This window comes from Aulostomus chinensis, chromosome 5 (assembly GCF_037954235.1).
Source record: "Aulostomus chinensis isolate RoL2024-O1b breed Wild chromosome 5, RoL_Achi_v1.0, whole genome shotgun sequence".
NCBI lineage: Eukaryota > Metazoa > Chordata > Actinopteri > Syngnathiformes > Aulostomidae > Aulostomus > Aulostomus chinensis.
Window position 1 is genome coordinate 6,546,378 of NC_141324.1, and position 288,358 is coordinate 6,834,735.

The 288,358-nt window shown below is 41.3% G+C and overlaps 4 protein-coding genes and 1 pseudogene across 15 annotated transcripts in view; 2 read left to right on the forward strand and 3 right to left on the reverse strand.

Annotated features, from left to right (window-relative positions):
• Positions 1–7,994: 7,994 nt before the first annotated feature.
• On the reverse strand, positions 7,995–9,632 carry LOC147260993 (uncharacterized; annotated as a pseudogene).
• A 12,660-nt stretch (positions 9,633–22,292) lies between these two features.
• Positions 22,293–234,533, reverse strand: ctnnd2b (catenin (cadherin-associated protein), delta 2b). Of its 8 annotated transcripts, none has more exons than XM_086205172.1 (25): positions 234,185–234,533; positions 189,031–189,167; positions 170,743–170,855; positions 134,071–134,105; positions 132,780–132,896; positions 117,260–117,411; positions 116,787–116,960; positions 110,138–110,283; positions 109,098–109,342; positions 105,672–105,803; positions 99,391–99,703; positions 95,776–95,832; positions 76,661–76,793; positions 73,354–73,567; positions 53,443–53,629; positions 48,746–48,863; positions 47,199–47,381; positions 44,691–44,864; positions 43,689–43,839; positions 40,776–41,025; positions 38,746–38,839; positions 38,475–38,601; positions 37,073–37,201; positions 34,955–35,031; positions 22,293–33,215 (listed from the first exon to the last, which is right to left on the reverse strand). In XM_086205172.1, the coding sequence occupies exons 2-25, from the start codon at positions 189,160–189,162 to the stop codon at positions 32,952–32,954; spliced, it is 3,717 nt and encodes a 1,238-aa protein (XP_086061298.1). In that variant the 5' UTR covers positions 189,163–189,167; positions 234,185–234,533; the 3' UTR covers positions 22,293–32,951. The 8 variants fall into 8 exon arrangements, with proteins under 8 accessions (XP_086061298.1, XP_086061299.1, XP_086061297.1 ...); XM_086205173.1 differs by having other exon boundaries at positions 38,746–38,830; positions 109,092–109,342; XM_086205171.1 differs by having other exon boundaries at positions 109,092–109,342.
• An 11,614-nt stretch (positions 234,534–246,147) lies between these two features.
• On the reverse strand, positions 246,148–248,371 carry LOC147260995 (uncharacterized). 4 transcript variants are annotated; one of them, XM_086204809.1, is made up of 4 exons: positions 248,203–248,369; positions 248,061–248,118; positions 247,582–247,746; positions 246,148–246,868 (listed from the first exon to the last, which is right to left on the reverse strand). In XM_086204809.1, exons 3-4 carry the CDS (start codon positions 247,598–247,600, stop codon positions 246,243–246,245), a joined length of 645 nt encoding a protein of 214 aa, XP_086060935.1. In that variant the 5' UTR covers positions 247,601–247,746; positions 248,061–248,118; positions 248,203–248,369; the 3' UTR covers positions 246,148–246,242. The 4 variants fall into 4 exon arrangements, with proteins under 4 accessions (XP_086060935.1, XP_086060936.1, XP_086060937.1 ...); XM_086204810.1 differs by having other exon boundaries at positions 247,582–247,790; XM_086204811.1 differs by lacking the exons at positions 247,582–247,746; positions 248,061–248,118 and having other exon boundaries at positions 246,148–246,612; positions 246,706–246,868; positions 248,203–248,371.
• Positions 248,372–265,987: 17,616 nt separating this feature from the next.
• LOC147260996 (cAMP-dependent protein kinase inhibitor alpha-like) lies at positions 265,988–271,427 on the forward strand. The gene is made up of 3 exons (XM_086205180.1): positions 265,988–266,289; positions 266,794–266,984; positions 268,391–271,427. Exons 2-3 carry the CDS (start codon positions 266,822–266,824, stop codon positions 268,462–268,464), a joined length of 237 nt encoding a protein of 78 aa, XP_086061306.1. The 5' UTR covers positions 265,988–266,289; positions 266,794–266,821; the 3' UTR covers positions 268,465–271,427.
• A 318-nt stretch (positions 271,428–271,745) lies between these two features.
• Positions 271,746–288,358, forward strand: part of lyn (LYN proto-oncogene, Src family tyrosine kinase) — a 17,880-nt gene continuing 1,267 nt past the window's right edge. Inside the window, exons 1-13 of one of the 2 annotated variants that reach the window (XM_086205181.1) lie at positions 271,746–271,958; positions 276,292–276,372; positions 277,936–277,978; positions 278,619–278,724; positions 279,895–279,993; positions 280,111–280,214; positions 280,318–280,467; positions 280,657–280,809; positions 283,950–284,132; positions 284,391–284,467; positions 286,612–286,765; positions 287,110–287,241; positions 288,177–288,358. The exon at positions 288,177–288,358 is cut by the window's right edge and continues 1,266 nt beyond it. In XM_086205181.1, the coding sequence (XP_086061307.1) occupies positions 271,920–271,958; positions 276,292–276,372; positions 277,936–277,978; positions 278,619–278,724; positions 279,895–279,993; positions 280,111–280,214; positions 280,318–280,467; positions 280,657–280,809; positions 283,950–284,132; positions 284,391–284,467; positions 286,612–286,765; positions 287,110–287,241; positions 288,177–288,358 (1,503 nt within the window). In that variant the 5' untranslated portion in view covers positions 271,746–271,919. The remainder of the gene's footprint in view (positions 271,959–276,291; positions 276,373–277,935; positions 277,979–278,618; positions 278,725–279,894; positions 279,994–280,110; positions 280,215–280,317; positions 280,468–280,656; positions 280,810–283,949; positions 284,133–284,390; positions 284,468–286,611; positions 286,766–287,109; positions 287,242–288,176) is intronic. The other variant, XM_086205182.1, reaches the window with a different exon arrangement.

The window sequence follows — 288,358 nt, forward strand, 5'->3', positions numbered from 1 at the left end:
GGTCATTGACTTTGGGAGGGACAGACCCAGACCTAGACCAGTTCTGATAGGAACGGAGGAGGTCGAGGTCGTACAGACCTATAAATATCTTGGGCTGTGGCTGGACAACAGGCTGGACTGGACGAGCAACACGAGGCAGCTGTACAAGAAGGCTTAGAGCAGGATGTACTTCCTGAGGAGGCTGAGAGCCTTCAACATCTGCAGGAAGCTCCTGTGGATGTTCTATCAGTCTGTGGTCTTCAGCGTCCTGTCCTACGCTGTGGTGTGCTGGGGGGGGAGTGTGACAAAGGCAGATCTCTCCAGGCTGGAGAAGCTGATCAGGCGGGCCAGCTCAGTGGTTGGGATGAAGCTGGACCCTCTGGCAACAGTAGCAGAGAGGACAACTTGGACAAACTGCTGGACATCCTGGACAATGTCAGCCACCCTCTGCACACTGTCACCACCAGCCAGAGAAGCCTGTTCAGCCAGAGGCTGCTCCTCCCCAAGTGCAGGACCAACAGACTGAAGAACTCCTTCATCCCCCGAGGCATTAAACTGTTAAACTCCTCACTGGAGGGGGGGAGGGCCAACAGAAGGACTGTAGGAGAGGGCTGAGCACCATTAACTTGCCCCGATAACAACCGGACACTCGTGCAATATAAGAGACTGTATATTATTATTTTTATTATTATCCATCCATCGTCTTCTTCCGCTTATTCCTTATTAGTAAGGGTCGCGGGGGGGCTGGAGCCTATCCCAGCATCTATGGGTGAGAGGCGGGGTACACCTTGGACAGGTCGCCAGTCCATCGCAGGGCCAACATACAGAGATGAACAACCATTCACACTCACATTCATACCTACGGTCAATTTAAAGAATCCAATCAGCCTAGTCCCCAAATTGCATGTCTTTGGACGGTGGGAGGAAGCTGGAGTACCCAGAGAGAACCCACGCAGGCACGGGGAGAACATGCAAACTCCACACAGAAAGATCCCATGCCCGAGCCGGGACTCGAACCCGGAACCTTCTTGCTGTGAGGCCACAGTGCTAACCACTGCACCACCATGCAGCCTTATTGTTATTATTACTATTATTATTATTATTATTATTATATTTTTTATTATATTATATCATCATCATTATTATTGTTATAATTATTATTATTGTTATAAGAACAATTAATATCATGATTATTCCTGTCACTATGCACATATACATAACCATCCAGGTACACACAGGCACACGCACATGTATATATGCATATGTATCATATATGTGTGTGTATATATATAGTCTTTGCTATTTTTCGCTAAGGTTTCATTTATTTGTCTATTCTATGGTAACAGTGCTGTGAATGAATGTTGCGGAGAGTGCAATTTCCCTGGCGGAACGTCCAAAAGGGATTAATAAAGTAGTCTGTCTGTCTGTCTGTCTGTCTGTCTGTCTGTCTGTCATCTACTTGAAGTGGTGTCTGAAAATGGCTGGGAAGATCATCAAAGACGCCAGTCACCCAGCACACACGGACTCTTCACCTTCCTGCCCTCTGGGAGGCGCTACAGGGGCCTCCGGACAAAGACCAGCAGGTACGGGAACAGCTTCTTCCCCACAGCTGTCACAGTCCTGAACTCTGCCTCTTGAACTCCCTGACACCGCACAACGACTGTCGTTTGGTGAGGCCAGGTGAGTCTCGAGAGGGTCGTTTCCACCACATTAGCACTGACCACTCCCACATAGGTTTATAAGCTGGAACTTCCACACTCTTCACTAGAACTGAAGAAGCCTCTCGGATGAGAGGTGAAACGTCTTCAAGATAAACTTACGTCCAGTTGACCAGATTTTACTTCACTTCGATCTACTATGCTCTATACATTTCAAACTGAATTCCCCTTTTTATTCCCAAACTGAATGGGCTAACGGGGCTTCTCTGAGAAGTCAGAAATTAACCAACCATAATTTTCAACCACTAACACTAACTTTTATGTTCAGTAATGCAAGTAAATAGCTATAATTCAACATTTTATTGAAGAAATGATAATCCATCCACTTTCTATCGCTTATCCTTTTAAGGGTCACAGGGTGGCTGGAGTCTATTCCAGCAGCCTTCGGGCATGAGGCGGGGAACACCCTGGATGGGTCGCCAGTCCATCGCAGGGCCAACATATATAGACAGACAACCATTCACACTCACAGCCACACCTATGGTCAATTTCGAGTATCCAATTAGCCTAGTCCCCATTTGCATGTCTTTGGACTGTGGGAGGAAGCTGGAGTACCAGGAGTGAACCCATGCAGGCACAGGGAGAACATGCAAACTCAACACAGAAAGATCCCGTGCCCGAGCTGGGGCTTGAACCTGGAACCTTTCTTTCTGTGAGGCAACAGTGCTAACCACAGCACCACCGTGCCGCCAGAAATGATCATGTGCTTTTCAATTTTTTTTGTAAAACAAAACTTGAAGCATAAATAATATTTTAACATTAAAAATACAATTTTGAATAAAGAGCTTCAGCATACTGGTGTATTAACCATTACAGAAACATAAAAAAAAGATTTTTGCATTTACCAAATGCAAAGGGTCGCTGGTTCGATCCTCACTTCCCCCTGGTGACCATGTCAAAGTATTCTTGAGCAAGATACTGAACCTCTAATTGCTCTTGATGGCCCTGGGATGGACTGGCGACATGTCCAGGGTGTATTCTGCCTCTCATCCAATGTCAGCTGGGATAGGCTCTGGCCCCCTGGCCCCCTGCCCCCCATGACCCTGAATAGATAAGCAGCACAGCAAATGGATGGATGGTTAAAGAAGAATGTATGATTGAGATTGACAGAATGGCTTGTATGGCTCTACACAATACATAATGGTTAGTTCCTGATTAGATAAGTACAAGTGTGCTGAATAAGTATTACTCTAGCAGAATGTTTGACCTGTCCCAGTTTTCCCATCTATCTTTCCTATAACTGGAAAAGTCATGGCCAGGGGTGTCTTTTCAAAGCCCATAGTCCTGTGTAGTGTTGCCAGTCATAATGATTAGCTGGATAATAACCATTAGCACATTAATTCAGGCACTGTGACATGTCGCCTTCACAACAAATATGGCCAGACATCATCAATGGTAGCAGAAATGACACTGTCATCTTAACTGACCTCAGACCATCTGACGCTCAAACCATCAAAGCTGGCACTTCATCGAGGCATAAGCCAAACTTGATTTTGATTGGACTTGATTCTGACTTTCTCTCATCTAATGGGTGGCTTGGTCTGGGTGAACAATGAATTATTGTTTTGCATCTTGGGGAGGATCCTTCTTTCTTCCAGTTTGATACTCTGTAAGTATATCCTCGTTGTCTTGGATGAACACCCTGATCTTGTTCAGTTGTGTCTCAGTGCTGTCAATAGCAACACCATCCCCTTCAAACTCTCCACCTATACAGTCATAGAGATTTAGGACTGCCATTTTTATCTGTACTAGTACAAGTGTTTTCTTTGCTGCATTTTCTTGGATGTGCTTCAGCCTCCTCTCCCAAATACCAGCTGCGGCAATCCATTTCTCTAGTTTGTTGTAGAGCTGGGTCAGATCATTATTCTTTTGCAGCCCCAGCAAGTAGAATGCATTCCTCAGTGTCCACAGTTTGTTTCTCTCCTGGAGGACCTGTTCCTGTGCTTTGCTGTTCTTCTGCCAGAACTCTTCTTTAAGGTTTTTAAGACCTTCTAAATAAACAGTGAGATCCAAAACATTTTTAAACAAAGTCTGTTTAACCAGTCGCTGCATAAAGTTCAGATATAGAATGTCTCTCTCTGCCTGATGCTGCAGCAGCTGTTTCCTCTCCTGTAATAGGGTATATTTTGCCTTCAGTCTCTCAATCTCTGCCTCCTTTTTCAACCCTTCTTTCCTCTCCATTTTTGTGTTTATAGAAGCACGATCAACAATTTGGTCTTGTAGGAACATTTGATCACTCAGGAAGAACTCTTTGGTCCTTTTGATATCTATGAGCAGCTCATCCTGGCGCTGTTGCAAGTTGTCCAACTCTTGTTGGTGCTCCTGTAGCAGTGCATCAAGATCCTCCTCGTGGGGTTCATGTTGTCTTTCATTTGCATTGAATGTGTTTTGTATTTTTGCTGATTTTGAATCAGCAGGAAACTGTTCATTCTGCTCCTTGGGGATGGCCTGATAATCCATGACTATTTGTTGTCTTTGGGGGTCTTTGCAAATTCTGGTTCATTCCACTTCATTCATTTATTTATCACAGACATTATTATCACTGACTGAGAGAATAATCAGGATGACTGAGATGAAAGTCATGACACTTTATTCGAAGAGACATGAAAATGCAAGTTAAAGCTGCAGCTAATCTTGCCATCATGACAACTGTCAAATCAAATCTTTTGCAGGACGTTATACTGTATTTTTTCATCAACATTTCATCTTCCTTGGGCTCTGTGTATTTGTGACAACATGAAAGAATCTTCAAGGTCACTGGAAAGGTCGCTGTCTCCCTAACATGCCTGAACACTCTGAAAGATGGCTAGTCTAAATAACATATTAAAGCTTGTGTATGAGAGTTCCCCTTCATTCAAAAAATGTGTTCGACATAAATCTTTGTGTATCACTGGGATGCTTTAGCCTTGCAGGATGATGCATATGCAGAGTTTGACAGTTCAACTGAGTTTTAAAATTAATCTACTGGAGGGAAAACACTGTTCGATTTAGCTTATAAAATGACACCATAAATAGTTTGCAAATAAATCTTGGTCCAGAGGGAGACACATTCAGTTCAGTCAAAATGATGAAATAATAATCAGAGAGCCCAGACTTCGCATTGAGAGAAAAGTAGATGTAAATTTATTCATCTAATGAGAAAATAAACTTTTAATGGAATAGCTGTTGTGCCTCACCATCAGATTCTAGACAAAGAGGCCTACACTACAATAGACTGTCTTTGGGCCTACATGCACATCAAAAGCCTAAAAGAACCATCTGTTGCCAGCTGGAGAAGACAAAGAAACAGCTGAGAAAAGAGAAAGTGCCAGCTTATCAGTGGTGCTCCCCCAAAATCCACAGGTCCCATTTGTTGAAATCTGCCACAGCTGGCCCAAAGTGTGATGTCACCTAGAGTTATATCAACACAGTACCTCCAGAAACTCACTGCTTCTGGTGGGACCTTCGCCACAAACAGTGAACCCATCACCGATATAAGTATCAACAATAACCTCATCTAAGACTAGGCCTTGTCCCGTGTGGTGAACGCCCTCGTCTTAGAAGTTTCTGTGTATGTGATGTAACTTCTAGGCTTACAGATTTCCCACACTGGACGAGCCTATTTCCACTCTCTCAGCTTGCGGAAGAAAATACAATATAGCCTGGATTGACCCTCCTGCCCGGACGACTGTGGATGCAAAACTTGGTAGTTAACATAGCCCCACCCGTTCCAAGAAGAAGGATAACAGGGACCTTACTTCTTTCAAAGTAGACCCCCAAAATCCCTACTGTGAGCCGGAATTACAGTCCAGTACACTCAAAGAATGGTTTATATTCAGTGTTTTAAATTTGCCTCCCACTGGCCCTATGTCTTCATTCATCAATCTTACCAGGCTGCTCTGTGATGTCACCATGGCAATGATCAGTGATATCCCTATTAGAATGTTCTGTGATGTCACTATTACACATAAGGGGATTTTCTGAGATTGAGACGGAATTCTGACTTTGCAAACAGACATTAGACCAATGTAGATAAGCTGCGTTATCATCATGAGAATGTTCTTTGTCTGACATCTGTCTGTCATCTCACAATTCTGTCATGCAAGGTTTAAACTAGTAATGACATCATATGCACCTCAAGCACTGCACTAAAATATTCCCAAAGAAAGCTACATATCTCAAATACAAGCTAGTATGTATTGGAAACTCAATCCTGTTAGCCATCCTCTTTATCTGCCTTTGTCTTCTCACTTCCTGTATCATTGGGTGCCGGGTGCCATTGACCCTGTCAAGGGTCAATACTCAAATAAATGATTGGAAGCAGGCCAAAAGAAAACAAACATTGGACAAAATTACATTTTGTCTATGTACCTCTGACTCTGGTACTTATACATTTTTCTTATTCAATCTAAGAAAACATCCTGCTTAGAGTGGCTATCTGTCACCTATTCAAATCATGAAAAAAAATGATTTAACCAGAAGTAGCATTTCCTGTTTAAATGCTATGTGAATGCTCAAAAGTTCTTGCTCAACTGCACTGCTGACTTGAAAAGTTGAAAAAACTGAATAATGTATGAAATATTTGGACCAAAGAATTTTGTTTAAAAAGCTGATTCAACTGAAATGCTGATTTTAATGTATAGAATATTTCAATGCCTCTATATCTTAATTAAAGTTAGAATGACACCTGAAGAACAGCTGAAAACAGTACAAATAATAATAATAATAATAATAATAATAATAATAATAATAATAATAATAATAATAATAAGACTTCTCAATTATGTCACTTGTTTGAATAGTGCAAAAAAAGTAACAATGTTACAATTTCCCTTCCTCTACTTGGAGGTAAGTACAAGGGGAACTGGCACAACGCTGTCTAACAGCCGGATAAGTCTCGTGCTACTGGTTATTACTTAAAAAGAAAAGAAAAAACTCAGAGCAATCACACTATCTGTCTCAATGATATATTATAACACAAAACGCATCCATGATGGATGGAAAAAAACGCACTAATGCATATAACACAAACGACAAAACCCGTACTCCCACCGTCCCCGCTGTCCCACTGTCCCTGCAGTTCCAGGTGTGTGTGTGTGGGAGTGAGACTGAGTCCAACTGATCAGCGTGAAGTCGCCGCTGCTACGTTACGGGATTACGCAGTCCTCCTCGACTACGCGTTTGGCAGGTTACGGTCCCGGCCATGTGGAGTTCGAACCGACTGCAGAGTCCTGGGAATAATCCACTGGGTATCATCGATAAGGTATTTTCCACCATGTAATCCAAGCGGTTTGGAAATCTCGCCACGCAAGCCGTGCAGATGCCGTCTCTCTCTCTCTCTCTTAGTCACAGTCACTTCCCCCCTGGTTAAACCCTCCAGTACCCCCTATGATAATAAAAAGAAAAAATGAAAAACTCAAGTAAACACTTGTACTGCTTTACCCGTGCTTAATATAAGCAAAAAAGTCAACGAACAATAATCCTGGCCTGGACATAATTTGGGAAAAATAGAGGAGGACAAAAAAACACAAAGGAAACCCCTCCCTACCCCAGATCTGTGACCATGGCTAATAGCGGCTCACTACAGTTAGTTCAAACTGGAGTAAAAAGTTGAATAAATCTGAATGAAAAAGTTTTTAGATACACCATCTGGTGCCACTGGACACATCATCTGTGATGTAACCTGGGATCATGGGGGTTTCATGTCTTTCAACAATCAGACCCCCTCCCCCAGGTGATGCAGCTGGGGTTGATCAAGCCCCAGCTTGTGTCCAAGTAGTGCTTCCCTACATGCCATGCCCCTCCCTTCCTGATCCACAGCCACCTCAACATCACTTCTGCTGCATCGATGGCCAATTTGATGGCCCTTCACTGGCTGGCCCCAATAATGTCTGGCCTTAACATTGCCTTGGCGACTGCCTCAGGGCGCTTCAGCTGCTTCCCCAGATCAACTCTCAGCTCCCAATCGCACACCATTGCCAACAGACCGGGGAAGTGTTTCGGGCAGCCGCTGCAGGCTTCTCCACAGCTATGATGAAAACAATGGTGTTCCCTTCTGGCTTTCAGGACCTGGTCGTGTCACCAGGGGTAGCACCCTTCACCAGGGCTTTTGGACAGCAGCCTAGGATGTACCCCAAGGTTCCTCTCCTCTGGCAGAGGGGGTAAGCTGGAGTCCCCAGCTCTTCCCTGTGCCACTGTGGCCACCAGCACCACGTTTGCCATAGCCTTGACTCTGTGACATCCACAGCCTCTCCACTTCTGCCCTGTCCCAACTTCGATCCCAGCCTGTGCAACCTTTGGGTCACTGTACTCCTCATATTATAGCAGCTCCCTGGTCTGTGACACCATGAATTCCTTGCTCAAGCTGCACTGGGGGAGCTTCAGCTTGTTGTCTGGAACAGAGTGATGCTGCTCAGGCTTTGCGGCAGTCCCAGCCACCTGTGCAGAAATGCGCTGATCCTCATCTCAAAGCCTACCACTGCTGAAATGGGACTTCATAGACCAAGAGCGGCCAGAGGATCCTGCTTGTAAACCCAGGCCTTGAACTTGCCAGGGAGGCCAGACTTGTCTACTGCAGCTAGCCAGGTCTCCAGGTCTTGGTTGGTAGCTTGTATGGAGGCTGTGTCTCTCAGCCTGAATTTGAACACCTTTCCCAAGCTCTTCAAAGGTTCCATAGTGAGTGATGGTTTCTTGGTGTGCCAAATGAACTTGCCAGTAACCTTCCCTTTCTTCAGCATGAGAAACCTTGACTTAGCTGGCTTGAAACTCATATAAGCCCAAAAAGATCATCTTCTCAAGGCCATTCAGATCCACCTGAATGCGGGGACAGATGTAGTTGTCACCGTCAGGTCATCCATGAAGGCTTGGATGGGTGGCTGTTGGATTCCAGACTTGGTAAGGGGCCCTTTACTCTGAATTTCTGCAGACTTCACCGGCATGTTCATGGCGATGCAAAGAGAATGACCAAGATCGTATATCAGGTAATGATCCCCTTTTCAAGCTTGTGACAGGTAGAGGTTGTTAATCCAGAGGAGACTCTCAGCCAGAAGCTCGCATAGTAGTCCAGGATGAGGTCTCTGAACTTCTTTGGGATGTGATGCTGGTTCAGTGCCTCTTTGACCAGCTTGTGGGGTATGGATCCATTGGCATTTGTAGGTCCAGTCACAGTACAGCCAGGTACCCCTTTGTTCTCCCTGACTCCCCTGATGAACTGTGTGACCATGCCCGTTTGCTCCAGACACATGGATACTTTCGGCAGTTCTAAAGGAGGTAGTATTTCAGTTGCATGGCAACAAGACTGAAGGGAGATCTTTCCTTCAACACTCACCAGTGAGATGGTAACTGATCGATTATCTGTGACTTTTCCTCCTTTCCTCTACACACCCTCCGGCTGTCTCCACTGGTCTGCTACCTTCCCCTGCCTCCAGATCATCTTCAGGATCTTCCAGAGCCTGTGGAGTAGCTTTTGGCAGTTCTTGTAAACCTTATAATGTACTCCACTGGGTCCCGGAGCGGAGCTTGCTGTTGCCCTTATGACCATGTCCTGGATCTCCCTCAGTCCAGGACCTTTCTGTCAAAATACAGAGCTGGTGCGGGTGGATTAATCAGGGACCTGCAGGGACCCTGATCTTGTTCTCTGCATGCATTGCTGTAGGTCCTCTTGAGGAGATGGTCGACCTCAGCTTTGGAGCTGACAAGTTGACCGCTGAGCTTCTGTCCTAGCAGCTGATTTGTGGACCCATATGGATTTGCTATGGATGTAGCTCACTTCCTGGACCCCTCCTTCCTCCTCACCCTGTGCCACTCCGCTCTCCTCAAGGACATCAGCTTCTTGCAGATTATACTGCGTAGCTCTGCAAGAGGTCCTCTCTCCTCTTCGCTTGCCACCTTGAACTGCTGCCTCAAGCTCTTCAGCTTCTGTCTGAGCTGATGGAGCCTGCTAGCTCTCTTGTTCATGGTGTAAGGGAGCTTCACTGATCCCTTCTCTGCACAAACCTCTCTGCAGCTAAGCTGATGATGATCATGGTCGTTGTCTTGAGGTGTCACTCAGCTTTCCCCTTGGCAGTTACTTCCAAGTTGGTATCAGCATCTTCATTAAAGTGGAGCCACTCTCTCCTTACTAGCTTGGGACCACTTCACCTGACGATATTCTGATGCTTGTGCTTGTGTCACCTGGAGGCTCTGGGCACTGTGGGGTGACTCCAGGCCTGGCCCCTCCTACGTCTCACCAGGTGTAGTTCCTGGGCACTGCAACTCAAACACCTTCTGCATACACTTCATCTTAGCTAGGTGGAGCCGAAGCCCATGTCGGTTCTTGCATATCTTCCCACATATGCATTACATAGTCATCATGGGATTTCCATTGCCAGCTAGTTAGCCAGCTAAGATGCAGTAAAATCACCACAGTGGAGGCACTGGTTCGCCTTGGACAGCAGCTGGAGAAGGATGAAGAGAATCAACGCCTCTATGAGCAAAGGAGGAAAGCCACACAAAAATCAGGCAAGCTAGACTCTATGCCCCAACCTCTCCAATCTGAGCGTGCACTGGGTCCACCCCCCGTTCAATGTTGGCGGTGCAAAAATTTCTATCCTCCATCAGCATTTCCCCAGTACCAACCTGGAAGAAACAGATACCAAAAACAACCAACTGAACCTGCCTCTCACACCCGCAGAGAGGGAGACCCTACCCCCACAATAAATTCACTTACAAACCCGAGAAAAGAGCCTACACCCCTAAGCTTACTTGATGATCTCTACCACCAGCAGCTTGTCATTCCGGTTGGAATAGGCTCATGGAACGGAAATGCCATCCTGGACACTGGTTCATCCTACACCCTCATCACTGGCACTGTCTGGAAGCAATTCAATGGCAGAGGAACTCAGTTGAAAACCTGGCATCAGGGCCCTCTCTACTTGGCGAGGCATGCCCTGGGTTGGTGTGAGTTGGGAATCCACATCCATCAACGTAGCCCAACAATACCTGTGGTTGTCCTTCCCTCCAAGTGTCTGGCTTTTCCTGTTGTTCTTGGGCTGGACTTTGCTTTTATCACCAGGTTACAATTTGATGTGTCCAACAACTCCTACTGGTTCAAATCTTGGGCCAAGAAGAAATATCACTTTAGGAGAGAAACTGTGAATGAACCCTTACCATCCCCGGCATCTTCAAACCTTGCTTTCTACTCCGCTGTGCCGCTTGCTATGGTATTCCAAAATCCCTCCATGGAAGACCCCAGAGAAACGGACCTTGTGGAGACAGTTGTTCAGGAGTCTCACCTGGATGAAGCAGGGAAATACTGGTTGCGGGCTCAACTGCACATGAACGACTCAGTCTGCACCACCAAGGTGGGGAAAACAAAGATAGTGTCCCACCACATTCTACTGTCCCATAAAATGCCAATAAGACAGAAACCCTACAGATATTGTCCTGCAAAACTGCAGGAGATGAAACAACACATTGAGGAAATGTTAGAGGCTAGCATCATCACCCCCTCAACATCACCATATGCAGCTCCAGTTGTGCTTGTCCCTAAGAAAGACACCCACAAGTCTCGCTTTTGTGTTGATTACCGGAAAGTGAATGCAGAAACTCAGACCGATGCTTACCCTATCCCAAATATCCAAGAAATCTTGGAATCCCTAGCTGGCTCTGCTGTCTTCACCACGATTGATCTCAATAGTGGCTACTGGCAGGTGCCTATGGAGGAAGGGAGCAAGGAGAAGACAGCCTTCGTCTGCCCCTGTGGGTTGTTTCAGTTTGAGGTCATGCCATTTGGCCGGATAAATGCCCCGGCTACCTTCCAAAGGCTGATTGAGCTGGTTTTGGGGGACCTTCGGGGGAACATCTGCATGGTCTATCTGGATGATATTATCATTTACTCACCCTCTCTTGAAAAGCATCACCACAATGTACAGGCTGTTTTTGACAAGCTGAGGATGGCAGGCCTCACTGTGAACCTGAAAAAGTGCCAGTTTTTCAGCAAATCCCTCAAGTTCCTGGGTCATGTGGTATCGGTGGAGGGAGTCCAGGTGGATCAGGGGAAGGCTGAGGCCGTCCAGGCATTCCCCACCCCCAAAAACATCAAGGAGGTGCAGCGGTTCCTGGGAATGGCGGGCTGGTACCATCGTTTTGTACCCAATTTCTCTGAGATCGCTGAGCCACTGACTGCCTTGAAGAGGAAGAACAGTAAATTCATCTGGACCCAGGCTTGCCAGCTAGCCTTCGACACTTTGAAACAGCATCTTGCTTCTCCACCTATACTTGGACATCCTGACTTTAACTTGCGTTTCATAGTATACACTGAGGCCAGTGATGTTGGTCTGGGAGCGGTACTGACTCAAACCTCGGGGCTGGGTACTGAGAACGTCATTGCATTTGCTAGCCGTACCCTCAATCCAGCCGAGAGGAATTACTCTGAAATGTCAGAACATCTACCGATGTCAGATGAAACCATATGGAGGGCCCAGCAGGCTGACCCTAAGGTTAGGAAGCTGTATGACTTCTAACCACATCCAAGATTTTACAACAGTCTAGGTTTAGGGTTTTTCTAGGAGAAGGCTCTGATTGGCTGCTGTGATACGTCAGATGGTAGCCCTGCCACACCAATCAGGAGCCTCAGGGGGAGTAGTGGGTGGAGCCGTCAGGCATCCAGAGATCACCCACTCAGGACGCAACCTGCTAGCAGCTTAAGAGAAACACATACAGGCACACAGACACAAGCACAGAGCAGAGCAGTAGCCATAACACTCCCCCTCAGTATCACGCAGAATGCGCACAGGGTACTGATCACCAGGCTCACCTGTCAGTGAAACTAACCCATCAAAGATGAAGGGTTTGAAACAAGCATCAGGGGTTTCACTGTCAGGGTCACTGCTTATGGGTGGCTCAGCCTCAATCATGCCAACCCCCTTGGTTGTGCCACACAAGGAGACGACTGCTGTTTGTGTTTTAGGGTTAGTCAGTTGGAGATGAGATGTCCAGGTTTATGACAATAAAAACATTCCCTATCCTCTTTCCAAGAACTGGCTGCAAGGGGAGAGTTTTGCCGGGCTTGGGGCAGCCGAGGCTTTTCATCGGAGCCTGATGAAAAAGTTGTTTTATGCTTTAAAACAAACTTGTCAGCCAACACAGCACACAGCAGAGGAGAGCGTTGACACTTTTTTTTCATTAATGTACACCACTTAACATTCTGGTAGGCACTTCTTAAAGTCGTCCAGTAAGACCAACTCCGTTAAGGACTCAAAATCACTGGCTTTACAAGTTGTACTCCATTTATCAAAAATAATTCCCTTTCGCCTGGCAAATTCCTCATAAGACTGGGTTGGGGCTTTCTTATGATTTGTAAACTTCTGTCTGTAGTCCTCCGGGACCAGCTCGTAGACTCACAGAATGGCAAACTTTACGGAGTCATATTTCAGACTGTCTTCAATAGGTAGCTACAGCTTCTTGAGCTTTCCCATGAATTTTACACTGGAGCGAAAGAGCCCAAGCTTCAGGTGGCCACTGCAAGGCTTTTGCAATGCGCTCAAATGCACAAAAGTAGGCTTACTTACAGGGCCATCAGAGGCACCAGGCACATGTGTCAGCCTCGCAGACTTAAGCTCCAGCTGACGCAGCCGAATAGCCTTCTCAGTTTCAATCTCCATTTTTTAAAAATTTCCAGCCGATACTGCAATTCAGCCTCCTGGGATTCCATTTGGAGGAAAGCAAGGCAGACTTTTAGCCGAGTCTCCATTTTGGACCCAGAGCTGCTGAGGCAAAGAGTGAGAGGGTCATAGCGAGTCAGTGTTACTGGTGTTCGTGGCCACTCCTCTGTTTCACCCTCCTCACCTGATACCTCAACACTGCCACCCCCAGGAGGATCACCCTTAAGTGGTCAACTACCAGCTGCTTCACCCAGGGTGCCTTCCTTTAGCACAGCTGATTCTGCCTGCTCCAGCACTTTAATAACCCTCAGCTCCACCAACTTACCAACAACAAGAGTCAAGGTTAGGTTGTTTTGGATTTCCAATTAATCAGGATGGCCTTCTTTGCAATGCTTCGAGCAGTGAGAAGCATGCAGGATTTGTTTACTTCCATATTAACATTAGTGAGGTCAGCTAGCAGACAAATTGAGGGGGAGATGGGGATGGGGTACCCTAACCACCGTGATAGGTCTTTACAAACCCCCTGCCAAAAATTGTTAACACGTATACAAAGCCATATAGCATGCAGATAGCAGTCTGGTGAGCCAGTTGCACAATATGGACAAATGTTTGTTTGTGTGAGGCCCATCTGGAACATCCTTTGTCCTGTGTAGTGTGTTCTGTGGAGAACCTTGCACTTTATTAATTGTAGGTTACCACTGCGAATCATTCTAAATGTGTTGGAGCAGATTTGTATCCAAAAGTTAGGGTGTGGGTTGATCAACAGATCTTTCTCCCATTTGGAGGACGGAATAGAGATTATAAATTCTGTTGTTGAAACTATTGAGTTAATTTTAGACAGTAGCTTAGGGGGTGAAATTTGTAAAAAAAATCTGTTATTCTAGGTGGAAGCTCTAAGTCTAACTGGGTAAGGTCAAACCGTGCCTGTATTATAGATTTGAGCTGAAGATGTTCCAGAAATTTGTTTTTGTTAATATCATAATTTGCTGTAATTTGGTTAAATTCTATGAATTCTTTGTCTTGGAAGATATGCTCTAGATTTTTAATCCCTTTATCGGCCCATGCAGCAAAATGTATTGTTTTTTATTTTGCAGGATGTCAGGATTGTTCCAGATAGGTGTGAGCCTGCAAGGGGTGTTCGAGAGCCCATTGCTTTTGAGAAATTCCCACCAGGCTATGAGGGTGTTGCTAATGCTAATGTACTTAAAGCAGCTGTGATGCTTGATAACAGGGCTGATAAAAGGGAGATCAGAGATTTGGATTTCTTTGCAGAATTTGTTCAATATCGCGCCATGCTTGGTCTAATGAGTTTGGCTTTAACCATTTTAGTATGTATTGCAATCTATTGGCCAAGTAGTAATTATAAAAATTTGGTAATTCCAAGCCATCATGGTCTTTACGCTTTTGTAAAGTCTTTAAGCTTATACGTAGTGGCTTAGCTTTCCAGAGAAATTTGGGGATGTTAGAGTCGAGTGTTTTGAACCAAGTCCGAGGAGGCTGGGTCGGAACCATCGAGAAAACATAGTTGATTTTTGGCAAGATCATCATTTTCACTGTTGCTATTCTTCCCATAAGTGATATGGGTAGTGTGCGCCACCGGGTGAGGTCGTCTTCTATTTCTTTAATTAGGGCAGTATGATTTAGCTGTGTCAAGTCAGACAGTTTGGCAGAGATGTTGATGCCCAGGTATTTAATGTTTCCTGGCCGTACTCTGGAAACCTGAGTTGATGGGAAGACCAGTTGACTTGCTCCAATTAATTGAGTAGTCAGAAATGGTTGAGAATTTATCAATGAGTGCTATCGTTTCAGGGAGAGATGATTGTGCATTCCGTACGAAAAGTAATTCATCATCAGCATAAAGGCTTATCTTTTGGTTCACATTTGTAGTATCAATTCCCTTGATGTTTTTGTTTTGCCAGACTGCAGCTGCGAGTGGCTCTATGAATATAGCAAAAAGGGAAGGGGAAAGTGGACAACCCTGCCTGGTTCCTCTTTGGAGAGAGAAGCTTGGAGAAGTTTGGTCATTTGTTCTGACACAAGCACTGGGAGTGCGGTAAAATGTTTTGATCCAGTTTACAAAGTTATCTCCAAACCCAAACTTTTGTCATGCCGTGAGGAGAAAATTCCAATTTACCCTGTTGAATGCTTTTTCTGCATCTAGGGAGACAATTATGGCATCCTTGCTCAGACTGTTACAGTAGTCTATCAGGTTGATAAGCTTACGTGTGTTGTTGGTAGAGTGCCGTCCTTTAATAAACCCGGTCTGGTCATGATGTATTATGTGAGGTGTTACTTTTTCGAGCCTTCTAGCTAGCGCCTTGCAGATGACTTTAATATCTGCATTTATAAGTGATATTGGACGACAGCTTGATGGAAGTGCTGGGTCTTTGTCCAGTTTAAGGAGAAGGCTAATAATCGCATGGTTCATGTCGGGTGGCAGGGTCAAGGTTTCCTGTATTTCAGTGAACATTTTGTAGAATATTGGTGCAAGCTCAGGCCAAAACTCTTTGTAGAATTCTGCAGGAAAGCCATCCGGTCCCGGGGCTTTCTTGTTTGGCATATGTTTCAGGGCTTCTTGAAGTTCCTCGGTTGAAATAGGTGACTCCAGAGCCATCAGTTGGTCTTGATTTAATTTTTGGCAAGTCAGTTGTTCTTAGAAAGGTTTCAATATAAGATTTGGATGGGTTAATCTCAGGTGATTAAAGTTTTTTTATAGAATTCCCTTAAAATGTAATTGATTTCTTCTGGGTCACAGGTTGTTTCCCCATTGGCGTCCTTAATGGAGGATATTATTGCTCTTTCTTTGTTCTGTTTTAGTTGGTTTGCTAAAAATCTGCTGGATTTATTGTTACGTTCAAAGTTCTCCAAGCGTAGTCTCTGCAGCTGAAATTGTGTTTTGATGTTGAGTAAATCATTTAGTTTTAATTCCCTTAATTCTGTCAGTAGGTGTTCCTCTTGGGAGGCGGCATAAGTTGTCTCCAAGGCTTTAATTTTTTCATTTAATTCTGTTTTGAGAGCTTTCTCCTGTTTTTTCTATATGAAGTGTAAGATATTATTTTGCCCCGCATGACTGCTTTTGCCGCCTGCCACAGCACACATGCTGAGACATCAGGCTGGTCATTTATCTCACAGAATATTGTCCATTCCTCCTTAAAGAATTTAATAAAATTGGGGTCCTTGAGCAATGATGTATTAAATCTCCATTGTTTAGAAAGCGGTGTTCTAGTTTTTTTTTGAGTGTCAGAGTGACTGGTGCGTGGTCACTAATGGCAATAGGGTGAATCTTGGTGTCAAAGACATCCTTCACAATTGAGTTACTAATTAAAAAGTGTTCCAAACGAGAGTAGGAGTGGTGCACTGGTGAGTAGTAGGTGTATTCCTTCAGCGTGGGGTGGCGTGAGCGCCAAGCATTGCAAAGACCAAAATCACTCATATACTGCTTAATTATATCGGATGATTGGCAATTGCGTTGACTAGCTGCTCTATTGATTCTTTCCACTTGTGGGTTGAATACCAGGTTGAAGTCCCCTCCTCCTATGAGTGCCGTGTCTGAGTGGGCTGAAAGTGCAGTGAAGAAGCTGTGGAAGAAGGAGGGGTCATCAACATTTGGACCATATATACTGGCAATACGTACCTCTGTGTTGTGTGTGGATATGTTGACTATTACAAACCTACCTTCCGGGTCTACGATGGTGTTTTTACAAGTGAACCTGACGTTTTTGTGAATCAGAATGGCTATGCCTCTTTGCTTGGTGTTATAACTCGCTCTGTATGTGTGCGGGAACTGTGGGCTTAACATATGATTACCTGTTTTAGGTAAATGGGTTTCCTGTAATAGGACAATGTCTGCTTGTAAATTTTGTAGGTGTTCTTGACGTCGGGACAACCACCATGCTGATTGGCTGTTGTAACGCAAATTTTTCGACAAAGTTGAATATTTTCTACTTGCACGACTGCCGAATTCCCGTCATTCGCGCTGCCTGACAGTTTCCATAGAAAGTCTATGCAAACTGAATGTGCAAATTCGCGTTTGGTGTGAACACACAGTAATACAACTCTAAATTGTATTGAGGGCACATTTTTTTCCAAATGTGGACTCTTCGTGCCTCTGTTGTAAGGGTCAATCAGCAGATTATATACATGTTTTGGTCCTGCCCCAAGTTAAACACATTCTTGACCAACATCTTTAATGCTTACAGTAAAATGTTTAAAAGAAAATGTCATCCCCAAACCTATAGAGTGTGTGCTTTATTTGGATGCACTCCTAAAATCCGTGGCCTTAAAGGTAAGGCTGGGGCAGTCATAGCATTTACTTCTCTGATTGCAAGACGGCTCATTCTCCTCTCTTGGAAGAAAGACAGTCTTCCCACCTTTCCAAGATGGATAAGAGACATAATGCAATTTCTTACACTTGAGAAGATCAGACATACCCTTAAAGGCTACTTGCAAAAGTTTGAGAGGATTTGGACTCCCTTTCTAGAGTATTATAAGAGCTTACAAATTCTGCTAAATTAGGACTAGGATACCAGTACTAAAGTGAGATCTTTAACCCTCCTTCTCTTTTTGGTTGTGTGTGTGTGTGTGTGTGTGTGTGTGTGTGGGGGGGGGGGGTTGTGTTGTTGTTTGGGTTTGTTTTGTTGTTTGGGTTTGTTTTGTTTTTTTTAACTTTCTCTCTCTTTTCAATTATCATTATTATAAATAATATTACTATTGCCAACATTTTCATCAGTTTTATTTACTTTTACCAACCTCCTCTTTCTGGATTGTTGATAACTTATCCTTGTTGAATCCATGTAGCCCCGGGCTGGACACCTGCAATATCCTGACAAAGTCTTGCACTAAAAGAGACTGAAGAGAGAGTTTAGATGGTCACGGAAGGTGTGGGTGGAGGGTGGGCTGGTTTTCATCAATATTTGTAGAAAGCAGTGAAGCAGCCATCATTTTATTGTGTATAGTGTGAACTTCTTTATTTAGTTCATTTATTTTATTTAGTTATATATGTGTGCATATGCAAGATACTCATTTTCTCATATATTATTTCTGTGTTTGTTTGTTAATTCACTGTTAAAAAAACAATAAAAATTGTTGAAACAGAATTGTTCCAGGTGAGAGGCAGAGGGCCAGGGTGGGCTTTTTGATAGCCCCCAGACTATCTGCCTGTACGTTGGGGTTTACCCCAGTGGATGAAAGGGTTGCTTCCCTGCGCTTTCAGGTGGGGGAATGGGTCCTGACTGTTGTCTGCGCTTATGCACCGAACAGAAGTTCAGAGTACCTCCCCTTTTTGGAGCCCCTGGGAATGGTGTTGGATGGTGCCCAGGCTGGGGACTCCATTGTCCTACAGGGGGATTTTAATGCTCACGTGGACAATGACAACGTGAACAGGAGGGGCGTGATTGGGAGGAACGGCAGGCCTGACCTGAACCCTAGTGATGTTCAGTTATTGAATTTCTGTGCAAGTTGCAGTTTGTCCATAACTAACACCATGTTCGACCATGAGGATGCCCATCGGTGCACGTGGCACCAGGAAATCCTAGGTCGCAGGTCTATGATCGATTTTATAGTCGTATCATCTGACCTGCGACCGCATGTTCTGGACACTTGGGTGAAGAGAGGAGCTGAGCTGTCAACTGATCACCATCTAGTGGTGAGTTGGATCAGGTGGCAGGGGAAGACGCCGCGCAGACCCAGCAGGCCCAAACAAGTAGTGAGGGTTTGTTGGGAACGCCTGACGGAAGAACTAGTCAGAATGATCTTTAACTCCCACATCCTCAATCCCACCAACATGTACTCCATGGAGGAGACAGAGTTTGGGGAGTGCTTGGGGAGGGGTCGTCCAATCTCAGGGGCAGAAGTCACCGAGGCAGTTAAGCAACTCTGCGGTGGCATAGCTCCGGGGGTGGATGAGATCCGCCGGGAGTACTCCGGGAGTATGGGGTGGATGGCCCCTTACTAAGGGCCGTTCAGTCTTTCTACCGGAGGAGCGAGAGTCTGGTCCGCATTGCCATCAGTAAGTAGGACTTGATCCCTGTGAGGGTTGGACTCTGCCAAGGCTGCCCTTTGTCACCGGTTCTGTTCTCCCCACTCGGCGACACACCTGCCGAGAAATCTACTCTGGTAATTGGAAGTTCCATTCTCAGAAATGTGAAATTAGTGAGACCGGCAACCATAGTTAAGTGCATTCCAGGGGCCAGAGTGGGCAACGTTGAGTCAAATTTAAAACTGCTGGCGAGAAGTAAACGCAAATACGATAAAATCATTAACAGAAACGACATCCGACTACGTCAGTCGGAGGTCACAAAAATTAATATTGAGTCGGCGTGTACATGTGCGAAGACGATGTCGGACACCGTAGTGTTCTCTGGACCCCTACCTAATCGGACCAGCGACGACATGTTTAGCCGCATATCGTAGTTCAGCAGCTGGCTGTTGAGGTGGTGTCCAGCAAACCAAATGGTTTGTGCCAGTGCCCTGGGCTTCTCTCTACTCCTCTCTGTCCTCCTATATGTGTCATGCATAAATCATACTCATACATATTACTAACGCATCTTCTTCTCCGGAGCCTTTGGGCTCCCCTCATCCCAGATCCCAGGTGCTGCTGGAGGAGGCTGCAGACCTGAAGAGGCTCAAGCTACCACCCATAGCTAGCTTACGTCCCTGTCTGTCCATCAGTCTCTTCCTTTCTCTCTCTCTTTATCTCTGTCCCACTCTTTCTTTCTGTGTATCTATCTTCCTCCATTATCTGTCTTTGTCTCTGCCCCGCTCTCCTGCTCTCTTCCCCCCAACCAGTCAAAGCAGAAGGCCGTCCCCATTGAGCCTGGATCTGCTCGACGTTCCTGCCTGTTAAAAGGAAGGTTTTCATCGCCGCTGTTGCAGGATGTGCTTGCTCATGGAGAATTGTTGGGTGTAGATTCATTGAAGGAGTGTGGCACTAGACCTGCTCTACCTGTAAAGTGTCATGAGATAACTTTTGTTGTGATTTGGCGCTATACAAATAAAATTGACTTGACTTGACTTGAATCTTCACCTTTGCTAGGAGTTCCTGGAGGGGGCATGGGAGTTTGCCCAACCAGTCCACCCTGTGGGGGGGGGGGTACTCCAGGAGTATGGGGTGGATGGCCCCTAACAAAGGGCCGTTCAGTCTTTCTACCAGAGGAGCGAGAGTCTGGTCCGCATTGCTATCAGTAAGTAGAACTTGATCCCTGTGAGGGTTGGACTCTGCCAAGGCTGCCCTTTGTCACCGGTTCTGTTCATAACCTTTATGGACAGAATTTCTAGGTGCAGCCGGGTGATGGAGGGGGTCGGGTTTGGTGGCAGTAGGGTGTTGTCTCTGCTTTTTGATGATGTGGTCCTCTTAGCTCCAACAGGCCATGACCTCTTGCTGGGACAGTTCGCAGCCGAATGTCAAGCAGCTGGGATGAGAATCAGCATCTCCAAGTCTGAGGCCATGGTCCTCAGCCGTAAAAGGGTGGTTTGTTCACTTCAGGTCGGGGGGGGGGGGGTGCATCACATGGAGGAGTTTAAATATCTCGGGGTCTTGTTCACGAGGGAGGGTAGGATGGAGCTGGAGATGGACAGGCAGATTGGGGCGGCATCCGCAGTGATGTGGGTGCTAAACCAGTCCGTTTTGGTGAAGAGGGACTTTCGCCAAAATGTGAGGATCTCGTTTTCCAGTCAATCTACATTCCAACCCGCACTTATGGTCATGAGCTTTGGGTAATGACCTAAAGAACAAGATCGCGAATACAAGCGGCTGAAATGTTTTTCCTCCACAGGCTGGCTGGGCTCTCTCTTAGAGATAGGGTCAGAAGCTCAGTCATTCGGAAGGTGCTCAATGTAGAGCTGCCACTCCTCTATGTCGAGAGGACTCAGTTGAGGTGGTTTGGGTATCTGGTTAGGATGCCTCATAGACACCCCCCTCGGGATGTGTCCAGGCAGAACGCATCAGGATTCCCCCGGAAGAGCTGGTGGATGTGGCTGGGGAGAGGACAGTCTGGGCTTCCTTGCTGAGGCTGCAGTGATTACGTGTAGAGGCAGAGGTGGAGTGTGAAGAATGTCTTGTTGGTAAAGCTGGCAGCAGATGGGAAAAAATTATTCTTGTATATTTACTGATGTATTGATCACGGATGAAACACACTTAATTGTTATCCGGCATGAGGGCCGAGCAACAAGGCAAAGATAGTCGGAGGGCAACGCGGGGGCCACATAGACCACGGGAAGTCTGGGAGGTGGCCCGGGGGCCGAGCAATGGGAGCAAGAGAGATGTCTGCGGGGACCTGTAGTGCTGGGACAGGAGTGGTGCCAGCCAGGATCCTCGGCGGTGAAGCAGTAGAGGCATCTGCCAGCACAGGAATGATGTCCGCCAGGACCCTTGGCGCCAGGACAGGAATGGCGCCAGCAAGGACCCTTGGGACAGGGATCGTGACACAGCTGTGCTCACAACATAAATGAATGTGACTATGTAACTATTTCAGAGCTATTTACTATTTTAATAATATACTTTATTTAAAAAAAATTTAAAAATACAGTACAAAAAAATTTCTGGTTTTCCTCTTTGTACCTCTTGGGGGGGAGGGCTCACGTACCACTACCGCAGCTTGAGGATCACTGCTCTAAATAATGAACATAATGCAAAAACAAACAAACAAAAATTCAATGAAACTTTTCCCTAAAAAAATTCCTGAATTCATGAGAATGACTTCTTCGGAGATTTTTTCAACTGCTAAAACATTTTTTGAAACCTCCACCCATTTTCATAAAACCTCAAACACAAATCCAAAATTCAAACCAAAGTCCCAAAACCCCAGACTTTCTGTCAAAATATTACCTCAAAAACCAGTTATCCTGTGTTCAAACCAAAACAAGTCTTTCAGATCATACACACAGCAAGCAAAAATATACGACTGTATATATTCCCAACAGAGTACTAGTAAGACACTTCATAAAATAATTTAGGACAACATCCCAGGCATGTAGGCAACAGAATTTTATTTATTGTAAATAAATTTAGCCAAAAATTATCATAGTAAAAGTGATATCCACATTCAGCACTGTCATAACCAAAACAAAATGACAAGCACAATTAAAGTCATTGAGATTCATTCTCCAGTATCATGTCTCTGTGTAGGTCCGGCCAGAGGACTTCATCCATGTCACAGTTAATAATTTCCCTTTAAAAAACCCTCTGGTGTGCCAAACCCAGCCTTGACAAGATGCCAGTGTTACATTATCACAGGCCTTTTCCATGACCTCCAAAAAAGTGTCCCTGGTCTAGGGCTGTCAGTCATAGACTTTTCCTGCAACATAGAGAAAAACTCCTCTATTGGAGTCTGGAAAGTGGTTTAAGGTGGAAAGAAAACCTTTATTAGGTGCTGGTTGTTGGTGAACCACTCACATATCAGGACAGCACAGTGAAAGCTCATATTGTCCCAAACTATGACATATACAGGATGCTGACACACAGCCATGAGATCCTGTAGATCCTCAAGAAATGGAAGGAGATGTTGAGTGTTATATGGCCCCAGGTTAGCATGATGGTAGAGAACCCCCCAGTTACTTATGGCTGTACAAAAATGACATTGCCAACACATTAGCCACGGACTTCCAAAATGACATTTTATCAATCATGTCCCATGTTACTCCACCTCCTTTTTGCCAGATTGAACCCAGCTTTATCTATGAAAATGTATTCATAGGCCCTTTCCATGGAATCCAGTTCAGACACTCTATAAAATAGATTAAAAGTTGTTTAGTACAGAAAGTTATACAGAAAGACAGACTTTTGCAATAGTATATACAGTCCAGATTTATTTACATTATGATATAGTTTAGAGTCTTGTAAAAGTAACAACTCCTAGCCTACAGTAACAGTAGGCCTATGAGCATTGAATTGTCCTGGAACCAACAGTGCTGAAAGTGTGTGGAGGTTACACTTACTGGCACATAACAAATACTGATATCTTAGGTCTTTGACTCTTGCAGACTTGTGCTCAAAAGGTACCCTGTACACTGGTTTCATGCTAAGTCTGTTGTGTTGGAGGACACAGTCAAAAGCTGACAGACACTGTTGATTCTATCAAGGCTGATATCGTCTTCAGTCACTCTGCTGGATTTCACAAAGTTGGATGCCATTTTTTTGATGGGCCATGTCAACAATGAGTACTTCTTGTTGGGAGAAAAAGGAAGTCCTTCCACCCTCATTTGGTTATCTTTCAGTTCTACAAAGGGGAAAATGCACTTACTAATATATTCATTCAATAAAAATGGTATTGTAATGAACATTACAGTACTTAAAGTATAATATATTGTACGTCAAATGTTTTACAGAAAGAAACAATTACCAGTCCTCTTCTTTGATTGTTGTTATGATGCTGGGCACAGAGAATCTTCTCAAACTGGGTTGGACTCTTTGTCCTGCTGCCCTCATTGTCATCCCATGAACAAGGACATGATGTAAAATAGTTGCCTGAATGTCATCAGTAATGATTGTAATTGGTCTTGGTCTCCCTCTTTCCCTTCCTCCTCATCCATCTACTCTCACACAAACTCTTCCTCCTCTACCTCTCTGCATGTTTCTATCCATTGTAAATGGATGTACATGTGCCACCTGTGCATTCTGATTTGACTTTATCAAGCCCAAATGGTCTGATCACATCATTAGAAATGTGTTCAATTTCAAATTGTGTGGAAAAGATGACAGCTGTGTGAAATGTGTGTCAAAACACCAATTGGCAGGGGGATTGGTGTTTTTTTTTAAATTCCACTGAAGTACTGATTTCTCTTCCGGATTGCAGCACGAACAAGACATTTTAAAGAGACAATCTCCACCACAGCTAAGTCAGTGTTTGATGATTTTAATGAGTTTACTCAAGCTAGATCAGATACCTTCTACTATACTGATCAATACTTGGACAGTATTCTACTCCAACAGTCTTCTTTTGATGATATAAGTCAACATCCTACTCCTCAAGGTTCTCTAAAATCTTGGCTGCCTGAGCTAGAGGATTTGAAAAAGCAAGAAATCTGCCTATTGCTGGATGCAACAACTTTATCTGAGTACAGAAGGTAAAAAAGAATGACACGAGGATTGAGAAATAAAAAAAACACCATCATTTGTATTGATGACACTGAATATATTCAAAATGGAAAAAAAAATACACACTTGACTTAGAACTTTTGATTATTGCCAAAACCAAATCAGAAAGGGAAAAGAAATTGGAGTAAACTGAACAGAAAATCCAGAAAATCCCTGAAATTGATGACCATGCCCAGCTGAAAGAAAAGCTGAAAACCTCAATTTCCACTTTATAAAACCAACTCATGGACTACAAGACAAGACTACGAACAGGGCAGAATCTATGAATGGTACAAAAAAGAGAAATCCTTCACTCAAACCAGGCAACGCTATAGAACAAGAAGACGCCCTCAGAATAGGCCTCTTAAATCAGAGTTCTCAATGAGTAATGATCTATCAAGTGTCCCAAGTAATACTGATGTTGATTCCCAGTCTAGTCACCACGAGGGAGTCTCTTTTTTAGACAAAGCTCCAGCAGGCCGTGGATACAACAAAGGCCTTGGAAAACAAGGAGGGGCTAAAGGGCTAAAAGACCCCCCAAGATGGTCACCAAAAAAAAAGAGTTTGAGTATCTCACTTTTCAGTTCTCAAGGACTCCCATCCGATATAGTCGACCTAAGGTCCACAAACATCCAACTGAACCCCCTCTGACACCTACTATCTCTGGAATTGGATCCATCACCGAACCTTTATCAAAAAAAAATTTCTGAAGGATGTCATTACATCAGTTTCCTCTTACTTAAAGGATACTAAAGATGTACTCAACTGTCTTTCTAACTATCATGTGGACAGCTCAACAATCCTTGTCTCATTTGATGTGGAGAGTCTTTACACCCGCATCCCACATAAGTTTGGTCTAACTTCAGTAGCTCATTTTTTGTCTCAGCGCAATTCCCAATCCCAACCCACTAATGTATTTCTCTCAGAAATGCTGAACCTTGTGATATCCAAAAACTTCTTCAGATTTGAGGATCACTACGATCTTCAAGCAATGGGAACAGTAATGGGAACACCAGTGACTCCATTATTTGCCTCACTGCTAGTGGCACACTGGGAAGAAACACCCATCCACAATCCCACTAAATACCCTTTTCATGCAAATATCAGGTTGTGGAAAAGATGTTTGCATGATATCCTGTTTTTTTGGGGGATGGCACAGTTGAAGAGCCAAAACTGTTCTATCATTATGTCAACTCAAGCAGCTCTTTTTTTAAATTCACACTAGAACACTATCCCTCTTCTGTCAACTTTCTAGATTTCACAATTTTCAAAGCTCCTGATGGCAGGTCCAGAGCACCACCTAAAGGAAACCTATGGAGTGCAACACAATTCTTTATGGCTAAAGTAATCACCCTCAACACCAGAAAACAAACATTCCAAAGGGCCAATTTTTATGTTTAAGGGGAAATTGTTCAGATTCATTGGATTTTGAACAAAAACACAAGATATGGATTGCAGTACATAAAGCTTACCAACATGCCCCCAGTGCTACATGTTTTATAGTCAAGCACCACAAAAAGCATTTTGTGGGTTCTGAGAAGTTCATCTAACCATCGCACCGACCTACTGACTCATAAATTAGTTAAGCACTTACAGTTATGGTCCTCTGTAAATATATAACATCATTTAAAGTATCATATATTGAAATTCAATGGATGCGTTGTTGCTAATTTGTGTGGATATATTCTCACAGTTCTATGTCACTGGATCGATAGCTATGTGCTATACTACTGGATAATTATGAAAAAGGGAAAACAGAACATATTTCTTATTTTTTCAGCTACAAGCTTGGGAGGGACACAAAATGAACAATACATAAGTAATACATAGTGCTGAAAACAATGTTACAGTGTGCTCTAATCACATCTCATCATTCCTACATCAAGTTTACTCAACTTTCTCTTTTCCACTTTAATTTTGACATCAACCATCAGATGTGTTGTGTAGAAATGTCTGACATTTTGTGAATTTTCTAAAACAACACATATACATAAACCTACCCAGGACCCGTGCATTATGTAGATTACTCAGTATGTTACATGGCTGTGTATTAGGTTATACAGTGTTTAGGTCCTGTAAAAAAAATATTGTCCATTGGCAGTTTGTCCCTAAAGTCTTGTCCATTATGGACTAAAATATTTGGCTATTTACACAAAACTTTATCCGCAGAAGTGCATTAGACTGCTGCAGATGTGCCTCCTCCCTGCCATAGCCAAAAAATTGTATTTACAATATTGCAATGTCTATTTTTATTTTGAGCCCTCACTCATTCTCCTCTCGTGGCTCCAGAAGCATATTACCAGACATTGCAAGGTAAGCTGAAGTCATACAGTCCATATAACAAAATGTGCCAAGTCTATGATTTGCAGATATCCATCCATCCATCCATCCATCCATCCATCCATCCATTTTCTTACTTTCTTACTATAATCCTGTTAAGGGTCGCTGGGGGGCTGGAGCCTATCCCAGCAGCTTTCGGGCGAGAGGCGGGGAACACCCTGGATGGGTCACCATTCTATTGTATGTATGTGTGTGTAGTAATATGTATGTCCTTGTATTTCCGTTACGGTGACATGGATGTTTTGTATTGTCATATGAAAATTGAGTCGACCCCTTCAAGAATAGCTGCGGCTTCGCTAAGGCTAATGGGGATCGAAAACAAACAAACAAACAAACAAACAAACAAACCAGACCATCGCAGGGCCAGCACATAGAGACAGACAACCATTCACACTCACATTTCCAGAAGCATCTTGTTGTGAGGCGACAGTGCGCTACAGCGCCTTGTCCAGTAGATTACATATACAGTATATATGTAATCTACTGGAGAGAGACATCAGATATTCTTGTTTTTTATGATTCTTTCTCTTAGGATCTCTACATCAAACCCAACTACCTCCTTCTTTCTGTTGTTTGTCAACACTATGTCTGTCTGTTTTGCCATCACCAGTTTGTAAGTCTGAATCTGAAAGTCCAACAGGATCTTAGCTCGGTCATTCCCCACCACCTTAGGAGGGATCCTCCATTCTGATTATGTAGTCATGATGTGGTCATGTAATACATTATGCTTTCTGAGCTGATATAAAGAGACGTAATACAACAAAATGTACTAAAAATAAAATGTATTGCTGTTATCATTTACATTTAGGAATTTTTGCCTATTGTTGTTTCCTTTTCCTTTCACATTTAAGACATCCATCCAGAAAACTATCCTGAATGACTTAAGTTTCACAGTCAGTAGTCAGTCAGCAGTATGAAGAATGTTTGGACTTGGACTTGTGAGACTTCACATCTGAGTTTTGAGAGGCAGTTGCTGAGGACATCTTTGTGATATACTCATGTTGTTGATTTCATTTTAAAACACAGTTTCTGATGTTAAAACAGTGCTTGAATGGGACCTTTTAAAATATTAATTGAAAGAAAGGAACAATAGATAAAATAAAATAACCAAAATAAAATTCAATTGTAGAACATTTTTACTGTGTTGAGTTTGTTGTCTCAAAACAACTTCCAGGCTTTTTATCATGAATTGCGCAGAGAAGAAACCAAATGTGTGGTCCTTATTAATGTTCAAAACCACCCATTATGCCATGTGAGTAAAGACATACCCAAAATTTTTTGCGACAGAACAAACAACTCCCAAATTCATAAATTCTTCGATGAACCATTTATATTTTTTGGAGCAGTTGCAATCTATTTGAGGCGATAGAAAGATTCACAATTCTTTTCTCAAAACATGTTTGGTCAGGAAACAACCAGTGTAATATCTCCATACAGGTCTCATAGTCAGTCTAAGGATCACAATGGCATACAAAATGTCAGTTTGTCAGATACTAATAAACACAGTAAGTCCACTTTTCATCCAGTGTTTTTGTGGAGACAGTTTCCATTAAAAGTACATATCCAAGCATCAGAAGGTAACTTCCAGGACTTCTAAACAGCAGTGGTTAGGAAGAAACAGTGTGTGTTGTCACCTTCTACAATTTGGCCATAAAACAAAGAAGAAAAAAAATAGTCAGATTGACCTAAGACAAAATACTCATGCATTCGTGGGTGCCATTATTGCCATTAGCATAAAGAGACCAATTAATCAGACTTTTTTTTCATGTGAAGGGAACACACTCTTAGACAAAATCAACCTTGTGATCATTTGTCTCATTTGATAATCAATTGTATATTGTCAATGTAGGGGGCTACAAGCATTTTGTGCACATTTAAAAGACATGTAGGAAATACATCTCACCGATGTCTTGTGGATCCTTGGGCCTGGTCTACTCTACTTCACATAGCAACAACATTACTACACAAAGTTGACGATTTAGTGAGTTGACCAGAAAGAAAGAAAGGAGAAATTAAATGTGAACAAAATTCCTACATGTTTTTCTAACAAGTCTTTTCCCTTAATGTTGCTGCTATAAGTGACTTCCACATCTGCACATAAAAAGTATATATTTATATTTATATAATATATATCCATAATCTATTAACAGATTTTTCTACCATGAAGTTAGAATTACCACCCATTTCTCAGAAAAAATTTTTGTACTTCAAACATTGATTATCTTACAACACAGAAATAAACTAATTTTGTACAACTTTGGAGGAAGCGAGGCTCCGCCTGGTCACAGTCCCTCCGTGGTTTTCTCTTTTTTGGTTGTATTTTGTTTTTCCCCAAGTCCTGGTGTACTTAAATTGTTTTTTTTAATCCCTGTTAAACACAGTTTTAAAACAAAAAAACCAAAAACATTTACAAACTGGCAATGTTGGAATCATAAGGATGTTCTGCTGAACTTGGACCCTTTTTCACCCCATAAAATGCATCCCTGCCATCTTCAACTGAGGAGGAGTAACCGTTGTTTGGCACAGTAATATACACATATATCAAATGAAGGGCTCATAGGAACAGAAATGGGTTTTTTGGTGTTTATGTATAAAAATAACTGCCAAAAAAAAAAGATAAACTCAAAGCAGATGGACTTGTTTACAAAAATGTGTTCAGCCATTTTGTCTATTGTTTTGATGACTGGTTTGATGTGCTCTCCTTTTCATTTGGCCTTATTGGCATCTCCTCAAACATCACTTTTAAAAGTAGTTTGGGCTTTTTATGTGTTATAATGCTACAAGGTGTATTTTGCCTTTAAAACAGTCAACGGCAGGTGTAACGAGCTCAAAAAGATACTTATCCCCTACTGCATTATTTCTTAGTGAGTTCAGAATGCAGAATGAGTCAGCAATGTATGTTTCACTTGAAGCTTTTGGAAACTGGGGGCTTAAATCAGCAAACTGTCCAAAAATCACTGTTTACAAGCCCCAAGCTCATTGTCTGATATAATGCATGTCTTCTTCATCCAGCATATGCTCAGTAATCCACATACATTTGAATCTGATCTAAAAACAAGCAACTATCAACTAACATTTCCAGTTCGGCGCTCTGGCATAGTCATGACTCAGAAGATTATGACATGGATTATATGAGACGACGCAAGTGACAGTTTGTAAACAGATGTTTCTGGAGAGTTTTGTGGTTAGTTGTCAGTCATCATTATCTTTAATCTAAATATAGGTGGTTGTTTCTTTCTACATTCTAATGTCAAAAAAGTGGTACAGGAGGGAAAAAAACCCATCTTCATTAGCTCACCACTTGAAAGGCAAAATGCACAATTGGGTGAAGTACTGCTTCAACTGTCTTACATGGATGACATACAGTAATACAATACGGTAAGGCCGTCTTTTATTCTTATGTTTAGAATGTTGCCGTCAACTTAAAGCCACATATCTGCATGTCTGTCACATGCAGCACCCATACATATTTTCCAATGCTGAAGCCATGTAACACCTATCCATCCACCCTATCCCCTCTCTCCATAAAATAATAATGCAGCACATTAGAAACAAGTAATGTGACATAGTGCTAACATCAGCCCCCAAACATACTGACAGATAGACACTGACAACCAAGTGCAATACAGTCTCTAGAATAAATGAGGGATATCCCAGTGCTGAATGACAGAGACCTGTTATTTCTAAACCGCTAAAACATAAATCACTACACTAGCTATCACAGCAAAAGCACCACCTTATTGAAGAAAGAGTGCTTTCATCCTCAAAAGTTTGAATTTCAATTAGAAATTTTATGTGTCATGTGTTGTTTTCAGCCACACATTACCTAAGATCCTTTCTGTTTTTTCAACTGCAGCTAGGAACTATCAATTTCAATAGACCCCTACAGGGTGTGTGTTCCAGTGATGGTGTTACATATTTAGATTGGGATTTAACTATCAGTAATTGCTGGCACTCTCTTTAAGGTGATTCTTAAAGCAGGTGTAATTTGCTTTTTGTGTACTTAAAAATAGGTATCTTTAGCTCAGAAAGAAGTTTTTTTTTCCCCTCTGCATTTCTTCTAACTCCAGAATGAAGAAACTGCCAGCCATTTATATCTTAAAAGTAATGAAAACTGGCAGCTAAAAATAGCAAAACTCTCAAAAATTTCCACTTACAAACTTTTAAGAACATTGTTCAGGACAGACAAAGATCTTTTTTATCAAGCCAAATCTTCAGTAATTCTCACTTTTCCAAAAACTTTGATTTGAGCTAAAACAAACCATAATACTTGTTATATCTATTTTTTGAATCAACACAGGACTGGCTCAAGAAGTGGAGTACAGTAAATAATACACTTGAGAATTTGTCAATTGCCATTTTTGTACAGTTTTGCTGTAGTTACAAGTCATTCACCATAAGCTTCAAGCTAAATATACAATATGTGGCCAGCTCCTTCTGCATTCTTGTGTCACAGCATAGTTATGCAGAAGGAAAAAAAAAAGTCTTTGCTTGCTCAAGATGCCTATTTGTGATGACATACACTTTTTGGCTAAACAAATGCTTTCATATATGCCATCATTTAAATTCCATGAAGTAGTAAGTTCAACAAAAGGCTCTCAAAAAGTGGTGGGAAGGAAATAGGCTCAGATAAAAACCTGTGTTCCCCACCTGTGATGACACCTACACTCTACAGAAAGGACTGTTTAGGGCAGTAAGGCCCTGCAATCCAATGTTTGATATCAGCTGACATCCATCTGCTGCTGAAAAATGACACTCCAACTACCAATACTTTGTGTCTTGTGTGTGTGGGGGGTAGGACAGTTAGGGCACGTTTCCACTGGCTCACTTCGGCTCGGGTCAGGTCTGGTCAGTTTGGCCCTGTTTCCACTGGTACCAATACAGTACTAACAGTTACCATGTTGGACCCTGCTCCGCTGAGGTTCCAAGCGAGCTGAGTGGGGACTAAAATGTGACGTAAACACATTGCGGCTCCCCGGTTGGGTAATTTACCCGCTTACACTGTCTTCTTTGTTTCATCTTAGCCTCGGCGGGATACCGGTCATCGCTTGGTTAAGTCTTTTATAAATTTCTTAGGTGTTCTATTTCGCTGTTTGAAGCCTTACCTGTCTGTCATACCTTACTTTAAGTTTAAACAAAAAACACAGACCGAACAACAGGCATCATGCTGTCTCCATGTCGTCCATTGTTGTTGTGTCACACACAAATTATGCTGGGAACTGACGCTGATGCACTGATGTGATATCCAGTACTAGTGGAAACGCACCCGTACTGAACCATTGCGAGCCATCCCCACCCAAGCCGAAGTCAGCCAGCAGAAACGCGCCCTTAGTGAGGAGGTGAGGTGGACCCATGGTGAAGGCCTGACATGACACAGAAAACAGTGCAATGTACAGTACATAATGCATCTCATTAATGTACAGTGTACATCAAGTATTTTACAACCAAATTTAAGAATTTAAAAAGTTGAAACAGATGAAGGAAAAAACAATATTACAAATGTCTAGAAGTGGTCTGAGTCCAGAGGAGGATACATCACGCCAATGCCATACAGAGAAACAAATGTTTGTGTGACAGACGTCTTACAGCTCTGCTTCGTGTGCTTCACATTACTAAAAGCCATGTTATTATACCGTATATTTACAGGTTTCTCCCAGTGCCCTCCTTCATGGTCCATTCACTATTTAGAATCTTCCATCCTCAAGTCCACTTTTTTATCTTTCGTTGTCCTTCTTGACCTCAATATATTTCCTGTCCTTTCTATCACTCCTTCCTTTATATTTGAATTCTGTCATCATGTCTGTTCCTCCCACGTTCAGTATTGTATGGCCCTCAGCTGCAGGGGGTCTCTAGCTTTCTTTCTGCTGCTCACAAACTAAACACAGAAAGAAAATGTGTCGGTTTTGTCGGTGGTGTGCATGCACATGCATGGCTGCTTTCCTGCTCTTTAGTCCTTCTTTGTCTCCCTTCCTGACTCCCTTAAATGTCTCAAAGAAAAAGAATGGTGATTATTAAGTTTTCTCATTCTGCATTCTTCCTCTAACCCCCTCCCTCCTTATTTTGTCCTGCTACCAATGATGCTACTCCAAAAATACAGTTGAGGATGGGGAGGGAGGGGAATGATGTCTTTATATTTTCTCTGCTCCATCTTTTCAAATACCATATTAATGACTTGTTTTCCATCAACCAACTTCTCCTCCTCCTCCACCAACTAGCCTTCCCTCAGACCCAGGAGTCTGGTGAGGCAGGATAGTGGCTGGTCTCATAGTTGAGCTCGCTGTAGGGCCGTGAGGCTGAGTAGAAGTCTACATAGTTGCCAGTGGATTTTAGGCCCTGCAGATGCATGTTGAGCTCTGCCTGTGGAGGACGCCCTCCCGCATGAACCTGGTTCTCATAAAAAGCCTGGTCCTCATAGTTGCTGCTGTCAGGTGGCGGAGGATTTTGGAAGGGAGGGTAGGGCTCTGAAGGCAGTCCTTGAGAAGATATCTGTACACAGAGCAAAGATAATGACTTGGACAGAGGCAAGAATATATTGTCTACGTTCTTAGCACCAGCTTTACATAACATCCTTTTGATATACTTGTATTCAGAAATACACATTGAGAAATGTCAGGAATATGAGCACACAGACAAGCTATCATCATTTAGTACTGGGCCAGAAAATACACTTCCACAATTTTTATTCAGAATTCAAATGCAAACGGGAAAAAAAAAAAAATGTATATATATATATATATATATATATATAAATATAAATTTTGAGTCTTCAAAACTTAATTGAAAGGTAACAGGAGGTAGCAATCATGCTAATATTGTTCTGGATGACACTAAAACTGGAAACCTGCAAGCAGACAAGCACAATTTTTTCAAAAAAAATGTCCAATTGCAATTATTCTGATGGGTAACACAGTGGTGTAGGGGTTAGCACTGACACCTCACAGCAAGAAGATTCCAGGTTCGAGCCCTGGTTCGAGTGTGGAGTTAGCATGTTCTCCCTGTGCCTGTGTGGGTTCTCTCCAGATACTCCAGCTTCCTCAAACAGTCCAAAGATGTGTCAGTTAGTTCATCGGCGACTCTAAATTGACCATAGATGTGGCTGTGAGTCTGAATAATTGTTTGTCTATATGTTTCGGCCCTGCGATGGACTGCCAATTTGTAAAGGGTGAACCCCACCTCTCACCTGAAGCCAGCTGGGATAGGCTGCAGTCTCCTGCAACACTTAATGGATAAGTGGTATAGAAAGTGGATGGATGAAATTATTCTGACTGATTAGAATTGCTCGATGATTTGCAATCTCAAAGGTAACAACTTTTATATCATTACTCTCATTTTCACTGAAAAAAACATGTCCATTTCCATCCATCCATTTTCTTCCGCTTATCCTGATTAAAGGTTGCGGGGGGGCTGAAGCCTATCCCAGCAGCTTTCAGGCGAAAGGTGGGGTTCACCCTGGATGGGTCGCCAGTCCATCGCAGGGCCAACACATAGAGACAAACAACCCTTCACACTCACATTCATACCTACGGTCAATTTAGAGAATCCAATCAGCCTCATCCCCTCTTGTATGTCTTTGGACTGTGGGAGGAAGCTGGAGTACCAGGAGAGAACCCACACAGGAACAGGGAGAACATGGAGACTCCACACAGAAAGATCCAATACTCAAGCCGGGACTTAAACTTGGAACCTTCTTGCTATGAGGCGACAGTGCTAACCATTGCACCACCGTGCTGCCCGTAAAAAATATGTTTATGATGTAATTGTAGTGGGAGTCTATATAAAATAAAGATGTTTTGTTGAAAGTCTATAGAATGCAATATGGAAGCCAAATATCTTTGCAGCACAATATTTCATTTAAAATGGCATTTTGAGATAAAATTAGCCTTTACAGGACAATGCATCTTTTTGGTATTTAAAAATGGGAGGACAATTGGAGATTCAATTCCAGCTATTACAATTAATTAAATGTCTTGTGATCATTTTATTGAATTTTTGCACTATACTTTCACTTCCATACATCAGATGTGGTAACTTGACCCATTGGGTTATTGGGTTATTTATCAACCCAGGAGATATTGTCCCCATCTGCTGGGGAATGTAGTTCATAACACCTTCAGAGGAGACATTACATGTTTAGAGAAATGTGGAGTTGATTTTTTGAATACACATATATTTCTAGGAGACATCCAACATACAAGAAGAAAATGAGCATGTTTACTTGTTTTTACCTGATTATACTTAAGATCATCTGTAGGTGAAACATATGCTCCTCTGTGTAATGTTGAAGAACCCCCAGAGATCTGACCTGTGAAGAAAGAGATGATGCAGGTCAACCTCTGCTCTGAAACTTGGGTTATTTGTGGTTCCTAGAGTCTACAAAAGTAGAATCGGAGCCATAGTCTTCAGTCAGGCTCCTCTCATGTGGAACTGTTTCCAAGATACAGTCAGGGACAGAAGCAACCTCTCCATGTTTAAGGGTAGACTTCAGACCCTCATTTTTAATAAAGCTTATAGTTAGAGTTGCTTAGGCTAGCCCTTTATTATGCTGCTATAAGTTTGGACTGCTGGGGAATCTCCCATGACACAATGGGCTTCACTCTCCTCCAATGTCTTCCCTGGAGCTGTTGTGCTTTCCCACCTCCCAAATCCCTGACTGCTGCTGCTGGAGGAGGCTACAGAGCTGAAGGGGCTCAACCTGCCACCCTTAGTATCATTAGTATCAATTCTTGTAGTGTTCATATTAGTATTCGTAATATTGAAACAATGACATCAGCATTGTGTGTTGTATTTGAGAGCACATCAATGCTCATATTATGCTGAAATTGATTGCTTAAGTAACTGGAAGATATTATTATTGATAGCTAGTTTAGAATTATTTCTGCTGTTGTTGTTGTTGTTACTGTTTGTTGTGTGCCACCATCCCTTTTTCTTTCTCTTTAATTCTCTCTCCTTTCATCATATTCACATCCTCATCTGTCTTATTCTCCTCCCCTCCTTTCCCTCATGACTGTCCCTTTTTTTTCTTTTCTCTCTCGTTTCCTTGTCTGTTCCTGTCTTTGCCCCTGTTTCCTGCTCTTTCCTGACAACCAATCAAAGCAGATGACCATTCCCATTGAGCCTGGATCTACTTGACGTTCCTGCTTGTTAAAAGGAAGGTTTTCACCTCCACTGTTGCAAGATGGGCTTGCTCAAGGAGCATTGTTGTGTGTAAATTCATTGAAAGAATGTGGTGCTAGACCTGTACTTCTGATCTACTTCTAAAATGTCATGAGGCAACTAACAATAAAACTGCTCAACATGACATGACAGTGAGATTCCGTCACTGACTCTTGCTGCCAATCCAAGTTAGTGGCGGTCATGCTAAACTCGGGTGTTTTCCTGCTAGCATTTGATTTGTTTCAGGTCAAACACTACTTGTATCGTACTTACCAGATTTCGTAATGCTGTGATTTTATAATGTTGCTGAACGAGAATGTTCCAAACAGAGTTTTGTTTTGTTGTCTTCTTCAATACAACTAGTCCATACCAGAGGATATTTGCATCAAAACTAAATGTAGATTCAAGGAAAAGTGCTTGTTGTGACTTGTTTTGCTTGCTGTGAAACTTCAGATCAAGACTGCTGTCCACTTACATCTGAAGGAGAAGGGACATTCCTTAGGTACACAGATTTTGATGAGAGAGGATGGAGCGACCATCCCTGAGCAGAGGAGGAGGCCATCATCGTTACATGTCACCCACCTACAATACAATCCTGAGCATCCTCCCTAAGAAGCTTAACACCCATTCACATTTGGGTCCCCCTGGCCTTAACAATCAACATATACCCTTTTCACACTGAAAAACGCGTGTCAATGCGAGTTTTTGGACCCACGTGCCGAGCTGACCCTTTCAGAGTGCCGAAAACCCTGTGTTGTTTTTGGTGCAGTGTGAAAGGGGCTTTAGATACCGGTTGACTCATCAACCAACATGAATACAAGCTGGGCTGATGTTTCTCATGTGACCTCAGTGACTATGACTTGAGAAAAGTTTTGACTGGTTTAACTTATTTATGTTGTATTGCATCAAAACAAAATTATAGCACAACAAATGTGCAAAGAAACGTCATACTTCACATCACTTCATGTTTTTATGTACAATCATCTTCAGGTCAAGGTATAACTTTATTCCATACCTTACCAAATACTCACAATTTAAGCTAAAAAGCTAAACTACTGTAATTGGCGTTAGAGCATATATGATTTATTCCCTCAAAATTCCCTGTGGCCATCTGAAATACCAACACTAACAGGGAGCTTCAAATTTTGAAATATATTTTTGCATTATAAATGCAAAACGGAATTTCCTACCTGTCATGCCATCCTTCCGGGATATATGCTCCCCCTTGTTGCCACGGTAACTGGCATTGGCAGTCAGCTCGTACTCTGCTTTCCTCTCCTTCAATACCATCATTTCCCTGGGGGATGCCGGGGCACTTGCTACACCAAAGCAAACAGAGAGGGCATATCTTCAACCTTTAGTCTGTCATCAATACACTTTTGGAATGGCCAGGAAAGGACTACGGGAGACATCTATCTACTCTACACTGGAGTCATTTCACAGCCCAGAGGCCAGAATGATTTGAAAACTGTTTCTCTCTGAGTGTCTGAGGGTTTGCGTTGTGTACTTTCACCAAATAAGCCAAAGCACTCCAAGGCTTCACTATGATTTCCTCTGTGCATCATTCTGGATGAGTGCGAAAGACTGACCTATTGTATGATGATTCCGAGGGTGTGCATTTTTCTGAAGTCTAGTTTTTGGAACAGGGTGCGATTTCAAAGAGGTAAAAGAATAGTCGTTCCTCCTTCGCACATCTACTTTACTCTTGCTGCCGCATCTTTCTTTTATCCTTTCTGTACTTGTTTATTTCTTGGCTTTCAACTTTTATGTTTCTCAAAGTTCTACTGAGTCCATTGTCTCATCATTTTACTGATGACTTGAGATTTATTGGACTTATTATCCTGATTGATTTTTACTTTGGAAAGTCATGGAGGACCTACTTTCTGACAACATAGCTGTTTCTACAGTTGCAGCACCTGTTTCTATTGTGCAGGCATTTCCATTTGCCTGAAACACAATAGGGCTTTGAGAGACTCACAGGGAGTCAAAATAGATAAGGCTGTGACATTGACTAGGATACAGAGAAGGCCAAGTCCACTTTATAGTGAGGCATGAGAAGCTGGCTTTCATTCATGCCAACTACATGAATGGAAATGAGAATATAAACAGGGACTCTTAATGCTACATTTATGTGGTTCTGGACTAATTGGAGGAAGAATTTTTTTGACAGGGAGAATTCACATGTATTGCATCTGATTTCCCAAAAAACACAGAAAATAATCTGAGACAATTTTACAACAAAAATTCCTGAATTTGTATAATATATACGGAAATGTGGAGGACAAAAATCATTAAATAGTTGATGTTAAGTCATTTCTTTATTAATTAGGTATTGAATTATATTCTATGGTCACAGATTATCAACAATATGGTATCAATGCAAACTGTAGAATGAGCTATATTGGCCGTAAAAAAAAATTATTAGTATTAACCTCCTAATAATTTTTCTTTGCTCGTCACTGACATTAAAAACAAACATACCCCATAACCCGTAAACACAGCGGAAGATATTGTCCTGATAGTCCATAAATATTTCAAGAGGCCAAAAGGGATACTGGTGGAGTGTATGTCTTGGGATGGGGGGATGCTCACCTGATCGATTGTTGGGTGAGGTCCTTACAGGAGAGATGGATGGAGTGCGAGAGGAAGAATATGGTCGCTGTCTATCTCGCTCTATTGTGGAGGAGGAGCCAACAAAATGGTACTGAGAATAGCCGTCCTGGAGAGGAATATCACCAACATGTATTAACAACATTATCATTTCTAACAACCTGTTTTCCTTTCAGTCACTGTTGTTTTCTGAAAAAACAATGACATTTCCAGTGTTAATGCAGCAAGAGCACATTCAGCCCTGCAGAATTACCTTTTTGTAAAGGCTGCGTAGGTCTCTGTATTGCCACATGCTGTTCAGGACTTGAGATGCTGCTTTCACCACTTTCGGACTATGTCTGGGAATTCAGCAGAGAGGAGAAACATACAAACAGTATAAAGCTTGTCTATCCTTTGCTCTTTGTCTAGTGTGTCAAGTAAAAATACTTATAAACCTTCAAAGAAGAAAACACCTCCGATATACCATGAAAATGTCTCCTTTATCTCATCAAATATGGCACTTGAATTGTTCTGAGGCCAAATCACTTGGATGATTGGCCAGTATTTCATTCCACTATGGTTTTAATTGTCTCATAAGGCCTCCCCCTTGCTTTGGAAATTACTGTATATTTTATTTCATCTAGTAATTTTGATAAATGTTATTGTTTTGAATTCTGTGGTCGCACAATGATCGCAACGCACAGGTAAAATGTTCTTTTCTTCAAACAACGAGAAAAAAAGTTCAAGATGAAACATGTTTATCTGTAGATTCACCGTTTCCATTTCTCAACCCCCAGAAGTGACATAAGATAATTATAGCATTTCTCTCTCGGTGGAACACTGGAGAAAAGGAATGCAAATTTTGGATGAGGAACAACAATGTTTTATTTTTTTCTGCCTTTAGTGGCTGCTGCTACTTGGTCTATTACTGAAAAGATTGCAGCTCTGATGGATCAATTCTTCAAACCTCGGTTAAGTCCCTCCCTTATGCACAAGACACAGTATTTATCATAAAGATTGGTTACTTGGATTGAGAAACCATTTTTGGTAACCATGGATATTGAATCTAATGTTCCATTTTAAGGGGTCTTTGGCTGCCAAACTAATCCTCTTGGATAGAAGAACGGAAGACATTTCCAGGCCTGTATCCAATGCATCCTTGATTTGAGTGTATTCTCACTTCTAATTATTTCCTATATGCCACTGACTTTTATCTCCATATCGCAGGAGTGGCTACAGCTTTTAAAATGTACACCAGCTTTGTCTTGCTCTCCATTGCACTGTTTGAACCAGCAAATGATATATACAGCAGCATTCTACAAAAAACAGTATTTTGATGGTTTTTTTTCCTCTGGGGCAGTCAATTGAAAAAAAATAATCAAATTAATTACATGTTTTGGAATTAATAGCTTACATTGATTTTGACCATGACACGTGTTTAAAATATCCATCCATCCATCCATTTTCCAGCCCCCTTAACAGGATACGCTTCCGCTTATCCTGGGTCGCGGGGGGGCTGGAGCCTATCCCAGCAGCTTTTGGGCAAGAAGTGGGTTTCACCCTGGATGGACACTTCCAATTCACACTTACAGTCATGCCTACGGTCAATTTAGAGTATCCAATTAGCCTAGTCCCCTCTTGCATGAGTGAACCCATGCAGGCACAGGGAAAACATGCAGACTCCACACAGAAGGACCCCGTGCCTGAGCTGGGGTTTGAACCTGGAATCTTCTTGCTGTGAGGTGACAGCGCTAACAGTGCACCACCGTGCAGCCCATCCATCCATCCATCCATTCATTTTCTACCGCTTATCCTGTCAAAGGTTGTGGGAGGCTGGAGCCTATCCAAGCAGCCTTCGGGCATGAGGCGGGGTACACCCTAGACAGGTCGCCAGTCCATCACAGGGCCAACACATATACAGTAGACAGACAACCATTGGCTCTCCCAGAGGAGCAACTCCTCTTCCACATATACAGTATTAGTGACACACTGACTCGCTGCTCCTGAATGCGGACTTAAATATCAGTGTATTGCTTATATGGGGTTTTATTATCATGGCTTTTTTCAGTAATCAATCGATTCCTGTACTATTTATCAATATCATGTGAATATCATATTTATGTAGTCACATCTCTCTCCTCTACAGTTTGAGTCGCATCTCGAATCATACCTATATGTTATCAAACTCATACAGAACCTTGAAAACAGATTTGCTATACTTTTAACATAAAATTTGTAATGTACAACATTCCTGTCTTGTTAAAAACAACATTCAATCTGATAACACCATCCCATTCCGCTTACTTGTCTCCTTTGCTGCGGGCAATGCCAATAAGCTTCTCAATACCGCCAGCGTCTCTCAGGGCCTTAGTGTTCTCCATGTTCTTCGTGATGACCTCATGCAGAGCACAGCAGATAGCTGTGATGGTGTCATCTGACATGGTCTTTCCCATCAGGCCACAGCTGTTGGCACTTCCTCCTCCACCACTACTACTGTTGTTGTTATTGCTGCCGCCAGGCAAACGATGCACAAGGTCCCTCATGGCATACTTACCTGTGGACACAGGTGATAATGGTAAGAGATAAGCATCAGATAATGTACTTTTTAAAAGGATACATGGTGACATTTACAAGCAGAAAGATTTTATTTGAATTCAAAAGTACACAAGGTTTTTTTTTTCATTATTTCTGGTTCAATCTGTACAATTAAATAATAGTGACTCTACTACACTATGTAGACTTCAGACTGACATGACCAATCAGTTGTGAGCATTCACAGAAATAATTTCCCACGATACACTGTCCTCTGCCCCTGACTCTGACTGGGTCATCACCCTGAGGTTCAGTGTCTATGTCCAGTTTATATTGGTGGTTTCTTGCTGAGACAAATGGTAAAATGGTAAATGGACTCAATTTTATATCGCGCTTTTCTACCTTAGCGGCACTCAAAGCGCTTTAGTGTGTCATCTCATTCACCCATTCATGGTGGAGGCTGCCATGCAAGGCACCAACCTACTCATCAGGAGCAATTACGGGTTCAGTATCTTGCTCAAGGACACTTTGACATGGTCACCAGGGTCAGGGATTGAACCAGCAACCCTTCAGTGGCTAGACGGCCACTCTACCCCTGAGCCATGCCGCCCCGACAAGAGAGCACCTGCTCAGTTCAACTGACTGATTAATATAAGTATGATAAAATACTTTTTTAATGTACATGTCATGACTACAACAGTGCAGATCCAGTGTGAAATAAAATTGCAGTGACGTACATTGTCTATGTACTTGACTAACCAAGAACTAAAGTACCATTCACATGGATATATGGAGATATATGGATATATATATATATATATATATATATATATATATATATATATATATATATATATATATATATATATATATATACACATATATATATATGTCCCAAGGGACCAGTAAAATTTTCAGATGTAGATGAAACATTTGAAGTTAGCAGAAAACACAACATGCTGTAGACAACTGAAATGATCAGTGTCTTCACTTGCTTGAAGAGTGGTTGATTTCCAGCTTTAACAAACACAGAACTCTGATAAACATCATCATGTCAAGAGACTATACAGTATTCTATCAAAAATATACATAAATGCCCGTAGTGGCAGTGTTATATCAGCTTAGTATAATCTACACACGACTGTATACTGTATACGCATGAATGGACATTCATTTACATAGATCACACACCCACACACACACCCACACACACACACACACACACACACACACACACACACACACACACACACACACACACACACACACACAGAGTTTACTGTTTCCCACAGCCTCAAGCATCAGACAGAGTTAGTGGAAGGAGAGTCATGATACAGTGGGATATTGTTGCTACGGGAACTAGCAGAAAATCGGAGTTGATGACAGACATCTTTCAGTCTCTACAGGAAAACCAAACCATCAGTCCAGCCAACAGTATCTGTTAAAAGAATAAACTATATGTAAATACACAGACACATAAACCATAAAAGCACACTTGCTGTCAGAGTTCCAGTCACAACAACAATAATCCTCGAAACAATGTGTCTGTTATTTATTATCAGGGATCAAAACAATTCTGAAGATGGTTGGGAGAAGTGGACTTGTTTTTACCCATCCATCCATTTTCTTCCACTTATTCCAGTTAAGGGTCGCGGGGGGGCTAGAGCCTATCCCAGCAGCGGGGTTCACCCTGGACAGGTCGCCAGTCTATCGCAACATATATAGACAGACAACCATTCACACTCACAGTCATACCTGTGGTCAATTTAGAGTATCCAATCAGCCTAGTCCCCAATTGCATGTCTTTGGATGGTGGGAAGAAGCCAGAGTACCTGGAGAGAACCCACGTAGGCACAGGGAGAACATGCAGACTCCACACAGAAAGATCCCGTGCCCGAGCCGGGACTTGAACCCGGAACCTTCTTGCTGTGAGGTGACAGTGCTGACAACTGCACCACAGTGCCGCCTGACTTGTTTACATTAAATGTAATTAAGGCTGAATAAAGAACCCCACAATTATCCATCCGTTTTCTACAGCTTATCCTGCTAAGGGTTGCGTGGGCCTGGAGCCTATCTCAGCAGCCTTCAGGCGAGAGGCAGGGTTCACCCTGGATGGGTCGCCAGTCCATCGCAGGGCCAACACATATAGACAGACAACCATTCACACTCACAGCCACACCTACAGTCAATTTTTAGTCTTCAATTAGCCTAGTCCCCATTTGCATGTCTTTGGACTGTGGGGGGAAGCTTGAGTACCGGAGAGAACCCACACAGGAACAGGGAGAACATGCAAACTCTCCACAGAAAGATCCTGTGCTCAAGCCTGGGCTCAAACTTGGAACCTTCTTCCTGTGAGGCGACAGTGCTAACCACTGCACCACCGTGCTGCCCCCACAAGGCATGAAAAAATTCTTAGATAACCTGGACGTGCTTTCATTTTTTTTCAAAAACAACTTTTTTGTCATGTTCTTTTCTTCCTTTTTCAAAACAGTAAACTTTGTCAAGGTTGTGGAGGTCCCATTTATTTTTATCCCCTTTTATACTGCTTGTTCAAGCAACTGTTACACCTCACTATCTGTAGGTTTAGGGGAGGGAGGAGTTGGTCAGAACCTTCTGCAGCTGAGCTGACAGGCGAGGTAGTCACACAGTTGAATTCTCTGGACTCTGACGCTGTTGGTCACTTACCAATGAGCTCTTTATTCCTGATATCCAGGGCCATATTCCTGAGAGCAGTGGCAACAGCACAGACCACACGGTCATTGTCTATCCTCAGTAACTCCACCAGGATGGGGAGGCCCTTCTCCTTCCGCACTGCAGCCCGGATGTAGACTGACCACTTGGATCAGTGACAGGGAGGAGAGGGGTCAGAGGTAATATATTTGTTTTATTGCACTTTTACTCACACATGTCTTCTTTTACTTTTGTCTTTATTCATGACAAATGGGCAACACTCCCATTACTGTCACCCATCCATCCATCCATTGTCTTCCACTTATTCCTACATTAAGTGTCGCAGGGGGGCTGGAGCCTATCCCAGCGTCTACTGTCATCCACTATGAGCTATTATTCTTTTTTAACTAGGAGTTACATAATAGGTGTTTTCTGCTGCAAGGTTTTCTAGTCATGCACAATAATATCCACACATCATTGATATCCATAGAGATTGGTAACTTTTAAAATATATCTTATACCAGCCAAGCTTTGCTCAACATCAGTGACAAGGAAACAACAATAAATATAGTTTTTTATGAGTTTATCTATTAAAGATAAACATTATTTTTCCAATTCAAAATTTTTACACGTATTTACGAAAAGTAAATGTAATATAAATGTGTTTGAATGCAGATAACATTGACATTGTTAAATATTGGCTATTGGTCAAACAAGTTAAGTATCGGCATATCAGATTTCAGCAAAAAAATAATCCAATATTTTTCATCCTAATACTTACCAGCAACTCCACCATAATATGCATTATGATTTATACTTTATGATTTTAAATATTGTTTCAATATTGTGCAGTACACTAAAAGGCTGAACACATGCATGCATGAGGAAATTCTAGGAGAGTGAGGAAATTATCAAAAGATCGGTGCTGGTATGATGTTATTCACTAGGTGCTAAGATTTCTTACTTTCCAAACATTCTCTGGTACCAACCAAATTTTAATATCCCCTGAGTTTGTACCTTCCAGCTCCCAGCAGCTAGGTTTTGCAGAGCTCCAGCTGCTCCCTCAAGGGTGTCTGGATTGGAGCACTCAGACAGCAATGTAAGGTAGGGCTTGACAATGGTAGGATGCCATAGCATCTGGATGCCTTTTGGGGGCTCCGCTAAGTCTGGAAATGGGCCGACGCCATCCCACTGCGGAAGATGAGACATAATTAGTGAAAGAAAAGCATTCTGAATTCTGTATGGTTTGTCAGTGGTAGGGTGCCAGCATGGTCCCCCAGGCAAGAACAAGAGAAAGGACTATTTACTATTCATAAGCTGTGCAGAAATATTGCGGCATTCATCTATTTGTACATATGTTTTTTCTACCAGGTCTTTTATTGAAAGCTGATATTTTCTCCAATATTGTTGTGCCATTATGAAATACACTGCTATACTATACATCAATGATATGTCAGGAGATATTTATTTTTTGCTGGGTATTTTTTGGTAGCCATGTGCCCCATGCCTGTCTCTTGCTCCACATTGGTTTTCCTGGCATTTTCTGATTGCCTGCTTGACCTAATGTCATGTGACTGTGCACATTTACACTAGCTCCTGTCCTGTGTGACTGTTTGGATTTTATATATATATTAAAAAAAAAAATATATATATATATATATATACATATATATATATATATATGTGTCTTTGGACTTTGGGAGGAAACCGGAGTACCCGGAGAGAATCCACACAGGCACAGGGAGAACATTCTCCAGGTACTCCGGTTTCCTCCCAAAGTCCAAAGACATGCAGGAGGGAACTAGGTTAACGACCGTAGGTGTGGTTCTGAGAGCGGATGGTTGTCTGTCTCTATGTGCTGGCCCTGTGATGGACTGGCGACCCATCCAGGGTAAACCCTGCCCCTTGCCCGAAGGCTGCTGAGATATGCTCCAGGCCCACGCAACCCTTAGCAGGATAAGCTGTAGAAAATGGGTCAAGGGTGAACTTCGCCTCTTGCCAGATGGGATAGACTCCAGCCCCCCCTTAACAGTATATTTCTATATACTATATATATATATATATATATATATATATATATATATATATATATATATATATAACAGAGAGAGGCAGACAGAAGAGGAGAGAAAGTCTTCCCTGAATCTATCTGTTATGATACACTGTAATCGAGGATGACAACTGTTAAGAGTCTGCACTGTTGCCAACATGCTGGAAGAAAAAAAAATCACACTTTTCATTCACTTCTTCATCTTATTACTTCCTCATATTCATCTCTCATTTCTGCATGTTTTCCATTCCCCTTCACCTTGACTTCCTCTCCTCTACCATTGATTTAATTTGAATCAACACATCCTTTCCCTTCTCCTTCTTCCCTATAATTACTCCACAGTCGATAGAGTTTTGCCCTCCCCAACAAGTTCCCCAATTGCTACTTCATGATAATCAGCCACAGCTGCACTGGAGTGGAGACTGACAGACAGATGGGGGCATCATATGTTATGATTTTTATAATTGGTCCCTTAATGACTGGATCCCGGGGTTAATTTTAAGATCACTCATATTCCTGGTTTTTTTAGGAAACACAAAAATTCAGTTGAGGCTTCACTTGACAAATGCATGTCAAATGCTTGGCTCATCACTTCTCAAAATCTTTTTTCTTTGTCACTGCTTGAAATGAAAAAGGGAGAAATATTTAGGGCTAATTAGCAATTCATCCAGACCCATCTACCAGATGCATCATGTTCTCAATACTCTATCTTGACTCGAAAGTGTAAAGATGTATTCCACTCAACCAGAATATGATACTGATTGCTTATTAACATGACAAGACGTTAGAGTCTCCTCCAAAGCAGCAGTTTGGTTTCTGCCAGTTTCTGAGCTAAAAGGGCTCACTTTTTCAGACTACATTGAAAGTGCAAGTTGGCATCAACTGGACAGGCCCAGGACAGATCCAGGATCTAGAAAGAACAACTAAATCAGCTTTTTGATCAGTGCTCAGATAGCCAGAATGTCAGATAATAATATGCAGGGAAAGCTGATCCCTTTAGGCAGCTGTGTAAATATCTCAAATTTAGAAAAAATCTTGGTGCATTAAATCAAAGACCTAGATTCACATATATTTGCTGTTTGGCTCAGGTATGTCATAGAAATGATTGGACCATATAGAATCATGCCAATATGTAACAGAAGAGAAATATTATTGTAAACTAGGATTGTAGCAAACTGGTAGAATGCATGTACTAGTGATGTCACAGAGAACAAGAATGAAACAAATCCATCAAAACCTTTTTAGGTGATTGTTACTGTGAGACAACTGTCTTTGTAAGTGTGACCCAAAATAATACACAGTAGCCAGGTGAACGTCTTTATTTGATGTGGGAAAAATTAACTCAACATTTACTCATATGACAAGCAACAAGTTGCTTTCTGCTTTGTATTCTCATCAGGGCTGTGTTTGTTATTGGACTGAATCACCTTATGAAGGGGGACAGTGAGAAAAAAAGAATGCAAGAAAGTTCTCACCTGGTCATGACCCTTCCTTTTTTTTTTCTTCTTGCCCCAGCATCCTGAAGTCTCAGCATCCTTCCCGCCAGTGTCACATAACAGACCGTCCAGCTCCTCAGACCCCCCTTGTTGGTTGTGAGACGTTTCTGCAGCCAGACGGTATGACAAGTTCCTCAGGATGCATACACAGTTCTCAACGGTCTGGTGGTAGAGGGGAAGAGAAGCAGGGAGAGAGAGAAAGGTGGAAGAAATAAAAGTGCAAAGAGAAGAATTGGAGAAATGGAGATAAGGGGGGACAGATGGCAATCAGATAAACATGCATGAGTAAATGATGTTCTAATTCCTACCACACATACTGTATAAATGTGTCTGCCCACTTGAGTACATGCACTTGTAGTATGTATATACATTCATGTGTTCAAATAGACAAACCTGTTGTTGTGTGCATGCAGTACTGTATACACACATACACACACACACACACACACACACACACACACACACACACACACACACACACACAAAACCTATTCTGGTCAGTGCTATGCAGTCAATGGTGTGAGGGATTTCTGTGGATTAAAGGCTCCACATTAACTGTTTGGGAAGACAATCCACTCCTTTACCAGAGGCACAAACATACTTGCTGTCATATAAAAACCACACACACTATTCAAACAAAATGTCACAGTTTCATTGGCCCTTCAGGAAATATGCGCTGTAAAAATTGAGGGAGGTGTTTTTTGGTGTGAATGTGTATATATATATATATATATATATATATATATATTTTTTTTTTTTTTGGTGTGAATGTGTGTGTGTATATATATATATATATATATATATATATATATATATATATATATATATATGAAAACAAAGAAGAAGAAGTTTACTCATTTTTACTTTCCATTGAAAAATTCAAAATTGGTTAATGGTTATGAAGAGATACCACTGCATTTGTTTCTCTTGAATCACCTGTATATCGAACTGCATTTTGTTCTGTGGACATGATCATATTGCTTGCAGTAATAAGAGAGTAAAACAAACAAACAAACAAACAAACAAAACTCAGAAAAAGAGGTTCTATCTTGTGACCTCAAAAGAAAAAATTTAAGGACAAGTTAAGTTTCATGGAAACAAAATAAATAAATAAAAACTACCTTTATCCAAAAGAAAAATAAATATTTAACTCTCAGTGACCACGACAGGACTTTGTAAGTAACTTGTTTCAGACCTGCATTAAAATAAATGCAAACTGGGTTAATGTCTAATTAGCTGTAACTCACTGACATGTCTTTGTAAGTAAATGTATATCTACCAGCACAGTAAGATGATTTGAAAGCCCTATTGTTGGTCTGAAAAGAAAGAAAAAAAAAAGATATGACATCAAACCCTTTCTAACTGTCTGTGTCCTAAAAACCTCTGGATAGTAACTTACAAACCCCAGGCAAACAACTTATTCAAATTTATATGAATTAGTCAAAATTGTTGTGTGTGTGTGTGTGTGTGTGTGTGTGTGTGTGTGTGTGTGTGTGTGTGTGTGCGTGCGTGCGTGCATGAACTACCTTGCTGTCGATCTCACTACTCCCCAAAGCAGTCTGAATGACATAGAGCAGAGCATCAGTCAGGCCCTCGCACTCCCTCATCCTCCTTCGGGCCTCCTCGCCTGCGGAACTCACATTGCTGTTACACAGAGACACATTCACACCATATCAGTAAACAGGCCAACTAAAAACTAGACTTTCATAATCACATACAAACACACAAATTGATGAGCTGCAAACCAACAATCTTCCATACACTTCGGCACTGTACTGTATACAGCATGTGCTCGTGCACATTTGGTGTATGACAGTGTCACACTTTATATGTCAGACTATTAAAGATGGTGAGAAGATGCTCATGCCCTCAGTGTCAAAGAGATAGCAAGTTAACATTATACTATTAGTCACATTTGTTTCCATTGTCTTCAAACAAGTCTGTGATTTGTGATGTGGTATCATGCTTTTGATTATGTAAACTGCCTAACAACAAAACAGCCTTGATCTTGCTTCTATTTTAAGTAAGACAGTTGTGTGGATGTAGCCAAAAGTGAGCAAGTTTCCAAGGCAACTTTATGGAAGTCTCAGACTGAAAACTACCAGATGAATTCAAATGTCCACAGGTGGGTAGCTTCTTCAACACAGATGCAGAAACAAAACTGCTTTCATTTTAAAAAGCTATATTGTAAGCAAACTGTGGATTAGTCACAAAAAGGAAGAGTACATTGGGTTTTCTTCCATCAACTGAACTAATAAATAGGCTCAGTAATGCTGCCAGAAGATGGTGGTAGAGGCATTGTTACACACAGCTATGTCTGTAACAAACAGAGAAGAAAAAGAAGAGTAAACAAAATGGAGAGAGGTTGTAAATAGTAGCAGCTAGTATAAGTTGCATTCTGTTCAGAGATGAGGGCAAACTTTGGGAATATTTGTGAAGATGGTGTCAAAAACAAATGGTCGGACACCTGAGCTAAAGATTCACAACATTTTAAAGTGATAACAGACTTCCTGTCTCAAGGTGAATGCTTGCTTTGATCATTTGATGTCTAGTTTGACTCTTTTGGGATTGGTGTAGATGATTTTTTTTTCAATAATCGTCCAATCAACTGGAACTGCACTGATCAAAAAAAAATAAAGGATCACTTAATCAGTACAACACCAAGTCAATCAAACAGCTGGAATATCAATCTGCTTGTGGAAGTGTAAGCAATTTCTTCTGCTCTGAAGTTAACAATTCTCTCTTCTTATCTGATAGATTTTTCCATTGGTTTTGCATTTCACTAGCACTTTTGTAACTAGTGGTAGCATGAAACAGTACCTGCAGCCCACTCAGGCATCACAAGTGGTCCAGTTCCTTTGGGATGGTATAACCATATGTGCCATCACAAAAAGGTTTGTTGTGATGTTTCTGACTCTGACCAAGAAATCTATTCTAAAAGTTTTGTTTGTTTGTTTTTTAAAGGGGGAGCAAGTCATAACAATAACAAGTTAAGGTTTAATAAATTCCTGAAAGACATTTAATTCAGTTTGTTTCGAAAAGAGCAGGGCACAGTTAAGCATTAATGAGTCATGGGGGTTGAGATCAATCCTTCTCTGAGTATTTGCAAAGGAAGGGTCAATTCCTTAGGTGTCTTTGGCCCTAGAATTTGATAGGGAAGAGAGAAATATACCAACAGTCCTTTTTCTTACCTGTTAAAAGGACAAAAGAGGCTTCATTAGACAGAGCAACAGGGACTCTGCATGAGTGAGTAGTAGAAGAAGAGCTGCCTTGCACAGAGATGGAGCGAATAAAATAGTCATTGTAAAAGTTTGTCACCTCTAGGCTGTCACTCAGTAAAGGCAAGGCTTCAAACAGCGAAACAGAACACCCAAGAAATATGTAAAAGACTTTACCAAGCGATTGATCAGTATTCTGCTGAGGCTAAGAAGATACGAAGTAGACGGTTTAAGAGGGTAAGTTACCCAATCAGCGTGCCGCTATGTGTTTACATCACATTTAATCCCCGCTCGGCTGGCTTGGAACCCCAGCGGAGCAGGGACCAAAATGGTAACTGTTAGTTCTGTGTTAGGGCCGACCCGACGCTACCCCCCATGACCCAGCCGAAGTGAGCCAGTGGAAACGCGCCCTTAGTGTGATGGTTTAAGCTGTGATTGGAAACAAGCTATTTGGATAGCTACTTTAAGCTCACAGGGGCCACATCTGTCTTGTTCCCTACCCGACATTTGATTGATATATGTGTGCATTGAAAGACCACATGGCATTATATCTGTGGTCACCAAAACTACAACACTAACACTGCTGGTCTGGAACTGGTCTAGAACCTGCTTTAGACTGGGGCTTCTTGTGATGTAATCAGAGAAAATTTGTGATTGATAATTACCTTAACTTGCTCAAACTGACTGTATGGCTACATTATGTCTTGGCAGTTGTTTAATATTTGCTCGTTGAGTCTTATGAGCTATCTGTACGTCAATAACGTAATGCCCACATAGTAAATGCTCGTTCGTTGTATTTGGGGGTTTAACTAATAGGGTTGTTGTTGTTTTTTTATTTATCTCATTTACTTATCTTATTTTATTTTTACAGTGCCAAATCATGACAAAAGTTCATCACAATACATGTAACAGAGCAGGTCTAGAACCTCTTGAGAACCAGAGAACAAAAAGGATAGAGGCCAGGAGAGAGAGAGACAGACAGAAAAACAGACAAAAACTGAGATAGGGGCAGATAGAGAGAGAGAGAGAGAGAGAGAGAGAGAGAGAGAGAGAGAGAAAGTTAGAGACTTAAATACACTACAACAAACATAGCCATTATAATAATTAAAAAAGGCTGCTAATAATAATAAGAATAGCATCTATTAAATGCAATAATAAATCTACTCAAGCATAACACTAATATTGAAATAAGAATAACAATGCTACTACAGTATTAATATTATTGATAGCAACTATTATCATCTCTTGTCATTTGAATAATTCCAATGTAAATACAGTACGTGCCTAATTATGAATAAATAAATAAAGATTTACACGTCTTATACTGTGTGTATTTTGTTTACTCATGCTTATTCCCTTGAATAATTGAATGACTGTTATGCTGTAAAATTATATTTTTTCTTCATTACCATCTTGGATGCAATCTAACTAAAACCACAGCACATCCAAATCACGTCACTGCAACCCTGAGAACAGCGATTTGATTCATCCAGATATGAAGCAGCCACAGTGCTCAGTGTTGTATGGCACATCCTGCTGATTCACTATGGCTGAGCAACAGCCAAAGACACTCCAACACTCCACTAGCAAAACCACTATCATCACTCAGCAGCAATAATATTCACTCAGCTACATTTACATTTATAGTGCCTGTCAAAACCAGAGCTGTATTGTTTATCATCTAAAAAAAGAAAAAAGGTCAGATGAGAGTTTAAAATGCAGATTGTCATTGTCTCTTTAACTAGTTGTAGATAATATTAAAGCTTTTCTCCATTTGAAGAGGAAAGATGCTATAAAAACTCATTCCGTATGATGAAATGCCTCCGACAGTGTCTGTGCTTGTAAATATTTATAACACAGACACGCTGACTGTGTATCGGACATTTTTTGATGTGCTATTGGTCCCCCATCAAAGCTCAGCATCCAAAAAATAAAACAACAGAATGAACACTCAAACATCAACTATATATCTATACTGTATTTGTCTCTTTTCTCGCATTGCGTCACGATTAAGTATAGTTTCGCAAATTACACAGTTCAGTTTTCGGTACCTGTTACATTAAACAAGAGCAACACTTCACCTCTGGTGGTCTCTGTGTGGTTGTGTGTATGTGTGTGTGTGTGTACGTGTGTGGGGGGGTGGTGCATGCATGTATGTGGTCATGTGGGTTGGGAAGGCCGGGTTCTTAACATTTATTGTATTGTTTTATATTTTATTTAATGTTGCCTGTTTTTATTTCTGTGAAGAACTTTGTGTTGCAGTTTCTGTATGAAAAGTGCTATATAAATGTAAATAAACTAAACTAAACTCTGAGTTAAGCTGAGAACATATATATATATATATATATATATATATGCATTGGCTTTTTATGAAATGGGATATTTATTGTGATAACATCCTGAGAAGTTCATTTCATATATTGGTGGAAATGTCAGAATCGCAGCCTGAACTGTGGCCTAAATGAAATGTGGGTGTATCATTGTGAAATATGGGGGTATTCATTTCATTGATAAGTTTACAAAATAATTGAAAATAAGACAGTGCAGTTGTTGTGTAGCCTACACATGCTCTAATAATAAATGTGAAAGATGGCCATTGGTTCTGGACTATTATACCAGCATCATATCTCAAGTGATATAAAAAGCTACTCTTGCAAAATGATGAGTCATCTTTAAAACTTCTGAAAGTCTTCTATGTGGTAAAAATAGCAATATTATCTAAAAATAAACAGTGTTTTAAACTGCAAAAGACCTCTGTCTCAGTTTGCCTTTGATGAGAAAAAAAATCCTCCCAAATTGGATGAATATCTGAAAGATCTAGACTAAACTAGCTAAAATAGTTTAAAAATAAACTCATTACTGAATATCAAAATGATAATATTCTAAATCTATAATAACATTTATCATTCAATGATTTGTTAAACATAACCGCTCGTTGCTGTTCAGTGTCTGTAGAGTGCTCATATTTTGTAACACAGAGTCATAAGAGACAGAGTGAAGCTAACCGGAGACAGCCAGTGGCATTGCGAAGTACTTGGGAGGAGTGGAGGTGCAACTTGCGGTCCTCTTGTGTATGGGGGGAGGTGTCCCAGCCTGAGTGGGGGATGATCACAGCATTGGTCAACACAGCCAGGGCATCTTGGATGATGGGCATCTTCAGGGCATCACATGATGAAAGGTTCCACAAAACACCTGTATGGGAAGGTAGAACATTAGGACACACACACACACAAACAAGTCAATGCTAACAAGGTTCCACTTCACCCCTAAAACAGTGCAGAGGCTTGAAAATGGCTCGTGTGTAATCATTGTTACACTCTACAGTAGGGCCATTGGATTTTAATAGGGCTCTTGCAGATGCCCAAGGACATGGAAGTGTTATTGTTGCTGTTACACAGTGCAGAAACTGTAGAATGACTCCTGTGCTCAAATTTCAAAATTTTCTACTTAGACTTTGATTACTGGGTACTGGCATTTGAGATAGCAGCTGTAAGGAACAGAAGTGACCCATACAAACAGGCAAATGGACAAATAGACACAATTTGTCTGTCATGCTTATTTATTTTCAAAAATTTGAGATAGAGATGGGGATTCTCCTTCCATTTTCTGTACCACTTATCCATTAAGGGTCGTGGGGAGGGAATGGAGCCTATGTCAGCTGACATTGGGAGAGAGGCAGGGTACATGGATAGGTCGCCAGTCCGTTGTAGGGCCATCAGGAGGAGGATTGAACCAGCAGTTGCTAGACAGCCTCTCTACCTCTGAACCATGCGCCCCAAGATGGGGATTAAAAAAGTAAAAATAAATAGAAGAAAACATAGAGCCCCCACTAAGGGGGATGATGTTTCAACTAGAGACACAGAATTTGTCCCCATTTGCACATTTCCTCAATTACCTTGACATAAGTGTGGTTGTGCCCTTGAGAGTAGTTTAACAAATAAACACACACACAGACACACACACAAACACATGGCTCTTACCACTATCACAGTAATAGCTACAAACATATAAAAGGTAAGCACAGACAAGTGCAGATATGACAAGTGGACGTTTTAATGCATAAACATAATTATATGAATTTATTCTGTAGATTAGGAAACCCTACAAAAGGAAGGTCAACAAGATTTATAAGGTGTTATGTAGCTCCAATTTATGAGCGTGTTTGTATGTGCTTGTTTGTGTGTGCGTTTAATGTGTCCTTTTCTTAAGCTCCACCCTGTTCACCTCAGCTACTTGTTGTTTTGTATTGTTTGAATTTCGTAGTTAGTGTGTGTGTGTGTGTGTGTGGTAAGGTGATAAGGCAGCATAGTGTGTTTGTGATCATAAGACCTTTTGAAATTACAGCCGTCTTAATTCTTTAAAGTAATCAGCTGAGACTGTCAGTGTTAGCAGGTTATCTTCCCTGCCTCATCTTATCTCTTGGTCAAAAGGGCTAAGATGGTGTGTTGGATATTTGATAATGCTGGTATTCAGTGTGACATGAAATATTTGTAGCTGCATCACGGCATCCATTTTTACAGATGTTTCTCTTTTCTTGAAGTCTTGAAATATTTTGCGCCTCCTCTGCCTGACTTAAGTGGCAAGAACCTGGCTTGTGACAGTGCGTAATGCCCCTATCCTGGATGTCCTCTAACTTCTTACTGCTAAATTAAGATAAAACTGAGGTCATCGTGTTTAGACCTAAACACCTCAGGGACACACTCTCTAATCGTATCTCTACTCTAGATGGCACCACCCTGACCCCGAGTACAACTGCAAGGAACCTTGGAGTTATTTTTGACCAGGACCTTTCCTTCAGCTCCCACATAAAGCATGTGACTAGGACCGCCTTCTTCCATCTGTGAAGTATCGCTAAGATTAGGCAACCCAGTCTCATGTCAAAATGTGAAAAGGCTACGTTTGTCCACAGGGCAAAACGTATCAGTTCTACGATAAAGGCCTAAAAATTGTAAAATGTCTATGTTTTTTCCCCCTATTCTTTTCTGTTGGAACGCTGGTAGGTCACGTGACTCTTTCATGCAGGCCTCTCAAAACAAAAACATGACGGCCATTCCTTTAATTCTCGGAGGAAAGTGCCTTATTCCAATATAGTTTTGATTTAAAATAAAACATTTTGATGACATTTCTAGCGAGAAATATACATTTTCTTTTCACAATATTAGTTCAGCTCTTGTATATAATCTTTGGTTTGTTCGTTATCACGATGAATCTTTCACCACTTGGAATAGAGTCGTTACAGTGTCACGTTTTCTGCAGTAGTAAACAAAACAACATGGCCATTCCTGTCATTTTCGGAGGAAAGTGCCTTATTCCAAGATAGTTTTGATTTTAAAAAGCATTCTGATGACATTTCTAGTGAGAAATAGACATTTTGTTTTCATAATATTCGCTCAGTTCTTGTATATAATCTTTGGTTTGTTCGTTATTACGATGAATCTTTCTCCTCTCGGAATAAAGTCGTTACAATGTTACGTTTTCTGCAGTATTTATGGTGGTTAAAACCATGGAAACCTAAATGACTTTTATGTTATTGTATTTTGTCCTTACATTGCGTCGTTATCTGAGTTGATAATATATTTGTGATTGTTGACTATATATATTTAATAAAACTAATATAAAACATATTGCCCCAGGAATTACCATCAAAATATAAAATAGCTATGCTTGTTTGTTGTTGTTTGTGTGATTGTTGACTATAGCTGTTCAATAAAAATAATATGAAATGGATTGTAGTGTCCCAGCAATTACATATATCAGCTTCCATGGAATTCGGTACCCCATTCTTCTGTGAGACAATCCGGAAATTATCGCTCGCTTCAAGAAAAAAAACTATTTTTAATGCTTTATCTTTTTAATATCTTGATTAATAAGACAATCAACAATTTAATTGGATTTCTGGTTGTTTATGCAGCCTACACAGTATAAACAACTGGTTGTTTATGCAGCCTACACAGTATAAACAATATTAAAACTAATGGGTGTGGTCTGCTGACGTCACAACTGTCACAGAGGCTAACTCATGCACTCAGAGGTGGCCTTTTAGTTCTATCATTTCACGCTATATTTACAGATTTATTATTGAGTGAAACAAACCACGCTTATGTCTCTGTTAACCAAGGGTATGATTACAGAAATCCAAACTTAAAACGTGGACATTGTTAAGACCCCAGCGTCTGTGGATCCATACACATTCCAGTGCCCTGTGACTGCTTTTTGCTACGGCCCCAGCTTTTTCCTACAGTGGTTCAACAAGTGGATGCATGGTTAAAACACACTGTACAGGACTGTGATACTGATGCCTGTATGGAAAAGCTGATATTTAAATTGTACTTTGATTATCGTGCACTATAAAAAAAAATTCCTTGCAATATAGCCTTAATGTTTTTTTTTCTGCACCATCTTAAATTGCTATATTGAATGTATTTGGTCATCAGATGCTGAAGCTGTCGATGTAAATCATGAGTCATTATTGTGAACTGTGTTGCTGCATGGGTGCTTCCTTAATAGGGGTTTTCACATCACGCAAAACATTTGATAGAACTTTCTCTCACACACACAGAAATATATATATTTATATATAAAAACAACCCCCGAACCCTACAATTTTAAGAAGTGTGTAAGGTAGGTCTGGTATGAGCACAGGAGTTGGAGTATATGAGGTTACTCTTTACTGAATGTAAGAACTACATTTATCCTTTGGAAGAACGCCTTCAGGGAAATTGTTTCCAGCAGCTTTGTTACACATTACACAGATGTAGAAGAACACACAATATATAAAATTGGATAAAATATATACTGTACATATGCAAAGAAATTAATGATGAAAAAATGTTTAAAAATTGTGATAACATGTCACCCAAAAGGAAGCAGCTGGGGCGTCGATTCTATTGTAGCTTCCTCTAATCTGTGAAAAAATGTGTTGTGTATTTGGTCCAGATCAGAGCCTGAGGCCTGGCAGGTGCCTACAAGCATTTCCTGCTGTGAGGCTGAAATTCACAATGATGGTTGTACATGATGACCAGAACACACATTTAGTTTTAACTTATTTCCATAAAATTATATACAAAAAGAAACAAACCCCTGAGCCTATAAACTTGAATGAGAGCCCAGGTAGCACTTGTGGATCGCTACCTTAACACAAGAACTGTTACCGATAGGGTGACCATATTTTGATTCCCAAAAAAGAGGACACTCGGCCCGGCCTCGAGATACTCAAATGATACTCGAAGTTTACGCAAAGATGCCTTATATTATAAGGCATCTTTGTATGTCACAGGTAACAAAGTACCATCATATTCTGTGCAAAGCGTCAGTCAGTTTCAACACAGGCTAATTGGTCCCATGGAAAACAATGAAAACAGGACATTTTCATGAATGTATTAAACACCCCCGGACGTCCCAGACTAAAAACTGGACATGTCTGGGCTAAAAGGGATTTTTGGTCACCCTAGTTTTGGAGGCTTGAAACAGATATTGATGACAAGACTCTGCTCCACCTATACCAAGCACAAGTCCCTTCCATATTTGTTTCCAGAGATATAGTCGTAATGACAGTGCACCTCCATTATATAAAAAAAAAACTGCTGCAGTCTTTGGGGTCTTGTGTTTCAGCTCCAACTTCTAGATGGCTGAAAATGTCAGAATCAGTCCTCTTACTGACATCAATCATTGGTGTGACTTTTGGTGGCTTCAGCTCAAATGAAACCAGGGAAGCAGGGCCAGACTTTGAGGAGCCCCTTAGGGTTAATGGATTCCCCAGGACCGTGCTTGGGCCCCTTAGCACCTAGATGGCTGAAATTCACAGCACATGGTACTCTTGTAATCAAGTAATCACCTTTCTTACATTTTACTGTAAATAATGACTGTTTTTGAGAAATAAAAAATAATAACAGCAGTGAATGATGAATAGGGGAACAAAATCGCAAGAATAAGGAAGACTAATTCTGCTTTAGCTGAACTCAAAGGAAATGAAGGGAACCGCGGAACCTAAAGGGACCTCTTCAACTTCAAGTGCAAGAGAGGCAACAGCTCATGATGCAGTGTAAGCTGTGTTTGCCCATGGCCCTCCATGGCACATGGTTGCCCACCCCTGGTCTAGAGAGACTGAACTCGCTGCTTAAAAACTCTACATCAAACCTGCAATGAATTAGAGGTAAGTTCATTAATTCTTGTGCCATTGCCCTGGTAGTTAGACAGACATTTTTATAGTAAGAGGCTTTGCTCAAATTAGCCCAAAAGTAATTGGTTCCTACTGGTAACCAACAGTATTGATTAACATTATGCTGACAGCTGATCGTGATCAAAGCAGAGATAGCATGGAATACTTAACTGTACATTAAATTACAATCAGTGACTTGTTGCGGACTGAATCAATAACTGCAGCTGAAGTCTGTTTGGGTCAGTTGAAGACTGGCTAAATTCACACATCAATTGTCTATCTGTCTATCAACTGTCTTAACTCATGACAGTGTCAGACATATTTAATGTTCTCTCAGGTTTTTAGTCTTTTATGATACAAATTGTGCTGTTCAGTGAATATTGTCACCAACCAATTGGTGTGAATGTTTTAGACACCAAAATAAAAGGCTGACCTGCTATAATTCCAGGTTTTCTTTTTCTACCCTACCTATTACGCAACATTGCCTACATCACCATCTTCTGACAGACACATGCAATACGGACCATACCAGTAGAAATTTTTACATGAGTAGAATATATAAGAACTGTTTTTTACCTCTGCATTTTTTGTTGTTGTTTTCAATAAGGCCTGGGCTAGCAAAATAAAATATCAGTAATATCAACTCACATTCATCTATTTCACATGGTAAAATGTAATGAATATAAGATGATGTCATACTGCAGCTGAAAAACAGTAACAGTAAATTCAGCTGTTTGACAGCATCACTTCTTTCTGCGCAGAGTAAGACATCATCTCCCTGAGGTGAAAGGCAGTGGGTTTTATTGTTGATCTGAAACTCACACTCACTAAGTAAACAGTAAATGACTCCCATTCATTCACACTAACACACATGAACAGGGTATACACTATCACACCACAAGCATGTGGGTGCACACACACACACACACACACACACACACACACACACACACACACACACACACACACACAGGCGAATGTGTGATGAAGGGGGTTAACTGACTCATCGCTGGCATCATCATGAGTGGCAGTGGGAGGTTAAAAATGCCCCGGAAAAAGATTGTTACTTGCCATTTCTAGCTCTCACTGTGTCTTCATTTCACCACAGTTTTGCTTCATGTCTACATTTGGTCATTGGTCATGATACATTTATTTACATTCAAGTAAGCAGAGGTCTTGGCAGAAGTGGACTCCCTTGTCATTGTTTTATAACTACCAACAGTTATGGCTGAAAAGCCATGGGTAAATTGTTTATAGTATCACACAAATCCTACAAAACGACTTTTTTCACTTCCATAATGTCAACAGTATATTTGATATGAATCTAGTCCTAACAGTGGACCTATGATTTCATTGTTCCACAGGCTAGTGACCATCTTCAGAAGCTACTTTTATTCTGACTGGATTGAGGCTTTCAAGATACAACACTGATGGTTTTCAGCAGGGGTTAATTTGAGCCAGATCCTGCCGGAACAAGATCCGGCACCTCTGAATTTTGGCCTCCCTGTGTTCCGGTACTTATTTGGGCAGATCCGGTACCTCGGTAATTATTTGGGCAGATCCGGTGCCTCTTGTATTAAAAGAAAATATTAAAAATGTTTAAAATACAATAATAATGTGCATAGATAAATTTACAGACCAAATCCTTCGAATTTCATGTTGTTTATTAAGATTCAACGTCATTTGAAAGAGTTGGAGATCTGTTGATGCACTGATGCCAACAAACCACGCCACTGACACAAACAAATAACCTTTCGAAATTTGCCGCCTCTGAGGAGCAAGCAGAGAGGAAATAAACAGTTACTATTTCAACGCCAACATGTCAAAAAGACAGTTAAATTTGCTGTTTTTTCAAAAAGATGGAAGAGTCGCATGACGCTTAAAACGAGTCAGAAAAACCTCCACAAGTGGCGACAAGGGCAGCTGCAGCGGTCATGTTGACGATCAAAATCGGCTGCAACAGGAGGCCAGTGCCGCCACCGCTGGCCAGGTTCACCTCCAACTAGCCAGGTTCACCTCCAGCTAGCCAAGCCGGGTCTAACGTGATGTGAGGTGTCTTTGACAACTAAATGGTGAGCATACCGTCTAATAATAGGCCGCCGTGCCATTCTTTAAATACCGTAATAATAATAATAATGTAAGATTTGTGTGATTTATTGTGAGTTCTTCTTTGTTTGTTTGTTTTACAAGTTGGACCTGTTGAGAAACAAATTGCTGACTGTAGACTCTAAGTCCCACCTGTGGTGACGCGCTCCTGAGGAGGAGGCTAAATAACTGTGAATTGTCATCATAACATTTATACCATGGATATTATTTGAAATAGAGGCTTGTAAGTCCCACATCATGGCAGGTGGGCATTTGTATGTTGTTTTCTGTATACGATCCCGGACCTGTGCCCCTGTCTCACCCCTGAGCCGTCATATGTACTTAGCTTATGATTTACAAATTAAGCACTGGTTTTAAGCACAGTAGGATGTCACAGAGGTAAGAGGGCCTGTGCCCCAGTGAGGACACGGTGTCCACCACCTGCTGTTCAGGTGCCCTGACTTATGGGTCCTGATAACAAATTTGTTTATATGCTGTCAAGAACTGCCAAGAACTAAACATAGAATACAGTTCAGCGAGTTCTCAAAATCATAACTGTTATGCTGAGCAGGCTGCCAGCTCGCATTTTATGTTTTCATATGACATGTATTTGAGATGTTATAATTAACAGCCAAACAGCCAAAAGCTTCACTTATATTGAAATTGTGATGATATGTGTATGTACATCTCCCCCTAAGGACATAGCAAATACAAAGGAGAGACAAGAAATACACTCTGAAATTAAGAAATGCAAAAAATATCCAAATGCAGTCAAGAGTGGAGGAGAGGATTGTGTTTCCCAAGGTTCCTGAGGGGCAAACAAATTTATCCTCAAAAGCTTTCTTTTTACTTCCTCCACAAGCCTTTACATCTCATTTCCACTTCATCCTTTCATTGTTTCCTCTTTTTCTCACATCCCTCCTTTTTCCCCCTTTTTCTCACTTGTCAAATCCAAACTTCCATTTAATCATCTTCTCACCTGTTGTCCACTCTTTTCCTACTGGCCCCCTGTTTTTGTGCTTCTCAACAGGTTTTCCCCTGCACTTGAAAGCTGGATTAGTGCATGGTTCAGAGGAGTTACACTGTACATCAATTAAGGAACTTAAGTTTAGCAGGTAGTCGTAGCACACTGCATTCAGTACCTGTTGTTCAAAAAAGACTGAGGGGAAATGACACAAAGTGGAGGTTATAATAATTTTAAAAGTTCAAGACAACATTCATAAACATCACATCGCACCAAAAACATGAAGTTATGATACCTCAATGCTTTGTATTTTTACATGGAGCAAAACAACATTGGTGAAATGATGACACAGTGCATGAATAATTTAGTGACCCAGTGCTCTGCATCAGACAGGCAATGTGCAAATTCCATATCAACCATGTTTTGATTGAAATGGTCTGCCCTTTTGAGGAGGCCCTTTCACGAGCTGTTGATTTAGCTGTCTTGAAAGCGCTGTGTAAAAGGGACTACTGACATTTCTACATGTTCAACCACAAAAGGAAACAACAAGGGATGTCTAGAGTAAACATATATGACATGCTGCATTGATGCTCCTTGATGGCCCAGCATTGACATTTACATGCACTAATATATCACTATCACGTGCATAACTTTCTTTGCCCTCATTCAGCATATATGAATCTGTCCGAAAAGTGAAGAAAAAAAAAACAGCATGGCTGTAAAAAAAAATTCTGCACAGTCAAACAAAGCTGATTTATGGATTGGACCTTTGGATGAGGTGATACAATTTATCCAGTCAAATGAAAATGTCTTTTTTTTAATAGTCTTTGAAATAAAGTCCACTGTTTGATTGGGATGCTGCTGGCTCACCTGCTTGGTAGCCAGACATAAAAGGAGAAGTGGAGGGATGACAGATTGCAACCGGTTGTAAGGGGTCTACCACCACTTGCTGTTCCAAGTGCAGACATGCTCCTGTCCCTGAATCGATTCCGTCATTGTTGATATATACAGACACAAGAGCAGAGTCCAGTTAAATGCCCTCATGGAGCTGGAACTATTGGCTCACTTGTAACAATGAATGCAAATACACTGAATATTGTTCTGTCTGAATTGGAAAAATATTCCACATTACCTCATTGTGCACATTCTTAACAGTTTTGTAACATTTTGTAACTCTAGTTTCCTGTTGATGTATAAGCTGTACCACTTATGGTTGTCAGTATCTCTCTATGTAGATGGGCGGCACGGTGGTGCAGTGGTTAGCACTGTCGCCTGACAACAAGAAGATTCCTGGTACATGCCCCGGAGCGTGGGGTCTTTCTGTGTGGAGTTCGCATGTTCTCCCTGTGCCTGCGTGGGTTCTCTCTGGGTACTTGGGTTTCTTCCCACAGTCCAAAGACATGCAAGAGGGGATGAGGCTGATTGATACTCTAAATTGAATGTGGGTGTAGCTGTGAGAGCAAATGATTGTCTGTCTATATGTGTTGGCCCTGCATTGGACTGGCGAGCCATCCAGGTTGACTTTCACCCGAAGGCAGCTGGGAAAGGCTCCATCCAGCCCCCCCCCCCCCCCCCCCGTGACCATTAACAAATAGAAAATAGAAAATTGAAGATGGAAGGATATACATACACACACACACACACACACACACACACACACACACACACACACACACACACATACATGTCAAATCAGTTCCAGCATTCAGGTTCCTTTCAGCCTTGTGATTTAAGAGAGACGATCACTTTGACCTAAAAGAGACTTTTGGACTTAAACTGTCTTAAACTATGAAAACTAAAAATGACTGAAATGTGACCAATATGCATTTTTGTTTGCCAACTAAGACTAAATATAAAAAAAAAGAAACTGCCAAAATTTACACAGCTGTGAGACCCTCATATACCTGCGTGTTAACGTGAGTTTTTGGACCTGCATTTGCTCGGCATTAGGGCGCATTCAAGCTTCCAGAAGACCCGGGTCAGAGCTCCCGCTGTTAGGGCTGCGTACCTGTGTTTTTTTCTCTCTTACATCATCGCGCTGGCAACGTCATCATTACACGTAAAAGTGCGCCGTGTCTCAAAATGCCGGTGATGTTCACATAAATCACTGTGTCCCATATGGTTCCAGAAATCTGCCGGTTCTGGTTTTTATTGTTGGACTTAAACACCGAATGGTCATTAAAAACTCCTTGGAACACCTGCAGATACCCTCTCACCTTCAGCAGAATCAAGCGCTCCTTTCCTTACCACTTCACTACAACCTCAAAATGCAGCAGCATCAGGTTTCTTTTATAACTTATATTTTGTGAAGTCCCCTATTTATTTTGTATTTATGATGTATTTCATGCCACTTGTTTGTGGGTGATTTTCTATGAAAAATAAAATAAAATCTCAAAAACAAAGCCATTACATTTTTGTATGAGTGAATAAAAATTGGTTGTGGAATTGGCCATGTTGTAAGAGGGGCATCAGCTAAAATCATGCAGCGTATTCCCGACAAAGATTCTTTACTTTGACTGTTCTGTGGAGAAAAACCTATTACACTGCTACGGACCTTTCCCCTTGTACTGCATTTAACCCCTTTTCATGTTTGTTTCTACATTTCAGTGAAAAACACAAAGACAGAGCTAAAAAGGACTCTGTAATTTTGTAAAATTGGACTCACAAATAGACATAGGGTCCACACAGGGGGCGTTAATATGAGAGGAGGGGGGATCCATAATATCAATAACATATATTGAATTACTATGGATGCTGAGGACAGCCACTAATAGTATCTTCACAATTACAGCTTTGCTTTTGGACTGTCACTATTACATATACATTTAGATGATATTTGTATCAAATTTAGTGTCGTTCCGTAGTGGTCTTCCCACTCAACAGTGGCATTTTGTAGTCACAAAATATCCTGATGTCAGCCTTTGTTGTCACTTACATGTGTATGAACCTGATCTAGCTGACACATCCCACTTGAAATAGAAAGACAGATTCTGCCATGTCAGCAGGGTAAGCATTCTTGAAATGTTCCCTTTTTTCCCAATGTCTTTTAATCAATGCAACATAACAACAATGAACTGCATTTACAATTGACACAATTTTTTTTTGTAGTTGCAGCTGTTATGAAGAGTACATTGTTGAGCTTCTGGATCCACACAACTGTCGTATGACAGGATAGCAAGAACTAATGTTGGACATGAGATGGGTAAAACAGAAAAATGCAACTTAAGCTGCACTCCAACCCATTCAAAGGCATGTATGTGCATTGCGTCTGTGATCTGGAAAGGCAGCACAGCAGATACATTGCAATTCTAGTCAATGTGTGTACTTCGGACAGCTGCAGCTGCGTTGTGTTCCTACTCCGTCTCAGCTCTGGTAATCCAGAGCCCTCCACAGCAGATACATTGGCTTTCTATTTTTGGTGGATGGCAGAGTGCAGAGCAGATTGTGTGGGACAAGTGCTTGGATACTGAGTTTGAGACAAGGGAACATGATGTTCAACAAGGTGAACTTTTTTGGTGAACGTTTTAGGTGTCACTCCTTTGCCACTCTTTAGCAAAGTATTTCTGGCAGGTTTAGTACACTTTATATTCTGATGGAAACTGGAAAATTGGTAACTTCGGAATTAAAAAAAAAACAAAAAACAGCAGCAATTATTTAACAAAGAACAAAGGATAAAACAATGACCCAGATTATTTATGTGTCCCGCTATTTACCGATCCTGATACTGGTAACTGCTCATTAAAAATGCCAAAAATATGAGCCCTCAAATGTGTTCCTTACTTCAACCTTCACATCAGTTTTATTCACTTTAATCTTTACATTACACAAAATAACAAGGGGTTCCCAATGGACAGCTGGAATTCTGTTTTTCGAAACCAACTTTATTCCCTGAAAATAATCATCATAAATTCTGAATTGGGAAGAGAGCCAGAGGGTTACACTGACAGTGAGAAAAAAAGAAGAGAGAAGAAAAGACACAGAAGAGCAGTGGGTAACAGCCTTGTTTGTCATGTTGTGCGGTCATCACGAGAGGTGTGTGCATTTGTGTGTATTTGTGTCTGTGTGTGTGTTTGTGCGTACGCATGTGTCTGGATGTGAATTTTGAATGTGACACAAGACAGGAAGTTGTCTACTCACTGTGATCCTAATTAAACTGCTCACAAGAAGCAGGGATGATACAGAGAAAGAGTGGAAATGGAGAAAGACAAACAGGACAGGAGAGAGATGGAACAAGAAGGGGAGACTAGTCACAAAACCCAAAGTTAGAGGGATAAGAGGGAGTCTGAATGAGAGGGTGTGAGAGGCAGAAAAACAGACAGTTATTTCTTCTGTGTCTTTGAAAGAGAGAGAAGTGCACAGTCTGTCCACGTCCAATCGGTTGTTCAGCTGATTAATTTGTGACAGGGGGGATTTCTGTACTCTGCCTTGAATTGCTGCTCTAATTTATATGGTAATCTTCTTTAAGACTCTGGCAGCATACAAAACTTTTTATTTCGCCCTCTGCCAAATATAAATCCTTTTCTATACTCACTAGACACATGTAAATATATAAATCTCTCTCTCTCTGTCTTGCTCTCACTATCCATCCATTTTCTGCCTATTAGCTTGTTAAAGGTGTGTGTGTGTGTGTGTGGGGGGGGGGCACTGGACCCTATCATGGCTGCCTTCAGGCAAGAGGTGGGTCAAACCCTGGACTAGTCACCAGTCCATCACAGGGCCAACAGATATAGACAGACAACCATTCACTCTCCCAGCCACACCTACAATCAATTTAGACTATCAGATTAACCTAGTGCCCTCTTGATGTCTTTGGACTGTGTGAGGAAGCTGGAGTAGAACATGCAAACTCACCACAGAAAGACCCATGCTCAAGCCAGCGCTCGAACCCAGAACCCTACCTTCTTGCTATGAGGCAACAGCGCCAACCACTGCACCACCATGCCGCCTTTCTCGCTCTCTCTCTCTCTGTCTGTCTGTCTCTCTCTCTCTCTCTCTCTCTCTCTCTCTCTCTCTCTCTCTATATATATATATATATACACACACACAGACACACATATTCATATGTATATGTTTATATGAATACATTTTTGGCAGACAATTAACTGTTCACATCTTGTGAGGTGGATGGTATGGATGGTTTTGTGAGTGTTTACACGATTGTTTGAAGACTTCAGGAAGATGTGCACTGGCAATGTACTGTACTCAATGTGTACCCTAAACAGTGGAAATGGGGCTGATATGATGCATGATACGTCTTTACTGTCTCAAGCAATTGTGTTTGATTTCATGGTATTACAAATTGGATGATTTAAAGAATCCCTTAATTGCAGGAACTATCACTTTCATCAGTGGCCAGAATTTTTTTTTTTTACGTAAATAGTCAGGAAGGAGCCCATATTCAACAAATGGAGACAAAACAAAACTGGATGAGAGCCACAACTGCAATCCTGTCAGAAAAATCCACAAAATCCTGTAAATCCTATAATCCTAAATTGATCCATTGTGTTTCCCAAAGTCTCAGGGCCCTATTTAATCAATGTATGGTGGCACAAGGCAGATGGCACTATGCGTGTGCCATGCGTTCAGGGCGTGGCAAGGCAAGGCAAGGCAAGGCAATTTTATTTGTATAGCCCGTTTTCACAAACAGTTTGTCTCAAAGGGCGTGGTCAGCCTCATTTTGGAGGTTGCATAATTATAGTGCAAACTACAGTGGAAGGCACATAGAGTCAGTCACCTCGTGACATTCCCTTTAAAGCCCAGGACTCGGTGTGTTTCTCTTTCAGTGGCATACGCATGTCAACTCAGAGAAGTAAGAGCTTCTCCTCTTAAGAAACAGACCTCCTCATATGCCAGGTGAAGGCGTACAAGCATGCGTTATGTTTATATAAGGGAGCAGCTGGCATCCACCAAAGCCATCAGAAGCAAAGCAGGCCTGAAAGGAGATAGCAGTCAATGTTTCCACATTTTTGGACATCAATAGAACCAAAATGCAATGCAGCATATCTGTTCATCTGATTGAAATTGAAATATTACTCCACACAGCGTGGGCACACCATGTGCTCTCCTGTAACCCTTTTAGTTCCTCAGCCTGCAGTTATCAATGTACATTTTCAGGGGGCTCTGGTAGTGGTCTTCTCATTATATCACAGCACTTCATAAAACTCTTATTTCCACAGCATGCATCACTTCTGTGGTTGGACAGCTCATCTTCATAACAAACATTTGGAACCCAACCCATCCCTTGTCCTTACTCAACCAACTTGTCCAAGCACTATGCCTGGCCAGCCACACTGCCAGATATGCCCAATCAGCCAAAATGGGAATACACACACCTATGTTGATCAAGCCATTCCAGAGCACCTTCCATGCTTCTTACAAATACCAGAGCACCTTCCATGCTTCTCATAAAACATAAACATAATAGACACAATAAACACAGTGTAGTGACTTGATGAGCTGATGATGACAGCATATCTTTAGAATGTTAAACACAGTTGTTACTCGGGGCACCACTCGTTGTAATTTAGTGTCGGTAACGATCAGTCTGAGGTTATAGCTTATCAATAAGTTCTTTGCTGGTCAGTGGCTTGCAAACAAATATATAAACGAGTATGGAACACTTCTTGTAGATTTAAGAGGATTTAATACAAATAAGAAAATATGTAAGACAGAGTAATGATTCCAGCAAAGCAATTAAGGCACATCTGGAGTATCAGACATGAATTATAAGATTTATCTGAGATTCAAGTGGACGGCAAAGGTAGCAGGTAAAAAGGTGCTCAGGATGAATGATTAGTGACCTACAAACAAAAGAAACTACTGAATGGAGGGTGAGCAGACGCTAAGGAGTCTAGTGGAGTTGGCAGTGAGGGAGGAGTCGAGGCCTGAATAGATGCAGCACTGATCTTTGTTAATGCGACAGCGCGAAAACCAACGGAACTGGCTTACGTTTTCAGCTGGATTGCTCCCATCGATGTATGATACCTCTCTAACAAACTGTTGGGAAGACGGCCTCCAAAGCCTCCACCTCGATGACAATGGCTCCCACTGAGATTCACTGGATGGAGAAGGGAAGCGCGTTGATTCGCTACCGTCTGGTCTCAGGTTGCTGGCTGCCTCGACAAAGCTGCTCTTCTCAGGTGCACGGTGGCTTCTCTCCACTGGTCAGGATGGACATTGAAGGTTCATGGGAGGTCAATAGTATAGCAACCGTGAGCCGCGATTGATGACGAGTTGCAAAAATAGAAAAAATCAATAATGTACTGTAGGTGTTACACAAACGATGCCTTCACGAACTAAGAAACAAGAGGCTCGTTCAACTCCATGAACCAAAAAACTTTGGGAAAGGAAAAGTTGTTGCAAGGAAAGACAAGAAGTTCTGTCCAGAGTTAAAGAACAAAGAAACAAAATTACATAGAATAGAAAAAAAGGGGAGTGATGGACCAGCCACTCTAGGAGCTCGCGCAAAAACAAGAAGCGCGGAAGAGAACCGCCAAACTCCCGAACCTTCGAATGACCAAATGCAACAGGTGGTGTTGCGACTATTATAATAAACTGGTCCGCCTTGGAGGAGTGACCTTTGACCTGTGTGGGGTTACTGGCCAATCAGCACACTTTGCCATCCTCAGTGCTTCTCAGATATCAATGTATTGAACTGCTTGAATGAAGAGCAATTATAAAACATACAGATAGATCACTTAGAGAAATATGATTGATCAGAGTCTTGACAATGACATGAAGAGGCGAGGAAAGTTTGCCAACTACGCATAGTGAAACACTCTAAGCATCATGTTTATATGCAAGAATATACATATATATGTGTGTGTGTGTGTGTGTGTGTGTGTGTGTGTGTGTGTGTGTGTGTGTTGTTAAGTGAGGGATTCTGTACAGAACAGAGCCTTCAGTTACAAGGTGACATTACTCAATACACAGAACTTCATTTAACGGGGACACAGAACCCTTCAGCCACACACACATCCTTACTGACTTGAACAGTTAGAACATTGGAATGTTTAATCACACATACACCCAGAGAGAGATAATAATAGTCTTATTGTAATCAGGCAATGCTTCTTTAATTTAGTGGTCCAGGGTTTTCCCGACGCTAATTGGATACTTTAAATTGATTATTTATAATGACTGTGAGTGCAAATGGTTGTTTGTCTCTATGTTGGCCTGCGATGGACTGGCGACCTGTCCAGGGTGTACCCTGCCTCTTGGCCGTAGCCACTGTGCTAGGCTCCAGCCCCCCCTTAATAGGAACAAGCGGAAGAAAATGGATGGATGGATGGGTTTTCCCGACAAATGTTTATGGCCTTCAGCGGGGTTAGAGGCAGCAGAGGGGTGAGAACCCCCTTTTTCTAACCCTCCTGACTGGAATTATGAGTTCCTAGGTCAGGTTGAACAGGAGAAGATGGCTGATAGACATGCTTCCCCGTTATCAAGATGTATACCAAAGTTCTTGGTTGATGTAAGTGGTGAATTATCGTTAGAAAGGTCAAGAGGGGATTGTTCTGCTCCTCTTTCAGAATTAAGTGTCATGAGGGTGTCACACCTGACATTCTGAGAAATGTGATGAAGGAAAAGGGGGCTAGTACACTTTTGTCTCAATATGGTATGTTGGAAGGACGTCTTACAGAGATGTCCACATCAATCAACCGCTAAGATTACTGTTAAGACCAGTGTGTCGTACTAGATGCATAGAAGCCACATATCAATCAATTCATTCAACTGACATGGCAGGTGATCACGTTTAAATTAGTCAGAAAAAATACTTTATAGCGATTATAGCAACAATTCGCTGCACGGTGGTGCAGTGGTTAGCACTGTGGCCTCACAGCAAGAAAGTTCCGGGTTCGAGTCCCGGCTCGGGCGCAGGATCTTTCTGTGTGGAGTCTCCATGTTCTCCCTGTTCCTGCGTGGATTCTCTCCTGGTACTCCAGCTTCCTCCATCGTCCAAAGACATCAAGAGGGGACTAGGCTGATTGATACTCTAAATTGACCGTAGGTATGAATGTGAGTGTGAATGGTTGTTTGTCTCTGTATGTTGGCCCTGCGATGGACTAGCGACCTGTCCAGGGTGAACCCGCCTCTCACCCGTAGATGCTGGGATAGGCTCCAGCCCCCCCACAACCCTTACTAGTAAGGAATAAGCGGAAGACGACGATGGATGGATGGATAGCAACAATTTCTTTGATTCATAGAGAGCCTTTCAAAGATCGAAGTGTGTAAGATAACAGACAGTGAAGTCTCTTCAGCACTGCATAAGCCACAGTTGAACTAATGCCATGATGTTGCTACTGAGAGAATAACAACAGAGCCCCTCATCAGGCAAACAACCCGTTAAATGAGAGATGATATCCCATCATTGGATACTAATGCTTGTGACATGTCACAAACAAATGAGAGAGCTAGTATGGAACTACCACTGCACATTGGGACACTCATTGTAATTCAAGGTAGAACAAACCCACTCAGACTACTCATGGAACTAACAGACAACTTGTTGGAATGATGCTACACACACACACACACACACACACACACACACACACACACACACAAAACACATACATGTAAAACATTTACCAAACACAAAATTGGTGTGCATTAAAACCAAGCATGTGCATGTGGGATAAGTGAACAGGTCACTGTCCAGAAAAAAAAAATTGAAAGGGTGCATTTTGGATTCACAAGGGTACATTTCTGATCCATGAGATAACAGACTAGTATCCGTGAGAAAGAAACCAATTCATAAGGGCGCATTTCTGAACCATGTGCCCAAGTGCTGTGATGAGTGTGCACTTGACCAACTGAATTTGCACTTGACACTCTATGCCCTTGCCAGTCTTCAGCACTTGCTTGTTGTCAAACTGTGTTCTGATACTTTGCAGGCAGGAACAGGGGCTGCTACACCCCTGCTGTGATTTGTTACTTTCAACAGCATAGTCCTACAGAACCACCAAAAAGACAATGAAAGAGGAAGAAAGAAGCAAAGTAAGAAGAATACTGTGGGAGAAAGGGGTAAAGGAAGGCAAAGCCACCTCTACACCTCTCTATAACACCTGAAAATTGTGCATATTCAAGATGTACCATGATTCATGCAGTTTACAAATCTATGAAGAAATGTATACCCAATGCTAAATTTGTTCAGGTCACTGCTGCAGGCAGCCATTAATATTACTCCTTTTTTGTTAAGTACAACGACCTGACTCAGTCAATATTGCTTTATTTTTTGTTTGACTAGACTGAAAGTCTCAAAACCCAAAACTTACAGTGTACTGCCAGCCAGTCAATTTTATTTGTATAGCGACAAGCAAAAGAGCCACAGGTCTAGCACCACTCTACTTCAAATGATTTGCACCCAATAATTCTCCATGAGCAAGCACATCTTGCAGCAGGGGGATGAAAATGTTCCTTTTAAAGACAAGAATCTTGCAGATCCAGCCTCAATTGGACCAGCCATCTGCTTTGAATGATTTGGGAAAAGAGAGCATGAAAACAGGCAAGAGACAAAGGTGGATAAGGAGAAGGGACACAGAAAAGAAAAGAGAGGAAGAGAGACAAAAAGAGAAAGAATTGGGGGGAGAGAATGACAGATGGACAGGGGATGTGAACAAGATGGAAGGAGTAAGACAAGCAGAGAGAAAGACAGCAGGACAGGATGCACAACAGACAATAAAAACAGCGACAATAACAGTAAAATAGCAACAAATAATAAGGGTTCATAACGAGAGATGAGAGCTATAATGACAGATACTACTGCTGCTGAGGCAGAGGAATGGTGTATGTTCCTAGATTTGTCATTCTTTGCAAAAACTAAGCCAAAAGAATAGTGTGTGTGTGTTTGCATGTGTGTGTGTGTGTGTGTGTGTGTTTGCATGTGTGTGTGTGTGTGTATGTGTGTTTGCATGTGTGTGTGTGTGTGTGTGTGTGTGTGTGAGGGTGTGTGTGTGTGTGTGTGTGTGTGTGTGGAGATGTTTTGATCACTGAATAAACTACATATGTGTGACTGAAAACCAGTGGCTTAAATGGCAAGAATGAGCCTCAGCTTTCACAAGAGCAATGCCAAACTGTAGATCAGTTAAAAGACATAATTGTTATAAACCAGTGTACATCTCTGCAATGACATTCAGTGAGGAAACTTTTAAAATGCAAAATTTTATGAACAGCATCTGGCACGTTTGTCAAATTGACATTACCTCCATCACTTGGACACTGAAGTTGATGATTTTTTTCAGTTGGTTGCAGCTCTGCAATCTGATTTTGTTCAGGAGGCCCTCTACTTAAAAAAATAACCTGTTATTTTATTTCATGTTATGTGCAAACCCTATAGACTCTTTTCACAGCAACCATATGTCTTTGTAGGGCAAACACAGGTGTTCCATTTAGACAACCACAGACCTGGCATGGGGGCAATAAATAGAGGAAGGCTATGATTAATTTGATCATTTCCACCCATATTTATTGTTCTAGGACAAGTCCAAAGGGCTGGTCTTATTGCTTTCACACAGAGTTGTGTTTACCATGTTCACAAAAATAGGCCATATGAATGCCCTCTGTTATGGTATTTACAACTTCCTTCATGGAAATTTGCTGAGAGCAAATTCACAAGTCGTTTACATGACCTGTCATGTCAAACACAAGCTCTCAAGTTCCATTTGAAGGTACAGCTTTCACAATCAAAATGTTTTTGATGGTGTGTTTTACCTGTGAGGAGCTCGCGGATCTCTACATCTGTGGTCTTCCGGAGCAGTCGGACCAGAGCTGGTATACCACCACAGTTCTTTAAGGAAATCTTATTGTCATCATTGGCTTTGCCGTAAACCAGGTTCCGGAGGGCTCCACAGGCACTGCGGTGGACATCGGTCATCCGGTGATCTAGCAAGTCCACCAGAAGCTGGATGCCACCCTGCCGCCGGATCTGAGGACAGAAGATATGCCATGAGTCAAGGACTCAGCAGAGTAAGATAAAGAGTACTAATGGTGTTTCTAGGACATTTAGCAAGCTTCACAGTACAGCTGAAGGCTTTTTTAAGTCAAAAGGATGAATTTCCCACTTTGATGTTGTAATAAGAGAACAGAAAAGTTTTAAACAATTAAATGGTACTTTTTCCAATCCAAATACGAATTGAGTTGTTAATGTGGCATTAAGGAAAGACTTATTAAATGTCAGCCACCACTCAGTTTGTCTGCAGCCTTCTCTCACTGGCTACTCTGTCTAGACAACAAGCTAATGTAGGGCAGACTGCCTGATTTCTCTTACAACACAACACACCAACTATGCAGCTGAATTAGCAGTCAATAAAGGATTTTGCATATTGTGTCCTAAGTGCTAAAGAGGCACTTTATCAGGAAGAAACCAATTAGATGACTTTCCTTTATGATGATATCAAAAAGAAAAACTCCAGTTACTCTCACTACTTACAACACTTACTTACTACTTACTTACTACTTAAAACAAAGAACAGTTTCACCAAACAGCATAGCGTCACCTTCTTAAAATAATTCCATCCATCCATTTCCTACCACTAATTCTGTTAAGGGTCACCTTTTTTCTTTCTTGTTCTATTTTTAATGCCAATTAATAATCTAATCAAACAATCTGCAGTCCTCAATCTTAAAGGTGCATGGGACAACAATTTTAAGAACAAATTTAATTCACAAAATATACATCCAGAAAACTTTTAGAAAGATGCAGATGCAGAATGATAGTCTAAATTTACCTTAACATTTTTTATGGCGGTGAAAAATTATTTTAAAAAAAATTCAGGTCCAAATGTTCATATTTACATTCCAGTAAATTGGCTGACAAATGTTTAAGGATCTCTGCTGCCAACAGCATACACTTTCTGTGTTGAGGTATGTGTTGACACTGAGCCCAGGAGCGCAGGTGTTTAATTAAGTGGAGAAATGGTTGAGAAACTTAAGGTTTAGTTCCATTATCCATCTCAAACACTCTGAGACCAACAAAGTGACCGGATGAGGGTCAATAAGGGTCTTACTAGTGCTTACTAGCACACAGCAATTGCGCAATTTAGCAACTTTGGCCAGACAGGTTCATGTTATCATTGTTAATGGGTGACGACATCACAAAGTGTATCATGACAAGACAGACCTCATGAATGGCCTGTGTCATATTCCTATTACAACCTTGAACATATGTGGTAAGGTGTGTCAACTGGGCAACTAGTAGAATGATTAGTGCAGCAAAAGTGAGTGAGTGGGACAGGTGCAGTGGTTAGCACTGTCACCTCAGATCAAGAAGGGTCCAGGTTGAGCCCTGGCTGGAGTTCGGGATCTTTCTGTGTGGAGTCTGCATGTTCTCCCTGTGCCTGCGTGGGTTCTCTCTGGTACTCCAGCTTCCTCCCACCATCCAAAGACATGCAAGAGGAGACTAGGCTAATTGATACTCTAAATTGACCGTAGGTGTGGCTGTGAGAGTGAATGGTTGGCTGTCTATATGTGATGGACTGGTGACCCATCCAGCGTGTACCCTACCTCTCACCCGAAGGCAGCTGGTATAGCCTCCAGCCCCCCCCCCCATGATCCTTAACAGGATAAGCAGCAGAAAATGGATGGAATGGAGTGAGTGAGACACCTACTGACAGGGAAGTGTATTGCATCTCTTATCTTTCATTTCCTTACTTTATGCACAGAGGTATCAGCATAGTAATATCCACTCATTTGAAATGATAGACTAGACTGTCAGGGATCCAAGACAAGAATAACCAAACTGAGATTTGAGATTTAGTTATGTCAAAATGCTTGTTTATAGAGTAAAAATTAAGAAACCCAATTTTCATTCATTTGGCATGCCATTTTATGCAAATTATGTTTTGTGCCATCATTCCTACAGTTTCTTTTTATAGTGGTATTTGTTTAGTTGATTGCAAATCTGGTAAATTCTTTTACATTCTGCTGGCTAACACTTTTTTGGTGGAGAAAAAATCATTATGATCTGAAGTCATTAGAAGAATATATCATTCTAGGACTAACAGTCAACATTGTAAAAAGCAGGATCCAGTATGTATCATCAGTGTATCTATGATGTCCGTGCATTCCATTTTGATGTTTTGAAATAAAATTTTTAATTTTAATACAAATAATGAAGGCACAAAAGGTAAATGACAATATTTTTGATCATTGCAGAAAATGTGCTTTGAGGCAAGCAAAATTTTGAGACTTTTCTTGCGGAACATTTTGTACAGGTGATCCTCATAAACACTTCTTTAATGATTTTTGAAACCAAAATACTAGAAATATAAAACTGCAGTTGTGGTATGAATGACTTCATCACCATAACTACCTCTGCTCTTCTTGTATTGTTGGTGTGGATGTTTAATGCCCACAGCAACCCCTTTATAGTATCATGTAGCTTTACTGATAACAAAAGAATAACACAAAATCACATAACTTTTCAAACTAGTGTTAACCACAGAACTTATTTCAGGCATTCAACTAAAAAAAACAAAAAAACAAACAAAAAAAACATTAAATATCCCACTGACTGCTAACTGACAAAGGGATAGGACTCAGTCCTGCACTATTTGGGGCTTAACGTGATGCAGCGCAAGACTCATGACATCTATTAATGCACTACCAATATTACATTGATTTTTAGCTAGTTTTTAGAAATTGATTAAACAGTATTGTATTGTATTAAAATTAGTTACTGTTTTAGTGTTTTTATCACTTAATTAACCCACACGGTCCTCTGTTAGACTCCTGTTTGTGGTAGTCAATGCTATTAAAACCTACCTAAAGAATCTCAAGAGCATCGTTCCTCTCTAGCCCCAATGTCCAGCGGAAGTCTTAAAAAATCAATAATGTATAACAGAGGAAAAGAGGGGGCAGTGTGCTGTTTTGATTAAAACCACACACAATGTAAATCATCAGTTGAATGGGTACAAAATGTGTGTGTATGTGTGTGTGCCACTGTGAGGATCTGTGGAAATATCAGGGCAGTCAGTTACAGCCTGCATGTAATAAGTTCTCTGTCTTGCCAGATCAATACCTCCGACTTGATCTTGTTGTCTCCAAAGCAGAGGTGCTGGAGGTAGGCGGCAGCGTTGGACTGAACTGATGGAAATTGATGCTGCAACATCTGGATCACCTCTGGCAGCTCTGGATCCCTCCAACCAAACTCCCTGCAGAGACACAGAGAGAAAATACAGAATGAGTTGATGTGAGCAGAGGCATGTATTTGTGTGTGTGTGTGTGTGTGTCAAAAAGAGGGAGAGAGAGAGAGAAAGAGAGACAGTGAGAAAGAGGAAGAGACACTCAGTCTCCTGTTACTAGGCAGCCTTCCTCCATGTTGTGCCCGATGTACAATTCTCACCAGAGACAACGGGATGAATTCGATGCACATAACACCAATACAGTTTTTTTAAAAGTAATGTTCTATGTTCCGTGCTTTTTTCTATTGAGAACATTCAGCACCAACATCATGATACAATTTCTTGTGATACAAAATCAATACAGTGAGCACTAAATATCAATATTTATTTAAAAAAGCTGCCATTATGCAAGGATTTGCTTAGTAACATTAAGAAGTTGTTGATAGTAAGTATTTGCATAAAGCTAAAATTAAGATAATACACTTTATGGTACATTGTTTTATCTTTGTTGTTGAATTCTGAAAATTTGACATAATGCAATCAATACATATATATTCCCTGGGATTTTTCACATTTGGGGATATTTGTTCTTCCTCAGTTACATATTGTAGAGGTCGTAATGCATCACGGAGGAACTGTCTTGCCATCAATCAATTATTGCAGAATTGTTGCAATGCAATACTATTATTATCACATTATCATAATCTGCTATTCATTTCAGATTGTAAGTAAACAAACTAGTTATGTTGCCATTTAATTGCCAAGAAAATTTGAACTGTGACTGTTAACATGTCACACACAAGGAAATGCATGCAAGGTTTGCTCTCCCAACTGGTTTGGAGCAAATAAAATGGGCTACATAATGCAGCCACAAGATGGCAGTGTAGACAATGTTACACATTGCTTTAGTTTTAACAGCATGGAGGGAACTCTTGAGGGTTAAGTTTTCATTGTTCGGATGTACCAGCTAGTATTGGCCATCCTGCATGCTGTCTGGAGGGTAAGACAAAGCTTGGGAAACAGCACTGAAAGCAGCTGGTCAGTCATGTGAGATACAGATTCACTGCGTAACAGCTTCTTTGAACTTTTTTTCATAAATGAACTGAATGCCTACACTCTACAGCCCGGATGAGTCTTTGGCACCATGCCTAACATCAGGGCCTGGCATTAGTAATGCTTCTTTGGATGAATCTGTGCATCCAGGAGTTCAAATTCTGATGAATCCCCATGGGGAAGTCCCACTGTTGCAACAGAGATTCACATAAATGACGAACACACACACACACACACACACACAAACACACAGCCACACACACACACACACACAGCCATTAAGATAGGTTAAAAAAAAAACAAAGCTCATAATTCCATCTCTAGCAATATCGTATAACACTGGTTTAATACTTTGCCTACTATTAATGTGTAATCAAATATAAGAGTGGATCACATAAGGCTAGTATTATAGTGCAACTCTAACAAGACTGCGTCAGATTTTCTTGTTTTCAGATATGACACATCATGCAGCTATCACAGAATAGACACATTCTTTCCTGTGTGTATTTGTATGGGAAGGTGTATGACAATAGCCTTCATCTTGGCTACTGAGAGAATCATTCTGCTGTGATGAATCCCTTCTTCCATCAGCCTCAGCTGCTTCTCCTGAGTATAAAAGTATTGTCTATCACCATTTTTGCCTCAAGGCATGGCAGAGGTGTACACACTCACAGAGCTCACTAACCTTGTAAATGTGTTTATGGGTTCAAGTGTGTGAACAAAGAAACACAAATATTAACATTAGAAAGATGTGATGTTAGAGATGAAGTGACTATGAAGGGTGTGAGAGAGGAGTAATAGCGGGGGGCTTATTAATTGAGACTATCTGAAACCAATGGAGGGCGGCACAGTGGTGCAGTGGTTAGCACTGTCGCCTTACAGCAAGAAGGTTCCAGGTTCGAGTTCTGGCTCGGGCACGGGATCTTTCTGTGTGGAATCTGCATGTTTTCCCTGTGCCTTCGGAGTTCTCTCTGGGTACTCCAGCTTCTTCCCACAGTCCAAAGACATGCAAATGGAGACAAGTACTCTTACTTGACTGTAGGGGTGGCTGTGAGTGTGAATGGTTGTCTGTCTATAGCACGATTCCTTGAGAGCGATGGTTTCGTGGGACCGAATCAAACAAGAGCCTTATCTTTTTTTTCTCTTGGTTTTGGGCAAAGTTTAATTCTCCCGCTATGAAAAGGAATGTAAAGGGAAAAAAAATGGAACTAGATTTTGCCATAAATCTTTTTTACAAATAAAAGAGGATACTTTTACCAAAAGTTTCCATGTTTGTTTTCTGTTTTTGAAACTCCAGTTTTGCACAGTTTGAGCTGATCATTTCTGAAAGTTGTGAGAGGCTCTGGTAGCATAGAAAATCAGTGTTTTCACCCCTCTTATCCAGAATCCATTTTCTTTGATGTTTCTTTTACTTGATGCAGCAAGATCCCCATGGAGATCATTTCAGTTCTATGTAACTTAACATAAACAGATATACTTGTGGGTTCACATCTGTTAAAGTATGGTGCTGGGTGTAAATATAGCTACACACAGAGCCCAGGCAGAACAATTTGGTATGAGAGCAAAAAGAAAAATCAAATAAACATTCAAACACTCATAATGACAAACACATCCTTGCTGACTAATATAGTTGTCAAACACATACATATGTACTCCTTCACACACTCAGCCATTAAAGGCATAGAAGCTTTTGTCTATATTTCATAATAGGGATGGGATAAACCCCAGTGCTTGAAAAATGGGTAAACTGAAGAAAGACAGAAAAGACATTTCAAAGGCTTTTTTTTGTTGCCTGTCGCTCTTTTGGCTTAATGCCCATCTCTATTAGTTTTCCCTCTTCCCTCTAGGCACATCTCCACACAAACACATATGCACCACCACAGCGGCAACAACAGGACACATGCTTTACCCACACACTTGACTACAACAAACAAGAGAAACCCCACCGCATACACATTATGAGAAAATGACAGCATGAATAGGTGTGACAAACAAAAAAACCCTGAAAAAAAATGGCACACATACACAAACAATGACAGAATCAGAACCAAGAACAGTTATACCCCCTTTGAAAAAGTGGTACATCACAGTTGATCAACTCAATCAAAAGCCTTGGGCCATGATCCTCGAAATGCACACACACACACACACACGGGAAAACAAATGTATATTTTCAACATACATGTTACTCTGTATATACACTTGAAATTAAATACTGCAATCTGGAGAAAGAGAAAAATAATCCACCTTTAATGGGAGTGCATGTAAAGAAGGATACTGTTCCTTGTCTCTCTGGTTAGTGTTCTGGTCCAAAAAGCTGTATTATGATTGTTCATTCATTCATTCACTAACGCCAGCCTAAAGCTGTGCTACTTTTCATCAGCATCTCCATCGCTCTCTCTTGCTATGTGTGTGTGTGTGTGTGTGTGTGTGTGTGTGTGTGTGTTTGTTCAGCAAGAGAGGACCACAGGGATATGGTGCTCCCAGCCCTAAACACTGTGACAACATCACAGCAAGATGAGCAAATACTACTGAGCCATCTGTGATCTTCAGGCAACCATGTACACATGGGGAATGTTTGTATTGTTTTAGTGTTGATGTGAAAAGAATATGCATCACCTTTGAAGAGCACTACAATTTTGAGAAAGAAACCATTCATCCATTTTCTTTTGCTTATCCTGTCAAGGGTCACGGGGGGAGTTGGAGCCTATCCTAGCAGCCTTCGGGCGAGGCAGGGTTCACCCTGGACGGGTCACCAATCCATTGCAGGGCCAACACATACAGACAGACAACCCTTCACACTCACAGCCACGCCTACGGTCAATTTAGAGTATACAATTAACCTAGTCTTTGGACTGTGGGAGGAAGCCAGAGTACCCAGAGAGAACCCACAAATGAACAGGGAGAACATGCAAACTGCACACCGGGGCTCAAACCCGGAACCTTCTTGCTGTGAGGCAACAGTGCTAACCACTGCGCTACCATGCTGCCCGAGAAAAAAACAAAAACAAAACACTTTATACAAATTAAAAGTGTGCTATATTTGTAAGTGAACGTCTTGAGCTGGAAATTTTTCTGACAAATGTTTGTCTTGCAAATTCTCAGGCCTTGTTTGGACTGTATCCATTTTTAATTATGGACTTGTAGTTTTTTTTTAGTTTTGTTTGTTATTATTTACTGCTTGGTTTTGTAGTTCTTATCTTGGAGGTGTATCTTGATTTTCCATTAATGTGTCTGTAGTTTGTGTTTCTTGTTTTTCTTGTTCGTGGTTTGGTCTTGATTACTCAAGTCAGTTCCTGCTATATTTTATATTCACTTCCCTCCTGCGTCTTCAAGTGCTTTGCACTTCCTGTCTTTGTCTGTTTTCTGTCTCTTTTGAGTCTCACCTGTCTTGTCAGTTTCAGTCATTGTCAGTCACAGCCCTGTTCCTTGGTGTTTCTTGCCCAGTCAGCTCCTTTCCCTAACCTTGTGTTTACCCACCTGTTTCAACATGAATAGCGTCTTCCTTTCTTAGTCTGCTTTGTCTCACTTCCTCTTTGGTCTCTAGTCGGTTGCCTACCAAATACTTTTTTATTCAGTTTCCAGTTCAACTATTGTTTAATTTTGTATTTAATAAATGTTAGTTTCTGTCAAGTCACTGTCCTCCTCTGCCTGGGTCCAGATCTGCCACACACAAACCTAAAATGATAATCCTGTAGAAATGTGTGTAACCAGCTTTTGATATGATAAAAGTAGAGGTCCTGGTGCAGTGAGGTGTGACTTCACTTCTCACGAATTCATTTGGCAGACTGTTACTCAGCACTGGTGAAATGTTGAGAAGACACAACCCAGAGACTGCTGCATTACCAACCACAAAAAAGGACAGCAACACAGTGACTTTTAGTTGTGTTTCCCTTCGAAGTCTACCCTGTTGTGTTAACTACATTAGTTGCACAGTGTAGTTTACTTGCAGCCCGTCACGCATCACTGGGTAGCAGTGGGTCTAGTCACTTAGGGGAGCCGAGCTTGATGCTTTCCAACCTACAGTGGTGTGATGCGCGGAACTGGACTTGGTTTGACATAGACTTGCTTTTGTGTTTTGTCACGATTGTGCTTGAGGGTCTGCTCACCCTCATGTATCCTAGTTGAGGATCTGCTGCCACATGATATTCTGGACATAATTTTAGTCTGAAGCATAATTCTATTTACCAAAATCGTAGTCTCAGTCACTGTCTTACACCCTATTTGCAGGGGGGCCAGTATTACCTGTGTCCGTGTTTCATAATGCAGCCTAAAAGACAAAACTTTAGAATACTGGTTAGTTTTTATTTAAAATGTTGAAGACATATTACATAACTATTCATTTATTGTGACCAACTGTTCCTATCATGTTGGACTATTCTAAATAATTAACGTCACCTATTCAGAAGCTCAGGTAAATATTGAAATATGAAATGGACAGTAAAATCTGTCTGAATCTTAAGTCTGAATTCTTGCTTGTGTTGTACGTCGCTTTGGACAAAAGCATCTGCTAACTGAAATTGTAGAATTGTCGAAAATCGTAACAGCAGGTGTTTTTTTCGGACACAATTTTACTTGTTTTTAAGAACCACTGAACAAGTCAGTTTACAGGACACAGGAATTCTTAAAACAGTGCAGTGGTTAGCACTGTTGCCTCACAGCAAGAAGATTCCGGGCTTGGGCATGGGATCTTTCTGTGTGGAGTTTGCATGTTCTCCCTGTGTCTGTATGGGTTCTCTCTGGTACTCCAGCTTCCTCCCACAGTCCAAAGACATGCAAGAGAGGACGAGGTTAATCCAGACTCTAAATTGACCGTAGGCGTGGTTGTGAGAGGGAATGGTTTTCCGTCTATATGCCCTGGCCCTGCGATGGACTGGCAACCCATCCAGGGTGAACCCTGCCTCTCAACCGAAGGCTGCTGGGATAGGCTCTAGCCCCCCGCGACCCTTAACAGGATAAGCGATAGAAAATGGATGGATGGATGGATATTTTGACAGCAAAATCACTTTTTTTCAGCCTAAATGTAGATATTTTCAGTCAAGGGAGACGAGGCAAATTACTGTTCTTGATCTAAGCGTGTACTGGTTTCTTTGTCCTGTCTTATTCTGAGTCCTACAAATAACTACAACCTTTTTGTCCCAAAGATGTTTCCAGTCTTCAAAAGTCAGCCAATAGGGCGGCATGGTGGTGCAGTGGTTAGTACTGTCGCCTCACAGCAAGAAGGTTACGGGCTTGAGCATGGGATCTTTCTGTTTTCCCTGTACCTGCGTGGGTTCTTTCCAGTTATTCCAGCTTCCTCCCACAGTCCAAAGACATGCAAGAGAGACTAGGCTAATTGGCTACTCTAAATCCACCATAGGCGTGGAGGCATGTGAGTTTGAGTGAATGTTTGTCTGTCTCTATGTGTTAGCCCTGCAATGGACTGGTGACCCGTCCAGGGTGTACATCGCCTCTCTGGGTTAGGCTACAGCCCCCCTGCGACTCTTAACAGGAGTGGTAGAAAATGGATGGATGGATGGATGGATGGACAAGTCTGCCAATACAGCCAAGATCAAGACGAGTACTTGGAAAAAAGAGAAAAATAGCAGTATAACATTTCTAATATTGTACCATAAAGGGATATGTATGTGAGTGACAGAGAGAGCGAGAGAGAGAGAGCATAATGTTACCCTATCCTAACCATCATAGCCATCACTCTTGAAAATCGATTGAATTGAATTTTTTTGGTAACCACCCATGGATGGATAAAAAGTAAACTGCATGCCAAGACATATCAATCACAGGCCTACCCTTTATCAGTGACATAATCAAATACCACAACTGTTCTAAAACAAAAAACAAAAGCCACAATTCTTGACAGCTTGGTCAAAAGTCAATAAAATAAAACACACACAAACAACTATCTGGATGTCATTACAGATAAATAACCTACCAACAGGAACAAAGTCTCATTTAACATTTGAACAGCTTATCAACATACATGGTCTTGATAAACAACAACTTTTACAAACCAGGCAATTAAAACATTCAATCAAAGTAACTGCATATTCTGTAATTTGGCTACACTCAATGCATGTTCAAAACAAGATATAATACCCATATTTTTAGCCTTATTGCAAAGAAAGCAATTCGTTCTTAACTGACAAAGTAAGAAAAGTTCTGTATTTCATGATGGTTGGGTCTCCTAACACAACAGATATCATTGGAGCAACTACTGTATCAGCCATACAAGTAAACCAACTTGAAAAATTCAATAGAACATATTCCACAATTCTAAAGTCTATTCTGCTGCCAGTGACCTAATGCCACAACATAAGTAATACTTTGTAACTGAGGAGGGGAAAGATAAAAGGGGAAAAGAGCAATGAAAAGGGGCTGAAACTTCTAATTTTGGAGTGGTCTGATGATTGAAATGTTATATTATTTTTATAAAATGAGCCTTTGTCACCACCTGTTGATGAATAAATCTATGCAACTGAAACCACTGCAAATTCAGAACTGTGAAACAATGATAGCCTACATTTTGAAATGCATTATTTTTTCTACAATGTATATTAAAATTGACATAAATTGCAAACAGGACCATGAAATTTTTTTTATGCTTTTGCCGGTCCTTGGCACTAAAAAATTTGGGAATTTATGGATTAACGTATGCCAAGAAAACCGAACAACACTTCTACACATGCATGCATACCATGATTGCAAGTCTTCCAAGAGGTTCAATACAATCTGCCTTCTTAACTTCAAGTGTGTGCTTTGATTAATTTCAGTTTTTTTTTACTAATCAAAGCACTAAAACAGCTGTAAGTAATTGAGAATTTAAGTTATGTACATATTATACAATATCCCACTTAACTTAAGAGAGAAAATTCAAATGTACATTTGATTTTATGTTTAATATTCTTATGTGAGATGCATTTACGTCCTGTAAACAATCCCCTGATGCAACGGATGATTCTGTCTGCAATGCCTCTAATGGAAAAAAATCAAAAGGTTTTTCTTCTTAGAAGAGCTTTGAGAACCATTATCACAACATTGCAACACATAAGAAACTCTAGTGTGAATTAACAGGTACAGTTTAATAGTTAGATCACACTTGCAAGGCAGAAGCTATGCCTATGCTGATGACACCCTAATTTACTCAGCCCTCCCTTGTTAAAATAATAGATGATTTAGATAGATGAAATCTATGAGGATACTGAATTAGTTTCCTGTGGAGGAAAAAAAATACCATAAAAATCAAAACACAAATAAATAGCCATAGACAATTTCTTATAAAGCATCATTATACTACTTTTTTTTCAGAGACTGCAATATGTGGCTGGTGTTTTATCTTGTGAGTATCTTCATGCATCAGTAAACCAACATGTGATCCTGAGGGGCTCACATGAAAAGCTTCAACTAACAGTCTCCCAATCAGGCCACATAGCATTCCACAAACTCCATACAGCCTCATCTAGTCAAGATACGGGCTTGCTTTTAGCATGTGGCTGAGGTGGAGAGGAAGCCCCAACAAATCAATGGACAAAATAACAACACAATGGTGCAAAAATACATGGTGCTCTCACATGCTGAACAAACTCTGCATCTTTATGTGTCACCAAGGGAAATACTTCTCCTTAGTAAGTTTTGGCTCGAAATGTCACTGATGACTTATGGAATAGATGCTCTTTCTGACTGATCTTGTTTATCATTGATTTTACATAGATAGATAGATAGATAGATAGATAGATAGATAGATTTACTTTAATGATCCCAAAACCAGGAACATTTTTAAAAATAGCATCGGTATGATATACAATAGAGACCACAGGGCATAAAATGCAGAGCACACTATATACAAGAAATATACATACACAATAAAATAGGAAAAGGGTAAAAAGGCATAAAATAAATAAACTGTGCAAAAAAAAAAAGAAAAAATATATAATAAAGACATGCCTTTTGACCCAGTACCCTATCAAAGATCTTTAAGTATGTGTATGTCTTCTGCATCGGGACTTATGGGAAAAGTACAAGACATTTTTATTAATTTATTTTATGTTCAGTGTGTTATTGGGCATCTGTTTGCGTCCACTTGACTTTTTCTTTAATACCCAGTTATATCAGACAGTAATTAGCCTGATATTAATTTAGTTCTGCAACAGAAAATTACAATGGTTACAATTCACAGTGATGAAGGAAGTCTCACATAAATTAGTATTAGTGTGATTGTTGAGATTAAAATCAACAGCCAAGTGTTGTCAGACACATGACTACTGAGTACTGTGTCTGAAAAATAAGCTGAAAAAGTGGACAGACCACCCAGATGTGGTGAGAAAAAAAGTCTAAGTCAGGAAGATTTTTTTTCCATCATGCACTCTGAGAAAAACTCCTCCTGGAACCATCACCTTATTGTGGTGGTGCCCTAGTGACCCTAGGAGCTATGCTGTCGGGGGCATTTTGCCCCTGGTAGGGTCACCCAAGGCAGACTGGTTCTAAGCAAAGGGCCAGACAAAGAACGGTTCAACAGACCCCTCATGGAGAAGCCACTGAGTGTTGTGTGTACCCTGCCCGGAAGGGCACCGAGGCCCCGCCCCGGAGCCAGGCCTGGGGTAGGGGCTTGAAGGCAAGCGCCTGGTGGCCAGGCCTTGGTTTGTGGGGCCCGGCCGGGCCTAGCCCGAAACGGTGGCACGAGCACGTCCTCCCTTGGACCGACCACCGATTGGAGGAACTGGAGGGGTCCGGTGCAATGTGGCCAGGGTGGCAGTCCAAGGCGGGGGCCTCGGCTGTCTGAACCCCAGGCATGGAAGCTGGCTTTTGGGACATGAAATGTTACCTCTCTGGCGGGGAAGGAGCTGGAGCTGGTGGACACATAGCTCCGGGTCCGGAACCCGAGTCCTTGAGAGGGGTTGGACTCTTTCTTTTGCTGGAGTTGCTCCAGGTGAGAGGCGGAGGGCAGGGGTGGGCTTTTTGTTAGCCCCCAGACTCTCTGCCTGTACGTAGGGGTTTACCCTGATGGACAAAAGGGTTGCTTCCCTACGCCTCTGGATCGAGGAACGGGACCTGACGGTGGTCTGCGCTTATGCGCCGAACACTAGTTCAGAGTACCCACCCTTTTTGGAGTCCTTGGGAAGGGTACTGGATGGTGCCCCGGCTGGGGACTCCATTGTCCTACTGGGAGACTTCAATGCTCACGTGGGCAATGACAGCGTGACCTGGAAGGGCGTGATTGGGAGGAACGGCAGGCCCGACCTGAACCCAAGTGGTGTTCAGTTATTGGACTTCTGTGTAAGCCGCAGTTTGTCCATAACTAACACCATGTTCAAACATAAGGATGCCCACCGGTGCACGTGGCACCAGGAAATCCTAGGTCGCAGGTCTACGATCGATTTTATAGTCGTATCATTTGACCTGCGACCGCATTTCTGGACACTTGGGTGAAGAGAGGAGCTGAGCTGTCAACTGATCACCATCTGGTGGTGAGTTGGATCAGGTGGCAGGGGAAGATGCCGCGCAGACCCGGCAGGCCCAAACGAGTAGTGAGGGTTTGTGTGGAAGGCCTGGCAGAAGAACCAGTCAGAACGATCTTCAACTCCCACCTCCGGCAGAGCTTTGACCACATCCCGGGGACAGTGGGGGGACACTGAGTCCGAATGGGCCATGTTCCACTCTGCCATTGTCGAGGCGGCTGCTGTGAGCTGAGGCCATACGGCTGCTGGGGCCAGTCGCGGCGGTAATCCTCGAAACCCGCTGGTGGACATCAGAGGTGAGGGGAGCCGTCAGGCTGAAGAAGGAGGCTTACAGGGCATGGCTGGCCTGTGGGTCTCCAGAGGCAGCCAACCGGTACCGGCAGGCCAAGTGGTGTGCAGCCATGGCGGTTGCCAAGGCAAAACCTCGGGTGTGGGAGGAGTTCGGTGAGGCCATGGAGAATGACGATCAGTCAGCTCCAAAAGTTTCGGCAAACCGTCCGTCACCTCGGGGGGAGGGAGGTGGCAACTTGCCCACACTGTTTACAGTGGGGATGGTAGGCTGCTGACGACAATTGGGGAGATAATTGTGCGGTGGAACAAATACTTTGAGGAACTCCTCAATCCCACCAACACGTACTCCATGGAGGAGACAGAGTTTGGGGAGTGCTTGGGGGGGGGGTGGTCGTCAAATCTCCTGGGCAGAAGTCGCTGAGGCAGTTAAGCAACTCTGTGGTGGCAGAGCTCCGGGGCTGGATGACATCCGCCCTGGGTATCTCAAGGCTCTGGATGTTGTGGGGCTGTCCTGGTTGACACGTCTCTGCAACATAGCTTGGACATCGGGGGCAGTGCCTTTGGAGTGGCAGACCGGGGTTGTGGTCCCCGTCTTTAAGAAAGGGGACCAGAGGGTGTGTTCCAACTATCAGGGGATCGCACTCCTCAGCCTCCCTGGTAAGGTCTACGCCAGGGTACTGGAGAGGAGGGTCAGGGCAATTTTCGAACCTCAGATTGAGGAGGAGCAGTGTGGTTTTTGTCCCGGCAGTGGAACCGTGGATCAGCTCTTCACCCTCACTAGGGTGCTGGAGGGGGCAAAGGAGTTTGCCCAACCAGTCCACATGTGTTTCAAGGATCTGGAGAAGGCTTACGACCGTGTTCCCAGGAGCATCTTGTGGGGGATACTCCGGGGGTATGGGGTGGATGGCCCTTTACAAAGGGCCATTTTGTCGTTCTACCGTAGGAGCGGGAGTCTGGTCCGCATTGCCGGCAGTAAGTCGGGCTTTTTCCCAGTGAGAGTTGGACTCCGCCAAGGCTGCCCTTTGTCACCGGTTCTGTTCATAACCTTTATGGATAATAACCTAGGCGCAGCCGGGTGGTGGAGGGGGTCGAGTTCGATGGCGGTAGGGTGCCGTCTCTGCTGTTTGCAGTGATGCGGGTGCTAAACCAGTCCGTTGTGGTGAAGAGGGAGCTAAGCCAGAAGGCGAGGATCTCGATTTACCGGTCAATCTACGTTCCAACCCTCACCTATGGTCATGAGCTTTGGGTAATGACCAAAAGAACAAGATTGCGAATACAAGCGGCCGAAATGAGTTTCCTCCTCAGAGTGGCTGGGCTCTCCCTTAGAGACAGGGTGAGAAGCTCAGTCATTCAGGAGGGACTCAGTGTAGAGCCGCTGCTCCTCCATGTCGAGAGGAGTCAGTTGAGGTGGTTCAGGTATCTGGTGACGATGCCTCCTGGATGCCTCCCTCGGGAGATGTTCCAGGCATGCCCAATCGGGAGAAGGCCCTGAGGCTGACCCAGGACACACTGGAGGGATTATATCTCTCGGCTGGCCTGAGAACGCCTCGGGATTTCCCTGAAAGAGCTGGTGGAAGTGGCTGGGGAGAAGACAGTGTGGGCTTCCTTGCCGAGGCTGCTACCCCCGCGACCCGGACCCACCGGATAAAGCAGAAGACAATGACGACGACAACTTTGAGATAAAAGTCCACATGTAGAGTAAAAATCAAACTGTCAAGAATTAAGGTGAAGTGTTGCTATCTTAAATGACAGTAGGAAAGTCAATGACTGATTCAGCTCTACTTTCAACAGCGGATATCAGTAGTCCAGAGATTATATTGTCATGCTTTGGTACGAGTTCAAGGAGCCCGAGTCTCTCACAATGTTGGATTCTGAGTTTCAAATACAGACCCCTGTGGGGGAGCTGAGCTCTAACCTCACGGCTATTGTTAATATAATAAAAGGGTTGCTATATTGGAATTTATAATTCTTGTTTTCTGTCTGAAAGTATCCACACTTGACTTTATTCTCAATATTGTTTTAGCCATTTTTCAACAACCCCAGGGCTCAGTGAGTGCTGTTTGTGTCCCTGAATAACTTAAAGAAGATTTTATCACCAAAATTTCTATAAAGGAACATTTGTCAGGCCTTTCACTCATTCAGTCATTTTCATTTGGGTGATAGATATTCACTACTTTTTTTTCAAAGTCTGCATCTATTAATCTTTTCGTGAAACTGACATTAAATTTTGACACTTAACGTTCAGAAGTTGTTGGAGACACTTGTTCTAACTCTTGGAATATACTTTCACTCTAACTTCTAACTTCCTCTGTAGAGAAGAAAAGTGTGTCTTGAGTAGGAGAGGATAAACTGCATTTAAAAAAAAAACTATGGGTGCATTCGTGGATTCTGGATTGTATGGATGTTATCAAACTTACGTTTATCACATTTTATCTTTGTTTAAATAAAAATGATACATGTTTATGTATCAATGAATTGCCATCTCAATGTCACATTTGAAACACACACAAATACACATTTAAAAACTCTCCAGCTGGTCCAAAACAGTGCTGCCTGTATAAAAAGATCTAGTAGAAAACACCATATTTCTCCTGTACTGCTGTACCTACTATCCAGCTAGAACCCTCCACTCCCATGATGCAGGGTTACTTGTGGTTCTTAGTCTCTAAAAGTAAAATGGGAGCCTGAGCCTGAGGTTATCAGACTCCTTTCCTGTGGAGAGCCTCTCCAGTTTCAGTCCAGGATGTAGACAGCCTCCCTATGTTAAGGAGAAGACTTTTGGATAAAGCTTATCATTAGGGATGGGTTAGGCTAGCCCTTAGATATGCTGCTATAGGCTTTGATCTGGGGGATCTCCCATGATGCACTGGGCTTCTCTCTCCTCCTCTCCGTCCTCCTGTATTTATACTTGTTACTTGCTTGTCTTCTTCTCTAGAGCCTTTGTGCTTCCCCACGTCCCAGATCCCTGACTTATGCTGCTGCTGGAGGAGTCTACAGACCTGAAGAGACTCAAGCTGTCACACTTAGCATCAATATTCGTATTCAGTTACTTGCATTAACATCAACATCAGCATTGTGTTTGTATTGTATTTTCTAGCAAATAATTGCTTATATCATGCTGAAATTGATTGCTTGAGTAACCTGTAAATGTTGATATTGCTCGCTAATTGTTGTTATTGTTTGCTGTGCATCCCCCCCTCTGTCTTTCTCTCCACTCGTCTTTCTCCTTCCATCCTGTTCACATCCCCATTTGTCTGTCATCTCTCTCTCCTTTCTCTCTCTCTCTCTCTCTCTCTATCCCTGTCCCTCTCTTCAATTCTCTTAAGCTGCCTTTTTCCATTATCTGTCTTTGTCTCTGTCCCACTTTTTTGCTCTCTTTCCCCCCAACTGGTCAAAGCAGATGGCCGTTTCCTTTGAGCCTAGTGCTCAGCGTTCCTGCATCTTAAAAGGAAGGTCTTCATTACCACTATTGCAAGATAAGCTTGCTCATGAAGAATTGTTTGGTGTAAATTAATTGAAGGAGTGTGGTGCTAGACCTGCTCTATTTGTAGTGTCATACCCTTTGTTGTGATTTGGTTCTAGTAGTGGTTAAATAAATAAAATTGACTTCACTTTACTACCTACCAAATAAACATGTGAACAACCACTGCTCATCTGAATGATCATATCGAGAGGGAGACAGAGAGAGAGAAAGAGAGAGAGTGGGGGAGCACAGTGAGGCTGGAAAATATGAACAGGTACAGAGAGACATATAGTGAATGCACGCACACATGCGTGCGCACACACACACACGCATACTGAATCCTTTACAACCACATGACTGAATATTGATCCGAGATTTTTGCTGTGCAGATGAGCATGAATTAAAATGAGGTACTTTTATGTTGGGGTCAGATCCTGTTAAACACAAATCTTTCTTTTACCTGGAACACCCATAACTTTCCTGCAGCCTAAAGGACGTAATGTATTGGAGTGCGTAAGAGGCTGTCTCCACAGTAATGCAATTTAACCATTCAACTAAACGATATTTGTTTGGGGCTTTTATAGAATAAAGGTATCACAGGGAGTCAGCTACAGACAGTGGCAATGACCTCACACCATTTGACATACATCTACTGTGCTGAAGCACAAAGAATCTGTGCTAAAATCATTTACAATATCCATTTTATCATTGTTATTTCAGGCAATTTTGTAAAGGATGAGCCAGTGTCGCGTAGTCAGACATCTCTCCTGTGTTGGTACCGTGAGGTAAAGGGACGTCGAGCTCAACCTGTTATCATTTAGCCATAGTGGTAAAACCGTCTGATTTCTTTGATTACTGTAAGGTAATCATAATCACTGTGAGTGTCGCTAAGCCCCAGATGCACTGGCTGCACCCTTACAAAATAACTTAAGGAGGAAACCATGTAATATCATTCACATATTCATATTTATTTTCTTTACACAGAAGCAAGCAGACCTGCTTCATTGCACCAGCCAAATCTTGAAACTTGCAATTTTCTGAGTAGGCTGCAACAAATTTAGCCTTGTGATAAATTCATAATTATTCCTATGAAAATGAATACTAAGGATTTTTTTTGGGATTAATCACATAATTGTGAGAAAAGAAGAGGAAATATTTGCAGCCATGTTTCAGGCAACAAAACCATTTATTTTTAACAAGACAATCAAGACATTTTTGCTGTGTTTCTTGAGACCAAACTGGATGGTTTAGGTAAGACATTGGGACATTTGTATTTTGTCAACCCATGCCATGATCTTTCTTTGAAGGTAATTAAATGTTTTTTATGCATACACCTAAGCAAACTTCTACCAAGGTGCTGTCAAGATGATTGGATTCTTCCATTTTTCCACTGGAAAAAAAAGGAAATAAGGATGTTCTCATCCTCATTGCAGGTGAATACATTCACTAGTTAGTTAGCTCGGAGGTTGTTGTTTCATGTAACTGAAGTGGAGGGGAGTGCCAACTGATATTTGTACTCACAACATACTTCAAGTAAACTAGACTGAGTTTCAATTTGAAAACTATGTTACATTGTATTGGCAGAATTGGCAAAACTGTGAGAGACAAATATTTCAATCCATCCATCCAATTTCTATCGCAGCGTTCAGGAGAGAGGAGGAGTACATCCTGGATGGATTGCCAGTCCATCACAGGACTAACACACATATAGACAGACAACCATTCACACTAACAGCCACACCTATGATAAATTTAGAGTATCCAATTAGCCTAGTCCCCATTTGCATGTCTTTGGGCTGTGGGAGGAAGCTCGAGTACCTGGAGAGAACCCATGCAGGCATGGGGAGAACATGCAAACTCCACACAGAAAGATCCCATGCCCAAGCCAGGCCTTGAACCTGGAACCTTCTTGCTGTGAGGCCACAGTGCTAACCACTGCACCACGTGCCGCCCATATTTCAGCCATGTATCTGATAAATCATAGTGTACTTTGGGACTGGTGAAACAGTATCCTCCACTGCCAAAATGCAGAAAAGTGGTCCTCAGGGAAATATCTGAGGGGTGTAAAATGGGTGTGTCATTGGTGATGTTGGACAGCAGCTGGCAGGCTGCCAGAGTTTCAGAACAGAGGCAAAAAGCAAAGCTCTACTATATGTCAGGGGCAGACTGTGTTCAGGGACTTTGGATGGCAATAACATATCAGCATCTTACAGGAAACAAGTAACGTTTGTGTGTATGTTTGCTATTTAATGCACAGCAGATAAGCAGCTAATTAGCTCTCCAGACATCCTTCATGAACCTGGAGAATAAACATTTTAAATTTTCCCCCAGAGATAACACAGCAGGTGATACCCATATTTGGGTAGGAGTAAACCAAAGACAGCTTCTTGTCAGCAACTATTCTAATTTAGACAACAGCCATGTGTACAGGACAATGCTGGCAATCTTTAATGAATGCTAATCAGAATGTTCACTCAAAGAACAATTCAAGTAATCCAACAGCAGAGTGAGTGCAATTGGAATTATTTGCATTAGAGAAAACAGGTTGCTGTATCGATGATAGTTTGAATGAACCTCAATGTGACAACTAGATTTACTGAGGATGATGATTTAGGATTAAACCTCCTCTAGCTATGACATAGAGTGACACCAACACTGTGCATGTGAACTCAAAAAAATTCAAGGAATTAACAGGTCGCCTTTCCATTAATGTGTAAATATGGGTTTAAGTGTGCAAGTGCACAAGTGCAAGTCGCAAGTAAGTCTCATATCTTAAATCAATTGTTCCCCTTTCAAGTAATCACAAACAGGTGTCCTGAGCTCATGAAGACCTTTTCTTGACTGCTACTCTACTTCTCTGTGACTGCAGAATGTAGAGAGAGCCAGCCACATATATTTAGCTAATAGCAATTGATGTGCAACCACAACTAAACTGTCTGTGTTTTTTATCCAGCCGTATGCTCAGTAATCCAGAACACTTTAATTTGAGCAAAAATCAAATCAACTATAGCCCTTTACGTTCAGCACTACCATAAACAATAGTGATGGGAAAAATGATTTTTTCACGGTCAGTGCCCGTCATCCACTTAGTGCGGGTTGGAGGAGAGATGGCAGTTTTGGGAGTCAAAGGGTCTTATCAAGGTAAAAATCTTTGTATTCACAATATACTGCATGGATAAAGAACACAGTACTCTGTGCTGTGTCATCCCACGTTACAGAATACATGCAGGTTTAAGTGGTTTTCTAGTCAAGTTGATGGTGAATGTACAAACAAATAAGTCCTGGTATTCAATGGCTTTCAAAGAGTTTTTTTGATACATAATCACACACTCATACATTTATTTCAAATTTTTCTGAAACAAAATGGTAAATTTGCATTGGAAAACCTGCAACCAATGTTTTTCTTTTTCTTTTTCTTCTGTTGTTATTGTTGTTACTGTTGTTGTTTTTTTGCTGTTGTTGTTTTTGTGTGTCCCCCCCTCCTGTCTTCCCTATCCTGTCCCTGTTCTCTCTTCCTATCCACTCCTGAGCCTCAGTCCGGTAGCTTTATCAATGAACCAATACGTTTCCAAATAAAGTTAAACACAAATGGCGATAGGAGGAGTTTATCAGATTCCTCCTTTGCAGAGTAAAACTGCTTCAGCACAACAAGGCACCAGGAACATCGATACTGCTTGCCCCAGCTGCTGAACAGGACAGGTTTAAAAATTAAAAAAAAGAGTTTTTTTTTACAGCAACCAGCTAAGAAGTCTTACTGTCACTTGTACATTGTACAGCATTTAACTCATACTCTATAGAGCAGTGAGTGGCAATGTGAGGTGCATGAGAAGCACCTCTAGTTGACCAACTTGTCACCACCTTGTTTTTCATGTGCTTATCCAAAGCCTCAGTAACAGAAAATATATTTCCTGCCAGTTTTATTGTGGCCAAAAATGAATGAATGAAAAACTGCTTTCAAAACATGTGTTCCTAGTCAAGTCTCAAGTCCTTGAATGAGCAACTTGAGCCTGACTTGAGTCAATTCATGAGATTCGAGTCCCCCATCTCTGCTACCCTGTAACAGAAGAGGCAACATCTTAAACCAGCAGTGCCCACAAAGATACAGCTGAAACTAGATATTGATGAATAAAATGTAGGCACCAAATTGATGACTGGGTAAACTGCACTAATAAAACCTTCACAAACCAGAAATGACCAGGACACATAGAGAATGACAGACAGCTGAACACATTGATAGATAGATAGATGGGTTGAGGAACGGGTGGAAAGATAAAAGCAAAAAGGAGAGAATAATGAATAATTTTACTCTAACCCCCCCCTCCCACCAAAAAAAACCCAACAAAAAACACTGGATTAGGTAAGCCATGCTGGAAATAATTCGTAACCTAATTGATCTTTAACTAAGGTTTTGTAAAGCTTTCAAACGTTCATTCCTTCTATTAAGGCAGCAGGGTTTTTTTTCCATTTGTTATTCAAGTGCAAAGAACCTTGTCTTCAGTTGAATGTCGATACAAGGTTGATATAGAGGTGTTTGCTATACAGCATTACGCATAAATGAGTGAACACAAATGGGAAATGTACACTGACATGCTGTCTTTAACAATATCTGTGTCATAAAGCGGAGATGAGAGATTCAGAGAATGAGACAGGTAAAATAGAAGGACAGAAAAAAAATCATATATATATATATATATATATATATATATATATATATATATGTTTGGGTTTAAATAGAAATAAGTAGTTGGATTACTTTGTCATTCTTTGCTCGGCTTGATTTTGATTCCACACAAGGAATTCAGGGTCGTACCTATCGAGGGGGGACAGGCAGAGAGACACAAGAGAGACGTATATGTTGGTGGCTGTCTGGCAAGAAAATTAGATTCAATAACTGTTCATAATAATGAGGAGTAGTGAATAGAATTCAATGTGTAGCTGCTGGACTTGTCTTTCTCTCTCAACACTGGGACATCTGGCAATGGTGGGACAGGTGGGAAGGTTGAGGGACATGCATTTAGAGCAAGTGGTGGAGAGATGGCATACATGTCAGAATAAGGGAGGGTTTATGATGGTAGAAAACTTACAACTTGTATTTACATTATACTGAATTGATAAACAACACAGTTCTCTGTGTTGTGTCATCCCACTCTTGAAGAATACCCCCAATTTTATAGTATTCATAGTCAACAATATTACATATTTGTTTTAGTTCCATCACATGGCTGTGACAAGCATGAAATGCAGGACTTCGCTGAGTAATAACAGATTGGTTGTCCTTCAGGATCGGAGGTTGTGGTAATTGATGATCAAAGGGTTTCTAACCAGAAGAAGGTTTAAGTATCTTCTTTAAAACTGTTTTCTATGGTTTACTTTCAGTGTGTATGCATAGAATGATAAAAAGTCTTACACAGTTATATATCATTCATTAATTGTACCAAAGGAAAACATGGAAAATAACATAAATGATTCTAGCTTCGCAACAAAAATAACGAATCTCCCCAAATAAGTGTTGATTTGTGTACAAGATCAGGCTGGTGATATTCTATATTTTTCTTACATTACAGTGTACTCACATTTGGCAAGGAGCCAAGTTACCTTACATTGTGCTGAACCAAAATTGGCCCCTTCCCTACTCCCCTATTGGCCTGCACTCACAATGTCCCTGGCCAGATCTGGCCTGAGCATATTCATGTCATCACGAAGCTGCTCTAGAAATCTGGATATTTGGTTGGGAATCCCAGGGATCTGATTTTATATTTTATCATAGGAAAGGGACAGGATGGGAATCATCTTGAGGGTGAAGGACGCTTCTAAGTCAGGCTCTACACATTGTAACTCATACTGTTCCTAAATGACTGCAACCTAAGATTGCTTATTGTTTTAAAACCGAGCAAAGGAACGTCAGGCAGAAGACATACAGAAAATAAATATATTATGCACTCATTGTATGGCAACATCTCATATAATATTATCTGCACAATTATTCTCCATCTGTTGGAGTTTGCTTGCTTGCTGTGTGTATGGCTGACACATAACCAGTAACTGTTCATGTTCTGTGCCTGTGCTCGTGCAAATGTACTGTGTTGAAGCCCGCCTCTTCCAGCTATGCAGGGGCAAGGGAAGCAAGCTGTGCCTTGCGCAGTACAGAGCACTAACATGGGTCGAATGAACCAGACTTCATGGGACAAACATGAGTCGACGCTTGAAACCTGTGTTTGAACAGGCTTTTGTACACACCAAGCTGACCATAGTAAAGCAAATCACTACCACACACAGCTAACTTTACTTGCAGCCAAAAAGACTGAACAAGGTTTCATTTTACAGACCTTCATCACCTTATTTTACAAAGAAAAAGCAGACACCATCCAAAATAGGTTGGTTGACCTACATGGACCAATCAGGTCACGCTACAGACATTTGTCTTAAAATAACCAAATTAAGGTCTGCGGATCATGATGCTCCCTTATTAGCATCTAGAATAGCATTTTTTTCAGAGTAAGTACATATTCAAACAGAAATCCTTCCAGAGGGTGAAAGCAATCACCTGCAAATGCACTGGTTCTTCATGTTTGATGGACATTTGCAAAACCAAAGTGTGCAGCTATTGATTAATCATGATTTATGTCTCGTAGAAATGACTTCCCTGGGGGTGAGGTTTTCTGGGTTTTGATCTTTTATTGTCAAGAAAAATATACATCACCAACCTTCTCCTTTAACTTATCCAAAAAATTCTTTATGCAACTGGAAATCAGAAGCACGGCCAACTTCTTGATTAATGTGTTCCTATAGCCTTTCAACCTAGCAACACCCTCCCATCAACAGACTGTACTGTCAACAACAGACAGTTCACACAACACTGTTCCCATCAGACTGATGTTGACTGTTCATGTTGTGAAGGTGATGCAAAATGCCATGCATTGCAAGTCAGTCCTGGTTATGTATCAATACAGAAATATGGATGCTGGAGCTACAGAACAATGATGCCAAAAGTTAAAGAGCGAACTAACAGATAATGTGAATGCCACAGAGAAATAAACAGTTGGTCAATGGGTGGAGGAAAGAGCAATGGCCACAACAATGCATGGCATATGCACAGACACAGTGAGATATGTTGTATTTCCAAAGTTACCCTATATGACTTTTGAGACCTGCAACTGAACTGAAATGTCACAAAGCAAACACCTCCATTTGAACTAAGCTTCCTCTACATACACAGCTAGCCTGTGCAGTCTGTCAGAAAGCAGAGGCCAGGATAGAAAAATCCAACACCCCACTGTAAGAGTATTTCAAATTGAATTGTTAATAAGGACAAGGTCATAAATTAAATCAGCTATTTTATGTCTTTTACTTTTGTTATCATCGCTCTCTCTGCCTCTCTCTCACACACAGTCACATTCACACAAAAAGCAGGCTTCATGCACTTTCCAACTGTGGCAACAATGTTACGGCTTAGTCAGTTACCCAGATGCGCAGCCATATCGGAGATTACAATCAATAAATCTGAATTTATAAAGCCCCAAATCAGAATTTGCTTCAGGGGGCTTTATAATCTGTACAAAATGCAATATCCTCTGTCCTTAGACCCTTGCTCAGGGAGAGGAAAATTTTTCCTAAAAAAACCCTTTTAACAGGGGAGGAAAAAGCAGAAACCTTAGGGAATCATCACAGAGGAGGAATCAATCTCCCAGGACAGACAGACAGACATGCACAAAACAGATCCACATAATCCCAGAACAAAACCAAGGACGGAGTCTACAGGAAAGGTTGCGGTAAGTAACAAACCGTATTCTGTTTTCCACATGCACTTGGGTCCTTTCTACTTGGACTGACAACTCGACAATTCTGCAATTCATATCCCAACATTGTAAAGTATCACACCTTTTTACCAAACCATGGACAGATGTAATTTGTTGTGCTAGTGCGATTTGATTGCACTGAGTTATTTACGCTCAGTATCTCCAAGATGGCCGACTTCAGGATTGATGACGTACCGTACCCTCCATAACAAAAACTGCAAAATTGGATCTACAAGTGTGAGCGGGCTTTCAGATAACAGTGTGAATAAAACTGATTACCAGGCAAAATTGAAAGGACAGTGAAAGATGTGGTGTGATGTGCACTGCATACTAAAGCCCAGATTCAGTCCAATTCATCCAATCCTGTAAATGATATGTACAGATGCTACAATTTTTTTTTTGGTGATTTGCTATTATGTCTCACCATTAGTTCATTTTTTTCAGGTCCTAATTGTTCAATTTGGTAAATCTGGCCCTTAGTAAGTTCAGTGAGAGTGGAAAGAAAGCACAACAAAGGGCTTCATCGACAAGCCAGGGCTGGTTCAAAGTGATAATGCATTGTGTTGACTCACCTTGGGTCTTTCTGGATGCTGTCCACAGATGGAGATCTGCCAAGAGCAGCCTCAGGGGGAAGGGTAGGACCCGATTTGCTGTAAGGTGACTCAGTGGAAGGGCAGAACTGCAGAGTGCGGTATGGGTTGATGTAATCACCTGCCCCACCTCCTGTGGCAAAGCTGCCTCTTTGAAAGGTGGCAGCAGTGCTCTGGCTTCCGGTTCGCTGCAAGGGGATGGGGTCAACACCAGGGGAAGGTGGGGCTACAGCAGGAAGAGGAGTGTAGGGACAGAGCAGATAGTTGAGGACCTCTTGGTACAATTGGTTCACCACTGATAAAGTCAAGCCGGTGTGTGTGTGTGTGTGTGTGTGTGTGTGTGTGTGTGTGTGTGTGTGTGTGTGTGTGTGTGTGTGTGTGTGGTGGTGGTGGTGGTGGGGTTGGAGGGGAGGGGGTGTCACCAAGACCGGGAAAAAGATATGTATCCATACCATATACACAACATAAAACCAACAACACAGGCACAGATGGAAGAAACAGCACAGAAGAAAATATGTGGAAAGGGAAAAGCATAAAATAAAAAGAAAGCAAAGTTATAAAACAAAACATGTTCGTATGAGTATGAAAAAGTACAGTGACAGCTTACAGCTCGACAAGTAAGATGAATCTGAGTGGAAAGGTGAACTCACCAATTTTGATTTAAGTTAAAAACCAGCAACAAAAATTACAACACTTAAATCAGACAAAAGCAGTCAAAATCAGATAGACATGATCCACTCCATGATGAACATCCACAAAAAACTGTCATGACAGACATGAAGGCAAACACACAGATTTTCGAGCATCTTGAATTGGCAAGGCTGAACTCTGTGCACACAAAAACTGTACATGTTCATTGTGTGCAGAGCCCCCAGTCCTGCCATGTGTCACAGGAGCAAATATACAACAGACTTAATATTTGTTCTCAATAGGCTCCTTTACAAGAAAAGGGAGTAAAAGCTTGGATCCTGCCTCATGGAATTTACCACATAATATAAATTTAAGTTCTCAAGAAATGGATCTCATAATGCCAGCCAAATTTTAACAACTAGTTTGAGGGGTTTAGAATGGGCCCTTAACCATTTTTGGGCAGGTTAGTCACATCACCATCTGGTGTCAACAGGAAAAGAGTTGTGTTTTTACACTTCGATGTCCTCCTAGTGGACTGTCAAATTTTACATTGGGTTTGGATGATTTTGTTTTCCTACATCAACACGTCAATGATTCTTTCCAATTTCGGACTTTGTAGCAGGAGGGTGCAACAACACCTCATCTACTGGTATGTAGACCTTCTTGCCATTTGATGTAATCTAGAGACAAAGATAAATAGAAGTGGACATAGCTTTAAATGCAGGAAATGTTAAAATGTATGAAAATATAGTACACTAGAGCAGGTTGTGTCAAAAGGATCATCATCAGATATTCAAGCTGATATTCCTTATTAATCTGTCATGTCATTGTAAATCTCAGATTTGTTTTAGGATTGTGTGTAATGTCCCCTGTTACGCACTTGAAGCACACTGCCAAGACTCTGTGGGATGATCAGGTGAGTGATGGCATCCTCCGGGTTATCAGGTGGGCGCCCCCTTCATTAGTGTTTTGTTGATAGGGCCACTACACCTCCAGAGGGTTCAGCAGTGAGGCATGGTGTCCCAGCTCACACCCTAGATGCCATCGACTCACCTGAAGGCCCAGGTGGAATCCCTCCTCCTTAACCACAGCCATCGACTTCCTCTCTCTGCAGCCATGGACAGTTCTCTGACTGCCTGCTGGTGGACCTTGCCTCGCACTTCCATCTCCCACAGCAGCCCTGATGTTGATGTGGCTAAAAACCCTCTGCAGCCCACCTCCACTGGTCTGACCTTAGCTGTCCAGCCTCGTTGCCGTACCTCTGCTGCTAGCTCAGCAGACTTAATTTTTTTCTCTTATATGCCTCCTCTGATGCAGCTTCCAAGGGTGCAGTGAACTCAATTAGGAAAATGAGGCGAAGCGATGCTGACCACAGCACAAGGTCTGGTCTGAGGCTAGGTCTTGCTATCTCCACTGGAAATCTGAGTCTCCCATCCAAGTCTGCCGCCAGCTTCCAGTCACATGCTCTTGTTAGTTTCCCTGTGTCTGGCATCAAAGATGGGGATCTAGCCAGACTCTCATTTTCTCAGATGCATACGCTAGGGTGTGGTAGGTTGTTGACATCCATCAACCGATTTTCCAGCACTGCAGCAAAACATTGGGTCCAAGGTGCCACCAGGTGTAATGGCCTTGTGCAAGACTGGTCTTGCAGCCTACCAGGATGTGTTGAAGTGTTCCTGGAGTCAGACAGAGGAAGTTGTTGGATCTTCACCATACCACTGACTCAGATTCTTGGGAGTTGGCAAGACATCATATGTGGCCTTGATGGTGAAGTTTAATGTCTCTATCTCCCACAGATACTTCCAGGAGATCTTCCTCCTCTCCACTCCTTACCATGCCATCCACTGTCCTTGCTTTGCCAGCTGACAGCTTTGGCACACCTTGTAGCCGTACCTCTTGCACCACAAGCTTGCATCTCTGGGCCACAGTGGCCTTATACCATCGTGGTGCACTGGGTCCAAGGCCAAGACCACTTCTCTCTTGCTGCACTTGGCCCACAACATCCCTGTGCCTGAGTGCTGCTTCTGCCTACTCAGTGGCTTCCTGAGGGCTCTATTTTCTTCCCGTGACTAATACAGGGGCAGTTTGTGCCACAATTGGGCTGCTTGAGTCCCTTATCATTATCTCCCAGCTTACCTCCTCAGAAAGACAGGATATTGGTAGCTCCAGCGCCCCTCTACCATAGAGCCCTATACTGCTCAGACATCTGGGAGGGCCATGCCACTTCCTTGTGAATAAGCCGATCATCCTCTCTAGCTTTTCCACATTTGAGATCAGAGCTTCATATATTGGAAGTGGCCACATAAGGTGTGGGAGGAGCCCACACTGAATGCACCAGAGTTTCAACTTCCCAGGGGCCAGGTGGTACTAATACTCTCCAGGTCATGGACTACATTTTTCCTGAGCTGCTCTAATTGCTCTGTGTCTTTAAGGGAGGCATTGTACCATTGGCCTAAGCTCTTTACAGGCCTTTCGGAAACTGTTGGAATTGTCTCACCCTCGATGCTGAAGTGCTGATCTGAGAGCTTCCCCTTGACGATAGAGATGCTCCTAGACTTGCTCAGTTTTATCTTCATCTGGGCCAGCTCGATGTTCTCTTGCAACTTCCTCAAGAGCTGTACAGTGCAAGCCTTGGTTGTGGTGAGTGTGGTAAGGTCGTCCATATAGGCTCTGAGTGGTGGTAACCTCAGGCCAGGCCTGATACGCTGTCGTCCAACCACCCAGCGAGATGCTCTAATGATGACCTCCATGGCCACGGTGAAAGCTAGTAGTGAGATGGTGCAGGCGACCTAAATACCCTACCACCAAAATCAGTTCATTACATTTAACAATAGGCTTCCCATGCTGTAGATTCTGATGCAGCAAAGGTTGGACATACAGCTACAGGGGCAAGTTCAGAAAGTTTGTCTAAGAAAAAATATAATAACCTGACGTTGGTGGTGCAGCTACCATCATATTTGGAAATCAACTGGGATAAACTGCTCACTGTTTATTATGAAAACAAACCTTAATGTGAGGTGAAACAAAACTGTTAAGAACTGGTGGACCTCTTAACAAAACTGTTAAGAATTGTTAAATAACACTGCCCAGTTCCCCACTGCATGTCCACAAGCTTCAACTTAATTTCTTGTTGCTGGCTTCAGCTACTCAGGATTATTTTCTGTTTCTGCTCCTTTGAATGCCTCTGGATCTCAAAATAATGACGCTTTCATCTGCTGTTGTGTGTATATTAGAATTTTCAGCTTCCACAGTGTTAAAACTGGTGGAGATCCACTGATTCATTGTTTTTCAGTTCTGATCCGAATGCAATATGTGTCAATTCTGATACTCAGCATGATTGTTGTTGACATAATCTCTTGCTATCTGGCTAATCTAGTTTAGCTAGACTTCATTACAGAGTGACAGACAGAGACAGAGTGTTTTTTCATCAGTCACCTATCAGCATGCAGAAAGAAACAGCTGGAAAAAAATCTTTGTTTAAAGTCAAATGGTGATTGTGTTGGCATCGAACTTTGTGCAGTGTGATTGTTCTCCTCCAGAAGTATTCATCATTCGGGGCAGTCAACATAGAGTGGACAACATTTTAAGACACACTTGATCTGCTCTGTTTTCAAAGCACCCAAACTAACACCCATGAGATTAATTGAGATTAATTGCCAGCCTTAAAGCTAATTAGTTAACAGACTGTGACTGAGAGACAAATTACCATCGAGACCCCAGTTGGATTTGCCTACCTGATCTGGTAAACATGATCAGATGGAACACGGTGCTCTTGTCTGTTCTGAAGCTTTCTAAAACAGCTCCTCACCTCCAAAACAGTGCTGAAGCACAATGCGATACATCCTGTTCTACAGTTTTTCTCTGATCTGCCACTTTATTTGGGGCATCATGTGATGTCTTCAACTCACTCATTTTTAAATTCAGTTGGTTCAGAAGGTGATTTGAAGTATGCCACAGCAATTTATAGACATTAACTATCTCAAGTGTTTTCACATGCACAAGTGTTGCTTGGGGTTTTGCCTTCCTCTTTTTGTTAGAATCCATCCAAAATCTGCTATGGGAACACTAATTTTTTGAGGAAATGTGCTACATTGTCATCCTCACCAAAGCCAGTCAAAACAATGGATACCCTCAGTGCTGTAATATGAAGGTGAGACACAAAAACCTGCTTACAGTTAGCTAAACATAATGAATTAGCATGATTCCTGGTTACTGTTGCTAATTTCCTGTGTCAGTAATATTGGACTGTTCACCAATATCTCTTACATGCCTTGGTGGAAATATAGTGTTTGATAGTGTAATAATTATTTAATACATTATAATGGAATAATGGTATGAGGATGTGTAATCTATCATATATTCAGTGAATGCCCCTAACATTTGCATACAACATGATTTTAAGACTGACTTGGAAAACTGAAGCAATGACTAATTTTTTATGACATTATATGTGACATTACATTACAATGGCCCACTACGCTCTGCATCCGAAAGACGCCTGGTGCTTCCAGCCCAGCGCTGCTCCAAATCCCTAGCCAGACTCTTCTCTTCTGTCGTTCCCAAATGGTGGAACGAACTACCGAACTCTGTGCGTTCTGCTGAGTCCCTTTCTACTTTTAAGAGACAATTGAAGACTCAATTGTTCAGAGAGCACCTAGGCACTTAACCTGACTCTTCTCCTCTTTGTCCTGTGGGGTAGAATAAGTCAGAGGATCCAAGACCCAGCACTTAGTGATTATGTAGCACTAACTGTGTTGTGTGATGTTGTATGTCTGTTATATAAAAAAAAAAAAAAAAAGTGGGGGGGCGACACTTCTTCTGCCACTAGATGGCAGTACCTGTGACCAAATCACAACTGAAGCACTTTTGCGCTTCCTATGGGCTTTTCCTTAATTAAGTTTAAATTCTTGCTTGTGTTGTACGTCGCTTTGGACAAAAGCGTCTGCTAAATGAAATTGTAGAACTTGTAGACCAATGGCTAAAATATGTGCTGTGTTTATTTTTGTGACTTCAGACAAGTGGGCTAACAGGATGAAAAGGGTGTTACCTGACCTAATTGAATTTATTCTATCAACAATAAGGGGGATTGCATGGAGAAATGCGATAAGAGTAATTGGCCTCATTCATGAAGTGACACAAAATAGTTTGTTTTAATCCCGAATTTGGTTTTAGGTACACCATAGATGTCAGGAGTGACAGAAGAAGTAGCTATGAAGCTTTCCTGTATGAAAGACTAAACAGTGTTGAAAATTGATATTGCATGTAAAAACAACTTTGTGTATAAGAGCATTTCATGAATTAGCCCAAACCAGTTAAACTGAATATGACCTAATGTTCATGCCTTGACACTATCCCATTCCATCTTTACAACTCTTCATCATACATTTTTCCCTCCCTAACATACATTTAAAAGGCCACCAAATGTTTTACTCATTTTAAAAACACTACTGCCATGTTTACCTCTTGCATCGTCTTGCCTGTCTAATTTAGCGTTCTCCTCAGATGGAATCTTTTTTCAATTCCCCTCACCTTCAGAGATTCAATTTAATAGACTCACCGAAACCCCCTGAACAGATAAAGCCCAGTTTCATGTCTGTACTTTCCTCAGTGTTCACAACCTTGTTTCCACTCACCCTGTCCTCTAAGGTTGGGTTTGGTGTAGACTCTGTCCTCGTATATGGGGTCAATGTGGTGTTCAGGGGACTGCAAAGGTCGCAATTCTGAGCCCAGGTGACTGTGCTGGCTGCTGTAAGACCCTCTGGAGCCTGGGACATACAGGGAAGATGGAGGTTAGATTCACGGATGGATCAATAAACAATACTGCTATCTGAGAATGGAAAGGTGACAACAAAAATAGAACAAAGACAAAAACTACATGTACAGGGATGACTGTATTTAAACAAGCTATTGCAGATTGTTTTCAAAAAACTTCTGAATGATGTTTTAACGATTTCACATGCATTCGAAGAATGTGCCATTTGAGTTTTTGATGTTATGGTAGCCCATCTTTATACAACATAAAGCATTAATTTGGAACATTAATAAACATTTTATGTCAATAATTAGCTCTATTCTCACAAATAAATTTAAAAGACTCATCAAGTTAAGTAATTCATTTCTAATAATTGTCTTTTGGAAAAAGGCGATGGACACTGACACAAATGACAACTTCTTAAGTGTTGATCCACTACATGCACATGTACACATACCCTCATGTCACTAGTGCATTAGTATGCACAGAGCAAATCACACAAGAATGGAAGTCCCCCCCCCCCCCCACACACACACACAGGATAGTGGATCTGGTCAATTTTTGAAACCAAACATGTGCAGACTCCTTTTCATCAAAAGTTATACCTTGGAGTGCAGCCTGCTCACCTGCAATAAGCGCCAGTTCAATCCCTCCTTTCTGTAGAAACCCGGCCATGCCTGCATTTCACCTCGTTTCACAGCATCTCTTCTAACGGTATTGATCCAATGATGCATGGTCAGAGGTGGGAGCAGGGCCATGCAATTTTAGGCCACTGCATGGGGCATGGTTTCCTTGGTGATTTAAATATTTAGCTTTACACTTTGCAACACATTTTGATTTAGATTTAACATTTAGATTTAGATTTAATAATAAGATTTAGATTTAACATTAAGATTTGGATTTAGATTTAACATTTCGTTTTAACATTTAGATTTAGTTTTAACATTTAGATTTACTTTTCACATTTAGATTTAGATTAAGATTTAACATTTAATATTTAGATTTACAAATGAACATATTCATGACAATTACATATAACATGTTTTACAGGATTTTTTTTTTTAATAATTGCCTAATTAATGTTATGAGAACTTTTTTTTGCCTAAAACAACTCTTCATGATGTTTTGTCTCCTGTTTTTTGTTTTCTGGTTAACTTGGAAAAAAAATTGACTTAGCTGATTATTTTAAGAAGGCAATGAATTATAAGTGGCAAGTTCTGTTCTTACAACTGCATTTAAAACTTGTCTAGTTGAAACATGTCATGTGTTTTGCTGCTTCAGTACTCTTTGTAGACTAATTATTAAACCACCACAGAAAACAAGTGAACCCATAATACCCAAGAATAAACAAATAGATGGACATAACTACAAACTAATCCGCGCAACAATTCATCCACATTCTGGCTCTCTCATCATGCATCAAGCCAAATACTTGGTTTCCCCTAGTCTTGTTACTCAAAAGGGTTAAACTAAATGTAGGCTTACTACAGTGAATTGCTTTGTGCAAATCACATTTTCAGATAATATAATGGCCCTGAAACTATTCAAACCAGCAATTAGCACAAGAGAGTTTTTTTTTCAAGTAAATCACAGCAAATAATGATGAGCTACTCCAGACTTTTACATGTGCATTTTAAATTACATTAATCATACTTTTAGTGTAGTGAGAAAATCAAAATATGCTGATTAACAGTCGGAAGGGAATTTCATCATGATGCACAATAATAATGTAGCAAAAGCATTCATAATAAGAACATCAGACATTTCTCTCCCAATACAACCGTCACACACTGGATTTTATGGTATTATGATTTATTCAGTTTTTTTATTCGTCTAAAATTGCTAAGATCAGACACATCCTATCCCAAAAAGATGCAGAAAAACTAGTCAAGTCAAGTCAAGTCAATTTTATTTATATTGCACCAAATCACAAAAAAGTTATCTCATGACACTTTACAAGTAGAGCAGGTCTAGTCCCACACTCCTTGAATGAATCTACACCCAACAATTCTCCATCAGCAAGCACATCCTGCAACAGCAGCGACGAAAACCTTCCTTTTAACAGGCAGGAACGTCAAGCAGATCCAGGCGCAATGGGGACGGCCTTCTGCTTTGACTGGTTGGGGGGAAAGAGAGCAGGAGAGTGGGGCAGAGACAAACTAGTCCATGCTTTTGTCACTTCCAGGCTGGATTACTGCAATTCCCTCCTACTAGGCTGCACAAATAAGTCACAGAAGACTCTCCTGCTGGTCCAAAACACTGCTGCCTGTATATTGTCAAGAACTCGTCAAATTCAAAACAGACTTTGTTTTTTGATAAAGCTTATAGTTAGGGCTGGTTTAGGCTAGCCCTAACTATTCTTGTCCTCGTCCATCCGTCATTCTCACACCTTTCTCTCTCTGTCCCTCGCTTCCATTCTCAATGTCTGTCTTTTTCCATCATCTATCTTTCTCTCTGCCCAATTCATTCAGAATTATTTTCCTTGAAATGCACAGATATTGAAACCTTGACCCATTTTGATCAAATATTTGGTCAAATCTATTTGCAACAACATGCACTTGCTAATTAATAACATGCAAAAGGAAAGACCCTTAACATTCTTTTATTATAAAATATCCACCAGAAGAAAGTTTAGGGTAAACAATGTACTTTTGTAAATTAAATCCACAAATTTTAAGTTTTAAAGAAAAAAAAACAATTAAAATAAAAAGATAATGTTACCTCAACTGCAAATTTCAATCAGTATTTTTTGTCATTGATCTTACTAATGTTTCATGAATAGAATCCAAAGACTTAAAAGAGATTTTACTGAAGTTATTCATGTTATGGGGTAGCACAGTGGTGCAGTGGTTAGCACTGTGGCCACACAGCAAGAGTGTTCCAGGTTGGAGCCCTGGGTTTTTCTGTATGGAGTTTGCATGCTCTCTCTGTGCCTGTGTAGGATCTCTCCAAGTACTCTGGCTTCCTCCCACAGTCCAATCGTGCAAGTTAAGTCAGTCGGGGACTCTAAATTAACCGTAGGTGTGACTGTGACAGCAAATGGTTGTCTGTCTATATGTGTTGGCCCTTTGACGGACTGACGACCATCCAGGGTGTACCTCGCCTCTTGCCCAAAGTCAAGTGGGATGGGCTCCAGCCCTCCCCAGCACCCTTAACTGATAAACCGATAAGCAGTATAGAAGATGGATGGATGGATGGATGGATGGATGGATTCATGTTATGGTCACAAAGATGTACTGTATATATGGTTAGACGGCACTTCACACATGCACACAAATAAGTAAATTAAAATGGTCTTAACCTCTACCTGCCAGGCTACCAGGCCTTTGCAGGGTTGCATTTGCATACAGCTCGTGGGAAATCTTGAAGCTCTCTGATCCAATGTGATGCAGCATGCGCTTGGTGGGCGACAGGGTGGCGTAGCTGCCCACTGCTGAGCTGAGCTGGTGAATGGGTGATGAGCTGTGGTTCCCCCCCGGGGAGGCCGCCATGGGGAGAGGGGAGGAGGAGCCCGCAGCACCTGATGCTACCATGTTAATGGGTGATGAGGTACTGTAAATATGGGAAACACAATGCATGAACACTTCTCCAATTGCAAGTGGACCTCAATATGCAAATAATGTTTATTGCTGCTTTTGATGTGCTCGTGTCAGCTAACAGGAAGAGGGGAATTAACCTTTGAAATTCCTGGACAGATCTTACAAGACTGTTTAGAATGAGGTCACACTGTACAGATAGTACAAATTGACCTTGATGAGACACCATAGTAACATAAACTTAGCTTAAAGCTACACTTCAGACAAAAGTGTTTTTTTTTCCTTTCAAGTAATCACAAATAGGTGTCCTCAGCTTAAAAAAAGAGTTTTTTTTCCTCCTGAATCAATTTTGTGACGGCAGGATGCAGAAAAATTCTGCTTCACATATTTTGCTGGCCACCATCTTCTAACAACAGCAAAGCTGCCCAAAACATACATTTTTGATCACACTTGTACTAAATCCAACCTAATCAAATCACTCAATATTCAGTCAAACAACAGGTGACGTACATCTGACATGATTGAACAGTTAAATCACTTGTTGCAGCACAAATTAGATTTAAGCATTTTCTTGGTTTTGAAGGAAGCTACAGCTTCATAAAGTAGGATGTACTATATCTATGAAGAACCATCCCAACATAATAATATACGAGGAAGGAGATTGTGCCCTTCAATAATGTTAATTGTTATTATACAAGCCAGAACTCAGCAGGAGAAGTAAATGTTGGCCTCCTACATGTACATTCATCTGTGTAATGAGGGATGGTAACATCCGTATTAAATCTATGGGTCTGACTGAAATTCGACCTACCTGTAGGACTTGGCTAGTCGGCTGGGAGACTGTTTGGGTGAAGACACCCTCTGTAGTGTGGCGTAGCTGGGCATGTCAGAAGAAGCTGATCCCAGACGCTGCAGCTTGGTAGGAGATCCCACCGCCTGTAGAGGGGAGCTCACACGCTGTAACAGAGAAGGGGATGCTACCTTATTTCCATATAGTGGGGCAGGTCACTGCAAATAACAAGAAAAACGTTCAGTTCTGGATACAAGCACTAAAATTGCACACGTACTTCTTTGGGTTTGTTCTTTAGATATAAACTGTTAGCCAAGTAAATATTCCAGATGGTGGCCATTTTTCAGGATGGCCACTGTGAACATACTGTGTTACTGCATTTTGCAATAAAATTGCAAAGACTTCTCCTATTTTGATTGTCTCGGTGTCAAATCATACATTTTTCAGTTTGTGGATTCTGAATTTTACCCATGGACATGGACATTCCTGAGGGAAAATGACAGCAAAGCCCAGCTGTTCAACTTTCTGGCTGATAGGATAGCATGTGTGGCCACACCAAATGTGGTCATTGTGACCAAGGATGAAGATGATGTCAGCAACAGCACTAGCAATCTGGGTGGGGTGGCACCATGCAGTCATGAAGAAGCTGACACGTGCATCTTTGTGCATGCTAGGCATGCCACAGAAGCAGGCAGCAAGGTCATCATGGTCAAGGCCAGCGACACAGATGTTGTCATCATTGCTGTCAGTGTTTCTGCAGGAACTCAAGGAGCTTGGTCTGCAGAAGTTGTGGGTTGCCTTTGGCCAAAGACAGAACCTGAGGTGGATGCAAGTTTGAATGCTGCAGTAGATGCAAATGCTACAGCTTTAGTCTGACCTGTACGGCACTGTTCCATCGGCAGATGCAAGGTTTAGAAGCCTTACAGTATAGGCCTACTCAGCCAGCCACCAGGACAATAAGTGAAAAATAAGCATAGGCTTACTGTCTACATGTAAAAACAAATATTTTTAAAACACAATTAAAAGAATAAAAAAGGGAATTGCTAAAAAAAACAAAAAAAACTTGCCTTAACAGGATCACCACCTTATCATGGTGGGGCAGTTTGCGTGTCTCCATGACCGCTAGAGCTATGTCGGCAGGAGTGTTGTACTCCTGGCAGGGTTACCCAAGCAAAACATTTTGAATGGTAGCGACTAGACAAAGATTTCTAGAATGATATATGATACAGGGAGGCCAATAAGTAAGTTCATGGGTCCAAATCTGATTCTACATCGTTAAAAATGTATGATCTGATACCAATATCCTTCAAATCAGGAAAGTCTATGGGATTTTATTGTGAAATGGAATATGACTGTATATTCAGTGGCCGCCATTTTGATCTTTTTTTTTGTGGCTAGCAGGTTTTATCAAAAGAGCAATCCCAAAGAAGTATGTGTGCCAATTTTGGTGTTTGTATCCAGAAGTGAGTGATTATTAAAGTTATTACAGTATGTCCATGGTGGCCAGCTTGAAAAATGGGCACAAGCTTGAATTTTTATGTGTCTAACAATTTGTATCAAAAGACCAATTTTCAAGGAGAATGTGTGCCAATTTTGGTGCTTGTACCCAGAATTGAATGATTATTACAGTTATCTGCCCCACTAATATGCATTTATTCTGTTTATTCATACTGTTATTTTCAGAGATAAAATCCCCTCTCCACATTTGTAAACTGGTGAAAAAAATGTTCTAATGTGCAGCAACATCCTAATGAAACTTTCTCTAAATAAGAATACAAGCAATGGTCCTCCATACGAAACTCCTTCCATCGTCCATCATCATCTTCTGCTTGTTCCTTACTAGTAAGGGTCACAGGGGGGCTGGAGCCTGTCCCAGCATCTACGGGCGAGAGGCGGGGTTCACCCTGGACAGGTCGCCAGTCCATCGCAGGGTCAACATACAGAGACGAACAACCATTCACACTCACATTCATACCTACGGTCAATTTAGAGCATCAATCATCCTAGTCCCCAATTGCATGTCTTTGGATGGTGGGAGGAAGCCGGAGTACCCAGAGAGAACCCACACAGGAACAGGGAGAACATGCAAACTCCACACAGAAAGATCCCGCGCCCGAGCCGGGACTCGAACCCGGAACCGTCTTGCTGTGAGGCCACAGTGCTAACCACTGTACCACCATGCAGCCCACGAAACTCCTTCCCTCCTAAATATATGCTTTTCAGTCTGTATCAAATACGGACACACAAAACTTTTCAAGAAGATTGCCAGTTTCTAACCCAGTGGAAGTAAATCTGTTGTAATGAATGGATTCAGTTCAAATACATGATTTATAAGTTTCCCTCAAAAATCATAAACTCTATGACTGGAGAATGAATGAGTTTGAAGTAGTTGCAGCATTGTGGCTACACAATTGATCCATCTCTAGTCTCACTGTCATCACTGAAAGAAAGATGCAGAAAAAGTGTTGGTGTGATAAGGAGTTGGCACAGTTTGGCTATCACAGCAGTACACACTGATATAAAATGTTTGATATTGATATTTCCACAATACAGCACCCAAAATGTGCCTTTAATTTAAATCCTACTCAGGCAGAGAGGAAGCTCATTGGTGTAACATTCTGCAAGTAAAGATTTATATGTTTGACTGTTTTGTTTAAGGCAAATTGTAAAGTAGTTTTGTATCTGAAAACTGAAGAAGTGAGATTTAGTGGACCACACAAATATGTTGATTTTCTTGATTTAGCCAAACCAAGGTTGGTAAAAAATTTTATAAGTTGAAGATGCATGAATATAAACAAGGGAGTAACAAGAATTTCCTATTAAAGACAAACTGTGTATAATTTAGGAATGATTGATAATATACATTTTTAATAATACTCATAAATTATTTTCATGAGGGGCAGCGTGGCTCGGAGGTAGAGTGGCCGTCGAGCAGCGAAAGGGTCGCTGATTTGATTTTTATTTCCCTCAGTGACCATGTTTAAGTGTCCTTGAGCAAGATACTGAGCCCCTAATTGCCCCTGATGACCCTGATACGGACTGGCGACCTGTACACAGTGTACCCTGCGTCTTGCTCTATGTCAGCTGGGATAGGCTCCAGCCCCCTGTGACCCTTAATGGATAAGCGGTATAGAAAATGGACGGATGGATATTTTCACTAATGCATAATCACTTGAAACTCAAAATATTTCTGTTGTCCTTAGCTTAGAATGAGGCCTGAAGCACACAGGCCCTGTTTGTGATGTGTATTGTAACTGTAATACTTGTTTGGAAATGTTTTACTAGTGGGGACTTGCTTAATCCGTCTCTTTTCTAAACAAGTAGTAGAGTGTGTGTTATTCACAATAATTTTACTTTTTTTATCTTGTTAATCTACTTTATCTTTATCTAATCTGATCACATAGCAAATCCACAGAAGACCAGATTGAATTGAAGCCAGTTGACCATCAAGGTAACTGCAACAACAGATATTCTGGCAAAAGTTTTGAAGACAGGAGGGGGATATACAGAAGGAACAATGCACAAGAGATCAGGTTTACTGGCTGTAATTACGTACGACTAATCAATTACCTCTTTTCCGCTTCCTAAAAGGATAGTAATTACTTCTCTAATCTCTTAAATAACCAGATAAGTGACTAAAGTAAAGTAAATAACTTCGAGGTTGTTGCTGATTTTGCAATGTGAGTGGTTTGAGAGGTCAAATTTTAAAAAACTTTGGACTACGCATGAAGTAGTCTGCAAGTCTCCGAAAAGCAGGGCAGATAACTGAAATAATCATTCAGTTCTGGGTACAAACACCAAAATTGTATCATATACTTCTTTGGGATTGCTCTTTTGAATCAAGGTGGCCATTTTCAAAATGGCGGCCACTGAATATACAGTCATATTCCATTTCACAATAAAATCCAATAGACTTTCCTGATTTGAAGGATATTGGTATCAGATCATACATTTTTAGCTATGTAGAATCCAGATTTGGACCCATGAACTTACTTATTGGCCTCCTTGTATCATATATCATTCTAGAAATTTTGATATTAAGCTGAATCAGAGGTTTCTGTTTCCTCTGACTCGGCTAAAATGGTTGCTATGTTTCATGGATCACTCCTTGTCTAGTCGCTACCATTCAAAATGTTTTGCTTGGGTAACCCTGCCAGGAGTACAACACTCCTGCCGACATAGCTCTAGCGGTTATGGAGACACGCAAACTGCCCCACCACGATAAGGTGGTGATCCTGTCAAGGCAAGTTTTTTTTTTTTTTTGTGCAATTCCCTTTTTTATTCTTTTATTTGTGTTTTAAAAATATTTGTTTTTACATGTAGACAGTAAGCCTATGCTTATTTTTCACTTATTGTCCTGGTGGCTGGCTGAGTAGACCTATACTGTAAGGCTTCTAAACCTTGCATCTGCCGATGGAACAGTGCCGTACAGGTCAGACTAAAGCTGTAGCATTTGCATCTACTGCAGCATTCAAACTTGCATCCACCTCAGGTTCTGTCTTTGGCCAAAGGCAACCCACAACTTCTGCAGACCAAGCTCCTTGAGTTCCTGCAGAAACACTGACAGCAATGATGACAACATCTGTGTCGCTGGCCTTGACCATGATGACCTTGCTGCCTGCTTCTGTGGCATGCCTAGCATGCACAAAGATGCACGTGTCAGCTTCTTCATGACTGCATGGTGCCACCCCACCCAGATTGCTAGTGCTGTTGCTGACATCATCTTCATCCTTGGTCACAATGACCACATTTGGTGTGGCCACACATGCTATCCTATCAGCCAGAAAGTTGAACAGCTGGGCTTTGCTGTCATTTTCCCTCAGGAATGTCCATGTCCATGGGTAAAATTCAGAATCCACAAACTGAAAAATGTATGATTTGACACCGAGACAATTAAAATAGGAGAAGTCTTTGCAATTTTATTGCAAAATGCAGTAACACAGTATGTTCACAGTGGCCATCCTGAAAAATGGCCACCATCTGGAATATTTACTTGGCTAACAGTTTATATCAAAAGAACAAACCCAAAGAAGTACGTGTGCAATTTTGGTGCTTGTATCCAGAACTGAATGATTTTCTTGTTATTTGCAGTGACCTGCCCCACTACAAGGTTCTTTTGTTTGTGCACAAAGAATGGGTGAGGCAAGGTGTGGTTATCTGCAGTTCCACTAATGTATGTCACAATCACTACAGACTAGCTGTCAGTGCATTTTGTGCTCATTGTAACATCAGAAGAAATTATGTAAACAGGTGATTTGATAGTTTCAAGAAAAACGTTTTTAAACTTGCTTGCAGTGTAGAGTAGATTAAATTTGGAAAAAGAAAGATGGAAACCCCTGATATGAATAAACTCTGTTTTAGTAAATCTTTAAATCATATGACAGATCATCAGCTTCTACTGTATTTAACAGCAATTCCAACCTGTCCAAGTGAAGGTAATTCTTCAAAACATTTCGCTGACAGTTTTCTTTGTCTTCTACAGCTTGTTACTGTCACAGTGATGTGGAATGTTGTATTTATCACTATCTTCTTGCATCTTCGAGCATTAGGTAGCCTATTTCAATCACTCGAAACCAGTTGATGAAAGAAACCCTCATATGGATTTCCTTTTTTCAGTTTCCACAGTTTGCTTAGAATTTGCTTGACAATTGATGGAAACACAACTATTATTTCTGTGTACACTGGCAAATGATCACCCAATACTGAAAGTTGGCTAAGGAGATATGCTTTGTTTTCAGAGAATGATTATAATAATCATTTTGGATAGACTGTACATCAAGGCAGACTGAAAACATCTCAGAGAACATCAGCCTTTCATAATTGCAATTTAGTCCCAGCTAAAGGGAAATGATGTGGATACAACCCAAAGGACTAGCTGATGGACAACTGTAGCGGCCAAGCAGAAAAATGCTAGTGAGCTTTTTCTCTCCAGTCTTTTATTCCCTGCCGACATTTGGTTCTCATAGCATTAACTTCAGCATTACGGACAAGGACAAAATGTTCTTTGAGCTAACAGTGTAACTGTGATCAAAATTTAACATGTCTTTAAAATTTAAACAGCAAAGAGAAGTTTTCAGAACCACGTCTGAGAGTCTGTGCAAACTTCAGTTGCTGTTTTTAACAAAGAGGCAACCAGCATATTTTTCAGAACCGCAGCACCTTGAATGGAATGTGTGTGCCACTAATAGCACAGTTACAGAACTGTACTTTTATATATATAGCTAGCTTAGGTAGCCAAGACTGCAGTGGAGTCACGGTTTGTCAGGATTGCCAGCTCGGTTGCAAGGAAATCATGAATTGATTAAATCATGTATTAACACTCAAAAGTATGTAAATCATGTACCTAACAACTGCTATTTTTTCCAGCAAATGTCACCTGAATTAGCCCAAAGGGGAGGAACACTACTCAATCTGGAAATGCTGGTGCTCATACATTTTCAAAAGGTGGCGATCAATGTGATCTTCATTTAAACATTTCTTAAAAGCACATTAGCAACAAGAATTTGAGAGCACCTGGGGTGGACAAAAAAATATTCGCAGTAGCCTCCGTCAATCTGGACACCTCTCTGCTGCCACTTCAGCAATAGCTGCTCTGAAACACTTAACTTGTTTCAAGATCGTCATGTACGTCATATTCCGACTGAAGCATTTCTGAAACCTTTTGTCGTACCTGTGCAGGCAAAGTGGCACATGAATAATACATGGATGGTCCGGCAGGAACAGATCCAGCTTCAGTGGGCATGTGGAAGGCGCTGCCATGGGCCTGCTGGGCAAATGAGTCTCTCTGGGACAGTGAGGGGGAGTCTGTCCCTGCTAACTGGGCAGCTGCACGGCTGGATGTCACCTAGAGAAGATGGAGTGTGGAGAAATATGACAGTGGTCAAGTAGTAAGAAACAACAACTCCTCTGACCTGAAAGGAGGGGCAGCAAGGAAGTAAGGAGAGGTGAATTCGGAGAACATGGTACAGTACAGAAAATATTGTGGCTCATAGAATGAAGTATAAAGAAGGAAATATGTGGAAGAAACTATAAAAAAGACAAATGGAAAAAAAAGGAGACTTGCTAATTTATTTGTGTGTGTGTGTGTGTGTGTGTGTGTGTGTGTGTGTGTGTGTGTGTGTGTGTGTGTGTGTGTGTCTGTACCTGGTTGTAGCTGTGAACAGCCCCACCAACATGCCCAATGCGGGTTGGGACTGATTCACCAAGTGCCAGCCCTTGGTTGCTATGGTAACCCGCAGCTGCATAGGCATCCTGGTTGTTGAGCTGCAAAGCGCTTTGAGACAGAAGTCCTTGTCCTGATGAGCAACACGGGTGGAAAAAGGAAAAAAAAAACATAAATGGAGAAGAGTGCTAAGGGGATTGAATTGTCATCTCCACACGATCATCTACCCTATCCATATTCTGCATCTATTTTCTCTTTGCTTTGACTGTAGTTAGACAGATGTTACATGAGGGGAGTCACAAATCGAAACTAACTTCATGTCAAAATCCATTTTAAGAATAGGTTTCAGTCCTGCCAAATTGCTTTTACATAAATGTTTTCAGAGGACTTCTGTAACTGTCTGTCTTTGTGTACAGATTTATTCTGCTTGTGACCTTGAAGGCGTTCGCTAACCCAGTTTCTATCCCATATGTTATTCAATGTATTGCTTTTCTATGGGAACAAAGTGAACACTAATACAAAAAAATTTAACTTCAAGTTTGTAACAGAATTTGGATTAAAGGAAAGAGAAAAAACAAGATTGAGAGCTAAAGTAGAAGAGAATAAAGTCCCTTGTCTTCTATTATTGACACCCATTTGCTTTTTAGTCACTTTGTTATTCCAGCAGCTCCATGGCTTGTAACCCTTAAATCTCCCAGTGTTCCGTACCCCCATTTAAAACACCTTCTTTCTCTGGCTTATATTTTCACTCTCTGCTGTTATCACTTCACTTATTCCTGTCTTGTGTCCTGTCATTCTCAACCTCTGCTTCATATCTCTGCATAATTCAGCAGCAGGAACAGATTCAAGTGCAGAAAGTGTACTTAAGGTATAAGAGTAGTTTGACATTTGAAGATATACTCTTTTTCACTCCGTTAGCATGAAGAATGAAATCAAGGGGAAATAGCTTTTGCTTCAGAGATCTGGAGCCCTGGATTTGCCATAGAGAGAGGAAAAAAAAAAAACTTTTGTCCATACAGAAAAAAAAAAATTGGGGGCCAAAAGTTATAACTTCTTCCTAAATTCAATTAATTTGTAGTCATAAGATATATAAATATAACAAACAATATCAATTCAATCTCATGGACAAAAATCAAATAAATACTAAAAGATACAAAGCAATTTATATATTGTGGCCCTAAATTATACACATACATACACACACACACACACACACACACACACACACACACACACACACACACACACACACATGTATATGCATTTCTTTGTTTTAAGGGCCCATATCAATCCATATAAAAACAGACAAGGCTAAAGACAAAACAATTTGTGATTTCATGGCTGCTAGCTTATTCCATAAATTATAAAACTATCTATTCCAGCCTTCTTTGGAGCGCTTTAAAGAATCTACACCAGCATTGAATGATCTCAGATGTGAAGAGCCAAGCAGCATGGCTCAGAGGTAGAATGGCCATGCAGGAACCAAAGGGTCGATCCTCACTTCCATGTCGAAGTATCCTTGAGTAAGCTACTGAGCCCCAATTGCTCCTGATGGCCCTGCAACAGACTGCTGACCTGTCCAGGGTGTAGCCCAGCTCCCAATGTCAGCTGGGATAGGCTACAGCACCCCCCCCCCCCCAACCCTGAATGGATAAGCAGTAAAAAAAAAAAAAAAAAGATGGATGGATGGATGGATGGTTGATGGGTGAGTTCAACAATATTTGACAATGACTATATGGGCAGTAACAGTTCTAATAGAGGCACCACAGCGTTTTCAGTTTTAAATTAATTCAGAGTGAATGGTAAAGACGTTATTTTGATAAAAATGTTTTGACTTGTAAAGTTACAAATTATCATTAATTTGAATACCCTAATGTTATTTTCACTTCCTCTGTCTCTCCACCACTAAAGTGGAAATGGAACGTAAGTAAGGCTCAGAGCGACCATGCTCCCTGAATGAGTTGGTAAAATGTATGCATCCTGTTTTCTTTCTTTCTTTCTTCTCACTAAATGATGTGAAGTTAATAGTTAACCATTACATAAGCATATGCGTTGTACCTATGTTGGATGGAAAGCTGTCTAGCATTGTGTCAGAAATAGGGCTCTCACCTGGATTTGACAAATTATGCACAGACTTAAGTTACAACTATGGGCCCTGCAGTTAATCTGCTGTTTTGGCACAGTAGTTAATAGCTGATAGGTGAAAAAGTAAATTGTTAATAAATGGTAAATGGGCAAAATTCCTTCATCATCACATGGTACAGTGTTTGTGATGATGGCCTGGGTCCATGTCCTATTTACTCACACTTACACTGTTTTGTGCAAAAAACACGCTTTTAAAAGCTATAAGGGGATTGTGATCTTCCATCGTCATCGTCATCTTCCGCTTATTCCTTACTAGTAAGGGTCGCCGGGGGGCTGGAGCCTATCCCAACATCTACGGGCGAGAGTCGGGGTTCACCCTGGACAGGTCGCCAGTCCATCACAGGGCCAACATACAGAGACGAACAACCATTCACACTCATATTCATACCTATGGTCAATATAGAGTATCAATCAGCCTAGTCCCCAATTGCATGTCTTTGGATGGTGGGAGGAAGCCGGAGTACCAGAGAGAACCCACACAGACACGGGGAGAACATGCAAACTCCGATTGTGATCTTCAGTATAGTAAAATGACATGTTTTGGTCTGTAAAGCTACACACACACACCTCTTAATACACATATATGCATCATACTCTTGACAGTCATACAAACATTCCCATATGATTTTAACTGAATAAGTGTCCTCTATTGTCATGCAGTGCCCCTAGTGAAAATAATGGATGAGCATGCATTTGCTCCATAGGTCAAGCTTGGTAAAATGGCCAAACAGGATGGAAAATGATTAGGAAAAAAAAATCAGGAGTAATATCCAGAATGGCACCCAGAAATACAAAGTGTGTTTTTATGCTCTGATGGCTGTAGGATGGTAATTAGTAGTTTCGATTGGTATAAAAATGTGCCCTTTTTTGCACAGAACAGTGCAGTGTTGATAGCCTTTTAATTGGAGCTGAGTCTGAAATTTCAAAGATCAACCCAAAATACACAGTCTTGCTTCATTTCATGCCATAACCACTCACAAAGCCAAAATGATCAATAAAATAAAATAAATCAAAAATAACAAAGTGAAAAGAGTGTAAAATGGGATAGGAGGTCTTCAGAGAAAAATTTCCTTAGTTTTCAGATGATTTGTGTCATTTAATTTCTGTTTGTGAACATATTTTGAGAGAAGAGCTTTATCAAATTATTAATCACTGAAGAAATATTATCTTAAATCAGGAAAATCTGCCCCCTTGCTGCTGAATCAGTGTATGTAGAAATGCGTCAGTGTGCCTTGCTGAATTAATGAAGCATTACCAGGAGCTCGGTTCAAACCTTGTAGCATTACACATCACTTTGCTATGTAATACGTAAACCAAAGTAAACATCCAGGTGTGAGAATCACAGACACAGTGTGAGTCTGTCTGATAGGCTACCCTGACTCTCACTGTTGCATGTTCACGTGCAGGCTGCTACTTAAAATTTTCCATTCAGCCAGTTGGTCCTTCAAACAGTCAACTACCACTGAGCAAGCAGCTTGCCAGCAATCAACAGTCCATTAGACACAAGTAACTTTTCAGTTGATGATTCAGATTCACTTTAACATCAGACCAACTTTTCTCTGATAAGATATCTTTGGGATGATGCCTCAGAACCTCAGAAGTCAATTCAAACCACTTGTGACTTATTTTCAAATCATGTCAGTTTGTAATGTCTCACTTTCTGGTAACAAAACTATTATGTCTAAAACGGTAATTACAGAGTGTCAATTTTTTTTTTTTTTTAATTTTGTCAACCAATAATGTCTCACTTTCTTGGTAACAAAACATTTAAGAGTAGGTTCATAGCCTGTGATATCACATACACACGCAAACACAAATGCATACATACTTTCTACCAATATTATGAATCCTTCATTGCTTAAATACAGTCTCATTCATGTTGTTGAAGCATTTGCAGTCATATGGCTTACATGTAAGGCCGCTACCAAAAAAAATCTTAGTCAATGGGATGACTATTTCTGCATTCCAACATGTTGGAGCTGCTTCGCTGTAATCTCATTCTGAAAAATACAAGATTAATCTAAATCTTTGTCTCTTAAATACTTCAGCTACTAAAAAAGGAAATCAATTTTAAAAACATTAATTAAAAAAAAACAAAAAAAACAACATGGTTTAAGTGAGAACATCCCTCTGACAGGAGGAAGGAGGTCTGCGATCTCTCCTCTGGTGACCAGTAGGAGACAATCCCAAACTCATTAACTTGCTCTTTGAAAGACTAACCAGCTAATCTGACGTAAATGCACCAAAACAACAGGTCTTTTCTCTTGTAACATTTGAAATCAATAATTACTGATGTAAGTCTAATCTAAAGGGACAACAATAAACCCATTCCAATGTTGTAACAAAAAGTTTGCAGATTGTTTTGGAGATGTTAACCCTGCATTTGCTTGGATGAACCATGTGAATTATCTGAAGAGAATAGCATATGCTTGTGCAGAAGCCAAAACTCTCCCATCTCTCTCAATTGTCTTGATATATTTTTGATGAGTATATTATATTTTTGGGATGGCAGGGTGGTGCGATGGTCAGCACTGTCAACTCACAGCAAGAAAGTTCCAAGTTCGATCCACAGCTCGAGCTCAGGGTCTTTCTGTGTGGAGTTTGCATGTTCTCCCTGTGCCTGTGTGGGTTCTCTCTGGTACTCTGGCTTTCTCCCACAGTCCAAAGACATGCAAGAGGGGACTAGGCTGACTGGCTACTTTAAATTGACCATTGGTGTGTCTGTGAGAGTGAATGGTTGTCTGGCTATATATGTTGGCCCTGCAATGGACTGGCGACTTGTCCAGGGTGAACCCCGTCTCTCACCCAAAGGCAGAGTGGATAGGCTCCAGCCCCCTATGACTCTTAACAGGATAAGCGGTGGGAAATGGATGGATGGCTTGATATATTTTTGAAGACGGTAGCAATTTTGCACCCATCATTTGCTCTCCAGATGAAAAAGTCTTTTCTTTTACACTCAAAATATTTGCCAAAGCATGCACCCTCTTGCAATAATGTACTATCTATCCAGCAACATGAGAGGGTGGTGAAATGTTCTTGAGCAATATACTGAACCCCTATTTCCTCCAAATGAGTGTGTTGACATCTTGAATGGCAGCCTCTACCATGAGTAAGGTAAAAATGTGCCACTGTATAGTCCATCCATCCATCCACCCAACATCTTCCGCTTGTTCCTATTAAGGGTCGTGGGGGGACTGGAGCCTATCCCAGTGTCAACAGGCAAGAGGTGGGGTTCACCCTGGACAGGTCGCCAGTCCTTCGCAGGGCCAACATAAAGAGTCAAACAACCACTCACACTCACAATCATACCTACGGTCAATTTAGAGTATCCAATTAGCCTAGTCCCCTCTTGATGTCTTTGGATGGTGGGAGGAAGCTGTAGTACCAGAGAGAACCCACACAGGCACAGGGAGAACATGGAGACTCACACAGAAAGATCCTGTGCCCGAGCCAGGACTTGAGCCCAAAACCTTCTTGCTGTGAGGCGACAGTGCTAACCACTGCACCACCATGCAGCCTGCCACTGTATATTAATACAGTCATTTACCATTTAACAGTAAAGTAAATTATTGTAAATAAATGTTTATCAAAGATAAAAAGAGATTTCCCTCCAACCGGCAAGCAGATGAAACATCCATCCATCGTCATCTTCCGCTTATTCCTTACTAGTAAGGGTCGCGGGGGGGCTGGAGCCTATCCCAGCATCTACGGGTGAGAGGCGGGGTTCACCCTGGACAGGTTGCTAGTCCATCGCAGGGCCAACATACAGAGACGAACAACCATTCACACTCACATTCATACCTACGGTCAATTTAGAGTATCGATCAGCCTAGTCCCCACATTGCACGTCTTTGGACGGTGGGAGGAAGCCAGAGTACCAGAGAGAACCCACGCAGGCACGGGGAGAACATGCAAACTCCACACAGAAAGATCCGAGCCGGGACTCAAACCCAGAACCTTCTTGCTGTGAGGCCACAGTACTAACCACTGCACCACCGTGCAGCCTGCCACTGTATATTAATACAGTCATTTACCATTTAACAGTAAAGTAAATTATTGTAAATAAATGTTTATCAAAGATAAAAAGAGATTTCCCTAAGGAGCCAAGCCAACCGGCAAGCAGATGAAACATGACCCCATAATATTTGATTTGAAGCTCAAAGATCATATGAAAACAGAAAAAAGGCTGAGGTATAAGACTATGCTAACAATTATCTATCATCTAAGGAATTAGTAAACTACTCATCCCTTACGCCAGGGGTGTCCAAACTGGTCCAGTAAGGGCCGGTGTGGCTGCAGGTTTTCATTCCAACCAAGCAAAAGCAACACCTGATCCAACAAATGAGCTGTGTGGACACTGCTTAGTTGATTTAAGTTGAATCAGGTGTTGCTTTTGCTAGGTTGGAATGAAAACCTGCAGCCACACCGGCCCTTACTGGACCAGTTTGGACACCCCTGCCTTACGCCATTGCAAATGATGTTTCTGATCCACCATAATTGCATTTTTTGTGACCAATATGCAATTTCTGTTATTGCTAGCTGGCTCGTAAATGATGTCAGCAAATGTAATACAAAACATCCACTCAGCATTTCCATGGTACCCGCATGCTTGAGTAACGTCGCTGATATAAGTTACTCAAGGATTGTTATTAGAAATCCTCCATGAAGTTACTAATAAAACCAGTTTTAAAACAGGTTGGTACCCTGTTAACTTGAAGCATGGACAGGGGTAGATACTATCAACTATCAATCCCCCTATGGAGAATATGACTTGGATTTTCACTTCCATGATCTGTGTCAGAAACCTTGTAACAACTGTAATTTGACTTTCACTTTTGAGCCTTCCTACAACTGGAGTGTCAACACAGTCTCACCCCTATTCGTTATATATTGACGTTTGGTCACTGCCCCCTGCCGTCCAGAACTGACGTCAAGTGTACCCCCTTTCCGTGACTGTCTGACGAAGAGGGTCATTCACTGATTGTAATACTGTCCCCTTATCTTCGGATTTCGAGGTAAGTCACGTGACTTTCAGGTTTTCTGCTGCTGAAACTAATAAAATGGCTGCCGTTGTTGTCATTCCCTGTGATAAAAAGTCATATTTCCAGATACTTTCCGCATTAAAATGTGTTTTAAGGACATTTCTAGCGGAAAATATGCATGTTTTTCACCACCTCTGTTCAGTGATTGTATGTATAGTAGGTCTGTGAGGAGATTGTAACAATAATTCATGTTTTGTTTTTTTTTGTTAAACCAACGGGACGTATAGGATAGGATATGATATGATTCAGCTTTAATAATCCACTAAGGGCAACTAGATCGCCACCATGGCCACATACAATACAACATAAGACATAGAAAATATATATTTACAAAATTGCAATTCCTATCCAGGTCCAGCTGGACGGCGGAGGACCAATAACCAGTGAAATGATCGTGAAAATAATCAAAATACAGATTAAATAAATTAAATCTTTACAAAAATAAAATAAATCAAGACACAAGAAACATAAATATATTCTTGTAACAAACAAACGTACATTGTTATCGACTCAGAGGTGATAAAGTAGCCAAAAAATGTCTAATCTAACGTTAGCTAGCAAGCATTCAATGTTGATTCAACAAACATTTGAATTATATCAATCTCTGTCTAACAAAGCTATTACAGTGGGGAGCATTTATGACATTTATAAAGTAGGAAATTAAACGGAGGTTATTTTGCATACCTGATAACGGAGTCAGGAGGTCAGTGAAAAGTTGGCGGAATATGTGATTTCCGGTCTGCGCGCGCACTGGAAAACGACTTCTGGTCTGCATGCATAGATGAATAAAAATAAAAAATAATCTCTTACTAAATATTGAGTTATCATTTCGCCACTATCTCAGCACCTGCTGTGCTATAACTGTAGTTTGTCAATAAAAAGAAAGTCCAAGGCAAGTGATGCACTTCCTGTTAACAAAACGCTTGTTTTTATGAATGAAATGTAAAAAAACAAGGTGTGGAGTTACGTCACTCGGGATTCCCTTTCGTCGTGTCTCTTTTTTGTCTTCACAGCAACGACAGGCAGACTTTTAAAAAGCGGTCGTGATGCACAAAATGTGAGATATCAGTGGAGTTATAAGACACAAGGGTATTATGTATTAATGTTTTAGCCTTTTTAAAAGCATACAAAGGACCTGTTCTGTCAGTGAAATAATATAAAACATACTGCCCCATCAAAATATGAAATAGCTACGCTTGTTTGTTGTTGTTTGTGTGATTGTTGACTATAGCTGTTCAATTAAAATAATATGAAATAGATTTTAGTGCCCCAGGAATTCCATATATCAGCTTCCGTGGAATTCGGCACCCCGTTCTTCTGTGAGACAATCCGGAAGTTATAGCTCGCTCCGAAGAAAAAAAAACAACATATTTTAATATTTTAATCTTTTGATGAATAAGACAATCAACAAATTAATTTAATTTCTGGATGTTTAGTCAACCTACAAAGTACATTTGTAACCAGTATAGATCTAACAATCAGCATTAAGAATATAAACAATGATTCAAACTAATGGGCGTGGTCTGCTGACGTCACATCCGTCACAGAGGCTAACTCATGCACTCAGAGGTGGCCTTTTAGTTCTATCATTTCACGCTATATTTACAGATTTATTATTGAGTGGAACAAACCACACTTATGTCTGGGTTAATCAAGGATATAATAAAAGAAATCCAAACTATTTGGCAAGTTAAATTTATCCTAACTGTTCTTCAGATATTATGCTGGTAATGTCATGTAATTTCTTTTCAAATGTAATTTTTTTTTCGTTCTGATATGTGTATTTTTACTGCTCCAACAAAGCTGTTCCTCTTCTGGGGTAAATCAATCATTCAGGCGATCAATAACTGAATGTCTCTGATGCTGTACAGTAGGTATTGCATTACAACAACACCTTGATCCTTCCTTTTCAAATGTTTTTATTGTGTTTCTTAGGGGGGTCAAACCACAACAGATGCGATCCTTATGGAGGACAGAACAACATACTAAAATTTCAACTTTCTAGGTTAAAAGAGGCGCTCCAGCTCAAATGAAACCAGGGAAGCAGGACCCTATTATGTTTGCTCGGCAGAGCAACACATTAGCAGCACTAAAAACAGTAAAAACACCCACTAAACAGTGTCCCAGCCCCCCCAACACCCATGAGGCAGCTCAGCCAGACGGCCCGGAGCCGGTTTTCACATACACACCCATTCAAAACCTGGTACTAGACTGTTCTTGCTGTCAATGAGCGCGTGCAATATGAGCATTATGAGCATAACGTGCATAATCTAATTTTACCCCCTGAAAATGCATGAATTTCGCTGAAATTCGGCACTTCTGGAGCTGCCCTTCATCAACAGTTAATATCTAGTGATGTCACAGTCTGAGAACCAAACTAACAACAGCAAAAGAAAAAGACATCTCTGGCTGTGTGTGTTTATTAAATAAGACAGAAAGAAAAATCATAACGTGCCACCAGTAAACATCCACGGCATGGGAAAGATAAAGTCAGCAGCTTAGGGCAAATGGAGCCACTCTGGAAAAGCATGTTAGAAAACAAAGCTCTTCTAAAGTGAAAAGTCACTTTGATGTACAAAGTAATGGCTCCTGTAGGCAGTGGGGCTGGTGATTCTGCATTATTTAAGAAGTGATATTAAGATAAGGGTTATAGTTGAGTTTACTAGGTCAAGGCCTACATCTCAATCTCAACTTACACAGAGGGGCATATAAAAGACATATAATGCAATTCAGGCTCGATACTTCAGGCCTGTTTCAGATGCATTCGCACACTCACACAGAGATGCACACAAACCCAGATGTGTACAAAGCAAGGGGATGTTTTCCACAGTTTTTGTATGCCACTTTAGGTGTATTTCATGTGGTGGAGGAGCCTTTAGGCAAGAGAAGGGCCTCATAAATACATTATCACTTGGATGGTAAACACTGAAGGCTCCACTGAATCCATCTGAAGAGCGCATGCTTGTGTGTGTGTGTGTGTGTGTGTGTGTGTTAACAGTAATAGACGGAAGGTAACAGGATGCCATAAAAATCTCTATCTAGCACATGCCCCAATCTTTCCCTGTGGTGTCTCCACAGGTACGCACAGTAGATCTGCATGCATATGCACAGTACAACACCCATCCATCCATCCATTTTCTTCCACTTATCCTGTTGCGTGAGGTGGGGTTCACCCTGAATGGGTAGCCAGTCCATTGCAGGGCCAGCACATATAGACAGACAACCATTCGCACTCACAGCCATGCCTACAATCAATTTGCAGTCTTCGATCAGCCTAGCCCACTCTTGATGTCTTTGGACTGAGGGAGGAAGCCTGAGTGCTGGAGAGAACCCACGCAGGTACAGGGAGAACATGCAGACTCCACATAGAAAGATCCTGTGCCCGAGCCGGGGCTCAAACCCAGAACCTTCTTGCTGTGAGACGACAGTTCTAAACACTGCACCACCATGCCACCTTGTAATACAACACTGATTCATTAAATCTTTTTGTCTGTGAAGCACAGACAGAAAGTTATTTTTTTTCTTCTGGGACCAGTGTTCTCTGTTGACACATTTCAATAATTCATCAGCTCTCTATTTTAGAAAACCTTCTGAGGCTAAGTAGGCTAGTTTCAAATACATACAAATTGACATCATGGCACAGATGATGGCATGCACAACTCCAAATAGCTGTATAACGCCCAGTCGAGGCAGATGGCCACCCACTCTGAGCCGTATCATCTTGGCCTCAGCAGAATACTGGTCGAGTGCTTTGTAAAGTCTTTTATACTTCACTTGGATGTTCTTAATCGCTGCTTGAAGCCTTGCCTGTCTTTCATCCCTTACTTTTAGTTTAAGCAAAAACCACTGACCAATCAACAGGCATAACGCTGCCTTTATGTTGTCTGTTGTGTCGCACACAAATTCTGCTGGGAACTCTGAGTCCACCCACGCTGACGTGGTACCCTCTGCTACTGTGTTGCAATAATCTTCTCAGCAGCTTGAGTGGAGGAGTCACACTTAGGACCATAGGAGTGTTTTACAATACATATACACTGTATGAGTGTAAAATGATTCCTTACATGTGGTATAAAAGGGTGTAATGCAACCCAAAGAGTGACTTAGAAATGAGTTCAAATCCTGGAGGTAAGTTAGCACTGTTAAACCTAGCCTTGGAATTCAAGGGGAATTAAGAATATGTTTGTGTTTAAATGCCTGAACTATGGTTGGTTGGTCACACCAAAGACATATTTTGACATTTTGTTCGACAGAATCAAATAAATCAGAAGAAAACACTTGTTGAATTTTGAAGCATTTAAGTCTCTTAAAAATAGTGGTTGGAGGAAACTATAGAGGGGGACATTAAATGTCATCATGGTTGTTCACAGTGTGATTTGCTCATAAAGTAACATTAGCCTTGTGCTAATTATGACTGCACTTATGCTTTGAAAATCAGAAGTGGTGTTCATTTGTGGAGATTATCTTCCTCAACATAACATGTAAATTTCAAAAATCTTCACTTGCAGAGCTTATTTTCTGCAATGATCAAAAACCCATTGTAAAAATCCCATTGGGTTTTGGTTGAGAAAACCTAAGGCGATGCTTCCTTCTGGGTTAATCCTTGCTGCACTGTAGTGGGACTGTGTGGTTGTTGATTAATTACCATTTGTTGAAACAAGAGCATTCTGGATTTCAACAAGGCTATTTCTTATTTCACTCAGTCAATCAATCAATCTTTATTTATATAGTGCCAAATCACACAAAAAAACCTCATCTTAAGGCACTTTACACAAAGAGCAGGTCTAGAACCTTATTCTTTAATTCAAATGAAAGAGACCCAACACTCCCACATGAGCAAGCACTTGGCGACATTGGCAAGAAAAACTCCCTTTTAACAAAAAGAAACCTCAGGCAGAACCAGGCTCAGAGTGGACGGCCATCTGCCTCGACTGATTGGGGTTGAAAGGGAGAAGGAGAGAGATGGAGATGGGGTGGAGAGGAGAGGCAGAGGTGGGGGGCAGTGAGACAAGATGAGAAAGAGAGGGAGGGATGGAGAGGAAACACAAGGCCAGGGCGAGCGAGTAGTTGGTTCAGGACAAGAAGCGATCAACCCAACGTCTCCAGCCCCAGGTTACCTCTTCTCATCAGCTGATGATTTTTCTCTCTCTACTCTCTCAACAATCATTTCCACATTGGATTTTTGGTTTACTTTTAAATTCCAAGCAGCAGAGCACAACTGTAGGGATTTTATCAGCTGGACTAATTCGCTAATTAATATAACTTTAAAGAAAAACCTGTTTTATAAAAGATTTATAAATTCCTAACTTATATAACTTATTTTTAGAGTTGTTGTTGACCTAAATCCTGTAAAATAGTCTTGGTTGACATGTTCCTGGCAATTTTAGCATCTGCAGCAGTTGATTACATGGAAACAAATCAACAATGATCTTGCAATGCAATCTCCAGCTAATTTGCCTTGATAATATGATAAGTATTTTTTGACAATTTTTTTAAATGCAATGTCATATTGTTCCTTTATTGTAACATAGCCTTTCTACTTTTCTCCTTCCTAAAGCTATGAAAGAAGATAGATACCTGAGACCCTCAGAGACCAGCTGACGGCTAGTTTGTTTATCAAACTGAATGGTTGTAGATGAGCTGTGTTCTTAAAGACCTCACATCCACTCATTCACAGTCAGCATTATAGGGGGTCCACTCTACACAATTTTATGGTGGGGAAAGGATGTTGCAAACACATTGTGTTTCACTTTTAACATGAGAAGAGAAAAGAAGCTTTTTGGTTGATGACTGACGGCTGGGTAATGTGAGAAAATAGTTTTTATGATATGTTGTCTGACCACATTGGACATTTATTGTAGTATCCCAAAAGCCACGCTTAAGGGTGGGGTGAAAGGCCTGCTGTCATAGCAATAATCATTCAGCAATGGGGAAAGAGTACAAATAAAAAAATATTTCCCCAAAAGCATTTATAGAGTTGCACACACAAAATAACTGGTAATGTCTATAATTTGTGATGTAACAAATTAAAAAAATGCTTGAGACATTCAAACCTCATTTGTTCATCTCTGCAAACCTGGATGATGACAATTCGAGGATGTGAATATTCTATTGTTGATTGTTGTTAATGAAAATAATAATAAAAATAATAATTATTACTGTAATTATGGCCCTTCAACAGTCTGGCAACCCGTCTGGGTTCAAGCCCAGTGTTTTTCTGTGTGGAGTCTGCATGTTCTCCCTGTGTCTGTGTGGGTTCTCTCCAAGTACTCTGGGTTCCTCTCACAGTTCAAAGAATTGCAAGTAAGGTTAATCAGCAACTCTAAATTGACTGTAGGTGTGCTGTGAGTGTGAATGGTTGTCTGTCTCTATGTGTTGGCCCTGCGATGGACTGGCGACCCACCCAGGGTGAACCCTGCCTCTCACCTGAAGGCTGCTGGAATAGGCTCCAGCCCCCCCCCCCCCCGACCCTTAACAGGATAAGCGGTAGAAAATGGATGGTTGGGTGGATGGATGGATACAATAATTTTGAGCTCAGTAATTATTTAATTTCTCTGGTCACAATGATCAGAGACAGAAAAGTGTGAAGGGGCCTCAAAGCCATGCATATGGCAAATGTCACAGTGCCATGGTTGAGCAGAATAGCATTGCAAATTATCTCTGGTAGCATCAAAGTGTTCTCACACAGTAAGGCATTTTGGTGAATGCAGATTAAAGTAACCTGTTATCCGATCTGTTATCATTGTAAAGAAGTTGGTTATCTATTTAGCTGGACATGAACCAGAACTTCATCTAAGAGAGTTTACCTTGAATAAATTGTTACTAAATTGTTTAATCATTTTTGTGTATCAGGTTTTGGAATGGCAAAAGAAGTCTAGTCTCTCAGACTTTTACTTAAGCTCCATGGACACAATGTCAACATATGGACGTTTCTTAACTTTGATTGAACAATGGCCATTTCAATCAGGGTCTCTCTTTGTAGCACTTTTCAACTTCAAATATCTGACTTTCTTCTCCCATCGGTGTAACCCTTGCGTGTTTTTTTTCCTTTTTCTTTACATAATCATTTATCCAAACCACACATTGTGTACATCAAAGGTAATGTCCATCATGAGTCTCTGTGAAGACTGCATGTGGACATTAGCATGCAACCTATGTATGTAAGCATTTCTGTGCATTCCTTCTTAATTAGGTATTTGCAGGCTGTATAATTTCATGTATGTGAGTGATTGTGCTGCCCATCTCTACACTGTGAACAGTAGGCCTGCTGACACCGCAGCGAGGGTGGATTAATATATCAAACTACTGGCACAAGTCTGCATGCCTCCTGACAGCTACCGTACTCCCATGTGGTCGACTATAGAAAAACATGGGTATCATCTTTGTGACCGAATGAGAAAAGATGAGAGTGCAGCAGAGAGTCAAAGGGAATTGGGGTGGAGCTCACTGAGAGCTCATATAAACACTCGAGCACCTTGAAATTAAAATAACAATACATTTTATCCATCCATCCATTTTTACCACTTATCCTGTTAAGGGTCGCGAGGGGGCTGGAGCCTATCCCAGGAGCCTTGAGACCCGTGAGGGGCGGGGTACACCCTGGACGGGTCACCAGTCCACCGCAGGGCCAACAAATGTAGACAGACAACCATTCACACAAACAGTCACTCTACGGTCAATTTAGAGTATCAATCAGCCTAGTCCCCACTTACATGTCTTTGGACTGCTGGAAGAAGCCTGAGTACCCGCAGAGAATCCACGCAGGCACAGGGAGAACATGCAAACTCCACACAGAAAGATCCTGTACCTGAGCTGGGGCTCAAACCCAGAACCTTCTTGCTGTGAGGCGAAAGTGCCAACCACTGCACCACCGTGCCACCTAATACATTTTATGTTCATCTCAATAATTTATGAATTGGGCCTTGAGCCTTGTGCCCGACCCATACATAACAGCCATAAACTTTAATATTTTCAATCATATCAGTCAGACCCTAATTGAGATGAGGGTGATGGTGGGTGACATCTTTGTGAATTCACCCATGGCTGTTACAACATGGAACAGCAAACATGGGGGAGTAGACAATTGCAAGCTGTACAAAGCTCAAGAAAATGATTTTGCTGACTGTACTTATTTGAACATACACAAAGTCAACAGGTCAAACAGTCAATACCTTATCCAGTTTTGGTGAAAATGCATTCCGACTGGTTGGATGTTTGCTCTTCTCGAAGCTATCCTTCTCAACTCTTTTAGTGACAAAATTACATAATGTGTCTGCTCTTCCAAAGAAAATCATCTTAAAAATAACATTGGTCTTACTATCTCCTGTTGAGGTGTCCTGCGAGTCCAAGATGCCAGATTCCTGGAGTGATCTGATACAGGAGTCCACCAATTCCAGGCCTGTTGTCAGCTCCTCCTCTATGTCTTTCTGTCCGTCTACATAAGCAGAAACACAGAAAAATGGGGGAAAAAAACGTTTCAGACAGTAGAAAGCTGCCTTGTGTCTCATCCCAAATTGCAATGCAGAGATATTGTGACACCAATCATTGGTTTGTGAAAACCTTTTTTTAAAACTCATTTTTTTTTTATTGTGGCTCTTGGAATTTATTGATTCATTTATTTGTTTTTGCACACATATTGTCCACATTGTAAATGCAAATCGACCCATCCTAACTATCTTGATCCTTGCTACTCCCTCTTTGCCTCTGCTCGAAAAACAATGGACAACCACATGCCTCCTCCTGCACATGTTGAGTCATTGGCTGCATCTTTTGGCCTAACAGTGAGGGCTCTCACTCGAGAGACATTGTGCATTTGAGGATCACACTATTCCCTGAACAGGCACCCAGCAGGACACACATCGTCTTTCGGGTTCCTACCCACAGGCAGAGCCAACTGAATCGGAACAGACAACCAACCAAGCAGGAGGCAACACAGGAACAAAACCAGTAGCCCCATTGTTGGTAGGCAACACCAAAGACTGCTGCAATACCTGGATGCATTTAGAAATTTAAAGTAGGAAGGTATATTTAGTGCATAACTCCTGAGCAGTTGGGACAGGGAATTTGTATCTGTAGATATGTAGAAAGAGAGTCACAATTGTGTATCAGTTAAATTGAAGTCACAGAGAAGGAGTTGTACACCTGTAGAATTTTTTTGTGTCCCACAAATACAACTCAACAGTTACACCTTCTCAAATTCTTCATTACAAGTGCACAAATTCTGTTACATATCACAAATTAAGAAATTCCTGCTTTCACACATTTTGCTCCAATTACTGCAGCAAAAAATGGTGTAGAACACATTTGCACATCTGTATCAAAGAATGTGAGGATGTTGACAAAAATTGAAGAGCTATAAATCAGTATGTGAGTTCATGTAATGAGAGTTGCACACCATTTCTACAGGTGTACAACTCCTTCTCTGTGACTTCAACTTCAGTATTACATATTTGTGTATCTTTTTCTACAGATACTTCTTCAACCATAACTCTTGTACAGGACTGACTTACTACTATATATACACTATATCAATACACTGAACATGCTTGATGTAATAAGGGCAGTCAGATATGAGCTAAGAACCTGAGAAGTATAAACAGAAATACTACCTTGGTTGTTCCAGCGAAATTTCTCATCTGCTGAACTGCAAGATAAACAACATAGAGCAAACAGGATTAAAATTCTTAAACAAATAAATTACAACAACAAAAAAAATGTTTTTACAACATGACAGCTATTGGTGTCCCAATTCAGTAATATACATATATATATATATATATATATATATATATATATATATATATATATATATATATATTTTTTTTTTTTTTTCATGTTGCTCCATTGAGATTCAAGTTGCAATATCATATTGGAATAAGTATTTTTTAAAACATATTGTAACCCATATAGCAGTTATATATCAGTGTGTTGCTGTTTTGTGAGTGACACAAAAAATGCTATGCACTTAATTTTTTAATACAATGTATTATTACTTATTGTATCTACATTAAGTATGTTCAGTAACAATGAACAACTATACAATTTTGCAAAAAACATTTAATACATTGACACGGAAATTTTAAATGTAATTGTTCTGACTCTTTTTGTCCATTGAGTTGTAAATGCAATGAGATATCCATATTGTTAAGGCTGTCCAGGTGGTACTTTGCATGGTGTATTTTCAGCTCTACTTTGAAATCTTCCAGGCAATACCACAATATATCAAGATATTGTGATAAAACTGAATCTCTACCCATGTATTGCGATCCCCAATCGAGTAACTCAGCTCCATAGGCAACAAACTATAAAATCAGCCTCTACCATACAACATTGTCAGATAAAACAGGAAAGCCATGGTTAATTCTGCTTAGTTTTCATAATACAATAAAGAGGAGAGAATAAAGAGGATGATAAACTGCCTTGATACGTGGTTTGGAAAAATTCTTCAAGACCTTGGGTAACAGATGCTTATCAGAACAAATTTGATACACTATAAAACACAGGTTGCTCTTCCCATTTCTTCTGGAGAAACAAGGCTTTGTTCTAACAAATCCTCCATCCATCCATTTTCTTCTGCTTATCCTGTTCAGGGTTGCGGGGTGGGCTGGAGCCTATTCCAGCAGCTTTTGGGCAAGAGGCAGGGTTCACTCTAGACGGGTCGCCAGTCCATCGCAGGGCCAGCAAATGTAGACACACAACCATTCACACGAACAGCCACAGCCATGGTCAATTTCAGAGCATCACTTAGCCTAGTCCCCATTTGCACGTCTTTGGACTGCAGGACGAAGCCGGAGTACCGGAGAGAACCCATGCAGGTGACTCCACACAGAAAGATCCAGTGCCCGAGCTGAATATATATATATATATATATATATATATATATATATATATATATATATATATATATATATATATATATATATTTCAGGTATTTGAAGCAAGCCTGTTGGTTAAATGGTGAGGAGATCAGCATGATGTGTTATATAATGTTATATCCTAGTTTGTTTGATAGGAAAAACAATCAATTCAAATATATAAAGTGTGCTTGTATGTTATATCTTTGACAAATTTAGACAAAAACCCAGATGGTTAATGTTAGCTATGTCAGCTTGTTAATGTGAGCAGCTGCAGCTGCCATTTCGTCTACATATGTTTGGCCAAAAAAGCAACAGAAAATGAACATTGATTTTATCAAAGAGCAATTTAGAAGAAACAATTAATTACTCTCTTGACCCTGAACCCCATGTGTGGATTTATCTTGCAAAGGAGTGATTTGAGTAATCAGTCAAGCGCAATAGCTTCAAGAATACATCCCGCAGATGCGCTGGGATGCATCATCAGTGAAGTTACCTGGGTTCATCAGGTGTTTCAGGTCTTTTCAAACATCATACACCCTTGCCCAGGTGACCTGACTAGGGGTGATCAGTCCCCAGCCTGCATCCCAGCATCATTTAGCCACTTGGCTTCCCTCTTCAGCCAGAGCCACCTAGTGACTCTCTCTGCAGCATCCACGGTCAATTTGATGGCCCCCTTCTTAGCCAGGCCCATGGTCACACGCTTGGAGAAGAGTCTGCATAGTGACCGGCCTGCAAAGCCTCAACATCCCACCTTGATAGGCTCACAGTACGTTGTCCATCCGTTTCTCCTGCACTGCTTTGTCATCTCCAGATACTTTGCATGTTTCGGCTCCTGGGCTTGATCAATGCACGCCTCCCAGGGCACAGTGAGTTCTGCCATGATCACCTTCTTGTTGGAGTTGGAGAAGTTTACCATGTCTGGATGCAGTGTGGTTGGGCCGATATGCTCTGGAATGTGCAACCAGATCCACTCTCAGTTCCCAGTCTGCTGCTGAGGAAAGGAGGCCAGTCACCAATCTAGGCTGTGGGGGGTGTCCCTCTCCTGCCTTGATGAAGGTGATGGTCTTCGGGCGGTTCTCGGTTGTTTATGGGTGAGACTACCACGTCTGCTAGTGCTTTGAGCACTTGGTCATGCCGCCAGCGATAGTGGCCATCTGCAACTGCTTTTGGGCAACTGCTGAGGATATGTTCAAGGGATCCTCTTCTGGAGCACAACGCACAGGCTGGAGTCTTGGAGTCAGGCTTGGTAGGCCATCGTATATAGCTTTAATCAGGACTCTGGACTCTGTATTAGTCTGCTTGCACGATGTTATACCAGGTCACCCTTCGCTGCTCTGTGGATTCCCACTTTGTCTGTGCCCTTTGCTGCCTCAGACCCACTATCCTACTAGCTCTCTCTACACTTGTAAAAGAAGAAATGAAAAGAAGACCCAATGCATTACACATGTGTAATTAGTGTGTTTTTTATAACCTACTTCAACTGTTAGTAGTTATTTTGTTTTTTTTTTAGCCTATGCCAAATTTACAGTTATTCACAAAAATGCTGAGAGTTATAAGATGTATTTCTTACAATTTAAGTACCAGCTGTCTCAAGTTTGGTAAATGTTTTCCTCTGTAACAAAAAAGAGTATTGTTTGTTTGTTGTGCTGACCCTGAGATCATGATTGCCCTAAACAAGATGTCGTTTACTGTCCTTTAACACGTGCAACCACTGTTTTAAGAAAACTACAACACCTATCAGATTTCTTAAAACACTATCATATACTTTTATCCTGGCTAAGTACTAACCCATGATTCCAAATGAAAAGACATTTCTGCATTTTTGTCTGAAATCCACAATATCTGTAACCCAAAGCCACCATATAGTGGCCAGACCTTGTAATGAGCACTTCAGTTCTTTCAGATGCAGAAAAAATGCTATTAAAACATGCAATCAATTACCTCCATTGTGAATGCATGCAATCATGCATGCATGGGATCAGCAGAAGAGAGGAAAACTGTGGTACATGTGTATGGGTCCCTCTGTCAGCCAGGCAGATTTCTCATTCATCAGGCATTATTATACCAAACAATACACTCCCACATGCTCACAAAATTAAGAGCATACTTTTACTTTAAAAATACACAGGGAGGGGCACACAAAAGGAAGAGTGTGAGCGCTGGTAAATGGAGAATAGAGAGTCTCTTTCTATCAAACACCTCGACTGGAGCAATTTGATCAGGTTTTTTACTGACCAAGTTTAGCCAGCCAGCACTGATGACAGAGGCTGAGTCAATGTTTTCTTAAAGGGAGGACAGACTGATCTTCCTTTGTTCCCTTTTCATTAAGTGGTGTTACAATATTGCTTCACTATATTATTATTTCTAATTTGAATAATCAAATATAATCAATTACATATTTACCAAACACTAAATGCTGAAATCAGGAGGTTAACATGCTCACAACAGCAATGCTAAAATATTATGTTACTGATATCTTGAAATGTTTGCAATCTTAGAATCGAATGTTTCATGCATGCGGGGCACATCATTTGTTTCGCTGATATACTGCAGCTATTAACATATCAGGGATACTTAGACAGTAGCTGTGGCTGAGAAAGATCTCACATGGGAGAAGCAAGCTGAGGTTTCCTGCTGCCTTGAATGTCTCTGTATTGGCTACATAGTCAAATCAGAGATGTGAGGTCTTATAAGTTGGGGGGCAGTTAACTGAGAATGCCTGGGAGATGGTTTGCAGACATTTTACTATATATTTAAAAAGTTGGATCTATTGAACCCATAGGATTTATCCTGTGGACAAATTGGAAGCTTCTGGTTCCTTCGTCTCATATTCAGAGGTGTTTTCTAAGGGTTGATGGATGTTTTCGAAAATGTCTCTTTGCATTATTTGAGCTTTAGAGTTTTTTTTACTTACAAAGAAGTGATTTGAAGGCATTACTAAGGCTCTTGGTAATGGTGATATGGTGTTTCATTAATATGAACCCTCACTGCTGTCTAAGCTACAACCATCCTCTCCCCCCACCATCATGACAAGCAGTATCGCTGCTCCTCTTTCTCCTGTCAGGTGCAGTTAATCAGGCCTCACAATGTGAAACACTTCATTGACCTCTTGGTCTGGGTACAGTTAAGTGTTTGTTCCTGTTGAATCTCTATGGCCCATCAATGGGATGTGAAATTATAATTAGTGGACCGAGAGAAAAGTAATTGACATAGTGATCAAATCTGCTGTGGCAGGTCACGGTAAGGCAGGGAACTTAATCACCACTAATGATATGACACTATGTGCATTTGTATGTGTATTATGTGCCATGTGACTTAGTATACAAGTGTGTATACATGATGGCACTTTGTGTGCATTACTGAGGGCAGCAGATAATACCTGAATGCATCCCTACATATTACCCAAACTAAAGGACTGTATTGTTTACAGCAAATTTAAATGCAAATGGCAAATGGCAAATGGCTCCTGGACAACACTGGATTATTTTAAAATTACTCTTCTATCAAAATGGACTTTGATTGAATAAAAAGAAAAAAATTTATTGGAATCTGCTACCTGGACATTTGTTGAGAAGTGAAATTGAAGTTGAACACAGTGAATCTTTTTTTTATGATTTCTAAATAACTTGAAAACTAGCAGACTGGGTGCAGTGGGCAGGGCATACATTATTATACCAGTGCAAAGATTCATGGCAATGTCAACATTGTTCGGTTTTCTGTAGTTTTGTCAAGAGTTCTATTGTCATGTAAGGTAACTGCACGTTTGTGGTCAAGAAATGAAAGCCATAACCAGGCTTTACCCATCATCAGCCAGACAGGGTTCATATGATTTGGAGGGTGATCCATCCATCCATCTATTTTCTACCACTTATCCTGTTAAGGGTTGCGGGGGGGCTGGAGCCTGTCTCAGCAGCCTTCGGGTGTGAGGCAGGGTTCACCCTGGATGGGTTGCCAGTCCATTGCAGGGCCAACACATATAGACAGACAACCATTCACACACAGACATGCCTACGGTCACGGGTCTATGGGTGATATATTTTTAAAAGTGGTCTTTGCGCCTTCTTGTTGGAGGATTTTGCCTCATCTGATTATGCCAATCATTTGACTGATAATATAGTCTCCCACTGACTTGGACCAGATACTATAGCAGGCTTGTTATTTGCCCAAAAATATGATTAAAGAAGACATTTAGCCATTTTCCTGATGTTCAGGGTTCCTTAAACTAATCATACCACTCCAGATGCATGCTGTTTTCTCAAATAAATTCTGATCACAGATTAAGCTGGCTCGTGGGCTGTGGGTCAAGAAACTGACTAATACACAGTGAGAGGCACTAGAAACAGGCCTTAAAACAAAATTTGCCTTTCACTCTTCAGGTTTCAATGGTTTCAAAATACATCAAGGTATTCAAAAGTATTGGTGCATCAAAAGTACTGCATTAGAGACAGTTGAAAACTTAAGAAATTTAAGGGGGAAAAAAACTATATTTTGCCAAAGTGTTTATGATTTTTTGGGGTGGTTTTGTCATTTCCAAAAAAAGTGAATTGTTTTTTTGTTGATTGAATAACATAAGAGAAGGAAACCCCTATTTCCAAGAACTGAATCTTAAACTTGTGACTTAATGTCTGTTTCCACTGCTGCTTTCTTTATCTTTTTATTCATTTCTGCTGATAGACAATCATTTGGTTTGTTACAGCTTTTACCTATACCACCATCCTCTGTTGGCACATCTCCTTATTTATTCACCAAAAAACAGTTGATGGAAATTGATTTTCCCTTTCAGTCTTCTGGTGGATCTCCAAATATCGAGTCTGAGAAGAGGATTGTCAGAAAAAGCTTAGAGCAATAGAAAGACAAAGTTTTGCAAGGTAGTGAAAGTCACTATAACTCCATCAAATATGGGGCCTAAAATAAAAGCTACTCCAATGCCCTTTCACAAAAAATAAGATCTATTACATGACACATTTTCTCACACAGATGGAAAATACTATTTTTAACCCATGGCAATACACAAGATAACAGGATGATTGAAGCTATAATTCTCATCAAGTAAACAGCAAGTAGGTAAAAGCTCTGTATTGCAAAACCTGAGCCTGATTTTCACCATTTGAGAAAAAAAAACATGACTTGGTAAAGCCGTTTATTGGGATAAAAGAAGAGATGGGAGGCATAATGCTCTGTAATTTCAAGTGATGGTCAACTCTTGACCCTTCAGGAGTGCTATTTGGTGCTATTCCTAGAGGGAAAATAGGGAAAAATCAAACCACTGCTCTCTGATCATCTTATCTCACTGACAGGTCTGCTACATGAAGTATAAGAGACAGAATTAAAATAGAGAGGGGGGGAGCTAGGTGGAAGGGGGGCAGTTAGATGGACAGAGGGAATATGATTCAGAGAGAAAAAACAGGTAGAGGTAGAGTTAGGGAACACAGAAGAGTGTCAGAATATGACAGAGTTATGCGAGTTATGCTGAATCTAACGAGGGGGGCTTAAAAGATTGAATACCAGAGACAACAATGAAAAATGCTGTCTTGACCACCAAATAAACACATTTAGAACTTGCTCTATATAATCCATCTACTTCCATGCCCTTCGTAATTTATCATATTTAATATATTATCAATTATCTCTGCTGATCATAATGACCATTCCACTTGTAGTTCCTTAAGACAGAGATCTTCTGTCATAGAGCCACCCATGAAGGGACAGAAAAAGGGAAAGAAAGGCTAAATAAAGGTTTTTAGATCTGGAAAACTATTCAAGTTCATTTACATTCAAACGTCTAGGCCTGGAGTGTTACTCATCTACTCTGGGCCATTTTAAAGACTAAAACGTGCTCTCTCTGTCTCTCACTCTCTCTCTCACACACACACACACACACACACACTCACACACGCACACACACACACAGATCCTTGTACTTATATCTTTGTGAGGACTTTCATTGATGTACTACATTCCCTAGCCACTCACCCTGAACCTCACCAGAACCTGATTCTAACCTCGACACTAAAACCAAGTCTTGACCTTCAAACGGCCCTTTGAGGATGTGAGGACCAGCTAAAATGTCCTCACTTTCCAAAAATGTCCCACTCTGCTGGTTAAATACATATTCTTGTCCACAATATGTAGCAAGTCCAAGCACACACACACACACACACACACACACACACACACACACAAAAACATACAGTACAGACTGAGTTTTTAGGGTTCCTGAAAGACTTGTCTGTCCTGAAAGACTTTGGTCCTTATACAGTATCTTATTGCCCATAATGCACTGCTCCTTGAATTTGATTTGCACACATCACTCTCTATTTATTTATATTTCTTTTTATCCATCCATCCATTTTTACTGCTTATCCTGTTAAGGGTCGCAGGGGGCTGCAGCCTATCCCAGCAGCCTTCAGGTGTGAGGTGGGGTTATTTCTTTTTATTTATATTAATTTGTAAAAGAAATCAAGGTCACCTCCAAAGACAAAACCCTGAATAAACAAATGGAGAAATATAAAGAAATAAATGTGATGTGGCCAGAGTTAATTTCATTGAGCGTTTTGACAGTGTTATCAGAGCTGTCAAACTTGGTGTGTAAATTGCTCACGTCCTGAGGAAGTGCAGTGCCAAGTTTGAGGGTCTAAGGTCCGGGGGTCAATAATTTTGGATGAAAAAGCCATAGAGATGATACTGAGATGGCAGATCTTTTGAGAGTAGACAGGGTGACAGAATTAGTGCACTGCATCACCTAAAATTACAAATAGAATAACTAAGATCAAAGTACGAGATCAAAGTCAGAACAAATAGATCAAAGTCTTGGAGGTTTTAAGATGTCAAATAACCATGGTTCCTCAAACGGGCTCTGGGAACTAATGGTCTGAAATTCAGATGCAACTCAACTATCACATATCACGCTGATCCACGGCAATTTTTCATTTCATTTCATTTATTTATCTCACATCATGGAAACAATATTTCATTACTGATTCTCGGTCACAATTTCAATACATTTCTTTCATTCCATGATGGTTTACAAATATAACTCACACTCACTCTTTGAAAGCTCTCTTCGGCAATGGGTAGGTAGTGTACACTGTGCTTATCACAGCATTTTGCCTGACTTTTTGCTGATTCTAACAAAAAAGACTGTTGAGAAGAGTACAACTGATTTATGAATCCAAAGCTTCATAGCTTTCTTAGCTTTGTAACATTTATGTGCTTTAAATCTCCATGTGCTCAATAATTTGTCATTGTTCATATACAGCTATTCGCTAATAACCATCCATCCATCCATTTTCTTGCGCTTATTTCTGTTAAGGGTTGCGGGGGGTCTGGAGCCTATCCCAGCGGCTACGGGCAAGAGGCGGGGTTCACCCTGGACAGGTCGCCAGTCCATCGCAGGGCTAACAAATATAAACAGACAACCATTCACACTCACAGTCACACCTAGAGTCAATTTAGAGTATCCAATCAGCCTACTCCCTAATTGCATGTCTTTGGACGGTGGGAAGAAGCTGGAGTACCTGGAGAGAATCCATGCAGGCACAGGGAGAACATGCAAACTCCACACAGAAAGATCCCATGCCCAAGCCAGGACTCAAACCCCGAACCTTTCTGCTGTGAGGCGACAGTGCTAACCACTGCACCACCGTGCTGCCATTAGCTAATATACCTATTGATAACTGTCACTTTAAAAAAAAAGGCAATTACTGTAATTGCAAGATGATGTGGTTATTTAGTATTTTTTATGAACCTCAACATGTACTGGCTATTTGCCATATTGTTTTAAGTCAAATTAGTCAATATATTAAAACCATTTTCAAGGGCAAACCAAAAGCAGAGGAGCTGATAACAGCAGGAATCTTGAAACATGAAAAGCTCAAGTTGTGTAAATTCATGCCATGGTAATGTCCACAGCATTCTGTTTCTGCAAGTCCAGATGGATAAACACGAAAAGGATATGATCTGAAATATGGTCTCAGCTAGACCAGGAGCTGATGTAGTGACTACTTAAAATATCCACAGCTATGGGAACTAGCAGAGAGCCACTCCACTACAGACGGCATAGTGTAAATGTAACAACTTTTTTTTCTACAGCAGGAATGGCAGGATTGCGATGAACAAGAGCCCCAGGAAAATATCATATAATGCATCACAAAAAGAGAGTCAATACTGCAAGCTGAAAGGACTTCAAAGATGCCCATAATTCACTGGCTGACCCCACTGGAAGTAGCAGCTAACTGCTTTGGTGAAGGGACTGAGCAATCACCTCCATCTGGGGCACAAAATCTGAAAACTTACTGCTTACTGCAACACCAAAGAGTTTATTAGTATGGTGGGCAGCCTGAACACACAGTCAGCCATAGTTGTGACAGCATGTCACAACTGCATGACCTGGTGGCAATACTGGAAGAAAATCAATTGTCCTCATGCAGCAAACAGCCTCAGAACATTTCAAATGACTGAGTGTTTACAGGTTGATAAACTCCATCCCTTTCAGATTTTGGTGAAACAATAATAAAGTCATATGACAATATCCAACATTCTTTCATTGGATAATAGTAGTGAGGGTACACACAAGACAAAAACTTCCTGTTTGAGTTTTGCATGTTCTTCGTAAGCCAATGGAGGCCACTCTGGGTGCTCAAACTTCCTCAAACAGCCAAAAACATGCAAGCCTGACTCATTTAACAGTCTCAATTGCCTATAGGTGTAAATGTGAGTGTGAATGGATGTCTGGAATAGCGCAAGCTTTCTGGGGTATACTGTGTCTCTTGCTCAATGTCAGCTTGGACTGGCTACATACCAGTTCTCTCAGTTTGGGGATCACCATCCCGAGTGCTCTTACTACCACTGGGACCATGTCGGCCTTGATATTCCACATCCATTCCAGCTGTTTTTTTAACCCCTGGTACATCTCAACCCTCTCATGTTCTGTCTTCCTGATGTTGGCGTCAGCTGTTATTGCCATATCTATTGCCACTGCCCTCTTCTGCTGTTTGTCCACCACTACTATGTTGTCAGTCTGGAAGCTGAAGTCCCACATCGCCTTAGCCCTGTTGTTCCCAACTACTTTTGGTGGTATGTCCCATTAGGATTTGGGTACTTCTAGTCCATACTGGGTACAGATGTTTCTGTACACTATCTCCACCACTTAGTGGTGCCTCTCCATGTACACTTTTGCAGCTAGCATCTTACACCCTGCAATACTATGTGTTTGACTGTCTCAAGAGCATCCTTACATAGCCTGCACCTTGGGTCTGATCTGGTGTTGTAGACCTTGGCCTCTAGATACTTGTAGCTGCTCTGGATGTCACCTATATTCCCTTCACCTGAAGCGACCCCCTCAGTTCTGGTCATCATGCCTCTCCTTGATACCATCTGGCCACATTTGTCCAATCCAAATGACATCCCTATGTTGTTGCTGTAGAGCCTGGTGGTGTGGATCAGTGAGTCAATTTCTCACTCATTCCTGGCGTACAGCTTCATGTCATCCATGTAGTGGTGGCTGATTGTTGCCCTGCTTCGGAATTAGGATCCATAATCACTCTTTGTGATGATGTGACTGAGGGGGTTCAGGCCTATGCAGATGCAGAACAGGAGTGGTGACTGTTATAAAAATTCTGTTCACATGCCATGATGGGGGTTTCTGGTTTGTCCCGCAGTTTGCATAAATACAAACAACAGTTAAGATTTACGTATGAGGGATGGGTGGAGGGGATGGGGGTGGAAGGTGTTCCCCGTGTTCAGGGGGTTTCTGGGTGCCCTGGTGGCTTGGTCCTGACCTGCCTGCTATCCTGGGCTGGGGGCGTGATGTCCTGGTCCCCCACATCAGCTACCCACAGCATCCAAGACAAACCGTAGCATACACATACATACACATACACACGCACATACATACACATACACACGCGCATACACACATGCGGTGCACAACTGATCCATAATCACACACTCAGACATTTATTTGAAAAATTATGTTAAACCAAATGGTAAGCCTGCACTGGAAATTCTGCAACCAATGTTTTTTTTCTTTTTTTTCTCTCTGTTGTTATTGTTGTTAATGTTCTTTTGTTTTTTTGTTTGTTTTTCTGCTATTGTTATTGTTTTTGTCCCCCCCTCCTGTCTTCCCTATCCTGTCCCTGTTCTCTCTTCCTATCCACTCCTGAGCCTCAGTCTGGTAGCTTTATCAATGAACCAATACGTTTCCAAATAAAGTTAAGCACAAATGGCGATAGGAGGAGTTTATCAGATTCCTCCTTTGCAGAGTAAAACTGCTTCAGTACAACAAGGCACCAGGAACATCGATACTGCTTGCCCCAGCTGCTGAACAGGACAGGTTTAAAAAAAAAAAAAAAAGATTGACGTATGAGGCCAGTATAGTATAGGTTAGCGGGGGTCATAAAGGACTAAAGGGTCAAGAGATGGGTCTGGAAGATATTACCGGTAACTTGATTTAAAGATCTTAGTCACTACTTGGAGGACTGGGAAAATACGTGATGATATCTGTGGAATGTGTCTGTATAAACAGGAGAAAGCAGAATACCCAGTTGTAAGTATAAACCAAACTGTTAGTGCTCCAAAGTGAGTCTTTTCTCTGTAACCTCACTTGTGTCCATCCATCCATCCATTTTCTTCTGCTTATTCCTGTTAAGGGTTTGTGGGGGGGCTGGAGCCTATCCCAACGGGTACACCCTGGAAAGGTCGCCAGTCCATCGCAGGCCTCACTTGTGTGTTGCACTGTAAAACAGTCCTTGTACAAGAAAATAAATGCGGCTTTGAATTGGCCTCTAGAGTCATCTTCCGCATCCCTATCTAGTTTCTGACAAAGGCTCTAAGTTTACTGTTGATGTTGTACAGTTCCAGACATTCCAGTATCCATATGTGTGGCATTGAGTGCACCTGGGAGTGCACGGGTTGGTCTGTTCTTACAGTCTTGGGTGACACCTCTATCAACCAGTAGCTGATGCTTGGCTCCTCTGGTGTTAGTGCCAGTTCCTCTCTTAGCCCTGTTCATGTATTGACCAGGGTGCTTGCTTATCTTAGCCACGATTATACCTGACAGGAACTTCAATGTTGTGAAGAAGCAGGTTATTGAGATTAACAAAGTACAACAACAATGGTACGATAAGGCGGAGCCAGGAAGACAGGTCAGCAAGGAAATGTCATCATCACCCCCACCAACTGAGATTGGGTATCAAGCCCTAATCAATATGAACAGCCTCAATGCAAGAGCTGCTGACCTCAGAAGGAAGACTGTGAACAACATCAATCCTGGAACCTCTGATGAATACTGAAGCTGAGGTGTCAAGTACCCTCAGAAAATCCAGCAGTGGATGTGAAAGATTTAAGTGTTGTTGGTTGCTCATGAATGTTACATAAAGTAACCTGTTTATAGAGTTGTGCTGTAAAAGCACAGTTGATCTATTTTATAAGTAGACAGACGATAACTGGAGGTCTTGAGAGATGCGGGATGTGTCCTGCAGGGTAAATGATTTTTTGCTTATTGGCTTGAGAACAAGTCATGGTGAATGTGTGGCTGCTCCCATAAGGGACAACTATCAGCAAGGAAACACAGGACACATGTCCAAATGTGATGATGTTATCATCAAAGGCAGACAATATTTCAACCAAAACCCAAAAGTACAATTACTTGCAAAAGTTGCAAGTAATCGATTAATGAAAGAATCACACATACCTTACTCACATTGCAAGTTCTGGTCATGCCCTCTCTCTAATTTTTTGCAAAACTGCAGACTGAAACTACAGGCAGTTGCAGACAAACGTATAGAAAATTCCATCATTAGGATTAATTATGTTAATCAAAACACATCTTTTCCATGGCATTGTTACTTCATAGAATGTAAATTTAAAGAGGTGTTAAAGGTGTTGAAAAAATACCATGAGAGGAGGGCCAGTGAACTAGACTGATGTTGAAGTAATTTTGCTGTTTGGAAGGCACTGATGGACAAACCTAACCTGTTTTGTTGATAGAGGTGCAAGTTTTACTATTTGGGTAATTTTGAATTGAACATTTTCAATTTTTCAGGGAGAAGGACATTCTTTTGGTGATTGGCAGGAGCATGAGTTTTCTGATTAGAGAAGGTGCACAACAGAAAATTCCTGGTGAGAATTGATCCTCAAATAGGGGACACATGTGGAGTGACAGTTTTATATATTATGTGGGTGCTTGACATCTCTGTCTGTTGACGCTGTCAGATTTCTTCAACATGATGAACTTGTTTATTTGAGCACATAACTGAGGTAAACAAGATTCAGAGACTGCGTTTAAAAATGTAAACTTGATTAGCTGCAATGCAAATGAAATAACAATTGCCAGTAGTGCTACAGCAGAATAAAAAAAACAGCTCTGTGTATCTGGCTGTGACAGATAACATTTTCAGTTTGTTTTTAATAATAAGCTCGGCGTGACCTGCTTAATGGGAGGACAGTGAAGGTGAAAGGAGATATCTGTCTGTCTGATCTACAAAAATCCAGGTGAGGTGGTGCAATGATTCATTCTCCTCCCATCTGCCTTATAGAGATAGAAATATGAAACCCTTTGAAGCGAGTGATTAGAGTGTAGCAGGATGAGGTGCAGCTTGCTGTTGCAGTTAACCCATCCACATGAGCCAAACAAATGGTTTGAGAGGGAGTGTGACAGAGGGAAAGCAATAGGGAGAGAGGGAAGCAGAAGTCTCCTGTCACCCACTAAATTGGTCAGAATTACTTCCTATTCTGCCAAGATAAAAGGTGGCCATTTTGACTCTAGGCCAGAAGTTAAATGAGAGGCAAGGAGGAGGACATGTTGGTTCTCTGTATGAGACCAACCAGTCTTTACAGAAGCTCTCTGTGAATTGCCCAGAGACAGACTTACTGTATCTGTGGCTGTATTTTTCTTAGCAAATAAATAAACCATCACTCCTGATGAAGATAAAAGAAAGGTTTCTTGACAAATGTTATGCCAGAAATGATTGGCTGTGATATGTCTCTCTCAGGACACCACACAGGCCTTTGAGCCTTTCTGTCATACTGAATAAAAAACAAGCCTTTTGCAAGAGCATTGCAGAGAGTGGCACTTCAGGAATTTACAGGCTAGCATGCTCAGTCATCTTTTTCAGCCAACACCACACAAACAAAAGCTGATGTATGTTGACTTCAGTGCAGAGTGACACACTTTCCCCTTTTCAGTTATCAAGGGCCAAAATATTGAGCCTGTCGACAACTACAAATAAGTGCGTTTGTCAATAGACAAAACAACCCTTCCTGTTCAAAGAACAGCTTCCTTTACAGGAATAGAGGGTTTGTCTTCTACTGGGCAGAGAATCTCAAACAAAAGGGTTGTTTTGAAGGAGGAGAATACTGCCAAAGCTGCTGAAATGAAGGATTCACATGCTGCCATTTCTACTGGGACTATGTATCACCTGTGCCACAGCTGGCCAAATGGGACCCGGGAGGCAAATTTGGTCTACCATAAAATTAAATTTGGCAAACACATACAAAAAGTATTTTAACAACACTAGTGTGTCTGCTTTTGGCCTACAGCCAACCATTTAGTTTGAGGTTTTGGCCTACCAAGGGAAATAGTTTTGGCACCCCTGCCCTATGCTGTGGAGTTGCTGCCTTGACAAGTTGCCCTAACAAGTGATACATGACTATGTGACACAGCTCTAGTGGGAAAACCAGTGTTTTGACTGCTGGGCCTACTAAGAGGAATACTCTGTCCAGTCGTGACTGACAACTTGTGGCCATCTGTTCATTAATTGGTTAGTAGGTTGTTGTGGTGTCAAATTGATTGGCTACCTCTTGGTTAAATTCACATACCTACAGTACACACACTATGTGACGCTGCCTGTCAGGTCTCTTCATTAGCACTGATTGGGTCTAGCCAAGCCACTTTGCTGGATGGCAGACTTCCAAAACAAAATGAAGGAAAGCCTTCCTTGGTGGGCATCACGGTGGTGTAGTGGTTAGCACTGTGGCCCCACAGCAAGAAGGTTCCAGGTTTGAGCCCCGGCTTGGGCACGGGATCTTTCTGTGTGGAGTCTGCATGTTCTCCCTGTGCCTGTGTGGGTTCTCTCCTGGTACTCCAGCTTCTTCCCTCAGTCCAAAGACATCAAGAGGGGACTCGGCTAATTGGATACTCTAAATTGACTGTAGGTGTGGCTGTGAGTCTGAATGGTTGTCTGTATATATGTATTGGCCCTGCGATGGACTGGCGACCCATCCAGGGTGTACCCTGCCACTCACCCAAAGGCTGCTGGGATAGGATCCCGCCCCGCCCCCCCATAACCCTTAACAGGATAAGCGGTAGAAAACGGACGGAGGGCATCCCTTGGTAGCTAAATTGGATGACTATGGCACTCAGTTCTATTGTGCTGCTGCAGGTGGATCTCTGGTGTGTTCAGCTTTAAAGCTGTGGAAGGAGCCTAGGAGAGGATCACTGAGGCAAAATACCACAACACAAAATTTACACACTGTTCTTCCTCATCTCTCTAGCCTAGTTTCTCACTACTCTCTTACAAGGAGCACACACCCACCTGTAACAACTACAGAATTGTGTCAAACTAACATGGGATCACCACATTGTCATGTTTTGTCCTAAAGGGATTTAGTTAATTATATTTTTTTATAAACAGTGTATCTGACACAGTGTTTTTTCTCAGTGATTTTCTCATTCCCTTCTACTGAGCAAATGTATGACTGAGTTAGTATCTTTCAATGTATTTTAAAACCAAACTGTTCTTGTGCTGGTGAATTTAGTCATTGTACATATGGTGCATGATTTTAAGAACATATCTCCACCACACCAAGCTAACTATAACATTATGTTGTGTCAGCGCTCATGTGCTCTGCCCAAGTTCAAATGCCGGGTTTTGGAAGAGCACAGTGCACACCTTGTCCGACCTAAATGGACCTTGTAATTGTGAATAAAGCATGCAGTCAGTGGCAGTATCCAGTTTCCATCCATCCATCTGTTTTCTATACCGTTCATCCATTAAGAGTCACATGGGGGGGGGGACTGGAGCCTATCCCAACTAACATTGGGTGAGATGTAGAATACACCCTGGACGGCTGTCCATCGCAGGGACATCAAGTAGCAATTAGGGGCTCAGTATCTTGCTCAAGGATACATCTACATGGTCACTGGGGGAAGGGAGGATGGAACCAGCAACTCTTTTTTTTATTTTACTCTGTTCTTTACTTATTTACTTTAAAGTTCAGAAAGGCGGTGTTGTAACTTTTTCATGTCATACGGCACACAGCAAATATCATAGAATAATTTATCCAGCAAATCTAATGAACTTGAAGGGACAACTGACCCTTGAGGACAGACAAAATTCTCCAGGGGAACATGACTTAAGCATTGAGCTTCAAAAACATTTGTAGATATTTTTTTTCAGAAAGGTATGTAATAAGATTTTTCCTCATCATAAAACAAATCTCAAACTCTTCTGCTCCACCATCTATATAGCAATATGCTGAGGTAATTGGTTCCATCTGAGGTACACCCAAAACACACGAAGGATTAATTTTGGGACAAATGACAAGCTTTTTGAGACCTTCCACTGGACTTTGTGCCCAAATATTCACTGGTGATCTTATCTGAATTAAAAAAAAAAAAAAATCTGATTTGAATGACCGTTACTGTCGAACCAGATGAAATTCCTTATCAGTTATTTCACACTTTTTCATGTCTGAGATAGATTATTGAGTTCTGAGTACAGTTGAATGCACCATTACATCATACACATCAAATGACTTGAATACGGCCCATTTTGTTTAATCAGAAAAACAAAGAAGTCTTTTATTTAGTTAAAATAAACTAAACTTAATCTGAAAAAGTTAAAATAAATTTCCTTCAGGGCTCGTACACATCTTCACCAAGAAATTTCCTTTAACTTTTTATGTTTTCCAGGTATTTGAAGAAAATTAACCACAATATATTTACCTCAAATTAAAGACAGGCTACAATATTGAACACAAAATCAACATGTAGTAGAGTATATCAGTATTAAATAAAATAGATTTACAGAACTAAATATACCGTACATTAATAGGCAAACACTAGTGAAGCTAATTACCGTAACTTTTCCAAACTTTATTTTCATTTTTCTTATTTATTTTAGACATCTTTTCCAGGCTCACAAATGTTCATATTCCATGAATAGTATAAACAGGACAGACAGGAGAGTAACTATGTAACTTCATATGCTCTGCTAAATCAAATCAAAATAACACCTTTCAACATAATTCAATCCAACACAACCTAAACACTAATTACAGCCACCAAAATAGAGCTGAATCAACACCTCTCTGACACAATAATCAATGTAATTCGCCCTTAGGAGGCTCAACACTGCTGCTGGTTTTATCTTCTGTCTCTCTCTCTCCCTTTTTCTCTCAATCCACGGGAGATGACCAGCCAACCAATCATGCATGTCCATACCACTGTTGCCAACTGCTTACTGACTGAGTAATTTGGCTTTCTGTAAATAATATTATAAGAACCTAAACTGTGTTTGAAGTACTTTTATATAAATATATTATGACATCAAAGCACTCCTAACTTTTACAGTTTCATTACATATTGCGTGTCCCCCCCCTCCATTTGTTTTTGTATATTTCAATTTTTCCTGTATAGGGGTGGTGCATGGTGGAGCAGTAGTTAGCACTGTTGCCTCACAGCAAGAAGGTTGTCTGTGTGGAGTTTGTATTTTCTCCCTGTGTCTGCATGGGGTCTCTCTGGGTACTCAGGCTTTCTTCCACAGTCCAAAGATGTGAAATTTAGGTTTATCGGTGACTCTAAATTGATCACAGGTGTGAGTGTGAATAGATATTTGACTATATGTGTTGACCCTGCAACAGACTGGTAATCTGTTCAGGGTGTACTCCACCTCTCGTCAGCTGGGATAGGCTCCAGCCACCCCCCCCCCCCCCCCTGCAAAAAAAACAAACAGAAAATGGATGGATGGCTGGATTGAATGAACTGACTTGAAAAAGACAAATGGCCAATATCTTTTTTTAGGAAATATCTGGTTTTCATTGCATTTCTTCTGTTTCCTCAGATCCTGCATTTAACCTCATCAACTCCTGTTAGGTCAGTATGAATATGTAATTGTGTATTTAAATATATGTTTGTGTGTCTGAATACTAGTTGCCAATGCTTGCCTGTGTGTGCATGCTTCTGTATTCCTGTTTGTGTGTTAATGTATTCAGAAGGTTTTCATATGAGCTAAGCTGTGACACTCCTGTCTCTAGCAATTCAATATCACTTTAAATCAAGATATATGTGCTTTAATTAATCTGTTGTCATTTCTTTTTTCCGCCCTTGTCTTGTGTCATTTTTATATGCTATGTGATTTTATATGCTTCATGTATGCCCATCTCTATGTACACACTCGATGTGTCTGTAGATGAGGGAAACCTCAGTTGCCTTTCAAGTATGAATAAAAGTTTGAATGAATAATACAATCAAAGATGACTGGGGAAGGTTAGTGCGTGCAGACACACACACACACACACACACACACACAAGGCCAAGTGTGACGAACAGAGCCCTTCTGTGGCAAGATATTTGGCTTATTAGGAGTGTCTGAGTCTCCAAGTGAGTCGTGTTAAGTCAGTGTGAGTTTATGTTGGCAGGGTGGCAGGTTAAAAAAGTTTAACATGTAAATGCAACTATCCCCACAACCCCTACCCCTTTTCCCCCTGCCTCATCTTGTTATTCCCTCACCTTCTTCATCTCTTTCCTGTATCTTAAGCCCCTTTCACACTGCACCAAAAAAGCGGGTGCACATGGGTGTTTGGGCACTCTGAAAGGGTTGCCTCGGTATTTCAACCCATGTCCACTAACCCTCCAAGCGACCCTGGTGTTTAGCTGCTCGCCTCAGCTCTGCTAGGCTCACCTGCAGTGTGAAAAAGGCAACCCTCATTGTCTCAAGTTTCCCACAACCTTCCTGTCGCATTCTGATTTTGTCACAGTGCCGCCTGTCAGGCTGTCATTGTGGAAGCTCCGGAAAAAGAAAAAAAAATATTTGGCTGCGAGAGCTGCTCACTCATCTCTCAATAAAGTTTTGGCCTCTGCCATAAGATCAGTTTTCCTTCCCCAAAACTCTATTTCACTCCTTTTTTTTCCTCAAACATTTTTTTACATCCATGGTATCATCCCGCTTCTTTCTCTGTCCTCTTCTCAGCTGTATGCCCTCTTTACCCAGTGTTCCTCCCCCAGTATTCATTGTCTGTCTTAATTTCAAAATGCCATATTTCCTACTAATTCACATTTGTGGTAGCATTGGAATAATTTCTAATGTGTTCAGAAGGACTTCCTTCATAAACAGGTACATATCAAGGAATACAGTATATCATGCATGTCTCACAATATCTGCATGCATATATCATGTAATTATCACTTCCGATATGAGTTATTTCAAATTTGGCAGAAGTGTTCACTGGGACTATGAACTACATTGGTATTGAAAGGTGACGGTCACTCGCACATGCAGGTGATATCTGTCCCATTATCTGTAACACAAATTCACAGCAATGCCATTACAGAATGGCCAGGTGTGGCCCATGATTCATGGAGGCACGTGTTCACCTCCTGTGGCTTTTGGGGAAAGTGTACAAGCTGCACTTGCCAACCCTTCCTCATTACCACAACTGAGGTGCCCTTGAGCAAAGCCCTTAACAATAATTGCTCCACCAAGATCACACTGGGGTTGTACTGTTAGCCGCGAGGCGGGAGTGTGTACCTGGGACTGTTATCACAATATTTCTGTAAAGGAGAGCATTGTTCTCAGGCCTTGTGCGCAACTGGTAAACAGATCAGTACTGATTTGATGTAATCACAAGTGGACAGCTCTGCTGAGTGTGTTCGCTCACTTAGCTTCCCATACAATTCCTATGATCAGATATTACCTGAATTTACCCTCAACAGTATATATTTATAACAATGGCAGATGCAAGTACGCCACTCAGAACATGTAGAGATGAAACACTTTTATGTGTTTCTTCATAGTAAAGGTAACCTGTTGTTTTGGATGATCTCCGGCGTTTGAAAAAAAAGAGAGAGAATCAGCTGGTGGTTGAGAGACATTCACTATTTAATTACAACAGTGAGTAGCTCAGCCAGTGATACTTTTCTCTTGTTTATCAGTTGGAAATTAAATAATAAAACTATCTCTCTATGGAGTTTTCATGTTTTCAGATGTTTTAATGATCATCTGCTGTTCACACACAAAGCTGTGGCCTTTCTACTTAAAGAAAAGATACCAGCTAATGAGGTGGTCCTTCAATGTGTATCCACATGTGGCCAACACCTTACGCAAATGTTAAGTGATCAGATCTCCCAACACATTGAGTGTGTTCTCAACTTGAGTGTGTGTGAGGCTGACCATTTTTGATCAAATCAAAAAAAAAGGAAAGATCTTATCACCAAGTGTGCATGGAGCATAGGTGGAAACCTGAATAAATAAATAAAGGTTAAAAAAGTGTTTCAATGGCAGGCAAACAGTAAAATTTCAATTTTTTTTCTTCACCACATTACTACAGAAATCAAAGTGAGAATTTTTTTATTCACAAATATCTGACCCTAATATGAATACCTTCCAGGCACATATGAGGTGAAAACCATGAAATAATGTAGCAGATTCATTCATTCACATTCCAACCATCAATGGGCTCTTTCAAACTGCCGGCAAATCTGATTTGTTTCACTAGTTAATATTTTTCTCTCCACAATATTATTTGAAAGAGATGAGCAATTTGTTTTGTTTCCAGATGTAACCATCTTAATACAATATTTAAATTTGCCGTTATCCTCGAATAACAGGTTGCAGACTGTTTGAAGACACTATAAAATCCTATTTGAGCATCCATTCTGACATGCATCAGTAGAAATCTGATTCAATCTCCAGATTTGCAAAAAACACATTTCATGTGTTTTTTTGCTGTCTAATCAATCCATTTAAATTCAATATGGATATGTTAGAAATCTGACTTGCCCTGGCAATTTGTCAAAAGCCTATGTTTCCTTCATCTGATCAGCTAGAAGAGAGATCAAGATCCCACCAGATGGTCACCTTTTCCACTTTCACTCCAGGAGATCATTAATTAGAGTTCTGTTTGGATCACAACAAATATGAGCATTTAAAATTGGCCTTGCACTTCCATCCTCTTTCATCTGCCTCGCAATATTTAAGTAAAAGGTATCTCTCAGGCAATGGCTGTTTAAATGTACATTCTCATTACCTGCATTGTTATAAATAACTGCTAATAAAAACAATAATTCCAAAAGACAAGCAAATGGTAAAGAAAAAATTCAGAGCCCATACTGTGTAATACATTTAGGTACTTTTGTAAAACGGTTGTGCATTTAAGTGTAACTCTGTGTTTTCAACCAGGCAAAGTGATAGCACATGCGTACTTAGTGCCAGCATTTAGAGGGAAGCATAGAATGTGATGATGTTTATGACAGTCAAAAGGATCAAACAATTCGATTAATGGTCAATTTAAAACCATCTCAAAAATGCAGCAAAATACAATAGCAATGTAGTTTTCATTCAGAACCATGAATAGCTATTTATGTCAAAGCCAAATTTTCTCCTGTGTGAGGGAACTAAATATCATCCATCCATCTGCATAGTTAATTGACAACCTCATAGGTACCATTGCTGGTATTCTCTGTCAGCTTCCTCAGTGGTACCATGCTGCTTTTGTCCATATAAATGACATTGAGTTTATTGTGTACAACTGCCTGGATTCATGTAAACATAAGGCTAATATCATTTATCTATGAAGAAATTGTAGACCTTGTGCATTTGGTAAATGCTGAAATTCCAGTCCTTTTTAAAAACTCAAATTGTCAGAAATCAAGACTACAAAAACCTGCTGAAATAGATCATTACCTCCACTTATCCTGTTGCTCTGGGTCGCAGGGGCAGCAGCCTCAGGAAGAAAGCCCAGACTGTCCTCTCCCCAGCCATTTCCACCAGCTCTTCTGGTGGAAGGTGTTCCCAGGCCAGCCGAGAGATATAATCCCTCCAGCGTGTCCTGGGTCGGACCTGAGGCCTCCTTCCGGTAAGGCATGCCTGGAAAGAGGCATCCAGGAGGCATCCTCACCAAATGCCCGAACCACCTCAACTGACATGGAGGAGCAGCAGCTCTACTCTGAGTCCGTCCCAAATGACTGAGCTTCTCACCTTATCTCTAAGGGAGAGCCAAGCCACCCTATGGAGGAAACTCATTTCAGCCACTTGTACTTGCAGTCTTGTTCTTTCGGTCATTACCCAATGCTCATGACCATAGTTGAGGGTTGGAACATAGATTGACCAGTAAATCCAGAGCCTCGCCTTTTGGCTTTACCACAACGGACTGGTTTAGCACCCGCATCACTGCGGATGCCGCCCCAATCCACCTGTCAATCTCCCACTCTATACTACCCTCACTCGTGAACAAGACCCTGAGATACTTAAACTGAGGCACCTGAGGCAGGACCTCCCCACTGACCTGGAGTGGGCAGGCCACCCTTTTCCGGCTGAGGACCATGGCCTCTGACTTGGAGGAGCTGATTCTCATCCCAGCCACTTCACGTTCTGCTGTGACCTGTCCCACCAAGAGCTGGAGGTCGTGGCTTGATGGAGCTAAGAGGACCACATCATTCGCAAAAAGCAGAGACGACATTCTCCCACCACCAAACTCGACCCCCTCACCACCCAGCTACGCCTAGAAATTCTGTCCATAAAAGTTAAGAACCCAACCGGTGACAAAGGGCAGCCTTGGTGGAGTCCAACCCTCACCGGGGAACATGTCCAACTTAGTGCCGGCGATGCGAACCAGAATCATACTCCTCCGGTAGAAAGATTGAATGACCCTTTGTGAGGGGCCTTCCACCTCATAAACAAAAAAAAAGTAGTAGTGAACAAAATTTCACAAAATGACACATTTTCCATCATAGTGACTGGACTTTCAATCACTTCCTTTAGGTCAATTAAGCTTGATTCATATTGTAGTTGCACATTACATTAACACCATAGATCAAATGGAAGTATGGATAAATTGCAGAAATTGTGATCTTTATGCTCCTTCACAAATCTATAAGTCCTGCAGTGCTCGTTAGTTGGTTGACCAATAATGTCCATCCATAAAGTTTTCTACCGCTTATCCTGTTAAGGGTCGTGTGGGGGCTGGAGTCTATCCCAGCAGCCTTCGGGCGTGAGGTGGGGTACACCCTGGACAGTCAACAGTCAATCGCAGGGCCCACATGTATTAACAGACAACCATTCACACTCACAGCAATGCCTATGGTCAGTTTTGAGTATCCGGTTAGCCTATTCCCCATTAGCATGTCTTTGGACTGTGAGAGGAAGCCGGAGTACCCTGGTGATGCACACTTTAATGGGGAAATAATATTTCACTTGGACTATCAGATACCTTTTCAAAAGTGAGTGCAATGAACACAAGTAATGTTCTTGAGTACAGCAGCATCCCTGTACCATGACCTCTGTGTAAGCATGTGCGCAAAGCAAAGTGGGAGCCCGAGAGTAACAGAGCTGGGACCTGGCAGCAGAGCACCCTGACAGCTTCTGGGTAGTGGGCTTGCCAGACAAGCAATTTCATGCCAGACAAGTGGTGGTAGGTCTCACCAGGTACTGCATTTACAGCCAATGTGAATCCACATATGGACATAGCTACACACACACACACACACACACACACACACACACACACACACACACACACACACACACACACACACACACACACACACACACACACACACACACACACACACACATTCCACTCAGGAGGCAGGCAAGCACGCAGCTGTGCATCCAATTACCAGACAAATGTTGCAAGTATGCTCAGCCAAAGAAGGCAGACAAATAGCCTGCCTAAATAGCAGGCTTTCCCTTTCCCACCAAAGTTGTGTGACCACTACTGTGGCGTGACCACAGCACCAGAGCCAAGTTATCTGAATGCTGTACGTGTGTGCCGTTATATTCACTCAGATGAATCTGTAAGCTTGGACATTCAGATTATTTGCTGTTTGTGTGTTATTCGTAGTCCTCTCTATTTAAATGGATATATAATTGGCTGCTTATGAAAGTAAGCATGCTTTCAGTGTCTTTTGCAAGTGAATATTCAATTTCATCATATTTTAAATTATGATGTGTCTATTGCCAGTAAGTACTGCTATCATTTAATTTTTTCCCCAAGCTTAGAAATATCAGTTGTCTATTAGCTATAAATGAGCCATCATCTGATTGGATTAAACCCACAACTTACTCTGAGCACGATTTTTCTATCAGGGATAGCTTCTTTCCGTCTCTAAATACTGTTAATCCTGTTTATTTAAGATGACTAATATGTGCAGAAACCATTTGGCCATTAATAGCCAGGGTGTCCTATTGTTGCTTGGTGCTAATGGGGCTAACAACACATCCCTTATACCCTATGTAAGATGGCGCCATAGAGACGGTGGCCTGTCATTGCAGCTTCACGTTATACTGTAGGTTTTCTGTTTTTTTTTTTATTACGTTTGTTGTCTGTTTTTTACCTTTATTTTTGCACACAAGCTGATGGCCCTGAGGCACATCACAGCAGGAGTAAGACACATCATACCAGTGCAGTGTCAGAGTAGATGGCGAGGCTGCAGAGCGGGGATTAAACAGAAGATGAGGAAGAGGTTTCAGCCCTATATCCCTTCAGTCATCCCTGGAAACGTAAGATCATTGGTAAAGTCATAACCAAAATCAGAAACACGATAATAACATGTCATTACTAAACTGTGTAATATTGTTAAACTTATCTTATTTCTTATTTCTTAAAGTCTGCACTTTACTAATTATTTTAATTTGTAATTTCTCATTTTTATAGTACTTTCAAGAGCAAGTTTAAAACTGTAACAACAGAATTTCCCCCTGGGTATTCATAAAGTATTCTGATTCTGATTCTGATTCTGAAATAAAGTGGACGAACTGGAATTGTCACCATGACGCAGAGGGAGTACAGGGAGTTTAGTATCGTGTGTTTCACAGAAACATGGCTGCACAAACAGATACCGAACTCCAACGTCACCATTCCCAGCTTCCAGACAGCTCGAGCCAACAGAGACGACCTGCTGTATGAAAATGTTACGGATGTGTACGGCTCCACTGCCCTGCCACCACTCGGCAGGTCAGATGACAACCTAGTCCTACTCTCACCATAATATAAGCCTGCGGTTCAGCAGCACCCAGTCACAATGAGGTGGGTTAGGGTTAGGAAATGGTCTCCTGAGTCATTGGAAACACTACTTGGAGCACTGCGGGCCAAAGACTGGGATGCTCTGTATGAGCCACATGGTCAGGACATCGATGGCCTGACTGACTGTGTCAGTACTGTGAGTACATTGGGTGCTGCATAGTCAACATCATTCCCAACAAAGAGGTCCACTGTTATGCAAACAACAAACCGTGGGTAACCACTGACCTGAAGCATTGGCGTCGCCACCATTATAAGTGGGTGGGTCTGGACCCAATTTAGGGTCCAATAATATTGGACCCACCCATTTTTACCATAATTTGGGGAAATTTTCTGGTCAAAATTCAATACATCAATGTATGTACTAGATTATTGAGATGCTTGATCTTTGAGAACCGATTATCAGCATGTACCATTTATTTTGTAATATAATTTCATCTGGACAATCCCTCCCCCAAGCTCCACTTGGTTTGCTCTGTGCGTGCGCCGAGATTGAGCAAGGCTTCGTTGCTGAAGTGCAGCAACAGTGTATCACTGCAGTGGACCAGAGTAGAGACAATCAGTGGACAGGTAAACGAGCGCTGTAAAGCCAAAATATTTTCTATTCAATCATCCCCCACCAGGGTTGGGGTGGGACTCCAAATCTGACCAGGAGGAATTAATACCAGCAGGCCACTTTGGCCATCCGGCACGCAAAATGGCGGCCCACTGCGCTGTTGGGAGGGGGCGAGCATGCGAGTGAACCGAGTGAGTGCAGCTCTCTCGTGTCGCTCGCTCACGCTACACAAACTGGCGACTGCAGCAGCAGCACTGACTGACTGAGCAGACTGATTGAATGAATGGCCTAGATAGAATTGAGACCTTTGTTTTATCTGCACTGTCTGTCACTTGCTGGCCTGGCCTGGCTTGAGGGGGAAGGAAAATTTTTTTTTTTCCCTCACCATCCAGGTAGGCCACCAAGGGGCCAGGCCACCGGGAAAACTCCCGGTAGTCCCGACGGCCACCCCGCCACTGTCCCCCACCCATAAAGGTAACGTTAAGGACTGTACATACGCATCTTTTGAGCCCGAGCGATCCCAACCAGGGGGATAGAGTGAGGTGCTGCACTACAGACGATCTTTGAACACGCTAGTAGACGCCAATCCTGACATGTAGCATACCAAAATGATGGAGAGAAACTCAGCTAAAGAGAGACAGGGAGGGGAGAGAGAGACAGACAGACAGATTACTTTATTAATCCCTTTTGGACGTTCCGCCAGGGAAATTGCAAAAGAGGGAAAGAGAGACAGGGAGACAGAGAGCCTGAGATACAGTGAAACTCTATGGAACAATCCAACCACCAGCACAATAATCCATCTGACCAATACTTGGACAATAAGAACCATCCAACAAAAAAACGCTAAGAACAATCCAACCAACATTAATAAGAATCATCCAACTATAGGGGGAGAATCAGGTGAAGACAAAAGAGAGATAGGAGAGAGAATGGGAAAGAGAAATGGAGAGAGGGAACGAGAGAGAGAGAGAAGGAGTTTGTCACCCAGCCTTGAGATACATGGATTTCTGAGAAATATCAGTATTATGAGGAATTAAGTTATTTTAAATTTGTTCTCGTTTGATCGTCATTTATATTTGTAAATGTTGATTGAATATGTTTATTGAATTCATTAAGTACCGTAAGCAATTGAGTTGTCATGCTTTGTGTCCTATTCCCATTCGGAGGGGAAAATATCCGAAAAATACATTAAAACAGATTAAGTTTAAAGTCTAAAGTCTTAAGTTTTTTTCTTTGTTCCATTTTGATTTGTGGGTGCCAAACGCAGGAAAAATATAGCCTTAGTGAAAGACAGCCATTGAAGTGGAAGAGAATCATGTCTGGGAAATGGAGTAGTTTACCAAACACACCATTTAATTTGATATTTCCTCTCTTGTTATAGCTATATAAAACCACCTTTAAAATGCACTAGAATGCAGGAAATTGCATAGTTTTTATTACACCCCCCCCCCCAGTGGACCCACCCACTTTAATTTTCCTTGCAACACCCCTGACCTGAAGGCCCTTCTCAACGAAAAGAAGAGGGCATTACGATCACAGGACAGTGCAGAACTTAAACAAGTACAAAGGGAGCTCAAATGCTGCATCAGGGAGAACAAGGACAAATTCAGAAGGAAACTGGAGCACAAACTGGAAGACAACAACACCAGGGACATCTGGAGTGGGATGAGAAAGATCACTGGCTTCCAAAGGAGAGGCGGAGGAGCAGCTGAGAGGAATGTATAACGTGCCAACGAGTTGAACATGTTTTTCAATAGATTGAGCTCCAGCCCCCCTACCCCTGGCGGCCCACCTACTGTCTCCACTGTTTCTCCAAGCAACAACCCCCTACCTCCCCTCATCACCCCCTGCCCCACACCGCCCTTGTCGACCCCACCTCCCCACTGGCTCTCTCAACAGACCATTTCACACCTCCCACCCCCAGGACATCATCACATCCCCCACCACTTCCTGCAGCAGACACCTCTCGGTACCATCCCCACTCCCCAACCCACCAAAGACACCCTCCACCCCCAAGTCTGGACTCCTCATCACAGTCAGCCAGCTGAAGAGAGCTAGAGAGGCTCAAACAGAGGAAAGCTGCTGGACCGGACCACATGTTCCAGTCAGCTCTGTGGAGTTCTCCAGCACCTCTTCAACCTGAGCCTACACCTTCAGAAAGTGCCAGTGCTCTGGAAAACATCCTGCCTGGTCCCAGTGCCTAAAAAAAGGAAGCCCTGCTGCACTGGAGGACTACAGGCTGGTGGCACTGACCTCTCACATCATGAAGGTCACAGAGAGGCTGGTCGTGGCACACCTCAGGCCACTGATGTGCCCAGCACAAGACCCCCTGCAATTTGCATATCAGCCCCGTGTTGGGGTTGACGATGCAATCACCTGCTGCAGAAGGGTTATTCCTCCCTGAACAGACCCAACACTTCAGTCCGGATCATGTTCTTTGACTTCTCCAGTGCCTTCAACACCATACAGCTCAGACTGCTGAAGGCCAAACTCGAGAACACACAGGTGGGTGATCCCCTCATCACTTGGGTCAATGACTATCTGACGAATAGGCCGCAGTTAGTGACATTGCAGAACTGTGTGTCTGATCGTCTGATCAGTAACATCGGGGCCCCCCAGGGAACTGTACTGTCCCCCTTCCTCTTCACCACATACACTGCTGACTTCAAGTACTGCACTGAGCTGTGCCATCTGCAGAAATTCTCTGATGACACGGCCATTGTGGGGTGTGTTGAGGATGGGAGGGAGGCTGAGTACAGGGACCTGGTCGACCGCTTTGTGAAGTGGTGTGGGAGAACCACCTGCATCTGAACTGCATCTGCATCATGAAATGAAAGACTGTGTTGACTAATGATTTTTCAAAGGGGGGGTACGTAAATGAAGTAGCAGGTGGGGCCCAGCACAGAGCCCTGAGGGACACCACAGGTGACATTGTTTGTGTGAGACTGTGCTTTACCCAGGGCGACGTATTCAGTTCTGCAAGTTAGGTAAGACATGAATCAGTTATGAGAATTTTCTGAAAGTCCAATGGTGTATTGCAGGTGGTTGAACAGGATGTTGTGGTCCACTGTATCAAAAGCGGTTGTTAGGACCAGGAGGATGAGTAGGGATGGGGAGCCAGTGTCTGCTGCCATCAGGAGGTCATTGGTGACCCTGACCAAGGCTGTTTCTGTGCTATGACCAGGGTGGAAACCAGACTGAAATTTTTCAAACAGGTTGTTGTGATTGAGGTGATGATGAAGTTTTGCTACAACCGTTTTTTTCCAGGACCTTTGATAGAAATGGTAAATTGGAGATGGGCCTGTAGTTGCGGAGAACTTCTGGATGCAGGGTGGGTTTTTCAGTAGAAGTCTGATGACAGCAATGTTTAATGAAGATGAGATAAGACCGGCCAGGATAGAGTGGTTTATGATCTAGGTGATGAATTGCGAGACAGCAGAGATGTTTGCCTTTAGTAAGGCTGAAGGGAAAGGGTCAAGGGAGCAGGTGGTTTGCTTCATTTTTTTCATCCTCTACTTCTTCCTGTGTTGACAATTGAGAAGGAGCAAAGGGCCTGGACAGCCTCACACAGTTTGGGCAAGAGGCAGGGTACACCCTGGACAGGTCGCCAGTCCATCGCAGGGCCAACACATATAGACAGACAACCATTCACATTCATAGTCATACCTACAATCAATTTAGAGTATCCAATTAGCCTAGTCCCCATTTGCATGTCTTTGGACTGTGAGAGGAAGCTGGAGTACCTGGAGGGAACCAACACAGGCACAGGGAGAACATGCAGACTCCACACAGAAAGATCCTGTGCCCGAGCCAGGACTCAAACCTGGAACCTTCTTGCTGTGAGGCGACAGTGCTAACCGCTGCACCACCGTGCTGCCGACACATTTTTACCTTGGCCTTAAATGATTTCTTCGAAGATTACTAGGTTCAGTTTTTCTAGAGTGTAGAGTGTTCGGGAGGTAGAGCCTTTAGTTACCGGGCTCCTTTACTGTGGAACCAGCTCTCTCCATGGGTCAGAGAGGCAGACACTTTAACTACGTTTAAGTCCAGGCTTAAGACCTTCCTCTATGACAGAGCCTTCAGTTAGGACTTGTTCAGGTAGCTCTGAACCATTGATAGCTATGCTGCTACAGGCTTAGACTGCTGGGGGACACATCAGGTTACATGGAGCCCTTCCTTCCTCTCCTCTCCTCTCCCCCTCTCTCCTCCTCTCCTCCCTGCACATTTTTGGAACTGTCATTACCATTACTTGTTGCACTTTGTAGTTTGGCCTTGGTGTCTCGCAGTCTCTCTGTGTTTCCACAGATCCACTAGAGCCCCAACCGCCGCCTGCATCGCCCCCCCCCCCTCTTATTCCCTACTGTTACACCGGCCTGCGCTCCCCTTCCATGAACCAGTCTGCCATCCAGTCCCCCATCAAGCTGGCTTGCTCTCCCTGCCTCCCCTTCCAGAAGCTTCCTTCTTCAGCTGTTATTAACATTTCCGTGTTTCCCACATTTTGTATTGTAAACTGTTTTCTTGTCTGTAACAACATCTACTGCACGTCTGTCCGTCCTGGGTGAGGGATCCCTCCTCTGTTGCTCACCCTGAGGTTTCTCAGATTTTTCCCTGTTAAAAGGTTTTTCTATGGAGTTTTTCCTCAGTCGATGTGAGGGTCTAAGGGCAGAGGATGTTGTTATGATGCCATGTGAAGCCCTTTGAGACAAACTGTTTGTGAAACGGGCTATACAAATAAAATTGCCTTGCCTTGCCTTGCCTTAACACTTTTGTTATTCGGGATAAATTTTTGTATTTTTTTTTCAAATGTCATCAGCATTGCAAGGCACATTTAATTCACTTTACTCATTTCAAGTTTTTTGTGGAAATACTAAAAAACAAAATAAAAATTAAAATGAGGTTAGGTTAGGTTAAGTTGTTGGATAAAACTCTTCAAGACTGTACAGTATTGTAAGACTGTGGTTGATGTTTAGACATGTTGGACAAATGTCTGATAATGATAACATAAATGTATTTTCAAATCTCCAGTCAACTTTTAGCCATAACTCAATGTAGGGTCCTATGAACCTCTTCTAAATTCTTAATTCCAAAACTATAGCAGTGAATCTGTTATGTACAGGGCCCCACCATCAGTCAGCTGCTGGGCCGTGCTAGACCACCATCAGAAAAAGAAACTTAAGCTGACACTAGGCCAACCTCAAATTGTACTTGTCACTGGGCCAAACAACTTTTCTGGGGGGAACCCTAGTTTTGGGTTCAAGTGTGGCAACACTGACAGAAAAATGTGTTGTGCAAAACTTGTACAGTTAAAGTCGCTATGCCCTGCTGCAACACAACCAATCTGTACCAACACCAGAGAAAGCACAGAGAAAAGCTTGTAGTGAACTCATGCGAGTGAAGGCCCAGACAACTGAAGACAAAGATAAAGAGACAGCTGAAGGTTTTTGAAAAGCCAAACAAATAACGGAAGAGCACAATTGCAGATGCTTTTGTGTGTGTCATATCATATGGCAAGACCTTAAGCTGACATAAAGAAACCACAGAGTCCATAACAAACTACTTTGCTTAAGACATAACACTAATGTAAAATTCTGGGGTTAAGATGAAGTGTTAAGGAATACATGTCCCCCCATTTTATGATACAAGTCAAGTAATGCAGTATTGGTGAGGTGCCAGCATATAGAGTGTATTTATGTTAAGTCATGGCAGTCCACTCCACAGGAATGCTGTTCTGAATGAACCGTTCCAGCAGCCCATTTCACACAGCTGTCAATTCAGTGTCGTTACTACCACCGCTGGCAAATCAGAGGTGCGGCCAATTCATCAATGCGTACTTTTAAACAGAAAGCAGGACATACCAGTGGTGTAATATTTTCACCTTGAACATGTTTTTAAAAGAGACCTTTTTAAGATAGAAATGTTGCATTTTCAAGGTACCTTAAGTAAAAATGCTTTTATCATCACATCTCTGCATCTGTGACACCAGATCAGGCTCAGAATGTCAATTTCTAATTAAAATTAAGCATTCTCCAAACTTTCTGGACCTTGCATGATCCCTGCCTCTCAGATGATTTAAAAAAAAATAAAGACATGTTCCACAACTCTCAGATGTGATACTCCAACACGATTTCATCTTTGCCTGACAGGTGATTGGCTCTACTTTAATTACAAATCAAAACTTTTGCTGGGAATGTGATGAAGAGGATGCTAAAATATGCTAGACAGACTGCCACATTCAAGAACATTTTTGCTAAAATAGCTTAAAAACTATTGTAAAAAATATTGTATTCGGTGCTTTCCAGTTGCAAATAAACTATGTGGGTAAAGGTAGGATACAGCAAAAATATAACTGCACCTCCACTGCTGCTACATATGTCATGCTAATCTCGCCAAGCAAAAACAGCAGAAAAAGTTAGGATGGGGAAAAGTAATTCATTGAAAACAGTATCATTAAACATAGTTTTACTTCTACCTAGCAAATGTTGTTTAAAACATATATGCATTTTCTCCACATTTCAGCAGAATACTACCATGATAAATCCCTACAGACATTGTAGATGTCAATTACAGTAAATGTGACCCCTTCTGCTAACTGAGATAAACAGTGATGAACACAACTATTGAGATCAGTAACATTAATCTTTAGAGGGAATTGAACAATACAATACAATGTAATTCCTCTTAGGTGAGCATGTGTATTTTTCAGAGGCATTTGTCCATTTTGTAATTATCTATAAGGCTAGCAAATTACATGACCTATAAAAGGCAGTTGGGAGAAAATCTCTGCTACTTGCTAAACAATACACCTGTCTATTCAAAATGACAAGATGGTAGCCTTTTTTCCATCTGCGTGCAGCCAGGTGATGAGGTGGAACATGAGGGTTCTTTTTTCTGACTCTGCCAACTCCCATCTTGTTGCTGTTTTAAATAATTAGACCTGTGAATCAACCGATTTTAGACCATCCTCATGCTGTTTGTTGGTTCACCCCTTAAATTTAAATGAAAATTACAATGTTGGTAGATGAGTAATTATGGAATCCCCATTCACTTCACAGGCTCAAAGAGGAGAAAAGATAATGGATTGTATGTCACTCTGCATAAGTCTGTGTGTGTGTATGCGTTTGTGTGTGTGCCCGCGTGTGTGTGTGTGTTTGTCTGATGGACAAAGGAATGGCAACAGAGCTTTTAATCATGTTATATTGTCTTGATCAGCAGGTCAAGTGCATTACCTTCAGTGTGTCAAGAGAGCTGTGGTGACATTGGGACAAGGATGGAATGTTCGGAAAATGGCCTTTTGGCTGAGACAAGGCTCTGGTCCAAAGTTAGTCAGCAGCACAACATATAACAACTATTCAATTTGTGTACAGCTGTTTCCTCATGAAAAGGAGAGCCCATGGCAGCACAGCTGCACATGATTGTTGATGAAAATCATTTTTTTTAATGGACGATAACTCGCACAATGGTGACTTGGGTGTGAATCAACTACTTAAACTCCTAGAAGTAGCTGCTTTGGTCTATTAAGATCTACAAGCAGATCTGGCACTGTGGTAAAAAAACAAAAACATGTATCTCTCCTTCGTTACATTAAACATATTGTGTCCCTGACTTTGAATAAAGCAGCACGGTGGTGCAGTGGTTAGCACTGTCGCCTCACAGCAAGAAGGTTCCGGGGTTCGAGTCCTGGCTCGGGCTCTGCATCTTTCTGTGTGGAGTCTGCATGTTCCCCCTGTGCCTGTGTGGGTTCCCTCCGGTACTCCGGCTTCCTCCCACAGTCCAAAGACATCCAGAGGGGACGAGGTAATCAGATACTCTAAATAGACTGTAGGTGTGGCTGTGAAAGCAAATGGTTGTCTGTCTATATGTTTTGGCCTTGTGATGGACTGGGGACCTGTCCAGGGTGAACCTCGCCTCTCGCCCAAAGGCAGCTGGGATAGGCTCCAGCCCCCCGTGACCCTTAACAGGATAAGGGGTAGAAAATAGATGGATGGATGGATGGACTTTTAATAAAGAGGAACAAAATGTATACTTTGAACCATGGCAGTGATGCACAGACTATACTGTAACATATTCACTGTAACAGTCATATGTGTTATTGAAACATCCTTACTGGAGCATAAAGTCTTAATCTTAGGCAATATCAGACTGACGAGAACATAACATGAGGGAATAAAAATGAAAATCTATTTGACATCAGACGTCTTTTGATTTAATACCTTTGTCTATTTTCTCAAGCTGCTAACTAGGTTGTAGAATTATGTAGTTTGAGTTTGAATTTATGAAATCTAAGGCTGCATGGATACAGAATATGTTCATACTTAAGTATAATCAAAATCTGAAAGAACAAGATCAACAATTCAAAATATCTCTGTAGTTTAATACTTGTTTCTCAAAATAAAATGTGGCCTAAATGAATCTCATCAAAATAGGCACTAATTTTTCTTTGATATCAACCATTATATCAAATTCATATCTTCTAGATTCAGAATACAATTAAGATGACTTTTGGAAGTCAAAAATTCTGCTTGAAATGTATCTATTGAAATCATCTATGACAACCAGAAAAGAACAGCCATTGGCTACATACCGGCAATTACCTAGTCTTCAGAATCCAAGATCTGCAATTTAAACTAGGGTATTGGATCAAAATGTATCACTCTACTGGAGTTTTTAACTTTTTCTTCAAAACATTGCAACCATGTTCCATCCATCCATCCATTTTCTTCCGCTTATCCTGTTAAGGGTTGCAAGGGGGGGCTGGAGCCTATCCCAGCAGCCTTCAGGCGAGAGGCAGGGTTCACCCTGTATGATTGCCAGTCCATCACAGGGCCAACACATAGAGACAGACAACCATTCACACTCACAGCCACGCCTACGGTCAATTTAGAGGATCCAATAAGCCTTGTCCCCTCTTGATGTCTTTGGATTGTGGCAGGAAGCCAGAGTACCCGGAGGGAACCAACACAGGCACAGGGAGAACATGCAAACTCCACACAGAAAGATCCCATGCTCAAACTGGGGCTCAAACCCAGAACCTTCTTGCTGTGAGGCAAAAGTGCCAACCACTGCATCACCGGGCAGCCTGCCAGGTTCCATCAAAGTGTTTCCATTAGTTTTTGGAAATATTTATCCATCCATCTATCCATCCATCCATCTGGCCAACCAACATTCACATACTAAGACTAAAATACCTAAATATGGCACATGTGAAACATCATATTTTCACCTGTGATCTGTTGTGGTTTTGGATGTCACTAAAGACACACTATAGGTAAACTTTGACACACAACAGTTAAACTAAAATTTAACCTCACCTCACTCTTAGGTGAAGTTCTGTATCAGAACTGTTCTTTGAATGGGTTCTCTTCAATTCAATCTAGTAAACTAGAAGGAACCCTGATTAGAATTTCAATACCCCACAATGTAATTTGAAAAGAGTCACTCATAATGACAACAAGACAGAATGGTTACCCAACTCTGCAGACCTCCTCTGCTCAACAGAGCATGTTCGTATCATGAAGCTAATTATCTTTGGTTTACTACTTATGGGCTACACAGCTCTGCCATTATTGTTATTATAACTGATTTCCAGCTATTGCAGTCTTGCATTTTTACAGCCAACCCATCACAATAGATCATGTTAAAACCAGTCAGTGAACACAGAGTACACTTAATTGCTAAAAGATAAGAAGACTAACCCAAGGCAGAAGGAGAAAATCTGAACTTGGCAACCCAAAAGCCTCTAATTCAGCTTTTTCATTGGACAGTCATATTAGTAACAGAATATTTATGCCAAGAAATCACTTACAGGCAACTTTTTACAATTAATTAATTTTCATATAGGTCTCAAGGCCAAATAATGAAAGGCAACAATTGCACTTTGATTTGACAAGAATGTGTGATAACATCTCATAATTAAGACACAACAAAAGTTGTTATCACTGTGTTGGGAAAACAAACTCATTATTACTAGATAATAGCTGTTGACTAGAGAAAAGAACATCGTCGTCTCCTCATAACAGGTTATTGTCTTATGAACACGAGATAACGTCCCTGATAATGAGATGATATACCATTATGCGAAATTAACAACATAAAACAGTATAGCAGTAGAAAATGGATGGATGGATGGATGAATAGATGGATAGATAGATGGATAAAATGCAACACATGGCGCCTTTAAATATGCACAAATGATTGCCTCAGTTCAGGTTTTAAAAACAACTTTGCTGTGAGTATGGAGGGATACAGCCAAAAGATTCTTACAATATTTTGAGATGTGTTCACTGTGGAAATGTGTCATACTGCAGCATGTGTTGGATAAAGGAGAGAACTTGAACCGGTGTAATAACAGAATGCAGGAATATAACTCGCTACAAGTTCCAAAGCAGAACAGCAGTGTTTTCCAACTGTTACCTTAACCGTGGAGATGATCTTTGGACACAAATCATGCAGTGTAGCTTTCATATAACCAGCTGGAAAAACCAGTCGCATGCAAGAGCATATCTGACAGCACAGTGCACAGAAGAGGATCTGATGGGTGTGAGAGAAACACACACACAACACACACACACACACACACACACACACACACACACACACACACACACACACACACACACACACACACACACCTGATGCTAGTCATGCTTCCAGTCTCAGAGCCAAGCTTGCATCTCTCCAGTTGACTGGCAACAATCTGTCGTTCAGCTTCCAGCTCCCTGGTCAGACGCTCAAACTGCAACTCCTGAAGTGAAAGAGAGAGACAGATAGAGAATGTGTCAAAATTATTCCATTTATTTACTGTCACATTGACAGTCATACCCAACATTACTTTGGCTCCCTCATCCTTGACACATTGTTAATTGTTGTGAAATGAACTCTGCAGACTGGTGGTAAAACTATCCAGCTACCACTGTAAATCAGTTGATTAGACACTGCCATATGACTGGGATATTTGACATGCCACAATACTTCGGCACTAAATTCAACTGCAGCCATCACAAACATGACCATTTTCATTCTGCCACCAGGAAACTAAAGGCACGGCTGAAGTGGGGATTTTGGGGGGCATAAGAATGTTGTTGCTTTTAGATTTAAATTGTCAGGTTCACATGAATGCATTAGCCTAATGCTAGCTGACGATAAACGATCAGTGTTACACACAAACTGTGTAGTTTTGCAGTTTGTAATCACAGGTGTAACAGATAAGATTAATTTTGACCCTGTTTAATTAATAGAAAAGAAAAAGAATTCATTTGACAAATAACACCTGTGTGTTTACCTGTCTATAGCCCCTTTCACACTGCACCAAAAACGCAGGTCAATACAGGTTTTTCAGCATTCTGAAAGGGTCGACTCAGCATTTCGACCTGTTTCGACCGACTCGCCAAGCGACCAGGGTGTTTAGCTTCTCGGCTCAGCTCAGCTAGCCTGCATTGTGAAAAAGGCAACCTGCGTCATCTCAGGTTTCACGCAACCTTCCTGTTGCATCCTGATTTTGTCACTGTGCCGCCTGTCAGGCTTCACCTGTAGTTTCTTCAGCTCCCTTCCAGACTTGTCAAAAACTCCTCCTCCTTCGCTGCATTAGTGCTCAGACATTTTCCAATCAGCGGCGAGTTTGTATGTTTTTTAAAAGAGACAACATTGCAATGCACACAACAACAACGCTAACGCTCGACTTGGCGATGTCCATTTTGTCGTTTGTTTACCTCTCAGTGTTCCGGCGCACATTATGTGAAATGATGACGTTGTCAGCACGATGACGTACGAGAGAGAAAAACACAGGCACGCAGCCCTCACAGCAGGAGTTCAGACCCGGGTCTTCTGGAAGCACCCTAATGCTGAGGAAACGCGAGTTCAAAAACCTGCGTTGACATGCGTTTTTAAGTGTGAAAAGGGTACATGACATGTGAATGTGGCTACTGTGATAAGGACATATTGCATGGTCCAAATCTTCGTCTTCGTCAAAAATGAAATGAAATGAACAATACAAAATATAAAGCAGCTTTGCAAAAGTCTCAGTGGAACTGTGACACAATTGCCAATAAAAATTGACTTCCATCTTTTGATTGGGAAATATACAAACTGATGTGTTGCAGGTTTTCAGAGATTTTTATGCTTTGATCATACAGTACACTTGATTTTTTTTCTCAAAAGTGTTTTGTTTCAAAAGAGTGTTTTACCTCTACCTTTCAGCTCATGCTTATTACGTTTCTCTCCTAAAGACCACTGTGTGCCATCTATTGGTGCCAGAAATTCTGCCAGTTCTTGTGATTCATGTGAAAAAGAATTAAACACAAATAAGCTAGTGCATAAAACAAACAAACAGCAGATTATCGTATTTGCAAATCATTAGAGCTGTTTAAACATAACCAGTTTCACAAAATGAAACAAAACCCCAATATAATTATCATATAATTTTTGTACTTGCTTTTGGCCTGGGGCCCACAATTAAGTTTCAGAGTTGGTCCTCCAAGGGCCCCTGCTAAAAAAATCATTATACAATGCCTGCAAAGCAGAGCAGATTATGATTTAGATCTCAAAATTTGTTTGTGATGATTTCCTGGTCTCTTCAGCATCATAAAAGTGGCAGAATTAAGTCATGTCAAAGGAGGTAACATATTCTTTCCTGGACAGCAATGAACTGTGAAGGAGCCATTTCAGAGGAAGCTCACTTAAAACTTATTATTGACATAATTTCATGATTTGTTTATGCAGTAACTGAAGCTGAGAAAAACAAGAGATATGCAAACAAACAGAACATGGTGCATTATATTACTGTATTTTAATCATCTGCCACTCTTCTTTTAAGGCAATAAGGCAATTGACCACATTTGCATGAACCCACTGAACTTATTCAATATGTAAATTACCTGACAAATGGTTTCTCGCATATCAAACACTCATCCCCTGGGGAGGTGCCAGTCAAATTAAGATACATTCATGTCATTAGAGGTGAATACAAAGTCAGACTGCTACTCGCAAAGACAGTCGGGCACTTTATAATATTTTTAATATTTGAAATGTCCTCAATATATCACAGAAAAAGGACGTTCATTTTATTCATAGTGATTACACTAACTATCTTCTGCCAGAGACCGCTGATGAAGAGGAAGAGGCTAATCCATGGAATCTTAAATACTGATGATGCCTGAGGCAGTTCCCCTCTCTCCACCATAATGTCACAGCTCCATTATAATGAATCATTAATGTAATAAATTAACAAATCAAATTGCAAATTTCACAGTAATTATTCACCATCTTCATTTCATTAATGACAACTGGACACACATACAGATATGCACACTCCACACACAAAATGGGACAGACACACTGCTATAATTACGTTAGCAAGTGGTAGCTGTGGTCAAGCCATGATAACCACTGTTGAGACCAGAGATACACAAACTGAATTACATTCCCTCTCTTCTTCGCTGAAACCACTGCTGTGGGAATATTTGACATTCTCCATGAGACAAACATGAATTATACTCTGAAAAACACTCATACACGGACAGTTGAGGACCCGGCAGGCACATAATACTTCCAGAACTTTAACAGTCCCTGATCCACACATGGAGCAGATCAGTGTTTAACTTGGACAGCTGTAGTGATTTTTTTATTTAAAGGTGCTTTCAATCTATTTCCCCTGCATCATCGCTCAAGTCAGTCAAACAAAAGATCACATGATACAAAGAGCAGAATGGTTGCTGGCCTAATGTAGAACATTCTTTATATAATAGAGGTTTAACTGCCTACGATACCATCAAACCTACCTTTTTAAACAACAATAAAATATTAATATTATTTACATCATGGAATCAAAATATAGCATATATCTGTCTACTGATCATAGTTGTAAAATTCAGAATCCCAAAAACATAATCCAATCAAATCAAGATTTCTTTTTACTCTAGACTCCTCCAGTAATTATGCACCTTCTTCTCATTAATAACGACTGGATAGACATGACACACACCATATAACAAATGTGTGGCAACATGCCTCCCATACATATGATACACAAACACACAGACGCAAACAAACACTAAGAGAAAGACACACACTGATCACACACAATGGCAGAGAGACTACAAGTGTCCCTTGAGCTGACTTTGCTGTGCCCCTCACACTGCTCTATGTCTCTTTCTCTCTGTGTCCTCAGGGGCTGACATACACACAAACACACACACACTGCAAAGAGGCATTCAAAAGGTTGAATGCAGGCTTCCAGGTTGGGTGAAGATTACCATTGCCTTCATAACACAGCGAGACGTTTTGTCATGTTGTAAAACCTAATGGTAAAAAGAAAAATGATAAAAGTGGAAGATGTGAACACAGAGGAAACTGTTGATATTAACATCCTGCACTGCTCCATCTCTCAAATTGACTTGACTTGACTTGACACACACAAACACACACAACAAGAGGATACATACACGCATTGCACCTGCTGGACAGACATAGTGATAGTATTATCAGTAATAATAATAGTAATAAGAAGCAGACAAAGAAGAAAGACGAAGAAGAAGAAAAGAGGAGATGAAGAAGAAAATTCACCTGTTTACATCAGCTGATCAATCTTATCTGAAGATAAACCAGTTTGGAAAGCTGAGAAAATGAAATGTAATGAAACTGCTAACAAGACTTATCCCTTTAGCTTTATCACTTATTATGGAATTTGCTGTGCTATAATCACGTGGACAAGTCTTTTCATCGATAACCAATGAGATACTAGCTGTAATCCTTTTCATGCAAATATGAAGCAGTCAGGCTAAGACACACTAGAAAGTTGTAAGAAATGCAATCATGCAGTTAAGAAACGTCAGCAGAAAACTTAATGCCTCTCCCTGTGTCATCAGACTTTTTGTAGTGGTCTAAATACTCTTATTAGCACACAAAGAAAAACGCACCTACTTCAAGAAAACAAGTCTGCAGCAGTTGAAGGGAAAGCTGAGAGCAAAGACTGGATGAGAAGCAAAGCGAGATGACTAACTAGCTGGACTGTGAACTGTGAAATTTCAGTTGTAGGGTTTCTTCAAAACATCCAAACAAAAGCCCCCTCCTTGAACCCCACCCCTGACCCGCTGATCTGTTCCCTCCAATTCAGGGCAGATAGGCAGACACCTGTTAGTGCAGCAGGACAGTGATGGAATTTATCCCAAAAAACGCTGATGAGAGGTTTAAATATATGAAAGGTTAAAAGTGTGTATGGGGAGGGGGGGGTAGAGGATTGTTATGGAGATATACATACCTTTACGTGGACCATGCTTCACACTGACAGACAAAAACACAGGATCCTGCCTTTCTTCTACTCCCCTCTGATAAAAAAAATGCCACCAACATTGCCTCTCTGTCCTCTAAACTTTTATCTAGCCCGGTTCAGGACTCAGTCAGTAAGAAAGAGAGAGAGCAAGAAAGAGTGAGACAGAGAGGGAGAGGGACGAAGAAAGAGAGAGACAAAGAGAAAGACATGCAGAGAGAGAAAGAGAGACTACAAGTGTCACTTGAGCTGACTTTGCTCTGCCCCTTACTCTGCTCTATGTCTCTTTCTCTCCGTCCTCAGGGGCTGATACACACACACACACACACACACACACACACACACACACACACACACACACACACACATTGTTCACTGAAACACAAAGGTCCCCATGGCAACGGAGCATTTAGACGCCCCGTGGCATTATTTATGCAACGTTGCATCACAATGGGCCCTCCCACCAGCCAACCCTGCCAAAAAGCCTGTCACTGACCAGTCACTTTGCCCCCCCCCCACTTCTCTCTCTCTCTCTCTCTCTCTCTCTCTCTCTCCCCATCCACCCTGACCAGACCACCTGCCTCCCCTTTTACCAACTCTGAAAAGCAAGAAGGGATTTGGGAATAAGAGGGGAAGCGAGATAGAAACAAGATGGAGAGAAAGCACACACACACACACACACTAGAAGTATACTCATTGCTACACACAAGCAAACACACATGTAAGTATGGCACCACACAACCTCTCAGGCCATATCAACACACACACACACACACACACACACACACACACACACACACACACACACACACACACACAGTGTGCTCAGTCTCAATGAAATTCAAAGGGCTGCAAGAAGTGGAAGAGAGGGGGGAAAAAGCACTCCAGGAGGAAAAAGTTCAAGCATACAAACAAAAATACACATACCTAATAAAACAACTCACAGACAAAGCTGGGGCATGTCAGGAAGCATTTAGAAATGTTAAAATCACACTCCTTTTCCTCATAGGCTGAAATTATAAAAGCAAACTCAGTGTAACAGCCATGATCAGTGGACCCACTAACAGACGCACATCAAGTCCAGTTTAACTGAAGTGAATTTAGACTCAGTTAACACCGTGTCATAAACGCTGAACAATATTCAAGTTTTTCCACAGTACTGACATTTGAGAGTTTTTTAGTATGACATTAAATTTTGTTCCATTGATTCATGTTTTGGCAATAATATTGTTAAATTCAAAGAAGCAAAAATGTGTATGTACATATGTACATTTAACAGCGCTATCATATTAGTTGTGTCTGCAATGTGGTCTCATAGTCCTATGTATAAATAACATTCCATAACAGTGGTTTCGGTGTCTCATTAAACACAGTTCCAAAACACAGTGAACACCAACATAAACATTTAAATAGCAAAAAAAAGTTTTTGGGCGAAATTGCATATAAAATTGGCATGTTAAGTCAAGAGAGTCAAGATGTGTTTTATTGTCACCAAGGGATCGAGCCCAAGGCGAAATGCCATTACACAACTCAAAGCCTGATACAACTATCACAAGCGGTCACACTTATTACAGATTGAAAGTAATAATGGTACATTTCAGAATTTAACAACAGCACACATACATTTGTTGTGTACGTACACTAAACTTGAGCAGTCCGTTGACCCAATGGTTATTCATATACCTTGAGACCAGGCTGCTATGATTGCATTATTCACCTTCCTAGTCTACTTTTATCTACCAAGGTATTGCTTGGTCAAACAGTCCTAAAGTGGTTCTTCACCCAAAAAGTGTGCTTTATCTTTTTAAGTATTCAGAAACAAGTGCCTTACTCTAATGAGGATTTTTTTTCCCACCTGTATCATTTCTTTGTGACTTAAGGATTAAGCCGCATAGATTTTACTTGAAAATAATAGTGACTGTCAGATAACATCTGAGAATATTACTGGAAAAAGAAGATGTGGATTGACCAGAGTTTGAGAGTTGGTAAATGAATGTTTTGACAGCAGCATTCCTTAGTCAAATCTGCTAACACGCTCAGCAAAGCAACTATGAATTACACTTAATTAACACCTCACGACCTGAGTATGTAAACCAGAGAAACACAACTGCGTTGTAGTGAAGTGCCGCATATAAAACAAGCTGATATTACTGTTACTTACCAAGATGCAGTAAGCCTGGAAATTGGAACCTATTGCTTCTCAACATGCATGGATCATTTTCCAAAGTTTGTAATGTCTTAAATCTGCCTGTCTGTTTTGTATAGTAATGTGATGTGTCATCCCCACTGCTCTTTGTATGCGAACGTCTTCAACTAGTCATGACTTCCCAGCAAATTACATGCAGCACATGTAAAGCACCAGCCTTCAGTCATTTCTTCATTCAAATTTGGATTGGCTCAGTTTACACATTTGTTTGGCTACAGGCTGGCCAACCAGGATGAATGTGCTCAGAATTGTTCTGTTCCCATATCCATTTATCCATCCATTTATCCATCCATCTATCTTCTACCGCTTATCCTGTTAAGGGTCGCAAGGGGCTAGAGCCTATTCCAGCAGCTTTCGGGCAAGAGGCAGGATACACCCTGGACAGGTCACCAGTCCATCACAGGGCCAACACATAGAGACAGACAACGATTCATACTCACTTTAGATTAGCCTAGTCTCCTTTTGCATGTCTTTGGACTGTGGGAGGAAGCCGGAGTACCCAGAGAGAACCCATGCAGGCACAGGGAGAACATGGAGACTCCACACAGAAAGATCCCCTGCTGGAGCCGGGACTCGAACTCAGAACCTTCTTGCTGTGAGGTGACAGTGCTAACCACTGCACCACCGTGCTGCCCTGTTGCCATATCACAATTTGTTAATAATTATATCAAAAGGTATGAACTTGCATTCATTTTGTTCATTATATGTTACATTTGTATATTAATGTTGTTTTAACAGGAACACCTACACTTCCAAAAAGTTGAAGCACTCACAGACACAAATTTAATGTGTATTTAAATAAATTCAAATTAAAAGAGCAGAGACTGACTTTGGTTCCCCAGACTGAGCCACATTCTAAAATCACGAGCTCCTACTTCCTGTGATGAAACCCCATAGCAAGAGTTTATCAGAACCTCCTTAACTAGTTAAAGCCTTCATCTTTCTTTCTCAAAGTTAAAACCAGCATAATTTCTCATGACATCATCATGGTTTCTCTCACTCAGCCAAAGAAACTCTTTTCAGTAGATTTGCCAACTTTTATCCAATCTATAATTTTCATTTTCAGTTGTGATGGACACTGCTTTACCACACAAAAATGAACTTATAAAAGTCTTGTAAAAATTATTTGCTCATGCTGGCAAAACTCAGAGTCTGGGAGTCCACTAACTTCAAAATGTAAATAAATGGTATGCAGCTACATGACTGGAGTTATTGCCCATATTGTAAGAGTGACAACTGTTAAAGAAGAGTTGCCTGGTAAGACAAGCTGCATTTTGCAAGCTCAAATGTTAAACTCTGCAGTTACATCTCCTAATCGAGACCCATTCTGAGAGGGCGGGGAACTTGCCTTGATGGACAGGATCCTTCAGCTAAGTGTATTTAAACATGTTATACCATCACATGTCTGAAGGCCTCCACCATCATCCCCATCCCCAAAAAACCTGCCATAGACAGCCTGAATGACTACAGACCGATAGCCCTGACATCTGTAATCATGAAGTGTTTTGAGCGATCAGTCTCCCAGCACATCAGAGACTGCCTCCCTCCCTCCCTCGACCCCCACCAGTTTGCTTACAGAGCAAACCAATCCACGGAGGACGCCATCGCTCAAACACTTCACACAGTGCTGAGCCACCTGAAGACCGGAAAGAGCTAAGTGAGGATGCTCTTCGTGGACTTTAGCTCAGCGTTCAACACCATCATCCCGGACATTCTGCATGATTAACTCCTGCAGCTCCGTATCCCCCTTCCCACCTGAAACTGGATTAAAAACTTCCTGTCAAGCCACCCTCAGTCGATGAGACTCGGATCCTACCATTCCTCCACACTCACACTCAGCACCGGATCCCCTCAAGGCTGCGTCCTTAGCCCTCTGCTATTCGCCCTGTACATCCACAACTGCACTCAAACCCATCCAACCAACCGCATCATCAAATATGCAGACAACACCACCGTGCTTGGACTCATCCGTGGCGAGGACGAGACAGCATACAGGGCGGAGGTAGAGAAACTGTCTCACTGGTGCTCAGGCAACAACCTGACCCTGAACATCCATAAGACCAAAGAACTTATTATGGACTTCAGGAGAAACAGACAGAACCACACACCCCTCCTCATAAATGGAGAACAGGTGGAAACTGTCACCACCTTCAGGTTTCTGGGCACCCATATCTCCTCCGACTGCTCCTGGACCCACAATGTCAGGGCCCTGGTGAAGAAGGCTCAGCAGCAGCTGCACTTTCTGCGTGTCCTCAAGAAGAACAACCTGGACACTAAGCTGCTGCTGGGCTTCTACCACTCCTCTGTGGAGAGCGTCCTGACCTACAGTCTAGGAGTGCAGTATGTTGGCTCCACAGCAGAGGATAGGAAGGTGGTGCAGAAGGTCAGAAATACCACCCAAAAAATCATCGGTTGCTCTCTGCCCACCCTGGAACACATCTCCTCATCCTACTGCCTCAGGAGAACCAAGGCCATCACAGCTGACCCCACCCACCCTGCCCACCCCGTTTCACCAGGCAGGCGCTTCAGGTCAATTAAGTCCCACACCAGCAGATTCACAAGCAGCTTTTTCACCTGGGCCATCAGGGCTGCCAGCACCCACAAACACAGTTTAAATGCACACACACAACTGACTTCAACCCCCCGCCCCCCGATCAACAACCATCAAACTACCTCATCCTGAACTGCACCTTAAATTGTTCTCTGCACTTTAAAATCTCCTTTTGCACCTCTCACTTTTTTCATTTGCATCTTGCACATTTGTATCTTTTTTTCTATATTTTTACTGTTTTTACATTGTTTATTGTTTATTTTATTTATTGTATCTTTTCTTTGTATCTTCATTCTGTGGTGCACGGTGGCTCTGGAAGAGCGCTCTCTTTAACTATTTTCACTGTACCCCCTCTGTACAGCGACAATAAAAGATTCTGATTCTGATGCAAAATCTCAAGTGAATAACAGACACACTCCTGCTCTTATTTGATTGCTGCAATTGAGTCTATTTCTGAAACAACTTCACTTAAGGCTGTGTTAATTCTACCAACATCAACACTTGTTACTTCAAGAAACATCATTTCATACCTGTTTTATTTTGCCTACAGCAGCCTCTATTGACATCATTGCCTATCGGGAACTACATTAATGTTCACAGTCCTGAATGATTACCTTCAAATTTCTCATAGTGTTTCTAAATGACAGAGGATCCAGACATCAAGTTTTGAACTGGTAAGTTTCAGATTGTCACACCAGGCCAATGGTAGAGAAATGATTGCCAAGGATTTGGTTAAAGAAACACACGCGTCTGCAACACATAATGTGAGTGTCTAAGTTGTCAATCCACCCATCCATTTTCTACTGCTTATCCTTATAAGGGTTCTGGGGGCTGGCTGGAGCCTACCCCAGCTGCCGTCAGGCAAGAGGTGGGGTACACCCTGAATGGGTCACCAGTCCATCGCAAGGCCAACGCATATAGATGAACAACCATTCACACTTACAGCCATGCCTATGGTCAATTTAGAGTATCCGATAAACTAAGTTCTCTCATGCATGTCTTTGGACTGTGGGAGGAAGCCGGAATACCTGGAGAGAACCCGTAAAGGCACAGGTAGAACATGCAGACTCCACACAGAATGACCCCTTGCTCGAGCCAGGGCTTAAACCTGAAACCTTCTTGCTGTTAGGGGATATTGCTAACCACTGCACCACCGTGCCGCCCCCTAGTACTCAATAATCATTATAATCAATGGAGTTCTAACTTTGTTCATAGTCATCTCTCTATTTTATTTGTGGTATTTTAAATTTTTTTCTCATACATGAAAGGTCAATAATGTCCTAATAAGGATAGCTGTGCTAACCTCTTTTTTCTTACCTCCTCACTCTCATCGCATTTATGCTGGTGCTGTCTCATTCCACCTATCAGACATTGTGTGTGTGTGTGTGTGTGTGTGTGTGTGTGTGTGTGTGTGTTCATACATGTTTTTTTGTTTTGTTTTGTTTTGGAGACCTCTACTGGTATAAACACTAACCATATCAGGAACCCAAGTTCTCATACGGACCAAAGACCAGTCCTAATGCAGAATAAATTAATTTCTGTATTCCTGGTTAAAATTAGAGTTAGGGTCTGAATTGAGGTCAGGTTAAATTTAGGGTATGAGGAATGAGGAATCTAATGCTTAGGGTTAGGATTAGGGCTTGGGTTAGGCTGTCAAACTGAATGAAGTTAAGGGAATGTCCTATTAAGTATAGCTGCGCAAACCTTTTTTTGTGTGTCTTCATGTGTATATCATTAAAGCAAGATAAGCAAATTAGAAAAAAGGAAAGCAATTAACTATGTCTTAATGAGCAGGTTGCAGATTTTAAGTGCTTGTCAAGTGATCCCATTACTTCGCCAGTCTATGGTTATTATTGAGGAAAGACAGAGAGTCAGAGTGCAGCTACTAGCTCACAGGAGCAGACTGGTCCCCATTAAAGCAATTAGTAAAATAAAATAAATGACTAAGACGGGGTGGGCTGCTTGTATAGCTGCGTTGCGCCCGTGCACGTGCGCGCGCGCGCGTGTGTGTGTGTGTGTGTGTGTGTGTGTGTGTGTGTGTGTGTGTGTGTGTGCGTGCGTGTGTGCGCATCTTTCTGTCTTATATATAGCACTCTCCTTCTTTTGTGTAAAGTGATCTACTGGTGCCCGGTGGTATCTGTCTGGCATTTAGTTGTTTCAGAATGGGGCCTGTTCAATAAGAAAATGTCATGTTGGCTACATAGCTAAGACTAATACTGTCTGGAGCTTTTATCTTAGGCCAAAAAAATCTAGGTAAATTCAGCTGATAACATTGTCTATTGTGGACGAGCCTATCCATTCATCCATCCATTTTCTATAACGCGTATCCGCTAAGGGTCGTGCAGGGGGGGCTGGAGCCTATCCCAGCTGACAATGAACAAGAGGCAGTGTACACCCTGGACAGGTTGCCAGTCCATCACAGGGCTGTGGAGAATGTATATTTTCTAAAATAAGAAATGATTTGGTTAGACTGGGGCGGCATGGTTCATGGATGAATTTGGTTGGACTCAGTTGATAATTTAGTTTAGTAGTATTATATCTAAAACTACATGCAGCCTTGGAAATTACAGCAATGTGATTTAATGAAAGAACAAGTGATTTGGAACTTTGGAACTTAAAACCATTCCAGCGAGTTTTTTTTTTTAAACAAATCTTAAGTAACATCCCCTATATTGATTTCTGATTAAAAAATTACAACCTATTAAAGCAATTTTTTCAACAATTTGATCAAACCTTACACTCTTTGAAAAAAATCACTCAGTAACTTTCATTGTCAAATTTGTGTCCATGATCTTCTGTTTCATTGTGTAGCAGGGGGGGGGGGGTGTGTTGGAAAAGGAAGTGACATCATTGTTTGCATGGGGAAGGAGGAAGTGGAAGTAACTTAAGCTCCACCTGTGCACTAAAAAAAAGGAGGGAAATGAGAACAAAGGAGGCAGTGAAGGGAGAGTGAAGAAGCTCTACAGGTGAAGTGAGAGAAAGAGGAAAAGAAGGAAACATACAAGTGGAAATATACAAGTGGAAAGTGGTAATTTAAGAACAGTGATTAAGCTCTGGAGGTGGATCCCAGGACCCACGAAACAGGGGAATCCCAGGAGCAGGTGGACAACTCTTGCTCGGACAGCCCTGGTCATTTCTGGGTTGGAGGACCTCGGTATGGTGACACTAGCCCTTTCCAGTTAAGTTTTCCCCCCTTTACTATCATCTCTCCTGGCTTCACCCCGTCTGGCCTCACAACCTCCCGATCTGACAACCCCCCTCACTCTCCTGGAACAGGAGTACACACTTCATTCTGACCTGACCAAACAGAACCGGATTCTCTCCATTCCCCCCCCCCCCCACACACACACACACCCACATACACCCGCACACCCCCAACCGCACAACTTTCATGAACCTGGACTGATTTCCTCCCCCCCTCTCCTTCCCTCCTCCTGTCATACTCTGGCAGACCTGGACTTTTTTTGAACTGTTAAAAAGAGACTTTAATTAATAACCCGTATATTTATGTTGATTTATGGCCTGATTTGTTTCTAAACGAACTGTTGATATTTTGAGTTATATATTATGGTGATGTTTTGCCTGATTGATTGCTTCATTTAAATAATGTTTGGCGGGTGAATGGACTAAAAAGAACTTTGAGTTACTTAAATTCAAGGGTTGTGGGTTTTTTTATACTGGAACTGTGCTGATTCTATGGGGAATTTTGTAGTTTGAAACGTACTGCCGGGGTTCCTCTCCCTATGGATTATTAGGAAATAGAAATTGACAGTTGAGTGGTGGATTCTCCTGTCTGGCGCCCAACCTATATGTCCTGTTTGGAGAGGTAGTTCCATGCTACAATTGTTTTCTAGATCAATGCAGAACCTGAGAATTACCACAGTTCCCTTGGAGACAAAGTTCTCGGCACAGTTACATTCCCACAGACATTCCCTCATACTGTTAGAAGCCATCAGTAGCAAGGGGGGAGTTGTTAAAGAAAAGACCACTGGGACTTTGCAGGGTTTTGATGAGGTATCTTTGGAGAAATCATGGACTACAGGGGTATATGGTTTAATTGTCCATGAGATAGTAACTGTTCATTGTCAGACTGTGGAAATCATCATCAGAAGAGCATGCATGCTCCAACTACCTAGATGAACCTGTTGACCACCTCATCAAAGAAATCCGGGTAAAGTCGTCTTTGCCACTAGCTGACACAAGCCCTGTTTTACACGAAGACCAAGCAACAAGCATTTAAATGCTTGTGACATCATCTGAACTATGTAGACAGCTCAAAGTACAGATAAAAATGACCAAATGTGGATTTTATTTTCCATCCTTAAATATTTTTTTAAGGTTGAGAAATACCTGAATTTCCCTTTAATGATCATTTGGCTGTATAACAGGACCTAGGGCAAAGTAATTGCGGTCTCACTTTTGGAAAAGGTAATTATGTAACCAGTTTTGTGGGCAACTTTTATTTTTGCCATTGCTTTTCTTCTGTGTGGTTAATTTTTGTGTGTTTGAAAAGAGAGATCCCGTACAATGATACCTAAGGTGTATTTTAGGATGAGGCACATGTTATTATATAGATTTTGTTGACATCAAGTCTAGTGTGGTACTTTGTGCTGATTAAATTGTGTTCTTCCCCCTTATTCCTTCTGAAGAAAGAGAATTGTATAAACTCAACACAAACCTTATCCATAAAAAAGAAATAGTGCAGTTGCTTCAGATTAATATACCTAAGGAGCTCTTGCAAGGATTTCTGGTGAAAGGACAGGCTACCCAGGTCAACAATGAGGATTACTGAAATGGTTTTCCGAGTTCTTGAACAACAATGACCCTCACTTGCACTTATAAGATGTATCAGGAGTAGAAATACATTTTTTCAAAAGAAACTGCCAGGCTCTCGTGAAATTTCCTCAAATTTGGCTCAAATGTCAACTGGGATTGGATGGTCTCAGGTCACTCTCACCTCTAATTTATCTATCTGAAATGGCTTGAGGGAATTTCTTCAAATACCACTAACATACACTGGGACTTAAACAGGAACTGCAAAGATTTTGATGAACAATGGTCACTGTTATCTCATGTGAACAAATCTCAAAAATATCTCAGGTGAGCCTTAGGGTCTTCACCTGAAGGACCTTCAGGCGAAGACCCTATTATGTTTGCTTGGCAGAGCAACACATTAGCAGCACTAAAAACACTAAAAACACCCACTAAACAGTGTCCCAGCCCCCCCCTAAACCCATGAGGCAACTGGGCCAGACAGCCCGGAGCCAGTTTTCACATACACACCATTCAAAACCTGGTACTAGACTGTTCTTGCTGTTAATGAGCGCGCGCAATATGCGCAATATGCGCGTAATGTGCATAATCTAATTTCACCCCCTGAACATGCATGAAATTCATTGAAATTAGGCACACTTGTCCGGTCTGGCGACACATTCACTAATCAAAAACAAAAACACCACAAAAGTCTATAGCGCCACCTAGGGAGCCACACAACAAAAACAATTTTTTTATAATTTGGAACACTATAAGTCCTCCCACGAATGTCCCACAAACATGGGACCAAAACCGTTGGACTCGTAAAATTCATACACTCTGACCCCTCACCTATCTACAACAGAATGTCCACAATTTGGACAAAACTGTCAAAATGAGGACTTTCTTTACTCCCCAAACAAAATCTTTCTCCTCCTAGGCCGTTAATGGTATCGCTTCCAAACTTTATCATCAAATGTTATCAAGCAGCAGGCAAAAGGCAGTTAATCAATACCCTGTGGGACTTTTTCTTTATCTGCAATGCAGTGAGACAGTACATAATTTTTTTCTTAAACAGGCACATCATACAATCTCATGAAACTCTATCAAGGCTGGCAGTTCACAATGCGCTCCTTTAAGAACAGATTTGCTAACAGCAAAGATTATGAATGACACCAGGACAAAAGCTGACAGACGTGATAAATAAGATGTTGAATGTCTAATCAATCTCTTGTGTAGAAGGAAATGGAGAGAAAACAGCATCAGGGATCTCCTAGTGTGAGTCAGCAGAGGCAGAGGCAAAAGTATCTGATTGGCAGCCTGTGTGTTTGTAGTGTGTGTGTGTGTGTGTGTGTGTGTGTGTGTGAGAGAGAGAGAGAGAGAGAGAGAGAGAGTGTAAGACCTTTTCTTGATCTTTCATGTCTGACCTTGTCTTTAGGAGACACAACAAACAGAAGCTTTGTTTGTGTATGACCTGCACTGTCCATAAAACACACTGTCCAAATAAACACAAATCACCCCATTGTACTGCCTAAGAAAAAAACCTTGCAGCAACCCAAAACATTAGAGTTTAAATTGAATCTGAATACTCTGATATTCTGTCTTGCTACTGTGGAGGCTGCATTAAAGAGGAAATAACATATAATATCCTGAGGTTATGCTGGAAATACAGAGCATTTAATAAAAAAAAACAACCTGTGACACCAGAATCGAGAAGCCCCTCTTCCTGTTACGGCGAATGAAGCAATTTGAGGCCTTGATGGTGATGAGAAAAAGTGTACACGGCTGGCCACATGACTTATGTAGCAATGCACTTAAATAACATAGTAGTAGGTTAAACCCTCTTCATACAGGATTATGGTGGCTTCTGGTTGAACTTGGTAGTCAGAATTCCCATGTTCCTTGTTGGAAATTTATTCCCGAAAACCCATGAGTAGGGCTTCTAACTTGGAAACCCTGAGACCAATTTTTAAAAAGCTGATGTTATATACCATTTTCAGCTGCATTGAATCAGGTGAACACACAGTCCTGTTCATTCATCATCTATCAGTAGACATCCATCCATTTTCTCTAACCCCTGAGTTCCCTAAAATATATTAATTTGCCCTGGATTTTTTACTTTAGAAATTGTGTATATGGCAGATTCGCACAGGACTAATACTGACGTTCTCAGGGTTTATTACAAATGAGGACCCCAAACAATACTAGTACTGTATGAACAGGTCTTCAGAGTATATTTCAGTGTAAAAGCTACACAATCCATTATTTAGTCTCCCAGCAGTTTAATTGCTGTATGTACCATTTTCCATTTGTCAATACTAAGTATCCACTATCCAGCCACATGCCGGTCCATGTGTGCACCCGCACACACACGCTAACACACACACACACACACTAATGTCTTCAGTCCCCTCTGTCGATGGCACTGTCACAATTCTGTCAACATGTTACATAGGTATAACATGATGCGATCCCACATTACCATCAGATTTTATCTGTGTTGTGAATGGTACTTATCTTAAGAGAGTAAGCTGATTGGACATAGATTTAAATACAATGGTGGTGATGGTGTGGTGGGGCTCAGGGGGTGGCAGTGTTGCTTAATCAGCCATCTGTCCAACATTTTGGTCCAGATTGAAATATCTGGACAACTGCTGGGTGGATTAAAATGAAAAATGGCACATTAGTGATCCTTAGCAGTTCAACCCAAATTACTTTGGTTGGTCTCCTTTCCTTGTGCCCAAAGGCTGCTGGGATTGGCTCCAGACCCCCCCCCCCCGCCACCCTTTCCAGGATAAACGAATGGGTGGATGGATAGATGGATGGATGGATGGTCTTTCATTTGATATTTTAAAACAAGTTCAAAATTTGGGCATGAATTACGAAATAACTGATAGACTAATGGACTAAATAACTGATAAGGTTTCACAGGGAGGGGGGCCAGGGATGATGTAGTTGTGCCAATTGATTACAATGATTATTGACTTAAAAATCGATTGCTTGTCCCACATCAAAGAGAGACCCATGCATTTTGGGCCTTAAAGCAAGATCACGTCAGGTTAGACGGCTGTAAGGGAGGATTGCTATGGTTCAGCTAATTATTACTGAGACTTTTTTTTTCCATTCATCCATTTTCTTCTGCTTATCCTGTTAAGGGGATAAGCGGCTCTCAGGTGAGAGGCGCTGGGATACACTCTGGACAGGTCACCAGTCCAGCCAACATACATAGACAGACAACCATTCAGACTCACAGTCATACCTTCAGTCAGTTTAGAGTATCAATCAGCCTACTCCCCAATTGCATGTCTTTGGACTGTGGTAGGAAGCTGGAGTACCCGGAGAGAACCCACGCAGGCACTGGGAGAACATGCAGACTCCCACAGAAAGATCCCATGCCCGAGCTGGGACACGAACCCGGAACCTTCTTGCTGTGAGGCAACAGTGCTAACCACTGCACCACCGTGCCGCCTGACATTTTTTTCTTTCAACAAAGTGCACTTCAGTTTCTACAGACTTAAGCCGCAAGGGTACTCTTGAGGCTGGAGGAGATAGGGTTCAGATGGTTTAGATGTGATTCCAACGTCAATGTAGGTTCCAATTTAAAGCCAGAAAAAGACAAAAAAGGTATTTTTGTTTCTCAAATACTCAAAAATAAGTAAGGAGTTGGAGCTGAGTCATAAATAATCTGACCTTAATAAATACAAAAAAAAAAAATCCACACAAAGATTCAAGCTCTGAAGCCAAATTCACTGAAAAGACAGAGAAGTAAGGGCTTCTCCCTGTCCCTTCAACATTCCATTTTCCTGGACATTGACCAAATTAGTGGAAATAATGCATCCCACAACATTAGAGCATCAAAATTACACTGAGCAGCTGTAGCCTGAGGATCTCTGCTAACAGATGAAAATGTGATAACATGTTTGCAGCAAATTAGCTCAGATGAGCATTCCATCATTTGTCTCTAAGGCTTACTGTCACCTTGTTTCTCTTTGAAAAGTGTGGGGGAATCATGCTTGATACGTTATGCTACTCATATTTCATTACTCATGAAAACCTTCTTTGTATACTGTATTATATCACACACATAACCCCCCCCCCCACACACACACACACACACACACACAAACACACACACACAGAGTTCTAACCTGTTCCTTCACAGAGGCAAGGATGGCAGAGGTGGTTTCAGACTCTGAGCCATCTCCATTGGAGGCATTGAGGACAGGGCTCAACATGGCGGCAGCGCTGGCAGTGTCAGACGCCACCTCAGGCACTGGCATAACTCCTGGAAAACAAGGAAACGTACAACTTTTTACCATTATTACACATACTGAGTTCGACATGCCAACTTTTGGGCTGAGGGACTGTCACACCCCATTTCACATAGACAAACACCACCAAGATCAGTTACATGGGAGACAGGAGAAATATATTTTCAAGTATTGGCACTGACATGATAGCAGCATAGCAAAATAGGAAGTCACTTATGGGGTTGGGTATTGTTTATTTTTTAAGTGATACCGGTACCAATACAGGTACCTTGAATTCAAAACTGGAAACCAAAAGTGCCCTTTTTCAGTACTCTACTCAAGGAAAAAATAAATAAATAAATAAAATGGAATATCAGACTCTGGCCAATCTAACCAAACTCTCACCAAAGGACAAAGGAAATTCATCACCAAACCATGTATCTGAATTCAACACAGTGGCTGTCACATGAATAAATAATATTTTGAACATGTCTGAGCATGCACAACAGTATGTTTGCCTTCCTGATGTTGAATAGGTCTAATGTGAGAATAAATCAGCTTGTTGACATTCAAGCTTTATTAAATTAATAAGCAAAAAGAATGATGTAGATCACTAAATGTTGTATTTAGTGACAAAAATGCTGAACAAACTGAGTTGACAGCAATTACTTTTTAGCCCTTCACAGTGGAAATTGAAAGATGATCAAAAATAAGCAAGTGGTGCTGTGAGAAATAGTTATGGACAACTGAAACAGGCGGGATCTTTGCTTAACTTAGAGACTGATGAAACATACCTAAAAATTGTCATCCATGGAGAGAGAAACTCTTAAAATCCAGTTTTATTTCTACATGCCATACTATGGCGGTTGACCTGGTCTCTGTTGCTCTAGTCTCTGATGCAATTGTAATCCATTGCATTGATAAAATTCGGTTGGTAGCAAAAAAAAATAGAGTTCACTATTCAATCCTGGTCATAAATACAACTACTTATTGAATTTTCAGAACCTCTAACTTAGTTTGGTCCACACAATGCTTTCATGCACATATTATTAACCATAGTGTTTTTCATCAGATGATAACATTTTTCATGTTCAGGGGAAGAAGTCAAAATGAGACATCAGGTGCACCAGAAAATCATTGGAATATGAAATCTAGGCCACTAGAGGAGACTTTGCAGACCTCCAGAGGCAATATAAACCAAACTTCCAACCTCATTAGCACTTGGTGTTACACAGTATTGTGAAAAGGTCATATTGCAATTTTTGTTTAAAAAAAAACACATCATGAGTCTATTTGTTTGGTTATCAATAAAAAGAAAACAAATTACTGATCATTCATAAATATGTATTTCTCAGCCCAGCTATACAAACCACCTTGCATTCAAATATACAAAAGATACATTTGTCCCTTATGTCTCCAAATAACTAATGTGGGATTTATTGCAGGTATATAATTGCATATACTGATGGCAACTGTAATGTGATTACTAGCAGCGTATCAAGCAATGGCACATCTGAAGCAATAGTAGAAGTAAAAAAGTAAGAGAAGCAGGCCCTTTGTATGCCTGAAACACACCTGACCTCAGTCAATGTTCCTTATTGCATGATGACACACGTAAGAAAAAACAGACTTTTGAGGACAAACATGCTCGGGCATGGGGGAGATGACCTAGTGGGAGTGTGGCCCTTGTCAAAGGACTGAACCTGCAGTTATGACCAATTGGTTAAGAACTTCTGAAATACTTAACTAACCCAAATGTGTTATTGTAAATACAAGACATGCAGCGCTTGTTTTAGAGCCTTGTGGGTCCCCAAGACCCTCTCCTTGCAAACATCTGGCAGTGGAAGCTGTTGAAGGGTTTGGTCGTGTGACAGTCTTTCCAAGAGGGCAGACACAGACAGCGATGGCTCAGGATGAGATGCTCTGACAACACGAAGGAATAATGTACAGGTACAAACTTATGACAGTTGCCATATGGGATAAATGTCCCTAAAAAAACCTGCAGAACCTGAAGGGACTGGCTGAATGGAGTGAAAGTAACATTCTCCAGGGAAAGTGATAGTATGATTTGTTCAAAATGTAATCAGAAATGGCCATATCCAGCTACACAACAACACTTTTGGCACAAATACACAGCTGATGTCCACATAGTGATCTGGACTACAAAAGGGCCCAGATGTGTTCTTTCTCTTTTCATATTTATACAATTAGCAGCAGAAAATCATAGTATTCTAGTTTCAGGTTTGGCTTTTGGTAACACTCATTAACTAGTCCAATCATTGAAGCAAACAGGAATTTAAAGAATGGCTATATTCTAAAAAGACTGAATGATTCACACTGAAGATCAAAAAATTGTAAAATAGGTCAAATAAAAGATAAAACGGTCAAGTAATTTCCACACACAGTAGTTTTTGCCACATGTTAATCATATATGAATAAATTAGGCATATCTAGGGATTATTTCCACTAGACAATCATTTGCATTTGGTGCTAGTGGTTTATAGCAGCAGGACACACTAAGTGGGAGTGAGTCAACTTCAAAATAAAGACTTGGAAATATCAAATATTAGTCACTTTTCATTTACTACGATTTATTCATGTGGAGATAAATACATGAAATTTACATGAGTCTCTTTTACCAATAATAATTACCATCCTTTGATATAAGTTATGACCAGAAGGCTAAACAACATGCCTTGGGACTGGTTACCAAATCAATGTACTGCTAACCAAATGAACTTGCAAACTAAATAATGCCTGTTTCTTTGAAATGCAATTAAAAGTGTATAACTAACCACATTTCATTTTAGTTTACCCCTTAGCAACACACCAATTAAATTTACCATAAGCTTATAAAATCCAAATTGCCATTGGTGGCCTACATTTCTCCCCGCATTGATGCAAAACATTGATTGCATTGCATTGATTGATTGCTGTGTTTGCAGCTGCTACGTAAATGTGTAGGTTCTGAGGTAAAACCAGTGGTATGATAAAAAGAATATAATTAAACGAGTGTGTCGAGCAAACATAATAGGGTCTTCAACTGAAGTACCTTCAGGCTCAGGCCCTAATTAATGCTGCATGGTGTACAAATACTAGTCAGCTGATAATGGAGCAGAATTTCCAAACCATGGGCCCTAGTGAGTAGCAAAACACTTTAAAACTGAATCTCATTTTTTTCAACAGGTATAATTTATCATTAAGGATCATCATAGATCTAATATTAAGTAAAATATTTATTCAAATCATATGACATAAATAAAAATATTAAAATAATTATTACATATAATGTAATACTGATTATATAAAACACATTTTTCAAACACTGTCACTAATTTGAGAGGCTGTATTTTGACAAATATTGAAAAGTTGCCAGAGAAAAACACTGAAACTGTCACAGCCCCAGCTGTGACCCCTCTGAGTTTCCTAGTGTTTTCCTGTCTGTGTTACTCCTCCCCTATGCTCCACCCCTTGTTGCTTGATCTATTGGCAGAGGCGGGGCACAGCTGGTGGAGTCCTGGCACACCTGTTTCTCATCACTTCATCACTATTGTATGAAACCTGGTTCACCCGCTTCACACCACCAGATAGTTCCACCTCCTATGTGGTAACCCTTGGCTGGCTTTCCCCAATGTATCATCAAGTGTTTGGATCATTTCTTGATGTGCTCACCTCGTGACCTTTTGTTCTCCCTGTCAACAGTTTACTGCCTACTCCGCCGGCTGCCAGCCTGTCTCTGTCACCCAGTCCCTGCTCACCTGGATTCATCCCCCCTTTGCATGAACACTGCTGCACCTTGCCCCTGGGTAGTCTCCTGAACCGGGCCCTGCCCCCTTTCCCTCACCCCCCTCATCTCCCTTGGTTTATTAAACACCTTTTGCTGCACTTCTGTGCTTTATTGTCTATTGTCTATTGTATGTGTGTCTGCTCTGGGGTCCTTCTACCTCAAACTGTGACAAAAAAAAAACAACAACAACAAAACAACAAGAAAAAAAACAACTACATCACAATTTCACCAAAATTTAAAAAAAAAAAAAATTTAATCTGAACATAGATTTGGGATCTTTTTTCTATGGGCCCTGGTCCTTTTTCAAATATGAATAGGCTAAAACCCCTGCTTTAATAGACATAGAGCACCTGGGCATGCATGCATATGACACACACACACACACACACACACACACGCACACACACACACACACACACACACACACACACATAAATAGGATGCCATGTTTCATCTTGTCTTTGTCCAAGGTATACAAGGACACTGGTTTCACATATGCCATGTAATCCTGATGCAGCACAGAGCTGGTGTAACTGCTGCATAAGCCAGCTTCACACTCTGATGAAAGACTTGTCATGAGGACTCTAATACACACACACACACACACACACACACACACACACAGAGGAAAAGAACAACACTAGTGTGAAGAAAAAAAGTGCAAAGAAACAAGAGTGGAAATGACAGCAAGAAGAGGAGACAGGTGAGGCGACGACAAGAGTGATATGAGGAGGCAGGCGATATGAGAGGAAAGAGAGAATCTCGCACGCTGCTAGGCAACCATCTCTGATCACTGTAGGTTGCTAATATAGCTGATATGTCTTCCTCGCTGCTATCTCACCACACTTTAAAAAAAATTAGATTTTTCATCACCACCCACCTTGCTACTTATACTCTAACCCTTATTTCTCCTCATGACTTCTCTTCTCTATCATACTGCTGCTCTGTTTCTATACATTCCCTTCCCTCCTCCCTTCTCCTGCTGGCCACTACACTTGACCTATTTTCAGAGTCTCCTCATCTTTTCAGCACATTTCTGCTTTATTAAGCAGCATCAAGTGAAGGGTGAGAGAAGGAGGCTGACCTGGAAGGTTGCATGTTAGATTTAAACCTGTAACCCTACACCTGCACCCTTCCAGAACCTCCACTCTGAGCATGTACCACACCTGCTTACATCTGTGATCAGGACAATAGGCTTTATAATATTCTTCACAACATCATTGTTTTCTTTACATTCACCCTGGATTGCCTCCTTAATCCTTCTGTCTTCCTTTCCTCTTTTATTTTCTTTATTTTTTTTCTGCAGCCTGATCACACTTTTACTCTTCTCTTTCATTATAGAATACATATCTCTCTCTTATGCGTCTTCTCATTTTTTTCTATCTCCTCACCTCATTTGTCACATCAGGAAACTATCAAACCTGCTTTCAAAATTTGCATGTATGTTTGGCATATTTGTGAATTCTACAACTCTCCTAAATTAACAGCAGTCAGTGCTTGTTACAGTACTGTGTCATTCATCCATTCATGAACACTCACACTAATCGTAGAGGCTGCCAAGCAAGGTACTAATCTCCTCATCGGGAGCGCGTATGAGCTCAGTATCTTGATCAAGTATACATCAGCACATTCTTTGGAAGAAGTAGGGTTAAAACCAGCAACCCTTTGAATTACGACAACACTGACCACACATGCATTTAATTTCATTTAATTACCTCATACTCATCTGTATTATTGGTTTTAAATACCTCCAAGGTGACATGAGTGATAGAAAGTGAAAGCTGATAGCAGCAATCCTGATTATATAATCATGATTTCAGCAAGTGCTGCACAATTAATCAAAGTTTGATTAAAAACACAATATGGCTAGCTGCAATTTCAAAATGGCAGGAAGACATAGTAATTGTTAGAGGCAGACTGTGTGTCAAAATACCATTTAAAGTGAAATATTGTGATGCTGCAGGGATTTCCTGTCTACACGTCACATTCCACGGACTTAGGAAAACATTGTTTGATCGAGATCCCCACAAAATGACATCCTTATCATACTGATGGCATTTCAATGAAAATGAGAACAATGATGAAAAATAACATTCTCTCCAAAATCTCACACAATTTCAGTTAAATTTTCATTATTAGATTCTTTTGTAAAATATTTTAAATCGTATTTTACCATCAAATTTTTCATCAGTGAAGTGCTAAAACATAATACACAACAACACAATAAGGTAACCTTCATAAAGTGAGCCACTGAGCTACTCATACTTGACCAAGTGAGACTGTAACTTCAGAGCCCCAGAGTGCATTGATTTCAGTAATTAAAAAAATTAAACCTTGAATAATGAATAATGAAGATATATATCATTTCTTCCCTCCAAAATTTTGAATCGTTATAGCAGTTCTGCTACATCATTAAGTGTTTATACAGACATATAAAAAGAGGAGCTCTGCCATCAAACAAATAGACACATATTGCTATAGAGTATATGAAATTGTCATTTTTGTTTTGGGTGAAATAGTTCACCCATTGAATAGATTTTCATGAAATTCTCCAAAGACCCAACAGGCTAATTAGCAAATGTTAACAATGTAAAAAACATTGACAAATACATAAAAAAACTTTGACAAATACTGACAAATAACCACACTGTATGTGTAGGCACTCATGTCAAGAGAAAGACTTAAACACAAGAATACATCTTCTCTTGACCAATTGAAAAAAGGATTATTGCCCAAAATTGAGTGTATACAGTAGGAACATGAATTAATACAACAGCATTATCAACTGACTGATGATGGTTTCTGACTGTCCTTATGCATCTTTCTTTACTTTCGGTCAGGTGCATGAAACATCCATCTGTTCATCCAGGGTTGCAGGGGGGCTGGAGCCTATCCCAGCTGACAATGGGCAAGAGGCAGGGTACACCATGGATGGGTCACCAGTCAGTTGCAGGGTGCATGAAACATTTAAATGTGAATGTGGTGAGAAAAGTGGATCACAGAGCAACTGTTCTATAGAACATACCAAGGCTTAAGGTTTAAACTGTGCAGACAGGACAGGCAGCCATATTTAGGTCAACTGTCCAAGCTCTCATCACACAACTGACCAGTACAAAGCAGCTTTCCCCAATAACAGCCGTCAGAACTAGGTTATAGCAGCCAACAGCCCAGTGAGGGACAAGACTTTGAATATGGATTAGGCCTAAAGGCTTTATTTTACTGAAGTATAATCTTGGATTTTTTGGTCTATATTTCAGTGCTGTAATGCTGGGTTATTTAGACCCACATTTCAAAGCAGTAATCTGCCATATTGTTGCAGCATTGTAAATGTAGCTCACCATGAAATGATTGACATGGGAAATATCAAGCTTACTCTTTTGACCCTTGAAGCTCACCAGGCAGGTCTGAGGCAGATGTGTTTTGGTTAAGTTAATAAGCAGTAAAAGTTCCAGCTGCAAACGTTACCAAACAGTTCCCCAAAAATTACAGTAAAATACTATATCATGAATTACTGAGAAATTACAGCTCTCTCATGTATATAATCATGGCAATTTTACAGTCATTTTTACATTTACATGAGTAAACTCATGTTTCTGTGTTACCAAATATCTTTAAAATATAAAAATTACTATTTAAAAAAAATGTTACTATTTAAAAAACACAATTACTAAAGAAATACATTTTAAGTCTATAATTTAAGGACTGCCAACCATTTAAATACTAGCACAATTATCTCAAAGGATTATCAAATCAAGCTACAATATGCAATTGTTGAAATGCCAAATTTTTTTAAATGATTTATTCACTTAGTTTTATATATATATGAAGTATAGAAAAATATAGTTCTGTAATCGTATTTAACATCAAATAATACACTTAATATGCAAATCTTTCCAATAAATTCTAAGTGTAAGGGAGGTAATATTTTAATTTAGAACCCTAGTACACCAACCGCTGTCCATACAGGAATCAATAAGCTTAATTATGTCAACATTTGTTACAATTACCCTTCCCTTCGGCCCAGTGAAGCCACTTGCTGGGACAATAAAATCAACAACAATACATGCTTTCATTTATTTAATTTTTACATTTGAACTTCAACAATCATTGACAATAAACACAGATGCATGAAATATAGGGTTACTAAAGATAGTCCAATCAACTGATTATATTATATCAATAAATAAAATAAAGACAACCTGGGTAAGCAGAATACAGGCAGTCTTTGACGAAACAAAAGACTTCTGTTCATATGTCAGTCTTTAAACAGAATTTATACAAAAGTGGGGTACAAATAGTTCTGTATTGTTTGTATCTAGCATAAAAAATGCATCTCCAAAAGCCCCTGACGTACATAAAAGACAGCATTGTTCCTACACAAACTGTCAAACTGGCAAGGCCCAGAGAACACAAAATGTTTTGATGCACATTACAAAGTATTGTGCTGTTTGTAACTATAAATCATTGCATGAAAAAACTTTTCCAATGTAACAAACTTGATGGAGATTGGTTCATAATTGACCTGTCCAGGGTGAACCCTCTTGCCTGAAAGCCGCTAGGATAGGCTCCAGCGCCCCCATGACCCTTAACAGGATAAACAGAAGAAAATGGATGGATGGATGGATGGATGGATGGATGGTTCATAATTGCAGATGTTCATAAATCAGATGTTTGTGATCCAAGATGACAACCTGTGTATAATTTTCATTAAGTGAAACCTATCATACAGCATCTGTATGATCCATGTGAAAAAGTTACTGCTCATTACACATAATATCTGACTGTTTCATTTTTAGCTGCAACGACTGCAAACACTTCCAAGGGGCTTTCAAGCACCTAATACCAATTTATATTAAATCAGAACATGATGTGGTTAGGATTACAGTAATGAGCTGCGAGCTCACAACAGTGGTGGTTAGCTTTTGGTTGCTTACTGAACACAGATTTGCCAAATCATTGCCTGTTGACTATCAAACATGATACTGACTTCATGTTGTTGTTCGACCAGCCCTGAACCAAATGAGTGTAGTGGCAGCAACAACAAGATACTTGTTCAACACCAGTCACAGAAGGTACGCATGTAGCATGTAAAATAGCATGTAACATGTAGCAGTAATCCCATGAACGAAGCACAATTTAAACTAAACACAAACAACAAACGAGCCTGTTGAATGCATGCTCTTGGTTTCAAGAGTTAACTGATTTTTACCTTTTACAATTTACATGTGAGGTTTCAGCGATTTGAAAGTCAATGCTTTCTGGTTGAATTTATTTATTTACATACTAGCCCAACTTTTTAGGAAACTGGGTTCTACACAGTATTTATAGCAATATGAACAAGGTGACATATTTTTTACTTCTTCACATTCTGTGCAACAACCATGTCTTTCTGTTCAATCAGAAAGTGATTTGTTCCGTAAGGGTTTCTATATTTCACCCAATTTAATGAACAGAGTGCCGTTTTATGATAAATAATAACGACCTTTACATTTCTCAGGCAATTTTACAGAGTTGTTTTCATATTTAAGGGTGTATAATCTTTGTTTAAGTGCGACTGTGCCTTCATCAACTCATCTATCAATTCCTTCTTTGTCTTTGTGCAACTGCTGTATGATCATGACAGCAACAGAATTATTTAATCACACCCAGTGTTTCTTTCCTGGCTCTCCCTCTTTATGGAACCAAATATGTAAATAGAGACATACAGAGAGATGTGTTATGTGGAGTTTCCCAAAATCGGAAACTAAGCGTAGGGTGAGCACTGACTAACGTCAAGCTATTTGCTAATGTGAGAGAATATTTTAACATTCAAGGTCAAAACATGAACTTTTGGTTCCATACCAGACTTCCTATATTGCCACTGCCCCTGCCTGGGGAAGAAGTTGACACCAGGAAAAGAAAACCCCTGTGATTGGACACTGAGTGAATGAGGACCAGGAGTTAATAGATACCTGAACTGCAGAAAGCACAGTCAAATAGATTAGAAACCTTTGATGACTATGACTTAAAGAAATCTGTTGAAAAATCTTATTTTATCTGTTATATTTTAATGTTATGATTATAAAAAAAAGCTGCTGCTACTGCAGACTGGTGCTATGCATCTGTTCAAATTTACTCAATGCAAAGAGTTGATTTATTTTGATTTTTTTTTAAATTGGATTAGTGTTCCTTATGTCAACTCAAATCCTTCAAAGAATGAAATACATAAGACACTGAGAATCCGTATGAACCAGAATTGATATACAGAATCAAAGTCCTAGAACCTAGCCAGGTTCTAAAATCATCAGGCAAAAAACTTAGACTCAACTCACATTTGTCCTATATACAGTACATTCATCTTGAGTCGATTAAACTGGATGGTTGGAAGAGAAAGGAGGATGGTGACCATGGAGGAACTGAGGTTAGTAAAGCAAATTAGGGCTGAAAAGTTGTCACCTATAGTAAGCAGTTTCTTATGGATTTTAATGTAAAATGCCTCTGCAGAACTGAGTCACTGAAAATGCTTGTTACATGTTGCCTATGTAACTGCTAAAGTATGTTACAAAACTGAGGTGAGGGAGGAAAGAGAACCAAGGAGCATCAGCAGCATCATTAAATTTGGAGGTATTTCAGCTTGCAAGAATATGGGCTGAGGCACATTCTCATGGACAACATGCACAACTGCACTGCCGCCGAAAAACATTTCTAAGGGAGAAAGTGCTTAATATTCATACTTTGCAAAAAATATATATCAAAGAACTTTACTGGTTTCATTTACAAGCACAGAGGAAAACCAGCAGCGATAAAGACTGAGAACCAACACTAAACTCAGGTCTTAAATAAGCGTAATATGCTACTACAACAACGAATACAGAGCACAGAACCTAATATGTCACCAGTTTTCACAACCCTTAAAATGACCTACACACTTTAGGGCATTTTCATGTGTGACAATAACATAGAAAGTGAGCTAAAAATATTTGAAGGATTTGGACTTTAACGACAGTAAATGAAATGTCCCATCAAATATCTCATAGAAATACAGAAAATTCTTCATTACATTGTGCATTTTTGTTTACTTTAGTTTCCATAAACTTACGCTTAACTGTCACAGCATCACAGTTTTGCCATTATCACTGAGAAAATAGCAGTCATCTTAGGCAGCATCCACATGGAGTGCTGTGAACAGTTTAGCTCAACTACCATCATCATCCAATGGTCAGTTCCTCCTCTGTGAAAAGATGTACTCAAATGTTTATCGATTTGAACCAGCAATGTATGTATAGGAAGACTGAAACACAATTAATTAATTTATTATACATATCATTGAAATTGAAAAACCTAAAATTTGAAAGCATAGTAACTGTGGTTCTTCTAGTAATCAGTAATTGTAGAATTTTTATCTGAATTAGTAAATCAAGAAGTTACTGTGTTGCCACTTATCTCTTCTTGTCATTGTAACTCCAAACCTCAAGAATTTGTTATCTGTTATTCAAGTTTATTAAGCAGTTTAATGATAAAGCCTTTATGGAAAATTCATGAAAAGAAAGTAAAAGAATCTTGAATGATCATATGCACAAGCTAGAGGGCTAACACTCACATTCAATTTATGTACTGTATTGTTTTTGTTCTTGCAGTAGCTAATGTGAGAACACAACAAAAGAACATGCCTGAGCCGTGCCCCTTTGTCAGTAGGAGTCTTTTAAATAAGTGGGAGCACAGTGATGTACATTCCTGAGGAGATGAACTGATGTTTTCTGACTTAACACAAACTGAGGAAATAAGACAAGAGTTAAAACTGTAGTCACGAATTACTAATTTTACGTCTCTCACATTTCCACATTAACATCAGAATGCATCTTTTACTATTACAGTTACTGCCTCAGTGGTACAACAAAAATCATTTCAAACAATCTACTAACATCTCAAAAGGTTTTCTGTACCAAACTAACACATACACCATCGAGTTATTTCAATCTCTCAGACTTACGTTCCTCTACTTGTTACAAGGTTAATCAATTGACTCCAGGTTTGAATGGAAGCATGGGAACCATTTCTGCACAGTAACGTTAGCCAGAGCTCAACGTTGCTTCAGTCTCAAACTAAATCACTTGGCTTGATGTTACAGCGCGACTATCCATAACGAAGTACATACACAAGACAAAAAATCCAATTTCCAGGTCCAGATGTACATACTAATACGCACTGAATCACACACACACACACACACACACACACACACACACACACACACACACATATATACAGTATATATATTCCCCCCATTTAATCATCTTTTTCCCCTTACCATTGTCACATAAGCAAAGAAATTGTTTCATATTCTTGATGAGCATACAACAATGCAAGAGAGCCTGATAATGTTGATGATTTTTTTTTATCAAATATTTAACATAATTTGTAATGTCATTACTAATGAGGCTGTAATGAAAGAAAATAGTAACAACAGATGTCAAAAGGAAAATAGGAAAAATATCAAATGCTGTTGTAATAACCTTTGGCCATTTGACAATAGATTTAGGAGGTATAGTGCAATGAGAAGTCACGCATTTCAGTAAAAGTTGAACTAGATTTTAAAGTGTAGTGTGCATGAATGCACCATGTTGTCTCTTGCTTATGGCTGTAACTGTAGATGCTTGATCAATCTTGCTTTAGAGTCGAAATAATAACTGCACCTCTCAGATGTAGATTGTGAATCAAAGACAAAGTCTTGTGTGCTGCACCAAAAGTATAACAAAAAAAGGAGGCTGAAGACAGTCTGTGGATGGAGTCATCTAACAAGACAGCTTTGTTTCGGGGAAATAACTAGAGATATATTTACATAATGATTGGTCAAACATTTCCCTTACAGTTGACAGATTGCCCTCTGAGATTTACAAACAGAAAGTTTTACCAACACCTCGGGTTTGGCAGATGTTTTGGAACCTAACAGGAGATTAGATAGAGAGATAAGACTTTTGACGCCACTGTGAGTTCTTGTAGTTCTTACTGCCATGACTGTTGATCAGGACTCACAGTACTTGTGCACATTATAATCCATTTGTTAAGGGGTGAGGGACTTAATTTAATTTACTAGATGCATTCCTAGATAAACACTCATTTCTCGATTCTGTGGGTGGTGGTGCATGGCCATTCCTAGTTGGTGGAGCGATTTGTCTGGTTAATTCCGATAACGAACAAGTCCGGCATGCTAACTAGTTACGCGGCCCCGTGCCATCGGCGTCCAACTTCAAGTGGCATTCAGCCACACGACTACATTTACTGCATTTCCTTACCTAGACTCCATTACTGCACTACAATCTATCAAATTTTAAAAATGGTCAACTGAAATTAGAGATGTACAGATCTAAGAGGAGGATGGAATCAGCATCATTTTGTGAAATTATTTTAACATCCCTTCTAGATATGTATTAATACATAATACTTGAATATTAATTATTGTGCGTTATGGATGCTATAATATATAATATTTCACTGGATTATTTGTACCTACCTCTGGACCAAGGTTGGTTTGCAGATATTTGTGGTGTCACTAAATCATAGTTAAACTGGACAATGCTTTCCCTGAAGCAGATTAAATTGAAAACACGAATATAGTGTCACTGCAAAAAATACATATACCAAAGCTCAAAAATCTGAGTGATGAATAACTATTCATGCCAAATACATTTTTGAGAGGAGGAAAGTTTAATGCACAAGGCTTAAAACACATACTGAGAGTAGCCAGCTTTTAGAGCAAGGGTGACCAAATGTTTTAGCTTGGAGGGCAAAAACGTAAACTTCTCAAAAATTCAGAATACAATAAAAAAAATACTGTGGAATAAATAAATATGGAATAAAATACTAATATAGAAGAAGAGTAGAAACAAAAATAAGAATAGGACAAACATTAAAAAAATACAACATAAATAAAAGATAAATAAGTAGGTAGTTTATGTGCTGTGGCAAAATGATAATGATACTGATAATAATAATAATACTGATGATATGTGATATGTAATTGTTTCTAATAATAATACAGTATATAGTATAATAATAGTAGTACAGTATATATGGTATATAATATAAAATAGTATAATTACATGTATAAATATTAAAATATAAGTATATGCACACATATATGGTATTATATGATATAGAAGCATAGGCATATAAATAAATACTTGTACTTGACTGTACAGGATATACATACAATAGGTAATATGGGTACAATAGGTATTATGGTGTTACTTTTGATGGACCTTAACCCTAATTTGGGTGGCCCTGCTGTAGAGCTTTTGGAGATGATCATAAATTCACCAAGGAAGTGACTGTTGATTCAGATAAGCTACGATTTCAGTGGAATTCACCTGTTCAACCTTTTTTTTAAACAAAATAACAATTAATACAATTATGACAAGTTTTTTTTTTTATTGCAACTCACTTTAAAGTTTATTATATCTGAGCAGAAGCCATAATTTACTGCCCAACCTGTGTGTTTGTGTACCCACAATTATTTGGCTTAAATGTACACCTTGCAGGGAAGATATATCTTGTTACACACTTTCATGATTTCACAGCTCTGTAGATGAAGGTCGTGGTTTAATTATTCTAAATTTAGACTTCACAAGGGCTGGAATAAACATCCGACAGTGGAATTAAATCAGAAGTGTTTCTCTGTGATCCTAATCTGCTGTTTTAATTAGTGAAGCCAGAGAAGGCGTTAAGATGCATGCCATTGCAAACGTGGTAAGCCTCCTATTGTTTCTATACAGGCACATGCACAATCACACATAGGCACACAGGCCATATGAGAAGCTATTTCTAATTGGACCTCCAATACAAACAGTACAAACAGTCAACAAGCAGACTCAGATACAACTATTGTCATAGGCTATACTAAGAAATGCACACTTGTGCGTGCAGAACATATGTACACATCCTTCTAGCAGTCAGACCAAATACAGACAGTAACTCCAATCAAACACTCTGACCAGTAATGTTTGTTCGACTGCCGCAGTGAGCAGGAAGTAACCCATGCTATGACCATGACATCTACCATTCACCATTCTACCACCTTTAAAATTATAACATTTTCATAGCTTTCTAAGCTTATTGTACAATATTTTTATGATGATTTTTATGATTCAAAAGTGTTCTGCACTTTTAACACAGTGCAGGACATTTTTCCAGTAATGCTGTAGACACATTGGGATATCTATAATATGTTACATCACAGGCATGTAACAGGGTTTTTAAACAGTCATTCTTTCTCAGTTAGTACTGCCTGCCCCGAAACTCAAAACTTTCTACTGAGATTTTGTCACTTTAGAAGCATGGCGGACTATGTTGTTATGAATGAGAGAGAGAAAAAAGAACAGTTGCAAAAAAATTGAGATGCATCACGTAAGACCATGGTCAATGTACCTCTTCCAAGTTATTATAATGCTTACTTACTATAATCACTAAGTTCATGGTGAGCCTATACTGAAAACGTATAGGACATGTTACATCAGTGGGGCACAGCAGGGTTAATGTCAGCCCCACTAGCTCTTCTTTCAAGACTCTTTTCCCCCTGAATGACATGCAGAACAAATAGCGTTATTTCTATCGTCATCTTAAATGCCCCGAGGACCAAATCATCATGTGATGAGAAAAAAAATAGACTGCTGTGAAAAGATGGAGATGCATCAGATAAGACTGTGGTCAATGTATCTGCTCCAATTGGTGAATAACTACTGAATGAAATGACTCTCACTATGTGCATGTTATGTGGGGACCAACCTGACAGCCCTCATTTATCAATTGAGCATAGCAGTGCACTGTAACAGATCTGAAAAGAAATATTTCTGTCACAATCCCTGTCCCGTGTTTCCTGTCTTATTTTGTAGTCATGTCCTGTCTTCCTGACCTCCCTCCTGTGATTACCTCATGTGTCTCACCTGGGTGATTGCACCACCTGTGTCTCGTTTCCCTTCTTGTATTTAACCTGTGTGTCTCCTTAGTTCCTGGTTGGGTCATTGTCTTTATTTGTCGTTTTTCGTTGTCATCATTTGCTGTTGCCGTCATCACAGTCACAGTTTAGTTTAGTTCTGTCTCGTCTCGTCAAGCCTCCTGTCTCACGTCAAGCCTTCGGCCTGACGCCACGTCTCAAGCCTCCTGCCTGACGCCACGTCTCAAGCCTCCTGCCTGACGCCACGTCTCAATCCTCCTGCCTGACGCCACGTCTCAAGCCTCCTGCCTGACGCCACGTCTCAAGCCTCCTGCCTGACGCCACGTCTCAAGCCTTCGGCCTCTCGCCCCGTCTCAAGCCTTCGGCCTCACGCCCCGTCTCAAGCCTTCGGCCTCACGCCCCGTCTCAAGCCTTCGGCCTCACGCCCCGCCTCAAGCCTTCGGCCTCACGCCCCGCCTCAAGCCTTCGGCCTCACGCCCCGCCTCAAGCCTTCGGCCTGACGCCACGCCTCAAGCCTTCGGCCTCTCGCCCCGCCTCAAGCCTTCGGCCTCTCGCCCCGCCTCAAGCCTTCGGCCTCTCGCCCCGCCTCAAGCCTTCGGCTCCTAATAAACCTCTTTTTGCACCATCCCTACTGTCTACACTTGGGTCTCAATCATCATCCCACAAACACCCCGCACGTGACAATTTCATGAGTGTATTCATGATTTATGAAACCCGACAATGAATGACCTTCTGTTGATAAATGTGGCAGCTGAAAACAATAATCATATAGATTCTATGCCACAATATATTCTTGTTTTGGAAGCTCCACCCCTTGAGTTTATGATATTAAGACGCATAAACCAGTCAAGAAGGGGAACTTCTCCAATCTGGAGTTTGAAATATTCACATCATCAAATCAACTGAACACATTTTATTTGACAACCTGAAAAGGGAGCTATTTGATTGAACATGCCGTTTTGATTGAAGTCACTACTATAGTTCATCAATTGGATGGATCAGTGGATGTTTTAATATTTAATGGATTAATAATTCTTGTCATTGCTGGATCATCGTTGGATAGTAGTATGGGGTATGGCTGTGCTTATACACACTAGAAGTGGTTTATGAGATTCAGATGTACCCTGGTGTGGAACATCATACAGTATAACACCCTAAACAACATTGTACAGAACTCCAATGGCCACGTCACAGACTCTCTCATGTGTGGATAATGGAGCCCCCCTCCCACCATCCCACAGATCCAAGACCACAGTAAGCTCATTGAACATAGATGCATTTCTTTGCAGTTGTTTGCTTGATAAATGAGGACTGGTATGTTTCATGTATACGAATAATATCCTCTATCTCCATCAACACAGCATCCCCATGTATGCAGACAATTGGGAAGGATAAACTTATTGGTCTCTGTTCATCTAATGAGGATGGAGCAACATGGGAGACATCAGAAAATGGGGGAAACCCATTACTGAGATAAGTGAGCATGTGACACCCTGATGAAGCCTGGAACCTTAATGCTGTTATTCAGTAAACAGAGTTTGTGTTTCATCAATACAGCTTGTGTTATCCATTTCCTATATTTGTTGTCTTTTTTTATGAAGAGTGATCATATTATATGCTGCATGACACTGTTTGAATCCCACCAGAATAATTTTGTTTCCTCATTTTTTGTACAAAAGTAGAGGTAAATCCCCAATTTAATTTCCTCTCATTTCTCCTAATCTTCTATCCTATCTCGTCTCTATGTTGCGCGCACACACACACACACACACACACACACACACACACACACTGTCTCTCTCTTTCTTTATATTGGCTTAGACTTGAATTTAAGTCTATATTAAACTCAGGACACTACATATTTTAGGAAAATTAAACTGGTCAAATGAGATCATGCAGACCTCATCTTGTACTCAAGTGAGGAACTCCTGAGGCAGTGATTTACAAGATGTTTCAAAGCAAATCTCTGTCACAGGTTTATCTGCAGGCTGTTTGTTAATCCTGGGAGGAAGACATCTGAGGTATACCGTTTATTGAGTTCATCCAGAATCTTGTGAAAGACTTTTCAAACATGTTAGGCATGCATGAGAGAGCCCTGCATCTGTATAAAAGTGCTCTCACCTCAACGTATAGAATTACTTTCAGTCTCACAAGTCTGTTCATGTATCCCACACATAAATATCATGTACCCCCCACTGTTTATGTAATAATTACTCCTGGAATTGTCTATGTTCTTTTCAACAAAGAGACAAATTGAATCACATGAGATCTAAAGATAATGGTCATCATCGAGTTACACAAATGAAATGAGCATGCCATAGAAATCCCATCAGCTTCCTGTTTTAGTTGATAATGAATCTTCCCACAAGTTTAAGTATGTGGACCGAAATGGTTATTTCTCACCTTATGGATTAGTTTGGCTTTTTCTAGAGTCAAAACTGTGCACCTGTTCATTGTTTCCAAGTTAGGAGCTTCCAAAGTGGTACAAAAAGCTATGCATGCATCCCTTTTGAGCACCTGCTGGATCAACAGGAACTTTGATCTCAACTATACAACTTTTCTTTTTCTTCTGTCTTTTCTTCTACGGCGATCTACATCTTTTTTTCAGTAAGACTGAGTAATGTAAGTCTTTGTAGCATGTAACGTTACAAATTCTTACCAAATTCTACCTACCTCACCAAAACATGAGAATAAGGATAACAGCGGAATAATGTCTGAGTGGTAGTCACATACCAAGTTCCCATGGTGTGGTTGTTGCTGTGGTCATCGCTACATATCAGCATCTGAGGCACTGCTGCTGATTCTTGCTATGTTAATTGTGTCAATGGGTTTTACAAGCATCTGGCAAGGAGCCAACTGAGGATGTGTGTTACCAATAATATGCAGTCAAATGAGATTTAACAGGCATGGTGGTGCAGCGGTCAGCACTGTCACCTCACAGCAAGAAGGTTCAAGCCCCGGCTCAAGCACAGGATCTTTCTGTGTGGAGTTTGCATGTTGTCTCCGCGTGGGTTCTTTCCTGGTACTCCAGCTTCCTCCCACAGTCCAAAGACATCAATTGGGGACTAGGCTAATTGAATACTCTAAATTGACCGTAGGTATGACTGTGAGAGTGAATGGTTGTCTGTCTATATGTGTTGGCATTGCCTCACGCCCAAAGGCTGCTGGGATAGACTCCAGCCTCCCCACGACTCTTAACAGGATAAGCGGAAAATGGATGGATGGATGGATGGATGGATGGATGAGATTTAATACTTGTCACTGCTCTACTCATGTGTGGAGCCTCCTCTACCTCCATAGTGGTAATTTAACTTCAGTAGGTGAGCCTGCAGACCCAAATACATAGCATAGAACCTGAAATTCTTCGATATCCTGCTTCTCCTATGTTCCAGTGCCGTGATTGCCTACTCGGAATGGCTCTGTTCACTACTGTCCTCGATTTGGGGGACAACAGCAATAGCTTATCTTGTCAATAGGTCAAAGGGCATGTCGCAGCTAAAGCTATGGAAAATTTACAGCACCTTCTGCTGTGTAAAAATAGTTGGTCTGTTGAATGCATAAAGATGACACTGCAAACATCTTATTACTACAAAGGGGTAAACTTTTTGTATCACCTTTGAATGAACATTTTAAGCAAAATTATTAGCTGTGACACTACAAATCAGGGTCGCAAAAATGGGAGAGACAACTCAAAAAACATATTTGAATATATAGTAAGTGTATATATATATATATATGTGTGTGTGTGTGTGTGTGTGTGTGTGTTCTTTCTGACATTTGACTTGCTTTAGTGAGAATTGGTCATGTCATCCATCCATCCATTTATGTTCTACCACTTTTTCTGTTAAGGGTGGGCTGGAGCCTATCCCAGCAGCCTTCAGGTGCGTGGCAAGGTCACAAGTCCAATGCAGGGCCAACACATATACACAAACAACCATTCGCTCTCACAGCCACATCTACGGTCAGTTTAGAGTTTCCAATTAGCTTAGTCCCCATTTGCATGTCTTTGGACTGTGGGAGGAAGCCGGAGTACCCGAAGAGAACCCACACAGGCACAGGGAGAACATGCAGACTCCACACAGAAAGGGTCACAGGGCTGGAGCCTATCCCAGCAGCTTTCGGGTAAGAGGCAGGATACACCCTGGAAGGGCCGCCAGTCCATCACAGGGCCAACACATATAGACAGACAACCATTCACACTCACTTTAGAGTACAGAATTAGCAGTCTCCATTTGCATGTCTTTGGACTGTTGGAGGAAGCCGGAGTACCCAGAGAGAACCCACAGGGAGGACATGCAAACTCCACACAGAAAGACCCCATGCTCAAGCCGGGGTACGAACCCAGAACCTCCTTGCTGTTAGGCAACAGCGCTAACCACTGCACCACTGTGCCACCCCTACTGTAGGTCATGTCAGAGTACAGCTATGTCAAAACCAATGTACAGCCTGCTGTACACACAAGTGACACACTATAACACAATAGAGTACCTGTGTCCAACTCGGTGCAACAATCTTTAATTTCAGGATTTTGAGAATAAAACAAGTAATAAAAGGCATCATTGCATGCGACATCACAAAACCTATGACCCCACCCCTCATACAACAGGCACTGCACTGATGGTTTGGAAACACAAAAATGTAGTCTTCAGCACACATTTTTTGATCTTTGACACCTATGATCTACTGGTTGTAAAACCTAGTTAAAGCCAAGAAAAAGTGTGGACCTGTGATTGACTGCAAGTGTTGTGTTGCCAAGGGAGACCCCTTCTGGCAAGGGAACAGAAAATCAAAAGGGTTGTATGATCCATCACGGGACAACCTCAGGCCAGGGGGATTCAAAATTTTAAAAAAGGGCCTCTGGACCATGTGAGTAACACAGCTGACCTCCACACAGTTCAGGTCAATGCTAATGCATTCCTATTGACAAACACATTCAATAAAAACCACAACTATATGAGAGAGTTAACCCTTAAAAATGCAGACAGGGGAGGTAAAAGGAAGAGAAACCCAATGCTCCACCTCTTTCAGCACAAATTCTAAGCTGGCACCAGGGGGGAAACAAACTGCTCACTCAAGAAATAGATCCTTCTCTTCATTACAAAGTAGCCCTTGCTTAACGCTACATCCTGGCCCCCAAACAACAAGCTGGAGCAGCTAAAAATATGATCAACCTCATGAATTATACATTTGTCTTCAATCCACTGGGTAGGCTATGTTGAAGAGCTGCTTCACCACATGGTTTAATTACAGATGTTACAATGGCAGTGATAAACACTGTGCAATGGCAAATTTAAACTCACATTAAGAACACTCATCCACAAATGAATTGAAACCATTTGACAACAGAAGCAGTTGCTCAGACAAAGCTTTTTGTGAACAAGAGAATAGAGTAATGTGAGAACAGACATAAGTTAACTGCCTTAGTCAAACTGTGGAGCATTTCATTAGCTCGTTGGCTGTGAAAAGACTGCTGCAGGGCTCATGACACCCCCTCCCCCCCAAAATAACACACAAACACACTCACACACACACAAATACACAACTACCTCCCAGCCAATGGACTACTGCACAGCTTGCTATTTATTTATTTATACTATTTATATGTCATATTTATATATACATATATATAACATTTTTAACTGCACTTTACCTAGGATACTTTATTTTACTACTATTTTACTACTTTTCCTCTTCTTTTAAACACATTTTAATAAATATGCCATGTAGCTGCTTAAAAAAAGAGAGATGCTGACAAACAAAATGTTGTTGTATTCCTGTACAATGACAATAAAGCTTCTTATTCTTCTTCTCAGAATGATATTAAAAGACTCAAAATATCTATAAGAATGATAAAATTCCCCACTTTGCATGCAAATAATGATGAATGCCAACATCCCCACAAGGTAATTCTCTTTTGTGACATGGAACAAACCAAACTGTTGGGAAAAATGCTTATTTGCTGTCCCTCCCAGAGCTCGACGAAAAGATAGATACCTTTCTCTCTTTGTGTACTTTACAGAGCTCAGACGGACAAAGGCCAGCTGACTAACTGAGTTAGCTTAGCATAATGGTAGCGGACAGGCTATTTTGTGCCTTCATCTTGCCTGCTCGACTTTCAAAATCTGTTGCTCCTTCTTTATGTATTCTGGTTTGAATAAATCAGGATCAGGATCTTAGTTTGTCCAGAAGTAATCCTCCTGATCCTTTTAAAGACAGTCATGGTTCGTAGCACCAGTTGCTCTTAGAGTTGTCAACTAAAATTTTGCTTTTTGGAGGAATATTTTCAATTCTGTGTCCAAACAATATTTTCTGTCGAGGAAGTAGTTCTGGGTATGTATCTGATTGTTCATTTTAACAGGGTTATAATACACTGCCCATCTACAACTAATTATTGTGCTAAGCTAACTAGCACTATGCAGGTCTGTGTGGGTCTCAGATGCCTAATGCATCACAAAGAAGACAGGGATATCCATCTTAATTTCTGTCTCCTTGGAGGATGGCGAATAAGAACATTTCCCAAAATGTTAGTGTGACCTGAGTAGCAGCATTCTCTGCTGTTGCCCAGTTAAATACAGGAAGCTCATGCATCGAAATTCTGTAAGCATTGATCTAGACCCACACAGTAGGAATTTTCCTTTTTTCTGCATTGATTTTGAGCTTACTAGTACATGAATGCAGGTCTGAAAGGTAGCACAAACAACAGCTTGCACAAACAACCATCTTGCCATCTCAAAAGAGGAATTCCAACATATATAGACAGACAACCATTCGCTCTCACAGCCACACCTACGGTCAATTTACAGTATTAGCCTAGTCCCCTCTTGATGTCTTTGAACTGTACATGGAGAGAACCAATGCAGGCACAGGGAAAACATGTAAACTCCACACAGAAAGATCTCGTGCTCAAGCCAAGGCCCAAACCCAGAACCTTCTTGCTGTGATGCAATACTGGTAACCACTGCACCACTGTGCCGCCCCAAAAAGGAAGTCTCTTTTGCATTTTGGGCAGGTTAGTCTCCTTAAGTGTAAGCATTGTCCACCATTATTTCTGCCCTGCATTTGCACAATCATATACAAACATGGTATAGAAAACTCAAGTGGAGCATAGAAAACATGATGGCCACAGATATTTTCTGCTTCAGAAAAAGTCTGCAGTACAGTGGCATTCCATTCTTCAAAGTATTGTGAGCATCATCATTACTACCTCAGGGCAATACTGGCTAACTATTGTAGCCTCATGAGTCTTGTAATTTTATCAAACATCAAGAATTCAATTATTTCTGCAATTCATTCTTTTACGGCCTGAAAGTACTGGAATATGATGTCAGTGATGCTATTCTTTCCATTCATAGTGACAGTTACCCTAAATTAACCTCCATAATAGTAATAGGGGGTGGGTATTTTTAGATTTGATGAAGCTTCTGTAAGAGAATCAAATGCTTACTCTCAGTCCATTCTGACTGTTCTCTATGCTGTGTGCCCAGTTCCCAGTTTCCCTTGCCTTTCTTGCTTCATTTCATCATTATCCAGAACTGTACATGCTGTTGCATTCCCAGCGGCACTGATACATATCTAGCAGTAAGAGCTGAATAGTGCTGAGCTACGGATAGGTTTGAATTGTAACACAGCAACAGCTCCCCTTCCCATGTGAGCTTCTGGTTCTGTGAGTTGAAATGCATGCTGATGCACAGCCCTATGAAGTCAGGCCCTCTCTATGGAAGGGACACAAATATGGACTGGAATATCCTATGTCATGACATTGGTGCATTTTCAAAACTGGTGCAATTCCTTTTAGTGAATGAAAAAATGATGCCAGCTATGTGAAGTGTATGTAATGTGGCCACTTTCCTTGTCTTTCTCTTTCTCTCTTGCAGGGCTATAAATAGTGAAGAGTGCTGCTGTCTCTCATATTTCATGTGTCACTGGCTCCCATACTCACTGGTGGACAGTGGTCACCACATCTACTTTCCTCATTCTTCTCTCTTCTCCACGAGAGCATTTTAAGTTGAAAAGAAAGTAATGCATGCCTACTGTGTGCATTCTCATAAATTTGTAAAACAAAACAAAAGTGAAAAAAAATGTAGTGTGGGTAAGGGTGTAGGAGTGACTCTCACCTTACTTTAAGCCCACCTGCCCCCTGAATTATTAGTGACCCATGAGATGATGCAGCTGCAGATATGGTAGCTACAGAATGGCATGGGAAACCATTGTTAGATTACAAATGATGAGTAAAATATTTAAAATTAATAAATAACTGTTTATTATCGTGTTATGACAACATAAGCGCATAAAATATCCAATCAGTGGCATCCCTTCAAGAAAGTTTGACGTAATACCTTCATTTTACTGTTTAGTAACAATTATTTTTTCCTATATAATGTGTTGAGGCAATATCAGGCAGAAAAATTATATTTTATGAAAGTTCCTTGGAATTTGACATGTGATTTGAAGACTTTTCACTCTCAACATGGTACCACATGGTATCTCATGGAAATGGAAAATCATGGAAATTAATGTCAGTATAAGGCCTGGATTATAGACAAACCACTTCAATCACTCAATCAGATAAATGTTACTTTTACAGCAGCCAAGTTCCTCTCTTAAAAAAAAAGTTCATCCATAAGAACAAATAATCAGACAAGCAGTACCAGCTCTTAGAATGACAAAAATACAAATTGCCAATAGGAGTATCAGAAAAAAAGAATGACATTTAATAAATGGAATGAATTACAATAAGTGAAAGACCTACAAAAAAAAAACTTTCAATAAATTATAAACATTTACATAGTTTTATTTGTTGCACTCATAAAGACTCAAATGAACAAGGGAGCTGAATTAAAAGTTTGGCTCCGTGGATGTGAACTTCAGCTCATAAAATTAAAAAGGTTAACAAGTTTTTTATCAACTAAAACCATTAAAAACATCCTCATAATTCTTTAACATTACTCACGTTTGTTGTTTTACATTGAACGTAATAACAAAGATCTTTCTGAATTGTGACACAGAAAGGGCCATTTAAAAAGAGCAGAGTGACAGTGTCGGGTTCAGCTTTTCAAAATATACATCATTTATCAGCAAACATCTTGAGATGTACATTTGTTGGACAAATATTCGGCTGACCGTCATTCTCTTCCCCTTTCTCTCTCTCTCTTTATCTGTCCTACTCTTTCCTTCTGTATATCTGTCTTTCTCTATTATCTGTCTGTGTGTGTCTCTGCCCCACCCTCCTGCTCTCTTTCCCCCCAACCAGTCAAAGCAGATGGCCGTTCCCACTGAGTCTGCTTGACATTCCTGCCTGTTAAAAGGAAGGTTTTTGTCATAAGATAACTTTTGTTGTGATTTGGCGCTATGAAAATAAAATTGACTTGTCTTGAATGTCAAGTTTTACTTTCTGGTATATTTCTTTGATTTTGTTTGTGATGCAAAATTGAAAGGGAAAAGCCACATTCTTACTATAAGTGCGTTCCAAAGTTCCAAAAGGCTTTGCCATGTGGTGATATTTTCCCGTTACTGTTGATATTCTCAAAATATGTTTATTGGTTTATTTTGTTTTTACTTGTTTTTCCATTATCGTTAATTAAAAGAACACCTGAAGATTTAGGAGCTTCACCTTGAATTATATGACGTTTCCTTAATTTTAATATGCCATTTGGTGGTTGATAAAACAACAGAGCTAAATTCTTTAAACTTGATAGGAACTGCTGTTTCATTGCGAGAAGCTTCATATTTAAGAAGTGGACCATTTGAGTCAAATAAATCCTTTTTGAAGGTGATATTTCTGTAAAGATAATTTTGTAAATAAAGGTGTTTTTTTTTTCCTTTTTAATACATTCGTTATTCCAAATAAAAGTTTTGTGGGGGGGAAGTTATTCAAGTAACAGTTTCAATGCCAATAGTTTGTTTGAGAATTTGGAAAGTTTGGAAAGTTTGACTGGTCACTTTGACACACTACAATTACATGTTGGTAAAAACAATACACTCCAACATTATGTTGTGCGTAAGGAAGTACCACAAAGAGTTTGGAGCCTTTAAAAAAAAAAATTACATATTTATCTTAAACATAATATTCAAGTCCATGAGGTCCAATGATTTTAACCCCATTCTCAGCTTTTGATCTGCAATTATTCCATCCATCCATCCATCCATCCATTTTCTTCTGCTTATGCCTGTTAAGGGTCGTGGGGGGGCTGGAGCCTGTCCCAGCAGCTATGGGCGAGAGGTGGAGTACACCCTGGCCAGTCCATCGCAGGGCCAACACATATAGACAGACAACCATCCACACTCACATTCATACCTACGGTCAATTTAGAGAATCCAATCAGCCTAGTCCTCAATTGCATGTCTTTGGACTGTGGGAGGAAGCTGGAGTACCTGGAGAGAACCCATGCAGGCACAGGGAGAACATGCAGACTCACACAGAAAGATCCTGTGATTGAGCCAGAACTCAAACGCGGACTCTTCTTGCTGTGAGGCGACAAACACAAAATGTTATATTAAAATGTATTGAGTTTTTAACCCAAAGCTGCCAGAAAACTGGTTTTACTCTAAAATGATAAGACTATAAATGAATAACACTGTTTTTCACGTTTACAAATGACCCAAAATATGGTATAGGTGTTGGTCTTCCATGCTTTCAATGATCAGCTATTAAACAAGAAAATAATCCAAGTTATTGGCACCTGTACTTTTTTCTGATCATCAACATTTATTCAGCTCACCTTATCACCTTTCACTGATGTACAACCGATCAATGTGTTATTCAGAGTAACAAAATTTCTAGACACAAGCTAGCCATGTTATCTAAGAGTTGTTCTAACTAAAATTAGTCTTTTTTTTTTTGCAAATTGATATGAGTGCAAGTGCTAATACCTGCTGCTAACCTGCTGGAAATACATGCTAAGTGACATCAGACAGAAGCGGATGTTAGCTAACTGCTGACAAGATATTATTTATGATAATTATTTAAAAAAGGGGTGATCCAGTTAATGGTTGTGTGGCTGCAGGTTTTCATTCCAACCTAGCAAAAGCAACACCTGAATCTATTTAAATCAACTAAGCAGTGTCCACACCGCTCATTTGTTGGATCAGGTGTTGCTTTTGCTTGGTTGGAATGAAAACCTGCTGCCACACTGGCCCTTACTGGACCAGTTTGGACACCCCTGATTCAAAACATTAAAGTGGGCTACATGATATACCACTGATGACTAAAATAATTAAAGGCCTACCAATGCATTAAAATGTAAAAAAAATACATGTATTCATTTCATCCACTTACCAGCAAGCAAGCCTCACCTTTAGCTCTACCGGTTTCAGTCAGAAACCAGTAGAGCTAAATGATGGAACTGTGTGTTTGGAACTCTCTTTGCATGACTCTGGAATTCAGTGAACACTGCTGAAGTAAATGCTCACTCCACCAACCAGAGATGTCCATGAGAAAGGATTGTAGCTGGTAAAATGTATCTCCACAAGATTTCAAATTAACACCTATTTTTCTTAAAACAAGTTTGATATCCTGCAAACTTGGGGCTTCTATAGGACCAGATAATTGTCTACCATTAGTTCCTTTTTCATTATTTATAACCTGCTTGCTTCTGGTGAGTCAACCTCAGATGGTTATGGCACTGATAATCAACTCCTCTATGGAGAACACAGAAGAGATTTTCACTGCCAGATTTAAGGGGGGCAGTTAGTGTTGAACTCCATTGTCAAGAACACAAGGTTTATATGTAGCCATGTATATAAAGAGTTCTTTGGAGATAAAATGTGATGAAAATGAATGGCTTAAACAAGAAGAGGAAAGCAGCTATCACATTTATACATCTAGCTGACAGTATCTGATCAGTGTTTTCCAATAATTAAGATGGAATGTGTTGACTGTTATGTCACTGCAACTAGACAATGAGCTTCATTAGGTCTGACTGAGAGAGATGAGCACAGCCACTATTACTTTACTACAGCAGATGTGAGGAAACCTAGTAAGGACCTCCCCCAACAAACACACATTCCAGAGCACATGCAGTGCAGAATGGGAGAAGCTGTGTGAAAATCTCGGATGGATTTGACCCTTACCCATTAAACTGCAGTGTCCTCATCTCTGTCAGGCACACTGCTTAGTCATAAGCGTGTCACTCAGGTCAATCTGATAAATTCTAATTAGCCAAACTTAACAGCTCTAAGAGAAAATAATTTCTTTGAGCTATGATCAGAAGCTTACCCTGCATTCTTTAAGGAGTCAGACTTGGACAGTTTCAGTCAGGAGCTGGCAAATGCTGCAGCGCTGATTCATGCCAGTTATAAAAAAGTACAAACACTTCATTTCATTTCCCTCCTTTTCTATTTTCCAAGTGTAACTGTTCTTTTTCTGACATCAAAACTGATTAAAATACTTCAGTCTTTTTATGTCCCAGATAATAAATAAAAATAAAATATAAAGACTTGACTGGCTGTATTCTCGCAGTTTCTGTATGCAGGACTCAGGGTTAAAAATAAAGTATAGTGTAAATCAGGTGTGCCCACTTTTGATCTATTTTTACAATTTTCAATATCACATTATCTACTGGTCAAAAAAAAAATCCCCACCTCGGACTAGCAATGAGTTGCATTAAGTAAGCGTAATACAACAGATACATTTTACATCTCAGAAAATGGAGTGATTACATGTGTAATGGGATTTTCAGCACTTGGAGGAGGATGCTAATTTCTCATTAGCATGATTGGTGGCAAGTCTTAAGAAACCAGATAAGTGATCAGCTGTTATAGTGGATCTGAACTTTGCATTTATGGTTTTCATGTGACGAAGGCCGATTCATATAAGCAAGTCAAACCAAGCAGAAAAGGCACATGTCCTTGAGTTAGGATACTTTGGTGGTAGTGGTACGCGAGCAAGCAGGCTCCCTCAAGGGGTATGCAGAATAGAGGTGGGTTAAAAATGTCTATATACCGGTATTTTATCGATATACATATGTAGGAAAGATTATCGATACATAAATCCCAGTATTGATCTTTTAAAATGCATTGGATTTTATCTGTTTATTTTTTTGTTTTTGTTTGCCCCTTTAGTCTGGCGTGATTTAGTGCGTAGTGCAACGTTATTGCAGTCAGATTATCAGATCTAGGCCATGTGCCTCCGATCAGAGAACAACAAGATGGCGGAAGCGCAACTCTAATCTCCGGCAAATTTAAGAGCCGATGTCTGGCAGCACTTCAGCTTTATGAAGCGAGAAAACTGCACCCAACTTGACAAAAATAATGCTGTGCGCAATATGCGCAGAGTAGGGGTTAAGTACAACGGAAATACAACTAATCTCTGGAGCCATTTGACTAGGCATCACCCAGAGTACACTCAACAACCAGGAAACTACAAGTCACTGCAACAACCCTCGCTGGAGAAAGCATTTGGGATGAAGTTTCCATCCACGCCTCCATGTGCAGAGAACATCACTTCGGCTCTGGCAATTTTTATCTGCAAGGATCTCAGACAATCCTGTGTGGTAGAAAATGTAGGCTTCAGACCCCTCGTCCAGACACTGGAACCACGCTATGTGCTACCGACACGGAAACAACTGTGTCAAGTCACAATCTCAAAGATGTACAGAGATGTTAAAAACAACATCACAACTGCAATGAAATCGGCAGACAGAGTTGCCATTGCTTGCGACAGCCGGACAAGCAGAGCTACGGATTCCTACTTGACAATCACTTCTCATTACACTGACAGTAACTGGTCCCTCATGTCCCACGTTTTACAAATGCGGGCCATTGAAGCTCGCCACATCTTGCTGAGCTGCTGACAGTTTGTGGAAGTCTAAGTTGCCCTTTTGTTTTGAATGACATGTCATATATTTAAATAAAAAGTGCATGATGTTGTATAACTATTGCTTAATGGTCAGTTCTCAATGTAAATATTAATATTTAATTATGCAGCAGGTTAGAGGGTTACTTTTACAACTGAATTTACAGCATTAGTCCTTTGAGAATCTCTTCCATTACCAAAGCAAAATTGGTATTGTAACTAAAATATCGTATAGTATATTGGATCGAATCGTATCAGAAATAATATCGACTTGGGATCTAGTGTATCGAAATCATATCGTATAGGGAGGTCAGTGGTGATACCAAGCTCTAATGCAGAAGAATCCCAGAAATATTTTTTTGAGAAAATGCCATTGCCGGCATGGCTTAGGGGTCTAGCAACCAAAGGGTCACTGGTATGATCCTCGACCCTGGTGACCATGTCAAAGTGTCCTTGAACTCGATACTGGACCTATAATTGCTCCTGATGAGCTGGCGCCTTGCATGGCAGCCTTCACTGTGAGTGTGTGTGTGAATGGGTAAATGAGATAACACTGTAAAGCGCTTGGAGTGCCGCTAAGGCAGAAAAGCATGATATAAAATTGAGTCCATTTAAAACAAAGAATACTATCAAAACATTCAACAGCTTTTAAAGAAAATGCGTGAATGAAATTGTAATTCATAACAAGTTTTGTATTTCTTCAATATTTTTGTTAGACTGCTACATGGTCACATTCATTCATGCCGCGTGTGCACAGCCGAAGCATCCACAGCCCCCGCTCCAGCTAATGTTTGCAACAAACGAGGCACGACAGTGAGGAGGTATGACTTAATTTATCTCCAATTTGGATTCAGTTGGTTTGAAGAAGAGCTGAGGCCCCAGTGTAAGTGTGTGTGTGTGTGTGTGGTATGTGATGATGTTCTCAGCAGTCAGTCCATAAAACCAGCATACCTCAGACGGAACCTTTGAACCAAACAGACGAAACATGATGCAATGTACTCCAGGTCCACGATTCCAAAATGTACCACACCGGTTGCTCAGTAACAGATAATCTGGCAGGAGGGAATCATAGATCACATCAATGGAGATGAAAGAAAAGATTGTTGTGGCGGTTTTCAGTGTGAAATAAACCAAAAAGCAACGAGCCGAGTCTCGGAACTCCTGCGTTGCCCTGAGCATAAATACACATTTGGCCCTTGCTGCTCACCTTAATGGAATATTGGGAACCAGTCCTTTCCTTGGCTTCAAGGTAAAAAAATAAAGATTGATGTATGTGATTTTAAAACTTGAAAAAAAAAAATTAAAAATGCACAATTTGAATCAAGTATGCTGTCAGTTTTCTTGTGTTTAAGTGCTATAGAATTATGTTCAGAAACCTTAAGCATTAAAACAAAGTCAAATTCAGTTATTGGTCATATTGTTGGGAGCCCCTGAAGGACCCCTTAGGAACCCCTGGACCCCACTTTGACAACATCTGCAACACAATTATGCATTTTTGAAGGTAAGACAAGAATAAAACTGACCTTGTGACTGACAAAGACAAATGGATATGGTAAAGCAGCCAACATAGAGTGCCATGTTGCATGGCTGAAATCTTTGCGAGCATCTGAATAGGAAACTGAAGTGCTGAGCAAACCTTTAAAATAAAGAGCAGATTAGTGGCTGTCAGGGCACTGGATAGATGTGAGTAGAGTGAATGAAGAGGCATTACAACCAGACAATGCTGGGCTATCCTGGCCAGAAGCCACTTCCTCAGCTGCCCACATTCAAGTATACATGCACCCACACCCACACCCACACCCACACACACACAAACCTGCACACAACCAAATGCTTGCGAAGGGCCAGAAATTAATAAGGGCTTGGAGCACAAAGATGCCCTTTAAAGTTTGAAAAATGCTTATGGAATACAAAATGACAGCAAGAGAGAAGATACTACCCCTTCCCTATTTAATGGTCTTTTTTCCACAAATAAGGAAGTTGTTTTTTTTTTATAATTGCATTTGGGTTTTAAGACTGGTTCAAAAAGACTCAAGCATGCAGTCTGATAAAAAAAAGAATACATGGACATTATGCAACCTGCAAAAGAACCACAGAACGCCATCAGCAAATCATAAAATTAAAAAAGGTTCAAAGAAACACAAGACAAAACAAAAAAACAACAAAAAAAAACAACTGATTTGAGTTAGGGGGGGATGGACACACAAGAAAGGATGTAACACAAATTTTTCAGACAAGTTAAAACAAATCTTTGTGTAGGTAGGTAGGTAGGTAGGCACAAGGTCTTTCTGTGTGGAGTTTGCATATTTTCCCTGTGCCTGCGTGGGTTCTCTCCTGGTACTCCAGCTTCCTCCCACCGTCCAAAGACATGCAAGAGGGGACTCGGTTAACTGAATACTCGAAATTGACCGTAGGTATGAATGTGAGTGTGAATGGTTGTCTGTCTATATGTGCTGGCGCTGCGATGGACTAGCAACTCGTCCACGGTGTACCCTGCCTCTTGTCCGAAGGCAGCTGGGAAAGGCTCCAGCCCCCCCGCAACCCTCAACAGGATAAGCGGTAAAAAATGGATGGATTATATCCATCGATTCAACAATTTTTTATTCCTCTTATCTGTTAAGGGTGGGGGGGGGGCTGGAGCCTATTTCAGCAGAAATTTTGCTTGAGGCAGGGGCAGGTTAACTGAATACTCTAAATTGACCATAGGTGTGGCTCTGAGAGCGTATGGTTGTCTGTGTATACTGTATGTGTTAGCCCTGCAATGGACTAGCGACTTGTACAGGGCCTGCCTCTTGCCCGAAGGAAGTTGGGATAGGGTCCAGCCCCCTCATGACCCTAAACAGGATAAGTATTAGAAAATGGATGGATGGATGGATGGAAATCTTTTTGCAGTTTCAGCATTTTTCCCCTTACAGCTTGAGTACTGTTGGGATACTAACAAAACACAATTGAGTTACAACAAGATGTCATGGGGGACCAAACCAACAGCCCCCTTGTTTGGAGGCACCGACAGACCTCTGAATCAACAAGGTGCCTTGTCCTAAGGCATACAGACAGTTATATAAAATCAAGTGATAGTAGACATAGACATCTTGGTGGTAAATGAAAAACTGCGTGTTTCACTTTTTTTTTTAATTTTAATCTTCACAGCTCCAAAAGCTCTGCAGGACATAAAGACTTTCTCTAAGCAGCATCCTGAAGAAGAAGCACATTTGCAATTATGTAAGACCCACATACACATAAGAACTGGTGAGCAAAAAAAGGATGAGAACTGAGGCCGCATTCTCACTGCAGGGGCCTAGTAGGGCTGTGCAACATCAAACTGTTCACAATAATGCAGGTATCAATATTTACCTCAAATAAGATGAGGCTCTTGTGCCTAAAAAGGGAGGTATTTCATTGCTATGGAAGCATTTTTGGCTACAAGAGATCAGAACTCCGGCAAAGCACAGTATTGAGCCAATGATGCAAGAAAATGGTGACAGCCAAAGGTGAAAACACAACAAACTTGTTCCATCACTGTAATCAAAAACACACAATTGAATATGAACAAATTATGAAGGCACACAAGGAGGAGATTGCAGCCAATGATGTGTGGCCCAAAAGAAAAGTTTGACTCCAAGCATAGCTCAAGTAAGTTTAACTCTATTCAACAAAAAGAGATAAAAATAATTGATGTTATTGACACAGTTAATATTATGCCAATCCAAATAGTAAAAAAAAAAAAGGGCTCTAAGTGACTATTCCAAGTTCAATGTAAGATACAACATCCCATGTAGTAATGATTTTTCAATGAAATTCTTGCCGGCAATGTACGAAAAATTCAGTGACAAGCTCTTACGCTATCATCAGTAAGGTGATTTACTGCCTACACCACAGACATGAGCTCAAACCAGATATGCTAAAGGTGCATGTTTATTACATAGACAGCAGCTTGGTGTGGTACAACTCCGAGCTTGAGGTATTTTTTTTTCCGTGAAAACCACATGGGTGAATAAGGGAGGTCATCCGGAGCAAAAATAGCAGGATCCACAGTGGCTGCCCTGGCATTTGGCAGCTGGGCATTGTGGACGGCATGGCTCAGGGGTAGAGTGGACATCTAGCAAACGAAGGGTCGCTGGTTCACTCCTCGACCCAAGTGACCATGTTGAAGTGTCCTTGAGCAAGACACTGGACCCATAATTGCTCCTGATGAGTAGGTTGGCACCTTGCATGGCAGCCTTCACCATCTCATTCACAGAATGAGATGACACTGTAAAGTGCTTCAAGTGCCACTAAGGTAGAAAAGTGCTAAATAAAATTGAGTCCTTTTCTCCTGTCTTCCCTGCCCAATTGCTCTGTGTTTGAGTTGTCTTCCCTTTCTTCTCTTGTCCGTAGACATTAATTCTGATTCAGTTTACCTCCTCATCTACACACCTGCCAGTCATCAGCACTCATCAATACACTCATGTTTCAGTCCAAAGCCAAGTCTGACTCTCCACTCAGCCAGTTTGTCACTGATCTCTCCATGGTACTGCTCAGCCCCCCCCCCCCCCATCCATCCATCCATCGTCATCTTACGCTTATTCCTACACATTAAGGGTCGCGGGGGCCTGGAGCCTATCCCAGCGTCAACAGGCGAGAGGCGGGGTTCACCCTGGACAGGTCGCCAGTCCATCGCAGGGCCAACATAGAGAGATGAACAACCATTCACACTCACATTCATACCTACGGTCAGTTTAGAGAATCAATTAGCCTAGTCCCCAATTGATGTCTTTGGACGGTGGGAGGAAGCTGGAGTACCAGGGAGAACCCACGCAGACACGGGGAGAACATGCAAACTCCACACAGAAAGATCCCGTGCCCGAGCCGGGACTCGAACCCGGAACCTTCTTGCTGTGAGGCCACAGTGCTGACCACTGCACCACCGTGCAGCCCTCAGCCCCCCCCCCCCCCCCCCCGAAAAAAACTAAGACAAACCTAGCTTGCTTGTTCTCGTTTTGTGGAACTGTTTTTTTTTTGGGGGGGGGGGGGCTCACCTTGTGTGTGTGTGTGTTTTTTTTTTCTTTTGTCTTCTAGTCCTATTATGTTCACCTGCTTCTCTGCAACCATGTCCATCACTCATTGTTGTCAGTCTGGTTCAAGGGAAAAATCCTCCACAAACTCCTCACTACCAGTCCTGAACCTCAGTAGCACCTCATTATTAAGAATAAACTGTTCTTCTGCACTGTGTGTCCTGCTCTGACATTTACTTGAGCATTAACAGGAAAGATGTGTTTGGAAATGTAAATATGTATTCTAGTATATAAGTATAAAAGTCTATATAGTATACGACAATTTTGTTGAGAAATGGAAATATGTGTTTAAGTATATTAGTATATAGTACTATATAGTATGTTATCATTTTAATGTAGTTTTCCAAAGACTGGAACACAACCTACATTTTTTGTTTAATTCTTTAATGCTATGTCACTATAGTCTAATGCTGTGTCATTGCTGAACTATTAATTCTACTGCCACCTTGGGCCAGTAAATGCACATGAATAAGGTAGTCAGGAATATGAGTGCAGCTCATTGGAAAGGGACGGAAACTGTCAACTTCCTTTATTTTGTTTGCTCTAATTACTTGTAAAATATTGATAGTTTTTATTTTTGTTTAATGTCATGAATATTATTATTGCGAATTGAATTAAAGTCCATCCATTGTCTTCCGCGGGGGAGCTGGAGCCTATCCCAGTGGCTACGGGCAACCCCTAGACAGGTCGCCAGTCCATCACAGGGCCAACACATATAAACAAACAACCATTCACACTCATACCTACGATCAATTTAGAGTATCCAATCAGCCTTGTCCCCTATTCCATGTCTTTGGATGGTGGGAAGAATCTGGGGTACCCGGAGAGAACTCATGCAGGCATGGGGAGAACATGCAGACTCCACACAGAAAGATCCCGTGCCCGAGCCGGACTCGAACCCAGAACCTTCTTGCTGTGAGGCAACAGTGCTAACCACTGCAGCACCATACAGCATTAATTAAAGTATTAATTAAAATTAATATTTTTAGGTATAGACCAATTTGTCCAATATTTTATTGATATGGCTGGTCAAATTCATAGCCAGGCAGCTCTGATAACCTCACAGTTAGAACTTGCCATCACTAAAGTGACCAAACCTGAATGCAAAGGACAGTGGGTGTAAGTTTATCTAGCGCGAGCAAAGTTGTTCTAAATGAATGCCAACATTACTTCATTGCAAACATTGCTTCAAACATGTGTTTCATTACAACTTTATGCATGTGTTTGATCCACCTTAGATTTAATCCAATGTTTACATATTTGATTCATAATCACAAATAGCCATGTATATTTGCAAAAAAATGGCGATATGTTGTCATAATACGGGGGCAACAATATGATATATTGCGATACTTTTGGCATGAGGATACATTGAGATTTTTTTTTAAGAATTTAACTGTAATCATCAAACATAATTACACTTTTTCTTGAGGTTACCACAAATAAACATATACCTCAATTTATATGTCAAATATGAAAGAGCCTAAATTGTAACCATCAAACATCATACAATTTCTTTTCTGACTGCAAAAAAATTAACATAACTCTCGACTGACTGCATTATTTTGGTTGCAGGAGTTGAGGTCACTGGTAGTTTTGAAAAGTTAACTTCAATAGTCCATTGAGCTGGTTCCACTCGTCGTTTCACATTAGCCGGTAACGCTATGTCGTTATGGTGTCTAGCCACATGTGCTCGCAAATTTGTCATGGTACCCGATAGGGCTGGGCAATATCAGGAAAACATGCGATCTGCGATTACACCATTCAATATTGCGATGATGATATGACCTGCGATAATTTTTTTTTTTAATGAAATATCAAAGTGTACATATTAGGTACAGTACATTAAAGCATATCTTTCTGTTTTAATATTTACAGCTAACATAGGCCAAAAACATTTAATAGCCTATGCCTGTTGAATAAAGAAATTGAACAGTTATTTTTATCCAACATATGCTTTTATTTTTAACATATTGCATATTGCACAAGGCTCAAACCTGACTGTTGGCAAATTCAAACAATTTCCAAGACTAAGTTAAAAGATATCTGGTGGCAATTACTGTACTATGATAGAGAAAACTTAAGTGAGTAATGTAGAACCACGAAATCAAGAGAAAGGGGGATTTATTCATCCCAGAACTCCTTTAACATGTCTCTGATTTGAAGTTCTTACACAGGAACACCAACATGTTCACTCTGCTAGGTTTCAAGCAGGAGCGCTGACATGTAACCACATTCCCTGACACACTAAGAGCCTCTCAGAGGGCGAACGAGTGGCTGCGGAGTCGCGTTCGCTAAACTCACAGAAATGGAAGGTTGCTGCTATCCTTTGACGTTATGCGAACTTGGTTTTGTCCGCTGTTTTGCACCTTGGCTCTTTGAATTGTTTGTGCAGTTCTTTGTGGTGGTGTTTCAGGTGCTGATGAAGATTGGTCGTGTTTCCCCTCGTAGTTGCCAGGACAGCCCCACGTGTTTTACACAGTACCTGGGCTTGTACAACGTTGCTTCGTTTGAACCCAAAATAGCTCCAAATGAGTGAGGAGCTATTTTTTTCGCCACTATGTCCACCTCATTTTCCTCGCGCTCCTAGTTTTCTCTGCGTCGTTATCCACGTAACGATCCTGCCCTCGGCTCCACTAGCTTGCTAGTGTCCGCTATCACGATACACGCCATATGTAGCTAATGCCACACCACCAATTAATGTGATGGGCTGAACGTGCAGCTAATTTAGCAACATCGCATGTGATAAGTTTATTTTCACAGTATGTCTTACAACCCTAATAACTAAGTATCTTTATTATGCATGATGGATTAGATGTACATTCTCATATTAAATATTTGAGAAATGTTCATTTGACAAGAATAATGTCACTTGCTTGGTATTGTACCATAGTTGAAAATATCAAGTGATAGGAAGCGTTTTTTATTTTTATTTTTATCATTATCACAGGGATTTGTTTGTTCTTTTAGGCCACACGTGAAGGTGCTGCACTGAAGGGCCAAACCAAAATCAAGCCACAAACCACAGGAGGAAACCTTTCCTTTCCCACTCCCACACACTCCCTTACACACTTCAAGCTAATTGGGAGTCACCCCTTCCTGACCTCCTCTCAGACACAAAGAAAATCATCGTCATGACAGTAGTCTTCCTCATTATCTCCAACAAGGGTTTGCCTTGTTAGAGTCCAAACTGCCAGGCTGCACCTGGCTGACATCAGAGCAAACCTGAGTCCCAGTTGCTACGGCAACCACAACTTGGCAACTGCAACTTGGCAACATCCCACTCCATGGGGGATTGATTGGGTGAGGAATGCAGTGAGAGGTGGATTAGGGGGAGTATTATTGTCTCCCTCAGTGCACGCAGGGTCTGAGCTTTGCCAGGCAGACACAGAGAGCAGGATAGACTCACTGAAACAATGATGACAACTGTGACCTGAACTTGGCTTCAGAAATGAAAATGTTTCTAATGTAGCCATTGCTAATTACGTTGCTAATGTGCAGCAGTAATTTCAGACATTTGTATGGTGTCCTTTTAGCTGAGCAGCCGAAGGTTTATTCATCTAAGTCCAAATATGGTTGTGCATTAAATATAGCATGTTTTCACTATGGCTATAGTAAACATAGCTGCAAAACGATATTGCAGTGACTTTTTTTTAGCTGTAAGCTGCACACTTGGGTGTGCATCAAGTGATAGAATTATTTGTCTGACTAACAACCATTTACCCGCTCAATAACTTTCGCTCTGTTTCCCTTCCCTCAAAGGACAGTAGGGAAGAGGGAAAACCACTCAGTGCCTGAGACAAGGAGGCAAAGTACAGCTGTTGTTTGCCATCATCCATTAGTGCACCAAGCTGACCCATCAGTGGTAGCCACAGAGATAGGAAATGGTAATCCTTTCACCTGAGTTTTACAGTTACACGGTGATGTAGATGATCATATTGTATATGACTGTGTGGTTATGTTTAGGTACAAATCCACTTTGGTAAAGGTGAGTACATCTCCACAAATTAAATTCCTATGGAAGTGTCAACACATACAGTATGAGCCTGTCTGTAAGTGTGGGACCCTGGGCGCCTCCTTGTGGCGTATTAGTGATATGAATGTGTTGGTGAACTTGAGTGAACTTTAGTAAGAAGGTCTGAGAGATTTCTTTAATTAGTTATTGGTCCTTGACCTGATCAAGTCAGAGAAGTACTAATTTAGCTATAATTGTTTCATGATAAATGCAACTGGAACAAACAAATAAACTAGCAACACTTGAGTAGAGAGAATACCACAGTGAAATGATGGGATACGAGCCCAATTCATCGAAAGAGCAGTCGACTAATATCCCACGACTACCTTTTCCAATTAGATGATTATTCCATGAACCAGAGCATATTCACACATTTAACAAGACTTTTAAATATAAAAAGTTTTGTTTAAATATATTACTTATTACTATGCCCCACAAGTGAATGAGCGATTTGTTGTTTTCTGTGTCTGTGTCTCAGCTCTGAATGGTTCAAGGAATAAAGATACTGTTGCCCAGGCAAACTATCTTTCTCATCTACCCACTGAAAGGAGGGAGGTGGTTGAAAGGGGTGGTAGTGGTATGAATCAGATGCTACCATGAATGGAATACGACCTGGTAACACAGACTTTCTAACTGTTCTCAGGGTTGTCACCAAAGATAATCAGGTTAGATAATAAGTGTCTGACTCAGACAAGTAGTGAATGGTTTAAGCACAAAATGTATCTCAGCTCATGATCATCTTTTTATCCCAAATAAGACTGTGCATGAGAATAAAGTGACTGACAGCTGATAATTAGCACTTTGAGCAGGAGTAGTAGAAATGACATGTGCCTTGGAACTAGTCAGGCCTGCAGTAAAAAAAAGCCTTAACATATATTTAATATTCAATCCAATTGATATCTGTATGACCTGTTCAACAATAACTCCAAATTGTGATCTCAATCAAGAAATCCCTTGGTAAAATCAACTATCCATTGTAGATAACCTTATATAAAATCTACAGGGGTTTGAAAAAAAATAAAACCTATAAGCACAGCAACAAACAACTGAACAGAAAGATCTTTGAAAATAAAAGCATGCTAATTATGCCCCCAAAGTGGGTCATATTATGTTTTTTACTAATTATGTACTGTACATAATGTACAGTACATATAGTATCCTCAAAGAACTACTCTGATGAAAATCCCGTTTTTTTGTTGTTTATTTATTCATGTGGCATTTACCTGATGCTAGAGGACAAATCTTGAGAAAACTAAGCTCAAAACTACATTTTTGAGTATTTCTGCATTCAAATCGCTGTGAGTCAATGGCAGACCCTAAAAGACAGCTCAGGCTTTCACACGTCACAAAGCCACTGGGCAGGCCACAAGCTCCTGCCCTGCTCCACCCCTGCTCAGCCTCTGAGGAGTAGAGAACACAATGGCGGATCAACATGTATGTGCTGTAGCGAGCTGCAATGCGAAGAAGAAAGATAGTGACATTAGCCTTTATACTCTATCGAAACACTTTTCTGTGAAAGAGCAATGTGTAAGGTTTATAGGTTATAGTAATAGAGAAAACCACACATTGGTTTGCAGTCGACACTTGCACAAAAGACTGTTTCACCAACTGGCAGCAGAAAAAAATGAACTTCGCCAGCAAGTTAAATTTGAAGCCAGATGTTGTGCCTTCCATCAAGACGGCATCAAGTGGACAGCCTGTATCTTTACCGGTAAGTTGCTTTTTTCTTTTCTTTTTTTTTCTCCAGTCGGGTGCTAATAATTCAACCGAGCCTGCCCTCCAGGTCCTAGAAACACAACTCAGAGGTGAATTGCTAATGAGCTACTGGGGCTCTACAGAAGCAGAGTCCTGGAAAATGGCACAGCTTTTGTGATTTTGGCTAAAAACTTCATAGTAACAATTTAAAGACCACGGAGAACACTTTCAAATAGCTTAAAAGGAGGATTGGAGTGGGTCTTTAAAGGTTTGCCTTAACCTGTGGTGGCTCTTCTGCACCACTGAAGTTGGTAATTGATTTTTAACCCTGTCATCCTAGAGCTACAGATTCCATTTGACTGCACTTTTGGCACAGATGAATGACACATGAGCCACACAGTACTCACACATTAAAGTTATTGTGCCTCTACAGAATATTAATACAACAGCTATGTGGCATACAACACATTTATCAGCCATTTTGGGATAATTATAATCAGGTTATTACAATATTAATGGATCCTTCCAGCTTCCACTTCATGGAAGTTCAACCTTCAAATTAAAGTTGATTTATAGTTTGAAGTCAGCTTAATGCTGGGCCTACACTTCCATGGGCAATGAAGCGGCATTGCACAGAAAGTAGTGGCCATCTAATAGCCAAAGGCTCATTGGTCTGATTGCCTCTTACCCTGAAGACCTTGTCAAGGTGTCCTTGAGCAAGATACTGAGCCCCTGATTGCTCTGGTTTGACTACATTGTGCTGCAATTAGTTGACGGTGGGTTTCTTTGTGTACTTCAAATAATGAACATATAATTTTACAGTAGGAGCCAATACAATGAATTTAATGGAAAGAGTGATGTTATGTATACAGTCAATTGCAGTTGCCTCCTATCACCTCCATGCAGCTATTACTATATTTCAGTCAGAAGATTTACTGTGATGGCAGACAACATTAATGCAGTAGCTACAGTATTGAAAGGCAACATTTGAGTGCACTTAAGTTTCAAATATCAGAGAGTACTGTGTTAGAAAAAAAGCATATTTGCTTTAAAATGTTGTCATATGTGATGATGAAGTATTCAGGGAACAGAAGTTTTTCCTTTACATTAGTTTTTACTAAATTTGTCAATGGAGTATGAATATAATGTGATAAATACACATGCTCAAAAAAATTAAAGAAGCACGTTTTAATCAGGCATCAAGTCAGTTGAGCTTCTGGGATATTGATCTGGTTAGTCAAGTAGCAGAGGGAGTTGTTGATCAGTTTCAGGTGCTTTGGTGTTAAGTAAATTAACAACAGGTACACTAGAGGGGCAGCAATGAGACAACCCCCAAATAGGAATGGTTTTACAGGTGGAGTCGACTGACATTTTTTACCTTCCTAAGCTTTTCTGACTGTTTTTCACTAGTTTTGCATTTGGCTAGGGTCAGTATCACTTGTGGTAGCATCAGGCGATATCTGAAACCTACAGAGGTTGCACAGGCAGTCCAACTCCTCCAGAATGGCACATCAATACATGCCATTGCCAGAAGGTTTGCTGTGTCTCCCAGCACTGTCTCAAGAGTATAAAGGAGATTCCAGGAGACAGGCAGTTACTCTAGGAAAGCTGCACAGGGCCGTAGAAGGTCCTTAACTCATCACCAGGACTGGTATCTGCTCGTTTATGCAAGGAGAAATTGGATAAGCACTGCCAGAGCCCTACAAATAGACCTCCAGCAGGCCACAGGTGTGAATGTTTCTGACCAAACAATCAGAAACAGACTTCATGAGGGTGGCCTGAGGGCCTCGTGCTCACTGCCCGGCACTCTGGAACTCGACTGGCATTTGACATGGAATACCAGAATAGGCAGGTCTGCCACTAGTGCTGCGCTTTTCACAGATGAGAGCAGGTTCACCCTGAGCACATGTGACAGATGTGATCGGGTCTGGAGAAGCCGTGGAGAACGTATGCTGCCTGTAACATTGTTCAGCATGACCGGTTTGGAGGTGGGTCTGTAATGCTCTGGGTTGGTATATCCTTGGAGGGGTGCACAGACCTTTACAGGTTAGACAATGGCACCGTGACTGCTGTATCAGGATGAAATCCTTGGACCCATTGTTAGATCCTATGCTGGTGCAATGGGTCCTAGGTTCCTCCTGGTGCATGACAATGCGCGGTCTCATGTGGTCAGAGTATGCAGGCAGTTCCTCAAGGATGAAGGAATTGATACCATTGCCTGGCCCCCACACTCACCTGACTTAATTTCAATAGAACTCCTCTGGGACATTATGTTTTGTTCCATCGGATGCCACCAGGCTCCACCTCAACTGTCCAGGAGCTCAGTGATGTCCTAGTCCAGATCTGGGAGCACCAGGAGACCATCTGTCGTCTCATTAGGAGCATGCCCAAATGTTGGCATGCATACAAGCACGTGGGGGCCATACAAACTACTGAGTAACATTTTGAGTTGTGCAATGAAATTTCAGCAAAATGGAATAGCCTGTCACATCATTTTTTCACTTTGATTTTTGGGGTGCCTTTGAATTCAGTCTTCTGTTGGATGACAATTTTTATTTCCATCAAATAATGTGGCATACTTTTGTTCCTAACACATTACCCATTCCATATCAGTATAAATATTCAGCAGGATTTTTTTTATCCATTGAGATCTGATGTTTTTCAAAGTGTTAATAATACATAGTTTTAATATTAGTTTTATGCCTCTAAAAATGATGGAAAGTATACCATCTTGAACGTAAAACATACTTTGCTTACAAATAAGACAAAAAGTATTCAACCTATAGCAAGGGGGCACAATACAATATCCCTTGCAGGATATAATATGTATATAATAGCTTAGAGTCAGATAAGAAACTCTTTGAAACTGATTAGGACCCGAGATAATCACTGCATATGGTCAAGAAGGAGTTTAATACATTAACCTTACATAGAAATGATTAATCTTCTGTGCAAATTATACAAATAAAATATAATGTGTGCTTTACCAGTGCTGGCATTAAGTTTTTGTTTGACTGAACCAGGCTCTTACTCTCTCTTACTCTCTCCATGCTTAGCTAAGCTAAGCAGCTCCTGTAGCAGCTGCTGCTTTGTAATTCCAGTCAGATATGAGAGTAGTGTTGGTTTTCTCATCCAACTCTCTGCAATCATGAGGATAACAACATTAATCCAAAAGGTTGAGACCAGTGAAACCACCGCCTGAACACAAACTCTGAATGTTCTGAAGAATAAATGCATACAAAATTGATGTCTGCCTAATCTAGTTTTGATTTATTACTAATTAACTTAAAGGGGAGCTGTGCCACTGTCTGTTGGCATATTGTCCAGTCCCCCTACCAGATAGAGATGATGAATAAACAGAGACTACATTTTCTTATATTATTTATGATACTGTGACATTTGTGATGCCAATATATTGCTATTATTTAATTGCACAGCCCTAATGAACACTTTCTGTATGGGCGAACATTTATTTTGACATGATATCATTGTAAATCAAGAGAAAAATATCTCCTAACACATATTTTCTATTAATATGGTGGTCAGTCAGGCTGAAGCAATCAGCTGATAACCAAATTTTTAAAGTGATATTTCACCCAAAAGGTGCGTTTTATAAGCAGATGTTTTTTGACAGTTTTGCTGTTCTTAGCCATTAGTCACCTTTACCCTACAGCTAAATATACCTTGCAGGCTCTTCCTTCATTCAGAAGTAACAAATAAGTAATGCAGGAGGAACAATATCTGTGAGTACAAAAATGCGTACTCCTGAGTGCTTGACAGGCAGAAAACACTATAGTGTGAAGTATTGTTTTAAAGATATTCAGTTATCAGGTAATGTCTCTTGTACACTTGCCTTACCAGAAACCTCAACCACCAACCCCCTAAATGTCCATCACATTAAATTCTAGGAAGCTCCTCCATCTTGGGGCTGATATCTATGATTGCATCCCTCTTCAAATGAAGCATCATAAACAGTCATGTAACCAACAGGGCAGGAACTAAAAAATATACAGGGCTAACAGGTACCAGCAGGCCCCATTTCTGCTAGGTCACAGAGCAGATATCCACCAACAATTACGATGAGCGAACATTAGCTGCTCACTCTCTCTAATTTGAATCACAGTCGTCTTGGCAATCCAAGAAACGAGATTAATTACTCAACAGTGGAGAGGAGAAAAGAGCCTGAGGTGATCAGAGACATACTATGGTGTTGTACTGATTAACATGGAGTGTGCACGCAGACAGGCAGGCCCGCTGGAGCACGCAGGCACGGGCAGCAGCAAGGTGCTCTTCATCCACTCACGTGCCCGATGGCTGAAGGAGACAAATCATTGCAACCATCCGAGCATCGCGCGGCAAAAGCGCGGAGGCCAGTCACGATGCACCGCTGCACGCCACCCATGATAATCTTACGAATATCGCTCAAATTTAGGTCAATCTGAAAGTAATTCCCTATTTCATATCCGCCACCATCCCTACCCCTCCTCCTCCGACCCCCACACAGTCGGCCCCAGATGGATGGCGAGTCTAGCTGAGATGGGGGGTTTCCATTTTCAGTCCACGATCAATGCGAGCGCACCACAGCCCTTTAGCGCATCATAAAATACACGTGAATAAAACAGTCGATGAATAGCTGCAACATCTGGCACGGCACACGTCCATTCAAACAGAACAGGAAGGCATTTTTCCCAGCAGGCTGTCACATTCTACCTTTTGTTTTCGATGTTTTTGCACAGAAGGAAGGTATGAAATGAAACGGAATGACATTGCGCTTGCTTACTGTAAAATAGATTCCCTCGGGGGTTGAAGAGCCTCCTTTTCCCACTTCGACTCCCCTCCTTTCCGGTGTATGAATTTCCTGAAATTTAGACCATGCAAAACAGGCTGTCATTCATTCCACCATCCGAAGTATTTGGTCCAGCGCAGTGTGTTAAACGAGAAGGCGCCAAGCTTCCGAGAGAACAGACCCAGCTGTGGGTAGGAAATGAGGAAGGATGGAAGGAAGAAAGAAAGGAAGGAGCGGTCGGGCAGGAGCACTGCGCACAGGAGAGAACGCAAGAAGAGCGGCAGAGGTGCTCTCTCTCTCTCTGTCTCTCTCTCTCTCTTACACACACACACAAACACACACTGCATCTCTCTCTCTCTCTCTCTCTCTCTCTCTCTCTCTCTCTCTCTCTCTCTCTCTCTCTAGAGTTCACAACACAACATCCCTTCATCCCTGCCAGACAGACAGACAGGCTGGGTACCAGCGTCAGCAGCGACACCAGCAGGTGATGTGACTGACTACAGTATGGAGGATGATACGTGCCACAATGAAGCAGCTGGGGGAGATATGAATGTAGTGAGGACCATTAGGAACCTGGAACACGTTTGTGTTTACAAGGTTCACATTTATTTTAATTGAAGATTTCAAATATTCAAAAACCAGGTGAAGTGGGTTTGTTATGAAGCTGCCCAAAGGACGTGCTAACAGAAGTTTGGTTTGGCTGCATAGTGATATTAAGAATAACAATTTTACTAGTCCATCCATCCATCCATTTTCTTCCGCTTATCCTGATTAAGGGTCGTGGAGGGGCTGGATCCTATCCCAGCGGCTTTCAGGTGAGAGTCAGGGCAATTGTATTAGTAATAAATATAATAATAATAAGGCTGCATGGTGGTGCAGTGGTTAGCACTGTCGCTTCACAGTAAGAAGTTTCTGGGTTTGAGTCCCGGCTCGGGCATGGGATCTTTCTGTGTGGAGTCTCCATGTTCTCCCTGTTCCTGTGTGGGTTCTCTCCTGGTACTCCGGCTTCCTCCCACCATCCAAAGACATCAATTGGGGACTAGGATGATTGATACTCTAAATTGACTGTAGGTATGAATGTGAGTGTGAATGGTTGTTCGTCTCGATATGTTGGCCCTGCGATGGACTGGCGACCTGTCCAGGGTGAACCCCGCCTCTCACCTGTAGATGCTGGGATAGGCTCCAGCCCCCCCATGACCCTTAACAGGAATAAGCAGAAGACAATGGATGGATGGAATAACAATAATATTTAGTTGATTTTTTTGCACATCTCTTCTATCTACTCTATCTATCTCTGTCAGTTAATCGCTTTTGAATTTGTACAAATCGACTACACTCCACTAAGTAAAACTGTAGTTTTTAGATGTTTGTCTGATGATGCTGTAGCTAAATTTAAGGAAGCAATTCAACTGGCACCAAATTCAGTGTAATGCCCCATTATAACAGAGGGCCCTGTTGTCATCCTTAGTCCCTCCCAAATTGATCATTTTATCAATATTGCAATAGGCACCTTACAAACAACTTTGGACTCTATTGCCCAATTAAAAAAGAAAACCATGAAACAAAGGAAAGAGGCATCGCGGTACGATTCTAAAACCCGACAGCTTAAACAAAATACTGAAAAATTGGAGAGGATATTGCTCCTCCAAACTGGAAGAGTCACACGCAATCTGGCAGGATAGCCTTAAAACTTATAGGACAGCCCTTGGTAAAACTAGAGCAGTCTATTACTCAGCATTGATAGAGGAACACAAGAACAACCCCAGGTTTCTCTTCCCACTGTAGCCAGACTGACAGAGCGCCACCACTCTATTGTGGCAAGTATTCCGGTTTCCCTGAGTAGCAATGATTTCATAAACTTTTTAATAATAAAATCCTACTTATTAGAGAGAAAATTCTTCTCCCGCTGCCATCAGCAGACCCCACATTATTTATTTATATAGACAATTGGAGCTCTTTCTGGGGAAAGCCTGGTCTGATTCGGAGAGATGGCGTCCATCCTACTTTGGATGGTGCATCTCTCTTATCTAGGAACATAGGCCAATTTATTAGCCATACCAATCCCTGACAAGCAACCAGAGTTCAGACCAGCAGGCAGAGCTGCAGTATAACACACACCTCTGCTGGTTCCTTCGTGTTGTCACCCACCCAGCCTATAGAAACTGTGTCTGCCCCGAGGCTGTATAAGCCTACACCCAAATCTGGAGGAGTAATTTATAGCAATTTAGTTCAAATTAAAACCACTGCTCCAGCAAATCAACCCAATACAACTATTAAATGTGGTTTGCTTAATATTCAATCTCTCCCATCCAAGTCTCTCCTAGTGAACGATTTAATTACTAATTATCAGATTGGTGTATTAGCACTCACTGAAACCTGGGTGCAGCAAGATGAGTATGTTAGTTTAAATGAATCTTCCCCTCCTGGTTACATTAACTACCATGTACCTCGTACCACTGGCAGAGGAGGAGGAGTAGCTGCAATCTATCAGTCAAATTTGGTGCTTAACCCTCGACCTAAGAGTTCATTAACTCATTTGAGAGCCTTACTGTCAGCTTTTCCCACCCAGACTGGAAAGCAGAGAAACCACTCTTACTTGCTGTGGTGTACCGTCCTCCTGCACCTTATTCTGAGTTCTTAGAAGAATTCCCTGACTTTCTGTCTAACTTGGCATTGAACTCAGACAAAGTCATTCTAGTGGGTGACTTTAACATCCATGTGGACGTCAATGATGATCGTCTGGCCACTGTGTTTAAGTCACTTCTTGATTCTGTTGGCTTCTGTCAGAGGGTAAACAAACCCACTCACTCTTTTAATCACATCCTTGATTTAGTACTCACTTATGGAATAGAAGCTGACCACATCACAGTTCTTCCTCAGAACCCCCTCTTGTCTGATCACTCCTTAATTACATTTGAATTTACTTTAACAAATTATATCCTACCTGGGAAAAAGTCCCGCTTCAGTAGAAGTCTATCTGACACTGCTGTTTCTAGATTTAGGAGCTTATTCCAGCAGAACTTGCTGCCACATCTTGTCGTAGCATAATGGGCAGTTATGCTGATTTCACCCCCTTGCACCCTTGCAGGTAGACTATCTTGTGGATAGCACTGCGGCAGCACTCCTTGGGACACTTGATGCCGTAGCTCCTCTGAAGAAGAAGGTTATCAACCAAAAAAGAATAGTTCCCTGGTACAGCCCAGAGCTGCGTGCCTTAAAACAGAAGACCAGACAACTGGAAAGGAAGACACATTCCAGCCAGCACGAGGAAGTCCGCCAAGCCTGGAAGGAGAGTTTATTAATATATAAAAAAGAACTCTGTAATGCTAGAAGCGCTTACTACTCGTCCCTGATAGAAAAGAATAAGAACAACCCCAGGTTCCTCTTCAGCACCGTGGGCAGGCTCACCAAGAACCATAGTGCTGTTGAGCCATGCATCCCCCCAACTCTCAGCAGTAACGACTTCCTATCTTTCTTTACTGAAAAGATTGTGAATATTAGAACAAAGATTGCCAGTAATGGAGGACAGACTACAGTCCCCATAGAAGCACCTCCCAGACTTGGTGCTCACTTGGACAGCTTCTCCCCCATCGACCTGTCAGAATTAACTTCTGCAGTTACTTCCTCCAAGTCAGCCACTTGTCTGCTGGATCCCATCCCGACAAGCCTCCTTAAGGATGCCTTCCCTCTAGTCAACACGTCCATATTAAATCAAATTAATCTTTTCTTAGTCACAGGTTATGTGCCACAGGCCTTTAAGGTGGCTGTCATCAACCCTTTACTTAAAAAACCTTCTCTTGACCCAGGTGTGTTAGCCAACTATAGGCCTATATCCAACCTCCCCTACATCTCCAAGATCCTTGAGAAGGTTGTCCTGGAGCAGCTACAAGAACATCTGCACAGCAACGAGCTCTTTGAAGCATTCCAGTCTGGATTCAGGGAACACCATTGCACTGAAACAGCACTGGTCAGAGTCTCTAATGATCGTCTTATAGCTTCAGACAGAGGTCTCGTCTCTGTACTTGTACTTTTGGACCTCAGTGCTGCATTTGACACCATTGACCACAGCATCCTGCTACAGAGACTAGACCATGAAATTGGGATTAAAGGACCTGCCCTAAAATGGTTTAAGTCATACTTATCAGATAGGTTTCAGTTTGTTCATGTTAATAATGACTATTCAGAGTACAGCAGAGTTACATATGGTGTACCACAGGGTTCAGTTTTAGGACCAACTCTCCTCACTCTTTACATGCTCCCATTAGGTGACATAATACGGAAGCACTCGATCAACTTCCACTGTTATGCGGACGACACACAACTTTGCTTGTCAATGGAGCCAGACGACACAAGCCAGCTTACTCATCTGCAAGACTGCCTGAAAGACATTAAATCCTGGATGTCTTCTAACTCCTTAATGCTAAATTCAGATAAAACTGAGGTCATCGTGTTTGGACCTAAACACCTCAGGGACACATTCTTGAATCGGATCACTACTCTAGATGGCATCACCTTGACCCCGAGTACAACTGCAAGGAACTTTGAAGTCATTTTTGACCAGGACCTTTCCTTCAGCTCCCACATAAAGCATGTGACTAGGACCGCCTTCTTCCATCTGTGAAGTATCGCTAAGATTAGGAATATCCTTTCCCAGAGTGATGCTGAGAAACTGGTGCATGCATTTATCACTTCTCAGCTGGACTACTGCAACTCTCTCCTGTCAGGATGTCCTAAATACTGTCTAAAGAGTCTCCAGCTGGTCCAGAACGCTGCAGCGAGGGTTTTGATGGGAGTTAAGAAGAGAGAACACATCTCTCCGACTTTAGCTTCTCTCCACTGGCTTCCTGTAGGATCTAGAATCAACTTCAAAATCCTTCTGCTGACTTTACAGCCTTTAGTTACCGGGCTTCTCTACTGTGGAACCAGCTCTCTCCATGGGTCAGAGAGGCAGACACTTTAACTACGTTTAGGTCCAGGCTTAAGACTTTCCTTTATGACAGAGCCTTCAGTTAGGACTGGTTCAGGTAGCTCTGAACCCTTGATAGCTATGCAGCTATAGGCTTAGACTGCTGGGGGACACATCAGGTTACATGGAGCCCTTCCCTCCTCTCCTCTCTTCTCCTCTCCTCTCCTCTCCCCCTCTCTCCTCCTCTCCTCCCCGCACATTTTTAGAACTGTCATTACCATTACTTGTTGCACTTTGCAGTTTGGCCTTGGTGTCTCGCAGTCTCTCTGTGTTTCCACAGAGCTCCAACCGCCGCCTGCATCAACCCCCCCCCCGACCCCCCCTCTTCTTCCCTACTGTTACACTGGCCTGCGCTCCCCTTCCATGAACCAGTCTGCCATCCAGTCCCCCATCAAGCTGGCTTGCTCTCCCTGCCTCCCCTTCCGGAAGCTTCCTTCTTCAACTGTTATTAACATTTCTATGTTTCCCACATTTTGCATTGTAAACTGTTTTCTTGTCTGTAGCAACATCTACTGCACGTCTGTCCGTCCTGGTGAGGGATCCCTCCTCTGTTGCTCACCCTGAGGTTTCTCAGATTTTTCCCTGTTAAAAGGGTTTTCTATGGAGTTTTTCCTCAGTCGATGTGAGGGTCTAAGGGCAGAGGATGTTGTTATGATGCCATGTGAAGCCCTTTGAGACAAACTGTTTGTGAAAACGGGCTATACAAATAAAATTGCCTTGCCTTGCCTTGCCTTATAAACTCAGAAACCTTAGAGGCAGCTGTCGACATATATATACCTACCTGAACAGCTTTTCTCCCTTTGACCTTCGCAAACTTAGTTCAACAATTTCATCCTGTAAACCATCTACCTGGGGATGCAAAGTCCTACTCCACCTCCCAGTTGGTGCACCCCGAGAAATGCCAAAGTAAGGGATTACCTGTGAGAGTGATGTATGGTGGGGGTACTCTGTACCCCTGGGCCACCACATTAACTAAGAAGGTCTCTCAGGAACCCTGAAAAAAAAGTAGGCTAAAGGAGTCAAGGCGAAGACATTGGCAACAAGATGTCAGATGGTAACCCTCAGTATAGGAATCCTTGGCGATCAACGGGAGGTTTCCAAGCTGGTTGTGGAAGAGCCAAACCATGTGCCCAACAGCAAGTTGCAGACAGACCAGTCATATGTCACTGCTAGACTGCTTAAATCTGGGAAGACCACTCTTCTTGCAAAAGGCATGTGTAATCAAATCCCTGGTCCTCCAGATTGGGAGTTGGGCGAGGACCCAACCTCTGCAAAAACTGGAGAGGAATTAAGCTACTGGTGATTGCAAGCAAAGTCATAACTAGAGTAATCCTAGAAAGGATGAAGCAAGCACTAGAAACCAAGTTAAGGGACGAACAAGCAGGTTGACCAAATGGCAACACTAAGGATAATATTAGGACAAACTCTTGAGTGGAATTCCAGACTCTACATGGCCTTTGTGGATTTCGGAAAGGCCTTCAGTGGACCAAGCCATCCTTTAGAGTCACCTGAGACACTATGGAGTGCTTGCAAAAATGGTCAGGATCATCAAAGTAATGTATGATGGTTCTGAAGCCAGCTTCATACATGAAGGAACAACAACACAAGGGTTTGAAGCGAAGACGGGTGTAAGACAAGGCTGCCTGCTTAAGCCCATTGCTTTTTCTCATCCAGCTGGACTGGGTCACATGCGAGTCCATGGAAACAAAAAGACAGGAATCCAATGGACCCTAACCAGACAGTTAGAGGACATCAAATTCACTTCTTTTCAGTGACGGTGAGGGCAGCCAATCACCGAGTAGTAGTTAAATGAGGTTGCCAGATAAACAACGGCAACCGATCGCCGTCAACTCATGCATTTGCATAAATAATGAGGTTGCCAGATAAGGTCAGAAACGACCCCAATAGAGACAAACGACACATTCTGAACCCAACATGGTAACATAGCGGTTAAGAATTAATACCCCGTTCAACCACTCTATGGCACCTTTAAACACCATCTGGCTTTATCTACACAACAATCACTACTACTTAATCACCAACGTGAAAACTTTTTTCGGCACAGCGTATGTCTGTAATTACTGCGACAACACTTATGACAGTCCTCTAAGGCATAAATAAGCGATTCCACCTTAAAAATGACACAGTAGTTCAGGTAGTTTATAACAAGCGCTGGGTGTTTCCCGATTACACCACTCTGCCTTACGGTTTTTGAAAATGGATTCTGGTTTTGATCCCTGGTTAAAACACCCCTTTAGAATGGTGGTGAGCGGCCCATCCAATTGTGGAAAAACTGTTTTTGTTAAAGATATTATAGAAAATGCGCAGCGGATTATTTCACACCCTGTAGACGTTGTTTACATTTATTCGTGTTGGCAGCCGCTGTACGACCAACTCTTAAAACTCAGAGGGATAAACTTTGTAAGGGTTTACCGGACTCTCTGTGTGACGATTCTCTACTACCGCCTGAAAAATCAGCCAGGTGTGAATTTGCTTGAAAAAGCCCAAAAATATGCATCTATCTTACAGAGATATCTGACACTTGTGAGACAAGGTGAGCAGGAAGAGAATGTGTTGACTCTGTCGCTCCCTATTTCCCAAAACCCTGGACACACACCATACGCTAGAGACCACGTAGTCTCAGATTTAATTGAACACATGCCTAAGAGGAGTCGGAGAAACGCGGAGCACATTTTGGCATTACTGACTAGGGCTCCAGACACTGTGTCGTGGTCAGACCAAGGGGAAATTATTCTCAATAATAAAATAATTAAAGGCTCACACGTGTATGATTTGATCAAGAATGTCACAGCTAGCCATAATGTGAGCAACTCGCGACATTTTTAACACTCTATCAAAAGACATTCCTTTCTGCATGTGGTAAAGAAAAAACACACAGTGTTGGCCACAGGAGATAGCCTGATGGCTTTGAACCTGTTTTTTTGAATAAGACACAGCTATAGAGTTTTTCCATAAAGTGTTTGTCTCAGGGGCAAAAATATCAGGTGTATTCTCAAAGCTGTCGAAAAAGCATCCGTTCTTGTCTTTTGTGATGTAAAGAGCAAGCCAATGCTCTCCGGGCAGATGTGACGGATCTGTGTTAACAATCGTCATTGCAGGGAACCACGGTATTTTCCTTTTCAGGAGCTCATCACATGCCAGTACACTTAAAAAACACTGGTCTCTCTTCAGTATTTTTTTAACAACTCCAGTCAGCTCTGCGGTGTTCATGGTTCTCAGTAGTCCAGCAGCACCTGTCTACTGTTTGATATCTCAATGACTGAGTCAAACACTGAATAACAAATGAGGTTAACAGTTCTGGCGAGGGGATTTCTGAATCGTGCCTCCAATCTCACATTTCCAGACTTGATCACAGAAACGTTTCCGCCATGACCCTCGTCAGGTTCCAGGTTGAAACAAAACAGGGTGTAGCCAGACCCAAATTCTGTTCTGTTTATAGCGAGTGATCTGTCCTTCAGGTGTGGACCCGTGCTTTGAATGAGTTGAAAGTACTCTCTTACATATTGACCATTTGGGAAATGTGGTTGAAACGGCCTGGCTGGATAGGGTGCACCATCAACATACAGGCTGATGAACTCGGTGTTGCAATGCTGAAATTCAAATGGGTTTCTGATATATGACCCTGTGTAGGCCTCGTTATCAACAAAGCATACAATTACAAATTTCGGGACATGGCCGTTGTAAAGGTTTTCCTGATTGCACACCCTCGTGCCCTGGGGATGGAGACTGTCTTTAAGGCAACTCTGTTGATTGCATATTTTGCGTTTGTGTGTTGGAGGGCTGTGCTGTGAGCTAGTCTGACAGCGGGAGAGATGGAGACTTTTTTCACAAATATGCTGGCTGACACGATATTGGCTTTATAAAACACATTTTGTGGAGTCATCAGACAAAACTGGTCTTTAGAGAGTATAAATTTTAACGATATGTCGACTCCATTGAGCATAAGTTTTTCTTGGAAAAACAAATCAGCATGTATCGGTGCAATTAGCTCGCCAATTCTGCTGAGTACGGTATACGCTCCTCTGTGGGCGAGTCTGGGATTAGCGCCAGTTATAGACGTGTCGTTCATGTGATTATGGCCGTCTTTACAAAACAGCACATTGCTAAATTGTGTGTTCAGAGTGTCCGTGTTATAATTGATTAAACACTCAATTATTCCCCTTTATGGGTATGTGTTGGAGCTCTGTGTGATCAACCTATCCCCTATTTTAACATCAACTTGAGAAAATAACGTGCATCCAGGGTAGTTAATAAACCCCACATCAGCCTGAACGTCCACGACCGTCCCATCTGGGTTTTGGATCCGCACTTGTGTGTAGATATATGAGTCGTTCAAATCCAGGTAATCCTCGCCGCATGCTGAAATATAGAACTCCAGGGGGCCATTCTCTGTGAGAGCTGAGACTGGTGCTACCTCCCCATATGTAGATTTCTCAATAGACGTCTGCGTGTATGGGACTGTGAACAGGTCGAGCTCGGTTTTCACACACTCTCTTGACTGGGTGTGAATCAGAGACATTTTGTTAAAATATGTCTCTTATCGCTGGTCTGCTGCAAGCTGATGATGTTCTTCTCCTCTTGGGTGCTGCCTTCTTTCTGGAACGACTATGTGTTTTGGCAGGTGTTTTATTTCTTTTCTTCTTTTTAGGGGCGGTGACACTGGGGGGTCTTGTTCTCGGTCTCGTGCTGCGTAAACCCAATTCCTTCCTGATGCCCCGGCATGGCACTCCTCACTATGTTTGAAACCACACCTCCCATAATGCCGGTGGCTGCTGTCTTTAAATGAGATTTTGCTATATTTAAACCTCTTCGCAGCAGTGGCAGGGCCATCATGAATAAACTGCGAAACATCCCCCCCAGACCGTTACCATATTGGGTGCTCGTCCCTATGGAACGCGACATAGCCCCACCTGCCTGGTTCATGTAATATTTCATATATCGCCCATCGTCGCTCACGTGAGGGGCATACATGGCTACAATCTTATTTAAAAATTGTTCTTCACAGGTCTAAAATGTAATTTCACGATCACCTTCACGTACATAAACGGTATGTGCTCGTTTTGATTGTTTTTGAAAGACATCGCCACGTCGTCTATCAAAGATTTGGAGAGCGATGTGTAGTGCGGCTTGTCAAAAGTCAATGTGGGCATGTGTCGGGGCTCGTCAGACACATTTATACACCTCAGTCGTGGTAATATCGAGCCACGATATCGTTATAAACAAAAATATTGTATCGCCCCCCCATGGATGTCTGCAGGGAAGGGAGCTATATGTTTCATAGGAATAACTGCCGAATAAATCTCAAACTCCTCACCCGGGGTAAAACCCAGTATTTCAGCCTGCGCAGCGTGACGTGGTCATTTGAGTAGCATCTTGCGTTTTGTTAGTAGACGGTTCAAACCACCTGATGTAAACCCTATTGCTGATGTTGTACACAAAGTGTATGACCCCATATGTGGTGTGGGTGGCGAGCTTTGCGTTAACCTCTTTTAAAATTCTAGAGACTGAATCATAATGTCTCACCGTTAGCATAATGTCTTTTGATTCCACAGTCTTTGTCACATGATTAGTCGTCGTCATGGTGATGATGGTGTCGGAGGCGGGAAAACAAGCCCAAACCCTGGGGTGTTGTACTTCAGTAACACCCACCTCGTATGGCTCATTTAAAACAATAGTCCTGGCCAGTTTTGTCCTGCAGTTCCATATCTTATTATTAGGATAAAGGCGTGCTGATGCATTACTAGGCAGCGTGATGTAGAACCCGTTCTTTTCATCCATCTGTGGTGCGCCAGAATGCAGAGTGGTTAACACTGTGATGTGGCTCTGACATTTATGATACATCAACGATATCACAGGCATCAACCCAGCTATTAAATTTCTCAGGCCACCCCAACCACTTTACCAGAACCATGTTTTTGCCCGCCTCTTTTTTCCAGGACAGTATTTTCTCAATTTTAAAGCATTTGGTTTTATCCACTATCACATGTTGCAGCTCCTGAGCATAAAATGTTCCTCTAACCAGCTCTCCTGCCATGTCTGTTAATCTGTATACGAGTGGGTCTCTGGCCACGTGCTCTGTCACGGTAAACTAAGTGTTCATCTGTAAAAGCCTGTTCATAACCCTTTCTAAACACGCCTCGCAGCTTTGATATTCGCACTGTGTCCCTCACCTTACATTTAAAAGGTGTGACTTTAGAATTTGGTCTTGTTTCGTAAAAGTTGTGAAAGACTATGGCCTCATTTGCACTGTTCACATCACAAGGAGCCATTTTAATTGATCTGTGAAAAGACTTGATGTACGCACTGACCAGGTCCTGGATCATGTCCACATATCTCCTTGAATTAACAGATGTTAAATACCTGCACATACGTGTCTTCAAGGTTCTGTTAAAACGCTCCACAACACTCGCCTTGGTCTTGTTCAGGGTGGCAAAATGTACGATGTTATGTGTCTTCATCAGCCTCTGAAAGTGTTTATTATAAAACTCTGTTCCTGCATCTGTCTGGAGTTTTACAGGGACGCGTCCACTGCTTAAAGTGTCAGCAAACGCCTTTGTCACACTTTCCCCGCTTTTAGATCTTAGACAGCGTACCCACGCATATTTACTGAACACATCTACACACGTCAGCAAATATCTCACATTGTTATTGTCTTCAGAATGCTCGCCCATATCAGCCTGAAATTGCTTGTCAATACCGCTGGCCAGTACTCTATTTCAGTAAAAGTGTTTAAAAGCCCTGGTGTGGAGTGTGTAGGCATCCTGGCCCACTAAAAAAGTTTTAACGGTGTCCAGGTCAGGTGTAGCAGCCCCTGTCTGGCTAGCTGCCTTACGCAGACTGTTTATACTCCCAAGACCCCCTGGGTGTGAGGTGTCGTAATAAATATTATGCAGTATGGTGTTCATGGTCAAGACAAACCGCATATGATCATGTGTTGGTTTAACATCATAGATTTATTTTAAAATCCCGACACACACACACACACACACACGTAGATACAATCTATAAAGACTAAAATTCTTAAAAAGAATGAAAAATGGTTACAGCTGCAGATGAGAACAATTTTCAAGCAGCTGGTGGTTTGGGCTCCCATGTGTTTGAGATTTTCACCCCTTCGTCGTATATCAACCAGAAGTTTTCATGCTCGTCGCTCTGCTTGTCGAGTATGGCCACAAATTTGTCAACCTCTAACAGTTCGGCCATTTTAGATTCCACTACCCCAGCAATTTTCACAGGGTTGCAGAGCATGCGTTTCAGAAACAGGTAACTCCTGATTGTCACCAAGAAGTTGTCGTTCCACAACATGTTCATGATGACGTCATATTTTGCTTGAAGAAAATACTCCGGGACTTCTTCCAGACAGCTGTGTTGATGCTGGCTCGGGTGGTTGATAAGACACCCATAACACTCATCTTTCCACACCTTATTCACAGATCTGGTGAGCAGGTGGTAGACGGCAAATTTCACATGCTGCAAGAGACGGGGTCCCTGGTCTTGAGGCATAAATGTCTCTACACTGTCCACATACACACCACTGTGAGTGGAAGCGTCTGCCGGGTGTGGGTTCAACCGCATGGATGAAGAGTCCTGGTGGGCGTTGTTGTTGTTGTTGGATGGTGTGAGCAGCTTCGGCGTGAGTTCTGGTGAATACAGTCCAGGGACGAGGTGGGTTTTGAGTTGTGTCTGGGTGTCTGTAAATAGAAGAAATAAGAGAAGGGAATTAACACATGAATCAAACACATACGCAATGTCTACAAAAACTCCTGCCTTGAACACCTACCACACACCTACACAGTGTAGGATCTCATCAATGCTTCCTTGGAGGGGTGCAGAAAGCCGTCACATGCGTTATCGTCAGTCTGATTTGATACATCATCAAAAATAAGGCGCTTCCTAACTCCTGCAAAAGCTGTGGCCACCATGTCCTTCTCAATGACTTCTTGTAAGGCATTAAACACCTCACACAAAGCTGATCTGTCGCACCACTGTACAAAAAATAGTCTTCAAATTATTTTGGGCCTTCTTTTGTTCTATCGAGACATGTTGTCAGGTCCAACCCAGCACCATCATGATAAGCTCTATATGATTTGGGTCCTGATGAGCTGTGCCATCGGGACATGTACAGCTCGGTGTAGCCCATTACAGGGCTACTGTGAAAATGTGCGCGCAATATATCATAAAAATTAGACCAATCATGACTAGACATTCCGGGTGCGACTCCGTATCCGAGTCCACGCAAGCATCGCCCACACTCAGATAAACTTTACAGTCTTCATATTTAACTTTATACACATACCGAAAAACTCCTTCTACGACCTCCTCATACTTAAGCGCAGCGCTTTCATCTACCTGCTTCTTTTTTTGCATTTTGGCCCGTCCTGTTCTACACGATGCTCCGACGTACCATCGGGATGTGTAGCCATTTCTGGTGAGTCTGCTTTAAGGCGTTGAAAAAAATCCCCTGGGATGATCCGATCGTGATGCCGGGGTCTGGCACGGTGCCACCTGTTTCTTATAGGGACTGCGTGTGAGGATGGGGCAGGGCTGTGTTCTCATAGGATGCCAGCCGCTGTGGGCGGTGTTTTTAAATCTGGTGAGATCCCACCATGCCACCTGACCGGGGCATGTCGGGGCATGTGGGGGCTTGAGTTTACTTTTAAATGCAGGATTTTACAAAATCAAATATTTTAGCTAGAATGGGTTACGACAGAACCCCTTAAAAACAGATACTCATGTTTAATTACATTTTCAGATTTTATCACACTGACCCCTTTAATAAGCATGACATCACAGAAAACAAGAACACATATAATGTGTAAAAAAAAAGGTTGATATTCATTTAACTCCTCAGAGTATACAGGGAAAAAGACAAAAAACACTCACATTGAAAATAACCTCACTTTGGCTGCCATGTGTTTAAAATCGAGCCGTGCACCCTCATCTGCGCACAGCAATAACATCGGTATTAAAACACAACGTTAAACACAAACGCATTAAAACAAATAGGCATTGGGGAAAAACGTACCGTTAACCAGAGTCGTGTCCATGATTCACTGGAAAAAACACGGGCGGGAGTCCAGCTGTCTACATCTTGGGTCAGAAAACGCATATGACACAGCCAACAAACTCTGGGGTATTTATGAACTAGCCCAGAATCCCATATCACACGCGGGACATGTCCAGGCATATTCACATACTGCCACAGAATCCTATTGTTTGCGACGTGCGGAAGGAAACGGATACGCCCCTTTTTTGAGCGGGGTGCACGCGCACGAGGACGCGTATTCACATGCACGCAGAAAGGTGCCTTCTTATTTCTACTGAGGTCGGTTGGACAGGAAGTCCTTAATCCAGTGACAGGTCAGTGTGGGGAGTCCCAAGTCAGTCAGTTTCCTGACCAGGGGCCTCATGAATCAATACTTGCGTGGATCTCATACTAAAAAACTGCGGTCGCAAGAATCGCGAAAGTTTCGTACGCACAAAAAATTCCGGATGTAACGATATGTGCGAGCACCGGAATCCCCGCACATTTCCTTGATACATCCCAATCAGCGTGGAATTGAGCGCAGATGTCGGAGCGACCGGGCCCTCCCCCATTCCGCCCACCTATAAATACGCAAATGTATTAAATAGGGTCTCCGCTGTCATCTCGCAAAATAATGTCAAAGAAATAGAGGTTCACGGTGTGCGAGCTGGAGGTGCTCTGCGACAGCAGATTCTGCATGGCACCCTGTCCAGTGGTGTCAGTATAAACAATAAACGTTGTGAGTGGCATAAGGTGTGCGAGAGGGTGAACGCGGTAGGTTCGGAGCAACGCACCCCAGCGGAGATGAAAAAACGTGACCGGACCTGTTATTGGCTAGAGTTCCCTTCTCATCACCAGTGTTGTTTATCATCGTGTTCATACATCTTAACCTCTTCTAATGACGGAAAGAACGAGTCGCTACATGTTTGAAGTTTTATGACGATAGTAGAAAAGTGTTGGCTCCTCCTTTACTGAATGATCAAAGTGATACAAAGCACAGTTTTCCTCACTAAACCTCAGCGAGCATCACCACGTCATAAGCTTGCACTACTGCTAGCACTCAGAAAGATTTCCTCTCTATTTCTAATGCATGTCTGCAATTCTAACTTCCTAAACAATGCAAGCTAAGCGTAGGACTAAATTCAACACTGTGCAATCACTAAATGTAATAATTACAATAATCAATTGGCTTCAATCTAAATTTCAGTAACAACATGGAAAATGGCACTAACAGGACCTCAAGATGGAGGTCAAATGGCATACAGCTGACCCCCGGAGGAGTGCGGGCCAGGAGGGGGTCAGGGAGAGGGGCACTTGACGGAATTTGAGCAGCAGTTGGCGGCAGTCATGGCCAGCATCTCTGTGGGGGGGATTGTCGTCACCACCCACGCTGACTCCAAGAGCCTGGAGGGTCAGTGCCATTTCTTACGCAACATTTCCACATGCTTTGCCACAGATGTAAATACAACAATACACAGATGTAACAAATACACAGAACCAGCCATTTAAATAAACCAATATGTTTAATGTTGGGAAAGAAATTGATCCGTCAGTCATGCCGCCAACGTGCAGCACACCTGCCGGCTCCCGCGCCAGCTGTCCGCCGGCTCAGAGTCATTCGCCAGTACCAGCGGCATTCGGGCCAGCCCGTCCCCCGGCCCCAGCCCCAGGCCAACAAGCGGCGGACCGTCCTCCAACCCACCCGGACCCAGCGGCGCATCCTTCGGCCCACACGGATCCAGTGGGAGGGTCCTCACACAGGCGGTCCTGCAGTCGCAGGAGGACACTATTAGGGGAATAACGGGGATCAATGAGCGGCTCAACCGCCTGATAAGTGTTCTGGAATGTTTCGTGGACAAAATAAATTAATCTGGCTTCACGAATCGTGTAATTGCTTCTTACCCATTTACATGTGGAAATGAAATTCTGGCGTGTGAGGACGGCTGCCCGGCCGGGATCGGCGTCCATCCTTCCAGCCTCTGCGCTTCGATGATCTGCACATTGATGGAGTGGAAACCTTTACGATGAACATAAGCGTGTTCCTCATGGGACGGCACTTTTATGGCAACATCAGTGCAGTCTGTGGCTCCTATTACATTAGAGAATCCAGCTATTGCTGCAAATTGCGCTTTAATATTGGCCTGTTCAACCACACCGTAAGGGAATTTAATGTACCTGTGGGAGAGGCGGATGATCAGGTCCACCACCCATGGCATGGCCCGGCTGAGGGTCGACTGGCTCACCCCGGAACTGTCCGCTATCTCCCGCTGGAAGGAGCCAGTGGCCAAGAAGCCGAGTTTGCTCAGCACCAGTGTCGGCGCTGGCACAGCTCGGCTCCTGGCGGTTCTGAGCTGTAGCGCGGGTCACAGCTCCTTACAAATTTGCAGGAGGATGGACCGCGGTAGCCTGAACTGGCTCATCAGCCACTGAATTGTGCAGCAGATCCTCCCGCTCCCTGAAATGTCGCTCCCGTCTGGTTGCAGTTTGCCACGTCCTCCAGTAGCACAAGTGCTGCCATTGTTGAAAGTTGCACATTCACCACAATTGTGAAGGCTCTTTTGTAGCCGCTTAAGTAATGCCAACAGGTGTTTGGGTTTGTGTTGATGTTTTTTGTGGCCGATGTATGTGTGGTTGTCAATAGTGATGGGCATTCCGACTCTTCTCAGAGATTCGGCTCCTTTGGCTCAGCTCTCTTAGAAGAGCTGGCTCTTACGGCTCCCAAATGACTCTTCAGTTTTCATTCAGTATCACAAGCAATTTTTGATTCAGTGTTTTCATAAACGCTTTACTTTTATGTATGAAACTTTTAAAACTGAACACTGTTGCAAGCGTAAGTGGGTGAATAACAGACAGAGTCGAGCTGTGTCTCATTGCCGTGTATTCATAGGCTGCGCACATGACAGAACTGAAGCACGTTACCTGAAGGAGGTAAGTAAACATCTGTGTCGCCAGAGGGCGCTGTAAACTGCAACACTGCCCGACAACATCTCCCTTCCTTTAGCAGAATGTAACACCGGACAACAACATCAAAATAGTGCACTGGAAACAGTCTATCAGAAAGAGATAGAAATTCAATAGCAACCAGAACTTTTGCAGAATAATAAAACAATAATTGCATCAGAACATTTGAAGTGAGCATCACATCTTCTGTATTCAGTTTCGAGTTTACTTTCTCTCTCTTTTTTTTTTTTTTTTTTAATGTCCACTGTCCTGAGTGTACATGTGTTGGTTTGTGTGCATACATATGACCTAGAGGTCAAGTCTGTCTGGAGGTTTAATATGCCTCCCACTCCGGGAGAAGGCCCAGGCCTGGAACTCACGGCACAGTGTGGCCACAGCCTATGGGGAACATGGCGGCGACCCCAAGGCTGACAACCTTGAGGACGTCACAGGGTTGCTGACGACTTCTGCTGTGCCAGCCCCACCTGCCTGGCCCCTCACAACTGCACCTATGTCCCCAGGCCGCTTAGGTGGCTGTTCAGTGTGGACTGACGGCTGTGGAGGTGCAATCTCTGCTGGTCGGAGATCAACCCTGTTGCGGCGATAGGCGGTGCCCTCCACATCGACGAGATAGGACCGTGGCCCCACCTGCTGCAGGCATACACCTCTCCTCCATCGGCCCGTCCTGTCACCCGGAAGGGGTTTCATCCTGATGGGCTGACCTATGTCCAGTTCTGGGAGATCCCTCGCAGATCTGTCATACACCAGTTTTGCGGCCTGATGCTTCGTTCTCAGCTTGTCGGTGACCCCTGTGATGACCTGGGGCTGCAGTAGCTGGTCGGCCACAGGGAGAAGAGTTCTCAGCCTCTGCGCCATCAGCCGCTGTGCTGGACTGCAGCGCATGCCCTCAGTGGGCGTGTTCCTCCAGTGAAGAAAAGCTTTCCAGGGGTCCTCGTCACCCCGGTCTGCTTTTCTGCATAGGCCCTTCACAATCTTCACTGCAGACTCCGCTTTGCCGTTTGCCTTCGGGTGCCTTGGGGAGGACATAACATGTTCGAAGCCCCACTCCCTCGCAAACAACCGAAACTCTCGGCAGTCAAACTGACCCCCACAGTCGGAAATGACCCGGTCAGGAATGCCGTACCGCGCGAACTGCGCCTTGCATCGCCGGATCGTCGTTTCCGCTGTCAGGTCTGGGAGCAGATCAATCTCCCAGAAGTCAGAATAGTGATCCACCATGAGCAGGAAGTCCTGCCATGCATAGCTGAACAGGTCAATGCTCACCAGCTGCCAGGGACGTGTGCGGAGCGGGTGTGACATCATAGTCTCTTTCTGTTGCTGATGTGCATACTCGTTGCACACCGAGCACTGCTGCACATAGTCTTTAATTTGCCCTTGCATATTAGGCCCGTAGAGAGTGTCGCGGGCCTGTCGGTAGCATGCCTCACCCCCCACGTGGTTGTAGTGGATCCGTCTCAGCATCTCAGGACGCATAGCTTTTGGAATGATGACGCGCTGGCTTCTAAAAAGCACACCGTCCTGTGCACTAATCTCATCCCTGATGGCCCAGTATTCTCTGATGGCCCTGGGGCTCTCCTCTATGAGTCTTGGCCATCCTCCCAGCACCACCGACATGAGTATTTGAAGACACGCATCCTCTTCTGTGTGTCGTCTGATCTGTGCGAGGCGCTGGCTGGTGACATTTAGATAGTCTGCTTGCCGAATGGTTTTTGCGTCATCCTGCTCCTGCTGCATGCTGCAGACCATGTCACGTCTGTACTGAGAGTCCGTTCTTTGCGGCGGGGTGGTGGCCCTGCTGAATGTGTCACTTATATACATTTCAGGGCCCGGCTTGTACACCACCGTGAGGCAGTAGTTCTGTAGTGTAAGGAGCATGCTCTGAAGGCGCTTCGGTGCACTGAGAAGGGGCTTGGTGAAGATTGACACGAGTGGGCGGTGGTCTGTCTCTGCAGTCACATCACCCCTCCCGTATAAGTAGTAGTAGAAGCGTTGACAAGCGAATACGATGCTCAAGCACTCCTTCTCAATCTGCGCGTAGTTCTGCTCTGTCTGGTTCAGCGCGCGGGATGCGAATGCAACTGGCTGTCCACCTTGTAGCAGACAGCAGCCCAACCCCATCTGGCTGGAGTCGCTCTGTGTGGTGACTGGCCTACTGACATCATAGTAGCGCAGAACTGGTACTGCCGTGACCAGCGCCTTGATTTCCTTCATAGCAGCATCATGTTTGGGCAACCAGTGCCATGGCACCTCTTTGTCCAGCAACCTCCTCAGCGGTTCACACACTTCCGACAGGTGGGGCATGAATCTTGACAAGTAGTTGACAAAGCCGACAAACCGCTGAACACCTTTTGCATCCGTGGGGTTTGGCATGTCCAGGACTGCCCTGACCTTCTCAGGGTCAGCCTTGAGGCCGTCAGCTGACAGCACGTGGCCGTGGAAGCGGACCTCCCTCACACGAAATTGTAGCTTTTTTATGCTCAGCCTCAGCTTCACTTCTCTGCATCTGTCTATCAAAGCCACAAGGTTCGCATCATGGTCACGAACAGCCTCCTCCTCCTCGTCCCCACAGCCGACTATGAGGATGTCATCGGCGATGGGCTCGATACCTTTCAAGCCAGCCAGCAGCTTATGTTGTTTTCTCTGATACAGCTCCTGTGCAACTGACACGCCAAAAGGGAGCTTCAGCCATCTCTTTCTTCCCCATGGCGTCCAGAATGTCGTCATCAGGCTGCTCTCCTCATCCAGGCGGCACTGCAGGAATGCGTCACGTGCATCCACCAGGGTGAAGATACGTGCCTTTGGCAGTTTATATAGCACATCATCCAGAGTAGGCATAAGGTAATGGGACCTTTTCAGGGCGCGGTTAAGGGGCTTAGGGTCGATGCAAAGCCTTAACTTGTCCGGTTTCTTCACTATGACCAAATTGCTAATCCAGTCTGTAGGCTGAGTGACTGTGGTTAAGTGTCCATCCTTTTCATATTGGTCCAGCTGCGCCTTAACAGCCGCCTTGAGGGCCACAGGAACATTCCTTGGGGCGCACTGGACAAATGCAACCGTGCTATCCAGTTCAAAGTGAACATCGCCAGGCAACGACTCAACTGGGTTGGTGAACACATCACTATAAGTTTTAGTGACACTGTCTTTGGTTAGCACACCTGTCTTGCAGTGTTCCACCTTGTTCAGCTCATCGGGGATGGTGAAACGTATCAGGCCAAGTCTTTCACATGTTTCCCCTGAAAGTTAGGGCTTCTGGCTGGTGTGCACAATCTCAAAGTCTAGTTTGTGTGCTCTGCCTCTGAGTACACACTGTGTGCTGTACACGCCCATTGAACTCATCCATTCACTGTTGTAGAGGCGCAGTCTGGTGAGACTTTTCTGAAGAGGTGCATTTGGTGCCAGTCTAATTTTGTCTTTAATGCTCATTACATTGCAGGTGGCTCCAGAGTCAAGCTGGCACCGCTGAACCCCTCCGTGCAGTGGTAGGTTTACAAACCACTTTTTCCTTTCAGTGTTCACAGCCCCCACGCTTTCAGCTGTTTAAACGTCTTTCTCATCGCGGTCGCTGTCCCCCGGGTCCACTAGCAGTGGGTCATCCACTGCGTTCAACTGACGGGCCTGCTGGCCTTTTTTCATGCATACCTTAGCAAAGTGATTAGCAGTCCCACACAGGCGACATGACTTTCCAAACGCGGGGCACAGCTCTCGCCCTCGTCTGTGCGGTGTGCCACAGTACTTGCAGTCACTTTGTTGCTGTGCAGATGTGTTGGTAGACCCGGATGGCCTGCTGGTAGGTTTCTGTCCTGTTCGCTGTCCATATGTCAGATTGATGCTCTCCCCAGGCAGGGAGCTGCTGAGTGACATGGATTTGAGCTTATTGTCCAGCACCTCCACTGCTCGCGCAATATCAATAGCCCCCTCCAGCTTGAGGTCCTTCTCTCTTAGCATGCGTCGTCTAGCGCCCTCATCCGTTATTCCAAGCACAAGCCGGTCCCGAATGAGCTCGTCTCTGATAGCTCAATATTCACATGTGGCAGCTCTCTCCCTCAGTCTTGTGACAAAAGCATCTACTGGTTCGCCTTCCTCTTGTTTGAGGTTGCCAAAAACATACCTCTCAAAAATTACATTTCTGGTGGGTGTGAAGTATTGTCCCAGTTTGTTGAGTGTCTCTCCCGCATCTTTCTGCTCGTCCGCTGTGAGTCCCAGGTTGTGCTTGTAAACGTGATGGCAGTCCTTCCCCATCAGCCTCCTGAGCGTTGCTGCCTGCACCGGTTTCTCTGCCTTGTCGATCCCGGTGGCAAGTAAATAATCCTCAAACTCCGAGCGGAAGTTAATCCAGTTGCTGTGAAGATCCCCGGTCATCCTCATGGACTCTGGCGGCGGGATGCTGGAAGCCATCTCTCTGCGCGACGCTAATGCTAGCGGGCTAGCTTAAACTTATAACTGAGCCTATCAAAACAAATAAACGTACGCTGTACCAGCGACGGTCAAAGTCACACTCACTCTGGGTTCCAGTGCAGCTTCTGACACCATGTTGCAAGTGTAAGTGGGTGAATAACAGACAGAGTCGAGCTGTGTCTCATTGACGTGTATTCATAGGCTGCGCACATGACAGAACCGAAGCATGTTACCTGAAGGAGGTAAGTAACATCTGTGTCGCCAGAGGGCGCTGTAAACTGCAACACTGCCCTACAACAAACACAACCACAGCAATCAAACAAATCAAACATACAAATCAAATGAACAAAGTGTGAACAAAGTATGAACAGAGTGTCTAGTGGAGATTGGCATTCAGGAAAGCCAGATGCCTCAGTTTGGATGGGCTGATCCGATTTCTCCTCTCTGTTACAATTTGTCCTGTCTTTGAGAAGACTCTTTCTGAGGGGACCGATGTTGCAATAATGCAGAGTCTTCCTACCATTACCTTAACCAGGCGTAGGTAGCATGAAGCCTTGGCCTCCCACCATTTCAGTGGGTCTTCAGCTCTCTGGATGAGGGGCTCCTGAAGGTAGGACCTCACCTCCAGTACAACATCAGCTGTGGAATTTCTCTCTGCCGTGTGTGTACCTGGCCTGTACCACTACATTCACGGTCTTTGGAGCGTCTGTCCACCTTCCTTCTTTCACATAATGGTATGATCCTGGTCTGTCCTCGCATGTGATTGGCCGCATGATGTGCCCATCAAAATAAACTCCCGCCCCCGCCTGCATAGATTCTCCGCGGAACGGAGCCATGAACAGACCGCTGCTGAGAAGGCGGCTGAAGATTCGGCTCCCTCCGACAGGCATCGGCTCTTCTCGTTCACTACAAAGCATCGGCTCTTAGAGCCGGCTCGTTCGTGAACGACACATCACTAGTTCTCAAATAATGTCAGTTACCAAACACCGCCACAGGGTTTGCTAATGGACCAAAGTGCAGTTAACGCAAGAATCGGCTTTCCGCCAACTTCTATGGCACCTCCAGAGTTGGCGTGAAACAGCGCAAGAATTGACGAACTTTTCGTGTTGATACATCTGAACGTGAGCGCCGATCCTGGCGTAAGCAAGTTTTTCTTGCGTAAACCGCATTGATACATGAGGCCCCAGGATGTCAGGGATGATTGTGTTGAAGGCTGAGCTAAAGTCAATGAAGAGCATCCAAACATAGCTCTCCTGGTGTTTGAGGTGGCTCAGCACAGTGTAAAGATAGATAGATAGATTCCTCTGAGAACACTAAAGTCAGCTTTGGTGTTCCACAAGGAAACACTCGATTAATTTTCACTGTTATGCAGACGACACAGCTGCACTTACCAATGCATCCACATGAAACAAATCAGCTGACTAAACTTGTAGCCTGTCTAAAGGAAATAAAACATGGATGACCCAAAATGTTCTTATATTAAACTCTAACATAACTGAGTTATTGTGCTGGGCCCAAAAAACCTTAGAAACACCTTATCTAATGAGTTAGGTGCCCTAGATGGCATCACCCTGGCCCCCAGCACTACTATCGGGAATCTGGGAGTCATCTTTGATCAGGATCCCTCCTTAAAGTCCTACATAAAACAAATCTCCAGAACTACCTTCTTTCATCTATGAAACATAGCTAAGATCGGACACACGCTGTCTCAAAAAAATGCAGGAAAACTTGTCCTTTCTTTGTCACTTCCAGGCTATATTACTGCATTTCACCTCCTATCAGGCTGGACCAATACATCCCTAAAGACGCTCCAGCTGGTCTAAACTCTGCTGCCTGTGTATTGACAAAACTGGTAAAAAGATTTCTCTGCATTAGTTCCCTGTCAAATTCAGAATAGAATTCAAAATTCTTCTTCTAACTTACAAACCTCTCAACAATCAGGCACCTTTATATCTGACAGAGCTCATAGTCCCCTTCGATCCATCTATAACCCTTCGCTTTACAGGATGCAGGGGTACTTGTGGTTCCTAGAGTCTCTAAAAGTAGAGTGGGAGCTAAAGCCTTCAGTTATCAGGCTCTTCCTCTGTGAACTGTCTCCCAGTTTCGTTCCAAGATGCAGACATCCTCTCTACATTTGAGAATAGACTTGAGGTCTATCTTTTTGATAAAGCCTATAGTTAGGGTGGGCTTTGGCTTGTTCTTAGATATGCTGCAATCAGCTTAGACTGCACCACCACCACTCCTCCTCTACCTGCATTGTGGTAAGCGTTTGACCTCACTTCCTGTTTCTGTGCATTGTACATAGTGCTTTGCTTTGTTGTGCAAGCTAAAGTGTGATCATCCCTGCTAATTCCTTGTTTCATTGACTAATTACCTGCCAAAACTAAATACCTAATTGCTTTATTTGGCCAAAGTTTAATAGACCATCTGACTTGTAGCGACAGGCTTTCTTTCCAGTAAACTCTTCACTCATAAGCTAGAGATGGCTTCTCCCTCTTGCTGTCCTCTCTCCTGCTCAGTGTGCCACATGTTTAGTTACACCTCTGCCTCCTTTAGTGATACAGATTAACTGCATTAAATGTAGTTTGTTTGTAGCGCTGGAGGCGAGGCTTAGTGAGGTTGAATTGGACCTATTTCAATTCAAAATTCTCCTTCTAACATACAAAGCCCTCAACAATCAGGCCCCCTTATATTTGACAGAGCTCATAGTCCCCTATTATCCAGCTAGAACCCTTCGCTCCCCGGATGAGTGGGGTTACTTATGGTCCCTAGAGTTTCTAAAATAGAATGGGAACCAGAGCCTTCAGCTATCAGGCTCCCCTCCTGTGGATGCAGACACCCTCTCCACCTTTAAGAGCAGACTAAAGACCTTCCTATTTGATCAGGCTTATAGTTAGGGCCGCTTAGGCTGGCCCTTAGATATGCTGCTATAGGCTTAGACTGCCGGGGGATCTCCCATGGGGCACTGGGCTTCTCTCTCCTCCTCTCTTTCCTCTCTGTCCTCCTATATGTGTCATATATAAATCATACTCATTTGTGTTACTAACTCGTCTTCTTTTCTGGAGCCTTCGGGCTCCCTGCATCCCAGATCCTGGGTGCTGCTGGAGGAGGCTGCAAACCTGAAGAGGCTCAAGCTGCCACCCATAGCTCCACCTGCTCACGTTCCTGTCTGTCTATCAGTCTCTTCCCTTTCCCTTTCTCTTTATCTCTGTCCCTTTCTTTCCTTCTGCATATCTGTCTTCCTCCATTATCTGTCTTTGTCTCTGCCTCGCTCTCCTGCTCTCTTTCCCCCCAACCAGTCAAAGCAGGAAGCCGTCCCCATTGAGCCTGGATCTGCTCGACGTTCCTGCCTGTTAAAAGGAAGGTTTTCTTCGCCTGTTGCAGGATGTGCTTGCTGATGGAGAATTGTTGGGTGGAGGTTCATTGAAGGAGTGTGGTACTGGACCTGCTTGTCTTGTAAATTGTCATGACATAACTTTTCTTGTGATTTGGTTCTATATAAATAAAACTGACTTGACTTAACTGCCGGGGGATCTCCCATGATGCACTGGGCTTCTCTCTCCGACTCTCTGTCCTCTCTATCTACCTGTAATTATTCATGTTACTAACTTTTGCCGGAGTCTCTTCGCTTCCCTATTTCCTGAATGCCTGTGATGCTGCTGCTGCTGGGGAAGGCTACAGACCTGAAGAGGCACAAGCTGCCACCCTTAGTATCAGTATTAGATTTAGTACTAGTAGTATTTATATCAATAGTCTCAATACTGTGCTAGCATTAACTCTAGCATTCTATTTTCTAGCACATAATTGCTCACATTATGCTGAAAATGATTACTTGAGTAACCAGTAGAAGTTATTTTTGTGAGCTATCTCGTTGTTATTGTTTACCGTCTTTCTCCTCCATGGTTGTTCGCGTGCCCGTCTGTCTGTCTTTCTCTCGTTGTTTATCTCTGTCCTTCTCTAGCTGTCTTTTTCCCATTATCTTTCTTTGTCTCTGCTCTGCTCTCCCTCTCCTCTTTCCCCTCAACCAGCCAAAGCACATGGCTGCTCCCATTGGCTGCTTCTCCTCATGGAGAATTGTTGAGTGTAAATTAATTGAAAGAGTGTGGTACTAGTTGTAAAGTGTAATGAGATAACTTTTGTTGTGATTTGGCGCTATACAAATAAAACTGATTTGACTTGACTAATATAAAATAAACTGATAAAACCAATACCCTATCCGGGCTGACATTGGGCAAGAGGCGGGGGTACACCCTGGACAGGCTGCCAGTCTGTTGCACGGCCAGCTCGTTGCCTGATATTTTAATTTCCTGTGACTCTCTCTCCATCTCTGTCTTTGTTTATGGTTTCATCTATATTTATTCTCTGTATCTCCTTTCAGTTTATCTGTGTCTTACACTTCTTGGTTATGTCAACTCTAAGCTATTGCCATTGATGTCAAACTAAATCCTGCACACATTCTTATTGTGTGCGCTCTTTGCTTAATTACACAGGAAAATGCATGAAATGTTTTGACTGTCTACACTCCACCATATGGACAAAATATCCTGTCTTAACTGTAAAATGAAACATCTTGAAATCACACTGTAAAATGTATTTGTCCGTTTCTGTGACTGTTAATTCATGTTGTAATAACACGATTTTTGCCATTCTCTGCTTTATGTAAAATGGAATTCATGCTACCATCTAAATCTGAGTCTTCATTCTTTTATTTCCTGTTTTAAGTCCCTGACTGTATCCATTTTTGCAGAATACTCCATTTGAGCTATTCTTATCTGCAACCTATCATCTGCTGCTTTAATGACCTGACATGTCTGTGGAGATCATTAAAGATTCATTTTAGGTAATCTAAAAATTGAAGTCCCCTTAAGCAAGGCTCTTGTCTGCTCTAGTGGAGCTGCTCAGTTTCCATCAGTAGCAATGTAGTTAGTAGCTACTTGCTGGTGTTGGAGTGTGTGTATGTGTTTTATGCACAATGTTTAATGGGAGAAAAAATGCTTACTTAAACTTGACAAAGTACTATATCGAGCAATGTGTACGACTGGATTGAAAGTAGAGGTTCATAAGTGCTAGGCAATGGTGCAGTGATGGTAGGTTGTTTTGTGCAGTGTTGTGTCTTGCTTTTACATGGGGCTACCAAGTCTTGGCTACATATGGTTGTTGCTATTGTAGTTAAGCTTATGTACAATCTGGAGATCCACCAGCTCAATGTATGTTTGTTTAAGATTGGAAGCGGGCTACAAAGTGACATGTTCTGCCACATTTTCTGTTTCCATCAATACTGACTGAAGCTGGAGTCAAACACCAGTGTCTAGTTCGTGATTGAAAATATGTCATCAAAGAGTTAACATTCCTCAGAATAGAATCTCACAATACAAAGCATAAATGCACAGGGAGGCACTACTGCATCATGATTAACACCCAAACAAGCAGTAGACATGAAAGAACAGCTTAGTAATGATGTGCTCCCTACACAGTCTTTTGCTGGGAGACGGAACGGACAAAATACACAGAGGGATCCCTTATGCACTCACTAAGCCATAAGGATGGTACTGATGATGCCCCATTTGGCAAATGATAATTCCCATATTTTTAAGGAACTTCAGTACGCATATGGGCCACCACTTCAAGTCCTAACATTGGGAGACTGGAGATAAACTGATATGGATTTTTTTAGGGCCAATGGCGATTTTTTTTTTACACCCTTAGCTGATGACCAATACAGGCTGCCGATTTTCACAGGCCGAGATATGGGGCCAATACTGCTTTTGCTACCTCAATTTACATTGTAAAAATGACACAATAATAACAAATGTTGCAATGTCCATTTTAATGTAAGGAGCATTTATTGAACTACATTTGATACTAAAACAACATGGAAAGGAGAGGTAGACCATGTTATAAACAATAGGAAGAGCTTCATCTTTGTTCAGCTTTATCAAACCCATCCATTCCATCCATCCATTTTTACCGCTTATCCTGTTAAGGGTTGCGGGGGGGCTGTAGCCTATACCAGCAGCCTTTATAAAACCCACACTAAAAGAAAAATACGAAAACAAAAAGAATTTAGTGTTCTTAATTATTCAAGTAATGACTTTATGAAATAAATAAACAAAATATTTAAGCATAAGTAGAAAATGTACTGCAGGATTTAACATTTATCTTTTTTCATGTTTATCAAACATATTTTGATGAAAAAATTAGGTCAGTGTTATTAATTCTTTTAGTACTTTTGTAATGAAATAAATAAAACAAATATTAAAGTATAAACAAAACAATTACAGTATTGCAAACAGCAGTAATGAGCATACAGCATACACTGTACACACTGTACTATTCTTTAATTACTCATGTCGCATCCAAGTGGCAGCCAGCCTGAATTTGGAGGGTTAAACAATCCTTGGGTGAGTACTGGGTTCACTGATCTCAGTAACCTGTCTCGGGCCATTGAGGCATGGAAAATGCAAAAGCCACATTTGTAACATTAAACTACATTAAGCATTTTCATGTTGCTCTGGCCATTATGGATATTTGATTAGCCTGTCTGAAAGGCATGTATACTTGGACAATTTGAGAGTGGCAAAATTGGTATAGATCTGGTTATCCAGTGTGAATTTGATCCAGTTGTACCATGAAAACGCATGGCCTCAGTGCAAAAGCAATGTGTTGCTGAAAACAACTCTCACCACAGAGCCAGTGTTGACGTTTTTGATCCATCTAAAAGGATAAAGATATCCACAGACTCATCAAAGGATGGTATTGGAGCTGTTCTGCTACAGGCAAGTGGAGAAGACTGGAAGCCTGTCGCCTATGCGTCGAGAACAATGACAAGTGCAGAGTGCCGCTACGCTCAAATTGAAAAAGAGTGTTTGGGGCTGGTGTACGGTTTCCAGAAGTTCCATGGCTACGTGGATGGCCTGCCAAAGTTTGCAGCAGAGACAGACCACAAACCGTTAACAGCCATCATTAAGAAAAACCTAAGTGAAATGTCACCACGCATTCAAAGGCTCATGATGAAGCTACAACGCTATGATTTCAACCTGATGTACACACCTGGAAAGCACATAGTGCTAGCTGATGCTCTGTCTAGAGCAACCACACAGAACGAGGAGCAGGCCGAGTGTTCCACTGAAAATGAAGTGAATCTTCATGTCAACCTGATCACTGTGACACTGCCCATGTCTGACATGAAATCCAGCCTGATCACTGATGAAACAAAGAAGGATGTCGTCCTGCAGAGAGTTGTCCAGCTGATGAATGAAGGTTGGCCACGGGGTGAGTGTCATCAATATTACAACATTAGAGGAGAGCTGAGTTTTGTTAATGGACTGCTGTTGCGAAAGAATAGAGTAGTCCTTCCTTCTGTCTCTGAGACCAGACATGCTTAAAAGATTACATGAAGGGCATCTGGGCATGGAAAAGTGCAAGAGAAGGGCTAGAACATCAGTCTATTGGCCAAGCATAAATGCTGATATCGACAGGATGGTGTCAAGATGTGCCACGTGTCTAAAACATCAAGCAAAGCAGCCAAAAGGCCCATGGCAATCACAGGGATACCTGACGAGCCCTGGCAGAAAACTGGGACTGATTTATTCTACTTGGATGGAAAGAATTACCTGCTTGTAATCTACTACCTGTCCAACTATCCAGAGATTGCACTGCTTCCCAACATGTCAGCGACACATGAAATCTATCTTGGCCAGGCACGGGATTCCTCAAGTTGTCTACAGTGACAATGGTCCATCCTATAGCTGCAAAGAGATCCAGGAGTTTACACAAGAATATGACTTTTATCATGTGACATCTAGTCCCCTATATGCCCAATCAAATGGAAAGGCAGAGAAAGGTGTGCACATAGTCAAACAGCTGCTCAAGAAAGCACAAGAAAGTCATTCAGATCCATACTTAGCTCTGCTGAGTTATCGAGCTTGGCCTCTTGAGCATGGCCTGTCCCCTGCAGAAATCCTTATGGGACGCTGACTACGCACCACACTTCCATACACCTCTGAACAGAAATGAAAGGAAGTGAAACAAAAACAACTTCAAAAGAGACAAAAAGCAATTTATGACAAGTCAACAAAAAGCTTAGAACCACTGGCTAGGCATGACACAATGAGAATACACGACTCCAACACCTGGAGCAAGAAAGCAACAGTTCTGGAGGAAGTGAGTCCAAGATCTTATAATGTTAAAACAGAAGATGGTCAAGTCCTCAGAAGAAATCGACGGAGTCTACAAAAAACACAAGACACCTGGCAAGAACAGACAGATTAAGATTCTTCAGGAGATCCACCAGCCTCCACCGCATCAGATGATCCACCGGTGTTGAGGAGATCAGCGCGCACTGTCAAAGCACCTGACAGGCTGAATCTATAAGGACTATGAATTGAAATTTGAGTTCATGTTTATGTTTATTAAGTAATGTTAAGTTGAAAAGAAAAAAAAACCCAATGAGTTCATAGTCATATGTGAATGCTAAAAGAAATATAATAATACACAGATACAAATTGCTAGATGAAATTGCTAGTTATGAGATTGCTGGTAAAATAGTTTGTGTGTGATGTTGTCATCTCAAGAAAAAGAGGGATGTATAGATAAGTAAAAGAGTTGCAGTTCTACCCCCTGCCACAAGATGGCTGCAGATATGATGTACGCCGGATGTGTGTCTGTGTGTTTAAAAGTCATCAGTAGATGAATAATGGACATATCACGGTGTAGGCTACCTGTATCCTCCTGACTCACAGTGTTAATAATACGTTTAGTGAAGAACCCAAGTTTCTTATTTAAAATCAGACACATTACACAGGTAAGCTCAATAATAATAAAATAATAAGTAATAAAGTGACGGTAAAACAGTCTATGGCTCTGTCAACATAAATACGATACATCCACATATGCAGTATATTCACGTATCATCCACGCACAGACTACATGCCGCGATGCTAATGAACAAACTTAACTTCACTCCGCCGTCCCACCCGTGCACGCACTTGCTTCACCGCTGACTGAATGCCGTCAGTTACGTCAGTTACACAATCTACCCAGCAGGGGGTACACTCCTATATGAGCTGAACATCACCATATTAAAGAACACAACAAAACATATCCCAACTTTGGAGCCTTTTCTACACAAGGGGAGCGGCTTCTAAACCGTGCGTGTACAGAGAGCGTGATAGGATAAATGTGAATGATGTTATGAATGATTTCAGCCGCTGAATTTATCAGCAGCCACTCCTTCTTACACTGGGATTGATGTGATACTCATGTTTCATAAATCTCACGTGAGTCCTGTCGCACCCTGATGTCTCCGCTTATATTTACGCTGGTTTGTACGCTCATTTGATAAATGTGGGCCACCAAGTGTCAAACAGATGTACATACAGATTTCTTGCTTTATTAATAATACAAAGAGTAGTTCAGCGGTAACACGAAGATATCACAAAACCTCCCACAGAATTTGGTCTCTGACTTTGATCTTTGGGTTCTGACTTCTCTGTTGATCTGACTGTAAAATGACTATGATCTCTGCCATTCCGACTTTCCTCTCAGTCAGTGCAGTGTCTGAATTATGCCTGGCATCCTGTCATCTTAATCTTTGATACCCACATGCATGCCGTGCATGCTATCCAGAATCCTGTCTGAATGTCAGATCTGTGTACTCAAGTCTGTCATCACATCCCCAACACCCTCAGAACATCAGAATTCACTTATCACTCCAATTAAAGTGTCTGAAGCTGGAGGTGAAATGCAAGTTAGGGCAACATGGAGGCTGCCTCTGGGTTTTAATGCTGGATAGTTAAAAAACAAAACAAAAACAAGATAATCTCCTGTAGCCTATCAATTTACAATGACAACAGCTCCCTCTTGTGGTTTGTAAATGTTGTAGGGCCGCAATGTGTCATCATAGAGTGGTGAAGACGTCACACTGAGCCAAGAAGGCCCCAAAATACTTGGTACCACTCTGAAATACAGCATGATAAATGCATTTATTGATTATACACTCTATCAATTTAGGTTCATTTTATGAAGTGTACTTAAAATAAATTTACCCTATAGCAAATGTGATAAGACTGATAACAAGAACAATAATGTCATTGCAATGAACTTTACGATATAATCGCTCCTTTTTGCATCAAAACAGAAATATTACAATGATACTTGCAATAATGTAAATATTTTCTTTTACTTAGTTCCTTTACTAGACCTATACGTCGAACTAACGGCCTAAATCTTAACTTTAGTTTGTATTTGACGCATATGTAGCTCATCATTTTTACTGAGAAAGACAGCGCTATTTCTGATAGATAGAAAAAATATTTTTAACGGGATGACCTTGAATGCAGCATACGGCTCTGCGCGCTAATCCTTTTTGTGCCCAACATCCAATCAGCACTCAGATGGGATTAGCTGTCTGTTCATTGGTTGTGAAGGAGGAAGATACGATGGCCGAGGAGAATTGACGGAGGACTCGTCAAATTCTATGCTTTCTATGATTTGTGATCAATCTTAAATTTTACCCCGGGCGGCTGCATATCGCTGCATGTATCTTCAACGCGGTGAACTGTTACCTAATTGACGGGATTTGCAGTGATTGCGGTTTCAGTTTGTTTTATTTATTTTTAATTGGTTTTACTGGATAGATGTACTGGCGGGCCCGTTGCGCTACTTTGTAGGCGAAGTCACTATCTGACAATGTAAGAGCGGCTTGTAACACAGGATTAGTTGTCACTGAAGGTAAGAATCAAATCAACACAAAATGAGATGATGTCATCAGTCATTACAGAGTATGTATTTGTGCGACTTTGATTTGTACTTGTAGGCCTAAATTAGGGATGAGCTGCCTTATCTAGCTTCTAATTAGGGAGAATCCGTGGGGGAAAAAACAGTTTAGAAGCATTTCACACGGGAATGGTAGTTTTTCATAAAAGAACAGGAGAAATTATTTTTCTCCGTGATATCTAGTTATCCATGTTAACCACCCCAATCTAGCCTGTTAGCATGCTAAGATTGGCTAACTAACACAGTTGAGGCAAACAAGAAGTGTTTTGCTAAAATCTCATGGGTTTATTGTCAATATAGGTTATATATATATATATATGTACATATATAATGTTGAAAAATGTGTCTTATTATGTTGGGAGAGGTAAGTTTTAAAGCAACAAAATGACTGTGCAACAGAATGATACACAGGAGATACCAATGGAGATGTATGTTCTGATGCCCTTACTCTTCTTATAGCTGTTGCTGTGTAAATGATGCACAAGCAATGTCTGATGTTGAGGTCACATACGCAGACTTCATTGCCTCCGGCAGGACCGGACGAAGGAATGCCCTGCACGACATCCTCCAGAGTCCCAGTGACCAAGAGGGGCGAGAGCTGCCCCTCACCCTTTCTCTGTCACAGCTACACATCAACGCAGGAGGCGGGGGTAAATCATCAGTGTGACTGATTAACTTCAATAAAAGCATTTAACATTTATTTCCAAGACCTTGTGAAGGTCTTCTCGATTACATAAGGGTAGTAATGAACTACCACAGCCATTCATATGAACTCTTCTTCAGCTCCCACAGACTTTGTGTGCACTGTAAGCTGAGGATAAGGATGGAATTTTTTTTACCCTCCTGCATCACTTCTTTGTGAACCTCGAGTGCAGATACAGATATCCATGTATATTTATCTTAAACCTAATGGCTTCTGAAAGCTAACAATAACAAAACTGTCCAAAAATGTCATTTTAGAAACTGTCAAGCATGTTTGTTCAGTAATCCACTTATGCTTTAATGCGGGTTGCCATTATCTTTTTGTTAAATATACGTGAATGGTTCTTATTCCATTCTAGAGTAACAAAGTGACGCAAGAGTGAAAAACATCTCTGTGAGTTCAAAACACTTATTTGTTAATCCTTGAAATGCAAAATACACTTTTGAAGTATTGCTTTAATGAAAAGACAGGGCTTTATATCTCATGCCAATAATGTATTTAAAGAATATTCTTAATTACACTCCGAAGTGAAGAAATTATCTTGATATTTATAATGTGTATGTTCTTCCTTTTTTTTACTTTTCTTCATAATTTCCTTTGTCTTAATAGCAAAAATATTAAGTGTGTAACTTTAAGTATAATGTACTGTAAAATGTACTGAATTGTTGTGCGTAGCAGGTGTTACAGTAGGTCTTTGGAAAGGCCACACATAAAGGCCTGCTATTTGTCATTTGACCAGGTGTTCATAAATTAAGTTCTGCCACATTAGGACCGGTCTTTGGTCCCCATGAGGACTAGGGGTCCTGATAAGGTTAGTGTTTATACCAGAAAAGGTCTCCAAAAGATGACAAAAACCAAGAACACACACTCACACACACACATGGTGGGAATCAAAGATTAACTTAAAATACACGATAGTATCACAATACAGCGAGCCTGCAATGATAAATACATTTCAAGACAATTTGTGTATGATACAGCATTACATCATGATATACATGTGTCACGGAAGAAGAAAGAATCCCAAAAAGCAGGAATTAGTTGTTCACAGAATATAAATGCTGAATTTAAATCTCAAAATTTGACAACTGAGATGATACACTGTATGACAAAGTCTCGTCTCTGTGCCTTCTAAACCCACTTCTTGTTAATACATGATCTGTTTATTGTAACACGTTGATATCTTCTACATAAATACAATTGTTTATCGACTGTGTATCTATATTGTATCTCAGGAAGTATTACAATATATCACCTTACTGACATATACTTCCACCCCTAACACACCTTTAAAATAAATGGTCAGTTGTTGCCACCTTGTTATTTCCATTGTTCTCTTCCTCTTGCTCATAGATGGAGATGACACTGAGGACAGCCAGAGCTCGTCCTTCTCAGCTCAGAGGGAGGCAGAGCAGAGGAACAGCTAACTTGCCACAAACTCTCGTCAGTGGACAGGACGTCGCATGGATCCCTACCGCTGTCGTGTGGCAAACCTCTCTTCAAAGTGGGCAGGTAGCTGGAGGATAGCTGATCTTATTTTCCAATTCGTCACCACCAGCACCACTGAGGTGACGAGTAGCTAGGTACTCATCACCCAAATCCACTGTGGAGGCACTGTGGTGTGACATGTGCTCTCCTCTCCCCAAGACTCTTTTGTGCACTATGACTGTTTACAGTGTGTGTTTCAGAATTGCGGTGAAGCAAAAGGAACTTGATTTATCTTTCATTTTTGACAATAAAAATACAGGCGAGTTGATTGGAATTGAAAGAGAAAAAAAAAAGACAAACATCTTATGTTAGCTTATGAAAGCAATTTGAAAGACCACTGAGTCATACCAATGTAATGGGTCACAGTGGGAGTAGCATGTGTGTAGAGGTAGTGATGTTGATAGAGATTATATTGGCAGTTAATGGCTTGTGCTTCCTTGAAACTGACAGTACTGAAGAATGGACTACTCAGCTGGATCAGGACTGTGAACACAAACACTAAGGTTACTTGTCCTAAGATTCTGGTAAGGTATTTTTGAGCGGAATCAGGTTGTCAGGTGTGTGTCGTGCATGTGAATCCATGACTATGGTGCCACTCTAGAAAGCAGTTATTACATTTGACACATTTTAGTGCTATATGAGTGAAATGAGAGTGATGGTGTACAGTAGCTGAAATGGACCAGTGTGTAGGAGTTAGGAGGATCCATAAGCAGCAATTTGACATAGTATTTATTAAAGAATTTGAATCGTGTTTTATTATAAGCTTGGAATGAGCTCCACATTGTTACATATAAAATCAACTTTTCCAAATAAACAACTTTGACATGTTTTGCAGAATGAATGTGAACGTCATGTAAACTTGTTTTTATACCAATGATATCGTCATCGTTATATGGTGCCACACATATTTGTGAAAAAGTAATTTTTCAAGTATTATGTACAATACTGCAATATAATTTACAAACGCCATCATAAGTGTACTTGCTTCACTATCAAGCAAAATGCACAGAAATCATTGATAATTTTGAAACATGTAGTTTTCAAAAGTAACATACAAACTTTAATTCTGCTTATAAATAAATAAATATATATATACAGTATATATATATATAGATATAGATATAGATATAGTATATATATATATATATATATATATATATATATATATATATCTCAACAGTATTTTTTTATGGTTGTATAATCACACAACTGACATGCATCGTGCAGCTATCGGGCAAAACTAATAGTGACCCATTATTCTTCGTAAAAATTCATTGTATAAAAAGACCCAGGAGAATCAAATAATTGCAGTGTTTCCTTTTTTTTTTTTTTTACATTTTGTGCCGCCCCACCCAAAGGTGTGCTTGGCAAAGGAAGGTTGAGGGAAGCACTAATCTGCAATTTTACTGCTACATGGTACTAAATCCTACACACTGATCCTTTAAAGTGTTAATTCCTTTCCAGCAGTATAACGACTACATTATAATCATTTCCGTAAATGAATAGTTTGACAGACATATGTGGTTTTGTGGCTGAAAGCCAGCTTAGAAAGTTAACATCACTGTCTGTGTTTTATGTTACAGACAGCAACCCGTTCATTTAACGGAGAAGAAGCCAGTCATAAAACATTACTTCATCCAAAAAGCATATTACATGCAGAGAAAGAGCCGGACGCTAACGGCACCTGACTACATGGCTGCTCTTTCTGTATTCTGGAGTAACAAAGGGGAGGGGGGTTATCTTTGTGAGTTTAAGACACCTATTTGAGGATACTTGAACTGCAAAATACACTTTTGGGTGAAGTATTGTTTTGATACTGTGTGTTCCAAAATAACAAAATCCACTTAGTAGTACCTTTGAACCAAATGCAGAAACACCATATGCGGTATCATAAACCTGAAAATGGGTCAAAGTTCAATATTTATCATGTTTACTCCAGGACTTTAGTGGTCAGGAAATCACTCTACTTGTGAAACGATAAATCTGTATCCCTCTGTACAAACAAAAACGGAAGAGAGCCAGGTGAACGGCCCTCTTTCCAACCTCATTTCAGTCTTCATGCTCGGATGACTGAACCTGCTGCTGATCATCTCATCTAATTTACAGCAAAAAAGAAAAAAAAGGGGAATATTCCCTTCATGTAGATATGCAACAAAGAATAGAGCTTTCATTATGTATATCATGTTTGTGTCAAAGTTTCTATTTAAAATTACATCCTGCTACTGTGTGTGCTGATGAATGCTACGAATAATAATCACTCATCTAAAACTTTGCATGGACTTTTAAAACTGTAAATTCTAATATTGTCTGCTTTTCTCCCTTCTCAGATCTACTAAGTATAATCTTAATGTAACACATGTCTCAGTCTTGTTCATGTGGACGACAAGAAGGCAAATAGAAGTCTTTTATGACACTCTTTCAAACTGTTTTTCCAGTTTTAAACTGCCATATGAGTGATTGTTATGGACCATACTTTCTGATCCCAGCTATTTATGAAACAGCATTTGAACCTGACACATTAAGTAGCCGGCCGATATTAGCCTACCTCAGATAAATGGGTGTCGGCTAGGGCCCAAACAATTAATATCCGATATCCAAGATCAAGTAGTTGAACCATATTTGGAGAATCATTGCTAAAAACAAAAACAAAAAAACATTATTCAGTATATTCAATGGACATAAAGAATATCAACTGATGAATCTGTTTTTAATTTTTCTTTGTACTCCCCAATATCAACACAGTATTGACATATGCCCCAGAAGTACCAAATTGGTTGAACCCTAATCAGCATATAGAGATATGGCAGGAGCATGATTTAGCTAACTGTGTATCGCTGTATTGTCTGAATGACTTGGAACATATTTTATACCTGTGTCAACCTAAGTAAAATAAATGAGTGAGACCTGTGATTGTTTCTTGTGTTGTACTTCTGCTAATGCATCACCAGGGGGCAATGCTGGAGCATTTTTTATCTTGATGCTTTTAACTTTGACCATACAGTTTGCAGATTGTTGTAGGAAAAAAGTCTGTTAGCGCATAATGTATTTGTGTTAATTGTGTCCTTTAAACACACTCAAGACCATCTGGTGGCTCTTTGTGTGTGTGTGTGTGTGTGTGTGTGTGTGTGTGTGTGTGTGTGTGTGTGTGTGTGTGTGTGTGTGTGTGTGTGTGTGTGTGTGTCTTGCTGATTATGCAAATAATCATTAGACAATTGTACCAGGAAGTTTCAGAAAGAAAGAAAAACCCCCAACCAGTTTCCCTTAAGTTCCTCATTCTGGCGGCTGTGTGCAACGGTCCACATCTACTGGCTGGCCCGAGACAAAATACCAGTCAGTTCATTTGATGAAGAACTTTTACAAGAAATTTGAACGCTGAAAAACATCTTGGAAGTGGATGAGCTTCTTCCCTAACCGAACACCTACACATATAGAGGTGAGCACAAGTGTGAGAGAAACCAGGCAGAAATGTATATGTATTTCTAAGTATGAGTTTAGTTTGATATGCAAGACTATAGATCCAAGTGTACAGACTGAGAACAGTTTAGATTGTATGACTGCTGATCTTCATTATGAAGAAAACGTCATTTTTTAGTATTTCTTTTTGCAGGTTCTTGAAATATTTTTTGGAGCCCATTGATGATAATATTGTAATTTAACCATCAGATATTTGATAGATTTTTTTAAATAACTTTTAAGTGGAAATTGTCAGGGTTCAAAAAATTTTTGAAGTAAATTTGGAATATCTTGCATTTGGGATTAAGTGTGGTAGTTTTACAAAAACAATTTCATTTGTAGTGTCTCCTTTCATGTCTTAAATTTCTATACTCCATCCCTTGCTAAAGGAGGAAGTTTGTGTGATGGTCACAGCCTACTGTGCTGTGTGTGTTCTTTCTCCTAATCAATTTAGATTAGTTGGCTTGACCGTCGAGACAAAGTACCTCTGGTCTTTTGCTCTGTCCCTTGTTAAAGGAGGAAGTTTGTGTAATGGTCATAGCAATGTGTGTTGTGTGTTACGGCTCCTAATCTATTCAGATCCTCTATTTCCGTCTGTTCGCTGACTGTCAAGTTAAAAATAAAACCAAGGCTCTTCCTGATGTTTTATTTACTAACTTAATGTCCTTCATTTCATAAGCAAGGATGAACATACTGAACAGTAGTTCTAGTTTCACATGTACCCTATTTTTTTGCCATGAAGACAGCAACATTTCCATTCAGGTCACCCAGGTCCAGTTGTAGAGGACTGCACCTGAATATCCTCCATTGTTTTGCATACTATCGCTCACAAAGTGTATCATTTATTTCCTCAGGAACATAAACCAAGGGTTTGTTATTGTATGCTGCTATTAGATAAGTATGACATTTAAGTTTTGGCAACTAGTGCGAACTATTGGCACTCTGCAAGATGAATTACCAGACCTTTTTTATCATCAGATCAAAATTGATCAAATTGTCAATTTCTAAGGCTCATATGACATTTTTTTTTGAAAAATAAAGCCAGCTCGTGCTTGCATACTTGAAATTGATCTCCATACATTCTCATGTGCAAACAAATAGATTTTTCTAAAAGGTACAAACAATTCATGAGAAAGTATTGTAATTTAATTGGTTAAAAATGTATACAAATGTTGACTTTGGCCAATAATTTGATATATTTGTTTTTGGCTATAAAGGTGCACTAAGCGTTTTTTGCATGGTTTCAGCATGAGTTCATTTTTGTCTCAAATTGTAGGCACCTCCCCTTGATCCGCTTGCTGTGTGCTGAGTGAATCTGGAGACAACACAGGGCTCACAAACGGCAAACAAACACTGAGTGCACAGGATGTGCACATTAATATAACAACGTTCCAGCCAATCACTGACAAGATGGTTGGGGATGGGGGGGGGGGGGGTAGTGCGCGTGCATACATTGGAGAATAAGGAGAGTTGCTTTAGTAGCATAGTAGCAAGCTGCTAGATGGCTGGACGTCATTGAACAACTCAAGACATACACTTTGGGAAATGGCCAAGACACGACCGAAAAAAGGCGCTCAGATGAATATTTTAATTTGAATAACCTAATATCCTAAAGATATTGTATAAAGACTTAGAATATAAATTTACTCACCAAACAGTTGGAGTTTGCATACTCATCTTAGCAACGTTAGCGTAGCGTAGATCCACTTTCGATGTCAATGCATGTTCATGACATTTACAGATGCACGGGGGAGGGGTGAGCTCACTCTGTGTTTGTTTGGTATTTACAATGAACATCCACGGTTTGTTTGAAGTCAGATTTAGATTCAAAATTGCACTTATATCTGCTATCTGAGTCTGTCTGATGACAACACACATTACCATTATAATAGTGTGGAATTGTCAGAGAAGTGTGAAAGTGGGGTAGGCATGTTGATGGTGTTTTTGCCATAGAGGGCCACAGGTATGATTCATTCTGGTAGTAGTTATCTTCTCAGTTGGTTCCCTCAACCAAGCTGATGGGATTTTTCTTTTTTGTCTTTTGATTTTGGTTTACTGCTGAAAATAAGTTCTGTGGTGAACAAAATTTATAAAGGCTTACAATGCAAGGTAGTTTTCATAGATAATTGGTACTTTTATGATGATTGAAGTTAAATGCTATGATTAGCCATGCTTTGCTAACACTATGCTATGATATGTAAAAAATTGAATCACTGACTCATGACTTCAGCATCAGACCATCTAGCTTCACACTTCTGCTTTTATAAATGTCAATGACAACATCTGGAGCTTCTTTAAGCAACATATTAGTAATCGTTATTTTTAAAGCTCATAAACACTTGAAAGTCATTAGTGAGTTTTTTTATTGGTGTATTTTGCAGAAGAATAAAACTGCAGAATATTAAGATATTGAGAGGCATAGACCTCATTTTAGGCTTTTATCTGAAAACAAAAATCTCATTTACTTTGAGATGAGGGAACTGAATGTTCAGCCAGAAAAGGTATTAGAATAGGTGAGACCAGTATGTGGCCTGACGAGTACTGGATGCTAAAATGTGGACAAATTGTTGAACAGTTTGCAGTTGGTCTGCAACGTGTATTCCTGGATATTATATATTCATCTGTGTTTTGTAATGGTTCAATAATATTAGTCTTTAAAAAATATTAAAGTAGCAGAAGACTTAACATTGTTGAGCTGGAGATGCAGTTTGACAACAAAACACATTACTCATATTTTCAGGTGTTTGATTTGTATTTTAATGTTGGGTTATAAGAATGTTTCTGCAAAAGTAGTGTCTTTAAATACATGTTTATTGCAGGTACTGGTGGAGTGTGAGAGAAGACAAACACATCACTTGCACAAGACAAACCACCAAAATATTAGTTCATAACTGATCAATTGAATGTTAATTTAAAATATTCTTAGGAGAAAGTGAGCCATAACAAGGTTGCTGAAATGCTGCTCAACTGTCGGAGATGCCCCCTTGTTTAGTCAATCAGTCACTCTGCCTCAACAGCAGTTGTCGTGCTAAAAAATGCCAACATACTTCTAGGTTGTAGGCCTCATTCCAATGCTACACTACTGATCAATTTATCTAAAACTGTTACTCGTATTACTTATCTAATCATTCCATAGTGTCTATTGTTTCCGTGTGACTGTACCTTGTTTATGTATAATTGGCATTACTGTTAGACTTGCAAAAGACCAACAATGTTGGTCCGTGAGAAATTTGGAGAAGATTTATAATTAGTTTATGATATACAGTATCCTTCTGCTTTTAAAAAAAAAAAAAAATTAAAATCTGCAAAAGTCATGATTTTTCTGACTCTCCATGTGATTAAATCACACACACACACACACACACACGCACACACACACACACACATATATATAGTGCATATAAGCTATGAATAATGTCACAGATTTGAGTAAGTTGGCTACCATCTATCAGTATTCTTGTTTATCTTTACTGTGTTGTTTTTCCCAGATCAGGCAATCAGACCTAGAAACTTGAAGCTTGCTGGGAGATCATAGTTCATGGTATCACTTTACAATAATGTTTCATTAATACTTGGTAGTTCATTTACAATCATATGAGTCCTGAATAAATAAGCTGAAAGTGCCACAGAGAACATGTGTTCACTTTAGTACCAGTTCACCCTGATTATAAATTACAAACACTGTAAGAATCTTACAGTATACTCTTAGTATTGTAACAAGTGATTCAAGTGACAATTGTTCACTTAAAAAACAGCAGCTCTGTAACTGTGACCGCTTGGATACTGCAGAGGAGCATTAAGTTAACATCAAATTATATCACTGGCTCATGGACATCTTCTGTGACAAATTGATCACATATTCAACCACTGGAAGATCACAGATTGAGCCAGATATTAGGTTGATCTATTGTTGGCACAAAGCAACCTGAAAAGTTGATCTTTTCTCTGTTTGAATATAAAATATATATCATGACTACTGGTATGACAGTGATAAGGTGCCAATTAAAACACAAGATTGTTTGTGTGCAACACTCCCTGCATGAGCAGAAATGAACCAAAAAACATAATTTGCTTCAGAAACTGAATTTAATCGGGTTTACCTAAGGTAGACAACACAAGCTTCAAGTGGATCTGTCGAATATATCCTGTATGTTCATGCCTTGATCAAGTTTTGGTTCTGTTTCCTCCAAGAATATTGGGGACTGTTGTATTACACACAACATGGATAGGAATCAGCAAAAACTCAATGATTCAAATAGCTCTCATTGCTTTACAGTCTAGTTTACCTCTCTCTCATTTTTTCTCTCTCTCAGGCAGGCACAATGGGCTGCATAAAGTCCACACTGAATGAAGGGCTAAGCGGAGGTGGAGAGGAGAAGATCAGCCTGCAGACTGTACGTACTGACCAAATGCACTATGTCAGAAACCACACCCCCAATACAAAAAACAGTATAGTAAGTAGTCAGTCAGGTGGCCTGAGCAACATCAGAATATTAGACAATAAGACACTGATGTCAACTTTCCCAAGATGTGCTCAGCAACATGGATGAAACTTCCATGGCTGGGCACCTGACGCCAGTTTAATGTTAGAAATTGTAAAGATGTCATATCAAAGTTGTTCAATTTATCAGCTTGATGTTTAAATCCAACATTGGTCAAAGGTCAACTTCTAACATTGGACTTAAAGCCAACCAAAGTTCAAGTTGTGTTCACATTCAAATTTTGGTGCTTTTGTAGACATTGGAATGTTGGCTAGTTGACAACATAACTTGCAGGTTTGGTACATATTGCAATTACTTCAAAATACTTTACAAAATGACTCCCTCTTATCCTCCTTCCGTCATATAATTGCACATACACATCATCAAAGCAATTGCAAATGCTTTGGCACATTCAAGCCATCCATCCATTTTCTACCACTTATCCTGTTAAGGGTCATGGGGGGGCTGAAGCCTATCCCAGCATCCTTCAGGTGAGAGGCGAGGTGCACCCTGGATGGGTTGTCATTCCATCGCAGGGCCAACACATAGAGACAGACAACCATTCACACTCACAGTCACACCTACAGTCAGTTTAGCGTATCAGTCAGTCTAGTCCCCTCTTGATGTCTTTGGACTGTGGGAGGAAGCCAGAGTACCAGAGAGAACCCAGCAGGAACAGGGAGAACATGGAGACTCACACAGAAAGATCTCAAACCCCGAACCTTCTTGTTATGAGGCAACAGTGCTAACCACTGCACCACCGTGCCGCCAAATTCAAGCCAATGATGCACAATTATCTGAGTTCCCATAAAGTATAGTTTGCAGGTTTTTTTTTTAATTTTATTCATCCATCTTTTTTCCCTCTCCATGTTCCCTCTGGGGTCCATATAAATCTGAATCCTGTCCAGTCTCTTGCTGTCTATCTCCCACATACAGTCATGAGTAAGTCTGTACTGTTAAATGCAATATAGAGAATGTGCAGCCTTGTTTGTTATCAATCATCATCATAAAACCCCCCAAAAGCATCGAGCACAGAGTTACATTAACAGTGTAACACTGACATTTTTTTTACAGAAATACTTACCTTTGACGGATAAATATTTTAGCAAGTCACATGATTTCAGCTGTCTACTGTATAGTGCTGTTAGTATGAATATTTTTTTCAAGAATTGCACTCACTATTGAGAAAATGTTAATTGACTGAAACCAAAGTGACTGAAATAAACACAAAAACCAACAATATATAAAGGTGTGCTGTTTCAGTCTATGTGAAACTGATGTCTGCATTAAATGTTGTTTTGATGGTGAATTTTGGTGATTTCTGCCTGAAATAACTGAATTAAGGATCTTTGTTGATCTAATTGTTAAACTTAATCTGTCTTAATCTAAAAACATATACATAGATATTGCTTTATTATTATGTCTGCTATCATATCCTTTATATTGTCATTTCAACATATTGATCTGCTGTTGCAGAGCAACTCACTGTTGCCTGGCCAGATGTTTCAAAAGATGGAAGGTATGTCAGTCTTTCTTTTCCTTTTGGAATTTCTTTCTTTGTTTTTGGTCATTTTGACATTTACCCAAAAGAAAAAGAAAAACCTGCTCTTTTGCTCGTATGATGAGGCTTCCGAGCAGCCTTGTTTGCTGAATAATGCATGTAAGTATGAGGATTTATGCTTGGTGTGAACCAATTTATGGTATTGTATTTATATTCTATGTAAAGAAAACAGAAAAAAAATCCTTAGTGTGCTTTTGTATCAAAGGTTAGAAGGAACATGCTTGTAATAAAAAATGTTGCCAATAACTCAAGATGATGGGTAAATAAGTGTTTTCTCAAGGTGACTAAGCTTGTTTTCTTGTTTTACTGAACTTATTATCTGAAGAGAACTGCCCTCAACACAACAGATTTGTGTTACCCCAATAAAATAAATTAACTTATTAGAAAACAATGTTTTCCAGATACAGTCACACAAATATTAACTCATGATCTCAGGTTAACAACAATAGTCATTACAGCATGCATAAAAATTGTGCTGCCATCCCTTTAACTCCAGGTGCTCAACAAAAACAAAGAAAGCCAAATACTAAATTCTCCTGCCCTTTATCACTTTACCAGTATTTAACATGTCAATGAAATTGTCTCTCTTCTCTCTTAGAACAAAGCAAGGTTGCAAAAATAGTCATCAGCCTCTACCCCTACGATGCCGTGCACCCTGACGACTTAGGATTCAAGAAAGGAGAGAAGATGAAAATCCTAGAGGAGTGAGTGTCTCATGTTAAAGTTTGACTGATTCAACTTCAGGAAATGTATTGTAATTCTGAAAGACTCAGTTCCACCTGTCCTCCTCAGCTCTGCCAGACCTGCTGTTTCATCATTTCATCATCTAACTTCACCAACATCTGACGTATTTGCAGAATGATTCATAAAGCAACTACTAAGACTTTCTAACTGATGTCAATGCAATATGAATTCTTATGTATGACCTGCATAACAAATATGGCCACTGTCAAGTTGCTCAACAAAGTCACAAATGAAAATTGAGATTAAAATATATTAGCTTAGCTATTACATGTAGTCTTACTATAAGATTTAGTGATGCAACACAGAAAAATGCTATATAAATACTGATTGATTCATTCATTCTTTGATCCTGTGGCAGAAAAGGTAACAGGAAAGTTTGAGATTAAGTAATGATATCATACTGTAAGCTTAATTGGAAATTGATATCCCAAGTTTTAAATCTAATTTTTAAAATAAACTTTTTCTATGAATAATGTTTGGAAATAGACGGTTGAAATTCCTACTCCAATGATGTGACAATATTATGGAAAGGAACTCTTTTTGTTTTCCCTTCTTGTTCTTCTTCACTCTTCTTTGTTAGCAAGTCATACATACCTCCAGCTTTTCAAACCTAGGTCAACAGAATAACTTTAACTCCAGTGTCTGAAATTGAAATCGTACATAACAATTTTCATCCATAACTTCTCTTGAAATAATACAAAATTTAGGAAATGTTGATGAATATATGTTGTCCCTTTTTAAAAATTAAAAAATTAGAATAGGAAAAAAATGTGGACTGTGCACTTCATTTTGTTGTTACAATTCCAAAGTATGCAAACACAAGCTACTGTTGACAATTTTAAGTTATGCTTGAGGAGTTAATAATAAAAATATTAAATTGTATTTGTAATGCAGCTTAGAGTAGACAATCAAACATAAAAAAAATTCATACAGTGGTGCAACAAAAATACAACAAGCACCAGAACCACTTCTAAAAGAAGGTTCAAAAAGAGGTTATTCAATATTTAAGCAAACATCAGATCCTGATGGTGCAACACACTCTAAGTGAAACATGCATATTCAAATGCAACAATTTCTAATGATCTCGCTTAAAGTGCAATTGTGATCTTATGTATTGATCTTCGTTGCAGGCATGGTGAGTGGTGGAAAGCGATGTCCTTGACAACAAAAAAACAGGGCTTCATCCCATCTAATTATGTTGCCACAGCAAACACTATGGAAACAGAAGAGTGAGTCACTATTTTAATTTCCAGATTTCATGTTACTTTAGTCTTAACAATTTCTGCATATAAATTGATCCATACACCATATTATATATAAAAAACATGGTGTTTCTCTTGTTAAAGGTGGTTTTTCAAGGACATCTCTAGAAAGGATGCAGAGCGGCAGCTGCTGGCACCAGCAAACAAATGTGGGGCTTTTCTTATCAGGGAAAGTGAAACTTCAAAAGGTATGGAAATATCAGAGAGACACATTCACCAACATTTCACACATTTGTTCCGACATCGTTTCTTTATTTAACAGAGACTAACTACATCTTTTTTTCACCACAGGAAGTTACTCATTATCAGTCCGAGATGTGGACATCCAGGGAACAGATTCCGTTAAACATTATAAGATCAGGATGCTGGATAATGGCGGCTACTATATCTCTCCTAAGATCTCCTTCCCTGACATCAGCAGCATGATCAAACACTACCACAGTGAGTGTGCCTTTGAAAATGAGGAACTTACTATCCTTTATATGAAGACAGCACTCTGAAAACCAATGGTTGATTTTGTAATTACCCTCTTAAAGATCTTTCCTTACTTACTCTGCCTTCATGCTGAGAGTAAACTTTGCAGGATTTAAGTGTGTTATGTCAAGGAGGGCGAACTGATGTCTTTTCCAGATAAAGCAGATGGCCTCTGTCGTAAACTGGAACGTCCATGTGTAAAACCCAAAGCTCAGAAGCCATGGGATAAAGATGCCTGGGAGATTTCCAAAGAGTCTATAAAGATGGTGAAGAAACTGGGAGCAGGGCAGTTTGGAGAAGTCTGGATGGGTGAGTACAGAGAAACGAGAATAATTCATTTTTGTTGGACTCATCGCAGTCATAACAAGAAAACTACATGTTGCAATTTTACCCTAACTAAATTGTCATTTATCTCAAGACATTGGTAAGCTTGTAAGCTACCCCTCATAGGACATGCTTTTTAGTGAGGTTTCAAAGCCATTTCTGACAATAAAAACTGGCAGACAGCGTACTACAGAGCCCCCTCAGCACTATTCGCAATGTGTAGATATGAAAACCACTGAAGGGCTGATGGATAAAACACAACAAATTTCTGTTCATCCATCCATCCATCCATTTTCCACCGCTTATTATCCTGTTAAGGGGGGGGGGGGGCTGGAGCCTATCTCAGTTGCCTTCAGGCAAGAGGCGGGGCACACTTTGGACAGGTCACCAGTCCATCCCAGGGCCAACACATATAGACAGACAGTCATTTGCTCTCACAGCTACACCCACATTCAATTTACAGTATCAATTAGCCTCATCCCCTCTTGCATGTCTTTGGACTGTGGGAAGAAACCCAAGTACCCAGAGAGAACCCACGCAGGCACAGGGAGAACATGCGAACTCCACACAGAAAGACCCCATGCTTGAACCCGCAAACCACTGCACCACCGTGCTGCCCCCGACAACAAATTTTACCAATTCAAGCATAGGAATATTTACTTTTCACAGATGAAGCAATGAACAACTTCCTCTTCTTGTTTCCCAGTACATTTATAGTTTATAATCTTGTGAGAACTCGCAGTGATCTCTGGAAGAACACACTCAAATACATTCATGCATCTCCCTACAGAAAAGATTGAATCTGTGAGTTGATCAGTGTTGTCAGTGTTGTCATCTATCATCTATGGAGGAAGTTAAGCAATGGTAATAATGCGCACGCACACATACAAACATACACACACACACACCCATGCATGCACTTGCACCTTCATTGACATCTTAACCTTCTCAAATAAAAGGAATGATCCTAATCCTGACTCTAACCCTAAACCTAATTCTAACCTGGACACTAAAAACAAGTTTTGACCCTCAAACAGCCCTTTGAAGTTGTGGGGACCGGCCATAATCCTCATTTTAGAAAAAGGTCACTCTGTTCTTAAAAATGTGTTCCAGTCTTCACGATTGGGCGAGTTCAAGAACAGTACTTTTATAGGTACAATGTCACAAGTACCAGAAAGATGAAGGCTACTGAAGTCTTTGCACCTGCGCTAGCATCTTCTCTGATGTCATTGGCAGCACTTGTACATCTATAAGACAGAGCATCATGCTCTAAAAACCTTGATGACCAGAAGAGAAAAATGACTTGTAGTTATTTTCAATAGATTGTGTGAAGTAGCCTCCAGGTTAGCTCTGCCTGCTAGACAGCAACGGAAAAATGCCTAAAAGCTGCTGTGAGTGGGTGAACTACAAACAGGCAAAGACTTCATGACTACATTTTGTTAAACTGCCAAAATTAAAAATTGAGCCTTTAAAGTGAGAAAACTAATGGGTGCAAACATTAATGGGAGGCATCAGCATTTTGTTGCATTCAACTAAGGGCTGAAATGCTGAATACTACAACTACTCGAGAGAATTACCAGCTGAAATGCAGATTACGTTGTTGTTACTTGTTTGGAAACGAAACAGCTGTTGGCTACTAAAGTAGTTTGATTTACAGTTGATATTTAACTTATTTTTGCAACAAAGTGTTTAACACATCGTAAAAGAAGTGTCAGATTGAGACTCCCTCTTAGAATCAATTAATAAATGCCTGCCAATACTTCACATGAAGACAGACATCCATCATTTTTCTCAATTTATAGTCAAATTGTTTCAGTCTGGCAGCTAAAACGTCATTCGTGCCACCACACTGCAGCTTTAAGGAATTTCCTCATTCTCCATCAGCAGAGATACAGTAATTCACAAAGAGAGACGTCAATGCTATACAATTGATGAACTATTTCATGTCTAAACTGCTGCTGTGAAAAAAGGTCTGTTCCCACCTTATACTGTTGCCTTAAGTCTTGATGACAATAGCAAAGTATATAACAACCAAGCTGTGTAAAGATACCTTCTTTAAGTACCTTGCATAGTGCATACTTGGCAATGATGGCTTATCACATTTAACAGTCCCTCACCATGTTGGTGTTATCTGATACTCTTGGGTCTGCTCTTTTGTGTCATCCACATATTTCATTCTTTGCCTTCCTCTTCTATGTTTCCAAGGCATACATATAAGGACTTGACATGCAAGGCATTGTATTTCTCCCTTGCCTAATGACAGGGCTTGAATTCAAATTGTCTAATGTTAAATGTTCTCATTAATAGCCTTTTTTCTTTCTTTTCCTATCTTTCTTTGGCTAGTTGGAGCATTATGCTAAGGAATGACATTCTGCCTTTAAATTTCAATGAAATCTAAGTGTTAAAGTCCATGTTCTGGAAGCATTCAACAAGCTTCACTGCAGGTTTCTAACTTTGTAGTACCTGAACTTTTTTTTCATAGAGAGGTGTCTGTTGATGAAAGAGGAATATCAGAGGTGTAAAATCTATTTAGATCTTCTTGATTACCTTACATTTACAACATAGTGTGCAGTAAGTACCTCAAGTATATCAGTATAATAGAAGGGGGCAGATAATGAGTCGTAATCAATTAACGTAAAAGTTTAAACCTAACTACAATTTTGGAGAAGAAATATGCTGTAGTCTGCTTTTATAGGGTTACAGCTGACTTTAGTTCATGTGGTGGAGAATTCCAGTGAGTAGAAACATAATGATCAAAGGCACCATTAGCTGAATAAACAAGTACTTCCAGTAAATCATAGGATGATAATAAGTATAATGTGTAAAATTCACATGTCATGACCACACAAACACAAATTTAATTCAAGTTTTCCACAAATGTCCACTGGGATTTAAGGATGAACTGAAGAGATTATGGTGACCAAAGATCAAGGCCACTTAGACAGGGACTATCTCATCACAGCAGATTAAAGTTGAAACAGAGAAAGAAATGTCATTTATCAGAGCTCAGAGCTGCAAAGCACTGAAGCTTCATAGCATATCAAGAAGATGCTTGTAAGCTGACTAGTATTTTCTTTCTCCAAAATCTTTCTATGGACCCGTCTTTACCCTCTCCTTTTAAACAGCCAACTACAACAACACAACAAAAGTAGCGGTGAAGACGTTGAAGCAAGGCACCATGACGGTCGAAGCCTTCATGGAAGAAGCCAATGTCATGAAGACCTTGCAACACGACAGGCTTGTGCGGCTCTATGCTGTTGTTACAAAGACAGAGCCCATATACATTATCACTGAATTTATGGCAAATGGTAATTGTTGCTGATTCTCTTATCTTATGCAACAAATGTCAATTTGTGGACGAAGCACCAGTAACTAAGTGAAAATGTCTGTTAGTGTTGGACTATATCATTTACTCTTACAAATTTCACAGAGGAGGATTTAGCCTGATAATTAGAAGTTATTAGAATCTTCTTGGGGAAGTTATTTTTGATTACTACTAGTCACTATCAAATAGCATGATTTAATTACATTTACCTCAGATGTAAATCTTTTTTTCTGGTCTTTAGGGAGTCTACTAGATTTCCTGAAGAGTGATGCTGGATGCAAACTGCAGCTACCTAAGCTCATTGATTTCTCCGCACAGGTGATTCTTACACCGAACCTCAGTACCTCAATAAAAAAGCTTTTTCCACTGAGTTCACTTTCATATGATGGGGAAACAGACACGTGCACTTGCTTGGTTGCAAAAAAAGGATGGAGGGATGATAACTTAAGGACATGTTTCAATCCTGTGGTCAAGTCCTTTCTGAGTGTTTGCTAAATATTTTTCTTATTATCAATACATATTATGAATATTCTGGGCCATTTGAAATATAAGTTGAGAACAATAATACATGAAAACGTGTATGTGCCAGACGTTAATAAATTAAGATGTAAATAATGGCAACAATTTGAACAGGCCTGATAATAATAGAACTATAGATTAATTACAAAATTATGTATGCATGAATAATATTCAGAAATAATTCTGTAAATCAGTGTTTATGCTGATTTCTTGTTTAATTAATTAAAAATGGCACATAGGAGGCAGAGACAGTGGTACACAGATAAAAAAGCAGTTTAACAACACAAGAAAAGTTTTTGGCACCTCTTTTGTTATTATTATGAAAAATGGAATCCATTTGATGTAGTGCTTTTCTAATCTACCAACCATTTAAAGTGCTTTACAGTGCATTCACACTCAGCTACTGATACACATTAAACTGTAGGCAGAGGGTGCCACATGTACTGTGTGCAGGGTGCCAACATATTCACACACTTTCGTGCACTGATTGTGAACATATCATAAGCTATTAGGGGTTCCAAGCCAAATCCAATGTGTGGTTTGTTCATTTTGATCTAAATAAAAAACAATCCATGTTGTTCAGTTCACAGTGAAAAATAAAAATAAAATCAACATACAAGTCTGAAGATGTGGCTTGATGCTCCTTTAGGTCCATGTTGCATTCTGATGTGATGGTTTATTTAACATGCCAACCTTTTGGGTAATACCCTTATTTGCTGTCCTCCCCAGGGTCAGACAAGAAGATAGACACCCATTTCCCTTTGAGTTTGCACTGGGGTGTCTATCTGTCTGTCAAAAGTCATAAATAAATCAGTTTCAGGATTTTGTTTGTCCTGCAGTCATCCTCATCTTTCAAAGTCAACCATGAATTGTTGCAGTCGCTCTTCTAGTCATCATCAAATGTTTCGTTTTGTCAGCTGAAATCTCAGTTGGCCTTTTGAGACGCTGTATCAAATCGCTGCACCCAGTCATGGAAGTAGTTACAGGAATGTATCTAATTCAAATAATGATATCTCATATATTTTGAATTGTTATTTCATAAAGAACTTTATGATTAGCATAATAATGAAAGAAAAATCTGTTTTGGAATCAGGTGTATTTGATGACTTTAGACCAGGCCTGGAGGCCTCAAGATAAGCAACTGATTAACTTCATACAAAACTCAATAAGTGCTTTTGATTTTTTAAGTTCAGTGTACTTTACAGTGGAAAAAATGATGTAATCCTTAAACACAGCAACTTGTGTACCACAAACTAAGCACACAGCATAACTTTGGCTTCTGTAAAGAAATATTTAGCAGTCCATGTCTTGTTGAAAATGCGGCATTCAGAATCAACTCTTCTTTTTTTTTAACATGAGCCAACATTTTTAGGGGGCCAGGGGTAGCTGGCTTGCATCACCTGTCGATGCAGATACGTGCGTCCATAAGAAATTAATAAAAACGCCAGGCTTTTCACAATAAAAGCAATGCAGTTTTTTTGCATGCAAATCATAAATACTTGTCATTTGTGTTTGTGACATACCAAAGTGACAGATGTAGCCCATGGGCCATAAAATGCCCAGGTCTGCTTTAGACAGAGGTATGCCAACACTTCCCACCCACTCCTATTCATTGTGCTAAGCATACTAGCAGTCAGCTCGTCCCTATGGGTCTCATGCAGAGGGGAGAAGGGTTTCTATTTTCCGGTCTTGCTCTGGGAAGGAACATTAAGTGTATTTCCCAAAAAAGTTGGTATGTTCCTTTAAATCACCAGTAGATGGGTCCAAGCCAATTTCTGACATATAATATCATGCTATTCCTTTGTGTTTGCAATGTCTTAGGTATGATCTGCAATGTAGAATATGTTTTTTCACCAGTTGCTTTTCAAAATGAATGATATTGTTTTTTGCACAGAGCCTGTGTTGTACAGCATATTCACTATCCTCTCATCATGTCATTGCAGATAGCAGAGGGCATGGCATATATAGAAAAGAAGAACTACATCCACAGAGACCTTAGAGCAGCTAATGTTCTGGTGTCAGAGAGCCTACTCTGTAAAATTGCAGACTTTGGCCTGGCAAGAGTCATAAATGATGATGAATACACTGCCAGAGAGGGTAAGCATTTTTTGTGTATTTTTGTTTTTGACCTTTTTCTGCTTGAAATTGGAATAACCCTTCCCCCCTTTTGCTTAAACAAGATGACTTCTTTGCAAAAATCTTTTGGTTTCATTCATCGGTCGCTATTTTGTTCTGCCCATGCCACAATGACCAAACCTATGATGGTGTCAATTCTCATGAAAGGGTCTGTTTCATTTTCCTGTTGATGCTCTATACATCAGACACAAAAAGGATGGGGGAGGATTAAATATTTTGGCAGAAATATATGACAGCAGAAAACTGAAGAAATTAATTGTGTGTGTCTGTGTGTGTGTCTGTGTGTGTCTGTGTGCTGTCATTAGGAGCCAAATTCCCCATTAAGTGGACCGCTCCAGAGGCAATCAACTATGGCTCCTTTACCATCAAGTCAGATATGTGGTCCTTCGGTATTCTGCTTTATGAGATTATTACCCTCGGGAAAATCCCTTATCCAGGTGAACATTGACTAAGATATGTGTCGATAGATAGACAGAGACCAGACAGACAAACAGACAGGCTTACCTTGGGAGGAAGGCTGACATTGAAAGAAATGACTGAAAAATTGTGAATAAATGGTTTTTATTGTGCTACTCAAGCAAAAGAACCAGTTTCACTTGTGCTTGGGCACGTTGACCACTAATGGCTAATGTAAACACCAGTTAGTATCCACAACAAGTTCTGATCTATAGTCATGATTTTATCAGAAACCCATAAATATGCAAAAACATTTAGCCCTGTGTCTTCCATTTGATAAGTGTCCTTGTGTCATGAGACAAGCTCCTGGCCCGAGTTCACCCCTGTTTTCCCCTCAGGTTTCATTCAAGATTCCCACACTAGAACATTCGTAGTTCTGAGGTTTTCAATTTGGCAGTCTGTTCACAAAAAAATGCAGACAACAGGGAATATTCAGTGTATGAGCACAATAACATATCATATCATAAAAGTTTTAATAATAAAATTTGGTGTAAGGCCCCTGTTTAGGGCAGGGTCTCTAGACCTGAAGTCTTGTATGGTGTAATTCATTGTTGTGCTTAAAAAGTTGCAGTTTTCCTATTTAATTTATTTACCAAAAAACTGGATTAAAATAGAGCATGTTGTTAGGTAACTGTTTACTGCCCTCTTCTGGTGACTCTTTTTTTTTTCTTAACCAGAAAAGTTTTATCTGATCCAAAAAAACAAAACAAAACAAAAAAAAAACACTTTAGGGTGTTTTTTTAACCTGCGAAGTTTTATTTGATGGGAAAAAAAACTACACTTTAAGTAAAATACTTTTCGCCCTAACTGCTACGCTTACTACTCATATTACTACTCCTATTACCATTTCCTGCTGCTGCACTTAATAATTCAGTAGACAAGGAAATACTGTGACACCTCTCTGTGTTGTCCTCAGGTATGACTAAAGGAGAGGTGATGTCCTCTGTGCAGCGTGGTTACCGGATGCCCCGACCTGACAATTGCCCCGCTGAGCTGTATGATATTATGATGTCCTGCTGGAAGAACAAGCCAGATGACAGGCCCACCTTTGACTATATGCAGAGTGTCCTGGACGACTACTACACTGCCACAGAGGGA

Excerpts from the sequence above, each read along its gene's own strand:
- ctnnd2b (XM_086205171.1), bottom strand. The coding sequence starts at position 189,162 with ATGCCAGTGCCTGAGGTGGCGTCTGACACTGCCAGCGCTGCCGCCATG. Across the intron at positions 110,284-116,786 it reads GTGCCACTTTGCCTGCACAG|CGTGTGAGCTCCCCTCTACA; the intron begins GTACGACAAAAG and ends TCTCTGTTACAG. Across the intron at positions 37,202-38,474 it reads CTCACCCAACAATCGATCAG|CAAGTGCCCCGGCATCCCCC; the intron begins GTGAGCATCCCC and ends GCTTTGGTGTAG.
- LOC147260995 (XM_086204808.1), bottom strand. The coding sequence starts at position 248,224 with ATGGACACGACTCTGGTTAACG. Across the intron at positions 246,869-248,202 it reads GGACACGACTCTGGTTAACG|ACACCCAGACACAACTCAAA; the intron begins GTACGTTTTTCC and ends TTCTATTTACAG.
- LOC147260996 (XM_086205180.1), top strand. The coding sequence starts at position 266,822 with ATGTCTGATGTTGAGGTCACATACGCAGACTTCATTGCCTCCGGCAGG. Across the intron at positions 266,985-268,390 it reads CATCAACGCAGGAGGCGGGG|ATGGAGATGACACTGAGGAC; the intron begins GTAAATCATCAG and ends TCTTGCTCATAG.